Genomic DNA, 286936 nt, shown 5'->3' on the forward strand with positions numbered 1-286936 from the left:
CAACATATCCAGCATTAATACGGGTTGCGCAGTGTTGTGGGCCGATTTAGAATCGATAAGCAGACTATTTAAATAGACACACAGCAGAAGAATGCCTACCTCCGAGGACGGATGTCTCCGGGACAGTCTTCTTACTGAACTTCACTCTTGTAAATATGTGGAGACAATTTGACGACTTATAAAGCAGAAAGATAAAAACGTGAAAGTGAAAGTCACGCCTATCGGGTACGCTCGATTTCACAACATGGGAGTACCGGGTGGGTGGAGCTTAAATATGCAACATGAAGTTCCAAAAGCGAAAATGAAGTTTTATTTTGTGTTTCTGCCCTGTCTTATTATATATAACTATTAAAGTGATATTTCATGTTTTAAGTCTAAATTAATTTAAAAAGATGAATTAAAAAGAAAAGCAATGGATAAGTCCTTGAATAGCGTTTTAGTTACTCTGCGAAGAAAATAATCTGATTTTCTTTTCCGACTGGCACTCTGTAAACTAACTGTTGTGATTCTCTCCTGCAGCGTGATTGGATGCCGTCGGATTGTTTAAAACTAAAAGGATCTGGAGAACTAAGCGTCGACTTGCTGGAGAGTTAACGTTATTGTAGTGGCCATTTGTCGGCTAAATCAAACTTAAACAAATAATAATCAAACGCCACTGATGCACCGTGGTCGGTATCCTTACGCAGCCAGAAGAGAGTAAAATGTCCAAGCAGGATTCCATTTTGGTGTATTTATTAAATAAAACAAGCAAACAAACTAATTAACAAAACTCCTGTCGTGATGTCTCTCCTGTCCTGTGTAGCTGGTAAAACCTATACGCCCACCCCGGTGCATGCTGGTCCTACCTTTCTACTCGTTTAAATAGCAACAGGTGCCCACAGTAATTACCCAAAAAATAATAGAACTAAACAAATTACTATTAAAGAGAAAAATAATCTTAACATATGAAACATCTACAATAATTAAACAATACTATTTATAAATGAAATAACAAAATACAATATCAAATAAATAGCTCCAACATTCCGGCCCCTAATTGTGCATAATATCACAATTATTATTCTCAAACGAGCTATTCCTACAGTAAACATGACCTAAAGTTAATCTTCTTCTTGACACCTACAACAAAAAGAAAGATTAGAGAGAGAGAGAAAATAGAGGTCGAGAAAACATCAGTCCATGATGTTTAGTCTGCTGCTTCCAAAAGCAGACAGAGCTTCGTCACCGGCCTCTCCAGAATGCTGGTCCTGGTGTGAAGTCGCACAGACCGCACCAGCCCCTTTGTATCTGGTCTTGCCTCTGTTGCGTCTACAAACAACACAGTCAGGTATGACTTTCCTGGCAGCGGAGTTTGCATTGATGATCCAGTACTTTTGCCGTGACCTTGACAGCATGTGATTTCTTCCAGCATGTCCCAGCTGATGATGGATATGGCGCAAAATCAGCCTGGATACATGCAGGTCTTTGGACAAAATAACTGGATGCTTGGATTCTGCTGGCAGTGCTGCTTTACTCAGCCGACCACCAACTCTGAGGATTTCATCATCCATTACTGGGTCTAGTTTGTACAGCGGACTTTCTTTGTGGATGTTTTTAAAGCATCCTTTCAGTGAGGCAATTTCAGCTTTGAACTTGTGTCGTTGTACATATTGAATGATTGACTGCTCTGCCTTAGCAAGATCGTCAGGTGTTATTCTTTGTCCTTTGAGTGTGGCTTTAAAGCTTTGAACTTTTCTTTCCACTTCATGCTCCTGATTCTTCAGATCGTCCTTTCTGAGGCCTGCAGAAGCACAAAACTCCTTTCTCTTCTGTCCCAATAACAAGAGACGTTCCTTGACCTTCAGAAACCAAGCCACAGATGTTTTTAGTCTAGTCCAAGATGAAAAATAGAAGATCAGGTGGTTGGTGGCATTTTCCAAATCCTTGATGATAGCATTTACCATTAAGTCCCTTTTGACCTCTGGGTCATCTGCAGAAATCACATCAAGATTCCCATCAAGTTTAGGCCACTCCTTCTTTGACTGATAGAGAAACTCAGGTCCACTTATCCATCTCCTGCCTTTCAGGAAATCCTCAGCTCTCATTCCTCTTGATGCTTCATCTGCTGGATTATCCTTGGAACCCACATATCTCCACTGATCTACATCTGCTGCTTCTCTGATGAAAGAGGTTCTGTTTGCCACAAAAGTGTGGAATCGTCTGGTTCCACTAGAGATATACTTAAGGACTGTTGTGTTGCTCATAACATTCATGAACTTGATGTCTTCTCTGGACATTTCAATCTGCTCCTCTGATGATCTCTCATTAAAGTCATGGTTATACTGTTTAACCAGCATTCCTTGCAGATGTTCCACAGAGATTCGGTTGGCTGTTACAGCAGGGCAGCCACTCTTACTCCTACTGCCGCGAAGTGGACCATTAATGACCCAACCAACTCTGGTTCTGACCGCATAAGGTCCTTCATCCTGGCTGTTTATCAGCTCCCAAGGCTCCATCACTTTTGGAGCATCAGTTCCAATTAGTAGCTCAGCACCTGCGTCAATGTCGTGGAGCTTAACATCCTTGAGGTAAGACCATTGATCAAGATCCTCCTCTCGTGGGATGTTGAGTGCAGAAACAGGCATGCTCCTTTGAGTTAAAACATCAGGTAACCCAATGAAATCGTTTGTGCTCATACCAGACACTTCAAGGCCTGACAGAATATGTGCATTTACGATCTTCTTTTGATTCATTGTTCTCAGCAGAATACTAGTCCTTTTACCCTTCAAGTTCAGTTTTCTTGCCAAGTCCTCTGTACAGAATGTGCCAGAACTCCCTGGATCCAAGAAGGCATATGTCTGCACCGTTTTGTTACCTCTCTGGCTCTTGACTTTGATTTTATTTTTTACAGCTATAGCTTCCTTGACAGTGTAACCTGTTGAACAGCACAATGGTGAACTGCTGTGGTCTGCTCAATACAAATAAGGAACCAGGTACAGATGCTGTTTGAAAACAGGAAGGGGCTTTTACAAACATATTTAACATATCTAGCCCCGATATGGGGCTGGTGATCCTTTGTGAGTCACTCTTTAGAGTCCAGCTCACCTCCTGTTTCTCCTTCACCTCAGCTACAATGTGTGTCTGTCCAATCTTAGCACTGAAATGACAGACGGCAGCATCTCCAGGCAGAGGGAAGACAAAAACAACCTCCAGTGGTTTGTCCTCCTTGTTCTCATAGTTCAGAGTGGAGACCACTGTAGCCACATGGTCCCTCACCTCCAGCTCCACCTCCACGCTCTTCAGAGGAACTGACCGAGAGACGGAAGGAAACGCAATGAACACAGACCGTGTGAAAATGTCTTTGTGTTTTGTGGGTGACAACATTTGCAAATGGTTGATGGTAATTAAAGTCCCCGAATTGCTAGATTTAATCATTCACCTGTAGAATAAATGTGTAGCTTTTCATATTCAGGGTTAGATATGTTAGATATGTTAAATATGTTTGTAAAAGCCCCTTCCTGTTTTCAAACAGCATCTGTACCTGGTTCCTTATTTGTGTTGAGCAGACCACAGCAGTTCACCATTGTGCTGTTCAACAGGTTACACTGTCAAGGAAGCTATAGCTGTAAAAAATAAAATAAAATAATGGGAAAGGAAATTAAACCGTTTTGCCAACATCACTGCATGGCAACCATTGTACATGTTGTGACCCCATGCATGTTCATTCCAATTTCCTAAAACTCTCTCTTCATATGAGTCTAATTAGCTACATGCAAGTACAATGTGATTGTTCATATGATGAGTTACGCTTTCTAAATTAGCTGGTGTGTGTCACCTCCATAAACACCTGTAGCCTCTACATGTTTTATTTATTTACTTTGAAACCTGTGGGTTTGTTTGTTCAATCTCTCTCGCCAGGAATTATGGATCATTACTGTAAATGTAGAGTCTGGTTAAGGTTAAGGTTGTGCAGTCAAACCCAAGCCACGCCTACAGTTTAAGCCCCTGGCAGGTTTGGTTTTCCCATCACAGGCCATACAACCCTTTCATAACATACTCAGGAATGATGCTCGGCATGAAGTCAGCCGCACAGCTGTTGACGGCATACCGGTTACGTATGTTTTCGTCTTGAAAAAGGTAAAATCACAAAACAAACAAACTTATTTCGATTGGTACGGTTTCTCGCCTGTCTGATCACAGTCTGAGCTGCAGTGTTTACTTAATCACCTCGTTTACAAAAAAAATCTTGTTTAGTGTATTATAAATTGAAGTTAGGATTTTATTGTCATATACGAAATTTGACTTCTGCATTTAACCCATCCCTAGCTTATTGGGAGCAGTGGGCTGCTGAGAAGCACCCGGGGAGCAGTTAGGGGCTCAGTGTCTTGCTCAGGGACACTTCGGCACAGGACATGTAGCAGCCAAGGCTTGAATCACCAACCTTGCGGTTACCGGACAACCCTCTCTGCCCATTGAGCCACGGCCGCCCCAATTGAGAATTCAGGTACAGTTTCAGGAAATTTGTAGAAAAGAAAATGGTTGAAAAGTCAATGACCAGCTTCGACTATGAGGTTTTTGTGGTGAAACAATAGGGCATGAGGATCTACAGGGATAAAGATACTGTTCTTCATTTCCTGCCAAGAAAGTAAACTGGCTTTTCACCAACTCTTGGTACAGCTCAGAAGATGTGCACTCTTATTATTAAATAAATACTGTCTGCAGCAAAACCAAGTAGGAGGAATTATCAACACGAAAACAAACTGGGTTTACAGCAGTTGAACATGAAACATTCACTAACCTCACCTGCGGCTGGCAGCCAGTAAATGATAGGTTTGATAGATTAGTTTCCCCACAGGGGAAGTCACACTCATGGAGTTACATGCATTGCACTCTGTCTTACTGGGTTTTTTTACCCATTCTTCCCCGACTCTAGTGCTGTGATGCTGTGCGGTCAAGCCTCCCACTGATCTACTTTCACTTACTGAATGAGAACAAAAACCTTTTTGTGGTTTGCAAAGGTGTTGCAACGAAACGCACCAGGAGCACAACACTTCCTGCCTCAAAACTTTCTCATTCACTCCTTAACTAAAACAGGATGAAACATTTTTAAATGGTTTATTTTTTCATAAGGTAGTTGAGAAAACTACCAGAACTAAAGCCCTGACACAACAGAGTACCAAAACTGAAAAATACCCCAATCATTCACCTCTCCTTCTTTGGCAACCTTCAATGCAACAAACTGAAGTTCAACACTGTCCCTAGCGTTGGCTAGCAACTGATGGCCTTCTTTGGATTGTCACTAGAAATGTGGGGAACTAGGGAGACTTGCAGTTGTAAAAAACAGTTTTTTGGTTTTGTGAGGATAAGAGAGAGTGATGGATGGAGGGCAGAGGGGGGGGGGGGGTTGGGGAAAGCGCAAGTGGAACACCCTGGCCAGTAATGTATGCGGCCCTATTGTGGTGAATCAATGCACCGTGCTATAATGGGGGGGTAAGGAGGGGTACAAGGCTGTAGGGGAGCTATGACGACATGTCTTCTGCCTCATGGCGTGCCCCCCAATGCTAGGAAACGCACCCGAAGCCCACACTGTGTCAACCGGTCTCTTATCCGAGTTAAACTGTGCTTCTTCCGTTATTGTTCTTTCCCAGGAGCTGGCCAGAGACAAGAGCCCAAGGACAGACAAACGTGAAGACCGAATACTTTTGCTACACAGACAGGATTCCTCTGCTGACAGGTTGCGGTGAAAGTCTATCACATGAACGTGCATGTGTGGTCTCTGCTAAATGCTGTGGTGTCTGAACAAAATCAAAAAAAAAAAAAAAAAAAGACAGTCTGCCATGATGAACTGAGGTGAGCACATCTGCTTTTTATTTTGTGTAGAAATCTACAGCTTTAAGCAAAAGTTTGCAGTTGCCTGTTAATATGCAAACCATAATTAAAAAATGTACTAATTTTGTACTTCAGTGTTAGCGATTAAAAAATTGTCTGAACATTCCTAGATGACATTATTGCACCGTGATGAGGACGTTGTACAAGGTAATATGCTGTCTTAGTCCGTTGATGGGAAAACTCAGCAAAAGATGAGCAGTTACTTTAAAACACGTTAAAATATATATTGTAAATAAATAATCAGATCAGATAATGCATCACTCCTGGAGAACGAGTGAAAGGACGAGTCTTTTTGCCAATCAATTTCAACTGGTCTGCTGAATGCAGGCTGGCAGAGTGGAGGGAGCCGTGTTGTTTATAGGCCTCACGCTTTGCTTTGGTGTCAGCCTCGTGAAAGCACAGACCATGAGAACAACACCAGAGTATTGTAAGCGGAATAAAGATGAGAAAAGAACAATAGTGGCTTCTGTACAGACAAAGCTGAGAGAAATGTGGGGAGGGTTTTTTGTTTTTTTTGGTGGGGGGAGTTAAGGAGTGGGTGATGACATGAGGACACATGGACGACTGACGCAAAATGATCAAATAAGCACAAAACACTGCTGAACAATAGGGGTCAGGTCATTTCATCCAATTAGCAAGCGGGAAACGCTTTTCACATCTCGTTAAAGAACTCATTTGGCAACGATTGTTCAGCTCAGCTCAATGTCTTAATGTTTGAGCTACAACATTTTCAACATGCTTTTCTAATAGACAATAATTACTGCTTAAAAAGATTTAAAATAAAGCATTCACTAAAAACTTAAAATAAGTTTTATTAAAGCTGCCTATTGTTAATATTTTTATATGAACGATGGATCAAGTGACTGTGTGTAATGTGACTTCCACAGCTTTACCATTTCTGTTTATTTTTATCGCTCAGCAGCAGCTGATGGCGATTTTTAGTAAAAACCACCAGGATGAAGTGACCTGTGGGACAGGCAAAGATAGCAACGAGCTGCTGAATACAATGGAAAACTTAGAAGCAAGAAGTTGGACACTATAGAGCTAAAAGGAGACTTAAAATTAGACTGTGTCAGGTGTAGAGACACACAACTCCATTGAATGCTCATGTGTTTCTGCTGTACGTTTGTTCCCATATCAAAACAATTTGGGTTTTTTCATGATATGAATGATATAAATTATTGGTTCATTCTAAGCTACGCATTGCATTCCAATTTAAAAGTTAGCCTTTGCCGTCTGCCGTCACCATTCAGTGGCATCAAATTGGATACGGTGTGTTTTGTATTGAAGGTGATGGCAAATTAAATTTATTTTATTTCATGCAGGTATAGATCTCTGCAGGACACGATGTCACAGGACAGAGGAAGATTCTGGGACGGGAGTGGAAAGCCGGTGTTTATTCTGGCTTATCTTCTCGTCCTGGCTTTGCCGTGCATGGGCTTCCTCCCCAACTTTTGGTCACGAGTGTTAACGCTGTCTTTGAACTCGCACACACACCAGCACATCACAGAGCAGGCCATTCTCAACGTCACCATGGAGACTCTGAGGGGCATCAAAAACCACCAGGGCAGCCACGCAGAGGAAGAGGTGAGCCGATATTTACTTTACATGCACATGGAAATACCTACTTTTTACGATTACATGAGAGCTTTATTGCATTATCTTAACAGTTTTAATGACGTTGTTTGAGCACATCTGATTAAAATGATAATAACAAAAATCAGCCTGTATCCCTCCCAGACCAGACTGGGCCGTGGCTTCTGGAGAGCTGTGGGAGAGGTGGTGAAGTCCAATGCGGCCATGGACTTCTTGAGCTCCACCAGGTCCGACCCGGTGTACCACTTTGATTCAGAGCGCGTGGACAGCTCCATGGGGATGTTGCGGCAGTTCTGGGCTCAGACTCTGCTCTCAGTACGAGCCAAAGAGTACCAAAGTGCTCGGCACAGCTTGGGCCAGCTATTTCACTCCCTGCAGGTACACAGCACCGCAAAGAAGGGTCCGGTGATGTACGGATGAGGAGAGCAGTTCGTACTCCAGTTGTTGGCCTCTTGTGGGAGCATGAAGCCTAACAATTGGCCACAAAACAAACTCATTGCTCAATCTTGGAAGTACATGAACCTTTAAAACATGTCAGAATATTACGAGCATTACCCATATCATTTTACAATTTGAGAACAATACGCACTCATAAATACAATAGCGTTTTTAAATGCAGAAGGGAAACAGATGTTTCACACTTGTCTCGACTAGGGTTGCAACATTCCATGAGTATTCTTGGTGGAAACTTTCCATGGGAATTAACAGGAATTCCGTGAGATTTTAAAGGAAATAATGGGAATAATTTGGAAATATCCTCAGGCTGTATTTACCATGTCATATGCAGATAGAAACATACCTTTTACCATATCATAAGCAAACATAATCCAGTGTTTTTGCCAAAGAAATCCAGTGTTAATTTGTCAAATACATACTACGGGAAATGTGCCATGTGGTGAGTTAGCTGGCAAGTTAACAAATGGGGAAAACTAGCAGAAACTTACTTAGTTATAAACTGTGTACTTTTCTTTCATCTACTTCCTGCTAGTGAACTGAAATATAACAAAAAAATGTATTAACTCCAGTATTAAAATCAAAACTATTCTGAGAGCATGTAGTTGGTTTGTTGAGCTGCACATGTGCGGCACGGGGGAATGCACTGTGCGCTGTACTGAATTTCTAATTGAGATGCAGACAAATGATCTGTAAAAGTGATTGTGCTGCTAAATGCAGTACAAGTTTCAATTCAATTCAATGGCCATACATTTAACCAAAACATGACATGAGGCCGATTGCATTTTCATGTTTCTTTTCCTTTTATATTAAAAATGGTCCCGCATGAACTCAGGTTGTGGTTTTCCAGCCTTTAAAAACATCATTCATGTGTCACACTGCTGGCATGGATACCAACTTGTATGTTGCAATGGCTGAAATATTGCCATGATATTAAAGTCAATATGTGCTGAAATAAACCTTACGTAATGCTTTGCCTTTCAAATTTCTGTTACGCCAGGACTTTTACAGCCACAGCAACTGGGTTGAGATGGGCCAGCGCTTCATTTACCTCCACCTGCTGCAGCCAGAGGAGCCTGCCATCCCTGTGGCTGCAGGTAATTCTTCACATCTGTGATCACACAGGCACCGACCTGATTGTGTAATAGTGATTAATACTATGAAATGAAATTTAAAAACTTCATACAAAAGATGTGGCTTTTAATCCCAAAACCCAACTCATACACCCAATTCCCAAACAAAGATAATAGTATGAGTATTAATGTTTAAAAAGAGATGTACTAGTGCAGTAATGATCGGGAGCTTTAATGGGCCTCATTAACAATACACTCACCCCCTCGTCCCGTCTGTCCACAGAAGACACTCCTACCTGTATGGAGTGCTTCAGTGCCACCTGTCGAGACAACCTCCTGGCAAGAATGACAAACGGACAGCAAGAGACCCAGCTGCTCACCACTGGCTACTTCAGCACTTTCCCTCCAAAACCTCACGGTATGTACGGGAAACGTCAGCCAGCTGCAGTCCTGCCAAATAAAGCAAAGGGATATATGGACACTCAAAGAGCTTTTTTTCCACATAGAATGTTGTTTGGTTTTGTGAATGTTGTTACTTTTTGAATACACTCCATAAAGCTTTAAAATATACGGGCCGTTTCTTTTTCAGGCAAATGTAGCCATGGAGGCATTCTGGACCACAGCCGCTACCTGGGGGCCAAAGGGGGCATCAACAAGGACAGCACCTCACCTCTCTTCTCCCCTCACCATTACCTCCACATGGAAGCTGCCAATTTAGCTATGGAGGCCACCCTGAGTGTACTGAGAGACATCAGAGACACCGTGGGCCAGAAAACCTTCCTCAGGTAGGTTTTGAAAACTGTTTTACAGGTAATTATTATTTCCACCTCAGGAGTTGTTGAATTAAACAATACATTATCATGTTGCTGTTGAGTGCATTTCTTTATTTGCTTCTGAACGTCCTTTGGCAGGCTCTTCAGCGTGAAGCAGGTCCCCGCATTGGTGTTCGTCATAGACACCACAGGCAGCATGTTTGAAGAGATCACTGCCGCTCGCTACCGGGCCCACTCCATCATCCAGAGCCGAGCCGGCAGCCCAGGGCAGCCGGGCACCTTTCTACTTGTGCCCTTCCATGACCCAGGTGAGGGTAGAACAAGTTATCTTAAGACCTGGTTTAAATAAATGGTGCCTTTAAAGCCCCCCTGACCACTACAAAGAGATGCACTCAGGAAACTTAAATGTATGCTTACCTTTTTAAGGAAACAACACACACCCAAGTTCACAAGAAACTAACCGTGATCTCCACTTTAATGTCCACAAAACAACAAAACAACCAAAAGGAATCAAACTCACCTTACATAGTTTTAAGTAATCTGGCCTTCACTTTAGTTCCATTCTCTGTTCAATAGTTGTTCCTCAGCTTCCCTCGTTCAACCATGAAAATGAGCTAAATGCTTTACCCTCACTCAGCTAAAAGCTGCCTGGCTCCAACATTACCCTCCATGTACCTCCACAAACATTTCCTTTCTCGCCATCCCAAACAATTCTCTGCCCTTTGACCCCCAGGCCCTTACACCTGTGATCCTTGAAGGAAACAGATCACCTGACCAGTGTTATCTATGTGAGAGTATGCATGGCAGACAAGTGAAAGCATGGGTGACATAGAGATCAACAGAGGTTTAACTTTGAGGTTTTCAGCATTGAACCATCTAATTATATATATATATATATATCCTTTCTCTAACATTTGTGGCGGTGAGACAATGGTACGAATATTTGTTATGGTCTAAGCCGGAAAAGTAAGTTGCATTGTGGGTAATGTAGGCGCCAGGTTTTGACAGAGGAGGAGAATGTGTGGAAGACAAAAAACACAATTTGTCTGCTTCTGCTGCATCGATCAAACTTTTTTATATATTTATAGAAGCGTAATGCTAAATACGTGCAGTACTCTGTGCAGAAATCTTAATTATTCAGAATATATGTTTATGCTTGAGACGACAGTGGGCCCTTTCCTGCTTCAACATGACAATGTTTGCACAAATCCAGGTTCATAAAGAAATGAGTTTGAAACTGCGTTCAGTCTTTGTGCTAAGCTAACTGGCTCCTGGCTGTAGCTACAGTATATATTTACTGCAGAAACATGACAGTGGTGTCAATCTTCTTCACTTTTGGCAAGAGTTAGCAAACAAGTGTATTTCCCGAAATGTTGAAATATTCCTTTAAAACTGGTGTAAGCCCTCTGAATTGTTGAGCAATTACATTAAGATTCAACAATTTAAAAAAGTTAAATGTGGTGGTTAACGTCCTCAAAGATCTCCTGTTATTCAGCAGATGTTGCTTGCCATGTAACATTTCTACCTCCTGTGCTCTGCAGCGATAGGACCGGTCTATGAGACCCATGACCCAAACCAGTTCATGCAGCACATGGAGAACCTGATGGCGCTGGGAGGAGGAGACGAACCAGAGATGTGTCTCTCTGCCATTCAGGTACATTAGGACGCCGTGTCTTTTGTGATCAGGTGTGCGCATGAGTGTGTGAACACATGTAAAGTAGCTCATTTCCCGTCTTGCTGTGTGGTTTTCCAGCTGGCACTCACTCACAGTCCACCGCTGTCGGAGATCTTTGTATTCACCGACGCTTCCCCAAAAGACGCCCACTTGTTTGACGTGGTGAAGGCCCTCGCACTTGAGAAACAGAGCAAGGTAGGGTTTCATTTGAAAGAGAATTCGTCGCTAATAAACACATGCAGTTGTAAGTTATGGAGACGTTTTCTGATTCTTTCAAACTAGTGAAGTAGCATTACATGTATTGCATTTTAGGATGGATGTTTTCCTGTGGTGAACGTAATGAGTACGGCCTTCTTGTGTCTTGTACTGTTCATTTATTGTGGCCAGAAACTGCGACAGCAAAGGGGACTGCAATCAAGCAAGTCCTCGCATGTTTCTTTCTGCTCAACCATCGGTCACGTTATGGGCTGATTTTCCCACAGGTGACTTTTCTCCTAACTGAAGACCCCAAATACACAACGGAGAGCAGAGGGAGGAGGAAGAGGAGGAGGAGGAGGAGAAGGGAACTTTTGTCCCCTGATCGTTTCTCCCTCTACTCTTCCCTGTCCTCCCTGTCAGGAGGACTGACAATATTCACCACCAACTCTGACATCCGCAGTGTCTCTGCCATAGTGGAGGATAACACAGCCATCGACAAGGTTCGGCAGCAAGAACTCTAACCCCAATCCTTTGCTGAGCCAATTCAAATGTATTCCTAAAACAAAGAAACTCAGTGATTCCCGTTTTTTCTCTTGCGACCACTTGCGAGTAGACGTTGCTCGCAACTTCTTGTCAATGCTTGCTCACGTATGTCTACTGATTGTGAGAAGAGACATTTTTACAGTGAGGTTTTAGCATTTGTGCCGAAAACAGCTTCCTTGTGCAGCTTAAAATGAGGTGGATGAGAGCAAAGAGAGAGAGAACCTAAAACAATGAGCTGAAAACCGCTAAAAGAAAGCTGAGGGGAGTGGCAAGGTTTGGCAATAATCATTTTGCAGTGATGAACAATGTTCTTTTGTATAGAAATTGTCATGTGATCCATTTTTTTATAGAAACATTTATAGAACATATCACTGAAGTGGGAACGTGCATGTTTGGTTTTTTTGTTTGTTCATTGGGATCCCCAGTAGTTGTTGCCTTCCTCCTACTGTTCACATTACAAGCACACTTTTTCCTCCCCCCCTCCCCAGGTGACCCTCCTCCACGTGGAAAGTGACGAAGAGTTGATGTCCTCCCATTCCTTCAGAGTTGACAGCTCAGTGAAAAACGTCACTCTACACGTCACTGGCATCCTGACGGAGTGTGTCCTCACCAGCCCATCGGGTAACTGCAGCGCACAGTTGTCAGCATAAGCTGCAAGCCATATCGCAGCAGCTTTATTCGGCTCGTCTATCGTCTGTGAACGGCACTTTGTACTTGCTCCTAAAGTCCTGCAATACCACTACTCTTCTTTGCATTTGATGAGTTCATTTTGCTCTTCTTGTTAGACCAAAGCCAGTCTCTGTTGAGCCAGCAAGGCCCTCTGGCAGAGCTGGAGCGCTTCGTTGGTCTGTACCGTATCAGCCTGCTGTCTCCTACACAGCCAGGCAAGTGGAAACTCCAGGCCAAGAGTGACGGACACCTCACATTCAATGTGATAGGTAAAAGGAAAACATGTTGGACATTAAGAAAAATCGACAGTTATTTAACAGTGCGTTCACTCTTATTTAACGCTCCTTGTGCTGAGAAAAGATGTTGTGTTTTGATCTGCACCCCCAGGTGACAGCAGTGTAGATTTCCTGTATTACTTTGCTACAGTAACCAATGAGACACACCCAGGTCTGGCCAGAGTGGAGGGTAGTCCAGTAGCAGGTAAGAGATGTTTTTTCCAATACAATTAGGGATGTATCAGTGACAGCCTAGTAGTGGAAGTCTCACGACCAGGAATGTGTCGGACATTTGGCGAAACGGCCTTGTGCCGAATGTGATTTCTTAGGTGTTCCTGTCTTTCTGGTGCTGGCTGTGACGGGCCTGGCTCCAGATGAGGAGGCGTCTTTCAGTCACGTGACCCTGCTGGGAGCTGACGGTGAAAGCATCCAGCAGGTCAAGCTGAACTCCTCGTCATCGTCATCCTACTCTGTGGAGGAGCTGGTGGGATGGTTGGACTCTGTTCCCATAGTCCCATTCTGTGTTCGGCTGACGGGCCGAGACAGCAGAGGAAACAAGCTGGAGAGGGTTTCCGCAGAGAGGGTTCAGCCCACTCACGTTCAGATACAGGTGATGAAGAAGACATGGGCTGTGTCTTTTAGCTCTTTCTTTTGGTTTCATGGCCCGCACCTTGTTTTGGTTCATCCATATCCAGATGCAACAGGCAGTTTACAGAAACTAACAGGCGGACGTGATAATCCAGAATAGTACCAGCATTAGCGCCCCTAAGGTCTACAGCTTGTTCTGCTGCCTCCAAGTGGTTAAAACGCAATCATTCCTGCTTCATAGAAAAGGAAAACAGCACTAAAACTGCTGGTTGTTTTCCATTTTAAGTAGGAGTTAAAATATCTCACCTTACAAAATGTCAAATTATGACTTTTCCTGTAGCAGCTTTCCATAAAACTCTGTGTTGGTGGATTTTCTGGTTCACGGAGTTTCACATTGACGTACCTCAGATCAGCTGGCTCTTGTTGTGATGATGTTTCACAGCTTATGTGTCTCTGTCTCTTCAGGTGTTGTCTGTCCCCCGCCTGGTACCTGGTCACAGCTCAATGGTGGCCTTTGACGTCCTGAACCACGGCCTGGCCCGACTCTTCAGTCTGACTGCTGATGACGACTGTGGATATCTTCGTAAGAGAGGACCTCACAGGTAGAAAAAGACTCTCGCCATTCCATTTCTTATATCCTCCCTTTGCAATCATGTATGATCATAGGAATGTGATATTAGAAAACCACATTTCATGCCCTTTATGGACTCTTGTCTCTAAATGGAGAAGAACTACTTGAAAACGTTTGTTCTCTCAGTTCGAGTTTCTGTCCCTCAGGTTCCATGTTGCAGAACAAGGCTCGTTCCGCGGTCAGGTGGACGTCCTCACTCCTGCCACAGCTCAGGCAGGAGCGACCGTCACCCTAACACTCACCGTGCGCGCTCTTGACTCTCCGGACTCAAATTACGCAGTGGCCTACATGACTGTGATCCCTCCGGTGAGCATCAGCTGAAAGCTAATAGCATACACTCCGTTTGGGGACAACTTTAATTGTTTTATACAGAGGTTTACTGTTAGTTGTTTTATCCGTAAAGATCATTAATTCATCTTGAATTTTCACTTACTCTTTCTCCTGCAGGATCCTGACACGTCCCCACCGTCCTGCTCTGTTGCACGAGTGCCGTCCACGTGTCCTTCCACTTGCAACGAGTCTAGCTGGACCGTATCTCTGGTCGTGTCAGACAGGGGGCGCTCCGGCCTCGCTGCCCTCCAGCTACAGAGCGGTGAAGGCATTCTGACTTTATTCCACAGCCCCCCACCCACAGAGGACAGCCTGGGAGAGGACCGGCAACAGGCACACAGGGACAAGACAACCAGTGGAGGTCACCGCCACCACCACAAGGCCAGATTAGAGAAAGGAGACTCACCTCTGAATGTTTCTGAACGGTCCCCTGGCTCATCTCAGCCGCTGTGGGCGAAGTACACGTCCAGCTGCTGCTCTGCTCAGGCTGAGCTGCTGGTGTGGGACACAGCTGGAAACATGAAGCGCTGCCATCTAACGTCTGGCCAGCTGAGAGACAGGAGCACAGAAACCAGTGGAGCTGGACGGATTACACCCACACTCGTGTTTTTCTTGTTGTTGGGTCTGCTGTGGTCTTTTCTGCTTCAGGTCGATGCGATTACAAATGTTTTGCAGGTCAAATCTATGTGTTGATCACTGGGTACCAGCAGCCCACACAAAAGAGACACAAAAGACAGATACAACTGAAAAAAGAAAAGAAAAGTAGTCTGATATGGAAAGGAACGTATCTTTCTTAATGACTGATTTGTGCTTGCTACTGTAATTTGTAAAGAATATGCACTCAATAAAGAGTTAATAATTGTGTTATTATTGTCAATGTCTTGAATTATTTGCTGTTCTGGACATCTGATATCACAAAGAATACATTACTGCCATGAAGTGAGTAATTTGGACATTTTCAGAAAGGAAATGATCATACTTCTGGTGGACTTAAAGGAAAAAACATATAAAGCAAATAACAGCCATGCATGTGTGCACAGTGTGACCGTTACAGTCGATTACATCCGCAGCATACTTTAGTCACCAAGACGAAGTAAACATAGATCAACACTTAAAAAAACAAGATTAACATCATGTTTGTACCTTACAGTTTGTAGGATAAAGAGGTCTGATGGTGTGTAACTGATAAACAACAGGCCCTTATCAGAACATGAATGACTTTGATTTTGGAATTAACTTATCGCCTGAGTAAGTGAAAGTAATAACATATTCTTCGACACCTTCTGGGTTATCAGATCTCCGCCCTGCGGTCGGTTTATCAGGCTGGCTGTGTGATAAAATGCAGATAAGAGCAGATACATGTTGGGGTCTGACCATATGGCTTCAACATGTGCTGTGGACAAAGAGAATCAGGCCTTTCCCTTTTCAAGCAAAGGTTTCATCCTGATTTGTAGTTTGATGAGAGCAAACCTCCTCTGAAGGAATTTCACACTAGGGTGTGAATTTCCCCCCCCCAAAAAAACTATGGTTCCTGAAGTCACCTGAATGCACCGCTGCAATCTCATTGGCCGAGAGCCAAGAGACCCCAGGACCCCTGTGGTTCAACCACTGGTCTACAAAAATGTCTGTAACTCACACCTCATGGCTTTTTCCCTTCGACCTCCGTCGAACAGGGAGCACACAACGCTCTCTTCGCTCGGACCCCCGTCCAGGCCACAGAAGATCCAGCTTTCCCCGCCACCGCGACGCTGGCCACGCAGGCCACGAGGAAGCAACGTCCTTCTCCCCTCCTCAAACCCTGACAGGTCACGAGCCATTTCGCTGGACGAAACAGACAGTGCTCCACTTTGAGTAAGGCTCCTTTACCCCGCCGAGACGAATCCCTTCCACGACCCGTCTCCGCTTCTTTTTCTTTTGTGCACACATACCGGCAGGAGGAAAGACGACGAAGCCTCCCTCCTTCTCCGACGATTACCGGAAAGACAGACGGACCACGCCGTCTCATCCGAAGTTAACTGTCCTCCCTGCAGCGAGGATAGATCACGTCTGCGTTTCGCTCCAGAGCGAGCTCACGCCACGACGGCCCGACGCCAGCTGCACAGCCGCGCCGACCAGCAAGCTCCCCCTGCCCCCCTTCCTGACGAGGAAAAAGGACAACTTCCCCACGAACACTTTTCCGTTGCAACGAAGCATCGACAAGTAAGGTTCATGGTATCTGGGCATAGCTTAGCTTAAATTAACGTAAATTTAATTCAGGCCATTCATTTATATGTTGATATTCCCGTGTTTTTGTGTGTTTAAGTTACTGTCGCTCGATATCGAGGTATTGCGCAACTCCTCGCGGACCACAAGATCCGCTCTGTGGTACATTCCCTTATTCTGTTTGTGTTAAGACACTGTCGCATTATACGGAGGTATTTACGCAATCGTTACGGACCAGAGAAGCTCCATTGCATTGTGTATTAACTGCTATGACTGTTTGCTTGGGATTTATTTTTGATTTATTTAGATTTGTTTTATTACACTTCGTGTGGCATTCTCTCCTCATTAAATCAGCTCTGTGAGTGAAGTGTGGAATCTCGGCTTTGTGTGTCCAGGTCTTCTTATAGATTGCTTCTGTGTCATCTTGTAATGAGCAACTGCCTGAGCAGTTAATCAGTTCTAAATGGAAATGGACAAGATGTTCTCGTGGTATGTGTGTCCAGTGTCAATTGAAATTCAACACGTTGCACGAGGTGAGACGGATGTAAATGTCACTTCAAAGTCATTGTGAGCGCTGAGAAGACAAAGACGGGGGACTACATAATAAAATCACATTCTGTCACATTGTCGGTACAACTGCCGGCAGTTCTACCGACAACGGCACTTTGTGTACGATACGGCCAGCGATCCCCATTCTCACTACAACGCGGACCGCACGCAGAAGGTTGATTCATGACCCCCACCTTTGCTCTCTTTCTTGCCTCTCCTCTAACACACACAGCTCCTATCTCTGCCCCTGGGGGAAACCCCGTTCAAACGATCGCCTCACGTCACTCGATGCCGCCATCTTTGTAGTCTTTAGCGGTAGCTGTAAGATCCCCCTTCCTTTTCACCCACAGACCCACACACACACACACATACACACACCCACACACCCTCATCCATTTTATTGATTCTTTAATTTAGGCATATAAAATTGTATGATAACGTTTGTTGGTTGCAATATTAATTGATTTGATCATTTATTATTTTGATTGAATAAACTCTGTTATACTTTAAGGAGCAGTCGTCTGTGATTACTTGTGCATATGTATTTGATGAAACTGTATCTAGTAGTCTGTGCTCGACCTTAACCCTTCACTGTCACTTCGAATGTGTAGTTGCACCCGACTATTGACATTACGAGTGGCCACTAATTATGAGACTTAGTTTTATCGTTTGGTTATTGGTCCCTGTTCGCAGGGTGGTGCCCCGTTGTTATTAATAATCATTAATAATTGTTACATAATTAATAATTATATTGTCAAGAATTCAGTTTCTTAAATGCTGATAACCCAAACACGCTCCTTTACGTTCCCAACATACAGCACAATAAATATAAACGTAAGGTGGATAATTCCACTACCTGATATGTGCCGGGGGAAAAAATAACATCACAGTGAAAAGAATGTCAGTAAACGTTATTTATTTTGGCTAGTACATCGATTTTGCTCCTGGTGGTCATATATGAGGCCAGATAAAATGTGACAGAATGTGATTTTATTATGTAGTCCCCCGTCTTTGTCTTCTCAGCGCTCACAATGACTTTGAAGTGACATTTACATCCGTCTCACCTCGTGCAACGTGTTGAATTTCAATTGACACTGGACACATATACCACGAGAACATCTTGTCCATTTCCATTTAGAACTGATTAACTGCTCAGGCAGTTGCTCATTACAAGATGACACAGAAGCAATCTATAAGAAGACCTGGACACACAAAGTGCTTGCAAGAGGACGATCGGGTTCAGACTGAGCTTTTGGGAATGTTGAAGAAAATATGTGCCACAAAACACAAGCGGGTGGAGGTGGAGGAGAGAGGACACTGGGGCAGCAAGGTGGAGTTTCTCCTGGCCGTGGCGGGAAACGTTGTCGGCCTCGGCAACGTGTGGAGGTTTCCTTACCTCTGCTACAAAAACGGAGGGGGTAAGCAACTACGAGGTTCACCCGTTAACTAAAGTCTCTAGTATGTGTATGCATTGATGTACACTTTGTAAATTCAGGTGCATTCCTGGTGCCATATCTGGTGTTTGTGGTGACCTGTGGCGTACCCCTGTTCCTGCTGGAGACAACTGTTGGCCAGTACACCCAGGAAGGCGGCATCACCTGCTGGAGGAAGCTGTGCCCTCTGGCCGAAGGTATGCTGTTCAGGACTTCATTGAAGATTCACTGGAAACAATCTCTGAATGATTCATTGTTGGAATGCTGTTAAGCATTCCAACAATTGTTAACAATCCTGTTAACAATTTATTCAACTTCTATTTCTGCCGTCGCACCGCTTCTTCTCCTTCATTTTTTAAGCTACAGAAACCGTTCAACTATTAAAATGTTCAGCTCTTTCACCAGAGGGGTGCTATGACTTTTTATATTTCTAACCTTTAAACTTTTTGAATTATTAAGCTTTTTAATTTTTCAATAGGATCTCTATGGAGAATATTTTCAAATGGCTTCAGGCACACAGGTGTTTGCGATTGAGCCAATTAGTGATGTTGATAAACACACAGACTCACAGACACACGCGCACATACACTCCTCTCCCTCTCTCTCTCTGTGTCTCTCATACAGTCATTCAGGTCTTAGGGATCTTTAGAGGTCTTTCCCCCCTCCTCCACCCCCCCCCCCCCACACACACACACACACATACACGCCATTTTAAAATAAAAGCCGCACAGAATGAATCCTAACTGAAATGCTTGTGATGAGCCTGTCATTTAATAACCGGTTTGTGTTTATCGAACATTATGATTCTGTCTCCTCTCCCCTTCTCCCCCACACCCCATTTCAAAATAAAAGCCCCAGAGAGTGAATTCTAACTGAACTGCTTGTGATGAAGCCTGCCATTTAATAACCTCTGTTTATGTGTCAGACATTATGATTATGTCTCCTCTCCCCCTCCCTCCCCCACCCAGTCCCACCCTTTCAAAATAAAAGCCTCATGGATTAACTGTATTTAAACGTTTCGTTTATACTGCTATTCCTGCTACTACCAGTACTAATAACCAGTACTAATACTACTACAGCTATTAGTACGACTGCTGATACTACTACTTCTTCTAATTACAAATACTTCAACGACAACTTCTACTACTACTGCTACTACAAATATCACTACTGCTACAACTCGTACTTATTAAAATGCTACTCATACTTATACTGTGAATAATACTTCTACTACTACTACAACAAATATCACCACTGCTGGAATTCTTTTAAGCTACAGAAACCGTTCGAATATCAAAATGTTCAGCTCTTTCAGGAGAGGGGTGATATGACTTCATATTTGTAATCTTTCAACTTTTTGAATTATTAAGCTTTTGCAATTTTTTTTAAATTGGATATCTATTTTCAGCAATGTTTTTGAGATTCATTTCAGCTTTCAGCATTCCAACGCATTTTCAGCAGGAAATGCATTTTCTAGTTAGCTTTATTGTCGGCTGATGTATCATATTAGTTTAATGTGTCATTTTGGTCGTTACACAAAGGGGGGGGGGGGCTGGCTGTGGCTCAGTTGGGGGTTCGATCCCTGGCTCCTACTATCTGCATGTTGTGTCTAAAACGATGGGTTAAATGCATGTGACAACAGAAGCACAATGATCAATGTGTGTTGTGCTTTTTTGACATTTCTAAATCAGCTGTTGCAGTGCCTGATATTATTTATATTCCAAAAACATTGACATCACAGATACCGTAGGTACAACAAAGACACCACAATAGTTTTTGAAGATTACATTTCTGAAAAAATTATAAAATTGAATAATTGTTAATGTTCATAAGCTGGGTAAAATCAAGTTACATTTCACTCTGGAGAAGTCACAGAGATAATTTAGAGAAAATAAAATGTTTCTTTATTCAGTTTGCTTTTTAAATACACATTTGTTGTATAAATATATATATATATATATATATTTATTTATTTATGGAAAAGGAGTCTCTCACAGTGAGTGAGCAGTTTTAGTGATGCATTGAGTCATTCGGGGTAAATCACCCTGACCGCTAAGCGGATTAATGGATACATGGAGGAAGTCAGGATGTCTTAACGTTCGTCTATGTGGCCTTGCAGGTATTGGCTACGGCGGGCAGCTGATCCTCTTGTACAGCTGTATGACCTACATCATTATTCTGGCCTGGGCTTTGCTCTACTTGGTGTTCTCCTTCAGCTCACAGCTCCCCTGGGCCAGCTGCAACAACTACTGGAACACAGGTCAAATGGACACTGTCACATGCATTGAGGTTGACTTGTATAACAGAGCACTAACATTAATGTTATGATGAATACATCTTTTAAACTCCACACCAAAAGCTTGTAATGCAAATTTGAAGTCCCAAGCCCAAGAACCAACCTCCCCTAGAACCACAGAGGATCATTTTACATCTGCTTTGTGACTAATAATGTGTTTTGTCTCACTGTTCTTTCAGATAACTGCATAGACCTTTCCACACTAAATAAAACCTTGAACTGGACCAACCGGACTAACACAACCTTTGCTGCCACAGAGTTCTGGGAGTATGTATACGGATATACTAAAGCCTCTATAAGTTGATTTAAATGTGCCAAAATGAGTCCTGATAAGTCTCAATAAAAACACATTTGTTGATCATTTGTTCCTTCTAGACGGCGAGTGCTTGGTATCTCAAGTGGGATTGAGGAGATCGGCAGCATCAGATGGGATGTGATGTTGTGCCTGATTGCGATGTGGATCATCTGCTACTTCTGCATCTGGAAAGGGGTCAAGTCTACAGGAAAGGTATCTAAATAAGCCCTAAAACTGTGGTAAAAGTCTATAAAGTTGTATCTCTAAATGCCGTAAACGGTTGACTTTTTTCCCCAGGTGGTGTATTTCACTGCGACCTTCCCATATGTGATGTTGGTTATTCTTTTGATCCGTGGACTCACTCTTCCTGGGGCTCTAGAAGGAGTACTGTATTATCTTCTGCCTGAACCCTCGCGACTCGCAGACTCTCAGGTAGGAGATCCATTGTGTACTGTAACAGTGTGAAGTTCATGGACAACTTTACTCACTGGTGCTTTGTTGAAACAGGTTTGGATGGAGGCGGGGGCTCAGATCCTCTTCTCATACAGCGTGGGTGTGGGCTCCTTAACCGTGCTCGGCAGCTACAACACCTACAACAACAACTGCTATAAGTGAGTATTACTCGATGAGTGTGACAACAACTCCGACATCAGAGTTACCCAATCACATATTTAAAAAGTATCCACATGCTATGAATCTATAGAGTGCGCACGCGTTGTTGTGTTTTGCAGAGACTGCCTGTGGCTGTGTTTGCTGAACAGTGTTACCAGTGTGGTAGCTGGGTTTGCAGTCTTCTCTGTGTTGGGATTCATGGCTCACGAGCAGGGCGTTCCCATTGCAGATGTGGCCGAGTCAGGTAAAGCAAGTCATCAGAGGTATTCAGAGAGATGCAAAGTATCCAAGATTTCACAATAAAAAGAAAACTAAAATCAAAGAGGTCCAAAAACAAAGACAGATTTGCGCATGAGAAGAACTTAGTTTTTTCTTTCTTCTTCACACACGAATCACTTCACAAACAAATTGATCTTGTGACCACAAGTCAAGAATCGAAGCCGTCAAATACAATGTTTCAGTCATTTACCACAGCGCGAGTACATTCACTTCAGTAGGAATTTGACTGCAGGACTTTTACTTGTTATTGAGTATTTTTACACAGTTGTATTGGTACTTAAAGTGGAGGATCCGAGTACTTCTTTCACCGCTAGTCCACAATGGGTGAACTGCTGCTGCCATCTTGAGGACAACCACACGACCAGCACATCAACAGTTACGCAGCCTCAAGCCACTGTGTGCGCGGACTCATACAGTCAACTTTAGCACACACGCTGTCATGTCTCTTCACTTCCCTACCCAAATATTTATATATAAACAGAATCAGACTGACTTCAGTACAGTTTCTCAATCATCAGCCGACACTTTGGCCATTCCTTCATTCAGTGCTCAGATTCACGCTGGTGAATCTCATAATAGGTCACATGTACATGTGCACATTTATCTACACACACTTAACAATATAATGACCATTATTATAACTTCTAGATATCAAATGTGTTCATGTTACCCGGGTCACCAAAAACAAACATGATCACCAGAATAAAGCTTTCACCTTATTGTTTTCAGCAACAAAGGTTCTTGCGCTCACAATCTGCATCCAGTTTTCTACAAACTTAACTTTCTTGAGACGCACATGTAAAGAGATTTCCAGTCCTGTGTTGTACTTCGGCATTTTTCTATCTTTGTGATTTCCAGTAACTTGAGACTGAGGAGGTTGTTTGTTAGTTACTTGATTGATGAGACTTCCTCTGCATTTCCACCTGGATGCATATCGCTTTTACTTTGCAAAGTCATCAATGCTAAATTGGTGAAACAACAAAGGCAGATAATAGACGGGGACAGATCTGGCTGTGTTGTTTTCCAGGTCCAGGCTTGGCGTTCATTGCATACCCTCAGGCTGTAGCCATGATGCCTCTGCCCCAACTGTGGTCCATCTGCTTCTTCGTCATGCTCATCCTCCTGGGTCTGGACACACAAGTAAGATGTACTTTTAATGAACGCTTGATGGAGGAAATGAAATTCACATTTGTCAATGTGCTTACTGTGTGTTGTCCTGTCTCTGTACAGTTTGTTGCCATGGAGGTGGCGATGACATCCATCATGGATGTGTTTCCCACGGTGATGCGCAGAGCAGGCCGGCGGGAATCTCTCCTCCTCCTCTTCTGCCTCATATGCTTCTTCTCTCAGCTTGTCATGGTCACCGAGGTCAGTATTTAGTATTATGTGTACATTTATTAGCAGTGTATTGCATGCTATTGCTAGTAAAATGAATAAAACCATGTCAAAACAATGTCTTTGCTGTCGTCTCCAGGGAGGGATGTACGTGTTCCAGATATTTGACTACTTCGCTTGTAACGGAATCTGCATCCTCTTTCTCTGCATGTTTGAAATCGTGGCACTGGCATGGATATTTGGTAGGTATACTGTTTCATAAAAGGGGCAGTTTCACAAAATACCTAAATAAAGTTGTGGGTAAGATCAAAATCAAAGCAGCAGAGGCTGAGATATGACTTTTAGTCCCTTGAGTTCTAAAAACGCATGGAGTACCCATAATGCATCACAACCCTGATGACATCCTTGTGATTATGTTCTCAGACTGTGAGAATATTAGAGAAGTTCCCCTTTAAATAGCATTCAAAGATGAGTCTGATGTGGTCGTTGAGTGCTGATCATCCAACCGCATCTCCTATAAAGGGGCAGAGCGGTTGTTATCCATCATTAAGGACATGACAGGTGTGCACGCCAACCCGTTCTTTAAAATCTGCTGGCTTTACCTCACACCACTGGTCTTACTGGTGAGTGACTTTCAATGTTGGATTTTTTATGCTCCAGATATTCTTACACTGAAATGTCAGGATAACTTCTGAATCCCTCTTTTTGTATTGTTTTCTCAGGTCTCTTTTACATGTTCTTTGGTTGCGTATCAGCCTCTGACTTTTAATCGCTGGTACGTGTACCCAGCCTGGGCATACGTGTTGGGCTGGATGCTGACTCTTTCCTCCATCCTGCTTGTGCCGGCATGGGCGCTGTATAAACTGGGGACTGGGACTGGGACCCTGAGACAGGTGGGACAACTGTGTTATTGATTTTTAGTCATTCATTCAATAAATCGCACGGTGTATATGTCACATAATGTGTCAATAGCAAGCAAAAGAGCAATGTATGTCTGACATCAATGTATGTCTGACATCCCATCTGCAAGATGAGTTGTAATTTGTAGGATTTTCTGATTATTAGGCTGTAACATGAGGGTCTTTAAAAGTATGAAATATTTATGTGTATTGATCAAAGTGTTGATTTTCAGAGTAAAAGCTGCATTCTCTTTAGTTTGCGCCAACATTAAGGATCCTAACTACCAACAGCCAACATCAGCGATAGTGCTTATTAGTGCTCAAAACACATCTCTGATCTGCTGCTACCTTACGAACCATCCCGACCCCTCAGGTCGTCTGGGACCGGTCTACTTTCTGTTCCCAGAGTCAGAACTAAACATGGAGAAGCAGCGTTCAGTTTTTCTGCTCCACATATCTGGAACAAAGTCCCAGAAAGCTGCAGGTCTGCTGAGACCCTCAGCTCATTTAAATCAAGATTGAAGACTTTTCTGTTTGCTGCTGCCTTTAATTGAAACACATTCAATTCATATATTAATCAATTTCCTGCATTTCTGCATTTTATTTCTTGCACTGTTTTTTAATGTTTTAATGAATGTTCTTAGTTGTTTTTAAATCTCCTTTTCTTTTGCCTTATGTTTTGATGCTTTTAATGGTTTTATGTGAAGCACTTTGAATTACCTTGTTGTTGAAATGTGCTCTACAAATAAACTTGCCTTGCCTTATTGCGTGAATGAATGCTTCAAGTTGTTGCTGAATACTTCTCTCAATTTCCTTAGCGTTACCATCATCTGTGCCAACCGGCCCCCGACTGCTCACTGACCCAAAAGGGAGACGAAACTGAGCTGCAGCGCATCAAAGGGGAAGATCTGCACTTTCTCACTTCCAGTTGATACCAAACATGAAATGATCCTGAACTCTCTATCCACTACATGTATGTGTACGACAACTTTCCTTTTTAATCTCTTTGCTTATATCTTTATATCTTATAGTATTTGTTTAGTCTATAATTCAGACAAGCGTGTCTTATTTATTTGATCTCAATAATGCTGGCTTTTAACTCCAAGTGTTACAGTAATATTTTTGCAAAGATAATTGTACGGGTAACGTCATAATCAGATTCTTATTTTAATCAAAATAAACTTGAACATTTATAGTTGTTAACCGTCTACAATCGTACATAACTGCCGGCAGTTCTACCGACAACGGCACTTTGTGTACGATACGGCCAGCGATCCCCATTCTCACTACAACGCGGACCGCACGCAGAAGGTTGATTCATGACCCCCACCTTTGCTCTCTTTCTTGCCTCTCCTCTAACACACACAGCTCCTATCTCTGCCCCTGGGGGAAACCCCGTTCAAACGATCGCCTCACGTCACTCGACGCCGCCATCTTTGTAGTCTTTAGCGGTAGCTGTAAGATTCCCCTTCCTTTTCACCCACAGACCCACACACACACACATACACACACCCACACACCCTCATCCATTTTATTCATTCTTTAATTTAGGCATATAAAATTGTATGATAACGTTTGTTGGTTGCAATATTAATTGATTTGATCATTTATTATTTTGATTGAATAAACTCTGTTATACTTTAAGGAGCAGTCGTCTGTGATTACTTGTGCATATGTATTTGATGAAACTGTATCTAGTAGTCTGTGCTCGAACTTAACCCTTCACTGTCACTTCGAATGTGTAGTCGCACCCGACTATTGACATTACGAGTGGCCACTAATTATGAGACTTAGTTTTATCGTTTGGTTATTGGTCCCTGTTCGCAGGGTGGTGCCCCGTTGTTATTAATAATCATTAATAATTGTTAAATACATTAATAATTATATTGTCAATAATTCAGTTTCTTAAATGCTGATAACCCAAACATGCTCCTTTACGTTCCCAACATACAGCACAATAAATATAAACTTAAGGTGGATAATTCCACTACCTGATATGTGCCGGGGGAAAAAATAACATCACAGTGAAAATAATGTCAGTAAACGTTATTTATTTTGGCTAGTACATCGATTTTGCTCCTGGTGGTCATATTTGAGGCCAGATAAAATTGTCTTCTCAGCGCTCACAATGACTTTGAAGTGACATTTACATCCGTCTCACATCGTGCAACGTGTTGAATTTCAATTGACACTGGACACACATACCACGAGAACATCTTGAGAAACCAACCGGCTGCGACAAGAGGAATAGTTGGGCTGAACAAGACAAGACATTCATAAAGAATGATTTGATCCTTTTGATTTAAAATAAATCCTGTGTTATACAACAAGGAATTTGGACTTTTCTAATCAGTTGTCGTTTAGATATTGTAACTTATGCTCAGCCTGGGCGATAATTTCCATTTCCATTTAGAACTGATTAACTGCTCAGGCAGTTGCTCATTACAAGATGACACAGAAGCAATCTATAAGAAGACCTGGACACACAAAGTGCTTGCAAGAGGACGATCGGGTTCAGACTGAGCTTTTGGAATGTTGAAGAAAATATGTGCCACAAAACACAAGCGGGTGGAGGAGAGAGGACACTGGGGCAGCAAGGTGGAGTTTCTCCTGGCCGTGGCGGGAAACATTGTCGGCCTCGGCAACGTGTGGAGGTTTCCTTACCTCTGCTACAAAAACGGAGGGGGTAAGCAACTACGAGGTTCACCCGTTAACTAAAGTCTCTAGTACGTGTATGCATTGATGTACACTTTGTAAATTCAGGTGCATTCCTGGTGCCATATCTGGTGTTTGTGGTGACCTGTGGCGTACCCCTGTTCCTGCTGGAGACAACTGTTGGCCAGTACACCCAGGAAGGCGGCATCACCTGCTGGAGGAAGCTGTGCCCTCTGGCCGAAGGTATGCTGTTCAGGACTTTATTGAAGATTCACTGGAAACAATCTCTGAATGATTCATTGTTGGAATGCTGTAAGCATTCCAACAATTGTTAACAATCCTGTTAACAATTTATTCAACTTCTATTTCTGCCGTCGCACCGCTTCTCCTCCTTCATTTTTTAAGCTACAGAAACCGTTAAACTATTAAAATGTTCAGCTCTTTCACCAGAGGGGTGCTATGACTTTTTATATTTCTAACCTTTAAACTTTTTGAATTATTAAGCTTTTTATTTTTTCAATAGGATCTCTATAGAGAATATTTCCAAATGGCTTCAGGCACACAGGTGTTTGTGATTGAGCCAATTAGTGATGTTGATAAACACACAGACTCACAGACACACGCGCACATACACTCCTCTCCCTCTCTCTGTGTCTCTCATACAGTCATTCAGGTCTTAGGGATCTTTAGAGGTCTTTCCCCCCTCCTCCCCCCCACACACACACACGCCATTTTAAAAATAAAAGCCCCACAGAATGAATCCTAACTGAAATGCTTGTGATGAGCCTGTCATTTAATAACCGGTTTGTGTTTATCGAACATTATGATTCTGTCTCCTCTCCCCTTCTCCCCCACACCCCATTTCAAAATAAAAGCCCAAGAGAGTGAATTCTAACTGAACTGCTTGTGATGAAGCCTGTCATTTAATAACCTCTGTTTATGTGTCAAACATGATGATTATGTCTCCTCTCCCCCTCCCTCCCCCACCCAGTCCCACCCTTTCAAAATAAAAGCCTCATGGATTAACTGTATTTAAACATTTCGTTTATACTGCTATTCCTGCTACTACCAGTACTAATAACCAGTACTAATACTACTACAGCTATTAGTACGACTGCTGATACTACTACTTCTACTACTTCTTCTAATTACAAATACTTTGACGACAACTTATACTACTACTGCTACTACAAATATCACTACTGCTACAACTAGTACTTATTCAAATGCTACTCATACTTATACTGTAAATAATACTTATACTACTACTACAACAAATATCACTACTGCTGGAATTCTTTTAAGCTACAGAAACCGTTCGAATATCAAAATGTTCAGCTCTTTCAGGAGAGGGGTGACATAACTTCATATTTGTAATCTTTCAACTTTTTGAATTATTTAGCTTTTTGCAATTTTTTTAAAATTGGATATCTATTTTCAGCAATGTTTTTGAGATTCATTTCAGCTTTCAGCATTCCAACCATTTTGGTTGACCATTTTGGTCGTTACACAAAGGGGGGGGGGGGGGGCTGGCTGTGGCTCAGTTGGGGGTTCGATCCCTGGCTCCTACTATCTGCATGTTGAGTGTCTAAAACGATGGGTTAAATGCATGTGACAACAGAAGCACAATGATCAATGTGTGTTGTGCTTTTTTGACATTTCTAAATCAGCTGTTGCAGTGCCTGATATTATTTATATTCCAAAAATATTGACATCACAGATACCGTAGGTACAACAAAGACACCACAATAGTTTTTGAAGATTACATTTCTGAAAAAATTAGAAAATTGAATAATTGTTAATGTTTATAAGCTGGGTAAAATCAAGTGACATTTCACTCTGGAGAAGTCACAGAGATAATTTAGAGAAAATAAAATGTTTCTTTATTCAGTTTGCTTTTTAAATACACATTTGTTTTATATATACATTATATATATATATATATATATATATATATATATATATATATATATATATATTTATTTATTTATTTATCATTATGGAAAAGGAGTCTCTCACAGTGAGTGAGCAGTTTTAGTGATGCATTGAGTCATTCGGGGTAAATCACCCTGACCGCTAAGCGGATTAATGGATACATGGATACATGGAGGAAGTCAGGATGTCTTAACGTTTGTGTATGTGGCCTTGCAGGTATTGGCTACGGCGGGCAGCTGATCCACTTGTACAGCTCTATGACCTACATCATTATTCTGGCCTGGGCTTTGCTCTACTTGGTGTTCTCCTTCAGCTCACAGCTCCCCTGGGCCAGCTGCAACAACTACTGGAACACAGGTCAAATGGACACTGTCACATGCATTGAGGTTGCCTTGTATAACAGAGCACTAACATTAATGTTATGATGAATACATCTTTTAAACTCCACACCAAAAGCTTGTAATGCAAATTTGAAGTCCCAAGCCCAAGAACCAACCTCCCCTAGAACCACAGAGGATCATTTTACATCTGCTTTGTGACTAATAATGTGTTTTGTCTCACTGTTCTTTCAGATAACTGCATAGACCTTTCCACACAAAATAAAACCTTGAACTGGACCAACCGGACTAACACAACCTTTGCTGCCACAGAGTTCTGGGAGTATGTATACGGATATACTAAAGCCTCTATAGGTTGATTTAAATGTGCCAAAATGAGTCCTGATAAGTCTCAATAAAAACACATTTGTTGATCATTTGTTCCTTCTAGACGGCGAGTGCTTGGTATCTCAAGTGGGATTGAGGAGATCGGCAGCATCAGATGGGATGTGATGTTGTGCCTGATTGCGATGTGGATCATCTGCTACTTCTGCATCTGGAAAGGGGTCAAGTCTACAGGAAAGGTATCTAAATAAGCCCTAAAACTGTGGTAAAAGTCTATAAAGTTGTATCTCTAAATGCCGTAAACGGTTGACTTTTTTCCCCAGGTGGTGTATTTCACTGCGACCTTCCCATATGTGATGTTGGTTATTCTTTTGATCCGTGGACTCACTCTTCCTGGGGCTCTAGAAGGAGTACTGTATTATCTTCTGCCTGAACCCTCGCGACTCGCAGACCCTCAGGTAGGAGATCCATTGTGTACTGTAACAGTGTGAAGTTCATGGACAACTTTACTCACTGGTGCTTTGTTGAAACAGGTTTGGATGGAGGCGGGGGCTCAGATCCTCTTCTCATACAGCCTGGGTGTGGGCTCCTTAACCGTGCTCGGCAGCTACAACACCTACAACAACAACTGCTATAAGTGAGTATTACTCGATGAGTGTGACAACAACTCCGACATCAGAGTTACCCAATCACATATTTAAAAAGTATCCACATGCTATGAATCTATAGAGTGCGCACGCGTTGTTGTGTTTTGCAGAGACTGCCTGTGGCTGTGTTTGCTGAACAGTGTTACCAGTGTGGTAGCTGGGTTTGCAGTCTTCTCTGTGCTGGGATTCATGGCTCACGAGCAGGGCGTTCCCATTGCAGATGTGGCCGAGTCAGGTAAAACTTCCTCTGCATTTCCACCTGGATGCATATCGCTTTTACTTTGCAAAGTCATCAATGCTAAATTGGTGAAACAACAAAGGCAGATAATAGACGGGGACAGATCTGGCTGTGTTGTTTTCCAGGTCCAGGCTTGGCGTTCATTGCATACCCTCAGGCTGTAGCCATGATGCCTCTGCCCCAACTGTGGTCCATCTGCTTCTTCGTCATGGTCATCCTCCTGGGTCTGGACACACAAGTAAGATGTACTTTTAATGAACGCTTGATGGAGGAAAAGAAATTCACATTTGTCAATGTGCTTACTGTGTGTTGTCCTGTCTCTGTACAGTTTGTTGCCATGGAGGTGGCGATGACATCCATCATGGATGTGTTTCCCACGGTGATGCGCAGAGCAGGCCGGCGGGAATCTCTCCTCCTCCTCTTCTGCCTCATATGCTTCTTCTCTCAGCTTGTCATGGTCACCGAGGTCAGTATTTAGTATTATGTGTACATTTATTAGCAGTGTATTGCATGCTATTGCTAGTAAAATGAATAAAACCATGTCAAAACAATGTCTTTGCTGTCGTCTCCAGGGAGGGATGTACGTGTTCCAGATATTTGACTACTTCGCTTGTAACGGAATCTGCATCCTCTTTCTCTGCATGTTTGAAATCGTGGCACTGGCATGGATATTTGGTAGGTATACTGTTTCATAAAAGGGGCAGTTTCACAAAAGACCTAAATAAAGTTGTGGGTAAGATCAAAATCAAAGCAGCAGAGGCTGAGATATGACTTTTAGTCCCTTGAGTTCTAAAAACGCATGGAGTACCCATAATGCATCACAACCCTGATGACATCCTTGTGATTATGTTCTCAGACTGTGAGAATATTAGAGAAGTTCCCATTTAAATAGCATTCAAAGATGAGTCTGATGTGGTCGTTGAGTGCTGATCATCCAACCGCATCTCCTATAAAGGGGCAGAGCGGTTGTTATCCATCATTAAGGACATGACAGGTGTGCACGCCAACCCGTTCTTTAAAATCTGCTGGCTTTACCTCACACCACTGGTCTTACTGGTGAGTGACTTTCAATGTTGGATTTTTTATGCTCCAGATATTCTTACACTGAAATGTCAGGATAACTTCTGAATCCCTCTTTTTGTATTGTTTTCTCAGGTCTCTTTTACATGTTCTTTGGTTGGGTATCAGCCTCTGACTTTTAATCGCTGGTACGTGTACCCAGCCTGGGCATACGTGTTGGGCTGGGTGCTGACCCTTTCCTCCATCCTGCTTGTGCCGGCATGGGCGCTGTATAAACTGGGGACTGGGACTGGGACCCTGAGACAGGTGGGACAACTGTGTTATTGATTTTTAGTCATTCATTCAATAAATCGCACGGTGTATATGTCACATAATGTGTCAATAGCAAGCAAAAGAGCAATGTATGTCTGACATCCCATCTGCAAGATGAGTTGTAATTTGTAGGATTTTCTGATTATTAGGCTGTAACATGAGGGTCTTTAAAAGTATGAAATATTTATGTGTATTGATCAAAGTGTTGATTTTCAGAGTAAAAGCTGCATTCTCTTTAGTTTGCGCCAACATTAAGGATCCTAACTACCAACAGCCAACATCAGCGATAGTGCTTATTAGTGCTCAAAACACATCTCTGATCTGCTGCTACCTTATGAACCATCCCGACCCCTCAGGTCGTCTGGGACCGGTCTACTTTCTGTTCCCAGAGTCAGAACTAAACATGGAGAAGCAGCGTTCAGTTTTTCTGGTCCACATATCTGGAACAAAGTCCCAGAAAGCTGCAGGTCTGCTGAGACCCTCAGCTCCTTTAAATCAAGATTGAAGACTTTTCTGTTTGCTGCTGCCTTTAATTGAAACACATTCAATTCATATATTAATCAATTTCCTGCATTTCTGCATTTTATTTCTTGCACTGTTTTTAATGTTTTAATGTATGTTCTTAGTTGTTTTTAAATCTCCTTTTCTTTTGCCTTATGTTTTGATGCTTTTAATGGTTTTATGTGAAGCACTTTGAATTACCTTGTTGTTGAAATGTGCTCTACAAATAAACTTGCCTTGCCTTATTGCGTGAATGAATGCTTCAAGTTGTTGCTGAATACTTCTCTCAATTTCCTTAGCGTTACCATCATCTGTGCCAACCGGCCCCCGACTGCTCACTGACCCAAAAGGGAGACGAAACTGAGCTGCAGCGCATCAAAGGGGAAGATCTGCACTTGCTCACTTCCAGTTGATACCAAACATGAAATGGTCCTGAACTCTCTATCCACTACATGTATGTGTACGACAACTTTCCTTTTTAATCTCTTTGCTTATATCTTTATATCTTATAGTATTTGTTTAGTCTATAATTCAGACAAGCGTGTCTTATTTATTTGATCTCAATAATGCTGGCTTTTAACTCCAAGTGTTACAGTAATATTTTTGCAAAGATAATTGTACGGGTAACGTCATAATCAGATTCTTATTTTAATCAAAATAAACTTGAACATTTATAGTTGTTAACCGTCTACAATCGTACATAACTGCCGGCAGTTCTACCGACAACGGCACTTTGTGTACGATACGGCCAGCGATCCCCATTCTCACTACAACGCGGACCGCACCCAGAAGGTTGATTCATGACCCCCACCTTTGCTCTCTTTCTTGCCTCTCCCCTAACACACACAGCTCCTATCTCTGCCCCTGGGGGAAACCCCGTTCAAACGATCGCCTCACGTCACTCGACGCCGCCATCTTTGTAGTCTTTAGCGGTAGCTGTAAGATTCCCCTTCCTTTTCACCCACAGACCCACACACACACACATACACACACCCACACACCCTCATCCATTTTATTCATTCTTTAATTTAGGCATATAAAATTGTATGATAACGTTTGTTGGTTGCAATATTAATTGATTTGATCATTTATTATTTTGATTGAATAAACTCTGTTATACTTTAAGGAGCAGTCGTCTGTGATTACTTGTGCATATGTATTTGATGAAACTGTATCTAGTAGTCTGTGCTCAAACTTAACCCTTCACTGTCACTTCGAATGTGTAGTCGCACCCGACTATTGACATTACGAGTGGCCACTAATTATGAGACTTAGTTTTATCGTTTGGTTATTGGTCCCTGTTCGCAGGGTGGTGCCCCGTTGTTATTAATAATCATTAATAATTGTTAAATACATTAATAATTATATTGTCAATAATTCAGTTTCTTAAATGCTGATAACCCAAACACGCTCCTTTACGTTCCCAACATACAGCACAATAAATATAAACTTAAGGTGGATAATTCCACTACCTGATATGTGCCGGGGGAAAAAATAACATCACAGTGAAAATAATGTCAGTAAACGTTATTTATTTTGGCTAGTACATCGATTTTGCTCCTGGTGGTCATATTTGAGGCCAGATAAAATTGTCTTCTCAGCGCTCACAATGACTTTGAAGTGACATTTACATCCGTCTCACATCGTGCAACGTGTTGAATTTCAATTGACACTGGACACACATACCACGAGAACATCTTGAGAAACCAACCGGCTGCGACAAGAGGAATAGTTGGGCTGAACAAGACAAGACATTCATAAAGAATGATTTGATCCTTTTGATTTAAAATAAATCCTGTGTTATACAACAAGGAATTTGGACTTTTCTAATCAGTTGTCGTTTAGATATTGTAACTTATGCTCAGCCTGGGCGATAATTTCCATTTCCATTTAGAACTGATTAACTGCTCAGGCAGTTGCTCATTACAAGATGACACAGAAGCAATCTATAAGAAGACCTGGACACACAAAGCGCTTGCAAGAGGACGATCGGGTTCAGACTGAGCTTTTGGAATGTTGAAGAAAATATGTGCCACAAAACACAAGCGGGTGGAGGAGAGAGGACACTGGGGCAGCAAGGTGGAGTTTCTCCTGGCCGTGGCGGGAAACATTGTCGGCCTCGGCAACGTGTGGAGGTTTCCTTACCTCTGCTACAAAAACGGAGGGGGTAAGCAACTACGAGGTTCACCCGTTAACTAAAGTCTCTAGTACGTGTATGCATTGATGTACACTTTGTAAATTCAGGTGCATTCCTGGTGCCATATCTGGTGTTTGTGGTGACCTGTGGCGTACCACTGTTCCTGCTGGAGACAACTGTTGGCCAGTACACCCAGGAAGGCGGCATCACCTGCTGGAGGAAGCTGTGCCCTCTGGCCGAAGGTATGCTGTTCAGGACTTTATTGAAGATTCACTGGAAACAATCTCTGAATGATTCATTGTTGGAATGCTGTAAGCATTCCAACAATTGTTAACAATCCTGTTAACTATTTATTCAACTTCTATTTCTGCCGTCGCACCGCTTCTCCTCCTTCATTTTTTAAGCTACAGAAACCGTTAAACTATTAAAATGTTCAGCTCTTTCACCAGAGGGGTGCTATGACTTTTTATATTTCTAACCTTTAAACTTTTTGAATTATTAAGCTTTTTAATTTTTCAATAGGATCTCTATGGAGAATATTTTCAAATGGCTTCAGGCACACAGGTGTTTGCGATTGAGCCAATTAGTGATGTTGATAAACACACAGACTCACAGACACACGCGCACATACACTCCTCTCCCTCTCTCTCTCTGTGTCTCTCATACAGTCATTCAGGTCTTAGGGATCTTTAGAGGTCTTTCCCCCCTCCTCCACCCCCCCCCCCCCCACACACACACACACACGCCATTTTAAAATAAAAGCCGCACAGAATGAATCCTAACTGAAATGCTTGTGATGAGCCTGTCATTTAATAACCGGTTTGTGTTTATCGAACATTATGATTCTGTCTCCTCTCCCCTTCTCCCCCACACCCCATTTCAAAATAAAAGCCCCAGAGTGAATTCTAACTGAACTGCTTGTGATGAAGCCTGTCATTTAATAACCTCTGTTTATGTGTCAAACATGATGATTATGTCTCCTCTCCCCCTCCCTCCCCCACCCAGTCCCACCCTTTCAAAATAAAAGCCTCATGGATTAACTGTATTTAAATGTTTCGTTTATACTGCTATTCCTGCTACTACCAGTACTAATAACCAGTACTAATACTACTACAGCTATTAGTACGACTGCTGATACTACTACTTCTACTACTTCTTCTAATTACAAATACTTCGACGACAACTTATACTACTACTGCTACTACAAATATCACTACTGCTACAACTCGTACTTATTCAAATGCTACTCATACTTATACTGTGAATAATACTTATACTACTACTACAACAAATATCACTACTGCTGGAATTCTTTTAAGCTACAGAAACCGTTTGAATATCAAAATGTTCAGCTCTTTCAGGAGAGGGGTGACATAACTTCATATTTGTAATCTTTCAACTTTTTGAATTATTAAGCTTTTTGCAATTTTTTTTAAATTGGATATCTATTTTCAGCAATGTTTTTGAGATTCATTTCAGCTTTCAGCATTCCAACCATTTTGGTCGACCATTTTGGTCGTTACACAAAGGGGGGGGGGGGGGGCTGGCTGGCTGTGACTCAGTTGGGGGTTCGATCCCTGGCTCCTACTATCTGCATGTTGAGTGTCTAAAACGATGGGTTAAATGCATGTGACAACAGAAGCACAATGATCAATGTGTGTTGTGCTTTTTTGACATTTCTAAATCAGCTGTTGCAGTGCCTGATATTATTTATATTCCAAAAACATTGACATCACAGATACCGTAGGTACAACAAAGACACCACAATAGTTTTTGAAGATTACATTTCTGAAAAAATTAGAAAATTGAATAATTGTTAATGTTTATAAGCTGGGTAAAATCAAGTGACATTTCACTCTGGAGAAGTCACAGAGATAATTTAGAGAAAATAAAATGTTTCTTTATTCAGTTAGCTTTTTAAATACACATTTGTTTTATATATGCATATATATATATATATATATATATATATATATATATATATATATATATATATATATATATATATATATATATATATATTTATTTATCATTATGGAAAAGGAGTCTCTCAGAGTGAGTGAGCAGTTTTAGTGATGCATTGAGTCATTCGTGGTAAATCACCCTGACCGCTAAGCGGATAAATGGATACATGGAGGAAGTCAGGATGTCTTAACGTTCGTCTATGTGGCCTTGCAGGTATTGGCTACGGCGGGCAGCTGATCCACTTGTACAGCTCTATGACCTACATCATTATTCTGGCCTGGGCTTTGCTCTACTTGGTGTTCTCCTTCAGCTCACAGCTCCCCTGGGCCAGCTGCAACAACTACTGGAACACAGGTCAAATGGACACTGTCACATGCATTGAGGTTGACTTGTATAACAGAGCACTAACATTAATGTTATGATGAATACATCTTTTAAACTCCACACCAAAAGCTTGTAATGCAAATTTGAAGTCCCAAGCCCAAGAACCAACCTCCCCTAGAACCACAGAGGATCATTTTACATCTGCTTTGTGACCAATAATATGTGTTTTGTCTCACTGTTCTTTCAGATAACTGCATAGACCTTTCCACACAAAATAAAACCTTGAACTGGACCAACCGGACTAACACAACCTTTGCTGCCACAGAGTTCTGGGAGTATGTATACGGATATACTAAAGCCTCTATAGGTTGATTTAAATGTGCCAAAATGAGTCCTGATAAGTCTCAATAAAAACACATTTGTTGATCATTTGTTCCTTCTAGACGGCGAGTGCTTGGTATCTCAAGTGGGATTGAGGAGATCGGCAGCATCAGATGGGATGTGATGTTGTGCCTGATTGCGATGTGGATCATCTGCTACTTCTGCATCTGGAAAGGGGTCAAGTCTACAGGAAAGGTATCTAAATAAGCCCTAAAACTGTGGTAAAAGTCTATAAAGTTGTATCTCTAAATGCCGTAAACGGTTGACTTTTTTCCCCAGGTGGTGTATTTCACAGCGACCTTCCCATATGTGATGTTGGTTATTCTTTTGATCCGTGGACTCACTCTTCCTGGGGCTCTAGAAGGAGTACTGTATTATCTTCTGCCTGAACCCTCGCGACTCGCAGACCCTCAGGTAGGAGATCCATTGTGTACTGTAACAGTGTGAAGTTCATGGACAACTTTACTCACTGGTGCTTTGTTGAAACAGGTTTGGATGGAGGCGGGGGCTCAGATCCTCTTCTCATACAGCCTGGGTGTGGGCTCCTTAACCGTGCTCGGCAGCTACAACACCTACAACAACAACTGCTATAAGTGAGTATTACTCGATGAGTGTGACAACAACTCCGACATCAGAGTTACCCAATCACATATTTAAAAAGTATCCACATGCTATGAATCTATAGAGTGCGCACGCGTTGTTGTGTTTTGCAGAGACTGCCTGTGGCTGTGTTTGCTGAACAGTGTTACCAGTGTGGTAGCTGGGTTTGCAGTCTTCTCTGTGCTGGGATTCATGGCTCACGAGCAGGGCGTTCCCATTGCAGATGTGGCCGAGTCAGGTAAAACTTCCTCTGCATTTCCACCTGGATGCATATCGCTTTTACTTTGCAAAGTCATCAATGCTAAATTGGTGAAACAACAAAGGCAGATAATAGACGGGGACAGATCTGGCTGTGTTGTTTTCCAGGTCCAGGCTTGGCGTTCATTGCATACCCTCAGGCTGTAGCCATGATGCCTCTGCCCCAACTGTGGTCCATCTGCTTCTTCGTCATGGTCATCCTCCTGGGTCTGGACACACAAGTAAGATGTACTTTTAATGAACGCTTGATGGAGGAAAAGAAATTCACATTTGTCAATGTGCTTACTGTGTGTTGTCCTGTCTCTGTACAGTTTGTTGACATGGAGGTGGTGATGACATCCATCATGGATGTGTTTCCCACGGTGATGCGCAGAGCAGGCCGGCGGGAATCTCTCCTCCTCCTCTTCTGCCTCATATGCTTCTTCTCTCAGCTTGTCATGGTCACCGAGGTCAGTATTTAGTATTATGTGTACTTTTATTAGCAGTGTATTGCATGCTATTGCTAGTAAAATGAATAAAACAATGTCAAAACAATGTCTTTGCTGTCGTCTCCAGGGAGGGATGTACGTGTTCCAGATATTTGACTACTTCGCTTGTAACGGAATCTGCATCCTCTTTCTCTGCATGTTTGAAATCGTGGCACTGGCATGGATATTTGGTAGGTATACTGTTTCATAAAAGGGGCAGTTTCACAAAGGACCTAAATAAAGTTGTGGGTAAGATCAAAATCAAAGCAGCAGAGGCTGAGATATGACTTTTAGTCCCTTGAGTTCTAAAAACGCATGGAGTACCCATAATGCATCACAACCCTGATGACATCCTTGTGATTATGTTCTCAGACTGTGAGAATATTAGAGAAGTTCCCCTTTAAATAGCATTCAAAGATGAGTCTGATGTGGTCGTTGAGTGCTGATCATCCAACCGCATCTCCTATAAAGGGGCAGAGCGGTTGTTATCCATCATTAAGGACATGACAGGTGTGCACGCCAACCCGTTCTTTAAAATCTGCTGGCTTTACCTCACACCACTGGTCTTACTGGTGAGTGACTTTCAATGTTGGATTTTTTATGCTCCAGATATTCTTACACTGAAATGTCAGGATAACTTCTGAATCCCTCTTTTTGTATTGTTTTCTCAGGTCTCTTTTACATGTTCTTTGGTTGGGTATCAGCCTCTGACTTTTAATCGCTGGTACGTGTACCCAGCCTGGGCATACGTGTTTGGCTGGATGCTGACCCTTTCCTCCATCCTGCTTGTGCCGGCATGGGCGCTGTATAAACTGGGGACTGGGACTGGGACCCTGAGACAGGTGGGACAACTGTGTTATTGATTTTTAGTCATTCATTCAATAAATCGCACGGTGTATATGTCACATAATGTGTCAATAGCAAGCAAAAGAGCAATGTATGTCTGACATCCCATCTGCAAGATGAGTTGTAATTTGTAGGATTTTCTGATTATTAGGCTGTAACATGAGGGTCTTTAAAAGTATGAAATATTTATGTGTATTGATCAAAGTGTTGATTTTCAGAGTAAAAGCTGCATTCTCTTTAGTTTGCGCCAACATGAAGGATCCTAACTACCAACAGCCAACATCAGCGATAGTGCTTATTAGTGCTCAAAACACATCTCTGATCTGCTGCTACCTTATGAACCATCCCGACCCCTCAGGTCGTCTGGGACCGGTCTACTTTCTGTTCCCAGAGTCGGAACTAAACATGGAGAAGCAGCGTTCAGTTTTTCTGCTCCACATATCTGGAACAAAGTCCCAGAAAGCTGCAGGTCTGCTGAGACCCTCAGCTCATTTAAATCAAGATTGAATACTTTTCTGTTTGCTGCTGCCTTTAATTGAAACACATTCAATTCATATATTAATCAATTTATGCATTTTATTTCTTGCAGTTTTTTAATGTTTTAATGAATGTTCTTAATTGTTTTTAAATCTCCTTTTCTTTTGCCTTATGTTTTGATGCTTTTAATGGTTTTATGTGAAGCACTTTGAATTACCTTGTTGTTGAAATGTGCTCTACAAATAAACTTGCCTTGCCTTATTGCGTGAATGAATGCTTCAAGTTGTTGCTGAATACTTCTCTCAATTTCCTTAGCGTTACCATCATCTGTGCCAACCGGCCCCCGACTGCTCACTGACCCAAAAGGGAGACGAAACTGAGCTGCAGCGCATCAAAGGGGAAGATCTGCACTTGCTCACTTCCAGTTGATACCAAACATGAAATGATCCTGAACTCTCTATCCACTACATGTATGTGTACGACAACTTTCTTTTATATCTTATAGTATTTGTTTAGTCTATAATTCAGACAAGCGTGTCTTATTTATTTGATCTCAATAATGCTGGCTTTTAACTCCAAGTGTTACAGTAATATTTTTGCAAAGATAATTGTACGGGTAACGTCATAATCAGATTCTTATTTTAATCAAAATAAACTTGAACATTTATAGTTGTTAACCGTCTACAATATGTCTGAGATTTATGCTGTTTATATTTTAAGAGATCCTAGAAATATATATTGGAAAATACATCACAGGAAACATTCTCTGTCATCAACATATTACCATAACGGGGCTCAATTAAAAAACTCACATAATACAATGTCAGAGTATATTCCTCAGATATTGCTTTATTTAAATACCTTGAAATTATGAAAAATACAAAGTGAAACACTTTTCAGAAATGCGTTGGAAGTGATGACTGTCATATGCATATAAGCACAAAGAAATAAGATGACAAATAATTCCCTTATCACATGATGACCACTTAAGCAATGTACTTTCATACTTAAACACTGTCGTACAATCAAATTCACAATGCAAACCGTACTAACACTTGACCACATGAGAGGAAACCATTTGACTGATTATCTTTGAGATGCTGAGTTGAATTCTTCTGTTCAAATATGATGTGTGCTGTATTTGTATGGTAGGAGAACCCGGGACAATGATGCAACGGCAAAAGTATCAAGTGAAAAAGAGCAATTAAGGCTTGGTTGACAAGTATTTGGATAGAAGTCCTTGCGGCAGTCCAGCGTGGTGCAGCTTGTGATGTTACAGAGAGATGTTCTCTGCAGCATTGAGCGCAGAGTTGTGCCTCAAGTGCTACATGTTTCCTGAAAGTGACATTTTGCTGGGAGCCTTTTAGCTTCGTGGTTTTGAAGGCACCAACCTTGTTTTGACTGCTATACTCATCCTTTGGTCTGTCGTGAGAACGAAACAACAGACTGAAGTAATAATATAAACTGTATTGCTCCCTAGGGTGTAAAGCCAATTTCCTCTGCCTCCCGAGAGAGACATATTATTCTCACATTATCCTTTAAGTGTCCCACGAGCAGAGACACATCTGAGTGGTTCTATAAAAGCTGAAGTGGTATCCTGAATTGCACTTCAGAGAATTAAATCAGCTTTCACATGTCAAACAATTAAATCTGGTGAAAAACGTTAGACATCCGCAAACCAAACACGTACTCCCACATGCACAATACGTACGAGTGATTGTTGGTTCCCATTGACCCGCAGAGATATTTCGCTCTCCCTATCAAAGTAAGTTTAAATAACCAGGGATGAACCGTTAAAGCCACACATAATCACCAAAAATAGCCCTGAGTACTCGCTCTCCCTTTAAGAAGGCACTGCAGATTGTGCTAGTCGGTGGAACTGTCAGGAGGCGTGAAGGTGTCTTTCTCTGACGATTTACCTCCGGCCTGGAGCTCCCTGCCTGAGTTTAAGTCCCGTACGGTCGCGAGAAGGCGAGACGGCGGCGGCACCGCTGAGCTCTCAGCCCCTAGTGGCCCATAGCTGTGGCCTGGGGAAACCCTCGCTGGTTGACTGGCAGAGTCCGGATAACATGGGATTTGCAGGGTTTTAATGTTGGGGTAGCTGCCAGACTCGGCCATTGCTCGGTGTAGATGTTCCCAGGTACAGCTGGGGTTGCTTACGGCCTGGCACAGAAGCTCCGTGTGCTGGCGGAGCTGCGCAATGTCCCGCTCGGTGGCGTTGCTCTGCCGCAGCAGCTCCTTCGTTCGCAGAGTTATGTCCAACAGACCCGACTGTCTCAGGATCTCCACTGTGTTGAGGAAACGGTGTTGGCGAGTTCTGGTGGAGCCGTTTCTGTAAAGTCCTCTGGTTTTGAGGACGGAGCTTTGGCTCAAGGAGACAGCAGTGGGACTGGAGGAGGAGGAGGGAAGATCTGCGGTCGAAGACGAACACGGCAGCCTGGAGGTTAAGGCTGCTGATTTGGGTTGCTCATAAAGATGCTGCTCAGGTGGACTCCTGGTCACAGGTGTGTCATCGACTTCTGTGCACACTCTCTTGCTGAGATTCTGTTCCTCGTACGGTGAAGATTTATCAGGCGGCTTCTTGCTGGGTAGTGGGGCAATGCGTGGGTAGGAGTTGAGAATGGGCAGGTAGGTGTCATTTGTTTTCTTCCTTGTGACGTTGGAACTCCGGGACAACGGCTCGTGGAGCTGTCGAGTGGCCGGCAGCATGCTAGGCTGCTGGAAAAGGATCACGTGGGCAGCGCTGGGTTCCCTGCTTCTATTCCTCTGCGGCAGCTGATCTCTTTTCTGGATCATGACCGGCTGGTGGGACAGGGAGGAAGAAGGAAGCAAGTACGAGACATAGATTAAACGCTCGGGGACGATATGCTTATCTCCAGATTCAAGACTATCATGTATCGCAATTTTGAAGTATTGGGTATTTTAAGTATTTTTAACGATTTATTGCGAGACCATGGGAAAAAGTTAAATCACACACTTCTGGAGACTTTTACTTTGGAAAAGTAAATTGATACATTAAAATTGTTTTATTTTTAGCCTGTATGTAGTCAGAGATGTCCTGAAGTCAAATCAAGTCATTGTAAATCAAAGATGATGGAGCAATGCTTCTATAGCACCTCAAGCAGTCAGAGCTATTTCAAGCTACGAATATGGGACTTTTACTTTGAAATATCTCTAAAGTCAGAGAATAAAAATGCTTGGTTTTGTGTCTGCATGTAGTTTTCCAAATCAAGACATTTCCCTCACAATTGAGCGGTATTGTTTTGTTTTTAATCTATAAAGGGACAAAGGTGACATGTGTAGTGGGAAAATTATGTTATTGTATCATGTGAAATGTTAGAGAATGTACAACTGAAAGTGAGGAACGCAGAACAGCAGTTTCTGCAGATGATTTTAATTAGTTTTGTATCCAGGTGTCTGGTTATCTTTTCCCACAAGGGTGAGAAGTGAAGAGACACTGTTTCTTTGTTGGTAAGATGGAGACACAGAGAGGCCTTGACTCCGGAGGTGGATGTCCGCAGAGACAAACGGCCCTTTTGACGCATTATCTGAAGTTGTAAAGGCGTGAACCTTTGTATGCATAAATGATGTTGAAAATTGCATTTCGTCGAAGAAGCATTCACGCAGTCTACTGAAAACGTAGTTGCTGTGCTTTCATCCCTCTTGCAAGAGAATAAACGGAAAACGACAACTTTGAATCTTCTGATGACTTCATTATTGATTTGAGAACAAAAACTCTCTCCTCCCAATTAACCTGGAAATTTTCCACCACACATGTTTTATCCTTTTTGTGAATATAATCCAATTCATCTGATTTCCATACCCTGTGTCAACATCTTATTTTGAAACCCAGACCTAGTCACACGTGTGGGCCAATCCCAACGGCCCCCCCCCAATTTTTTGATCGGTAGATGCATTAAGAAAACTCTTACCTGCTTAATCACAATGTTATTGATGATGTACATGGGTGGGAGCCCGCAGTCTGCTGGCATCAGGGGAGGTTTCCCAGGATTCCCGCGCCGAAGATCGATATTCAGTCCCGGCTGTGAAGGTTCTGCACACTCGCCGCCTCTGCACTGGCATCTGTTGCTCCACTGGTCCTCCACATCCGTCTGCTGCCCGTCTGTTGGAAGAAATACATGCCGACTGACAGAGTAAAGCCATGCTCGAAGAGACTGCTTTTGTGACGTAGGCTGGTCGTGTTAGAATATTAATTAATATTAACATAACAATTCCTTCACACTTTATCTGATGGGGACGTAACCAAATTAAACCTGACAGTCAGCACAATAACCTCGTTTTCATTACAAGTAAAGAATGTCCTATCTATCATGTACTGCACTGTTTGTCCCATTCAGCTTTTATTATACCGCCTGAGCTGACTTGTGAAGATAAATGGGTGTGTGTGGAAAATACCAGTCGAGGAGAAAACTTGGCAAATCGTCTTGCTCGGGTTACATATTTACTCACCAGAGTAGCCAGAGTCTCTTTCTGAGCTGCAGCGGGAGGCCGTCCCGCAGGAGTCGTCCGCGTCTTTGGCACCACGCATTGCCAGCAGAGTCAGACGGTTGCTCTTATTTTTAGCATTCTTGCTGGATGTGGCACAAGAAGTGCGCTCGCCCGAGCAAGGCTGTTCCTTCGGCATGCTGGACCCTAATGAGAGAACACACGATGTTTGGTCTGTCACTTAATGACAGCATAAAAACAAAAATAAATGTTGCTCTCATGAGTCAGAGGTCCGTGTTGGCGCTGTGACGGACCGGTGACCTGCCCAGGTTGCACCATAACTAACACCCACTGCATTCTGGGATACGATCCAGCCTCTAATTGCAGTCTGTATAGAACATTTAGAATTTATTTAGATGTAAAACATCACACGTTTCTTGATGTCATACTGGTGTCATTTGAAGCAATGAACATTGCACATGTACACACATGAAGACAAAGGAATGCATGGGTCATGAGTTGTTTTGAGTCAACAGAGAGCCTGTTACACCAAATAAAAAGCAGGTTTTAGTTATTACTTCCAGTTACAGAAATGTGACAATTTGTGAAGCAGGCAGTGGATTTTAATTGGGTTTTTTCCCCTCGCTTTTTGGTGTGTACTTGGGTCCTGCGCAATGAGCTGGATTACTCTGATGATCAAAGTGCAAATCCAAATACTGAAGAACAGATCGTACATCAGCTGTGGAAATGATCAGCTACACTACCTCTTTATAGTCCACCCTGAGTAGCACACGATACTGCTCTGTGTTCTCCATTAGGAGTATGAGTGATGTGTCTCTAGTGTCAACAATGCAGCCATGCACTTCATATTCACACATGTTTTCTCCACTGCATCAACATGTAAATATTCAGTGGAAGAGTTGATATTTTGATCGGCTGTACATCTTCCAGTGTTCTCCACCTTCGATAAACACCAGGTATCCCTTTCATAGAAAATGTCCGCTATCCTGGAAGTACGTCAAACTTTTTTTTTTTTTTTTGTTCCGGTCATTTGTGCCTCAAACATCACAGAAGGCAGTGGGTCCCTGAAGGCAGCACAAAGCCAGTGGGTCCCTGAAGGCAGCATAGAGGCAGTGGGTCCCTGAAGGCAGCACATCTCAGCTGAAACAGCAGCACCCCTCCTCCTTCCAACCCGGTTATGCAACACCCAACTTGGAAATACACTTCCTCTCACACTGGCCGCATCACTCACTTATCAAAGCAGTTTGTCGACATTTTAAACAGCACGCGTCGTTAACAGGCCGACAGACGCATGTGAGACGAGAAAGTTATAAAAAAGTGAGCGCTTGAATAGAACGTATAGAGATTCAGCGATATTACGTATTTTCCAAAGCATTCCTCATCTCCCTGTCTGCAGTGAAAAACTTACCTTCAAATGTAAAACAAGCCAATTATTTCCAATAATGGTCGTTTACCCCCTTGCGCGCGCTCTTGAAGCACTGAGAAACGCTACGGTTAACCCGCAGTGTCATGTTTAAATTGTTGTCCGTCAGTTACAGTGAAATACAATAGTTTCATTTTCCTCCCTTTGTTAAATAACCTAACTGTTACGCCGTGAGATAAGAGTACAGTGAGCCGCGCTGACATAAGGCGATGTCTGTCAAGCTACTCAGGGCTGAGGAAATCATATCCGGTTGGTTTCAAAATAAAAACACACGTAAAAGCACAGGGGGGGATTTTATATAAAATACAACCTAGTCCGATAGTATTCAGTGTAATAAACAATCCTCTTGATTTTAATATCATTAACCAGTTCTTACCTGAACGTTTATCCAAAAGTGGCAGCTTCCTCGCTTTTGTTTTGAAATCCCGGTGGCTAAATCCTAGCTAGCTTGACACCGCTGTTTAACGTAACTGCGAAATGTTAAAAATAAAAAAAGCGACAAAACAAAACACAATATCTAAATGACCCTACCTAATGGCTTAACAAGACAAACAAAACGTGGCTACCAATGATGCCATTAAACACGGACGGACGGACGGACGGGGGGGGGTGGGGTGACAATTGTGCGCGTTACCTCAGTTGAACCCACAGACGGCTGCTGGTTGGACCTCCCACCAGACACAATAAAAATGATCTCTCTGCGCGAGCTAAACGCCGATTGAACCATGAGACAACTACGACAGCCAATCAGAAAGGAGCGCACGTGTAACAGTCACGGTGGCGGAAAAACAATTGCGAAATAAACAAAGAGGCTCACTACGACACTTTATATTTTAATTTGGTAAAACGTCACATTTGGGACAAAATAATAATGTGACGCGAAAGTGATTTCACGGAACTCGAGTTGCCTGCTTCAGTCATGCTGCATACACATAACTGTTGAAAGATAATCTAACTGAATAGGTGATGGACAAAACTAATCCTGCAAAGGGATACTCTTGATATATGCTGCACCAGCCGTCCAACATTCTGTGAAGTGCCAGTCAGCTGTGTCAGCGTGATTGCACGTGTGAGCAGGAACGGCCAACAATGCAGCCATACAGCCAGAGGGGGGCGCTGTTGTCACGTAGAACTGTACAAATTGTAGTTTGTGCAAAAATAAACAGCTGAAACTTTTAAACTTTGCAGCAGATACTTTATTTTACATTAAAACGTTCATAATAACTTTGATAGACAGCCCACAGGACAAGGACACATCAATACAATTCAAATATTTTCCTAAATCGGCTGCAAGATAAGAACATAAAACAGGTGTGCCACTGGGTCAGCTAAATCACACACGCAGAGTGCATACAATCCTTTGTCAAGACAATATTTGGCATTAACATTATTCATACTTCTTCCTCACCCAATTCCATGGAAACTCTTCAGGATCCACAGCAAAGAATACACAGCCTTGGTCAGAGGGCTGGACCACACGGGAGTCAAGTCCTCAAGTGATACTGGTCTAGCATCTCTACTTTGAAGCGTCGGCATATAATTTAGTTTCTGCGAATCAGGAATGTCAAGTGCATACACCCAGCAGACCAGCGGCGTTCTTTAGACCAGCGTGCCTGCTGACCTGCATGGTCTCTGGGGAGGAGAATTTAATAAAACTAGCGCAGGTCTCTCGGGTGTGGGCCTTGGCTGCAGCATTGGCCAGAATGTGCATGATCCTCAGCAGGGCGGTCTCACTGAAAAACACAGATTTTTAAAATGACAGGTACAGTGGATGAGAGTCCATCTTATAAATCAAGACACACCTGCCGACATGGACGCTGTAGGCCAGGCACCATGCAGCCTCCCCTCCTGGTGTTGAGGGCTCCTGCAGAACTTGGCGGGACACGCAGAGGGCCGCTCCTGCCAGCTGCACGGGCAGAAACAACACACACTGGCCCTCCAGGAGAGACAGCTCCAGCAGATACCGAGCCATCCACACCGCCTGGTGGCACAGACGACACTTCAAAATCTCTACATACTGCGAAAAGTAACCTCGCTGACGGAATGAGTTAGTAGCGATCTACCTTGGCACTGCAGCGAGCAACCGAGGCGAGGAGGAGGAGGAAGTGCAGAGGGGGGCAGTAGGACAAATCGAACTTGAGCCCTAGGAGGACCTTGCGCTCCATTCGCAGCAGCTGATGCTTCGTGTAGGTGTGGTCCATCAAGTAGCAGAGTCCAGACACCTGGAAGAAGAAGAAGAAGCACAATAAAAGCAAAATGAGTCTTTTCTTAGAGAAGAGAAGTCTGATCGTTACGCATTGCTACATTCAGTCAATTAATAAAGATTAAGAGCTGTAAATCTATAAGAATAAATCAAGTGAAACCTCGACACAAACCAATCATGGATTATTTAGATACTGTATGTTAGCAGACGGCACACACAATCAGTCAGGTTTAACACGCCGTGTAGCTTTATAGTCGGGGAGGGCTGAGCCAGCTTACCTCGGGCAGGAGACACTCTTCCATCTTTGCAGCGAGGAAGAGGCAAACCATGCCGAGGAGCTGCAGGTTGACCGTGGTGATCTTTACCTCGCGCAGGGAGCGGTTGACCAGGTGTATGGCCAGATAGAGGGTCTCTTCCTGAAAATGCATCAACTCCTGGTAGGAAAAAAACGAGGCGATCAAGATTGACAACAATAAAGCTATAATTGACCTTTCTTGTACGGGTTTAAACTAATTAGATATATTAATTATTGCACTTTAGAGGTGCTGGTTTGTTATCTCTGGACAGAGTATTTATTGTCTCCATGGTAAGCCAAGATAACCAGACGTCCTCAAACACAGGAATATTCTCCATTAAAATTATTTTAATTCATTTTTAAAGCTCGTATTTTTTCCTGACAGGTCATCTAACTTTGTGCATTACTTTGCACAACCAATACAAATGAGAGCAATCCTTTTGCTGCAGGTTTGCCACAATATGCAACAAGGATATGACCTTAAATGAACTGGCCATTGAGACAAGCTTGGAGGAAAGCCTCCATCTTCAGAGGAGCACTTACATGTACTTGAATGAGCCAGTCTACCAGGACAGAACGAGTGAGATCAGTAAAATGCCGCGGCAGGTCCGTGGTGGGGAAAGAGTTTCGTGTTTGAGTTCTCTGCAGGGTAAAAACAGGAGGCACACGCTAAATATTTAAAGAGATTCAGTGCGATCAGCGCTCGTGCCAATCTGCCCCTCAAATCATATGATCTCACTCACCGCCATATCCAAGAACATATCCCAAGCGTACGCTCGGTCCCATATGAGGTCCAGTTTCTCCAGTGCCGTCTCCACCTCATGGCGCAGCAAGCTGGGCACCAGTGCCTGCAGGCTGGGAAGACCCTGCAGCCCATGAGGGTAAAGAAGCACGGGCTCCTCCTCCACACACCCATCTGCTCCACGGGATGGAGAAGGAGGACGAGGAGGAGAAACGCCAACACGCAAGTCAATCATTTTTTACATGATAAAATTAACCATCTGAGCACTGAATTCCTAATTTCGTCCAGCAAAATGACTGCTTGTATTTTTATAACATCATTTTACACAACCAAGCTACAGTATTATGGTATGGATTACACTACCAGCTGAGTGTGTAAAACTGTCTTCATGGAAGCCCATGAGGATGCCTTCGCTTGTTTGCACCGATAACCTCCTTTCCTGCAAAAAGACAACACCTTACACACTTGGAATTGTGAGTGAGTGAGGAAAAAAAAGACTGAACACTCTTAGCTGAGGCTCTGAACCACATTACAGTGACCGCAACTTCTCCTATTTAGAGAGGATTACAAATAGCTTCTATTGCAACAAAGGGCAGGGCAGTCACATCCTGACCTTTCACTAATCTCTCTTAGGGCATCACTTAAGACTAACATGCCGGGAAAATAACAGTCATAACAAGAGCTAGAGACACTGCAGAATGTGTTGGGTGAAGATGACAAGCAGGAAGGAAGATGTACCCATCTGCGCTCTGGCTCCATTTTGACAGGGGCCATCCTGGACTCGTCTACTTCTACCGGCTGCCAGCGCTCTATGGGCCCACAGGCATTGGACCAGGTTCTTAACGGGGCTCGCCTCTCATCCGCCTGCAGGGACAACAGACAGTCGTATTGACACAGATGTGATCATGACCTAGCCATCGTTATTACCTCTTCTTTATTGTCTTTGATGACGACGACTACAGGTTGCTGCAGTTTATGCTCTGTATGAGGATTAGTTATCAGTGGACAGTAATGCCACAAGATGAATGTGTTCAAACAGTGGCTCACTTCAGGTCATGAACACGCCTACGCTTCTACTCCAGCCATCTAATCAGCGACTCGGTGTCACCTGGGCTCATGACAGGTGACTGCAATTACTTTCCAATTATGGAGCAGGCCTGTATGTAGAGCTCGAGAAACAGTAGGCAAAGTAAAGCAAAAAATAAAAAAGTATGATCATAACTGGAACTGAAAAAAGCATGAGTTACCTAGAGAACGGTTTCATTGATGAGAACAAAGTTTTAATGAATGAGATAGTCTCTGATTGCTCAATAAATACTAGCTGTCATTAATTATTAAGAATATATATAAACTGAGTGAAATGGTTAAAAACAAAAGGGGGTAAATATGAATACCCTGTTGCACCACTCAGCTGAAGCACCTGTAGGGCAGCACTACAGGTCTAAACTTGTTTTATTGTACATCTTCCTCGGACCTACTGACTGATTGAGACCGGGTCTGTTGAGCCCCCTGATGCTCACCTTCTTGTGTAAGTCCAGCAGGGGCTTGGAGTCGCAGAAACCAGTCTTGGCCATGAGCACAGCCGGAGACGGAGTTCCCGTGCCGGGCCGGGCCGCTGCAGCTACTTATCCACGGGCGTCGGAGGAGGAGGCCTGGGGCAGAGCGAGAGCCGCCATGCTGCACAGAGAGCCGCTGATAAAGACGGACAGGTGGGCCACACTGATTGGGGTGGGGGGGGGGGGGGGGGGGGGTTTGCTCCACGTGACTAACGAGGTTTATGTTACGTTGAAATGACCTAAAGTTCAGGCTTATGGTTCAGTGTGAACTAGACATTTTGTTTTATTCACCTTCTTTTACACGTTCGAGGGAAACAAGATGGTGTACATCTTTTTCTATGTTGTGCATTTGAATTAAACAATACTTACTACAGCGTGAAAACGCACCTTATAAATAACAGTGTCATAATCAGGACTGCACCAGTTTATTTAGAAACACGGAGGTCAAGAGTGCAACGTCCCAAAGAGCATTCATACAAAAAGTCTGGTTTCCTCAGACATTTTCTACATTTATTTCACTGCTAATAAAGACTTTGAAAATATTACCTCCATAAACATGTATCTAAATTCAGCTTCAAAGCCTTCCCACGATGACCAATATTCGATTCTGGTGGCCGAATACCAAATCTTGTTATTTTAATGTGATTCTGGACTGAAACTTTCCCAATTAAAGGATTTTGAATCCTAAAAAAATTGATAACCTAAAAAGGGCTCACCATGTTAAACTTATGTTTGTGACAAAGTTGGTTGAAAGCCTCTAGTTTCCTGACCAAACATCCAGACTCTGTGCCCTCAAAGGTTTGCCTAACATTGATAATATTGATCAAGGCTATTGAATGGAGGCCGGGACATGGTCTTGAGCTATTGCACATAATAACCACAACTGGAGCTGCTATGTTGGGAGGGTTACTGCAGACAGAAGTAAAGTGATGCTGGCCGCTCAGGCGCTCTCTGGTTGAACTCGGACTGACAGAACTTTTTGGATAAGCTCGATCGGCAGTATTTTACCACAGATACGACGAGTGACATCTTTGTAACTCTCCTTGGTCATTTTACATTGCAGAGCTGCTGCAGGTGTGCACTGTAATAAAAAAAAATACACACACAGCTTTGTTCAGTAAAAATGTTTACTGGCACATTATAGTTGCAAATGTTATAAGCTACCATTGTGTAGCAGGTATCACCTGTTACATTGTAAAGTCTTGCAAAGGGGGGCTGAAACTGTCTACCAGGACAATGACCTCCCCTTAAAGATTGCTTTTTTTTTCATTGCCCTCCGAGCCTCAACTAACGGCAACAAGCAAAAAAAAAAAAGAAGAAAAAATCTTGTTACATCTGCATCAGGTGTGACATTCGTGACAGTTGATCACATTCAAATATACAGAGAAGCAAGGTTGTACAGCTGCAAATCAAACACTACGAAGCTGCAGTCCTCCCCCTCTCTACGAACACTGCATTCACCATCAAGCTGTTTTATTTATTTTTTTGGTATTTACACAATAGTGAGGAGGCACTTGTCGTGCCTGTGTTTGCCTACAGGAGAGGTCAGGGGTATTAACTTGCATGTTCAGCTGTGAAGCATTGCTTAAAGCGTGGCCAGCAGCGAGGTTCAGAGTATGGCTTCACAACCAATATTAAAAAAGTTCAGCAGCACCCCCTTATGGCCATGATAGCAATGAAGGCAAATCCACAGTGGAGTCCATCAGTGCAGTGGTTCTGATGTCCGATTCCTGCCGGGTTTTTTTCCAAAGCAGGACACTAGGCTAGAGTATGATGGCTGAGCCTGAGCCAGTGAGAAGAGGTGCTGAAGTTGTGAAGTGTAAATCAAAGCCATTTGATCACATCATCATCATCATCCTCATCTGCAGGAAGTGGGGCCACGAAGAGTCAAAAACCTGCTGCTTTTCTGTGTCCTCATCACCTCTTTCACTCAGAACATCTCACTGTCAGTCACTCACACAAACTTAATGAAAACAAATCAATGTGTGACATGAGGGGTATCCCAGAGAATGCTGATAGGTCTTTAAACCTTGGCTCAAGTGCTCTGCAGAGAACAGTAGAAAACTATTCATTTCATTATTCTCCATCATGCCATATATATATATATCAGGATGGGTATTATCTACTCTGTTCAAGCATTGTCTGGAAAATAGTTTTGTTTAACTTTTTTCAAAAGGAGCACAACATTAAAATGGGTTCTGCATAATGTAGTCAAGTTCTAACTGAATAGGGACTATTTTCTCTCTAGGTCAAAAAGAATGGATCAAATTATGTTAATTTCCCTTAACAACACTTTCCTTATATGTATTCAGTTCAGCCTAAGGGACGTGATCATACAAACCAAAACTGAGCTGCCCATTCGGAATCAAATGACCGAGTTAGGATCTAAGCTCAAGCATTCATCCAATGGAAACCCCTTGAAATGAAGAACGTAATCAAAAAGAAAGTCGCTTAAACATTTTTAATATATAATTTTTTATATAATGTATACGTAGACAAGACAATGTGTCTCTCAAAATTTGAGAAATAGATGGACAAAAAAAGGATACAAATCAAACAAAAACAAAACAATGACAAACAAAAAGATGTGGATGTTCCTTTAGTGAAACTCAAAGAGCAACCAAACGTCTCTTCCAGCAACATGGAACAGAAAACGCTTGCGTCAATATGAGCACTTATCTGTGGTGGGATGTGCCGTCATGACTCACAGTGTGCAGATTTTCATTTCAACTCAATGCATCTGCTGATGTTTTGATTTGTTCCCCCTGTCTGCAGGGTGAAGGTTGGTCGACCAGCTCATGCAGCATTTAATTGGATTGTAAACCTGCAGATTGTTGCTCCAGACATACAGCTACGCAGATTTAAGTGACTCAACAAACAACAGCATTACAGAAAACACAAAAACAAAAAAGGTCCTAAACATCAGATGTGGAATCATTTGAAGTGTTAAACGTCCACCAAGTCAGTACATTTTTGGCCTCATTATAAAGACTTAACGATTGAACTCTCATTCTTTAAATACGGGAACGTAAAAAAAAAAAATCTTGAAAACTTACACTGATATTACAAATCGAAGATGAACAAAAGATTGGTGCCTAACCCTTCAGCTAAAGAGTGAGAGTTACTGGATGGAGGACAGCGATTGGCTGCGTGCGTCTACATTGGTCTGCGGTGAAGCGTCTCTATTCTCCTTCTTTTCTTTCTCTCTTTAACACATAGGGACTGGCCTTCATGAAAACCTACTCTTACACCTCCAACAACAGTTAGCCATGCAAGAGATCACAGTTTCTATTCCTGACTGAGTCAATTTAGCGCCAACTGGTCACGGCAATCATAAATTACATGCTTGTTCCCTTTAAAAAAAAAGAAAAAATATTTTTTTTAAAAGGCCATCGAGTGTGTAGTGTCGTGTCCTCTCGTTGATATTCCAGCAATAGTTCAGAGTTTAAAAACATGCATGAAAACTGACACAAATGGATGGTTGGGAATCAAAATGGTTGTTCATACATCCTGCTGCACTCATATGCGTGCACACACACGTACATTCACTCGCCGATTCGCACACATACACACACGCGTGCAGTGCAAACACAGAAATGGCAACTTTCCCCCTCCTCCCCATTGCCGCCTACTGTAGGAACAGTCCCACACTTGATTTGTAACAGCAAGTTCCAGAAAGAGCACTTGTTAAAAAAATAAATCACGAGAAATGCAGAAATATGGCTTGACCTTTAAAACCGTAACAATCAATGTAACAATCTTGTCTTTTTCCCCCAAATCCTTTCTTCCTAATTTTGATTTTGCTTTTTTAAATTCTATCAAGTACATTTGCGTGTGTGTATGTATATATATATATATATATATATATATATATATATATATATGCAGTCTATGCATGGGTTGGCCTGTGTGTGTGTGTAGCATGGGTGCAGCTGGTAAAGAGGTGGTACTTGCTGGCATAACCTGGTTTTCAAAGGGTCAAGGCTTTGATGTTGTACCCCAGTGTAGTGCAGCAGAGGTCCTGCAGGGAAGCCTGAAGCCAACCCTGAGAGGACGCACAGAGACAAAGCTGCCAGTCAATCCACACAAACCTGCTGAGGTCAATGACTCAACGGCCCGTGTGTTCATTTCATACTCAATGATCTCCGTCTTGTCTGAATAGCCAGGATATGTGTGTGTGTGTGTGTGTGTGTACGTGCGTTAAAGACTGAATGAAAATGTGTCTTGTGCCAGTTTTTGTTTGTGTCGTTCCCCAGCAGTGCAAGTGTGTGTATGTGGGATTGTGATCGTGTGTTAGCCTGCCTGCTTGTTCAAGAGTCTCAGTGATCATTCCCGTATGCTGGCAGAGTAGGAGAACTGAGGGAAGTGCGTGCGCTGATCTGAATCTTCTGCATCTAAACTGTCATCTGGAGTAAAGGGAGGGAGAAGAAGAAAACAACACATCCACCAGTTCAGACATGAACGTGTAAAGAAAACGCTTGTAAATCCAAACTTAAAGCACAATAACGTCAGTAGTCGATATACTTACACTTGTCAGGGGGAGTTATTGTTATGGTTTGTGCTGTGAACTCATCATCGAAGTAACGCGTGTCCGTCTCTGATGTCACCTGCGGCTTGAAGGGTGGCTTAAGCTGAGGAGAAGAAAGATTAGTCATTTTGCATTCAGAAAATATAATTTTAAACGTAATTTATTTTCCCAGTATCTCACCTTTTTTTCAAGAACATCCTGCCAGTTGATGGAGGTGAAGAACTTGTGGCTCATCACTTCTTTGGCATCGTCTGGTCCGCCTCCAAGCCTGGAAACAAAACAAAAACACCACCGTCATCGTCACCACCCACTCACCAGCTACCTTTTCTTTAGACGGATCATTGTGCATCATTGTGCGCCGTCATTAGAAATGTTCAGCAAGCGCTCATGTCGTGTTGTTCGCTTCTGACTCCTATTTACCAATTCACAGACAAATTTAGTCCTCATTTCCTTACTGCTGACAGGTGCGTGTTTTGGTAAGCCAGGCGGTGCTCGATGTACTAATATTAGCACCGCTCGACTGTTCCCAGAAACACTGGGGCTCGACCACAACAACAATCAATTATGTCCTTGTTTATGGCCAATACCCGGTACCAAAGCGAATCACTAAGGAACAAAGGCTTAATAATGGGGTTACTTATTTCACAGCTGAATGAGTGGTGCCTCCGAGCACAGCGGAAGATTCAGAAAACTAATCAAGCGCTGCAGACATGGTGCAAAGTCTGTACTGCTGCGTCTTCAGCTGAACGGCCATGTTTTCACAGTGAAAGCGTTGATTTGATCTTGAATTAATTATGTTTAATATTAAAACATTGTACCACAATTTCAGATTTTATTTTTAGATCACTTCATATTTTATTCCTTTTTGTGTTAAATTGTCATATTTAGTATGTTAATTCTTGAGCCCAAAATGTGTTTTGTGAGGTCACAGTAACCCTGAACTTTAACCTCTTAACTCTAATCAGTTGGTCCTTGAGTCGTGGACGTTTGTGCCAAATTTGAGGAAATTCCCTGGACGCGGTCCCGAGATATCACGTTCAGCAGAAGGACGAACAAGCCGAACACATAACGCCTCTGGTCGCAGCTGTCGCTGGAGAGGGAGCATAAAAACGGAACGGCTACAAAAGCACGAACCTTTGTTTGGGATCCTTTTTGAGCAGGCCGGCCAGCAGGGCCTTGGCTTCAGGGGCCAGGTTCTTGGGGAAGCGGATCTCCTCCATGAGAATAAGCTCAAAGAGACGCTCGTGGTCCTGGTTGTAGAAGGGCAACCGGCCGCACATCATCTCATACATGACCACGCCCAGCCCCCACCAGTCCACCGCTCGCCCGTAGTCATTGTCTTCTAGCACCTGACCGGGTGAGAACGAAAAGAGTTGAGCGAGAGATAAAACAAGAGGAATATCAGTGCAGGAATATCAATGATTTCTGAGATTACACGGAAGTCTTTGTTTTACCCACACTGACGGTCACATAAAGGCAAAAAGCCCCACAAATAATAAGAAATAAACAAGTCTTAGAGTGCTATTTACAGATCCAAAATGATTCAATTTAACTGTTTTCTTGACTGTGAGCAAACCCGTTTGGCAGCAGTTCAGAGCAGATGATGACCTTATTATACACATACATTTCTGCTACAGGACATTTAGGCTATGAACTAAATTTGAGAGTGCCTTCCCATCCCAGTTACCCGCTGACTGTCAATGTTTAATAGGTCACCACATATGCCATAATGCGATATACCAAGATATTGATGTCAGAGTCCAAAGCCATCGTGGAGTTACCTCTGGTGCCAGGTACTCCGGGGTTCCACAGAAGGTTTTCATGGTGGCCCCGTCTGTGATCCCCTCTTTACACAGCCCGAAGTCTGTTATCTTTATGTGGCCGTCCTTGTCCAACATGAGGTTCTCCAGCTGTGCAGGAAAAGACACAAGTTAGTTCTAGATGGTACGACAATCTTGGGTCAAAGCATGTCAAGGAATATCCCTCCAGCTTATTTACACAAACAATAATACTACGCTGTTCGAGCGAGCAGCCGCCTTACCTTTAAATCCCTGTAAACGACATTGCGCGAATGTAGGTACTCCAGTGCCGACACTATTTCTGCACCGTAGAATCGTGCTCTGTCTTCTGTGAACACTCTGTCCCGCGATAAGTGAAAGAAGAGCTGCGAGGGAGTAAAAAGAAGAGGAGACTCAGGAATAAGAGACGGTACACGATCATCAGATAGATTCAATAGTCATTTGGCTTTTGATATCATGAGAGCGGGGTCTTGCTCCAGTTGTTTGGTCCCCGCCGAGGTTTGATTGACAGCTTTCACACCTGCCCGAATGATTCACACTAACCAGACGAACGCACGAGGGTCTATTTTAACCGGCGCAAACATGTAACACCATCCTTAAACTGATGCATCACGAGTCGAGGTGTCGGGTTTCTTTTCTACACCCCTGCTGCTACAATTAGCCATCTTCCAAAAAGATCATCCAGGTACAGCCACACAATTGTAGGCCACATGAGAAAGAGGAAAACTTACTTCTCCCCCATTTGCATACTCCATCACAAAGCATAGCCGGTCGTGCGTTTGAAATGCATATTTTAGTGTCTGTAGAGGAGGAAAACAGATATCAGCGTCTGCATTTTACTGATTCAATGGTCCCTTCATTTAGGAAACAAACAAACTGAGGCAACGGTAACTCACCGTTAGAAAGGGATGTCGCGTATTTTGGAGAACTCTGCTTTCTGTAACCGTGTGTGCCACCTCATCCTACAGGAACACACACACACGAGCAAAACCACATCATAGATAATAATACTGTTCCAAAACAAAGGTGTTACTGTGATGGGAGTAACACTAACTTTAGCAATGATGACTTCCTTGCGGAGGATCTTCATGGCGTAGTACATCCCTGTGGCCTTCTCCTTCACCAGGATCACTTTACCAAATGTCCCTTTGCCCAGCAGCTTCAGGTAGTCAAAATCACTCATGGTCTGAAGGAACAAGAGAAGCCGTGACAAGGACGCATAAACGTCACATCTGTGGGTTTTGATGAGACTTAAAAATGTTTTCTATGTAATATTTAAAAAGTCAGTGGTTTCCCATTTTACTGTCCCTTCTGCTGATGTTGGTGCACTACATAGGATGTATTCTAACACACAAACACACACATTTCTCTCAAGCATGCAAGACATGACATGCTGACATAGTGAAATATTTCTACATAAATGACAGAACTAATTCTTCAAATGAACACTTATGAAACATCGAGCAGATGGAGAGGTTAGGGTTAGAGGTTTCCCCACATATTCCTGCCTCTCTTAGCTATAACTATCAAATAAAGGCATAAAATGCCCAAATAATCTTTAAAAAAGACATTTTTGCCTGTCTATAGCGACTGGTGATCACAATTTGAATAACATTACGGCCAATATCAAGCAGGAAATCATTTTAAACGGGATAGGTTCATAAAAGTACATTGTTTTTTTTCAATAATCAAGCTACGGTATTTTGAAGAACCACAAACCAGTAAACGATCATCAGTCAGCATAAACGTATGCAGTATGTTTCACGCTTATACATACTACATGACAAAGCCAGCAGACAAAAGAAAAAACTAAGTCTGTAAAAACAGAGAAATTGAAAATCTCATCAGCGATAGACAAAATACATACACCTAGCGTTGAGAAAGAGGCTTAAAGTTTAAACAACTTGCTCAAAGATGAGCTTGGCTGGACAAACACAGCAAGCACTCAGCTGCCAGGCACCGCTTGTGCAAATACTGACCACTTTTGTGCGGGACTTGGACACAGCGATCTCCATCTCCTCTGTGCCGCTGATGTCACTCGGTGAGCCAAATTTAATCTCCATGGGCTCCTCATCCTGGTGCTGACTCTTCAGGCTGTTTGCCACCGCCTGGATCGATCGCATCCACTCCTCCCTGAACCCGGAAAAAGCACACGTTACCGTTATCAAATCTAGCCAAAGAGATTTCTACATTACTCTGAATCTATTCTATAAACATGTGAACTGGCAGAGGGTTTTGCCTTCGGGTACAAGTTGTACTTAGCAGTGACATATTTTTGTGAACTCTTTGTATTCAGACAGATGGTTTAGATGATGTTCCATATATATATATATATCTTAAAAGGAAAACCTAGCGAACACAATTTAGAAGGTAGAGGATAATCTGGGATTTGGTGCTTGGCAGAGTTGACGTAAACAAAATTCAATGACGACTGCTTGGGTTGGGGGTTAATAATCAGGGCCAATCTGGCACTTAATTCTATTTCAAGCATGATGGTGTTTCCTTCTCTTGCAAACTAAAATGGATTTCCTTCAGTGAACAATGGTCCATTAAAGGCTCTCTATGTTGCTCCTGGTGTCTTTCCGTCCTATACAATACATGTTGAGATTATCTCATGTAAAACTCATTTTCAAACATTTTTTCCCTCAAGACACTGTTAATACTTTAGTCACATCCTGTCTAATCTACAATAGAGACGGAAGGCTAGGACTCTACACTATGTGCACACTAATCTGGCTGAATCTGAACACGAATTTATTGTATTTTCATCTATTTCTGCCTTCTAGTCACACTAAACCAGTGTTCTGCAAGCCCTCAAATCCTTTCCAAAGTGGACATATACGAGTTCAACCTTTAAATGTTATTTTTAACCCGTATTTATGTTTGTGCCGTGTTCAAAACACAAATTAGGTGACGCATGATTTGATTGACATTTCAATAGAAAGGTGCCGCAAAAAGAACGGTTTGCCTTGGTAAAAAAAAAGTTAGTTTGTAAGATCAACTCAATCAGAAGTTCGGCTTTTCTGAAACACCATTCTGTAAATGATAATGAGAGGAGGAGGCACCAGAACAAAATGTACTAGCTGGGACTCAGCAGAGTAACAAGTTTGTCTGTCCCTCTCCTGAACAGATGTGTTGTTAAGTTTGAGGAGGAAGAAGAGATTTTTACTACAATCATACTGTTCTGGTGTTTCAGTGTCGACAGACTTTGCTTGATGATGTCTGTTCGTCGGCTGCACTGGCCTAAAGCCCGCTACAGGCGGCACTTACATTTTTAACCAAAGAGGTAATATGTAATATAATAAAACCCTTGGAATGAATGTTTTACCTCTCCTCGTTGCTGTCTACATGGAAGGTGCGCTCAATAACAGAGGTCCACTGCAGGCAACGAATAACAAATGTGTTGGGCCTTGGGCGCTCTGTCTTCATGAGCTGGCATTCTATAGGGCAGAGACACATTAGCCAACACTGACAAACTGAAGGCACCAACAACAAAAAGTTTAATCTGACACATACTACTGCCAGCCAGTTGGGGAAAACAGACCTGCGACAGAGAAGTTGTTGAGCGGTGGGAGGCTGTGGTCACTGGACACCTCGGGCTTCTCTTTGTAGCCGATGAAGGAGCCGTCGCTCTTCAAGATGAAGTAGCGAGGCCGCCATGTTTTAATGTATTCACCTGGAAAACAGACAGGTGAAGAACTGTGATCCAGCTGAGTTTTAATGTTGTTGTTCTTGCTTGTGTGTTTGGCTTTAATATGGATACTCTGTGTCACGCTACTATAACAATGGGAATCCATTGTAAGTGACTGAACTACGCTGAGCACAGCTGTTCTCGATTAATAAGGAAACTACCATGACAGACACCTTACAAGCCTAGACGCGGGGTATTTAATACTCATAATTTAAGATTTCAACATGGACTATCATATTAATGTAGTCTCCGGTGATTGACGTTAAACACAGGAGGCCCCTTTACCTCTCTTATGGAGCCATCCCTCTCTCACAACACTGACTTCATTCATGCTGGGGCAGAGGACTGTCTGGTTCGGGATGGGGCTGCAGACAAGCTGGAGGAAATTGTGCAAACTGGTCCTATTGGTCAAGTGCCTGACAGTGGCTCAGACAAAACAAAACTGTATCCTGTAATACCTGAAGGAAAAGAACAGAAAGAAATACTGTTAATGCAGAATACACGAGTGTCAGACTGTCCATGAAATGCTAATTGTAGCGTTAACATGTACAGCTCACAAAGACCATCAACGTTCATTCATATAAACAACCGGTTTTGAGAAAAGAAATAAAAGTAACAGAATGCGAGTTGGATACTTAAGATGAGGGCATTGTTAGTCTTTGTTAAATATTTAAAACCTTTGTGGCTTCAGACAATTTAAAATCAATTTCCTCAAAATCATACTTTTATATCTTAAAAAAATAAAGTGAAATGTGGCCTAAAGGAACTACAGCCAGGAAGGTGGAGGTGAACGCATCAAGTAAAAAACGATTTCTGAAAACAAAGGAAACGTTCTGTGTATTGCTCCAGATGTCTATCTGTGTGTTGTCACCACACTGCGCTTGAATACATTCCTCACCTTCTCTGGCACTCTGTTGCCTTGAAACACAACAAAGAAATCTGCATGTCAGCTCACCGCCTCCTATCTGATCATCACTTACGACAGCGACATCCAAAAAGGGGACTATCACACCTCCATCATCTCTCCCTTGACATACAACAGCGTCATAATATATATTAATATGGTAGGTCTTGTTACTCTAGTGATGCCACGTAGAGAAATCAAATATGCCAGTGATCCAACAATTAGCAGATTTGTGTTGTTAAATTGTAATAGTCCCTCAAAGCTCTTGCTGGATGTTTGTAGAGAGGCCCTCTGGTGATCCAGGGTCAGCCCTGAATCAACAGATATTATGTGACAATTTTAACCAGGATTTCACAGTATTTCAGTGAAAGCGATGGGGTTGAATAGTACAGTGCATACAGTGGCCAGAACAGGAGGACTGTTTGAACTGCTTTGTTTACAAAGATAAAAACACAGATAAGGATTCCCACGACTTCAGGCTTTGTTGTGGTCAGCAGAGGTGCAGCCACTAGCTTTACACCGTAGCTACTAATACGACTGGCTGGAGTAATACCGACTGCTCTTTTACCAGATAATAACAATCAAGCACAACAGCTTTTCCGCACTTTGCAATTTACACCGATTACAAGTGTAATGCTCTTACAAAGAGTGCGTCTACAACAACATCTAGTCAAGCGTTAAGGTTACACTGTAGCACCACTTGAGGAAATAACACAGGAGACCATAAATACACAACATAGCTGTCCAGTTAACGTTAGATTAGTACAGTTAATCAATGTCTAAAAGACAAACTGTAACGTTACCCAGCACAGCCACAAGCTGTCCAGCGTAAACAACATTTACCGTTACATATCCTCTTCCTTTTTCGGTGTAATGTTACCACGCTAACTGACGCATAGTCAACAAACGTTCACATTACCTTCCGAGTACACGTACGGGCCGTTAGCTTCTCCGTAAACGAGTTGCTACAACACTTTAACTACGACGGACAGCAGTGAGGACACTGACCACACGACCGCGTTACGACCAAACAAGGCAGCTAGCTAAAATAGCTTCCAAGCTAACAGCTAGCTAGCTAGCATGTCAGTTAGCCATTTGCGCCACGTTCTCCTCCTCGTTACCCCTGGCTTTTCTTACCTCGACTTCAGCGACAAAAAAAAACAAGATTCCCCAGCTGGTCCTTTTCTTGGGAAAAGTCTCGGAGGTACGCAGCACACTTCTCCCCACCAGTTATATATATCTTGACGCTTGTGTGTATTGAACTCTGTCAATGATCACACAGCTCAGCGGTTGTTTTCTTCTCTCACAACAGCAGCGTGCTCGGGTCTGTTGCTGGTGCAGTGGTTCACTGAAGCGTACTGCGAGCCAGCCAACAGAATACAAGTCCACTGAGCTCCGTTATTTCGGTATACAAGTGCGGATAATTTCCGAAAATCCTCGCCTCTTTTTATGAGTTTTACTGTGTTTAGTCGCCTGCTTTAGCGTGGAAACCCCTCCGTCACAGCCAGACAGTACAGCAGTCCCGCAGACGCACACGAGCGGAAGTGACGTAAGAGGCCAGAGAGGGTCCACTGCACCTGAACAGTCGGCGTGAAAGTACATCCTGTACTAAATTGTAACCTTAACCTCACCCCGACTGCATGGAGCCGGTTTACAGACAGGCAGTGCAACAAAAATAAAAATTAAATGTCCCTGTATTTATTGTAATTTAATCTACCCACTGTTAAAAAACAAAGCACAGATTTTCTTGTCAAAAGACCCGTGGATCTAACTACTACTACAGCGTTGTGTGTAAAGTGTAGGGATTAAAAAGAGCAAGACAATGATATTTTCATTATAAATGTAACAAATATTTGTTGTTCAGAAATTGTTTCCAAATGCTCCTTTTGTGATACGTTTGCGTGAACCATGTCCCTCAAAAGCAAGCGCTTTCTGTCAAAGAGCTTTATTCTGTTGTCTTTGTTGCTTTCGTTGCAGGTAGCGAGCACGAGCGTCGCCGACGGTCGTCTCGTTGTTACGCTTCTCCAGCTTCTTCACGACGTCCTCAGTAGAAACCTCTGAAAAAAAGAAGAAAGGAATCTATTAGTTTGTTATACATTACTTCATTCACTCTGTGTAACAATTAAGATCTTCATGCCCAAATGGCCTTTTAATCCACACTGTCTTATGTTTAATCATTTTATACATTGTCATAGCAGGGACTATAAACATTAACCATTGAGCTGTATAACATTACAATTTAATAAATATAAATCTAATAAACTCTGAAAACCTGGTTGTCTTTTGGCTGCTTCCCTGGTCTCCCATTTCACCATCTCCTCATCAGTCACTTCTTCTCTTGCCACGCTGCTCAGCTCATAGACGTCCACCTCGTGTAGTTTGGGTAGCAAGTCCTTCACCCACTCGTATCGAATAGGACACGCGGTCCTGACGTACACCCGTGAGGTCACCAGCACATCGTGGAAGATGACCCAGTTCAGCTCAGCCTCCTGGTCAAACAGCTTGGGGCAACACGGGATTGTGATCAAAAGGAAGAAGAAGCAGCAAGTTTTGGTTCCAAACTTAATGTGTGTTCTATGAAAACTGTGTTTTATTATTAAATACTTTTTGAGAATGCATTTACCGATGAGGATGGATGAATGTGAACCATGGATCCATGGCCATCCATTGTGCAAAACACCTTTCCAATAGACCTATGTGAAAATAACTGAACAATCATTCACATGCATCACTAAGAGAAAGAATAAATAAATCCCAAGAGTTAAATATGAATAATTTTAAATGAACTTTGGTGATACCTTCTGGCAACATTGGTGAAGTATCCCGTGCACAGACATCGTCTGAAGAGTTCACTCTTATTGCCATCAAATGTGTCGACAGGGAAATCTCTCTTCTGAAAGGAAAAAGGGTCTCATTCAAATTAATGATCACACCAGTGTGTTAGCAAACAAAATCATGAATCAATAAATGACAGAGTTCAACATCTGACGACAGTAATCTGCAAAGAGGTCCTTTGCAATTGCTCAAGTACAACATTATGTGGAGCAAGTATGATCTAATAATGAAGAGGCAGAATTATGCATTTGTACAGTTGTATTGTTTACAGCCATATGGGGTTGTCAACAGGGCATGGATACACAACACACTTTCGTCAGCGATGTGAAAATGAGTTGCATCAACTGCCGAACCTGTTGGAGGCGGAGGAGGATCTCTCGCAACTGAGTCTCCACACTAAAGGCCGACTTCAGCGCCCTCCAGTGGATCCAATGATCTTTACACCACGCTGAGGGTCTGTCGCTGCAGGAAGCAAGAGAAAGGCTTGCACTTATAACAGTTGTGATGATTAATTAGCTAGAAATAATACGGATGCATCTAGCAGCATTAATCAGCGTACCTGGATTTGCACAACTGAAACACGCTGAGGAGAGTGGCGAAGTCGTTCATACTGCCGCTCTTGGCAGCCAGCGCTCTGTGCAGTTTATCCGCTTCTTTCTGCTTCTCAGGGTGGCCTGCAGGCAGGAAGAGATCAGTCTTCACACTACACTTCTCTGCATGTGTCATTTCCTGACACACTAAACAATCAAACAGACACGTCAGTAAATAAAACAGAACTTTATTGGCTCTCTAAAACTATTTTTTTGGAAGCTGAATTTTCTGCTTTTAAGCTAAACCGCTGACCTGGCCTGATGAAAATGTTCTCTACAGACAGCATGGCAGCTACAGGGAGCAGCAGGTCCTCACAGCCGAGCGAGGCGGCTTTGAGCACGGCCCGGGTGAGGCCTGGGTGCAGGGGGAACTCCACCATCAGCTCCCCCAGCTGGGTCACTCTTCCTCTCCTACAGACGACACACAGAGAAGTACTTAAACCCACGACTGCTGTGCGTTGAACACCACAGGTCCACATGCATCGTTTCTCACCTGTCGATGGCATCAAATTGGTAGAGCTGTTTTAAAGCCTCAAGAATAAACCTTTCCTCTGGACAGTCCAGATAAGGAAACCTTAAAAGAAACAAACTCTTTATTGACGAAGGTAAAAAAAGATAAATAAGATGAGCTATAAGAAAGCAACCAGTATCAGTGTACCTAATGACATCATGAACGCCCAGGCACTTGAGTGCGAGTATCACTGCAGTCAGACTCGTCCTCTGGATTTCTGGAACGGTATATTCCGGCATGCTCTTCTCCCAGAATTCCTTGGTGTAGATTCGAAAGCATTTCCCAGCCGAGGTTCTTCCGGCTCGGCCTGCTCTCTGCTCAGACTCGCTCCTAATCACAAAGAAATCAAGTCCAAATCTCTATTCCCAAGCTTTCTTAAATGGCATGGCAGTTAGCAGGAAGACAAAACTTTAACAAAAGTAGTGGCAGGTTTGAAATGACACGTTATTTCTTCAAAAACTCACTTTGAAATCGGCACCACCTCCAAGACATCCATGCCCACTCTTGAGTTGTGGTTGAGTTGCTTCACAAACCCGCTGTCTATGATGTACCTTTATGAGAAATAAAATGCTTTATCTTAACCGTTTGAGTAACAAGTCATTGTTGTAAATCTGATAAATGCAGCCTAGTGGACAGCCAATAACCACAGGCCTCACTCACTTTATGCCATTGATGGTGAGAGATGTTGCTGCAATGTTAGTGGCCACGACACACTTCCTTATTCCTGAAGGTGGGGGCTGAAAGATCTGCCTCTGTTGATCTACGACAAGACAGACAAGATGTTTTCATATCGACTTAATCTGGAAGAAACTACAATTTAAATCGACCTATTGATGAATAGGATGTGACAGCTGTTGTATGTATTTACCTGTGGGCATGGATCCATAAAGGGGCAGAATGAGGAGGCCCTCCACTGTTTGGTCCTCCACATCGTAGCGGTAGTCTACAGACTCAGCTTTTTCATACAACAAGTCACACGCCCGCTCAATCTCTGCCTGACCTGTCAAACATGGAGGATTAACGTGACAGATTTTGCGAGGGTCGAGACATACTGCGAGCTCGATAACGTACCTGTCAAAAACACCAGAATGTCCCCGGCCATTTCACTGGTGTGCACATCAAGGGCCACTTTCACCACCTGGGAAACAAAACATGTAAATAAAATGATTAAGAACCAAATGCATGAAGCTATAAACACATATCTGACTTGAGTAAGGATTGTAAAGTTGTGAAACCAAATGTTTCTTGTCATGCAAGAATCTTAAGAAAGAAAAACACCGACTCATTCGTTGAATCTCAGTACCTCTTTTATATAACCAGTGCTCTCTATGTCTTTAGGTCCGACAGCAAAACCAAATGTGCTGGTGACAGGAAAAGTCCTCCCAGGAATAGTAAAGACGGGGCAGTCGCTGAGAAAGGCTGAAAGTTTGTCAGTTTCCAAGGTGGCGGACATCACCACCACCTTCAGAGGGAACGATCTGCCTTTGGTGGGCTTCGCAGAGTCCGAGAACATATTCTTCAGCAGACCCAGGAGAATATCCTGCAAAACAAACACTAAATCAATATGTGCATTGAGAGGATGACGACGAGAAGTACATTTTGCATGCTGACAAGGTCTATGCATGCAAGAGTAAAGTGCAATGATAAATGTCAATGATATTGTGTCGTTGTCATATTGACTCACTGTGTTGAGGCTGCGTTCGTGGACTTCATCCAGGATTACAACGCTGTACTGAGAGAGTGCAGGATCTGCTAGGATCTCTCTGAGCAAACAGCCGTCGGTCATGTACTTCACCACTGTGCTCTGGCACAGACACAACTCCACGTTAACAGATATTCACAATAAAAATGTATTGCAAGGGATGAATCGTCTTTTGCCTCTCACCTGTGATGTGCAGTCATCGAAGCGTACTTGGTAGCCAACCTCTCTACCCAGAGTGCACTGCATCTCCTGGGCCACCCTCTGGGCCACCGTGATGGCAGCCACCCGGCGGGGCTGAGTGATGCCAATTTTGCCATCTCTACAAAAACCTACACAAAAATAAGAGGAAGTGATCCGTGTAGTTTGTGTTTATGTATAACTATCGCCGGTGACCACACAGTTAAACCACAGCTCACCTGCTTGATGAAGGTACTTTGGAAGTTGCGTGGTTTTCCCGCTGCCAGTCTCACCGGTGACAACCAGAAACGTGCTGTCTTTGACAGCCCGAGTCAGTGTGGCTTTGTGCCGATAGATGGGCAGCCGTTTGGACTCATTGTCTTTCGAGTCCAGCCTCGTTGATTTGGACATAACTGACAACTAGTAACGTTAGCTTAACCGGCAGAGAAGTGTGAGGAGCTGAACAGACGAACGAAATACTGACGTTAGTCATGCGGAACACGATTTAGTTCTTTTTTTACCCACAAACTATACAAAGTTAAAAACAGAGACTTCTTCTACAACTAATTCGTTCGTTTCGACGACTACACGCTCGCTCAATGACTTCCGCAAACTGACCATTTCGGCATTTCTATTGGACGAGTTGTGGGCACATGACCGGAACACCTCCACCACAATAAAAGTCTGCCAGAACTTTTTTTTTTTAATTAAGCTTTATTTACACAGAAATGTGCCATCACCTAGAAATTTAACTGAAGATAGTATGATATGTATAATGACTTAGTCATTCAGTCGATTTGTTCATAACTATCTATAAAACAAAGAGAAATCGGAATAATTAATAAAAAAAAAAGAAAGGTTTAAGACCAGTCATTTAATATTTGTGGATGTGAAATGTTCCCAAAGTGATCTGAAAATGTCTTTAAGTCTTATAAAAAGGTCTTCATGTTAAGCCCATAGGGTAGGCCTACATACAATCTTCCACAACCACCTAAAATTAGCAAGTGGCAGTACAGTGATGACAAAGAGGATATTTACTAAAACATTTTTAATAAATTCAAGCCTTTCCCACTATATACATCTACTAACTTAAGATCATTAAAGTAAGTATTTATTTTCATTACAAATGACAAACAGTTCTTGACCGAACCGTTCACAATTGTGCTTCCAAGCATTTTCTGATTATTTACAGTAGATACAGAAGAGGTCCACCAGAAACGACACTGTAAAGACTCTCCTGTCCTGGCCCCGGTGGGATTTGCCTTAATTTACGCCTCCCTGAAAGATATGGCAAAACAGACAATCGCTCAGTGTTACACACAAGCATACGTGAATCAATAACCCAAAATGAATTCATTAGACTTCATAAAGGGTAGGCTGCAGCTCCACTTACCATTGCTGCAGGACTGTAGGCAATCTGGTCCTTTACAGATCTCTACATCACAGTGGAAATATACCTGTAGGAGAGCATCCCATTAAAGAAAATCCCTGAGGCTAATTAATAGCAGTGAAATTCATATGACATTTTTTCCTTTTACTTTGTCGTACCAGGTTGTCAAATGTTGGGGGCTTCACAAATGAGAACATCTTGACCACAAACCACTTATGAAGAGAGGGATATTTCAGTTCTGTGCGGACAACCGGCAACACAACAGTTCTGTGGCTATCGCCACTGAAAGGACATCTGGGTTGGAGACAAAGATGAGCTTTGGTCGATTGAAGTACGGGCACAGATGTTAAATGGCCCTTTGGATATAAATGGTCAAATATATATCTGTTTATTTCACGCAAATTCACCCTTTGACAAGCAGGTTCCATCTCTGTGGGTCATGCGGGTTTTCAGTCGGTGTCGCCCAGCAGTCCTCCAACAGCAGCACCAAATCTTTGTCCTCGTGTTTAGGAGCAAACACCTCCACATGCACAGGCTGGCCAAGCTCGGTGACTGTTTGAGGGGCTCGAGAGGAATAGAAAGACTTGTAATTGGAGTCTGTAGTTGAAAGATAAAAAAAATAATCATAAATGAGGGCTTCACTATGTTTCAAGTATGAAACTGGTCCTTCAATGTTAAAACTATTAATTTATTTTCAAGCAATGTATTGACACATTTTGATACTTTCTATCGTTTAAGACATTTTGGTTAATAAAAACGTGCAGACACATGTATGACATCATGAATGATTAAGTTTAAAGGACAATACAAGTAAAAATCAAGCAAAAACTTGCCGAACATGACCTTTGGCAAACCTCATTTCAGTCCTCAGTATTCCCTCACTCTTCAGTGTTGACGGGTACTCTGATTCTTCTCCCCGAACCTTGATGCCCAGCCGAGTAATTTGGGCCAGTGCAAAGCTACAATGCACAGTACGACTACAAAATAAAAGAGGACATTTAAATGAGTGTTCTTACATTCTCAAAGCAGGAGAAGTGGAACATTTTGATTTCTTACTGGAAAGGAGCGTCACGAAATACAAAGCCTTTCTGCGGCTGTTGCTTCGCCTCAATGTTGACCCAGTATTTTATAATCCCGTCTGCTATCTGCAAGACACAACCAAACCTGTTACAATACCATCTGACCTGCCTAAAGATGGACGGGAGGTAATGTATTTGCATTTACCACAGACTGAGTGCCACAATCAGTGAAGGGAAAGCTGAAAGTGACAGCATCCTTGGATCTTTTTGGGGGTTTACAGTTATGGTTTTGACTGGAAGGGATCCAGACAGCATCCAGGTTCAGAGGTGGGTCTGTGGCATTCTGAGGGATGGTAATGTTGAACCCATCCTTGTTGCAGAACTCATGTGTTGAAATTTGTGGATCATCATTTTTGTTCACCTCTGTAGAAAACACACTGCGTTTCAGAATTTAGTTTGTTTCTAATTCTCAATGTCATGAGATTTATTTGTACGAGTAGAAATAATACCCTTAATCTTCCTTTCACAGATGAGCGGTATTGACTTTACAATTTCAACTGCTCCCCAGTCTGCAAGGGCCATGATGACAACAGTCAGATTTGTCATATATTTCTATTGAACAAAATGATTAGAATATGAAAATAAAGATTTGTATAAATCTGCATTCAGAAAAATAAAACAGACAGACAAGCTCAAGAGACGGCTTACTTGTCTTCTCACAAAACATCCATGGGAAGCAACTGTTAACAAAATAAAGGCGTCACTTTCTCCAAGGAAGTAGAGGCACCGTTTTGCCACAGCGATGGCTTGGTAATATCCACCGTGTTCATCTGTGTGTAGATTTGGACACATAAAAGAGTTAACGCTCCAAAGCTATGCGACATCGCTGGTTTTATGTATATTTGGTGTCTGACTTACCTTGAACATAAATGGTGAGAGGAAGATCAGCAAATTGCCCCTTTGATATGTAAACAGACATGAACCCATCGTGGCAGATTGACGTGCCAGTATTCGTAGCGTCAGCAACTGTTGCTTGGAATGGTTTTGAAGCAGCATTGGCTTCACGTTTCAGAAGAAGCGGCGATAACAAAATGCACGTCACCAAAATGAAGTCTGTTCTGTGGGCCTTCATCTTTGGATACTGAGCCTCTGCCACAGGTGGAGCAGCTGCTTCTCATTTGGCTTAATTGGCACGACTCTCAACTGAAGGATTCTCAGTCACTCTGTTGCTCCACAGTTTGAGGGTCCTGTGTTTAAAATCAGCTGCTTTCTGGGTCTTTTCTGGAGCTTGTTCTGTATCCTCCCACAGTTAAAGCAATGCAAGTGAACCTGAGACTCTAAACTGTTTGCAGATGTGAGTGCAGTTTGGTTAAAAAACAAACAAACAAAGGGCTTATTATTCAAACTGAGAGCATGAAAGCATTTTATATGGTCAAAAAGTGCTTCTCACATGCAAAAAGTAACCAATGGCTGACACAGGTTTGTCTCATTCAACACATGCACAGACTGCTTCTTGTACAGGAAATACAGTATCATTATACAGCAAACAAATACAACAAGACATGTATCAAGTTTAATATGTCAAATGAATAAGCAATGGATATAATAGGAAAGCATGTTGGTACTGAGAAAACTATCTCTACAGCTGTTTAAACTCCTTTATTCTCTACAGGTGGTTGAGCTGGTCCAGGCTGCTGTTGTAAATCGGGTTTTTGAGTTGGACATCTGACAGGGAAACAACGGAGAAGTAGGACAGCGGTTGAGCCACAGTTGTATTGCATCTCGAACATGCCCACAGAGGAAGTCAGCACTCACTTTCCGTGGCCTTCTTCTTCTTCTTCTTCCCAAAACCTTCTGCTGCTGCTGCAAAAAAAGAAATCAGTGAACAATGTAACAATAAGCTATTTATTCTCACGCACAGACACATCATTCTGACAGATGACACAAGTTAAATCAAATGAAGTCTAAATACCTTTCTGATGATTCTCTGCCTGAGCTGACATGGCTTGTTGCCTGCTGATTTCACCTTGGTTAACTGTGTAATAAAATAAATAAAAGTGAAGGTCCCGACACCGAAATGATGCAACATAATAAAAGATGCATATTTTACCGTAATAATGCCGACTCCGACTTGCTTGCCGCAATCTGCTGAAGAGTTCTGGAGAGGTGAGACTGAGTTACTCCAGTTTGTCGTGACAAGATGATAAAAGGGTCACCAACAATAGAAACTGCAGTGATTGTACTGAATATGAAGCACCTCTATGAAATCCCTGTTTTGTTCTCTGACTTTCCGTCCTCTCAAACTGGTTCAGGTTTGGATGAATCCCACTGGTGCTCTGAGCGGGTTGACTCCTGTCTGGATCGGGCAGACCTTCGACTGGAATGCAATAATCTCCGGTGAGGTCCTCCTGCTTGCTGGATGGGTCTTGGTCATCATTTTCTGATATTTAAAATAAAAAGGTTTAGAAAACATTAGACAATCGTGATGTTTCAGTTGGGATAACAGAGGCATTGAATTTTTTGATAAGGTGGCTCAATACATGACATCCCAGGTGAAAAATAAATATGCTAAGTATATTTAATTTTAGCATACTTGAGTATACTTGAAGCCCTACCAATCATCAGTATACTTGGAGTGCTATTTTGGAACAACTTATTTTATACTTAATATATTTTAGTTGTGATTAAATAGTAGTTATGCACAATTTGAAGTGTATTTAGTATATTTTTGTGTGCTAAATTGGAATAACTTAATGTAAATAGGTGAAAGCGTGACTTTTGTATACTTTTTATATATTTGCAGAAAGTACAATTCTTTGACAGTATATTTGCAGTGTGCTATTGAAAATGTCAGTACATTTTAAATACAAAAAAGTGCATTTTTTTTTCGCCTGGGATGGAACGAAGGGATCAAAGAAAGAAGAAGAGCAGTGTGAACGCACCATAAACAAGATTATCGTTGCCGCCTCCTGTAGGAAAAGGAAACACGTTGTGCACAGTGACACAAGAAAACATATCAGAAATATCACTTGTCCTCGTTGACTCGTGCATCACAGATACTACTGTGTGTGTGTGTGTGTGTGTGTGTGTGTGTGTGTTGTTACCTCTCTGCTGTTGATGTGCTGGCACTCTGCCTGTTTCCTCAGGTGGAGCACTGGCGCCTGCAGTGGGACATAATTTGAAGCAACTTGAAGGAATAGTTGGATATTTTGGGAAACGTTCTTGTTTGCTTTCTTGCCACGAGTTCGATGAGAAGATAGATACCTCTAAAGGTCTTCTTGATAAGAAAGTAAATTGATGGGTTTCACAAAACTTCATATTCTTTTGAATGAAAGATGTGCATTGCTGTGCATATTTGTCTCTATTGTGTACATTTCCGTTGTCCTGTGCATGATACATCTTTTTAAATAACTTAGCAGATGCAACTCTTCATAACAAATTTCCTTTCACTCTGCCTTAACTGGCTGTAATTAAGCCGACTGTACTGTTATTCCTGTGCTTTAATGTAAATGTACCGTGTACCGAGCAAAACTCTACAGATGGATCGAACGTAAATGTTAAAATGATTGCTTACCCTCAGTGCCTGCACCTTCAGGGTTGTTTGCATTGTCCTTTGAGCACACTGAAATAAAAAGAGCTTTTAAATAACCAACCAATGACAGACCACAAACAACTTCTTCTATCTGTGTGGACTGAGGGTGCCAGACTGGGCAGGTACTCACGTATGCACTTCATGCAGCAGTAGCCACCGATGCTCAGCAGGATGAAAGCAGCCACGCCAACACAGATGTAAATCAGTTGCATCATGTCTCTGCTCTGAGCGCCTGCACAGTAAGTTGTGGTTTTTACAAAGGTGCATCTCACAGGAAACTAGCGCATTCACTTGTCCCCTCTCGTGTGTTTGGCCTACGAGGTTTGTGACCATGGAAAGGAAGGAGGCCGCATGTTTCTGCAGAGGCTGCTGCTCAGTGTTGAGGAAGCGTTACCTGAACACTTTCAAACAGAAATCATCTCACCTCTTTCAGCAACCAACTGCACTTGAAGACAGTCATGTCCCTGCTTACAGCGATAACACCCCAGGTCAGAGTTTTGAAGCTCATCGATGCGGATGGAGAAGTTCCCCTCTGAGGCCTGGTATGGAAAGGCTTTCACCCGACCATACCTGTGGTCCAGGAACTTAATATGACCCTTAGATTTGAGATGGACCAGGTGCAGCCCAGGAGTTTGGGCCCACGACACCCAGTCCAGGCTACTTGTTGTAAAGTTGCATGGCAGGAGCACAGAGGAGCCCAGCGGACGTCTGAGTGTTTGCGTCTTACAAGCATCTGAATATGACTCACAAGGGTTTTCAATGTCCGGCTCTTCTTAACGGGAAGAGAGAAACACAAGAACAAGAAAACATTTTAGGTTGGTTATCTCAATCAACCATGAGTACCAACAGAACAAACTCATCGTCCTTATTACTGTAGATGCTCAAAACTGTGATGTCTAGACATCTTCAAATGAATAAATGGATTTAATGTAACTGTATAACAATTAAACGGCAGAGAAGCTGGAGAATGTAAAAATAATAACTTTATAAAAGACACTGAATAAAAACAGGTGACACTGAAACCTATGATCTGCCCACATATTCTTATAAATTAGCCTTATATTCTTAGATTAATTTATTAACAGCACGTTTTAATGGGGAGACATCTGCGTTATAGTCTATATATTGTGAACCATATTTAAATATAATACCAACATTATAGTCCACTCGAGTAAACAGAATTTGTCTTGTTCTCAACTGATTTGCCAAGCTTTTAGAATGACAATTCTAAATTCTACGCACCAGATTTTAAAGATCAAATAATGTAAATGGAGCGAAAAAACAGTTGATATCGCAAACAAGGTGAAGTTTTATTCATGGAACGTCTTTATATTAATCATATTTTCATTCTCTAATATCACAAAAGGACTTACCATTTGAAGACACGCAAATAAAGCACAGGGCTAGAAGGACAATCCACCCGTTAGCATTCATTGTCAGCATCTCGTGTGGTGAACAGTAATGTGGCAAAGCTGTGTGCTAACACCTCCAAGCATCATGGGACAAAACCACAAGACCATCACTGTTCATTTAGTTATCTACGGAAGTGCTTTCATGTCTTTCAGTTTCACATGAACAACAGTTGAAATTTTTAACACGAAGATTCATATTTTGTTATGTAGGCCCTGACACACAAAAAAAACTCAAAACAGATTTGGACACAATTCAACATGGAAATGAATCGATCAAGAAGCAAATGGGTGTGGCTTATCTGAATTCATCTGGACCTGAGGAGTCCAATAATTACACATTCTTTGCTTCCAAGACTTACGGTTCAAAAGTTACAGATGAAGTTATGAAATCAGCAAAAAAAACATATGCAAGGTAATCGTGTCAAAACACCGCATTTGCAGTTTTTCACAAACACAGACCACACCACTGGGATGATCACTTGATGTGGTTGATTTCTTTAAATAAGAAACGGCTTCCAAAACCACTTACTGTGGTTCTTGCGCCTGAAAGAGAGGGAGACAGAGAGACGGAATCCGCTAACATGCTCTGATGCACGTGTTCATTTAAAGGGGGGCGGCCTGCTCACAGTGAGGGGTTGGACCGAAACTTTGGCTGTGCGTGTGTGTGTGCGTGCGTGGTTCAGTATACCACTCATCACAATTATGCACTGACATCCAACTGTCCGCAGACAGCTGCAGGATGGCCGCGAGCTTCTTCAAAGGACGCGTCCTCTCCTTATTCGACTACAAAACGGAAAAATACATTGTCGCCAAAAATAAGAAAGTTGGAGTTTTGTACAGACTTATTCAGTTATCCATCATCGGTTACATTATCGGGTAAGTCGGTGAACTACTGCCGCGGCTTTTGCAGTTGTATTAGCCTACCTTATGGTAGCCTAACCCTGGGCAAATTATCATAACATAGAAATGCATGCTGGTGAGGATTTTATGTTGACCAAATTTAAATAGCCTTAATAATGCAGCAATAAATACATTGATTAATTATTTTATGCTGCAGTGTGCAGGCTGACCATGATGATGATTACAAGTTAATGGGCTCTTAAGTCAGTGCTACAATCTGACAGGACAGTTTCACATGAACAACAGTTGAAATTTTTAACACGTTCATTGTTTTTAAACTGTAAGCTGGTTATGTCAAACATAAAATTGAAAAACAATAAATATTTATCTTTTATGAACATAGATGATCGTAAAAAAAAGGCCTGAAATGACTTTCTCCTCCAGACCACTTCCTGCTGATGCTTCCGGAGAAGGGGGCCTTGTGCTGAAACATGTACAAGGTCTAAAATAATTCAAGCTTTGTCAGGCAAAAGGGATAAACTGCCCAGGTTCACATAACAATATTTTCATATTTCCTCATCGAATTATTATTTTTTTCATTTTTTCGCTTTGTTAAAATGAGGTCAACCTGACTTAAATACAACTTGTAAGTGTAAGTTGTGGTTTTTACAAAGGTGCATTTCACAGGAAACTAGCGCATTCACTTGTCCCCTCTCGTGTGTTTGGCCTACGAGGTTTGTGACCATGGAAAGGAAGGAGGCCGCATGTTTCTGCAATTAATTTCATCAAATAAGTTTTATTCATTGAACATTTGTATATACATCATATTTTCATCCTCTAATGTCACAAAGGGACTTCCTCAGCATTCATTGTCAGCATCCCTGCACTGTGAACAAAAGCAACGTGGTCATTCTGCATGCAAACCCTTCTGGTTTAAGACACAACTGCAAGACCAGCACAGTGGGCAATTCCGGTACCCATCCCTACCTTTAGTTCACGTAAAAACGTGAAAGGCTCTCGATAGAGCCAGTGTTCGTCAGTATTTGTCCGTTCTGGTCTTTGTCTTGCAGGATCTGGGTTATCAGCATCACGATGCTGCTAATCCAGCGCCACCTAGTGGCCAGATAGCATGGTCACTCAGACATCATATCTATGTCACACAAATGTGGTTCAGAAGATTCACATTTTGTTATGTAGGCCCTGACACACAAAAAAAACTCAAAACAGATTTGGACACAATTCAACATGGAAATGAATCGATCAAGAAGCAAATGGGTGTGGCTTATCTGAATTCATCTGGACCTGAGGAGTCCAATAATTACACATTCTTTGCTTCCAAGACTTACGGTTCAAAAGTTACAGATGAAGTTATGAAATCAGCAAAAAAAACATATGCAAGGTAATCGTGTCAAAACACCGCATTTGCAGTTTTTCACAAACACAGACCACACCACTGGGATGATCACTTGATGTGGTTGATTTCTTTAAATAAGAAACGGCTTCCAAAACCACTTACTGTGGTTCTTGCGCCTGAAAGAGAGGGAGACAGAGAGACGGAATCCGCTAACATGCTCTGATGCACGTGTTCATTTAAAGGGGGGCGGCCTGCTCACAGTGAGGGGTTGGACCGAAACTTTGGCTGTGCGTGTGTGTGTGCGTGCGTGGTTCAGTATACCACTCATCACAATTATGCACTGACATCCAACTGTCCGCAGACAGCTGCAGGATGGCCGCGAGCTTCTTCAAAGGACGCGTCCTCTCCTTATTCGACTACAAAACGGAAAAATACATTGTCGCCAAAAATAAGAAAGTTGGAGTTTTGTACAGACTTATTCAGTTATCCATCATCGGTTACATTATCGGGTAAGTCGGTGAACTACAGCCGCGGCTTTTGCAGTTGTATTCGCCTACCTTATGGTAGCCTAACCCTGGGCAAATTATCATAACATAGAAATGCATGCTGGTGAGGATTTTATGTTGACCAAATTTAAATAGCCTTAATAATGCAGCAATAAATAAATTGATGAATTATTTTATGCTGCAGTGTGCAGGCTGACCATGACGATGATTACAAGTTAATGGGCTCTTAAGTCAGTGCTACAATCTGACAGGACAGTTTTTTGAATACACTAACAATTGTCACACAACGTTTTTCTCATTTTCAATACTCTTATGGCTTGTTCAGTGTCCTGTAGGCAAAAGCCATGAATAAAAAAGCTGTAGTTAGCCTAATCTAGAGGTAAATTTGACTTATGTTGTCACAAGTGCTTATTTAAAGCACCAGGCATCAAACACAGTCAATGTAACAAAAATACAGCATATCTGTAATAATACAGTTCAGTCCGAGACTCAAAAGTCAAAAGTATAATAACAAAAGGCTTAACTCCAGGATACCATGATCATATACCACAAAAACATAAAACATATTAAGTACAAACTGAAATGTAGCCTGTTCTTCAACAGCAACAACAAGACAATAAAAATGACACACTGATGTTTTAAATACATCTTTCAGCCTTTACATGTTTCCCTCTCACCCACAGGTGGGTTTTCGTAAGCAAGAAGGGCTACCAGGAGACGGACGAGGCCATCCAGAGCTCCATCATAACGAAGCTGAAGGGAGTCTCAGTGACCAACACCACTGAGTCCGGTCCGCTGGTGTGGGGACCCGAGGACTACGTCATCCCACCACAGGTGAAAACATTTACACCACAGCACCAATATGTATACAAACTGGGTCAAAGCACACACACACACACACACACACACACACACGCTTGTGCCTGAATTAAGGAATTAACAAACGTTTATTTTTTAGCATTTGTTCTTCTTGTATGCTTGCATTTGTGCATCAGTAGGCTGACAGAGCCTGTGAAAAAGAGATGTGTCACTGTTCGGGCAGGAGGACCCAAATATAGAGTTCAAGGAGTAGTTTGACATTTTGGCAATTGTTCGCTCTCTTGCCGAGAGTTGGATGAGAGGAGACACAGGCCGGTTTAAATCAACATTTAACAGGTTAATGGGAGGAAGAGCTGGAAACACTTTGACAACTAACACAGTGTACTGAAACTGGTTTGGGGAAAGTTGCAGGTGCAGTTTATACACTGAGAGGGACAGATAGCCTCTGGCAGGAACACAACTGAGGACTTCCTCAAGATAGAGAGTTTCATTAGGCTGAGGAGGGAGAAAGGGAGGCAGCACAGTGGCCATCATGTTATCAACATAACGACCAATTCACAGTGTTTTCTCTACATCTAGGGTGAAGCTGTTCTCTTTGTTGTAACCAATTTCTTAGAGACGCCAAACCAGAAGCTGGGATACTGTGCTGAGGTAAGAAGACAGAACGCAGGTCCTTTCAGAAAGCATATCTTAGATCACATTTTCGAATCATTATTTTCATATTTGATAACATAACGGCTGTAGTAAAGATCAGCTTATGATGCAATGTGGTTGGGAATTGAACGCATTTTGCATAGTAACACTGTGTTATCAAGTCAATGTTGTTCACATCATTTTTTATCCTCCCCATTGAGAGGAAAAAATGTAAATGTATCGAAACAACATAGGCGTCGTTGAGCCGGCGGCTTGCAGCTAACAGCGCAAACAACAGCTCATATAACAACACACACAGAGGGACAGTGATCCTCTGCTCACGTAGACATTACTCCTCTATATCTTTACATTGACAACAGCTGTTTGCTGCTATATTAATGCTACGAATGTTAAATACAGCTCCATGAAACAAAGAGAAACATGAACTTTCCTGGCCAATTTCGATGATGTACAATATTTTCTTCATTTATGATATGAAGAACTGAATCTTTCATGCTGTTGTTATTTGGCCATCTTTTCACTCATTCTTTCTATTGCGTCTGTGATTGTAGTCTCCAGGATACCTTGCATTGAACTTTGAGACAAACATGTTTGTGTGTAACTTTAGGATACCAGCCGTTCTGAGTAATAGCTGGAGGACATGATGTGCCGTTTAGACACTGTGTTCAAGTCGCTGCTCTGCTCGCAGTTTCTAGCTGTCTGAAGCCAACTGAGTTTATTTTAAGGCTACTTTATTTACTCTCCACCGTTTGACGATTTGGAAACTATTTCAGCTGGCAATGCTTCAAAGACACGGTCGTGACTGAGGTTAGGGCAGAAATGAAAAACACTCATAACTCATGGAAACCTCGCGACACTTTAATCCCCTATACAATATTTTGTCATTTCAGTGAACTATAGAGCGTTTTACTGTGTATCCCTATCTCTATAAATGGTTACTTGAGCCAATCAGCGCCCAGAAACACCACTAATCAGTGCAATTTTTCAAGAAAATGCCAGGATGAAGACCACACTTCTGCATTGCAGGAGAGCACTGGTCTGCATTTTCTTCACAGCGCTTCGTCAAAACAAAAGACCTTTTCAACTTTTAACAAAGGCTGACTTCTCCCCCTCCTTTCTACGAGTGTGTGCGTGCCAATTATCGTTTCTCTCTGCTGTAACTTTAGCCTTCCAGACGGATCCTGGTATGTAAACTCAGCCTCTCTTGGTCTCCTGCATCAGCCAAGAAGAATTGCAAGCCTGTTCAAGCACAACACAGCCATAAAAACCCTGCTCTTGTATACATTTGGGCTAGTTGCAGTGTCCCTGCATCTGAAAGGCTGGCACACTTCAGCGTGAACTGTCATTTATCATGTTCCAGCTACGCACAGTCAAGTCTCACTAAAACAAGAGCGTTTCAGTATAATGTCCAATCTGTTATTTATATGATACAGGCATGCGTCCATAAACTCCCTCAATTATATTTAACCTTTATATCTGCTCGGAAAATTTAAATATTAATGCCAAATAAAAAAATGATAGAATACTATGTCAAAATTACAAGCTAGTAAGTAAAAAGTATTTAATATTTAAATTAATATTATGAAATACTGAGTCAGAACTAGGAGCTTTAGTCAAACAATCTAAATACTAAATCAAAAGTGAGAGCCAGTGAGTCAGAAGTACGAGGCACTTTATCAATGTGAAAAGATGAATTACCAAGTCAAAAATAGATATGCAGCTATAATTGGGAAGTCGTAAAAATAAGGTGACATTAAATCAGAATTATGAGATAGTAAATTATGTAAAGATCAGAAGATACTTAAAATGAAAACTATCTCATTATTTTTGCCTTTGTGTCTCATTATTTTGACTTAGTAAGACAGAATGTAACCTTACTGCAAGTATTCTATTTCTATCATCCCTACCTCTCCATGCATTTTATTTTCTCTAAAGTGTGCCATACTGCAACAGGTCTTAAGACTACAACGCATCATTTGCTTCCTTAATGAATTCACATGGTCCGTCTGTGACCTGTGACATTGTTTTTCTGTCTGGTTGAATATTTCTTGAACCTCTGCCCTTTTTTTATCTGTGATCCGAAGAGCCTTAAAGTGCTGGATGGTCACTGTCGAGAGGACGATGACTGTGAAGAGGGGAAGATGGTGGCAGCTGGTAACGGTAAGAAAGAAATATGATGTGGGTCTTTGTTCAACCTCTGTCACGGTGTTTTTCAAACAAATACAAATGAATGCAACACATATGGTAGAAAAAAGTGGTCAAGATACAGATAAGGAATGTTCTGAGTGGTGACTTATTCTGCTGTTTTTTTCTGAAGGAATTAGGAGTGGCAGATGCTTGAGAAAAGATGAAAACGCTACTGGTACCTGTGAAATCTACGGCTGGTGTCCCATTGAAAGAAAATTCAAACCACAGTAAGGAGCAATGCAGTCACACACGACCAGTATTCATGAAATGTTTTGACCTATAGGCCCTCGAGTGTGCATCAGGCTGTGCTGTTCTAAATCTTGTGCGTTTTCCAAAGAAAGTCCAGCAACACGTGTCAATTCCCGCTGGTCACATGCGTACAAAATATACTTCCATCTTCATAGGAAACTACTTGGTTAGGTTTCGGAAAAGATTGTGAAATACTTAATTAGGTTGAGGCAACAAAACTACTTCGTTACCAAAGAGCAGATACTCAGCGACTTAACCCGGCCTTATACCTACCGTACATTGCATCTGTTTCAGAGGTAACTTGTGAATGCGACAGCCCTCTCAGCTGTTCTGAATCCACGATTCTGAATAGCCGCAAGTTAGTAACCCCTCATGATTTATGTCCCTTAAACCTGTTTTACTTAATTCCCAAGTTATTTTATTTGCAAAGCACAGAATGTGTGGCACATAATTACATTTTTTTTCTTTACAGAGGCCCTCTGCTGACAAACGCTGAAAACTTCACTATCTACATCAAGAATTTCATCAATTTTCCGAAATTCACATTTTCAAAGTATGTCCACTTCTTCACATGTGTTGAACACGAATCTCTCAGTGTACTGCTTGGTAAACTAGAAACAGTGTGCAGCGCACGCTCACTCTGTATGTGCGTTTCTTTACTCTCAGGTCCAACGTTTTTGAAACGACTGACGACTCTTATTTGAGGAAATGCCGATTCGACGAGGAGCTCCACCCCTACTGCCCCATCTTTCGGCTGGGTGACATCGCCAGGCGTGCTGGATACAACTTCCAGGACATGGACACATTTGTAAGTATTGTTGTTTATCAGAACAACAAAAGAAACAACAGCCCAGAAACCCTCGTGTGTAATTAACTACTAATTATTGAGTGAGTATATATGTGTTGAAGGAGACCATTGGTGTCCATTGGCCCTGAATGCACCATTATTATGATTGATTGACATGGTTTGGAAGTCACATATGAGCAAATTTGTATTGTTGTTGTTTTGCAGGGTGCCTCCATTGGCATTATGATAGAGTGGTACTGTGACCTCGACAAAGGCTACTCTCACTGCCATCCACAGTACCACTTCACTCGTCTGGACATCAGCGTCTCCAAACAGACCATCGCAGCAGGGTTTAACTTCAGGTGAGATCGTCTCGGTCTACACTGCAATGTCACACACACACCAACAATCTGATTTTATTTATTTAGATTTCAATGGAGAAAAGTATCCCCACATTTTATTTGTGTCTTGTATATTTGTATTCTCCGTATTTCCTCCCATCAGACACACTCGGTATTTTAGAAATGCTGCTGGTGAGAGCTATCGATCTCTGTTCAAAGTCTATGGCATCCGATTCAACATCATGGTGCACGGAGAGGTAAACACCATTTTAAAAGAGTGAATGCATATAAATAATGTCTTCTCTGCCTCAGCATTATGATGTGATATGATTTAAGCGGCCGATGTAATACATCAGCACATTAGCAGACAGTAAAAATCTAAATTAAATGACCTTCAATGATATTTCTAATAAAAGACAGGCGTTACCTTTAACTGTAAGCTTTTTCAATGATTTTGTGATTTGTTATAAACAAAGAAATATGTATTTCTGCTGTTATTTATAGGCCGGGAAGTTCAGCATCATCCCAACACTCATAAACGTTGGTTCAGGGCTGGCTTTGATGGGCGCCGTAAGTACCACTGATGATAATGTGTTTAATAAATTCTTTTAGAAGAACTGCACAGTTCACTGAACAGAACTTCATTGAACAGGGAGCTTTCTTCTGTGACATGGTCCTTCTCTACCTAATGAAGAAGGGCGACTCCTATCGAGAGAGGAAGTTTGAAGGATCCAAGTAAGAAAAGCAGCACACGAGAACAGGTGCAGAGTTTTCTTTGCTCACACGGCAGCAAACTGAAACATTATGTCCATTCAGCTCTGTACCTCATTTCATTTCTGTTAAACTGGATAATACATAGTTTACTATATGTAGAATTTTAACAGCTCTCTCCACATGTTCTTGGCTCGAGTAATGCTGCTGTGACAAATGGCTTATCTGCAAAAATAAATACTAATCTGTCTCTGTTCCGCAGAAGTAAGAAATCAACATTTGAAGACGACAGTGTGGAGGACAGAAAAGGAGCCACGGAGCAGGACAATCTGACATCCTAGTCTTTCCACCGCGTGAGGCCAGTTTCTAATATGCCCGTGTTGGTTATATTGCATCACCCACGATTATAAAAATGAAATACAGTTCTTGGCCAGTTTAAAGATGTTAACTTGCCTTTAGTAAGAGCTCTATTCTTCAGAAACTTTAACTCTAATTAAGAAGAATTATGAAGACATGCTCCATTCACTTTTATACCAGATTTTGACATAAAATGAATGTGTTTCAGCGACAAAGCCTTTAACCAAACAACTATTCATTTGTAGTTTAGATATTTTATGTGGATAAATATTGTTGAAAATCAGCAAGATGTCAAGAATCAGGACATTCAAGAGATGCTTTTAATTATCATCTTTGGTTATCATCATGATTGGATAAAAGGACAGTTTTGTAGGTCACATTTGGTGTCTCGTCAGATGATCTAATAGAGACATCATATTGGACAATATCAACAAATATACGATATCATCATTGCATATCTGTATGTGACTGAAATGCCCAAAAACATAAATGTTTGTATCGTTAATTTAGCCTAAAAATGGCATTCCCATACAATAAAACTGCATCTGGATTTACATTTCAAGGCTCACAAAGTTTTTCGTGGATTACGTTTGCTTTCGAAGAATCACAAATACGTTTAAAATGAGTCTGCGGAAGTCAGCGTAGGGAGGATGAGTCAAACAACGCAGGGCTTTGACTCAGGAGGTGAACTACTTTTGTTGCGTTTTTATGTTGTTTTGTTGAAATTTCGTAGATTTTGAAGCCAAACCGAGATTTATATTTTTTACGAAACTGAACAAAGTAGTTTTGTAGCATATTTAGTTTCAAATATGTTTCCTTCAAACATAATTGAGAGTGCAGTTTAGTTTCCTCCGGGACCGAGTTCGTGCAAGGCGTACACTATAAAACGCAGATCGGCAGAGATCTTTTCCAGACGTGGTTTGTGTGCGAGCAATTGCAGAATTGCGGCAGTGTATGGTTGATCGCGTGCAGCGTAATGTCTCAGGGAGACATCGATTGTTGTTTCAATGTATGTTTTAAATCTCCTTTACTTTTGCCTTTATGCTTTTAATGGTTTCATGTGAAGCACTTTGAATTACCTTGTTGTTGAAATGTGCTATACAACTAAACTTGCCTTGCCTTGCCTTGAATGGGAACGTCATTTTGTCGGAGTCGGGCCCTGCTCTCTCCAGAGGCCTCCACCACCGGCCCCCCTGCCTGCGCTTTACGCCCCTGCTCTACACGTGATCTGTGAATGGTTGCGTGACAGCTTGCCAGAGCTTGACAACAAGACACTTTTTTTTTCTTTGTGTAAAGACATAAAACCTGTTCTTTGTTAAATATTTCCTTTGGTGAAGAGGGTACCAAGCAAACATTCATCTACTATCTGATCTCAGCCTGAGGGCCACTCGTAGAAATGGTTCCTCTGTTCTGGAACAGCAACTTTATTGTTAATTTGCAGTCTACCATGTGAAGGTAACTTCTCATGTGACAATGTCTACATGTGAGTCAGTAGGTCCGGTAGTTGCCCCCCCCCCCCCCCCCCCCCAATCAAATGGAGGTTAATATAATTAACAAACCTGTTTTCCAGGTTTTCAAGGATGAGTGGGAACCCTGACAGCATGTTTTGTAATGTAACATTTCCGTGATTTGTTGTGTGGCCACGCTTCACTCACTGAAGATACCGACAAACAAAATCTTTACATGGATGTTTATGTCTTAGCGTGTGTTTGCCTCAGCCTGCTCGTTCCTTCTTAGGTTGAGCTGAGGAAAAAGACATCCTCGTGCACAACCTGTCTTGCACTTCTTCATTGTTGCCTACAGATGTCACTAAAGGGCAACTTCAAGGTGTCGTCACCCTCAGAAAACAGAGGATGCACCACAGACTGTGGTTTGCACAGGCTGTTCAACAGCACATGTGAAGGTTAAGAGTTTCAGCAAAGCTTTACTCATAACTGCTCTACTGATTGCACAAAATGTTGAAGTTATCATTCAGCTTTGGTTGAATGAGTAGAAGAGGCGGAGCGCTTTGGCCGAAATACACTCTCAGAACCCACCAGCTATCATCTGACGATGATTTGGCTTGTGATTGGTTGAAAATGAGCTTGTAAACTGGCTACTTAATTGTCTCGGAAAAGGAAGTCTTGGCCCAGAAATATCCCCCCTCGCCCCCAAAGGCTTATCGTTGTCAGACTGGGATCAAAGATTCTTATTTTAGGGACCAACCAACATCATTGAGGAAGAGGGTTCAAAGAAAACTCAGCTGTTCTTCCTGGAACACAACACCTTGCAAAAGTATGAAGCTATTCAAAAGACTCTTTGGTCACTTGGGCGTCTTTGCTCTGGAACAATAGGAATGTACAATTACCGGATTATCACACACAAGGAAGTACACAACCACATTTCCAGTTTGGCATGAGGTGTGTCAGTGGCAGTATAAAAGCGTCAGTGCGGGCTGTTGGTCCACATATCATCCGACAACATGAAGGTCCTGCTTCTTACGCTGATGCTGCTGCTGCTGTGCAGCGCTCAAGGTGAGCCAACTTTGGTTTATAATCAAATTCCTGCCATCATTTATACTAAAGCAAAAGGTCAAATTGAGGAAAAAAACTTGTAGAATATTTAGGTACAATGGGACCACTTGATTTGATCACTGATGCATTTTACATGTCGACGTCGAGAGGAAGGAAAACACCTCAAGTCAGTGAAAATGTTTTCCCACTTCCTAAACGCTGACTACTGTCTTCTCATCAGTGCTCACACTCAAATGCCACACCTGCATCGATGAGCATGACGACATCTGTAGGGTGGTGACAGATTGCCCGGACTCATCTCACTTCTGCAAGACCTTCGAGAGCGGTACGTTGGTCTTGTTCCCTGTGTTGAACCTTGTTATGTTATGTTAGAATCTTTATTAATCCCCAGTGGCCATATAAAACATGATCGACATCAGAAAAATAAAAACCTCTGAAGGTGTGCATTAAAAAATCAGACTGCTGCTGGAACGAAAGACCTTCTTAGTCGTTCAGTAGAACACTGAGGCATCCTAAGTCTCTCACTAAATGAGCTTCGGAGTCCATTGAAGACCTTTTGGGTGAAGCCATACATACTACAGTGACAGAAGAATGGTTCAGTGATCGCAACTTGTTCTTGTTGTTCTTTCAACAGAAAACCAATTGTCTCGAACTTGCGAGCAGTTCTGTGTCGAAGATCACCACACGGCCTGCTGCACCGGCGACTTGTGCTGAGTCACCACTCTGCATTCCCTTTCGCATTCTGATCAATGAAAATAGTTTGTGAAAAAGTAATGACTTTAATCTGAATCTGATGGAAGCTGATTTGTTGGGCAATATGATTTTAATGTGACTTTCCTGTCTTTGATTTGCTTTTACTTTCAATTAAATGTAAAAATGTTGAACTCTTTAGAGTCATTCATTAAACACTAAATCAACACGCTAGTTACTGTCATGTCTTTTGTAAACAATTACTGCTGGAAGCAGAGCAACCACACACACACACACACACACACACATACACTTAATCTGCTCCTGATGTCACTCAGTGGGTCACTTGCTAGAATGGCCTGCTGTGGGTCGCTGTCTGTCTTTGCTGGAATGTAAAGTTGGACTCCCTTTAGGGTGTCATCAGCACTGACACACCACATGCCAAAAGCATTAAATGGAAAAAGAATACATATTCTATTTCAATTTGTTCCACCTGTTTTTCGTAACACGTTACAGATGTTAAAAGGCTCCCTTTGTTAGAAGAAATGGGCAACCGACATGTTTGTTACGCCTCAAGGCGATACACATTGCATCTGGGTGAGAAATGCTAAATGTTTGTGTCCAACAAAGTGTGTTGTCATAATTATGCAGACGACACACAAATCTACATAACTATGTCACCAGGGGACTATAATCCCATACAAGGGCTGGGTAACTGCATTGAACAAATCAACAACTGGATGTGCCAGAATTTTCTTCAATTAAACAAAGATAAAACAGAAGTAATTGTTTTTGGTACCAAGGACGAACAATTGAAAATCAGCGCTCAGCTTCAGTCACTGATGTTAAAACCACAAACCAAGCCAGAAATCTAGGTGTAGTTATGGATTCAGACCTCAACCTGAACAGCCATATCAAGACAATTACAAAATCAGCCTACTATCACCTGAAGAATATATCAAGGATTAGAGGATTTATGTCTCAACAGGATTTGGAAAAACTTGTCCACGCATTTATCTTCAGCAGACTGGACTACTGTAACGGTGCGTTTACAGGTCTCTGTAAAAAGTCCGTCAGAAAGCTGCAGCTGATTCAGAACGCTGCAGCTCGAGTCCTCACTAAGACCAGGAGGGTGGATCACATCACTCCAGTTCTGAGGTCTTTGCACTGGCTTCCTGTCCAACAAAGAATTGACTTTAAAATCCTGCTGTTGGTTTACAAAGCACTGAATGGTTTAGGGCCAAAATACATCTCTGATCTGCTGCTACCTTATGAACCATCCCGACCCCTCAGGTCGTCTGAGACCGGTCTACTTTCTGTTCCCAGAGTCAGAACTAAACATGGAGAAGCAGCGTTCAGTTGTTCTGCTGCACATATCTGGACAAAGTCCCAGAAAGCTGCAGGTCTGCTGAGACCCTCAGCTCATTTAAATCAAGATTGAAGACTTTTCTGTTCGCTGCTGCCTTTAATTGAACCACGTTCAATTAATATATTAATCAATTTCCTGCATTTCTGCATTTTACGACAGAATTTTATTTCTTACACTGTTTTTTAATTGTTTTTGAAATCTCCATTTCTTTTGCCCTGTGTTTTGATGCTTTTAATGGTTTTATGTGAAGCACTTTGAATTACCTTGTTGTTGAAATGTGCTATACAAATAAACTTGCCTTGCCTTGCCTTGAATGGGAACGTCATTTTGTCGGAGTCGGGCCCTGCTCTCTCCAGAGGCCTCCACCACCGGCCCCCCTGCCTGCGCTTTACGTCCCTGCTCTACACGTGATCTGTGAATGGTTGCGTGACAGCTTGCCAGAGCTTGACAACAAGACACTTTTTTTTTTCTTCGTGTAAAGACATAAAACCTGTTCTTTGTTAAATATTTCCTTTGGTGAAGACGGTACCAAGCAAACATTCATCTGATCTCAGCCTGAGGGCCACTCGTAGAAATGGTTCCTCTGGTCTGGAACAGCAACTTTATATTTAATTTGCAGTCTACCATGTGAAGGTAACTTCTCATGTGACAATGTCTATATGAGAGTCAGTAGGTCCGGTAGTTGCTCCCCCCCCCCCCCCCCCCCAATAAAATGGAGGTTAATATAACTAGAAAATGCATTTCCTGCTGAAAATGCGTTGGAATGCTGAAAGCTGAAATGAATCTCAAAAACATTGCTGAAAATAGATATCCAATTTAAAAAAAATTGCAAAAAGCTGAATAATTCAAAAAGTGGAAAGATTACAAATATGAAGTTATATCACCCCTCTCCTGAAAGAGCTGAACATTTTGATATTCGAACGGTTTCTGTAGCTTAAAAGAATTCCAGCAGTAGTGATATTTGTTGTAGTAGTAGTATAAGTATTATTCACAGTATAAGTATGAGTAGCATTTGAATAAGTACGAGTTGTAGCAGTAGTGATATTTGTAGTAGCAGTAGTAGTAGAAGTTGTCGTCGAAGTATTTGTAATTAGAAGAAGTAGTAGAAGTAGTAGTATCAGCAGTCGTACTAATAGCTGTAGTAGTATTAGTACTGGTTATTAGTACTGGTAGTAGCAGGAATAGCAGTATTAGCAGTTGTGGTATCAGTAATAATAGTAGTGGTAGTGGTAGTAATAGCAGTAGTGGTAGTAATAATATTTATGGTAGCAGTAATAGCAGTAGTAGTAATAGTAGCAACAGCAAAAGTTGTAGTAGTAGTGGTAATACTAGAAATATTAGCAGTAGTAGTAGTTGTCGCAGTATTAGTAAGAGCATTCATTATTTCAACAAAAAAGCCTAATTTTGAGAGAAACGTTTAAATACAGTTAATCCATGAGGCTTTTATTTTGAAAGGGTGGGACTGGGTGGGGGAGGGAGGGGGAGAGGAGACATAATCATCATGTTTGACACATAAACAGAGGTTATTAAATGACAGGCTTCATCACAAGCAGTTCAGTTAGAATTCACTCTCTGGGGCTTTTATTTTGAAATGGGGTGTGGGGTGTGGGGAGAAGGGGAGAGGAGACAGAATCATAATGTTAGATAAACACAAACCGGTTATTAAATGACAGGCTCATCACAAGCATTTCAGTTAGGATTCATTCTGTGGGGCTTTTATTTTAAAATAGCGTGTGTGTGTGTATGTGTGTGTGTGTGTGTGGGGGGGGGGGGTGGAGGAGGGGGGAAAGACCTCTAAAGATCCCTAAGACCTGAATGACTGTATGAGAGACACAGAGAGAGAGAGGGAGAGGAGTGTATGTGCGCGTGTGTCTGTGAGTCTGTGCGTTTATCAACATCACTAATTAGCTCAATCGCAAACACCTGTGTGCCTGAAGCCATTTCATGGAGATAAAACAGGGAAACACCTCTCAAACAAATCATCAAAACTCCCATAACCGTAGCTCCTATTGCTCCGATATTAATAATTGAGGGGAAGAATGAGTTGAAGAACAGATCCTGTAAAAATTGTGTCTGTAGTGTATAAAATGTGGCTTAACTGGCGATCTAGAAATGGGGTACCGTGTTCTGTGGAAGATGTTTTTGAAGCAAAATTTAACATTGGACTCTATGGAGCAGAAAGTTGGTTTTCCTCTCAATTAACGGCTTCTGTGTCAAATGTGGAAATCTGTGGGATTCCACAGTAATGTTTCTACGACAAGGACAATATTAGCTACTTCTACATCCAGAAATGATGCATGAAGAGTGAAGATTGTGGACACAGTGGCAAAATACAAATGTTTGTTTCACAAGAATCTCAAGCTGCTCTTCACTCTAGCGGTGACATCACGCACTCTAAGCTGCGCAATACACACCCATTATAAAGTCAGAAAAGGGCTGAAAAATCATAAAAGTTAAATTGCTGCAGTTCAAAAAGTTTAAAAGATATCAAAAAGCTGAATCATGTTGGCAATAGTTGAGGGTTTTCTCAACATTTGAAAGTTGAAATGGTGTCTGTCGCTGAAAGTATGAGGAAGTTGAAGGATTTGAAAGTTGAAGAAGTTTTTGAAGCTTGTAAACTGGCTACTTAATTGTCTCGGAAAAGGAAGTCTTGGCCCAGAAATATCCCCCCTCGCCCCCAAAGGCTTATCGTTGTCAGACTTGGATCAAAGATTCTTATTTTAGGGACCAACCCACTGTATCACTGTTTCCAGTTATCTAAATGAAACATGCTGAACAAGGTCCAGTACCTCCAAAAGTCTTTAGAAATACAAACAATGTAATGTAGTAGCTGTATGAATATAAAGCAGGGCAGCAGGACGAGAAAACCAAGACTGAGTTATCATGAAGTGACGTGAATGATGTTTGTGACATTGTTTACGTAGGTATTTAAAGCCCAACCATGATGTTTTTTCCAAAACCTAACTCAATGGTTTTGTTGCCTAAACAATTCCCAACGCTACCGACGTGTTTACTGCGACGTGTCCCGGGATGTCCAGAGGGTTATAAAGTGATGCCAGGGGGTCTGACAAAGAGTTGGAATGAGACCTGCTGAAATCGATCTGATCCGATATAATCTGGTACAATCTGAAATGAATCCATATCATCCTGTTCAGAGGTAAAGTGAATCTTTACAAACAACATCATTGAGGAAGAGGGTTCAAAGAAAACTCAGCTGTTCTTCCTGGAACACAACACCTTGCAAAAGTATGAAGCTATTCAAAAGACTCTTTGGTCACTTGGGCGTCTTTTCTCTGGAACAATAGGAATGTACAATTACCGGATTATCACACACAAGGAAGTACACAACCACATTTCCAGTTTGGCATGAGGTGTGTCAGTGGCAGTATAAAAGCGTCTGTGCGGGCTGTTGGTCCACATATCATCCGACAACATGAAGGTCCTGCTTCTTACGCTGATGCTGCTGCTGCTGTGCAGCGCTCAAGGTGAGCCAACTTTGGTTTATAATCAAATTCCTGCCATCATTTATACTAAAGCAAAAGGTCAAATTGAGGAAAAAAACTTGTAGAATATTTAGGTACAATGGGACCACTTGATTTGATCACTGATGCATTTTACCTGTCGACGTCGAGAGGAAGGAAAACACCTCAAGTCAGTGAAAATGTTTTCCCACTTCCTAAACGCTGACTACTGTCTTCTCATCAGTGCTCACACTCAAATGCCACACCTGCATCGATGAGCATGACGACATCTGTAAGGTGGTGACAGATTGCCCGGACTCATCTTACTTCTGCAAGACCTTCGAGAGCGGTACGTTGGTCTTGTTCCCTGTGTTGAACCTTGTTATGTTATGTTAGAATCTTTATTAATCCCCAGTGGCCATATAAAACATGATCGACATCAGAAAGATAAAAACCTCTGAAGGTGTGCATTAAAAAATCAGACTGCTGCTGGAACGAAAGACCTTCTTAGTCGTTCAGTAGAACACTGAGGCATCCTAAGTCTCTCACTAAATGAGCTTCGGAGTCCATTGAAGACCTTTTGGGTGAAGCCATACATACTACAGTGACAGAAGAATGGTTCAGTGATCGCAACTTGTTCTTGTTGTTCTTTCAACAGAAAACCAATTGTCTCGAACTTGCGAGCAGTTCTGCGTCGAAGATTACCAAACGGCCTGCTGCACCGGCGACTTGTGCTGAGTCACCACTCTGCATTCCCTTTCGCATTCTGATCAATGAAAATAGTTTGTGAAAAAGTAATGACTTTAATCTGAATCTGATGGAAGCTGATTTGTTGGGCAATATGATTTTAATGTGACTTTCCTGTCTTTGATTTGCTTTTACTTTCAATTAAATGTAAAAATGTTGAACTCTTTAGAGTCATTCATTAAACACTAAATCAACACGCTAGTTACTGTCATGTCTTTTGTAAACAATTACTGCTGGAAGCAGAGCAACCACACACACACACACACACACACACATACACTTAATCCGCTCCTGATGTCACTCAGTGGGTCACTTGCTAGAATGGCCTGCTGTGGGTCGCTGTCTGTCTTTGCTGGAATGTAAAGTTGGACTCCCTTTAGGGTGTCATCTGCACTGACACACCACATGCCAAAATCATTAAATGGAAAAAGAATACATATTCTATTTCAATTTGTTCCAGCTGTTTTTCATAACACGTTACAGATGTTAAAAGGCTCCCTTTGTTGGAAGAAATGGGCAACCGACATGTCTGTTACGCCTCAAGGCGATACGCATTGCATCTGGGTGAGAAATGCTAAATGTTTGTGTACAAGAAACTCCACATGGCACCTTTAAACCGGTCCAAGTTGTGTTCATCAGCGGGTAAATTGAACTGGGTGATATAAGTTACAGTACACACATTGTGACAGACCGACATTTGGACCAGTCGGGAGATGAATTTTGCAGGTTAGGTCTCAACTAGTTTTGCGTCCATTTATGTGAGACAACGAGAAGAAAGGGACATGCATGGAAACAAAAACCCCCATTTGGGCAAGGCCTTAATTGACTTGATAATGAAGGGATGTCAGCTCTTTCACAATATCATCCTCTTTTCACCACTGAGCCAGGGAAATAGTTTCTCTTTGATGCAGACAACAAAACTAATTAATTTCAACCATGAGTCATACATCATGGATTGTGGATTGCGCATGTTGCCGGGCATTCACTCATTCCATGGCCGTGCCACACCCTGTTAATGTCAGTCACACACGCACAGTACAGTCAGTCTGGGCCCGTGGCCAGAATGAAACACTGCAGAGCCGGTTTCGGTCACACACCGATGGCTTGATAGTGCGTATAGTTAAATGATGACTACAGAGGTAAAGAGACTCTTTAACTTTGCAAAGTGGGCTGAAGTCAGTGGGAATGATTGTTTAGTTCATTCTCAAGTGTCTTAAGAGTTAATGTAACAACTTTCCATCATTTAGAGAAATTATTTTGCCTTCTGAAGAAGCCAGTATGTTGCAGAAAGCCACATTTAGAGCACGAGGGAACATCCTCCTCTCACCTGCTGCCCACACAGGAAAGAGCTGTGGCTGGCTGAGAATGTGAGAATTAGCATGCCTATCATGTGTTTGTCTGAATGACGACTGCATGGGGGAGATATTATTTACATTATTAAAGCTCTTGCTGTCATTTTGGCACTCCACTGCCTGAGGTCTACTAGACCCAGATCAACTAAAGAGTTACTGAATCATGCCAGGGGATATAAATGATACATCTTTAAAATACCCAATCAATTCTTCAATCAATGGTAGAATGCAACTGTTTTGAATAATGCATCTAATAAAAAAGCCTTCAAAAGGATCAAGCCTTTCATCGCCTCACAGCTGATAAGATGTTTCCATGAAGACGATGATGATGATGATTAGTGTGCGTCACCAATGTTCTTTGACTGCATACGAGGCATCTCATGGGCATTGGTGGAAAGTACATTTACTCCATACTGTCGAGGTATTGTACTTCACTTGAATATTTCTATTTCATGGTCCCTTCCAATGTCTATTCGACTGCATCAGTTTTCCGTTTTACACGACCACATTATTTGACAGACGTAGTCACTGATTACTTCAGTTTAAGGTTTTACTGGACAAAAAAAAAATACATAACCAGTTGTTCCCTTTTTTGTAATACATGCAGTTGCCGCCTCTCAGTTTAAAAAAGTTTTTGTGTCCAAACACTGTTTTCTTTCCCCTTTAATCATCTCATCTCTAACAACCAGTGTATGAAGTAGTGAAAACAGCATCGCAAACATTGTATGAAATAGTTACAACTACTTCCACCGGATAAAATAGTAAAATACTGTTTTCCATATTGATGCACCAGTATTAACAATCCCATTATGTCGTAATATATCGGTCACAGAGGACATTTTCTCGCAGTATTCTTTTTAATTTTGTTTCATTTTTCTGACAAGCATAAATATTTCCGAAGTGAGATGTTGAATGCAGGACTTTTACTTGTTATTGTATGTTTTTATATTATTCTTCTGGTACTTTTACTGAAGTAAAGAATACAATCAGCAAATATGTGAATAATACTTATTTCACCACTGAGTTTTGGCCATAAAAAGAGCATTGGGCCTGTTGTCAAGAGTGCGTTCTGCAGCTGGTGGAGTAATGGTGGTCCATCTATTGGATTAGTGGAGGGATTTCACTGTGGTATTAATCTGAGAAGACAGCAGGCGACCCGGGCTGGGCTCACGCTGAGCTGTTGTGTCTCTCAGCCGCTGGCTGTCACTCAGCACACTGTTGCACAGCCATCGGACGCACCAACACAAGCAGCCAACATGAACCTTTTCTGCTTTTCGCTGGTAAGAGACACACTTTTAACTTCTGCTTCTGCCAAGCTGCATGTGTGTGTGTGTGTGTGTGTGTGTGTGTGTGTAGTTTAGGCGGACGAGAACTTTAGCCCTTTGATGCAAATTCAGTCTCTGAATGAGCTGCACGTGATCCAGGCAACTGTTGATCTACTGAGGCTCTTACTGTTTCTACTGAGGCTCTTACTGTTGAAGTCATATCATTAATCCACTGACTGTTTAATCTTTAGAAATATCCTTCTGATATTGAGTTTCTCCTTTTGCACAATCCACATCTAAACTGCCACAAAATGTAAAAAATGCATCTCTAAATTCATGCAACAGTACTATATTTGCATTCTGTTGTTTATGTATTAGTTGACGCGTTCATGACTCTGGAGGAGAAAACAGAAATAAGGTATTGAGAAGTGAAGCGACCGGGGTAAAAACAAGTGTGCGGTTGCAGCACATGCACCACTGGCACATATGGTCCCTCAAGATGCTGCTGCAGCTGTCATGCTACACATGGACACGAGTATACAAGTGAACGGACTTTTGGGAATGTTGAGCAATAAATCAGGAATATTACCAAAGTCTTGTTTCAATAAACGGAGGCTTGAACTGTGAGTGCACTGATTCTCCGCTTGTTATTCCACCTCACGTGCATGATGACTATTTGTACTCACTCATTCATGAGCTTTTAGGACATTATGAATACATGTAGTTTGGTGTAAACGACACTGTTTAAAGTACACAACATAAAACATACAGACACGTTTTATAAACACTTATCTAGAAGGATAATGAAATTACATGATTATATCGAAGATTACACAATTCCACATTTTACAGAAACCGAATAAAAGGGAGGAGGTATTGAGATTATCTCCAATGAAGAAGATAAACTACAACAGGACCTACAGGGACACACTATGAGAGTTCAAACCTAAAAAGGCTGATCTTATAAACCGATGATCAAACCAAAACGCCTTCCTTTGTTGCCACTACAAACACTCCTCTGCCCAGTAAAGAGATAAGATGTCATCCTACAGACAGGACGAGATGGACAAAGACAGACATTGGTTCATAGAAGGAATCCAGACAAGCGGAGCACATTTTTAATCCACACTGAAATCTGTGCAGAGGAATTCCAATCCTCCCCTACATGCGTAGTTGACAACATTTAAAAGAGCTTTGGAGCAGTATTATCCTTTCAGTCATATCAAATCCCCATAACGCTACTTGTGACTACTGACATGAAGCGTGCAACTTATAAACCCCTGCTTGATATGTGCGCACTGTGTGCTCCATCAAAAGTACCGACCAGACAACGGGATGGGTGAAATCCATTCATAAATCGAGTTCAACTGTCTAACAGCTGCGTGTCTGTCCGTCTGTCCACATGGCACCAGGCGGGGTCCACGGACAGCCTGTATGAGGCGGTGCAGAGCTCCAGTGACGGTCCGCCACCGCCCATCCCCAGCCGCTCCTCCAGCCGCGCATGCAGCCGATCTGCAAGCCGCTCCTGCAGTCCAGCGGTCCTGCTGGACGACGGCACGAAGTGGCCCGGCTCTGGGAGATCTATTTCTATGGTGAGAGTTTCTATGGTGAGAGTGGAGCACACATGCACGTACAGTACAGACGGTGAACGATCATGACCAGATTGTATTGGGTCACTTCTCAGGGGAATTAGGACTTTTTGACTTCCAACCACCAGATTGTGACTCCAAAATAAAGCTGATTATGAAATGATGGACAGAGCCAGTTGACAGCTGCTGTTGAAGCATTACAATTCATTTATAGTGAATGTGAATCATTTATTTGTCTTACATCTGACTGAAAATGAAAATGCGTTTTCTTTCAGGAGATGCCTCAGCTGCAGAGCACCAACTCTAGTAAAAAGAAAAGAAGGTGAGCTGGATCAGTGAGGCACAAACATGCTACGGTGCTAGTGGCCCCAAATCACATTCGTTTTAGCTCACAGGAAAATCTATTTGTTGTAGGTCATTCTGTCGTAATGAGATTGTTTTTAAAACATTGTAATCTTTCCGTTTCCTTTGTTGGATGTTCGTGCAAACTGCAGAGTACATCTGCCAGGCAAGCAAAAGAGCTTTACCATGAAGTAATAATATGGCTTAAAAGGCTCCCAGTTTATTTTCACCGGGGGTTAATTCTGTAAATCCTTCCTGCAGCAGAGCAGACTAGCTATGCAGCACTGCTCCTCTCCTCAGTCTTATCCGTAGTTCACGTGGTCTGGTCAATGCAATGCTCTGTCTTAAGAAAAAAAAGGTATAGGCAGCCAGTTAAACAGAACAGAAAAAGAAAAGCTTGATACACTGTGAATTGTTGAGTTTGATTGGTAGTGAATGTTTTTTGAGAAGCGGTGCCCTGAGGGCTGTTGGGAAATCTGAAGGCAGATTATAGCTTTGGGCTAGTTGGACTAAGCAGATTAAAAACCCACCTACTTAAGAGTCCCCGGTCGCCTCAACACCTTTACTCCCACGGCCTTACTTTGAAAGGAACCTCTGCACAATGTCAATATTTTCTTCTTGCGTTATCATAAAGAACAATCATATCAGAGGGATTGTTGTGGCTTGCTGTCAAACCAAAGGGCAGGAACACATCTCCTCAAACACCTATTAGAGGCAACTGTGCAATACAATACTTATTTTGTGAATTTTACTTTCAGAACACACATATCCAAATCTGCATCAGACAACGAAACACTGGGTGAGTGCAAACTGTTTCCTTTGTGTTTTGATAATGTTGGATGAGTTTGAAGATTGTGTACCCGAACATAACGTCCAAGAAATATATTCGCCTGCATCACAACCCTAATGGAAGACCACAGTGAAATAATTGACCTTTTTTTTAAAAAGTTGCTAAGAAAATACTGTTTTGTGGATTAAAATCAGTCTGTCTCAGAAAACAATTTCATTCAGTGTCTCCGTGGCCTCCCCCCCGACCTTTCATTTTAAATCCTTTAAAATCCTCAATTGTGATTTGTCTCCCTTCACATGCAGATAACCCCGGCTGTAATACTGCAGTTTGGCAGCCCGCCAAGATCCGGGAAGATTTAGTCCACAACACCAACAATCACAATGAAGGTAAATTACCGTAAATAGGAAATAAATAGGTTAAGCTCATCTATAAAGGTTCATTTGGACTCGCAGCATGACGCCTGAGTACACAAGCTGGGTTTTCCAACCAATCAACATCAAACTTGTATCCCAAACTATTGCGTATATGTTACCCAGGCCTGCAATGGCATGACGTTAAACACAAGAGGCATTTTCTTACTGCTGGGATTACAGTGGAGACAAAATTCTCCTCTGATCATTTACAGAGGAGTTTTAAAGGATCAACAGTGTCTGGGGAGTTTTATGGAAGACTTGATTTGATCAACTCAGGCTGCCAAAGTCTTATACTGGCTTCAGATAAATTTAGTCCCCCATCACCTCCATTGGAAGCGCTTTAGGAAAGGATCTTTTAAAGTCCAGTATGAACAAGAGGAATGATTACAGAGAGCAAAAACCTGTTTCAATGTTCATAAGGTCACCTGACCGTTGCTTTGAGACGGACTTCGTGAACATGTCCTTTAATCCTGAGGACGACAGAAATACATACCCTACATAACCTGATGGTATATATCGTGATATGTTGTGTCCTTTTAGAGATGAGGAGGACGAAACACAGAATAGAAACCAAAGAAGTGAAAGGAGCTCATCATTCTGGCACAAAGAAAAAGGAGAAGCCGCACTCAAGCCAGGTGAGGATGAAAAGCTTCATCGCAGTCTTCTCAACCACTTCACGTATCGATGCTAAACTAATGAAACACGAAATAAAATCACTGTCCGTCCTTTGCATCTGTGCCAACCTGAAGTTTGAGCAGCAGTAAAATGAACCTGTTACGAGACGCGTTGTGCAGACTCGTGGTCACATCACACGAGGCCATTTCGTGCCACCTGCTTGTGACATCCAGAGAGCCTCCGGTGGCCTAAATGGCAGAATCATTGACCACAAACGCCGAATGGGGTTTAACACAGTGCAGATGGTCCAAAGAGGGTGCTGCTCTCTGTGTAATCTGAGTAAACTGAGAGGCCTCATGCCAGCTCACCCAGTGCCCATTCTGACTAATGACCATCATAGTGAGAAGCAAACAAGACAGAGCTTGCCAGTATAGTGGATCAGCAGCAGCAGCTCTCAGTGCCCCAAAATGAACCACTGATGGAAGATATTGTTTCTACCCTTTTCTATAAATGACAACCAAATTAAAAATAATTTAAAAAGACTTTAACAAAGTCTACAGCCTAGATATTTTTAAAATAAAGACAAAAACATCTCATGGTGGCACTAGAGGAAGAGTCAGAGGTTCACCAAAGTCAGCAGGCTTCATCCTCTGGGGACCGTGAATGTATGCACCTAGATTTGATGGCAAGTTGATTTCAGTCAAACAGTTTTGATACCGGAGAGACCGGAGACACAGAGATGCCACTAGCATGGCTAAAACAATGAGCCGTGCGACACGAGAGTTGGGAGAGAAGGAGAGATGTCGCAAATTAGAAATGATGTGTTGTTGGTTACGTCTTTTCAGAGTGTCCAAGCCAATGGCGCGGCGACAGAGTCGAAAGCTGCTGTCAAAAGAAACCAAAAGACTGGAAAGAAGCCGGGTGGAAAGAGCGGCAAAGAAGGGTCGAAGAAAAGTCACAACTCAACAGGTGAGACAACGTTTTTACAACAGCGAGATGAGGGTCTCACTTCCTCCCGGGTTAAACTGTCCTTTCTGACCTAGCATCTGTATGACTCAAAACCAAAGCTGTGACTAAACTTGACTCATGCTTACAGTAGAGGAACAGACTCATGCAGGACTTTATTAAAATGTGGCAACTCTGGTACCTAACTTTTCTCCTCTGATGCATCCTGAATTCTACTTCTTCTTTTTAAGCGTTGCAACACCTTCAGCGTGGTTTCTGTGGTATTTCTACAGTACAGGTACACAGAGGGCTGCTTTATAGCAAACACGCATCCGTTCAAACGACACATAGGGGTTTACAAAGGCAAAGGCCATCTCTGTATTCTTTCCTGCTCTCTTTCCGGTGCTGCTTCGATGTGTAAAGTGGTCTCCTTCATCTATAAGCTGTTTCCAGTGCAAAACGTATCTTTTCTCTGCCTTTATTACTGGTCTGTTGTGAAGTAAATGTAGAACAAGCAGTATTTCCTCTGACTCCATAAGTCTGCCATGTAGTTTTGTGGCGGCGTTACGACAGTGGGCACATGCAGAACTATGAATCACTCTGCGTTGCTGCAATGACTCCTCAACATGACGCGGATGTCTGATATCAACATCCCTGATATTCCAGTGGCCAGAAAGTTATCAAATGTCAGTTTTTTCCATTTATATTCTCTTCTTCCTCCTCTCTCAGTGCATCCCCCACCAGGCGCTACGAGCCCACCCATGGGACCCCACTATCTGGACATACCATGCAGGTCAGATAGGAGGCCCTACCTGGGCAAGTTCTCCACCCTCCCCGCTCAAGAGAACACAACCCCGGGCCGATGCACGGACATTGCCACCCTCCCCGGTGGAGCGACGCCCATCCACACCCACCACCAGCGCTGGAGCAACCCAGGTGACAGCAGTCTAGCCTGGGGGACCATCCAGCACACCTGCCGCAGGCCGCTGACAGAGTACCGCGTTTACTCCCATGACTTCCCCTCGCCCCCTGGGAAGGAGTTGGAAGGAAGACAGCAGCAGGCAACGGCCCAGAACGACAGCTTGAAACACGGCTGTAAACCTCAGATTCCCCCGAAGGTGTCGCGATCCGTCACAGATGTGGATCTGTCAGAACCAAACGTAAGTGTCGACTGGTTGTTGTGTGGTGTTGAAACCATTAGTTAGTCCTTGAAAGAGATCTGAGCGTGCCCTGAGTCTGAGCTGGAACGACTCGGATGCTCAAAGGGATAGTTTGTGTCTTTTGAAGTGTGGTTGTGTGAGGTACTTAACCACACACAGTGTAGTACCTTTAGATGACAGTTTGGAGAAGCAGACACAGGTCCTTGTTGTGAGGACATCTGAAGGACACATTTGTGGGATTCAGTTTGTAATTCCTTTCTAAATTAATCTTACTCTCCCTTTGGGATCCGATCAGTCAGCTGCTTTTCAATACAGCAAGTTCAATGGTCACGCTGCGCTAATACCACACAATGGAGCAGACTGACCTCAAAGGTCAGAGACTTTACGTGCACTTAACCTCTCTCAAAGACCTCCGCTGATTCCCAGTGAGCACGTGCAGAGGGCACGCTGTCTGACACAAAGCGGTTCAAGCTTAACATGACTTGTGAGGAAATAGTCTAAGATAAAAAGGATGATCCAGTGAAGAGATTACAGAATCCCTATGGATCTATAGTATTGTTGAGTCTTGGGGGTAAAATGTCACACTCTTAAGAGTGTATGATTGATGGTGTAGGCTTTGTACTCCATCTTTAAAGCTCTCCTACAAGTCCTGCAAGTCCATTCTCTCTGCTCACTTTTAAATCTTCCTTTTGGGCTGTAACGTATGGTCAATCAAAAAGACATGTTTCAATCCTAGAGATTCTAAACACGCCATACTTTTTTAAACCAATCAAACTGATAAATCAGAGGACCCTTCCTAACAAGGCGTTGAAATATTTCAACAAAGATCGGGTGACTTGTTAAAATTGTGGATATCTCATTTTGAACTCCTCAGCTGAACAACAGCTTCTCCAGAGAATCAAGAGCCCCCGAAGTCATAGATTACAAACCTCAATCTGGATTGACGGGAGTTTAGGGTTGATTGCAAGCAGTGGGATTATGCAATGGTTTTGTCTTTTGAATTTCCTTTTCTAAAATCCCCCACAATATCAACACAGCAGTGAAACCCACACATGGCCACATCAGAGGACAGTATAATGTAGGATGCTGCTGCCTCTCACATTCACAGAGGACGCCATGTTTTTATGGTTACAGGTGGTTATTTCGTGATCAAAATCTAAAAGAATCGACTGTAGAAGCGTCTCGTCTTCATGTTTTAGTGTTCCTAAGACAAATTAATGAAATATATCCACATCCATATTAGGAGTAGAGGTAAACCGGAAAGTGTTTCGACACAACTGAGTTGCCACTTTCAGCTGTTCCTCTGTCATACATCAGCACTTCCTCAAAAGTATTGACCCTGCATTAAGAAATGACTACAGAAGAAGACTTACTCCAGCATCATTTACCATAACCAAGTTCCCCATTGCTATTAAAAGAAAGAAAATGAGGAATATCGACTTTTACATTTTTTTAACATGTTTTTCTTTCTATGTTATCTGTGAAATAAATAAAAATAATAGAATAATTCTATTGTTAGTTTGCTCATGTGGATGCCACTCTAACCCTGTTACATTAGGACTCACTAACTCTGAGCAGTAATGCAACACAGTAGCAGATATGACACAAACTCATCATCACCAGGATATCTCACATCTGATGAAAAACAAATACCTCAAACATAAGACCTATATACAGCCATTCCTGGAAGTGGCGTTTTCGCCGAGCAGGCCACAAAATGCAAACTCAAGCACTTGTATTTTTCCCTTTCGAAGCGATACTGCTTCGAGAAGCTCAGTGTCAATTGCCTCACATCCTGTGTGTTGTAAGGAAGTGGGCCAGCCAGGCCATCAGACAGGCAGCCTCAGAGCTAGTTAACGCTTCACTGTCAGGAGAGTGGGGCAAAGACAAGAGAAGAGCAAAGACTGAGATCTGACAAGCACCTGAAAAGAGGGGAACATGTTACACAGGGCGCCCTCCAACGTGTCAGACAAAACAAAGAGCAGCAAGCCGAAGGTACGTGAAAACCAAAACAAAATATATATAAATATATATATATATATCTGTACCGACATTTATGGCACTTTGGACAGTCACTTCGCAAGTGAGTAGTAATTTAATCATACAAAAAAACATTGTTCAATGAAAATGTCAACGTTTTAGTTTTCAAGGATGTAAAGAATTGTTTTTATAAAATACTGAACCCTAAAAGAGTTGACATCAGTTGATGTTTTTCTCCAAATACAAACAGTAAACTGTATTTTCCAAGTGAAGTTTCATCGTTCAAAACAGACAAACAACAACGGTAATATATACAAATGACGCAATCGCATAAAAACTATATTAAGGGGAGAAGAATATCGAGCCTTTAATTCTGCTGCTGTACTTGTCGGGTGGAGTAAAGCGTCGGCCTGTCAGCTGCACTAAATCAATCCACAGAGGGCTGTCTCGGAGTGTGGAGCTCATATTTAACCAGGATTTTCCAGGGATTACTCATTTATATAATTATTTTGGAGATAATGGGGAGCCGGGAGAGATTATAATGACTTTTGGTTTTGTGAAAAATTGGAGATAAAAATAGGGAAGAATTAAAACCGAGCCAGAGGAAAGCAACTAGAACATCGCTGGTGTCGTAAGGACCCAGCAGTGTAATTTATGTATCGATCTACTCATTTTCAATATTGACATGTTTGCCAGAGCAGCTGTAGAGAGACACATTTTCTCTGTGCTGCCACATGATTTGATACATGACCACAAATGTACCACATATTTTACAAGCTCTCATTGCGAAACACTGTCGAAACCGACTAAATATTTGCTGCATATTCCTACATGTACATATTGAATACTGGAGGTGCCTTTCACTGGCTTTTATGACCAAAGAAAATGAGGAACACTGTGGCTTTCCTAAATAGACAGTATTTAAGTAGATATAGACAGCTGAACCTACTGGAAAGCTTCACATTTCATCAGTAAAATCCACTCGGGGCCACAGCAGGTTTTTGAGCTTTGAGAATACTCGGACTATAGGACGCGCAAGTGCAATAACTTGATGTGATGCAACGCTGTTAAGCCAACCGTGCCAGTTCTCTCTATGACATCCTTTTGTCTTTTAATCCTCCCCACAGCGCTCCACCAGCTTTGGCAGGTTTGAGGGTCTCAGACACCAGGCGACACAAGCCAAACCAGAGGAAAATGGAACAGCCGCGGTTCGTAGATTTGTTCTCATTTCATTTTTATGTGCAAAAAAAAAAAGTCATATAGAAGAAAGAATGGTAGCAGTTAATTGTCAATAGCATACCAAGTGGCAAAATCATTGGATAGAAACATTCGCATTCAGGATTTTTTCCCCTTCTGCACACATCTGTGCAGCCACGGTGCTGCGAGGTCTTTTGGAAAACAAGGTTCATGCTGAGAAAAAGTGATGCTTTTGACCAGAAGCCCCACGATACGATATTATCACGATACTTGTGTGATGATACCATCTTATTGCGATTATATATCTAAAAACAATCTGCAACATGGTATTGCTTTAACATATACTGTGATTTGTTACCTAATAAACTGCAAATGATGCAGTTGTCAACATGTCAAGAAGCTATGGTGTTATAACACCAATACTTTATACTCTGTGTTTATGGAGCAGAGATACAAATTGTAGATGGGAGAAATATGAGGTTCTTTATTAATATCACAGTAATACTACTGTATGTGTACTAAGCCAACTCTCTTTAAACAGCTCACAGAAGAACGTGAAACTTTGGACCCGAACAAATCAGCCGGACTTGGGAAGAAGATGAAGGCGATTTCACTGACCATGCGCAGAAAAATGGGCAAAAAACACAACAAGGCTTTTTCTGAGGAGACAGTGAGTCACTGGAAAATACACATACGCACAGCCTCCACGTTTTATTTAATTACTATCAGGTAGAAGGGGTAAAGCGCTTTGATCATCCATACTCTTAAATTAGTAATCAAAGGTCAGATGACTATTTTATGTGCACCATTCAACAATTTGTCAGCACAAATGTAGAAAAACAAACAAACCTGACATCTGTCACATCAAGTAAAAGTCCAGACAACAATCTGCCTCATTTACAGCAAACCTGTGTTGTTTTTCTCGCGAGTCTTATCGCTCTCATCTCTCATAAACCCACATCCTCAAATATGAAACTGCTGCTGAGAATATGTAAATGACGCACCTCACTCTGACCGACACTGAAAAGCACCGTCTTGCAGTTTTGTGTTTTCAACACTGATGAGCGATAAGATGAACATTTGAGTAACTTTCACAACCTACATCTCTACCTGAAGCGCTCTGTTCTAGCTTCCTTGTAGTCTTTCACTTTCATGCAGATTTACTTGACAAGTTAACCAGACTTTGCACACTTTTGTACATCATAAGATATATAGCGTCTCCCAATTAAAACTGCACATCTTTTCTTTTCCACGCAGGTTGATGACACAGACAAAGACCCAGAGGCAGAGACAGAGAATGGCTCTGCAGCTGAGAAAAACGCCGCGAAGACAAGCAACTCCTTAGAGAGTCTTTACAGTCGCCAGAGCTCCTCAAGTAAGTATCTGCACATACTGCATGAACTGCAAGGCTGGACCAAAGAGTGCTGGGTTGTTTGAGCCCACATGGTGAAAGACAAATTCCACCCAATGGAAGTCAGCTGCTGTATGAATTAACCAGTGAAACGAAGCGTTACGAGACAACCGCGGCTGTGTAATCATTCTGTGTCGCGTTGTGTCGGTTCAGGCGGTGTGACCAGTGAGTCCAACGGTTCTGGTCAGAGAGACAGCCTGAGGCTGGAGGTGGACGGCTCCTATCAGGGACAGTTCTGTGGCAGAGCTCGCGTCCACACAGACTTCGTTCCCAGTCCGTACGACACGGACTCCCTCAAACTCAAGGTGAGACTCAGCGATGTTTATGTACAGCGTGCGTAAAGGCCCTGGTGCAAGACTTCATATTCATTCACTGTAATTGTTTAGGTCGGCGACATCATCAACATCATCAGTAAGCCTCCGATGGGCATCTGGACGGGCATGCTCGGCAACAAAGTGGGCAACTTCAAGTTCATCTATGTTGACGTTTTGCCAGAAAAAGAGGAGGAAGAGGAAGTTCCCAAGATCAGACAACAGAAGCTGTGCAAAAGACCTCGGCCCAAAACACTGCTGGAGCTACTGGAGCGACTGAATCTGGAGGTGAGGACAGGATCTCACCTGTTTTAGTCTGGTCACAAGTGAGAGATTACAACAGGCATGCAGCTAAAAGAGTCACCTCATTCTGTTTGCATCTTCCTTGATGTAAGCCGAATCTAACAGAATAAATCATTCACTTAAAGCTCAATAGATTTAAATTGAAATGTTCAGAACTCAACATCAAAGATGTGAATACCTGACATGATTAAGGTGAATGTGTACACCACTGTTTGTTTTGTTGTTTAACTCAAGTACACCATGTGGTAGTAATCAAGCTTTTGTTGCAGGAGTACGCCTCAGCCTTGCTGCTTAATGGCTACCAGACAGTGGAGGACCTGTTGCACCTGCAGGAGAAACACCTGATAGAGCTGAACGTCAGAGACCCAGAGCACCGACGCCAACTTCTCGCTGCTGCTGAATATCGCTACACAGGTTAGCAACATACCTAGCGATGACTAACACCAAGTATTATGAACCACAATTAACTACTCTTCAGACCACTAATTACTGCTCCATTAAACAGCGACATTGCCAACTAAAATACTGGTTGGATCAGCAATTAGAATAATGAAAGCATGGATGTGTGGGAGGGACATCAACCACCCCCCCCCCCCCCCCCCCTCAAAGTAAATTGCTTGGTCAACTCCCAAATACCAAACTGTAATTATTAAATAAGTGCCAAGCAAAGTAGCACACCCAAACATACCTTTAAAACAAAGTCAACGACAACAAAGCATGAACTGTTGTACCAAGCCGTGTTCATCAGCCAATCAGAAAGGAGCATTCAACAAAGCCATGTAACAAGAGTCATTTTGTGACAAAGCTTTTTGTGACTTTAATGACATTCAAGCAGCAAGAGGTGAAGATATTAATAAAAACATCAAGTACTTTGTTCTATGTGTTTGAAATGATTTGCTTTTTTCATTTCTGCCGGAGAATAAAAGAGGGTTTCGTGTGAAAGCGGAGGCTTTCGTGCCACACAGAAGAGAAATACATCCTGCGCGCTCCGAGAGGCTTATCTGCAATTTCCTGTTACTCAGATAGAAAGTGCTTAATGGGGCAGAAGGTGTTCCTGTAATCCGATGTCTTGAAGCAGAAGGCTGATTATCACTTGGTGAATGAAAACAAAACTAGTTTCCAGTTTAAAGAAGGAACCCAATCCACTGGCTAGTTGTGTTCAGCCTGTGCGTGTTGTATTGCAGTTGAAGTGCAAATGAAAGGTCATTGTTTCCATCTTTTCTGTTTGCGCGCCAGTGTGACGAAACAGATGGCGGCTGCAGCAGCGTGACCTCGCCGAGCTTGTTGACTCACATGAGACGGCAGTAATTTAATCAAGCTAAACTCCATTAGGTTAGTGGTTTAGCAACCTGGACGGGAGGATTAGTCGCTTCCATCAGCGAAGTAGGAAAAGAACGGAGGAATATTTTTACTCTGTGAAAGTGGAAAACAAAAGTCAAAGAGGACGTGACATTATGATGTGTCATATCTAAAAGAAGAAGAAGTGTTTTGTAATGCTGTTTGCTGGGCCACACCTGCAGATGTTGTTTCGGTATTTGGGTCATTTGGCCGCTCAACCAACAACGCATCGCCCTGGTTTCACTGTTGTACTTAATCAGGATTTGAATATGACTTATTTTCCACTGACTGAAGCACTCGGCGCATATTTCTTTTCTTCTATAATGCGGTTGGAAACAGAAGCTTGTAATATGATGACATTTGATCTAATTCCATTTGCTTTGTGGCCGCGTAGGTGACGATGTGACGAGGGATGCGGAGGAGCTCAGATCCTCCCACAGTCTACTACAGGAAGAAGACAGCGACTGTCCCAGAGACTCGGGCTGCTTCATTCCATCTGAATGTTCAGACAGCAAAGAGGAAGCAGAGCAGCACACAGATGCTGTGGACTCTTAATGTGACGGATACTTCGACAGCTGGAATTCAGTGTCGGGTGTTTTCTCATGACGGGTGGTTTTTAACAACTTCCTTAAAACGTCATGTAAATAAGCTAGCCACTCTTAGTCAGCTTTCTAAATGTGTGATAAGAAGAACAAACAATTCGAATTGAACGCTCCATCTTGAACAGTCTTGAACAGAATGTTGTTACTTCTTCTGTCACTGCTAATACCAACATTCCCAGTTAGAGAAAGGGTGGAAAGTAACGCGAGCCACGGTTTGCCGGGGGCCCCCAAATCACTAAACCCGCCCCTGAAAAACACCAAGTCACGGTTATGTTGATATCAAGTCATACACCGATAGAATACTGCTTGTGTCGACTGTAGGGAAGTGAAGAAGAGCCTGGTGGTAACGTTAATATCCAGTATCCGTGTAGCGTTACTTAGCCATGATCCATGTTGCGTTAGCTATCCGCTAACCACACACAGACAGACAGCTTGCTTCATACAGTAGTTAGATCATTATAAAGTTGTACCTTTTCTTTATTTTTTGTCGTTGAAAAAGTGACATTTCCTTGATTAATTGTCACTTGTATTTATTGCATTGTAATTAATTTAATGTTTTTTTCTCTCAATATGAAGCCTTTATTTATCACATCTGCATCTTCAGCATTCTCATCAGATCCAATCTCAATTATTCAACATGCAGTGCAATATTTCTTCTTTCTTTCCTTTGAATGATGTGATGTTGGTGAATTGATGATTTTGAAATGTAGCGTCTGGGTTTGAACAATGCATATTCAGATCTTGCCTATATATGATGCATACTGTACAGGAAAGCACATGTTATTTTCTAAAAGTGCGTGTTTGAATGAGTGTATAAGAGAGCCTGCGTATGAACTCACGTGAAAGTATAGCATTCAACTGTTTTCACAACTTTTTGTAAATAAAATCAAAGGAACACAGTTATGATTTGTCAGGATTATTTATTTAATTGACCAGTGCTTGATGCATAAACAACCACAAATTAAATATAATAAATGAATAAAGAGTATAATATAAAAATACATTTCTACCTTGATAATTAAAATGTGTTTGGTAATTAATACATTTAATGTTAATTTATTAAATGTAAAGTTTTCTATCTTTAAATTTAATCAAATAATAATTAATTTTAATATTTTATTCAAAAGTCAACCTTTTTAAGTTTTTACTTTAATCTCAACTGCCCTATCTCTTCCTGGTTGGTTGAGAAAACGGACACGTCACGAAACTTTTCGTGCTACATTGAATGTCGCTAGCGTTGATGGGAAGTGTAGTATAACGCTGACATCGGCTGCTATGTCCGTGCCGTTCATGGTGGATGCCATAAACTACATTACCCAGCATCCGCAAATGAGTCATGCAACGTTGACGTGTATTTTGTTGGTAGACTGGAAAACTGCTACTTCGCAGCATCCAGTTGAGAAAGCCGACAGCTGGCTAACATTTAACCGCAACTTGAACAATTTAAGGGACATTTGGGGAATTCCTTAAGCGGCGGTTGACTTTCTAAAGTGTGTGACTATGTCCGGAGAAATTTCTCTGATTGGTAAGTTAACGTGACACTTGTTTTTTTTTACCGGTAGTTAGTTAACTGGTGACTGGATGCTAACAGATGAGCTAGCTTGTGTGTTCCACCTCACCTTGTGTTGTCCCGGTGTCACAGGTTCGGTCATCCTGGCTCTGTTCCTGGCCGGCTACCTGGGACAGCAGTACCTGCCGCCCCCCACACCGAAGGTGATCGGCCTGGATCTGGGCACCACCTTCTGCTCCGTCGGCGTCTTCCATCCGGGCAGCGGGGAGGTGGAGGTGATCGCGGACGAAGAGGGCAGGAAGATCATCCCCAGCGCCGTCTCGTTCACCACCACCTCGGTGCTGGCCGGACACGAAGCCGTGGACCTGGCCGACAGCAACCCTCAGAACACCGTCTACGATGCCAAGAGGTTCATCGGGAAGATATTTGAGCCAGAGGTCCTGGAGCAGGAGAGTGCTCGGTACCCGTTTAAGGTGGGTCATGGTGGGGGTTAGTTCAGCTAACTGAATTGGTGATTTCTGTGGTGGGTCACATGTGTTTCCTGTAGTCACTTTAACACACTGGTGTACATAATTTACACTCAACATGTATTAAGGCTCAGATATACACACTGTAGTTGTTTTTAGGGTAGTAACTATCGATTGATCTAATCTCTAGTTTCTAGTGATTTGCTCCCAGTTTTTTCTTACTAAATCTCTCCAGCCTCACTAGTTTCTTTGCGCCTCTTCCAGGTGATTAACAACAATGGAAGCGCAGAGTTTCTGCTCTTCACCAACCACACCTTCACTGTGACCCCGGAGTTTATCGGCTCCCGGCTGCTGCTGATGATGAGGAAGATGGCCGAGCGGCAGCTGGACGTGGACATCCGGAAAGCTGTAATCTCGGTGCCCGCGGAGTTCGACGAGAGGCAGAGGAACTTCACCGTCAGGGCCGCCAACCTCGCTGGTAAGTCCTTAATTATTTGTAAAGCATTACATATACAAGCTACACACACTGCACTAGTAATACAACTGGCATATGGTGGACATCCTTTGCTCTGTCTTGCAGGCCTGGAGGTCCTGCGTGTGATCAATGAGCCCACGGCTGCAGCCATGGCCTACGGCCTGCACAAGGTGGACGTGTTCAATGTGCTGGTGGTCGACCTCGGGGGAGGAACCCTGGACGTCTCTCTGCTCAACAAACAGGGAGGCATGTTCCTCACCAGAGCCATGGCAGGTAATGTGTTTCACTGCTTCAGTGATGAGCGATAGGAGGTGATATGAGCCGTCAATAATCTGGTTTAGCATCTTTAATATTGGATTTTACAAAGCAGCATTTGTCTAAATTGTGTTGTTGTTGGAGGGAACGGTGGCCTAATCTTAAATGGACTGTTTTTTCGGGCAGGGAATAACAAGCTGGGAGGTCAAGACTTCAGCCAGAGGTTGCTCCAGTACACCATAGAGCGAGCCCAGCAGGAGTTTGGTGTCCCACCCGCTCTCAAAGAGGACATCCACCGTCTCCGACTGGCTGTGGAGGCCGCCAAGCTCAACCTCACCCTCCAGCCCAGCGCCATCGTCAGCGTGCCCCTGCACCTTCGTACCCACGACGGCCCGGAGTCGGCCGGAGGCTCCGATCCCGAGCCGGTTCTCTTCCGGGTGGTGATCACTCGCGAGCTGTTTGAGGAGCTCAACGAGGACCTCTTCCAGAAGATCCTGGCTCCCGTTGAGACCGTGTTGGCCGAGGGCCGCCTGGAGAAAGCGGACGTGGATGAGATCGTCCTGGTCGGAGGTTCCACCAGGATACCGCGGATCAGGAGGCTGATCAGCGAGTACTTTGGGAAGGACCCCAACACGTCGGTAGACCCTGACCTGGCTGTGGTTACAGGTGTCGCCATACAGGCCGGCATCATGGGCGGCTCCTGGCCTTTACAAGTGAGCGCTATAGAAATCCCCAACAGACACCTGCGCAAGACGAACTTCATCTAATCTTTATTATTTATTAAGACCAAAGGGATGCCGCAGAGACATGCCACTCATTCCTGTTTCGTATTTCTCTTATGTGCAAAAACTAATTACCAAGAAAAGACACTGTGACCTGAATGAAGACATGCAGGTTTTAAAAGTCATTCTGCTTTCTTGTTCGTGAGAGGCGGCGGTGGCAGAAAAATGTGATGACGTTTATGAAACGCAACATTCCTCTTTGACGGATGGCTGCCGGTAACTGCTGCAGAAGGGAACTGCCCCGTTTTTAATGCCCAGCTGCTTTTGTTGCGCAAGAAGCTTCGGCAGAAAATGACACGTCGAGATCCTGATGAGAGAATTCAATGGTGTTCAATTCAGGGAACAACCTTTTTAACGGACTTTCAGAGTAGCCAGTACATCTTCAGATATTTATTTATTTATTCCCATTCACTGTGAGAGAGTGTATGTGTGTCGTAGGCATGTGATGTATCTTTCCATCAAACGTTGACAGTGTCGTACCTGTTCAGAAAGCTGCTGTATATTGTTTGAATGGAAGTGTAGCAGTGAACCACTACACGCTAGTGGTTCTGTCCGAGCCCCCCTGTCCACGGAGACCTCGGTGTAAAGATGCAGTTCTGCACAAAAACAATGTTAAACATTCACTGCATTGACTACTCTATTTAAAAAAAGAAAAGGGTGTTCTGCAGAATCCCCTACTAACCGATGAAGGTGCAGGTTAGTGAAAGCCTGAATGTTCACACAGTACTGTACAATCGGAAGTCGTTAGTATTGAATGAAATACAGACTGCATTAATTGTACCCTGAGACTGAAAGAGAAGTCATGCTCAGTGTTGACTTCCACTTGTTGGCCAACTTTGTGCAATAGTGTGCTTTATGTAAATGGCAGTGACTGACGCACTATTTGTGCTTCGGCTGCTGTAGGTGGAGACGCTCGTCTCTGGACCAAATCATCGCTTACTGGTGCCTCGTGTTCGATATCAACAAATGTGTCAGTCACATTTAGGATGTTTGATGGATGTATGGTTTGTGGATAGCAGGGCGCCTTGAATTTAATTATTTTGTATTTATTATGTCACCTGCTCTTATTCTGGTAAACTGGTTGTACATCCAGTATGACAGGTGGTTTCCATTTATGTTTTTGGGAAACATAAAACCCGGAACTCTGAAGATTCGATGGTCCAATAAAAACATTTCTTCAACCAAGAACTCAAGTCACCTACCTTTTTTTAATTTCTCCACTTCCTGTTTATTATGAGTCTCATATTCCTGAGCAACATACACAAAGTTCTTCACACATTCATCACATGCTGTTTTTTTTAGTTTTTTTTAAATGATGCTGCTTCACCAATTTCTAACCTGATTATTTTTCCTTTGACTGAATGAGGCTGAACTTGAGTAACAGTAGGAAGTCCAGAGACGAGAGCGGCGAGTCCACATCACCTTCTGCCAGTACCTCTAAATAAAGAAGGGGCTGCTCAGGTGGTAGTGTTCAGTGTAGGACTGGTGGTTTAATTCTTACAGCAAACAAAACAACTTACCGGTAACTTCTGTGTTCGATTTTTTTTTATGTTTACTTCTGAGGCATAATACCCAAATAAACAAAGCAATCCATTTGATGACCCTGTGCTCCTGTAGCGTCCCTTCCATTAGCTTACAGCTTCATTTTCACATTTAGCACCCACTTCATTTACCTTACAGCAGTCCGTTTAACACCAGCAACCAACATCTGGATGCATGTCGTCTGTCAACACTTAAATACCACAGACTTTACTGCATTTCAGAGGCATGTGTAGGAAGTGGAACGACTCCCAATCGTGACCAGGACATCGTAATTATTATTCAATCACCGTCACATTGTCCAAATGTAATGCTTAGTTGGCTGGAGCATCTCACACACTGGTTCACCTTTTTATGTACAATAATACACAACGTAGCACTGCACACAGGGTAACAAAATAAATACCCAGCTAGAATACACACACACACAATACAGCGTTCACATCTTAGAAAACAAATCCAAACACATTCACCAGACAGACAGACAGCACACATCTTCACCCCTCAGGCCATTTCCACCAGTTGTACTGGGAGCACAGCTCACATAGATCAGTTGATTGTTAGTTACATGCACTGGTCAAAGGTAGGGGGGGGGGGGGGGGCTTTTAGCCTCTATCAAAATGATTACCTTACATACACCACGTGAATATTTCACTTGGAGGAGAAGGCAGGACTTCTGTAAACAGCTTGATCGTGTTTTTTTTTTTTTTTTTTCTCTTTAAATATAAATATTAACGTTAGTACTTTTGTGAAACGTAGCACAGTGGAGTGCTGAAAGAAGGCAAGAGCATAATGAGCCGTTAGCTTTTAGTCTCGTGCTGCGATTAAGCCGTGTAGAACGCCTCGTTGAAAAGAAATCCATCTGCTAAGAGAAGAACATCATGTACAGTGGTTTAAAAACAAAATGCTTTGGAAAATTAGCTTAAAACAACAAAGAATCTGGAAACGCATCTTTAAAAAGAAGCCGGCGGTGGTAACTCAAGAGGGGCCTCTCGGACATTTAGATGCGAGAGAGGAGGCCACAGATTTGGCGAATCCCATTAATAAAAAGTGCGTGTAGTCCCGTGTGAGATACAGTATGTCTGACAAGCAAGACACAAAACTATTTACAGAATGTACACAAAGCAACGGGGTGTTTTCTCTCCATCAGATACAGCAGTCTGTCAGTTCATCAGTAGGACAGGACGAGGAGTTCAGGCTTCACACCGACATGGACAGGAACGACGTAGACACAGAGAGCGCCTCCGTCTCACTGCAGCAGATTCACACAGGCCGAGTCCCAATCACTGGCTGATGCCCCGATTGGTGTAGTAGTCGTAGCCATTGTCCGAGTACAGCTCATCAGCACTGCCGGCTCCATTCCCCACCTCTGGAGGGCGCCAAAGGATAAAGCAAAGAACAGTCAGGGTGCTGTGTGATGACGTGCACTACCGACACGTCAGTTTGCAAGAAAACACTCAACTTGTCCAAAGAGATAGAAAACAAAACACAAAAGAGTTGAATGAATTGGAATGAATGGGAGAATGATGACGAGAGCCGGCACTGATGTGACTCACCTCTGACCCCCCAGCACTAGAGGCTGTCAAGACAGACTGGGGCGTCTATAAGCTCCCCTACGCATGACGTGGTCTCCAGCGGGAGGGTGGTGGGGGAGGGTTGGTGCATGAAGGGTTGGGTGGATGAAGGGGAGAAGGGCATAGTGGGCAGAGAAGTTGGCGGGTAACGAGGGATGCAATGGATGCATGGAATAAAAAGGAAGAAGTCACTGCTGGAGGAGGAGGAGGAGGTAGCATGGACAGGAGAGGTGCACATCACACAGGCCGCTACTGGGCCTGACCTTCAACGGGGAAAGAGAGGAAGAGGAGGAGCGAGAACATTCACACTCAAGACAGATGCATGCTGGGATGCAGAGACATGCTAGCTGGGGCGCCTGAAACCCAAAATGGCTCATTCCTCATCTTTAACTTCAGAGTTTTTTGTAAATGATCAAATGTGAAGTAAAGAGACGAGGTATCTGTTTCGGGGTTCGGGAACCCGAACAACAAAAGATTGAGGAGTGACACGCGCGTCTTGTCTTACCAGAGAAGATCAGTTTCTCCTTCATGACGTTGAGGTCTCTGCTGGACCTCCTGACCGCGGCGCTCAGCATGATCTGTTCAGGGTTGTAGCTGCGCATGCCGCTCATCCGATACCTGCGGGGGTCACATTGGTCAGGTCAGAGATCCTCCAGAGACAATCATGACATCACCACATACTGCTGCCTCTGCTCACAATACGCCGTCCAGGGTCAAAGAGGGACACCATCTACAGTTTTAAACTTGGTGAACTGGCCTGACTCTGTTTAAAGGGGAATTTAATCCGTTTCACTCGTTCTTCTTTGCGCAAATCTCTGAATAAATGCATCATTTTTTAATCAACAACATTTTCCAGAAGGTAAGTGGTCAAACAGAATAATCAAAAAGAGATTTGTCACAACCTGGCAACCCGAAAGTTGTTTTAATTAATGACCTAATCTGTTTAGCATTACTAAATGACACATTAGTTATTAATCACACAAATAGCAGACACTCTATAGAGGGGGCCTTGTTAAAAAGTAGTGCCAAATATGTCATATTACTACTACGTGTGCTGCAATTACACATTTGGAGAAATACAGTCTCAGAATAGAGCAGTTTTATTTTCTGTTGTTGGAAATATCTTCTGAATTAATGAAACGTGATTAAATATGGAACATTTTGCTCTACTCTGTGTTCATTTAATCAACATGTGTTAGTTCCACTGCGTCCTTGCTTGAATGAAAAGTCTTTATTTCATTACTTAACTGAAGAGCATTAGTCACAATGAACTGTGACTAATGCTCAGAGGAAATTAGGAACAGAAATGCAAACAAGCGAGCTTTTAGTTCATCAGCATCCACAGAAGCCAATCCTGAGGCACTTCCCCTGATGGATTCATATCCAGACTTCAGTCCTTTGGCTTAATGAGATGGATAGTAAATTTAGAAACTCATTGGCGTCTTAATGCTGTGGACATTTTGTGCTGTCTGGGTGGAAAGCATTAACTCTAGGAGGAAGACGTGAGCTCCTCCCTCTAGAGGAGAGTAGCAGCAGTACAATGATTCAGGTGAGACACAAAGAAGAGAAAGAAAATCATCAGAACAAATATGATGGAGTTTGATTACATAATAAAAAACGAGACGGAAGGTGAACGAATGCATCGAACAAAAGAATGGTGGCTGAAGATGGTGACAGACAGAAAGACGGTGAAAGGAGAGAAGACTTTGGGTCGGAGGAGGTGACCCAGTTACCTGATCATGTGATAGCTGAGAGAAGATGCCAGAGCGCAGCAGAGGAGGAGAAGAGCATGCACATCAGGCAGAGGAGAGATGACGAGGCAGAAGGACAACGAAAGGACAAAAGAAGGCGGGAGACAGGAGAGGTCAGTTCAGAAGCCAGCGGAAGCTACTGTAGAGCTCATCCCCCCCAAAAAAACTAAAAAAAGACAACAGGAGGACAGGCCATCTGTCTCTGGAGTGTCACAGAAACAAACAAAACCACTCTCTCTCCTGCAGAAAGAGGAGATACTGGAGGAGTGTGAAGGGTTTACACATTTTAGTTAAGAGAAGACATCTTATCTGGTGCTAGAACAGCAACAAAATACACCATAGCAGCTTGTAAAAGCACATAACACACATTTCATGTTGTGTTCTTTCCTGCTAGGTCTTTATTGGCAAAACCATTTAAAAAAAAAAGTATCAGAACAAAAAGGGAACAGTGTAAATATGTATGAGCTGTTATAATGATGTGCTGCACACAGAGAGGTCTACAGAGTCGAGATGTGAGTGAAGGGTGCTTGTGAAGGAGTAGTGGTTAGTGGTATGTACGCCGCATGTGTGAAACAGGAAAACAGAGGAGGCACACACACACAAAACAAAAAAGATCGGCTCACCAAACATCAGAAGAAAAATGGAGAAACGTTAAAGTGTTGCGTTAAAACTCACAATAATGACTTGACAGTTATATCATCAAGTGGCTGTACTTACTTCTGGAAAATGAATATTCCTACGACTACAGCAAAGGAGATGAGGTCCACAGACACCCACATCAGGCAGTATTCATGTGGTCTCTGGAAACACACACACACACACACACACACACACACACACACACACACACACACACACACACACACACACACACACACACACACACACACACACACACACACACACACACACACACACACACACACACACACACACACACACACACACACACACACACACACACACACACACACACACACACAGTGTTATAGCAGAATCCACCACAGGGTGGCACTATACACCAACAATACAATCTCTTGTGTGAGCGGCAACATCCAAACTGTCTTGTGTAATTCTTCTACAAACACTTTTTTAAATAGAACAACGATTAAAAAATATAAAAATGTATTTTAGATGTGCATTCTTATGAAGATGCATTCAAAAGGCAATGCACTTCAACAAAATCCTTGACATCATGTGAGGTAACATACGATGAGAACCTGCAAACGATGTCCAGAGGATGCAGATGTGATGTCACTGGCCTTAACAACATATAATGGCAGACTTCACAGTGTCAACATACAGCACTGCAGATGCCCCGACAGCTTAAACTCTCCCTGCACCACATCGGGGGAGGGGGGGGGGGGGGGGGGGGGTCCCGTGCACATGTTGTCACACAGAGTATGGTGCTACAGACGGGGAACACCAGGCCGGTGAAATCATGCCAGATAGGCTCAGCGTGAGTGCCAGCCATGTTGAGAGGTTTCAGACGACGGAACGAGAGAAGCACGAGTCATGCACTGCAGGATACAGTACAGTGATGATGATGCTCGTCTTGCTACTGTGCTGGGACCTCGGAGGAGTGTTGGAAAATCAGAGGGTGGCATGCTCAGTGCAGGAAACAGACTTGAGTTCAGTCAAAAGACGGGCTCCCTTGTTGGCATCACCTGTTAAAATGTAGTCATCAAACACCATCTACACTGAGTCAACCTACGGCCAGTTTGATGAGAGCTTTTACATTTGCTTTTGAAAAACATCTGTTACCAAGCAGATCTTTTGTGGGCACATAGAGAGACTACGGCTGAACAGAAGAGGGAAACGAGAAACTCAAACTTTATCCACAAAGAGACAAAAAAGCATTCTCGGGTACAAAGTGGTACCTGAGCAAGTTCCACACAAAAGGAGAAGAAATAGTGTCTGTGGTCCTTACCATGAGCCAGATGGGGTAAGGCACCTTTTTGAGTATATGCGAGGCCTCTGAGGAGACTGAAGACACACCGCTGCACCAGAGCACCGAGTACAGCCAGGGCTCGTTGATGGTGTAGAGAGTGAGCTTGATGCTGCTCTCAGAGAAGTTTCTGAAAGCAATCGCACACATTCAGGCACGCCTTTAAATATACGTCTGTCTGTTAAGGTGCCAACCTGATAACAGCATCGGGTGTGTGTGTGGGTGTGTGCGTGCGTGTGTGTTCTTACCCAATTTCCTGTGTGCTGGCCTGGTTGTATCTGAGCAGCAGCCTGCTGATGCCGTACTGTTGGAGACTTTGAGGACTCCGTTTCTCCACCGAGGTCTGGATCAGACCGGGTGCCAGCTGTCTCACCTGATCTCTGTGGTCATCTGGAGTCCACATCACCTACACACAGTCATCAGCATTAATGTAGTGACGCGGTCTGAACGCACATGGATAGGTAACGTCTCCTCATACAACGGTTCTTATGCTATCTTATGAAAACGTTTGAAAACTTTTTCTACAAAAAGCCAGCAATGTGCCAATTTCTGCTCATGCATAGTCTTTTCAAAATAAACTTTTCTTTTCACAGGAAACAACTCAAGTTAGGTTCGGGCAACAAAACTACTTCGTTATGTTTATCAAAAGATCTTCGTTTGGGTTCAAATAACTATGGAAGTGCCATTACTGAAGTATGCAAGTTATGTGACAAATGAATCAGCGTTGACGTTCTGGTTTCACTGAGGGAACCTACAGATGAAAGGTCTGCGTTTCTTGGACTCACCCACCGCTCCAGCCGCCCTGTGTGGACTATTGCGGTCTTTATACTTACTCGTTACTGATTACAGGTGAAATTACTTTGATTTCCATCACGTTTGCATAAAAAGATGTTCAGATGCTGCGGGTGTGTACTAGTATTCAGTTCCGACGTACTGACCAGGCTCTGAGGAACCCCCGATTGCTGCACAGCCTGCAGCGTATCATTGATCCAGCTGTGGTAGCAGGGGTGCTTTGGAGGAGGTCTCCTCAGCCGGAAAACCACTGTGCTGTTGTGATAGGAGGCCAGCTTTAGAAGCTGCTTCAGGCTGCACACACTCTGGTTGGCAATCAGAGTCTTCTCACGCGGGGACAGGGTGTGCACGGTCCAGAAAGGGTCCTCCTGAAACACGGGGAGAGAGCGGCACGAGGACGACGGTCACAGACGTGTTTTAGAACACAATTACAATACGGTGATACTAGAAGAACACTGAAGCTCCGGACATTTTAAATCCCAATCAGGACGGATTAGGACATGCTTGGGAATATAGAAATCAGACTCCGACAGTGAATTGTCATAATTACGCACAGAAGTAGTGATGCAATGTGCTCACGTGCAATGCAGATAGACTGAGACGTAGAGTGCAGAAAACAATGCAGAGGCCTCACTAGCAAGCTGATCTCATAAAACATTTTTATTAGAAACAAAAACGACACAGTGAGCGTGTACATCTACCGATAAGAAGAAACTCTCGCCATATCAGCAGACCGATATAGAAATCTACTTGACTGGAGGGCAGCGTAGAAGGGTTAAAGTGGTGCACAGCAAAGTAGCACAGTGCACAAAAAGCAATGCATCTACATCACTGCATCTCGCCCCACATGGATACAGATGCTCCTCTTTTGGCAGCATTTCTAAACAACGCTCATGGCCAGAGTGCTTTTATCCTGTTTGGCCCACTAGTACTTCAAGCTGGTTGAAACAAACAGTTACTTTGAAGTATTTTTGACCTTGATCCACTCTGCATTCAGGAGAGCTTCTCCGAAGCATTAACGGAGCTCAGTATGTAGATGAAACCAGGGGACCAGGACACTCGTGACTCGAGGGGCCACCGACCTTTATCACACGTCGCTGTACCACAAAACAAAGCTGAAAATGGCTTCATCAGTAACCGAGACCTACCCTGAGGAACCACTGTCCCGCGTTGAGTTGCTGCAGATCCGTCCAGTTGAAGAATGAGGCGTCCACCATTTGTCTGTCGGGGAACACCTTCTTTACGTCTGTGGTCCTGCGCAGGGTGTGGTCGTGCATCAGGAAAGGCACTCCATCCTCACTAGTGGAGGGGGGGGGGCGGCAGAGTTATAAGTGTAAGTCAGGCTGTTTATAACATTCAGCATTGTACAGTGGTTACGGATTGGTCAGAGGGTGCTGGAGTACTGCGTGTTCATGGTTGGGCAGCAGTGTTCATCTGTAGAATGTTCTATAACCTCATTGACATCAAATACATCGGAACAATGATAAGAATAATTCAAATGGACCGTTTACGCTCAGAGGACTCAAAAGGTAACGTTCTCTGTGGATCATGTTCAGTTGAGGAATAAAATCTCTCAAATTGATGTTTTAGTTTTTAGATGAGAGCGGAACAGACAGGAGTTGGTTGGAGGGTAAACTCTTGAAATCACATCAAACAAGAGCAAAGGAGAAAGGGTGAGTAGAGGAGACAAGACAAGAGTTTGGCCCAATTGTGGGGTTGTTTTTTGCTCGATATTTCAACACCAAATACCAAGACTAAAGAACTCTATTGTTTGTGCATGTGAGTGTGTGTGGGCGTGTTTTTCTGGGACAAAAGGCACGTCCACATAACGTAAATCCCTACGCTTTGGGGTGAAGACTTGGTTTAAGGTTAGTGTAGATTTAGGATTCTGTAAAGTTTAGAGGTAGGATTAGGCTGGCAGCAGTTATGATGAGGGTCAGGGTAAGTCTCTGGGAAATTAATGTAAGTCAATGTTATGACCCCAAAAGCCATGAAAACATGACTGTGTGTCTGTGTGTGTGTGTGTGTGTGATCTGCTGCAGGAGTGGAGTGTCACTGTCATCAAGTCTAAGTAAGGAGCTCGCCTGTCAGCGGGCTGCACTGATCGCACTGATCGCACTGATCACACACACACACACACACACACACACACACACACACACACACACACACACACACACACACACACACACACACACACACACACACACACACACACACACACACACACACACACACACACACACACACACACACACACACACACACACACACACACACACACACCTATCTTAGGACTGTAACCGTAAACACACTACACTACCAAATTAAGAGCGACCTACAAACACACAGCCTGTAACAAAGCAACATTCCCCCACCTCCACATAATCCCTCATCCCCACTGCACACGCATGAGTAGACGCGTACACCCACTATCCATCATATACAGTCCCCAACCCCCCGCTTCCTCTCTTCTTCCTCCAAGTGTGTCTCTGTGCAGCTTGTCACTTCCCATTATGCTGGTGGTGCCATGCCTCCATCTACTGCTCCTCTGCAGCCTGATCATCGCTACAGCTGTAGAATCCAAAGTGTGTGTTTGTATTGTTACTTGTTTATGTTTAAAGAATATTATTTCTCTGCCCGGTTCCTCTACGTCAACAATAATTAGTTACGAAAGTAAGACTACATATGTAAACGTTGCTTTATGATGTCTAATATTTAGAGCAGAAAGTTAACAAAGGCACCACATTTAGTCTTGTTTGGTAATATGTAGTCCAGTGTGAGCTCTTTAAGAGGTGATAAGCGGTGCTGGGTAAACCAATGGTTCATAATCTATGAAAGGAAACCAAACAGAGAGGCAGAACTAAACAGCCCGTCATTTGTTTGGCTTCGTCATTCTGCTGAATTGATTGCGCATGTGTGTGTGCGTGTGCGTGTGTGTGTGCGCATGTGTGTGTGTGTGTGTGCGTGTACCTGATAGTCACATCAGCCTCCAACCCTGTGACGTTCATCTGCAGAGCTCTCTGGAAGGACCACAGTGTGTTCTCTGGAGCAAGCTGGATACACACACACACACACACACACACACACGAGAAAGGACAAACACTATCACTACATGGAGTCCTGTAACAATGACCGAATAGGTGACTTTACAGGAGCCTCTGCCACTGTTAAGGGAAAGAAATTATGTCAAAATATGAATCCGTAATAATTTATGTTTGTCTGTCAAGTAGGTTCTGCTACAGAGTCAAACATGAACATAAATGTGGTGTATCGCAGATGTATGTGAAAATAGACTCCTTCCTCCGAACACAAAGGAAAGCTGTGAAGTGAAATAGAGCATCGTTGTGAATTGCTTTTCAAATCTTCAAGTGGAGGTTATGAGCACGTCGGTAGGTTGAGCATCACTTACGAGGAGAGCCCCTTCCTCAGAGACCCTGGGAGTGAAGCTTATGACTGGGACACACAGGATAGGAATGATGCTGGAATCAATACGGAGTCCTTCTGGGAAACGAAGTCCAGTCATGTGACCGAGTTTCTCACAGCCTCGCAGAGCCACTCCTAATTTTAGATTCCACTCTCGAGGATCGATCGCTTTACAACAAACACCACAAAAAGCAGGGCGTGTTTTTGAACGTGCGAGTGTCTGTTACGAATAACCAGAAATCCACCTTCATTTTCCTTCCAAGTGTTGCGTAATACTGAGTCAGACACTGTGCAAAGTACATAAATCCTTCTTCAGGCAACATCTAGAAGCAATAACCATCAAATGTAAAGAACAAAAATGTGCTTATGTGTGCATAGATGGGATCTTAACGCAGCCTTCTTATGCTTACTTATCCAGCAGGCTCCGACAGGCTTTTAAACAAAGTAGTGGAGTAAAAAATCTGATCTGTGTGAGCGAGATGCTGTAACAGAAAAGAGTAAATCTGATCATAAGCAATCTACCGGTATATTAGCTTTTGATGCCAAGTCTTTGTCAGGCAGAACCACACAGCATATATCCCTGCCATACATCAGGCAGGCAGAGCTCCAGGCTCCCACCGGGTTATGTTTGTGGACTATTTCCAGTTGCACGAACACAAGGTCAGTAACAGACCAGAATAGCCTGGGTAGTGCAGGAGAAGACGAAGTTATGCAAAACAAAAAGGAACAAACATCCAGAAGGGCAGCGCAGTTTCTCCTCTGCCTTCACCAAATCACAATCAAGCCTGAGTGGTTCAGTGTCATCAACATTGCTGATGTAAGGGGTTTTGCCATCTGTGAAGCCAGTATCAGGCAGCTAAAAGGGTCCAGGAGTCAAAGCATATGTAATATAATGTGTTTAAAGTGGGCCTGTTTCATATTCCCACATTCACATTGGATGAGAAGAGGTCAGCTGACTCACCATGGGGGCTCCCTGGTGGCCAATGACATCGGGGCGTTGTTTGAGGGTGGTGGGGTCCATGATGCAGGGGGAGGTGATGTACATGGGCACCAAGTACAGGCCCAGCAACACACTGAGGTACAGCAGCACGACCACCACCTGGAACACTGGGAGAGGACCGAGGACAATATAGAGGTTGAAGGACGAGTTGAAGAAACACGCGTATTCTCTTTCTTGACGAGAGTCAGATAACAAGCGCTGCCCAAAATCAGCCTACCAGCACCTCAACAGCGCACTAATTAACCTCTCTCTTGTTTGGACTGTACAAAAAACAGAAAATTGCACTAATAACATAGTTGGCAGCTGGTGACTAATGCAGTTCGTATGCCAAGCTAGTTTCCATAATTCTCTTTGAATCAACATCCAAAGCGCGGACAGAAAATAACCAATTAAAACCACAACCAGAGAAAATGGATTTCAATATTTGATGTTTTGATTTGAACCTAGAGAAAATTATTTGGGTGATCCAGACTTCTTAGTTTCCAAAGAGATGTGTGACGCGAGTAGTCGCTGTGAATGACGGTGATGTTCTGTACCGTTCATAGCGCTGCACAGTATCCAACATCATTCATATCAGGGGCCAAGGAGATACTTTCCCCTGCATCATCCCTCTGCTAGAGTGAGCGTCGAAGGCCGAGTGTCGACACACACACACACACACACACACACACACACACACACACACACACACACACACACACACACACACACACACACACACACACACACACACACACACACACACACACACACACACACACACACACTGGTATTCAGACTCTCTCACTCTGCATTACAGCAGAGATGCTTACGCAGAAGAAGTATTGCTTAGACCTTTCCACCTGATCAAGTCTCTCCAAAAGCAGAACCTTAAATGTAGCGAAGGCCTTTTAATGGGTTTAAATGTCTCCCACAGTACAAAGTACAAGCTGCCTTGTCCAACTTAATTAAGGACGATCATAAAAAAGACGTGAAGTAAAATCCCCATAAAGCTTAAAGTGCCTTTAGATTAATTACTTCTGAAGACATGTCACGCTATCTGGCTACAATTTCTGAAGCAGACAATGAAACTGCCGCATAAATTACACTGACTTTCAATTCTATTCTACCGACAGCGAGAGCTAGAATACACACCGAGAGCTGCTTATCCCTCGAGAGACTTGGAAAACAATCCAAGGTGTCCGGGCTTTGAAAACATCACATGAGCCCGTCGGAATGTCCGTTATCTCCGACACCCTGGGTGCAGGTCCTGGCCTCTGTCTACACGGTGTTAATCATTCACCACTCTTCCTTTACGTGTGTGTGTGTGTGTGTGTGTGTGTGTGTGTGTGTGTGTGTGTGAGAGAGAGAGAGACGGGCACGGCAGGTAAGAGTTCCTTGTATTCTGTGTTGCAGAGGTAAGCGTACTTGTTTTTTCCGAGCGGGCGACCTGTCCAGCCACGATCCAAGACAGAGCTGTGACCGCAGCGAGAGCCCCTACATGCAGGAAGGGCCCTGTGGCCTGCACAGAGGTGTGAGGAAGAGGGGAGAGGATGAAGGTGAGAAGAGAGAAAGAGGAGATAGAGAAATGGAGACACATGGGTAAGAGGATCAGGGTTTAAGAGAGATGACGGTGAGCAAAAGAGAAGAGAAACAAAGATAAAGACAGAGAGGCATTGAATTACACACATTATCTGGGGTTAAGACAACAGCAGCACTATTCAGAGACAATAGCTGTAATTTGTAGAAGCATGCACTTGGAACGGCATCAGTTTCAGTGGACTTGCGAGTCCACTTCAATCACACGTTCATGGTGGTGCAATGATCTCACAGGGACACACTAATTATAAGCTTCACACAACTCCCTGGATATCGTTGAGCTGTTAATCGTTGGTGGGATAAATGCGGATCGAGTGTCTCGCCACCACAGTATATGCAGTTTAAATCATTACACTTTTTTTCATATACAGCAATGTTAAATACGGAAATATGATCACGGACATAATTCATGATGTTTTCAAGCAGTCGATCCTGGACAAAACGGTTTTATCCAGTGGCCACAAACCAATGGTCAAAGTCTAGTTTGTTATGTAGGTGTGTATGGACCTCACGGTGTTTCACAACACTCTCAGTTCAGTACTACAACTTCAGCATCACGTGGCTGGCAAACGTGGCTTCGGGGCTAAACTGTGTTTCGGTCTGCTGACCTGCAGGGAGATGGGGATGACGTCCCACTCTTGCCCCCATGTTTGATTGACAGATATCACCCCGACAGTGGTGGTGAGCAGAGCAGCAGTCACTCCCATCTGCGTGGACAGAGAGGGAAAATCAGAGAGGCTGTCACTTTGGATACATGCATGAAACACCCCCAAAATTAACCTCACATAGCTCCCAGCCCTTTCACACCACACACACACACACAACAGTGTTTGTGTTTGTTCTGCTGATAGAATTTGAGACCAGGTCATTGACTGGGCTTTCACAACCCTCCTGGGACAACACCAAGTTCAGCTGATCGCCAATGGACACACGCAGCCAATAGGGCCGACAGAGTAGTGTAAAAGCAGCCCCATCACAAACGCACGCATAGAGAAAGACACATATGTAAACCTCACCCATCCCCCACTTCCACCTCCCACACTCAGACAGTTGCCCAGTCTCACATTTGGCAACATTACCTTATGGAGCCAGTGCAAATTCAACTGTTGCCCAAGCGCAACGTGACAAAGTGCTAAAACCTGAAAAGAGAAGCACGCACGTAAGAGAACAGCTTTCAAAAACAAGTCTGCTGCTTCACAGATCTCAACATTCAAAAGCTGCTAAATCTCTGCCGAGGCATTAACGGAGGTGTTTAAAAACCTCCACGGTGAATACTTGATGTGGGACTGACCATTAAAAATGCAATGTAGGTGAAGCCAGCAGCGGTGGTGGCCAGGATGGGAACAGTGCCATCGCTCCACTGCCCAGAGCGGTTGTAGAGGAAGCTGCAGAGACAAAAGAGAGAGTGAGTAACACTCCTCATATGAGGGCTCACCTGCAGTTCATCATTACTAACATGTGTGAAGGCTTGGCACAATGCGTGTGCCTTTCTGCACTCGTTTTTAAAAGCATTTGTACTTCCTTCAAATGAAACCGTGCCTTTAGATTGACTTAAATAAGGACACTATGGAATGTTGACAATAACACCCTGAAAGTGTTGTTTGTAATGCTCAAAAGAGTGACACTGGATGTATCGATAGATTCACATCTGCGGAGCGAAGGCAAGTGTGTGAAATACGTGTTTTGACATGACAGCTTAAGGCCTGTGGCACTAATTACTTTCAAAGCCTCATCAGAGATTCTAGTGGCACAGAGACACGGCGGGGTCCCTCAGCGCTGAGGCTCCGAGCCCTTTGTGAATACATTAATACTTCAAATAGACCGGGACACTCCCTGCAGCTAAATCACGAGAACACATGAGGGCAGGGATGTCACCGCCGTCTGTGGAAACCTCTCAAAAGGATTGGCAAACGTCTGCCCACCATTACTGACATCCAGAGATACATAATCACCGGTGAGATTGATGATGAAAGTCAACTGGAGAGAGAGAGCGAGAGAACCCACTATGTAAGGAGAGGAATGAGAGAAGAGGCAATGGCAGGTAACAGACGATAAGAAGAAGAGGAAAAGGTGACATTGCCGAGGTTACCGAGAGCAGGAGGAGAGGGGGATGGGAAAGGTAGTAGGAGAGAAAGACCAGCGTATGTGACAGTGTGGGCATTTAACATTTTGTGCTCCAGCATTTTCAACACACTGAACTCGGATTAAGTACGATTTAAACCAATACGCATCGTATTTTACCGTTAAATTGTAATGCTGGAACTGTGTCGATCACAATCTTAATGTTCTGATGTAATCTTGCACAGGAACATATGTAATTTAAAACAGTTGAATTAGCCAACAGGTCTGGAATAAGGCTAACTTTTGGTAGCTTATAATGTTTTCAGTCACAAACTTGTGGTCACATGACAGCAGCACGAGCCCTTTACAGTATAGGAAAGGTCGGGCAAGCCATCTCTGTTATGCAACGGTGTTAACCTGCGGCTGGCTGGGTGGTCTCCGCTCAGATTAAGGCAGAGGACGGATTAAACTGATGATTTAGGAAATCCACGAGCACGGACAGAAGTAATTTACAGACGAAACAATATGGTGTCGGTCGTCTGGCTCCGGTTTGACCCGACGACAGACGGGAGGCTGTGCACTCACCGGTTGAACTCATTGTAGTCGTTATGTGCCTCCGACCAGAAGTAGAACCAGACCAGCAGCAGACAGAAGGTGAAGAGGAGGATGAGGGACCACAGCAGCTCCCACTGCACACACAAATAAAAACAAGTCAGCATTTTTGTGGACCCACGATGTTGAATTAGAATTGACAAAAGAAACACAGAACAGCTCTGAATGCTGCAGAAACTCAGGAAATATCTGTAATTATTGAATTCTGCTGATGTGGACACAAAGCTATTGTGCTGAATGTCCGTGGGATGAATTTGTATAACTTGTGTTGACAAGCACCACAGCAGAGCTCATTAGACGTTAACCTTCTACAGGGAGCACATGGTGTGAAGCTGGCTGCTGACCTTTGGAGAGAGTATTCCCTGATACACCTTGCTCATCATCAAGGAATTACATTTAATAACTTCACAAGCAAGCCGACTAATTACCGTACTCATCCGCGATGCACTGTCGTACTACGGCAGATTTTAAATTGGCTTCGTCTTCAGATACAGGCCGACAGAAACTCACCCCCAGGCCGTACTCAGGAGAGGTGCAAGCAGGCGCGCCCATTTCTATCTCTACTTTACACACAGCTATATTCAGGAGTTGGCGGCTAAATGTCTTTGAAAAATCCCATGCATGTGTAAATTGTGTGCACTGTGGTGGTCAAGATAAAGACTTAAGCAACCTTTTAGAATATCAGATTTAAAGCTCCATTGTTGTGTGTGCCGAGGATCAGATTATTATCCCCTCGGCCAGCCACACACACACACACACACACACACACACACACACACACACACACACACACACGACGGCCCTGCTTATATCAGGTCTCATTCCCAGCGAGCTTTTCAAATGTTAAATAAGGAAGTTTCGATTCGTGACACAATCAAATTCCACTGCCTGGAAGTATTTCAACCAGAGCAGCATTTTGAAGGTCATGTTTTGGCTTCAAGCTTCTTTTAAGAGCTTTCACGACTTTATAAAAGACGCTGTAATTCATTTCTGGGCATGGTTTCATGGCATAGCAGAGGCCGGTTGTACGAAAAAGGGAAACAAGCCCGAGGGAACGCTGATTCGATCCGCTGCCTCTCATATTTGGACATGGCCGCTGAACGAATTTCAGACATGCAAGAAAAAAAAAAACGTCATGCAAAACGCAAAAGTAAAAGCAAGAAAATGATTATCTGAAGCAAATGCTGTTAGACTCTTGGGGTAGTTGTATCTTTTTTATTTTATTTATGAAACGAACAAAACAATGTTTCACCCTAAACACATTCAGATAAGTCTCAATCCATTCCAGCAACACAGAGGTTACCGCGGTGTGACAAACAACGCTGCTCACTGATGAGAAAGCGCTGACCCGTGGTTCCCATGGTCCTAAAAGACTACCTGGAAACACCTCAGAGTTACGACCTTGCTCACCGCCAGCCTTTCATTAACCCCCCCCCGTGAATTATGTTGGAATGCGGCCTGAGAGGCCCATGAGAGAGCTGTGATTAGATCAATAAGTTGCCCTGACGTCTCTTTAATTAATTAGATCACCTCACTAACTGAATCCTAAAGTCGTCTCTGGGATCTATAAAGTGGGACACTCACACTGCTGTATTGTCTTGAACATTATAGATTTCTTCCTCTGAAACTAAGACAAACAGTCCTGTTCTGAAGATAAATAAATGACTGATTTCTCAGACTTCAACTCCTTGTTCGGTCTGATGTTCTCTTCCCGTCTGCCGGCTAACTCAGCAGCAGAGCTCGTCCAGCCTGACATGACTTGGCCTGCCCTCGTGACATCGCATCACCATTCTGCATGGCTGCCATTTTTATCCGGCCCCCCCCCCCCATGGCACGGACTGGCAACAGACATTTGATCAGAACGCCACATTCTCTGGGAGTGTTTAAAGAGCGTTGTATGCCAACAGTCATCCGTGCGCCGGTCTAATAATTACTCCGACTGGTGTCATAATGTTCGCCCCTTAGAGAAATCATAGAGGACAAGTTCTCCTTTGGAAGATTGAGAGCTATTGACTTAGCTTTAATTCAAATCAAATTAAGAGGAGCGCTGTAATTAAAACGTCATTCAAAAACTTTGCAATGGCTTTTCAAAACAATCAAGGACCTTTCTGTAGTACTGATGTTGTCCAACTGCAGAGGCTAAGATTACATTTCTGAAATAGTAGAGTTATTCGTTTAAAGCATTTATGAAACATGCAGACAGCCCTTTTTAGGCGCTTACCAGTCAAATTGTGTTTTGCTCAGAAATATATTGAGTGACTGTAAAAAACACTAAAAATAGCGTGAAAGTGATCATTGCTGACTCATCCCTGTGCAGAGGAAATTGCGTCAGTGATTTAACATCTGGGAATAGCAGAGAGAAAGAGAAAGAGAAAACTTTGACCTTTGTTCAGAAAGACTTTAAGACTTACGTGACAGCGGCAAAGAATGTTGTAGCAAATTAAAAAGCGTATAAAGGTCTTTTTACAGGCGCCGTCTGTTCTGAGCCAGCGCAGTGCAATAAGAGCGAACACAGTTCTACCTTTCTGTGTCCCTCAGCGGCTCTCCGTTTGAAGTTTGTACATATCTCCACTTCATGGCTCACAGTCAGTCCACTCCAGTGGATTATGATCCAATAATGTGTTTATTAAATAGGCTTATTGGATTTTTACACATCCTTCTGGGATGGGATCTTTTTTTATTTTTATTTATTACATCACCAATAGTCCTGTTGAGCAGACACCATCACGCTATTTAACCAATGTTTCATCACATTGCGAGACCACAGCTCCAACATACTGTGTTGTGCTCCTTTGCTTTCCACATGCTCAGTCTTCCACTGCCCAGAATCAGATCCATTAGAATTAAATGTATCGCATTTAGTTCATGCAAATAAACTTCTGTGGCGAAGATCATTTAAGCTATTAGTTTTAGTAAACATACCGCATATCTGAAACCATGCAGTTTACTGTAGTTATAGTATTGATGTACAGAGATACGCAATAAGCTGACTTCTTTTGTGTCGACCTTCTGCCGCTTTAAATGTGGTCCTTTGGGACAAACCAGCTAAATGAGGCATTGATTTTGTAATGGTAGCAGCCGGGATTTCTCTCATATTCATTTAGCCTACAAGAGCAAAAGCTAATGACGGCAACATGACTGAACTGTGCGCTCTCTCCTACCCCTCCGAGAAAGCTTCAATATATCAAACAGGATCTAGGCTGCAGTGTAGTGCCATCAACAGGATGGATACGAGTCATGTTCAGCATGATTATTTAAACAAAGCAAAAGGTCACACAACATACGTTGATTTACATCTGGCTTGCAAGTCAAGCTTGTAATTCATCACCAGTCAAGTTGTGTACTGCATGTGTAAATTCATACCAATTGTCAAACCTGCAAATGCGGCTACAGTAGCTTTCTGTTGCTTGACCCTGACCGTCAGACGGAGAAAGAACACAGCCAGAGAGCCAATCACACCGGATTACTAGTTTATCAATAACAAACATTTCTACCAGAGCAGTCGTTTGTGGAGCTACTGTATGAGCTGACTGGAGATTAAATGTAGGCATGTTTGGGTCTGTGCTGGTTACTTCCTGTGCGAGGACCTCATGGAGAAACCGTCCTTGCATCAGCTGTCTGTTCTCTACAACGATATCACAACACAACTTTCGCAACACTTTTGGTGCTTCTGGCTGTGATATAAACTCCATGTGGGTTAAAGTTCATATCGACTATATGACGCTCAGAGAACATGTAAATCAGACCAAGTTATTACTATTTACCAGTTTATTATCCATTAACTCAATGTAATGTGCTTCCATAGTATGTTTTGACAGCAAACATGTGGATTTCCTATCTACTAGACGACACACAATCAAATGATGCATTCGGTTAGACAGCTTGACTCTAGTAAGCTGCCATCTGACAACACTGCGGAGAGAAAATATGCTGCGGGACAGTCCTGAATAAATTCGCTGACAAACACAAAGCCCGACAGACACAAACAAACACCAACATGTTGGCGTGTGAATAAACTCATGTGGATGTCGGAGAGATTACTTTCAGCTCACATTGGCCGTTATTCTTTCGCTGACGGTGCTTCTTTTCCCTGTGAGGGCCTCCATCTTCACCGGATTTGACACAGCGGTCCCTCGTCACATTCCTGAGCATATCCAGATAAGTCTCAATTCACAAAGGGTGTGCACTGCTTTATAGTGCAGCCATACCACACCTTTATTATACTGAACCTCCAGCATCTCCACTCCTTTCAGCAGAGTGAAATTACAAATACAGGAATACTACAATAGACTACTTCTTTAGTAAAATGCATGTAATATACATGCAATCCATATGAATATTACCATTTCCAACATTAAAACGCATCTGAAACCACCCATCACACCCTCATCATGTAGTCAGCTCATGGGATTCATTGAGGCTTATGACCTTTCAGCCAGACAGCTGGAGGGACGAGTGGGCGAGTACGTGATCAAGTACACAAAATGAAGAAGATGTCCCGTAGAAATCAATACCGGTCCAAAAACTGAAATCATGCAAAAAAAAAAAAAAGACCTTAAAAGGGAACAATGTACTCATCAACATACAACAATTATTTATATTTTAAGCCGGCTCATTTGCTCTCTGGCCAGGGATAATGAAGACCACGAGATAATTGTACGAAAGGAGGCAGAGCAGCTTTGCTTCTGTCTCAGAAGCCTTTGTGCGACTGAATGGTAAACACGGGCTAAATGGAAATACTTTCAATAATTACTGAGAGGCCAGATCGGCTTGCACTGCGTGACGTGGGCCGTCTCCCTACAAAGCACCGTGAACACTGACGGAAGCTGCCGCACTAAGACAGACGGTCAACCTGAATGGCTCGTGATGTGAACAAAGATGAAAAAAAGGGGAGAAATGGACGATCCACTCGTAGATTATGAATGAGTCGACAGTTGTTTCAACAGGAGATCCTCAGGTCTGTGATTCAGGTCCAGTTACATGTAGCCGATACCCGTCACAGTTTCTTTACTGGAAACGTTAAAGATGCAGTCCTGTATGACATCACCTTGATCCGTGCTAGGAAGCATCCTCAAAGGAAACGACAGCTCTCAAATAAACAGACAAATAAATGGCGGATCACACAGCTCTATTCCTCACAAGTAGACACTCTTAGTAGTTGGAGAACACCCCATTGTGGCTCAATCACTCACTATGTACACAAGTTGAAAGCCTGTTGAGGGGAAAATATCCACTTTCTGAATCAACTGAACAGAAATGGACTGCGTGCTTCTTACACCGGGGTCAAGACGAGCGCTGTGCAACCGCCACACGGTCAGAACAAAAGGATGAGCACCGGGAACGAAGAATGCTGACTCCGCACTGTCCCATCAGTCCGAGTTGACTGAGAGACAACCAACAGGAAACAGAGCTACACGGTGTCCAGTTTCCTGGAAACAGGCGGGGCGGGGAAATAAAAATCTATATATCTCTCTTCATTTGGTTCCGCAATGTTTTTTATATGATCCAAGAGCTTTCAAAAATACAACCAGCCGTCCCTGCCGGGGGGTTATTTGGCTGCGTCTGTTCACACACCGAATGCAGCTTTAATGCGCACCACGTGTTTTCTGTGTGCGGCGTGACACGAGTCTACTGTCTGTGTCCTCGGGTTGTGCTCGTCTACAGTGCGGTATGTGGGCATAAATAAATGATCCAGCCCAGTGTGTGTGTGTGTGAGTGAGTGAGTGCACACAAGGTAACGTGCTGTGTGTTTGTTGCAGCAACAAAACCTGTGTGTCCTTCCTAAATACAGAACAGAGATAAAGGGAAAGGTCAGGACAGATTCCTCTTCTTGTGTCGGCTGTAATACTTATCCTGACATGTGCTTTATTTTAGGAAGAGAAAGAAAATCACTGCACTGCAACATGGTGCACACTTTGGCTTTATCAAGAAAGTTTAACTACAAATTTAAAGTTAGAAATCATGAAACATTGATTAAGAATTAAGAATAGGCGTACATTTAAATGCATAAAAACAATTTAAAGCACAACCGCCAGGCTCAAGGCTCGATACGAGACACAGGTACAGAGAATAAAAAAAAACATTTAAAGGATAATATTCATAACAGAACGCAGGAGATGACAGACTACTGGAGACAGACAGTGGAGTAGTGCAACATCAAATGAGCCTCCATGTTGAAAGCTCAAGGTTACTGAGTGGGAGATAAGCCAGCAAGGACATATTTGGTCAAAGATAATTGTTCATTCTTCATCAATGTTGAGAGACTAAAGGCATCTGGGGACCGTCGGGAACACCGATGCTTCCCTGGATTTAATAGGTTTACTCCTAAGTAGAACACTTACAGTAGAACTTCCCGCCTCCTACACAGACATCTAGTTATACAGAGCTGTGAAAAGTCTCACGTTAATGCAACAACATGTAGGTGGTGTAGAAAACAGATGAGAAAAACTTAAATTAAAATCAATTTCTAAGAAGGAACGTTATCTAAAAAGAGGCGGAACGTGATCGCGGTCTACATCGATCTCCCAGCACAGCACAGCAATCATTGAAATGACCGGAGCAGGATGAATTACACAGAGATTGACATAATCAGGTCTCATTCACTGCCAACCTGAACACGCGTGTTCAGCGTTATCTTGTGAGATGATCAATAACAGCAAAGGAAGCCTCAACTCAAAGGTTCACAGCATTTCTCTGATTGATGCGGCTCACCCACTAAAGGGGTTCCCTCCCCTCCTCTCACCTTGGTGGTGTCATCGTGGGAACGTTGATAGCGCTTCCAGCGGCAGCCGTAGATCCCGGTGATACACGACAAACACAGCTGGCGCTCATAGACCTGGAGGGGTTGGTGCTTCACCATGCTCCTTCAGTCAGTGCTGCTCCCAGAGCGAGAACATCCCACTGACGACCAAGAACCCGGAAAAAGAAGAAGACAAAATGTGAGCGATTACAACATGTTGAGACCAAAGAAGACTTCACGGAAAACAAAGTATTACTACAGTAGAGTGGCAAGTCTGGCACCTTGATAGAAAACACATGCCGACCTGAAAAGCAGCATGCTTTGACACAAAGCCCAGCCTAAAACCAAGACCGTGTTTCCCAGCGCCTGTTTCCAATGACAACTGAGACTGCTAGGAGCCCACAAATATATTGAACATCACATTAAACTACAGTGACCATGAATATATCACACAGTCCCTACATATCTGGGTCAAAAGACAGCATGCGGGCCTCATCCCTCCCTTTCATGTCAGGGCCAGAAAGAGAGAAAAAAGAAGCCAGGCATAGAAAAAGGCCAACAGGTGTAACAAAGGATGTTATACAACCGTGACATTTGAGCAAAAGCCTTCAATTTACAGCATAAAAGAAGACAATGTAGGCTGCTGTGTACAGCTGTGATGGTTAGTGTAGCAGAGCAACACTGAACCTAAACAGCTCCATTACCCCCCCCCCCCCCCCCCTCTCACTGTAGAGGAGCAGAAGAGCACCGTGGTACTTTAGAGAATACCCAGCATCCCCTTCTGATGCCCGTCTAATGCCCCGTTAGTGGCCATGGTCGGAAGTATCGCAGGCTGCGTTGGCTGTGAATAATCAGAGTTATACCTCCGTCCTCCCGTTGAGCGCCTGCTGATTCAGCACTGAGACTAACAATAATGATGTTACAGGAGCGCTGGCTGTTATCACGAGTTTACCTCACTCTGGAGCCCGTTGGAGCCCGTTGCCTCAGATCCGTACTCCGATCTCTCCACTGGCTTCCTGTAGCATCTCGGATACACTTCAAAATTCTCACCATCACTTACAGAGCACTTCACGGTCAGGCTCCGACTTATGTAGCTGATCTACTTCGCCCCTATTCACCCGCCCGCACTCTCAGGTCAAACGCTCTCGGTCTTCTGTCCCACGCACACGATTTAAGACCCGTGGTGAGCTTTGAGGCAGTGGCGCCGAGGCTCTGGAATGCTCTGCCTGCAACTCTACGCCTCGCAGATACTGTGGATACTTTTAAAAGCCAGCTCAAAACCCACCTTTTTAGGCTGGCGTTTGTGTAAAAGTAAACCCATGTCCTAGACCTGCTCTTAAAATATGTTTTACATTTTTATTTTATTTTTTATTTTTCTCTGTGTATATAATTTATTGACCCTAGGGTCACATTGTGTTTTTTATGCTTTTAAATGTCTGCTCTGTTAAGCACTTTGTGATATTATGTCTGTGAAAAGCGCTAAATAAAATTCATTCATCAGTCTGGGGCTGAAAGTGCATCATTTTGACATGAAGAGCATAAATTAACTGATCATAATTAATGAGATCAGAGTCAAACAAACATGATTAAAGCGTACACACAAACACGTTTTCCTGGGATCATTTTAACTGGTGATATTCCTCTAGCATATGGTATTTGTGCGCGTTAACTACACTGTTCCTGCTGTAATCAGGCTGTCTGAGGCTCTGGGCAGCTGCTCATTAGCAGCTGCTGCAGTGGCCATGCTTCCTGTTATTAGTAGAAATTGCGCTGAGGAGGGCAGGCCTGACCCGAGGGCATCAGGAACATCGCCCACCCCAGCAGGACCACAAAGGTCTCGACGCCTTAAATTAAAAAAGTCCTCATACCGCGGCTGTTATTACAAATATCCTGCAATATAACAAACAACATTGGTACCACACTGAGTGGTGGCAATGATGCAGAGAATCACTTTCTTTCCGACCGCTGGTCAAACACAATATATGACGGTGTGTTATTGATAATCACCTTATCTTGCTTAGAGTCTGTACTACTGTATCCTGTCCTCATAAAACTGTCATGAAGCCAAGCAGTGATTTAGACCTTGATCAGATCAGGAACTATACAACTCCTCTAGCACAGCAAGTACGCTCGTCTGATGCTTCTCATGAATAATTCACGTCTGTCGGGTGGATGGACATCACAGCTTTGCGAGCACTCATTTTTCACTCAATGTGTTCCACACACTGACCGTTTACCTGCTATCGACCAAAGACTGCTCAAACGTGATTGGCCAATACTACTCTAAACAAGACAAGGAAGCCAGAATGCTTCAGATTTGGGCTATTATCCAATATTAATATTGGCAGGTTTGACCCACCTGTCGTGTATGAACAGCAGCTCCTAACATCATGAACAAAACAAACATGGATGAGTCTGGGCCTGCAGGCCAAGCCTTTAAGAAAGAAAAGCTGACTCAGTAATTCTCCGTTGGGGTGTTCATCCAGGCAAAGTAACAACCACTTTCTCATGCTGTCACTTGTTGACAAATTATAAGGTTCAAACCCTGTAGCCATAGCAATGCCTCCATGTTGTTATGGCTGAAGGACTCACGCGGTTTATGTGGCAACATGTTTACCTCTTAAAGCTTCTGTTCACGCAGCCACTTGTGCCGTCAAAGTCAAAAACACAATGACTGCTGTACTTCAAACGAGCGGAACATCGAACAGCCTTTTAATTGGTACTATTTGATGTGGATATTATCATAATGAGGCCTCAGATTTGTCACCTTGAGATTGAAGGCTCATCCGTTTTTCACTCCGTAGTTAATATGCCCCAAACCTCATCCGAGCTGTACAGAGAAGGGATGAAAAGCGCTGCAATTAATCCCTTTATCAGCAGGATGTCTTACTAGAAACTCATCAGCTAAATGACCCAGCCAGCGGGACAATTACATCTTGAACAAACGGCAACTAATTGGCAAAAGCAAAGTTAAATACAGCACGAGCAGTAATGTTCTGCAGTTGAATCTCCGCAAGACATTCATCCAGGAGTCTGCACTTGCACTCGTATCATTGCGGTCGTATTTTGCCAACATGGACGTGACACCGCAGACCACAGTAGGTGTGACCACCATATGGCTGCACTGTCACACTCAAAAACAGAGCCACAACAGCTGAGACGATCGAGTACAAAACAAGAAGCGACCCCGTTCTTCGTGCTTAGTTTCAAGCCCTTAAACACCGTTTGGTGCCGTCAGCCACGTTGCCCCATCGGGACTGAACTAGATTGAACAGGTGAAGTCAACAAGTGAAGCAGCTTTTCTGACATTTATGCGTTCTGTTACACAGTTGTCTGAACGAGAAGAGAAGATGTGGGGGTTGTGTGAAACAACCCCCAAACGGCGGTTGTCATCCCCTTTTCTGCTGCCTCATTTCCTCCAATCAAAAGGCAGAGTAAGAGGAAAACAGTCTGCGAGGGAGGAAATGCTTCAGCAGTTTCCCAGCAGAGAACAGAGTCTTCTCCTGACCAGGGAACTAAGGTAGAGGCCACGCTGCAGACAACTGTGGGATCCAAGGCTAACCCACTAATGAGAAACAAAAGGTCATAAACACAACACAGAAACATGTTAAGAATTATATTTAGTCGTCTTCAAATGGGCCTCCACTTAATCTGCCCTGATCCCCGTCATGTTCAAATGATCTGAATTGCGAGAATCGCAAACATGCACTTGATATCAAGTAATGAAGCGCCGCAGAGACTTTGTTAAACCATGCGGCATCGAAAGATGCTTGTGAGGGAGTTAATTAGTGACACATGGATGATGAAGCCCATTATAACAATGAGAGAGTCAATACATCTGAGCCGTTACAGCTGATGCAGCACCGACAGGGGAGTGGTCTTGCTGTAGAAGATATACAAAGTCTTGGCCTTGTTTAAAGTGACGTCATGAATTTCATCCTTTGCCTTCCAAGATATGCTCTTGGCGCCATCAAAGAATGGCTTTCATTTTGGCCTAATGTCTTCTACAGTATGATGAAAAAAATAATGATCAGACTGCATCCACAACAAACAACACCCGACAAAGTAACACAAACATGTGGAAACCATCGAGACCTTCCAGATGAACCTCAGCACAGGAGCACACAGCATATTGGTGGTGCTGCATGTGATATGTTAAAGCAGTGCAATATAGATATAAATGGAGCTTTGTTTATGCCAAATCAAAGTAGAACGCCTCTGCATTCCATCCAACTCCGAATGAAACCATAAATATTATCAGCGCAGCACAAGTTATGAAAACAATCCTCACCAAACCCTTATATAAATCACTCCCATGAGTCAGTGTGGTGGGAAGCGGAGAATTAATGGCCACAGCCTGCAGCCCACAGCTCCAGCTCCAGTTCATCCAGAGTCCCACCGCACAAACCACTCTCAAAGTGTCCGGTCAGCTGAGCCAGTTAGCGACAACTAGTATTAACACATCAGAGGGAAGGCCATCTTCCTCAAGCCTTTCAGTCCCGGGTCCACATGGGTCACAGCCACTGAGTCCACTTTGTTCGTGCCACAATGGGTAAACCTACAAACAGGAGGGTGTTATGATGAGCAGTCTGCTCTCACACAATAAGATGAAGGGAGGGATACTGATTAGCCAACTGCAGGTAAGCAAAAAGCACCGACAGTGCAGAATTAGGTGCATCCTGGCAAACAAGCTCTTTGCTCTGATGTAAGGAAAAATTATGACAGGAAAACTCCTCCCATGGTTGTCAACACTGGATGAAAGAGGGAGTTTTTTTGTGTGTACAAAAACGGTACTACAAATAGTTAGCTGGATTTAACACATTGAGAATGAACTGGCATTGTGAAAATGTCTATTTATTATTTACTTTTATGCTCGAAAATAATGAATCAAACTCAGTATTGGCAGATAATAAACATTAAACTACTCTGATACATCTGGGGCAAAAAAAAGAAGGTGATTTTAGTTATTTTCCTTGCCATAATGAACTTGCATCAGACCCACAGATATGCGCCCAACTGTGCCGCCCTGGTCCTGCCAGGTTCTGCTAGTTGGAATAATGAATATATTGGCTGTAATTCTTAATATTTTTTATCTTATAACATGCCCATGTATGCTGTAACGCTTGTACCATGGATGTGTTTACGTCTCTGTTACCAAACAACCAGCCATTGGTCAGTCGCTAAATGGAGTTTCATGAAGTATTAGGTGTAGGCTACCTACTAACGCACGGGGGAAAGGCACAACCGCTTAAATATCCGTGGTCTGTTTTGGAGGTCCTTGACATGAATAAGGTTGAGATTGCGCTCAAAATCCGAAGAGTGCTGAATTTGTGTGTCTTCCATGTTTGTCCATTGCTCACTTTAAGCTCCAATGGGAACTTGAGAAGCAGCGAAAAAAGTAAGAAGGTAGTTATAGTACTCCTATTCATTATATTGTCATTGTTTAACACATGCCATTTAGCTTTACTTTTGTGTGCCACTTTGTAGGCGGATGCTTTACTGGCGTGCTTTGATAACTCTGCGGTTGCATTCAGTGCGGTTGCACCTCGTAGCTTTCACTTCTTATCGATGAGAGTTCTTTGTTGTTACTTCCTCATTGTGTAGGTGCAGCAGGTAAGAGCTGGCAGGATCAGGTGGCCGTAGTTCTGTTGTAAAGTGCATCTTTAAACAGAAGACAGGAGGCAATGTGAGGCTATTGGACAGCACTACTCCTTTGAAGTCAGCGTGGTGACCGCAGGAATAGTTCTCCGCATATTCCTGAAGAAAATACACGAGAATGAATGTAGTTTCATTTCCAAGCATGCGAGAGCTGCGGTGTGAACACTCCGTAACATCAGAGTAGCAAGTTTCTCTCTCAAGCTTATGACATCAAGATGAAGAAGAAAAAAAAAAGAATCACACATTCAACACGTACTTGTTGGGAGGCGCAGGTGCCAGAACATTCTGGCCTCACAAATGAGGATAGAGGGGCGAAACGCTTACACAAGAGATGTCGGGTGTTAATGTCCGTCCTGCGTCCATGATACTGCACAGGTCATGATTTGCATTTGATGATTATTGACTCTGAAACAGACAGATCCATAACATTAACCTTGAGTAAATGTGACATGAAGAACGCTCTTGAAAACAGCGCCATTTCAATAGAACCATAATGCAGACGACAGAAGGGACAAGACAGCTCGATGGCGCACAAACAACAGCTCACTGCTGGAGAATGATTGGGGTTTTCTTCTGGCTAACTGAGCCGAGCAGTCTACACAGCAGCTTACAATATCAAAGTCGTTAAACCTGGGCTTTAAAAGACTCCCGAGGCTGTGCCATACAAGGTAGCGAGCAGTGCAACTGTAACTCACGGCACGAAACGACGACTGAGAATCCTTCAACCACATTGTTAGCAAAGAGCAACCCAATCAGTAAAGATGGTGGGAGGAGTGTGGCAGAAGAACATCTGCATAATCTGACACTCTGCTCATCAAACTGACGGCTCATCAATCCGACAAAATGTGGGTCAGAGATAATCCGAGGAAAATTGGATCTAATCATGCTCCATCAGTGGCTCCAAATCAGAACAGTGAGAGCAGGAAGAGGAAGTGCCATCACTGTCGCTCCTTATTTGAGCTAAACAAAATTTAATTAATTACTGGGGCGGAAAACAAATGAATTCAACCACTTGTTTTTAGTGCGGACAAAACAAAGGGGGGGTTTGATGGCACCAACAGGACTTACGCCTGGTCTAAATCAGTCGTAACTTTTCGCAATTTATTACAACGGTTGTACCGTCTAGGCTTCCACCTTCTTCTCACTAAGAACATGTGTGAAATGTACGCCTAGTCAGGATGCAGGCGTTAAGTAATAATCCGAGTTTGAAACAATCATTTATCGTATGGATGTAGCCAGCAATGAGATCACTGGGGTCTGGACTTGGGTTTAAAAGCAGGGAACAGGATTGCAACCAACGTAAAGTCCGTTCTGAAGACTGGGCTTAGTACAAAACAGTTTGTGCAACCTGCAGTATAAGTGGGTCGTGATATGCTACTTCCATTTTTCATCTGGAGGTAAAAATAATCTCTAAAGAGCGGACTGAGCCGACTGCTTGACAAAGCTGTGTAGATACAGAGAACAATAAAACCCTATTAGGTGATTTCCAGAGCCTTGTGGATGGAGGCGTTGGTCATTATTGATTTAGCCGTTTCTGGTACTGGAGATCCCCCAATGTACCATGAAAATATGAGCAAGCTACAGTTTGAGCAACACCTTTTAGGTTTCATCGACTAGATGTCAAGGCACCCGAATTGTTTTGGAGAATGCCGTATGGGAACCACCCAGACAGATTTATTTGGTGAAAAGGCGTAAAAGGAAAACATAGAAATGCCAAAGTCAACGTTGTGGGGTTTGAGCCGAGCGGCTTCCTGCTGTGAGGAGACGGTGCTGACCTCTGATCCACCGGGCTACTGTTTAGGCAGCTGATGACGAGTGTGTTTGACTAATTATCACCCTAAAGACGGGACGACACCGACTCTTGTCGGCTTCCGTTTCTACAAAGACACGATGCATGTTAAGAAGAGAAAGACAGGGACATGAATGGTGTTTTGGGAGGAGCCAGGAGTAAAAAGATGGGCCCTTTCCCTATATTGTCAAACCAGCTTGAGTGTAACACTGTTATAAGCACACATCTGCCACATCTGGATCCTTCATACGAGCCTTATATGAAGACGTTTCTGTTCTAACAGCTTTACAGTCACACTTTCATCTGGATTTGATGTTCCTTCTCTCTGAGCGTGGAGCTTCTGCGCTCAGCTCGCCTGCCTTCTTAGCAGCTTCAATCTACAGCCTGTCCCAGCTAGCCGAGCATGTTATTGGTACTTTAGGAAAACCGTTCATAAAATGGAGCATGTAATGGCAGTGGAAAACATTGGCAGATCTGTTTTGATGTTTTTACTGATTGCTCTTGATAAAGTTAATGGTCCATTTTACAAATCTACTCATGCATTATGTGAGAAAGAGTGGAACGGCGACAGAGACAGTCCATTACAACACTTGTCAGAGCTCTCCAGCCTACTTAAACTGCTTTTCAGCCAAGCCTCCTAACACTTCTTTTATTTACAGGTCCCCCGTATAGTTGAACAGAGAGGATTTTATTCAACAAATGTTTCTGCTTTCACAGCTGCTTTTGCCATAAAATGCCGGTCAAAAGAGAGAGAGAGAGGGGGGGGGGGGGCTGACCGGTTAAAATCACTGTAGCAGTCCGGAGCTGTGAACCGCTTTCTTTCAACAGTGGTGATGTGTAATCACGTTCCATGGAGGCAGAGAGCGGTCTGAATTTCAGGTGATGTAAATGACATATGGCGTCATGGCGTATGATTGTGATGCTGCTGGGCAGAACATGTTGGAACTACTTTCAAAAAGTCACTGTTTTATAAACCTGGAGCAGAGCTTCCTAAATTCATTTGCTGTGACCCATTTCTTTCCTGCTGTTGGGCGTAAAGAAATATAGACAATGAATGGACCCCTCCTGGCCTGTCTCCCTGTTTAGGTTGAGAGAAAGTATTCTGGGGTTGGTTTCCTAATCATAGGAGATACTGTAGTGCTGATACTGTGTCCTGGAAAGCAAACAGCTGACAAAGACATCCGTGGCATGCAGAGACACGGTGGGAGCCATTGTTGTACTGTGTGCGCGGCGAACGGACAACTCCATAGGCTCTGTTCACTCGGGGCCTCCTCAGTGGGACTGTTGTGGGTGGACTAGCGTGTTTTATCAAGGTGCCATCTGTACGTCTACATGAGGGCTCCCCGCCACCATCTGTGTGTTGACATCACACAGAGTTCTGTCCTCTACTGCGACTGCTGTCTGAGCCCCGGAGGCAGGGCCAGACGAACAGGTGCAACTATGGTGAGATTGGCTTTCTGAGGGGGAAACCAGGGATCAGGGATCATTACACAAAAACAACAAAACTAGATCATTGTCAATACAAGTACAGTAAAAGTCTGAAAGACGGCCAGTTAAGAGGATTCGAAAATAACCTTAAAAACATGTTTCACATTTTAAAAAAGGGGTAAAACGAGGCACTAACTGTATGGAAAACGATAAAAATGGGCTGATTCTCAGTTTACAACAATGTGGTGGTGGGTCTCAGATGGTGGGAATATTCCCAAAAATGAAAGAAAAACAAGCAGACTTGTTATGCAGTCAAGTAGGGATTTGTGCCTCTTTTCAAAAGCAGCGCCTCAGCTTGGACAAAATAACTGTGCACCTCCCAGTTTGTCTGAGCCGCGGACGTTGACGAGAGCTCAAGTTGCAAACGAGCAACGACAGCGAACCAAAGCCTCCTGTGTTCCTCTGAGGGTTAAAGAATAGCAATTAGCCTCGGGAATGTTACCTGCACAAATAAGGTGAGGCGGGGAAACTTACATTTACTACGATCACTTTTCACTGCGGGCTCGCATTCGACAATAATGTCAGAAACCACTGTCCTCACACAGATGTCATGTGCTGTCAAACGCTGAACTCGTCCACTGTCAAGAGGATCTGCTATGCATTGCAAATCTCAAGCATGTTTGACACAAAGGGGACTTGCTCGGTACCGACCTTGTCAGAGCAGGATGGAAATATTCTATTTACATTTGACTTTTGCTGCCTGCCTGGAACTGCCACAAAACCAGTTAGCCCTTATTTAGTTTGACTCACAATTCTGTAGTGCAGTGTGAGACATGGTTCCAAGAACTGTTGCGATCAGCATGAAAGTAACTCTGCATCACAGTATCAGTTACATGCCTCAATTATGAGTAGAAATATGAATGGTATAAGCTCAGCCCTCCCTAGCCCAACACGTTCTTTGACAGTTTGAAACCTGCTGACTGAAAGACGCTGACCTAAGGGCCTGTTCAGACCCGGCATCAACATGCGTCTTCGGGGATCCGTTCACAAGTAGACAAGCTCTAAGTTCAGGTGTGAATGCACCAAAGACACATTGAGATCTGATCCATAGCATCACATTCGGAGGTGGTCGAGGATGCATTTGGCCAAAGCCTTTTAGCAGTGTGTACGTTGATGTGTCCATAGACGTACTGAAGGACCACCTACTCAACTGACGTGTGTGTGTGTGTGTGTGCGTGCGCTAACTGAAGGTCCGTTTCCTGGAGCTGCCACCCGCTCTCCTGCTGGCAAAGAAGTCTGCCGGCAGCGTGGAGAACAACTTTGAAAGGATTTAATCCAATAAGCAAACTATCAAAACATACAAGGACTGCAGTTCTGTGGATCTGGACTCTATTGCTCTTCCTCAACGACAGGACGATTCCATGACACACTCAACACCAATCAGAGTCAGACCAGCTCATACTGCAAAGTCCTCCACTCCTTAGCACCAATGTGAGCACAATTGTTGCTTGCTTGCTTGTGCCCCATTGTGGCTTTATTAACGCTCTTAAAAAAAGATGGCGAGAAATGCATTTGCAGAAAGAAATCGGTTGCATTGGTTGACGTAAAGTGCTGTGGAAATTATCGTACTTGACCAGAGTCAAAACTGTGTACCATGATTATTATTGTCATATCTTTAAAATCAATTTAGCTATCCATTGATTTTGCATTAAACATGTGCTGTTGCCTTAGCGAGTGAAACCATATTTTTCATGTTGGGGCTACAAATTAATAGCAAATGCTTTGAGAAGCTTTTAGGCGGAGGTTCATCATCATTACTAGGGATAGTGCATGTGTGTTTGTATGTGAGAGAGAGGCAGAGAGGGCTGGGCTTGACCTCACAGCTGCAGGGCAGCCAATAATAACAAGTAATTCTTTACAAGTCAGACCTGCACTCCCTCTGGATGATTCTGCACAGCTTCGACGGATCTCACAGATGTGTTTCTTTTGGTGTACAGGATATTGTATCTCTTGTAGGATGGGCATGTTTCTCTTCTTAAAGAAGCAGCTATTTAAGGATACAGTACATAAACATAGAAGTACACAGCGGTAGTTATGCAAGCAGGGCAAAGCAGAATGTCGGGAATCACCGAATCAATACGCTCTCTAATGGACACTGGGGTCTGCTACCGTCTATACACAGTGCAACTCCACAAGTCTCATCAGCAGCAACATGCATGAAGAGCTAAAGAAGAAATAATAAAAAGCTCCACAAAACCTGTGTGTAAAAGAGTCGGTGACCGGTAAGTGGATTACTGCTGTGAACACCGCATTCCTTCCTGTTCTGATCTATCACATCTCCCTTCTACTCTCCAGTTATGCTCCTAAAATAACATTTCTCTGGGAATATTCAAAGCACGTTCGAAAGAAGCCTCAGTCTGTTTAGCACAGCTGTACTTTGTTTTGTTTGTCAAACAAATTTGAAGAACTGTGGAAATGTGTACCATACGTTATGTCACCATTTTTCCAGCTAACCTCAAAACGTCAAGCGTTGCATCATTTTGTCTGCTGTTACTGGGGCAATCTGAATGTCAAATGTTTACAATATGAGATTCAATGTCATGATCTAAAAACATTTTCATAGCGCTGGCTGCCCTCAGGACAGGAGCTTGCAGAAACATGTTCAGTTCTTCACTGCAAGAAAGAAGTTCAAAAACATATTCCGCACGCTCCCCTCCAAAGCCCTTCGATCCCTTTATAGTACAAAAAATCTAAAGTAACATCCTGACATAGACACTTTCAAAGCCACGACTCGTCCCGAGGAATCAGTCTATTGAAACCAAAGAGGTTTTAATCTCTTTCAGAGTAATATCCGACATGCCTACATGATGCAAATAAATGCTGTCTGTCAACTGGAAGCCTTCACAAAAGCAAACAAGTGTGAGGCCGGCTGTTTTTACTGGAGGTGTAGCAGTGACAGCTGGGGAAGTGTTAACAAGGTCAGAGACAAGCTGCACCAAATGGATCCTTTCCAACATATTTACTAGATCACACGCCCTCTCATGAAGTGATGCATCACACAAATGTGCAGCACTCTCATGGAATACAAACATGCCAGGAAAACACCCCAAATGACGATCCTTCACCTTCAAAGAGGAAATTGAATTGTGTCATGAATTATGCAGTAATGTTGGGAAGAGTAAACAGATGGATACTGTGCGTATGGGTGCAAAAACGCACACCATAGTCAACCGCTGTAGCTTTACGTGCATTCATTAATTTGTGATGGACCAACTGAGGAGACTCGACCCATAGTTTCAATAAAAATGGAAATCATGGGCGTGTCTCGTGTCTTTAGGTGCACATGAGATCCCTCAGTGAGCAGTGGGAGAAATACTCACATTAAAGCCTGAGATGGGTAAAAACACATGCTTCTAATTAATACACTAAATGGGAATATAAGTGAGGAATAACAAAAGATCCAACCTTTTAAATATGAAACGTGCAAAACGTGTGAGGGGTATGACATTTCTAACATATATGTTAATGAGGTATGCAACTGCTAACATGTTGAGAAAGAAAAAAAACTGTTTATAAATGTTGCAGGAAAACTCACTGACAGGTAAATGTGCTCAAACAACACCTGAAACAAACCACATCACACACTCACCTGTCTGTGGGCTGCTAACGTTATCACCCGGTGATGTCAAACGGGGACAACTCCGGTGTCAAAAGTAACGTGTGTGTGTGTGTGTGTGTGTGTGAGAGAGAGAGAACGGTGGGTGGTCAGTGACGCTGAATGCTGACAGAGCCGAAGTTTTACACCGAAAAACAAAGGAGGAGAAGAAGAAGAAGAAAAAAAAAGCCGGGTGTTGTACGGTGGCCTCGGTCGAACGTTCGCTAAAATAAGTCCCGTTTCATATTGTCGGTTACTCCGTCCCCCCGTGTGTGTTGTTCGGTCCTCTTGGTAGTTAAAACGTGCCTCTCCTCGTCTCTGTGTGTGAGCAGCAACACACACCGGCTGAGTAATTCAACACACTGAATGGTGGGAGGAGTGTGTGTCTGTCTTTTTATCTCCAGCCCTCCTGTACAGTGGGAGAGCGTCACCGAGCTCACTCTGTGGGCACGCTGAGAGTAACCGTTGGTCTGTTTTACTGTCCCGTTGCTTCGCCTTAAAGCCGTCCACGTCCTTTAAATCTGTCGCAATTACCAACATTTAGATTTAGGATTAAAATGTGTTCACGAGGTCTCAATGTCTTTGTGATAATGTATTGTCAGTGCACCCGTAGTGAGGAAAAAAATATCTATGAATGGACCACTAAAACAATCATTATCGGGGTCCTTCGTTGGCCGATCGTTCGTAAGCAAAGATTCCGATGTTACCTGAACGTAGCATCGTGTGAATACATTTCCAACCTGAACGTGAGCATAAAAAAGCATTTTATCACTCTGTTCATTATGATAAAAGCATCCCCATTAGGCTGATAGTGAGAGATAGTAAAGAAAATGCAGTTGTGCTATTTGATGCATGAATAAAAGTCATGAAGAGAATCTGCTAGGTTTATTCACATCAAATCAAATCCTGTTCTTATCACTTCTGTTTTTTATTCGATCTGATATCCTCATTTTCTGTGATTGTTTGTCCACTTTAACAAGGGGTGAAATCTACTTTCCAGTATCATTGTAGACCATAGCGTCTGATAAAAATGAACTCTTCAAATAAGTCTCACGCATCCACAAGGCAAATAAACAAAGTAAATGTGGCACACCCAAAAATGTGAACACATTGATGTTGATGTATGATTTAATTTGTCACTGTTTATTTTGAACGATTTAATATGTAGTACATGATTTTAGGGATTGAAGTAATACTTACAGAGTGTAATCTAAACATATGGACATAAACGTAAATTGTAACATAAACAATCAAAACACCAAATGTCACACAGCCCTTTGTGTTTTCCAGGTTCAGACTTTGTCACCTTTGATCATATTGACACGTACCAGATGACTCATCAAACAAAACTGATTTATGGACTTCTGTCACAAGAACACCATCTGAAGTCATAATCAGAGACAGCATGTAATGTCCGAAGTGCCTCGTCGACCAATCGAGACACACTGTGACTCATGGTATTCATCCTGATTTGTCCTGATCGCTGTACAACACAGGGCCAATAATAGGGCCACAGTGTTGATGGATGATGTCAGATGTTGACTTCTTGTGGGGAATTTCCACATCAAATATATTTGTTTTGGTATCAACACTGATATCAAAAACTACATTGAACCACATTTTAACCTCAATTTAACATGTCAAATACCAAGAAACCCATTGCACTGACTGAATACATGCAATGTAACCCCTAAATTGGAAATCCAAACAGTGCTGTTCTGTCTAAAAGTTTTAATTAAAGATTGAAAAACATGTTTAATTACAATGACTCTTGATTGGATGGACTGATTCTCCTGTAGATCATTATTCAAAAGGTGAGAACCAAAGCAGAGCGATCGACGACCCGCTGTCACTCATCATTAAAGTGCATTTGTTATATACCGTTTAAGGTGATATGTTTAGTGAACTGTTTATTCAATACGTTCCTGTCATTCTCGTGTCATCAGGTTGGATACGTTCCTGTCATTCTCGTGTCATCAGGTTGGAGTCAATGACCGGTATAGTTAGCAGGTCTCTGGTGTGTGAAATGACTCATCAACAGATACAGATACAGTGTTTGAAGCGTTCAACCATTTTCAGATCAGTAGTCCATTAAGAAGGTTTCTATTTATGTGTCAAGTTGAGGAGGAGTTGGGGTTAAAACGAGCATCAGAATTATCACCAAGGAAACATGCAGTGATGTTGCCAAGTACATTAGCATCATATTGATGGAAATGAGGAGTTTGTGTGCGTGGATCTGTAGCCTATCTTGAGACCTGCTACCTGAGACTATATTCAGATTAAAACAGCACTTTGACCACATCTTAATATTCTTAGCATTTAACATAACTTCAAGGCAAATAACTAGATGTTGAGATGATATCATCCTTGACATTATCTCTCCGAGAGCATCTCTACAGGTGGAAGCAGGGGAACTGTTCCTCTCAGGACCATTTCCTGTGTGGCATATCAACGTTTGATGTGGCAGACCCGGGCATCCACAGGCAGGCGTGAGGCAACAGCTCCAGCTGCTGCGCTTCGTAATGATCTCCACCCATTTTTTAAATGCCACCCAGAATCCACAGGCAGGAAGGGGTAGGACGGCAGGTAGGGGCCTCCCTCAGCAGGTGGTGTTTAAAGCAGGGCAGAGGGTTTGTGACTGAAAAGGGCACAGGGCACAGAACATGACTGGTGCAGGGAGAGAGGGGGAAATAATGTGAACAGCAGACATTGACAAATGCCAATTCAGCAGCTTGTAATGATGCTGAAGGTTTGCTGGAATTTCAGAGGCCTCACTGCACTGGAACAGAAACTTAATATAACAGATCTCTGTGGGGAGTCAGTATGAAATTAATTACTTTGATTTTAAACACTTTGTCCAATATATGTGACAACTATCCCACAGGTAGAAGCCAGAGACAAATGCTGATTTTCAGGCACAGAGTATTTTGATTTCAAATTTCATTACTTTTGCCACACTGGACATATGAAAATATAGAGACATGTGTCAGTGGGCGCTGAACAGAAAGTGGAGGTCACTGTGGCTCGAAATCCTTTTATCGAATATCAAACGATACTTTATTTGGTTTATTTGAGCCCCATCTAGTGGTTGTTTGTCCACAATGCAATGCCACAGCTAATACAAATATCTATAGTGTCTGAATTGAAAATTATTTCCACTGGTTCTTGTAATTCTGGAGACATTCAGGGTTTACAGAGCCTAAGAGCCTGAGGCTTGGTGTATGTCTTTACTTTCTGTGCAAAAAATCTTCTTTTTGCATGTTTTTCTCAAGCACATAGTGGAAAATAATACAAAAGTCCATCAAACAAAGATACAATTTAAAACATCTCTAGCCTAAAAGAAAGAATACACACCTGAGTATAACCTTAATGAATTACTACAAAGAAATCTTTGATGGCGTTGGATGAAGTTGTCAAACCTTTCCCACCAGGGGGCATGTTCAGTCAGTATTTAAACCATTAGAGTTCTGCTGCCTTTACTTCATGAAGCTAGATTCAGTACAGACTGTTACTCTGCTAAAAAATGAAAAACCGATAATTTGTTATTTTTTCAAGAAAGATTTCAAACATGTGATCAACTTTGCTATATGCTAATAATGTGATAGAATATAAATTTTCCCCAAAAAATTCATGAATTTCATATTTTGAATGTATTTAAAATCAGACACATCAACATCAATGTCAGAGTAACTGAATATATGATTAATGAACTTTAAGATGAACTGTTTGGTGACAGAATACAGACAGATAATAATACTTTTTTTTGGAGTACAATATTGTTTTTAGGGAGCAGTACTTGAACTGTTTTAGATGCAGCAGTGTTTAAATATAATACTCCATGTAAAGCAGCAGTTACAACACTGCAAATTATGTATTCAAAACTCCGGCCTGGTTCATTGTTACCTCACCACAGCGAATGTGAGTGTGGTTTAGATTGACGGAGCACAGATTACAAACTGTACATGATCCTGCAGCTTTCTGCGCTCATGGACACAAAACCTCAGAAAGTTACATCACACAGCAAAGCTGAAATCATTCCCGGGTCTTGCGTCATGGTCCTCTTGGCAGCTGTCCTCCTTCAGAGGAGTCTTTGTGTCCAACATTTCCCTCAGTGACAGAATGGCTCGATTACTAACAGCAAAGACAGATGTTTAACATATATAATCGATAAAACAGGAAGAACCCCCCCCCCCCCCCAAGGTTGATACATTTGTTCAGTAAACAACAATAGTTCAGCCCATCTGGAAAGTATATCAGAGAGGAAACACAGATCCGTCTAGAGATAAGCAGAAAGAGAGGTGTTTAGAAACCCCCTAAACAGTTGCAACAGGCTGCCAAAATCCTGTTCGTCTTATTGTTTGAAGGACGAACACAGATGGTAAAACAGGAGAGCGACTGAACTTTCAGGCATATACCGTCTGTTGTCTTCTACTGTTGTCACTTTAACAACAAGGCAGCCACATGAACAACTAAGTTAATAAGCAACAAACACTTTCAGCAGTTTGTAAAAGTGTTAGTATTCTAGTATTGTCATTAAAATCCAAATGGAAATGATAAGAAAACCTGCAAGCACAAACTTATTGATCAATTCTCTTTCAGCAACACTAAGAGAGCCACAGCTGAGGATGCAGCTGTAAAACGACTGGTGGCCAGATGTTGAGCGGGCTACTGTCCTCAAATAGCAATTAATTGCTGCAGTTGTGTGAGAGTCGCTCGTCCCTCTGAGGTCTGTTAATCCTGCTCTTGGTTCATGACTTTACTTTACTCTCATTAAAAGCAATCTTCTCACTGTCTTCATTGGTGGTGACATATTGCGTCATATAGTTTTCTCATTAGTCTGCTTTGAGATTATGCACTTTTACAAAATGAGTCCCATCCTTATCGTACTAACACACAATCTTCTTTTTTTTTTTTTAAATGTCCTGCCCCTGTGAGCATCTTTTCTTTCCGCTTTAATTGATTGGACCTTCCAGGCCTTTACCCGAGGGAAACCAAGACAGGAGTTATTTTAAGATGGAATGTGTGCATTAGAAGATTTGACCAGACTTGTTTGACAGAGAAGTTAGCTTCACTCTGCACATACTGCTGAGGAATTTCAGTGTCAACTGTTGATCCAGAGGCTTCTTCAGAAGGAGGGGGAGGGGGGGGGGGGTCTGCAAGCCTTTCAAAGGGGAAAGTGTGAATACAATGTTTTATATGAAATTAGACAAGAGGGTTGCGGAGGTATAGGATTTGGAGAGCTTTTCTTTTAACCTCAAACTTTCACAGAACTTTCTGGTTGCCTGCCCCAACAAGTCACAGAAAAGGATACAAGCCACTCATCAGTCGGCATGGCAGGCCAATTTGGGGGATTAAGCGATGGATGGAATTCCTCTGGTTTGGAAAATAGTAATTATAGTGTATGTACTGCAGAGTGATCACTTATCTATCAAATGTCTTGCTATTTCCTTCTATAGGGGATAGGAATGGAGCAAATTTGTCATTGATTTCGTAGATTTCCACAAATTACATCGGAAAAAAGGTATCATTACGACGATTGTTCAACTGTGATATGATAATGCAGACATTCATATTAATCCGCTGTGTGTGACTGAACAGGTTGACACAAGTATTAGTAAATTATTCTGTTTTGTTTCCTCTGGTCGGGACTGTTTTTACGACCCCCATCCTTCCACCACCCTGCAAGCAGCAGCTGAAGTTGGACACACGTGGCACTGTGGAGGTGGGGAGGTGGGGGAAGGGCTGGAGATCTTCTGAGAAGCTTTTAAAGTTCTGGACATTTCCATTTGCGGTTTGACATTACCAACAATGTAAAATCACTGCTCCTCATTTGTGGACATTTGAAAACAATGAGCTCATTCTCTGATGTTTTGCCTGCTGACATTTCAGAAGAGTTGTGCCCGAAAGAGGCTTGTACATTAAATTAACTGCAAAATCAGTGTTTACATACCACATATTTTCATGTTTAAGAATCATTCCGTTCAAAGTAAAACATGTCTTTTACATGTGATGTAACCAGTGTTGGATATTGAGTCAGCAAGCAGTTTTATAACTTAGATGCTGGTTATGAGCAGCTAAGACTGATCCAGAATCAGATTTTCTCTAAGTTTCTGTCTGCAGACAGAGGAAGGAAAGTTTCAAAGCCGAGCCCGGACCAGTGCTGAAGAGTTAACCTCAGCCGACCCCTCTCATTCCAGCCTGTGGTTTCAAGGGGGACGTCCCAGCTCCCAGCTTCCTGAGGAAAACACATACACCCTCATGTGAATATCCCATTCCCACTTCTAGAAAGTTCTCTCTCAGGTTATAAAGAGCAGGAGAGAGTCCTACAGCCACGCTATCCACCGGACACAACTCAGAAGAGAGACCCTGCGTATCTGTGCCCAGGTAAGGATTAGAAGATAACCATCTTTATTGTCAGGGGCGAATGCAGACGGTGAATGGGGTCCTTTGTTTTCATGATTCAGAATTTCATTGCTGCTTTTTGTTCTCCATTTTAACCCGTTCTCTTCTATCTCTCTGGCTGTTTGACCTGCACACAGAGTCTTATTGTTTATCTGTTGTGAAAGAAGAATACATCTTTAGTCTTCATACAAATCATCCCAGCATGATACAGGTTGTCCTCTTGCATGTTACTTCTTTGCCCTCTATTCACATGCATTGAGTGCAATCAGATGGAGGGAATATGCACCCAATCTGGATTTTTGACTTTTTTTTGATGAAGAGAGGTTCAAAAATGTCCTTTAGAAGTTCGTGCTGCTCGTTTGTGGCACAGCTGACTTGATTCGTGTTTTTTTTCCCCTGGGTCACAAACAGACAATGAAAAACATCCAAGTGTCTGATTATGATGACTAACCTGTATAGTAACCCAAACTTAAATGTTTTTAGTATACAGATTGTAAACTAGGATGTAAAATGGAGAAATTATGCAACATAGAATATGCCTCCACCAGAGCCTGTATAATGTTTCACTGCCTGCTCTGTGGAGATTATTACATACAATTCTTGTCTTTCAGAATGAAAATTGCAGACATCAAAACTTCTCAAGGTATCCGAAAATTATGCAAGATTTCTGCTGTATCGCAAACAAATACAAAATACAGCGATGCAGACCAAACCCTAAATCAGAATGGTGGATGAGGATGAGAAACGTGTTGCCGCTGCAGTGGCTTAAATTCAGCCCTTTGCATTTGGTCCTTGGTTTGAGAGTTGTGGGTCGAGTTAGATCTAGCTTTTCAGGGACACACCCTGTCTCTGAGATAAAAGATGGCTGCTTCAGAGCACAAGCAAAAGAGTCCTGACTTCTTCTGGCTCGAGATGAAGTCATTAAAGTGCAGATGTGCAACAGTTAACATGAATTACAATAAGTGCAGAGAACAGAGAGGCATCATATTTCAGCTTCCCTCTGAGCTCCGGCTATACACTGTATAGTATACAGCTAAATCTCAGCTGCTGCCGACGTGGCGAGGAACATGTCTGCCTGAAACTGGAGGCGTTCCCAAGCTGCTGTGTGGGCTGAGCCAATCCTGCCACGAACCGCTGCCCACAATCACAGTCTGCGTCCTGCTATTTTGTTTCTGATATATATTATTTTATGAAATCAAAGCTGTTCTCAAGATTCTGACGTGTGCCTTCAATCTTACACTCAATACACATTAATTAGATTTCAGGAAACCAGCCCAGGTTACGAGATGTTAACCCTGTCCATGTCTTTTGTTCCTTCTGCACAGGCTGCTACAGCTGCGTTTGGAGACAGACAGGATGTGGATGACTAACATTGTAGCTTTTTGTCTGCTGGTCCTCGTGGCCTCTGCAGAGGAAAAGAAGCTGAGCAGCCACGCCATCATGCTGGCTGACAACATCGCCAATCTGGCCTTCAGGTCTGACATCTATACATTACTGTGATTACAATTAAGTGTATATCATAAAGGTGCACTTTTTGCTTAAGCATTTAATGTTTCTTGTGATTTTGATTCAGCCTCTACCACAACGTGGCAAAGGAGAAAGCCACAGAGAACATCCTCATCTCTCCTGTGGTGGTGGCCTCCTCTCTGGGCATGGTGGCTCTCGGTGGCAAGGCCTCCACCGCCTCCCAGGTCAAAACCGTCCTCAGTGCGGACAGACTGAAGGATGAGCATCTGCACGCAGGCCTGTCCGAGCTGCTCTCTGAGGTACTTAGAACAATATGAAATACTGTATGTGAGATCTCAAACTCACTCTCAAACTAGACCATCAGTACTTTTTATACAGTGCTCAATGTTCACCGTTTATACGTTGCCCCTTACCAGGTGAGTGACGCCAAGACACGCAACACTACCTGGAAGATCAACAACCGCCTGTACGGCCCCAGCTCCGTCTCCTTTGCTGATGACTTTGTGAAAAACAGCAAGAAGCACTACAACTACGACCATTCAAAAATAAACTTCAGAGACAAGAGGAGCACAGTGAACTCCATCAACGAGTGGGCTGCCAAGGCCACAGATGGCAAGCTGGCTGAGATCACCAAGGATGTGCAGAACCCAGATGGAGCCATGATCGTCAACGCTATGTTCTTCAAGCGTGAGTATTAATGGTGTCTTTTATTCATTATTGAAACACATGGAGATGTCTAAGGATTGTGTAACCGAGGGTTTTGTCCCACAGCTCACTGGGACGAGACGTTCAACGATAAAATGGTGGACAACCGTGGTTTCCAGGTTACCCGCTCTTTCGCCGTTGGAGTTCCGATGATGCATCGAACTGGTGAGTTTCTCAAACGTGTCCACTTCTGTCCATATCTCGTGATGTCTCCAAAACGGCTTCTGCCAACAAGAATGCAAACAAGACAAGATATCTGATCTGTCTGCTTTCCGCAGGTCTGTATGACTTCCACGATGACAAAGAGAACCGTATCTTTGTGCTGAACATGCCTCTGGGCCAGAAGCAGGCCTCCATGATCCTGATCATGCCCTACCTCCTGGAGCCTCTGAAGCGCCTGGAGAAACTCCTGACCAGGAAGCAGGTGGAGACCTGGATCAGCAAGATGGAAAACAAGGCTGTGGCCATTTCACTGCCCAAAATAGAAGTGGAAGTCAGCCACAACCTGCAGGTAAATGGTGGCCATTTGATGGTTGTAATAATATAGAATTCAAGTGTTAAAGACATTTAAGAGTCAACCAACAGCCCTTTCGATTGTCGCCGTCTTTTCTAGAAACATCTGGCTGAGCTTGGCCTGACCGAGGCCGTGGACAAATCCAAGGCTGACTTGTCCAATATCTCTGGAAAGAAGGACCTGTACCTGGCTAACGTCTTCCACGCGTCAGCCCTGGAGCTGGATGTGAAGGGAAACCCGTTCGACAACAGCATCTACGGCTCCGGCAAGTTGAGTGACCCCAACCTTTTCTACGTGGATCACCCCTTTATTTTCCTGGTGAAGGACAACAAGACCAACTCCATCCTGTACATCGGCAGAGTGGTTAAGCCAAAGGGAGACAAGATGCGTGATGAGCTATAATGTTAGCGTTGTGAATTGTGATGGATAGCTTTTGTTATTTCTGAAACGAATGGCAGGAAACTATGTACTTCTGGTACTTTACCTCATGAGCACATTCCAATAGGCAACCTGTGGACTGATCACTTGAGCTTCCTGTGTCAGGACGCGCTACATTTTCCCAGGGAGCAGTTCTGTGTAAACATTAGGTCTCAGCCTTAAGACCCCTTGCATTGAATAATGTTCTTAATTGCAAATATTTGCCTCATTTAAGATCAACATAAACCAACGGCGGGCAACGGCTTATGTTAAGTTTTCATGACACCCTGTTTTTGTCACTATTGCTTCGGCTACGATCCATGTGTGTTTTCTTTTATCATCTTTCATGTTTAAAGAAGAAAAAAAAAAAAGATCTTTGCACAAACTCAGTCTTTTTTTATTTTTGCCTGCTTAGTCTGCACTGAATTGTTCCCCTGCACGAGTTTGTGGAGGAACGCTGGCAACAGTCTGGTGCTTCATTCATGTTCACTTGCCAACCACGTTGTGCCATTTCTGTCACTGTATTCCACAAAGAAGCTGTTGGAATTGTGTGTTATGTAATAATGTCTTGATTTTTCAATAAATAACAACAAAGAGGATCTTTGTGTGTTGCACGTCATGTCTGAACACCATCCAAACTGAGTTGACAGTCTTCTGGAGCGTTGAACAGAGGAATGTGTAATCGTTAGAGTTAACAGCTCAAAGGAAAAGGACAACGGTCTTTCCAGTCGGCTGGAGGTCAAACAATCCTCCCAGGTCTGGAATGTCGGGGTTATTGCTAATCTGCCACAGACAACTATCCACAGATATTTGTGGTTCATTTCCCCCGGCACAACTGGCCTGAGTAATAAAACCAGCGGGATCTTTGTTGGGACGGTCCAAACTGAGAAAAAGAAGGCTCTGGAGTGCAGGGTTCTCATGGTGAGTGGGAATCTTCTACAATTCTAGCACAGCAAATAAAAAGGTTCAGCTGCATCACAACAGGTTGAGAATAATAATGAGATACTTCAGACAGCCTCGGCATTATCTGAAGACTTTTCATTCATTGTCAATTTCATCGCAAATTTAAAAAAAAAACATACAATGGAAGTCTTCAATCTTACATTATGGTGTACCTCTTTGAGAGAAATAAATGCCTTCTGGGTTTCAGTGTAAGAGCTGTAGCGCCACCCTGTGGTTGCAAAGAGGAAGAGGACTGGTTACACTGTAAGGAAGGCCAACTGATGAAGGAGTTACAAATTAATTATTTAATAACTTAACTACGTCTTATTTACATACACCTTATACTTTGCAGTGCAGTAATAAAATACAAGACAAATAACAACATATAAGTTACACAATATACATGCTCCTGACCTGGTGTTGTTTTGCACACCAAGCATGAATTAAGCTGCTCCTATAATGAACATTAAGATGATGAGATGCAGGGGATTATTTCCAAATGTTATAGGAAAACAAAAGGGTTGGCTGAGAACTGACTTCATATTTTGGGTTTAGGTTAAAACAATACTTTCAAATAATATATTTCAATGCTCTCAGGTATCCCCTTTAGCTTATTGCTCTTTACTCGTTAATAATAATAAAAAAATAAATCCATTCAATGTTTCTTGGAGTGGATCTTATTTTGAACACTAGATGGGGCTTTTCAGCGGGTGCACAGCTCCCGAACACATCATGCATTTCCAATTGTGATTAACACTTCCAGTTGTGTGTGTACACAGTTTTCTCTACACTTTAATGGATTTGTATACAAAAGTTATTCTGACATTACAAGGGATATTTATTTTAGAGGGCATTTTGGTTGTTGTAATGAATAAAATATCTGTGTGAGCATCAACACAGAGTTCGTGCTTCCATATTAACATGCCAAAGAGAGGTTATAAATATGATGGAAATATGATGGAAAAGAGTTGTTTAAGTGTTGAAAAGATTGCTTCACAGAAAACAAAAAGAATCATCACTTTGATTACTTTTGTTGCATTGTCATGACTCTCCAAGTGCTGTCGCCCGTTCATCAGTGTAAATAAAAAGATGACGAAGCTTGAATGGGCTTGAATGGACATGACCAACTCTTCCTTGCCTAAAAGAGGCAAATGTCTTTTTCTTTCTTTTGTTATTACAGACAGTAGCAGCCTTAGCCCCCGACTTCGCAGGGATAACAACAATTAATATTCAGCCATATAGCTAAGTAACATCCTCGGCCCCACGATTCTATCATGAGCTCTCATGGCAAAGTAAAATCAGACATTATCACCAGAAAATATAACATTTCATTTTGAAATAGGCGTTTGGGGCATTCAATCTTCCGGTGGGTGAACCTCTGGTTGCCCTGAAATAGGTGACCACTCAGTGACCGGTGAGTGCGGAGAGGACTGAATGAATGCATCCTTCTTTCAGGAGCGGTGCACCTTCCCTGTGCTGCTGGCAACAGGTACGCAGGGAGGTAATGCGACAACTCTAATTACATTAGCGCCATCGCGTGCTGCTGCGCTGGCTGCAGGCAGATTAGCCAGTCGATGGGCAATCCTCTTAAACAAGTCTGCATTAGGCCAGAGTGAGAGGATGGGTGGTGCTCTCTGTCCTCTGCCTGTCCCCAGCTCTTTGTCTCTGTCTTTCTCTGGACGTGTCCTCTCTTCCTCTCCTCTGGTTTTGCTTCTTTCACATCTCGTCCTCTCGTTCAGATCTTTTTGTCCACCTGCCTGTTGGCCTTGCGAAAAAGGGTCTTGATCTCCTCTGTTACCATTTCCTGCCAGTTGTCCCTAGTAAATACAGAGCGTGGAGTTCAGACCAATATTGTATTTCACAATGACATTTCGTTTTTTTAAGCAGAGCTCTGGCATTCAGAGGCCTAAAAACATCATGGAAGCGTGCCACAAAGCAGAAAAAGAGAGAGAAACAAGAGCCAGCCAGCAACAATAAAAGCGAATGAATTAAACAAAGAGGGCTTTCCCCAATCTGTTTAAGAAGATGTAGAAGGTGATAAGATCAAGAGATTAATGAGACTAGTAGATCACAGATCCGGTAATCAACGAGAGGGGTCAGACTCAGAGGTTGGTCACATTGACTCTTTGACAGCCACAGTAACATTTCCACAACACAACACCAGCTGGCATGCAGGTCTCTACCTCCCATGTTTGGACTAAGAAGGTCAAGCCTTTTTCTCAGCTTTCTTTCTCCTGTACGCAGCTATGTCCTCAAGGTTCAGCCCGTGATTGTCTTCCCTGAAGCAACATTCAGATGAGTCGAAAATGTTTCAGTGGCGGGAGGCAGTTACATGTTGATAACACCAACGGAATGTAACATATGCAACTTGAACTATGAGAAATTGTGATAAATTCTGGTCTGACTCATACCAAGTGAGATTTTTTAATCCCTACATATGAAAGAATTCGTACACATTTAGTTATTATTTTAGGATTCATCCATACAAAAGCACTTACCCTGGTTTGATCTCCGGCGGTTTTGGCAAAGGCTTCGTAAAGTTTGTTTTCCCTACAAGCCAGTATGTCTCTTCAATACCTTTACCCTGAAACCCCAAAAAACAAGGCATGTTTAATAGAACCTGAGACTGTCGCCTGTAAGATATTTGCCTCAATACCAAATACTGAGGTTAAATGATTGTAGACGTCACCTTCAGCTCTGTCTTGCCTCTGACATCTATTTTGTAACCCTCATTAAGAGAATGGAGGATCTTCACAGTGGTCATATTTACATGGATTCTATAAGCTGATGGACAAAGAGAAGAGACGAAGGCATGAGACCAAAAACAAAACATGTAGCAACACCACAAAGCGTGGTGGAGGGAAACTCACGCAGCCCAGTGGATTCCATACGAGAGGCAGTGTTGACGGTGTCGCCGAAAAGGCAGTACCGCGGCATCGTCAGACCTACCACCCCAGCAACGCAGGGCCCTGGAAATACAACAAAAACAATGATGAATTGTTCTGATGTCCTAGGGACTGCATCAGACACAGTAATCGATCAGCTGTATAGGCTTCACTGTGTTGTAGCTGTGCGCAAGTGTAAACAAGACCGCCTAAACAAGTCAAGCCCAAGGCCAGAGTTTGTCTGGTTTAAAGGTCCTCTATACGTTATACGTTATTCAGAGCATTAATAAAGCAACAAACAACTCTTATCTATAGATGTAGTGGAGTTATGTCTATCTGAGCAGAGAATGAAGTCACTTTCCCTCCTTGTGTGTTGTAATCTGAGAATCTCTATGCTTAGTTGACATAGCCGGGCCGGCCTCGCGTACTTTTAGTGCATGTGAGCGTACCCTACTTAGCTCAAGGCCATTGCTTTGCACTGCGTTCATTCGACAGTTACAGCTGTTAAGGTTGTCAAGGAAGCGTATCGTCCACCGTCTGGTTCCCCTTCATCCTAACACTGTTAGCTTTATCAGTACTCTTGCTGTGTTTGCAGGGTCAGTGCTGTTAGCAAGGTTAGCTGCTAGCCGCAGGCTCAGCCATCGTTATGTTGAGAGCCGTGTTGAGGCAATGGATAGGCCTATGCTCTGAATCTCATATTGAGCAGAAGATGGATTCAACAGTAGGACTCTGAATGTCGTGAGACTTTTTTAGCTTGACGCTCATAGGAATGAGTAGGAATCCGCCTCCAACTCTGTATCTAGTTCTCTTCATACGTCCATCGTTGTCCCTAAGCGTAGTAGCCACAGTCTTTCCCAGCATGCATCAACACTGTCATTGACAATCTCAACATGTACGAGCTAAAAGTCTCTTCTGATTACGTTAAAAGAAATGGACATTTTTTAAACAAATGTTAAAAGAAGATCATTGATACCAAAAAAACTACTCGTTGCAGTAGTCCTGATTTTGACAGTTTGGTTGATATATGAGACCAAATGTCTTTTCTGTGGTGGAGCAGTATTAGACAACAAAATACAAATAATGTAGACAAGGCATTCAGTTGAAAAACGCCCCACAGTTTCCCTCTTATTCACTGATACTAATGAAGACTTTCTCACCTGAATGGATTCCTATGCGTATCCTGACGGGAACGTCTGGCATGTGCCGCATATGGAAGGTTCCTACTGCGCTGAGGATGTTCAGAGACATGTTGGCAATCTCAGCAGCATGCTTGTTGCCGTTTTTCTTTGGCAGACCCGATGCTACCATGTATGCATCACCAATGGTCTCCACCTAGATAACCCCAACATATTTGTCAGTTCTGGGCACATCCGCGTTTGTCTATGTATGGGTCTAAATACTGAGCATGTTCTCTGACCTTGTAGACATCGTGGTTACTGAGCACGGCGTCAAACAGAGAGTAGAGATCATTGAGGAGGTCGACCACCTCGATGGGATCACTGAGCGAGGAGATGGTGGTGAAACCTACAATGTCGCTGAAGTAGATTGTCACCTGGTCAAAGTACTCCGGCTCCACAGTGGCACCGGTCTTCAGGGCCTCAGCCACAGAACTGAAGACGGACAGAAACGTTACAAGAACCACATACTCACATAAGGCGCTTCCTTAAGATCAATGCAACGACATGTTTGGGTTTGCGTATGCGTGTACAAACTCACGGTGGTAGCATCTCTGACAGCAGCTTTTCTGTTCTCTGTTTTTCCACCTCCAGCTCCTCTGTTCTCTCTCTGATGAGGTCCTCCAGGTTGGAGCTGTACTGCTCCAGCATCCTCAGCATGGAGTCAATGATGTTGGTCTTCTTACCCTTGTTGATTATCTTGAACTGCTCAAACAAATAAATAGAGACGATGTTAAACCATGTTAAACCATCAAGTGGTTTATTTGAGTGGGATAACAATTGTAAGGTTGGCGACAACAAGGCCACGTGTCTCCAAAAGTGTACCCTGTCAAATATCTCATTAAAATTTGGTCTGCGGTCAGGCATTTCGCTCCAGCACTGCTTCATCAGCTGGATACACTCCAGAGGAGCCTGGTCCGGAGCCACGGTGGGGCGGCACATCGGAGGAGGCTTCTTCACCTTACGGATGATTTCTGGTGAGCAGACGGAGGAGATCGGACAATCAAGTTTTAAAATCAAAATGTAGGGAATATCGGTGACATCTTCTTGAGCTCTACACATTTGTCTGTTTCTCTTCATCTTCAACTCCTCTCCCTCGAGGGATACGCACCCACGGGCAGTAGGCCCAGCATGCAATATGGCGACCCTCTGACCACCACCTCTTGAAGGATGATAGAGAAGCTGTACACGTCTCCCTTGTAGGTGCCTTTACGTGAGTTTGCAAGGTCCCTTAAGAACTCTGGAGCTGTCCAGAATAAATCTGAGTGAAAAGGAGAAACGATAGGTTGGCAACATACCAGTCACTTCCAACTGTAATAAATGCATGGCTTTGCATGAGCCGCTAATGTTGTAGGCCTATGTAAAATAGTCATCAACAGTCATGAGACACTTTTTTTCCAGAGCAGAAGGTACCTTCAGGTGCAGGTTCTTCTATAACAGCTTTCTGAGACTCCAGCAGCTCATTGAAGCCATAGTCCGTAATCTTGAGGACAAAACGCCCGTCGACCACACAGTTACGAGATTTCAGTCTGCCGTGGGGGAATTCCCTGTGGTGAAGGTATTTCATACCCTGGAAGCACAACATGTTGAACAGTGGAGTTAATCCTATAGGAAATATCAACAAGCCAACGGGGATATTAGCCAGAGCCAGTGAATCATTACAATATCGTGCATATCAGCGTTTACCTTGATGAGGTCGAGCAGAAGCGAAGACTTGAACATCCAGTCTAATTTGACGTCCTCGTTCCTCAGCAGGTCCTGCAGACTGCCCCGGGAGCAGTGCTCCGTCACCACTGCAAACATGGAGCAGTCCAAAAAGAAGCCAAGGAACGGATTCACATTCTCGTTTCTCAGGTCTTTCATCTGAGAAATAGCAGATCAACACGTTGATGGAATGATAGGGGGAAATGAGGTATGTTTTGAAAATCAGCTTTTTTGTTTTTGCTTTAACGCTGTATTTTTACAGGTGGAGACATGTTGCTCTACCTTTGTGAAAATCTTGGTGGTGCTCTGCTTCACTTCTTTAAATTGTCCCTCTTCAAATTTCTTCAGCCACACACAGTCGCCCTGGAAGAGAAGTTGTTATGTTGTTACAGTGGGATCAAACCTTTTGTTTTGAGTGTTGATGTCCACACACGATTTTTGGACATTTTATTTCTCTAAAGAGGTATTAAAGTATCATGTGTTTCTTTTACTTCCAATAACCATTTTGCTGCTGCCTGTTCATCCATCCAACCACAATTTTCATGTGACTATCTGGGAGGTATTGGTTTGATTCCTGATTAAATGTTGACCTTACAGAAAACTTGGGTTCGTCTGTAAAAGTCATTAAAGTCGTTTCTTAATTGGGACAAAACGTTGTTGACGATACAGACTCAACAGACATTGGAGAGTACAAAAAACAGACATAAAGTCTAACTTTAAATGTAACTAAACCTCTCAACAAAAGGTTCAACCTGACCTTAACCCCCCCAAAACTGAATTTAAACACAACCATATAAATTGTACATTCAAACCAATGTTATGAAAAAATGTTTCGACACTTTATGGAAGATATAACAAGAAAATATGTTGCATTTTGTTGAATATTTACCATTAAAGTTAAGGGCCCGGACATGTGCTTCACAGTGACACCCTTCCCTCCCTCGCTTACATACTTACTGCATTTTTAGATAATGCAAACACACGCAAGCCGAATTAACAGGTGCAAAGACTCTTTCAGTGTTGCGTACCTCGTACACAGCTACATTGGTGGTCTCATGAGTCGCAGTCTGCAAGCTGTTGGCAGAGTGCGAGAGGTCTCCATATTTCTCCTCCAGAGCGCTGTTGGACTCGCTCAGATCCTCTAAAGTGATTTTCTGCAGGACGTCAAACAGCAGGGGAAGATTTGATAGGAATGAGTTCCATCCGGAGAACATTTTACTTTGTAAATGTGCATCATTTCTCATATTCTGAACGAATTAAATGTGTTATTATGTCCAAGGCATGCGGGAAAGACATGGGCAACAGATTTATGTGCTAAAGGTTTTTCGTGTTGACGGCTGAGAGACGCTGATGCTGCTTACCTTTCTGCTAAGCTGAGGATTGATAAAAGTGAGATCCTCTAAGGTCAGGAGGATCCGATTGGGACCTTTGACCAGCTGGATTTGTTGGAGTCTCCTCCTGCCAATGAGATTAAGACAAAGATAAGGAAATCTGTTCAACCAATGGCAGTGAGTGTCCTAAAACCATCTCGCAGATCATGTTTGGGCCAGAGATGGATAAACAAGAAAAGCTTGTCCTTATATGAGAACTACTTCTAGTCTCCTGACACCTTAAAATCAGTTGGCTCATGGTTTGGGGGATCTCTTTCTCAATCTTCCCCTCTCCCTCTCATTCATTATTGTGCACATCACACCATACAGTTTGGTGACCAACATCCCTTTCATTGAACTCTGTTGGAAAGACAGAGGAGTAAAGTACTGGAGAGAAACACAAGGTTACATTTGTTTGACTTGGAAGAGAACTGTACCTGATATAAAGACTTAAAACGAGCCCTACTACCGCCAGAGTGAAGATGACAGCAAACACCACTATGATGTAGGTGACCTCCACACCTGAGGATGACAACAGGTAACTTGATGTTATGGGGAAAGGTATGGAGAACATGCCATATAACTGTGAGGACTTGAGGAAATGCATCCATACACCTCCATGTTCGCCGATATTCACGCTGAAGCGAAGCCTCTTACCTCCAGTGCAGATGGCCTTCTTGTCAAACCAACAGCTGGAGTCGGACGGCGGAGGATATCCTCCTGGAAATTGAATGGACCTCCCAGCAAAGCGAAGCGCTCCGGACGTTAGGTCCACCAGGTAGGTCTGGTACAGTTTGCTCCCGCTGTTGTCGGAGTCCAGGATGACATAGCTGGTCTTAACGTCCCCGTCGGTGTCCACCTTAACCTTCTGGTTGAAGCCGGTGAATGTTGTGTTCTTTGTGAAGTACGCCAGGTTAGAGCCTGACAGCCGCATGCCTCCTCTCCTGGCATTGTGGATGGACTTGGCCAGCAGGTAGATGCTGTTATAAATGGTCCCAAAGAGTGGGTTAACCTGCAAAGGGCACAGGAAAAAAATATGAAGTTCACTCCTTATTTCCTATTTTCACTACTTTAAATCATCCTCTCTAGATATGCTGAGCAACAAATTGTCACAAAGGTAACTTTTGGTATTTACAGGGAATATAATATTGATAGGCATTATACAATGCACAAAATAATAAGCTCATTTTGGTGTTTGAACATTTGGATAAACTGTGTTTCTTATATTTGGGGAGCTGTGGTGGAGGGATAGAAAGAGAATGAGTGAATGATTTTTAAAATGACTGTACATGAATCTTGTTACACCGGACATTAGAGCCGCAACAGGAAGTGATCACAGCAACAATGAACTGTTTCCATTTTACATGTGAGTTTTAAGACAGCCTTGGTTTCTACCTGCTCTGGCTGCACGGCTAGCGTTATTTCCTCACTCCTCTTGGCGGAAGCGAACGCCTCGTTGAAGGACAAAGGCTCAGAGGCTATGGTGATGGTGAGCACAGCATCATAGGCCTCCCTCAGCCTGCTGTTGTTTTGCAAGGGGAAGTAGGAGACGTTGGTGTAGGGCACGCTGTAGTGGAGGGCGTCGTAGGGAACAAACACATACTTCCCAGAAGTCAGGCCCATTTTCTGTGCGTTGAGAAGAAAGGTGGCCTGCTGCTCCCCTCCAAACAGGATGGAGTGCATACACATGATGATGACTGAGACAGACAAAGAACAACACAGTGGGGTTTTGATTCAAATGTTTGTTTTATGGACATATGTCGAGTGATAACGCGACCAAACTCAGTATCATAACGATTTAGTGTGCCAGTCGGGGAAAATTGGACAAATGCAGCTTTGTACTTGCACTTGCTATTCAAGAGGACTGACCGTAATGTGCTCCAAAAGTTAACAACACACCTAATTAACTGACTGACAGGAGTTATTGTACTTAGTTGTAGTTGTTTGATTCATGAACAAATAGTTCTGATGTGACAAAGCATAACTATCCATCACGTTGTCACAAAGTCTTATTTCATATGTTTCTATAAATGTAATTTCAACTGAATGTCTGAAACTTAACCCATGATACGTCAAAGTGCTCTGTAACTAAACCTCTTGTCAGCTCTTTTTACGCTCTAGTAAAGCCACAAAAATGCCAATAAATATGACTGATTATTAATTAAAACACAAATTAAGTTGCTGCCCCAGTTCACCTCAACCACAAGGTGAAATCTGTGTCAAAATGGCTTCCTAGTGGGATGGTGGAGGGATAAGCAGCTGAAATGGATGTGTACAGGATGTTTGAGCTGATGGTTTGATATTTTGAAGTTCTGCAAGTTGTTCACCTGTGATGTAATGCTGCCGATATTACATGTATTATATCATCTATTTCCACAAAATTACTACTTAGGATTATTAATTAATTCGCCTCCTCTGGTGTCACTTTAATGTGTAATAATCTTACATTTCATGACTGAAAGTCGGCTCCTGTGTTAGTGTCAGCACAGACTCACCCCTGATCTCTCCTGCAGCCTGGATCTCCCTCAGTGTGCTCTCCACGACCGTCTCATTGATACCAATGGATGTAACCAGACCAACGCGAAGCCCCTTATCTCGGAGAGCATGCGCCACTCTCCCAGCAGTGTCCCTCCAAATGTCCTCATTGGATGAGACCACCGCAATGCTGGCCCACCTGAAGTGTTTCAAGACGACGAACAACACATCAGTGGGAAACGGCACGGTCCGGGCAAAAGTCGGGTAATCGATGACCCGGTCCAGCTCGTAGTTAACACAGCCGTGGGAGAAGATGGCCTTATCCCAGTTCTTGGCCAGCAGAGAGGCTGCAACACAGTATCCCGGGTTGGTGGGGCCCACAAACGCATCCGCCATCTTCTCGTTGTAAATGAACGCAGTGAGGGCTTTGGAGGTTTCGCAGGGCTCCTGCAGGACGATAAAGTCCATTTTGAGGCCCAGATCCAGGTTTACGTCTCCGTTTATCCTGTTTACGGCGAGCCTGGCGGCCGCAGCAGGCTGGGCCCTGTAGTATACAGGGTCGCAGTTCCAAGGCCCCAGGACCCCCACTTTGAATATCAAACAGCGAACACAGCAAGGGAACGTCAACACCCCGACGAGGACCCACAACAGAAAGTTAGAAAAGGGCAGTGTTGTCAAAGTTGGTCTGCTTTTAACTATGGGCATACATGGATGGTTGGACTCCCACAGCGCCCCTTTGAAATGCGGATGAATATGTTGCATTGTCCTCCCAGGGTGTCCAAAGCAGTGAATCTTTGTGTTCACTATTGAACTATCAATTAGACCAGTGACACCTGCAAAACAGGCACAAATAACATTGTTTAATTCCTTTAATAATAAATATCTTGTATGAGTCATAATGAATTTTAACAATTACTTGCCGTTTATTCGTTGCCATCAGGACAGCTTCATGGTCCGAGGAGACAATCTCACAGGTGTCCTCTCGGATCTACTTCTCTGTATCCACATAAACCGTCACCTCACCATATCCCAAAACCTATATTCACCGGCGAGGATCCACGGTGTCGATCCGGAGGAGACACAGCCAAGTCATCGTGTTTGGATTATGGGCTGAAAGTGACAGGCAGAGAGAGCTCATGCGCTGATGTCTGTCGCGTTTGGAGACGACTTCAGCACCCTGGAGAGCTACTTACGTCCCCCAGTCAGCGCCTCTGAAGGCTCCCGTGCGTTTTCACAAACACTTTTGTTCACAGGATGCATGTCTGGAAAAAGGACAAAAAAAAAATCACTTCTGGCCTAGATAGAGTCAAAATTAAAAATCCCCAAAAATGAGCAAACCTTCCTCCAAAAAAAATGTGATGTTTGAAATTGGAAGAGTGTTTGATGTATTATCAATGTAGGAAGCCAGTGTCAGCTACAGGCCCATTCAATCAAATCCCTCCAGAGTGACCTGGGGCCAAAACGTAGGTGTTAACCGTCTAATCCATTTTCAGTGAGGCACAATGTAAGAGGATTGACAGAAGGCCTTAGTCTAGTCTAAAAGCCAACGCTGGAGAGGCTGCAAGACCTCTCAGCCATCAGTTATACTCCTCTGGAAGTACAGTAACCAATCCTGTTTTATTAAATCATGATGATATAAAAAGTAAATGTCAACAAAAAATATGCCTCAACCTTCACACGTGTATATACAAATTAATGTTTAGTAAATAAATATTTCCTGATGTGCAGAGTGGGGTCATTTGTCTTGTCCTGGAGACACCTCAGCCACATTGCATGAAGACACCTGAACCGTGCTTTAATTGGTCTAACATGCCTGCAGCACAGCATGTTCTACAGATTAAGTGGATTTGAACCCTGGTGGAGTGTGCTGGGTAATTAAAGATAACGAAGGGCTCTCCCTGCGGGTCCCCTGAGTTCTGCTGCCTGTCTTGCCTGCGTCAGTCTTTTCAGCTCTTTTCTTTTTCAAAAGACTCCGCCAGGTGAAGCAGCCTTGCCTGGCAAATGAGTCCAGGTACAGCTGGTTGCCACAACACCAACCGTGGATGACAGCGTTGAAGGCAAAATATGGGCTGGGAGGATGACTTAACAGAACCATACCATGCAGAGGTTGTGATCAAACCAGTGATCATTATCAAGCAAGCAGCCACAAAAAACATATTAAAGAGGCTGGAAAGCAATCATGTAAGTGATAAACACTTTTATGTAATGAGCCAAATCCTTAGCATATCACCGTTATTCTACTATATGTCGGAAATAATATCCTGAGGATGAACTGACTTTAGTGGCTTCCCTCCCTTACTAATTTTAAATGTCTTTATTTCTTAAGGGAACAGCAAAGAGACTGAACATTTAGACTGAACAGTAATGGTACTGTTAATAAACTGCAGGGAAAAGAAACGCAACAAAGACAGACCCATAATGTTTGAGTTTAGGTAGGAATAATAAAAGCTTTTTAAATGGACAGTTACAACAATTTTCTTTCAACCACAGTTCCTAAATGAATCTGCTCACAACGAGGTCTGTGGATTATCTTGATATTAATCGGGTCATGATTTTAAACAGATACATTGCTGTTTTCCAAATCTCTTTTTATTTTGGCACTTTGAGCACCACAGGCCGAGTGCCATAAAGTTGAATTATATAGGCCGACATCCCAATGGACAATACCTCCAAAAATTGGCAACTAACATCAACGCAATCTAGATTGATTAAATAACACTAGACAAAAAAAAATAGTTTTGATTTTGGGGTGAACAGTCCCTTTAAGAAACCAAGGTGAATACTTAAAACCAACATCAGGCTGTGGATGACTGCTGTTTCTGGTGTCTGTGTTTGTGTGTTTGTGTGTTTGTGTGTGTGTGTGTGTGTGTGTGTGTGTGTATGTGTGTGTGTTTTAAGGACATGACAAGTTAAAAAATCTCCCTTCAAACTGAATCCTGACAACAAGCCAGTAAATACACATTCTGTTGCAGGAATATTGCATTCAATTGTGCACAAGGAGCTGGTAAGTGATTCCACCTTTGTTGACCTATATCCCACATAAGCCGATGAGCCTCTTAAACGTAACACCTTTGACGCCGCTGTCCTGCATCCAGCAATAGAGGACAGAAAGAAATGACGACTCAGCGCTATACGTCTCCCCAGTGAGCCGATACCAGCTCTGTGCTTTCTATTAGACACTGTGGAATGACACACAAGTCTCCACAAGCAAAAATAATAAAAACACATTCAAAAATACAGCCACCTGAAACATGTCTGTGTGGAACAAGGAGGATAGAAAATTCAGTGTGGCTACAATATAATAATACAATATATATATATGATTAAAAAAAAGATAAACTAGAATCTCTGAAAGGCTTTAGTCCCCGTTGGGACTACACATTTAACATGATTTGTGCAGGATCAATGTGAATCTCAGGCCCTATGTTGAGCATAATTTACATGAAGGTTTGTGAAGAGATAACCAAAATACAGTAACATGCTCAGGGTCACAACTGTGCAGGTCAAAGTTAGCACTGTTTGTGATGCGATTAACTTTTGTAATATGGCGCTGACCTCTTGTGTCTGCCAACTGTTTTTTTTTTTCATCTTCCAGTGAAAGCTCTCATGTGTTTAAAAGTACCGGTAGGTTCGTTTCTCTGAATTGCTTCTGGAGCCCTCGCTGTGCAGGCGGTGACTTTATCAGAGGATGGCTTTAGCTCTGGGGCCATCTGGTGGGGAAAGAGCCTTACTGTGTGGTACACAGGGATAAAGGGAGTGGATCTCTTAAAATGAACCTCTATGGATGCAAAAACGATTCAATAACTTATTCTCTTTTCATAATGCTATTATAAAGCAGAAATCAGTCAAGAAGAGCTGTGAAGTTCTGTCTAATAGGCATATTTTTCTAACTTTCTTAAGCAGTTAACATCCATTATATGGTTATCTTTTTTTTAAATGCAATCTTTGCAAAACTCTACTTCGGCTATTAATCCACTTTTGTTACTATCATCCACCCTTCTTGCTAGGCTACATTAAAACAACGAGGTAAAGCTTACTTTAGTAGGCCTTTGGTGCAGCAGTGACAGTTACTTCCACTTTATTGATCGCCACATGATGGGTTCAGTGTGCTGTGACTGTCTGTGGCAAACTATACTTGAAGAATAAAAACTGTTGAAGCTACATTCTGGAATCATTTAACACGAGTGATGAGCCATTGTGTTTGAATGAATTTGTCTACTTTGGTCTTGTCTGCCTCAGGGTACTCACCATCATATATCAGGCTGTTCTTGCACAGGTTCTGAGGTATTTTTGCTCTTTTCTTAGACTCATAGCTCTGCATTCCGCCTGCCTGTGTCCCTACCTTATCTTTACAGCCTTGAAGAATCCCAGACACTGCAATATGCAAATGGTATGCGTGTGTGTGGGTGTATACAAGTAGCTACATGTATAACACCAAATGACATCACAGCTTACTGTATTACGTGCATTTTTACTTGAGAGAACATACAAGTGATCTTTTTTATTTTTCTTCAGAAAAAATATGCATGAGCCCTTGAGAGTGCACGTATGCATGTAGAAATGCATGCTGTGATACTGCCATGCTCTCGTGAGGAAAGCTATGGCGGAGGGTGCAGATGAAGCTGCAGATGTGAGCTGCAACAGATGTTTACCATCACACTCTTGACCTGTGTGTTTCTGGCTCTTCTAGAGAACTTGTTATAATAATGTAACAGGGTGTAACCTAATGTCTCAACGGATTTGCAGATTAGAAGCTGGCCTTCTACAGGTTATGTTTTGCTCTCACGCAGCCTAATATCTAGAACAGTGTTTGGAAATACTGATAGTCAGAAAACATTTTTCACCCCTATAACACATTAATGACATGTGAAACTTTATTTAAAAATAGCCTACAGTTTTAAATGATCTACTTAAACCTGCAGGATCTGTCTTTGCAAAACCTTCCTACCACACTAAATGCTTGTCTTTGTGAAGAACCATAAGCTGCGTGTGCAGCAACAGGAAAGGTCCGGGTTTCCGTTCACATTATGTTTCTTATCAGTTTCATCAAAATGTGTTTTTCATGCCAAACGAAGCAAACCGCCTTGTTGTGCAACGCTGTACTTTATTTTTCTTTTCATGTGGGTTTGTTTGCGGTGTCTAGAGTGCGCACAGACAGGCAGCGTCAAAACTACCTAAAACAGTAGGTCCAAGACCGGAAGTTACACGCCTGCAAAACTAAAAGCGTAACGTTGAAAGGAGCCAAATCGGGATTGTGTGGTCTAAGAAATATAATTGCCTTTACGAGACAATATCTGTTGAGACAGCTTCAGTGTATACTCTTTCAATGTGTATGCGTCTGTGAAAATGCAATTTAACGTTAGCTAAACAAAGTGCAAATGCTAGTTTAGTGTATTGACGAACACATTTAACGTTAAGTGACAAGTCCCTAACGGCAGATTTATAGAGGCAAATACAATTTGGCTATAAGCGACACCTCCTAACAATAGTATGCTAACAATGCATGACTTTAAAATCACCATTGGCAAGAGACGCCAAAGAAAACACCAACTGACATGAACAGAACATTTAGCAGTCCTTTTATTTTGGAAAGCTCGCAACCGGAAGTCCTCTCGTTTTGAACGTTGGTGGACTTGATGGTGGTAAAGAAACGAGCCGAAGCCAGGCAGGACTTTATGGGATGGGAACAGACGAGTGTGTCCCAGTGTTTCCAGCCTCCTGGCAGTTAATGTACCGCACAGACACGCAGAGGGATCCAGCAGAGCTCATGTAGACCCGGCGGGACCGACTAAACCACCGGGACACGGCAGCGCTGCGGGGGGTGGGGTCTGGAAAATGGGAGCGGTGAAGTGAAGAGAAAAAAAAACGGCCGAAAAAAGCTGACTGTCTGGATGAAAGGCACCAACGTAAGTTACTCAAACTGACGAAAGTATGTCCGGTTTAAATATATATATATATTCTACTCTTTTTTTCTGTATGTCAGTAAGTTAAAAATCTTTGTCTATCAGCAGCGAAAAGTTTCGGACACAGAGCAACGGACCGCTGTGGTCAGATCAGGTTTCACGTGTTTTAAGAGAACCGCCCCTGGTGTGTCTCCTCTGAGCTGACCAGGCTCTCTCTCCCGCAAACCATTCCGACGCAGAAAGTAACTTTTATGGAGTGCCGCAAACTTCGTGCGAACGGTCCGCGAATAGTTGACATGTGGAGCTGTGATTGACAGCTGAAAAAAAAGTAGGGGGCGGGGATTGAGGTTGTTTATTTATTGACGAGCCTTGAGATGTATACATGTGGGAGCCTACTGGGGTTTTTTGGGGGGTATTGTAATCCGAAAAAAAGGGCTCGGCTCTCTCCGGGGTTTGCCACGTACGGCTGGAAGAAATCTGATCTGTATACCGGCCTCCTGTGTTAACTTGCCAGGGCCATGGCAGTGGTGCACTGTGGTAATGCAGACAGACACGTGTGTCACAGTTGGCACGACTCTTATATGATATAGGAGAGAACATCTGGAACAACTGGCACTAAAAAGAAGAGCTCCATGACGGGATGGGTGCTGGTTGTATGATGGAAACAGTGGCAGAAGAAGTATTTAATATAAGAGAAAAAACAATACTGTGATGGAAAAAAGACATTATATATTTTAAAATATTGCTTAATATGAGAAGCAAACTATAGGCCTGGTTAAGTTTTAAACATATACTCTTTTGCAGCCATGTCAGTGTTATATCATGATATTTATATCCTCAATATAAACAATATATCCCTCTGAAATGTAGTGGAGAATAAGTATAAAGTAGCATAAAATGGAAAGTACCAGTACCTCAAAACTTAGGCAACAGTGTCGCCTAAAATGTTTCAAAACACTTAAGTAAGATCAGTTTAATTTTATCTCCCCGCCTCCTCCTCCGTGGCGTCCATTAATTTGGTTGAAAAGGATTAGCGTGGCATTCGTCTTCCAATTACACAGTTTTTCCGGCCTTCGACTTGAGGATTAAATTGTGACGGAGCGGACGCGGAGAATACATCACAACACTGCAGGGTGTTGAACAAAACGAGGGCTGAAAGTGCTGTTTGATGTAGATGCAGACATATGTGTTGAATGGGAGAACTAAGTAGATATTAGTGTTGGTATATTAACTCTGTCCTCTGCTTTTAAATGTGCAGTTTTGCATGAATTTAGATAAAGAAAAGCCTGCTGGGGAAAAACAATTGTGTTGCTTGTGGGCAATAAAAGTGGTGCTTTTATTATGGATTTTGACACATATGATTGTGTTTACACTGATTACACACTATGGTGATTGGATTATCACAGCAAGAGAGTTTGGCAAAAAGTCTGCATGTAGTTGCCATGAAAAGTGATCTCTGCTGTATGCATCAGCTGGGAGGGGGGAGGGTCAGTAAACAAATAAGCAACTGATGGCTGATGGTGCTCAGAGGATGGCAGGATCCCAGGACTGAAGGTGTGAAAAGACCTCAGAAAGTGAGAAGCGTGATTTCACAGGCCTTTGCCAATTGTCCACTCAAGAGGGGTTCGCAGCTCTCACTGCCAGCTGCCCTTTTGGTAAATGCGGTCGTTAGAATGTGTCTGATTTGAAGGCAGCCGGCCGGCCGGCAGCAGTTTGCTGTGAGCTGAGATTTATTGCCGGGCGGTGGAGAGGAACACCTGGTGCAGGAAGTTCACGATCCTCCGCCGGAGCAACAGCTGGAGCAAAGGATGCAGGAGAAAGAAAAGGGCGACGGACCAGTGTGGCTGCAAAACCGCACAGAGGTGACGAGCTGCTGAATACCAGTGTGGTAGACGTTAAAAACAAACTATATATAGATGTATATATATGTGTGTAACCACTTGGTTTGACTGGCAGTTTCCCATGTTTAGTCTGTTATATGGCTGCTCTGTGGTTTCCCAACAAGGCGGATCTCTTGGAGGCCTGCAGTTTGCTTGAGGTGAAACAAAACGTGTGTAATTGCAGAGCGGGCCGAGAAGGACATGACATTAATTATTTATATGATGAGATATGTACACACACACACACAATAAGAGTTTAAGACACTTTGCATGATACGCATAAAAATGTAATAATATTATGTAATTATGTAATTATAATGTAATAATAATAAAATGCATGTCAGTAAATTTATAAAACCCTTCTGTGATCACGACTGCAGGTGACTGAGTCGGTGAGAATGAAATCATTCATTTGATACGATTATAAACTCATTCACTGCATCACAAGCAGCCCGTTGTCGTCGGGGAGTTCAGGGGTCAGAACAAAAGAAACAGTGCACAGAGGTGATCGGCTCTGTCTAAGTGGACTTTGAGCCACGGTAATCAGTCTGCATACGTTCACCCATAAGTACCGGGCAGCGATGTAACCTCATCCTCTTACATAAGGAAAGATTAATACGTGTAACCCCCCTGTTAGATACACCTGATAGCAGCATGTTTTCACTGCATGTTCCCAAAAAGAATTCAAAACAAAAGTCCATCAGAGGATCAGGGAGGAGTATTATTTTTACATGTTTTGGAACTACTCACCCTCCCTTTCCTCTAAGTTATTCAGCATTGTGGGTACATTTTGAACAAAAGTGCTCTCAGTTATGTCCCGTTATGAAACTTGTGCTGTAAAACTCTGGGCTGTATCTTTAACACACGCTTTGCTGTGTCACGCCCCGGCCACTCGACCGTGACTGTTCATTTCTACCCGTTACACAACTCTTAACCTCTGTCCAATTTTCAAACTTGTGTTATGTGTGTGTGTGTGTGTGTGTGTACACACTGGGCACATTGCTCATGTTTTACTGGGTGAGGTTTATTCATCTCTCATTTACACATAGAGGGACAACAGCAGCAGCCGCACCAACACCCGGGAAAAAGGTACGATAGGTTTTTATCTAAGACATGTACGATATGTGCACATGCTGCATTTTGAATCACTTCTTTGACTTCTAATTAGTCTTTTCTAATTTGCAGCTGTTTCCGAATTAGTTTTTGGTCTTAATGCTCAGTGGGCACATCTCATGTTTTCTTCCTTTTAAGACGGGACGGAGATATTTTTAGGGGCCTTGATTTACAATCGTTCGCTTTTACAACCACGCGTGCTCAATTCTAGTGAGTAAACTAAGAAAGTGCAAATGAACTCTTTTGATCAAATAAATTAGGTCACACCCGTTGGGAAGCCAAGAGGGGAGGGAAGTTGTGGCTACCCAAGTAGCTCGAATAAAAGCTTAAAGTCTTTTCATGAAGCTTAACAAATACCTTGAAGATGGCATTTGAGCAGGAACTGTTCCTCTCGTTTCTAAAAGCAGAACCAAAGTGTTCTTTTCAGGGTTAGGGACGAGGTGTACTGACCCGATCTGGCGATTGAGGTTGTGTACTTCTTATTTGAGCAAGATAAAGACGGAGAACTTTTGTAGCTTCTATGGGCGTGGCATGTTAAAAAAAGGTTTCAAACGTAAATATATATATTTTCTCTCTCTCTCTCTCTCTCCAGAGCACAATGGCACTCCTCCTGTGGCTCGGCCTGTCGCTGCTGGCCTCGGTCCAGTCCAGCGACGTCAAGAACTGCCACCGCCGCTGCCACTGTGAGGTGGAAAGCTTCGGCCTGTTCGACAGCTTCAGCCTGACCAGGGTGGACTGCCGAGGGCTGGGACCCGACACCTCCATGCCCATCCCCATCCCGCTGGACACGGCCCACCTGGACCTGTCCTCCAACGCCATGGGCCCGCTCAGTGACGCCATGCTGGCCGGTCCCGGCTACACCACTCTCGTCAGCTTGGACCTGAGCAGCAACCTTATAACAGAGGTGAGTGTTCAGAGGAGCTCAAGTAGACACCTCCTGGTCTGTAATGAGGCTTTTTATCCTTCTGAATGAAACAGTTACTCATCCTTACACATCATGCAGATGAAAAGTTGAGTTGAGGTTTTGGTGCTAAAGTGTTAGCCAGTGTTAGCTAACTTAGTGTGTGTAGAAAGCAGCTGTTTTCAGGAGACAAAGCTCTAACACCCCACTTGAGATAACTCTTAAAATGTGTTCTTTCTCTCTATCTCGCTCCCTTTTATTTACATTACCAGGTAACACCCAATGCTTTGTCCAAGCTGCGTTACCTGGAGACTCTGGATCTGAGCCACAACAAGCTGCAGAGCCTCTCCCCGAGCTGCTTCGCCGGCCTCCCTCTGGTTGACGTTGACCTCAGCCACAACGGCTTCCAAGAGTTCGACATGGACGTGTTCGCCACGAAAATTAACGGTGAACCTGTCAGCGTGGATCTGTCTCATAACAAGCTCGCGTCCGTCTCAACGACTCTGCACGGACGAGTTTTACACATCCAGAGCTTAAATCTCTCATCAAACCGGCTGTCGAGCGTACCGAGGCTGGCGGGGCTCTCGCTGCGGTACCTCAATGTGGACGCAAACCCCATCGCACGGATCAAGGATGGAGCTTTTGCTGAGCTGAAAGATCTGGTTTATTTGTCCATCAGCGGCCTCCACGAGCTCCAGGAGATCGAGCCGAACAGCTTCAAAGGCCTCCAGAGCCTGCAAGTTCTGGATCTCTCGAACAACCCGGAGCTGAAGACTCTGAGCCCGGCGGTTTTCAGCGGACTGGACTCCCTGCAGGAGCTGAATTTGTCTGGCTCTGGTGTGGCGTCCTTGCCAAGTAACATGCTGACCCATCTGCCCAGTATCAAGAGTATAACACTGGGACAAAGCGTCCACTGCTGGAGGACCCAGAAACAGGGACAGTTCCACCGGCAACTGGGCCAGGTCCAACACAACGAGGTGCTGAACTGTGATGTGGAGGGCATCATGTTGTGAAACTTTGGAGATGGACCACTCCTTAAGAGGGCCGGTCTACTCCATCAGGAGTGCTTGTCGGATGGTTAAATGGTTTCGGAGACCCCCCCCCCCCCTCCCCCAAACAATACTTTTGATTTCCAGCACGGTCGTACAACCAAGTTCTGAAAGAGTATACCCGATGCCAGAGATGTGCCTTATCTGCTTTGATATGCAAAACACTTCTTTCTTTTTTTTGTGTGTGTTACTTTCACTCAATTACCTCTGTGCCACGGTGTGCCTTTCAGAGTATGTCTTAAAGGTTTACAGTCGACGTCATGAACTCTCGACAGACGTATCCGTACCTTTCAGAGCATTCCACACAACACGGATCCATTTCTTCCACATCTCAACACGTCTCCTAAACTGGTGGAGAACCTTTTCAATTTTAAGTATTTTTGGTGCGTTATGTACATCGTTGAAAGTGGGACCATGTTAAGAGCTAATTGCACTTATTCCAGTTGCAGTGGGTTGTTTTTAAACAAAGTACGTACACATGGCCTGAACGTCATCCACTATGAAAACCTTCGGTGCTTTTGCTCATAATTTCCACGCTGAAGTTGACTGTTGACCACTACGATTTATTGTTTGACTTTGAATGTGATGCTTTATTGAAATCATTAAAGGGACGGTTAGGCCTTTTGGGAAATTCTGTTTCTAGCCGAGGGTGAGATGAGAGGATCCTCATATTTGTTTGTTCAATATGAAGCTACAACCAGCAGCCGCTTAGCTTAGCTTAGCACAAAGACTGGAAACAGGGACCTCTTGGCCTTGCAGAGACTTCCTGGAGTCTTGTCCCCCATTGAACCGCAACCTGTTGTTATGCTTCAGTTTAGCCAGGTCAGCTGTCCCCCCCCCCCCCCCCCTTCCCTGTTTCTTAATGCTGAACTTATTTACTGGCTGTAGCTTTATGCGTGCATACAGACATGAAAGTGGTATCAATGGTCTTATTTAGCTCCCGCCAAAGCGAGCAAATGTGGGTATTATATATTATTGTGTTACATATATATACGTATCCCAGAAATGTCGATCTGTACAATCCAAGAACCAGAGGTCTCAGGAGTGAAACTTCCAGTTCCGTCTGTAACTGTTGAGGGCAAATATCTTTTTCTTGGGACCATTTCATTACTTGACTTTCGTTCTTCGACCACCAGCCCAAACTTGACATGGACGGATTAGGTCCACGAAGCCTCTGACACGGTGCTCACTGATCTGTGTTCTGTTTGTTCTTTTTGACATTACACAACAGGAGTAAACAAGCTGTGACCACGTTGACCGGGAGTGTATTTTGACCCGCTGTCAAATCGATGTCCAGTTGAACGGGACAACTTTGGCGTGATTGGTAAACGAAGCGATGCCGGTGTCCGTTCGGTGTTTTAAAACACAGAGTCGCACTGTGCTGGCATGTGTGACTTCACCTCTGCATTCCTGCGGTGTGTCTGTGGACGGTCGGCCTCAAGACTGCGTGTCAGCAATCTGTGAAGGCCTGCAGTGTTCCGGTCGTGCGGGTTTTTTTAACGGAAATCCACCTTTTCAGTTGGTTGATTGAAAGTCAGATGAGCCCAGTCTTGGTGTAGACGTTTCTATTTGTACGTATGTAACCATATTGTATATACATTTATATATATATATGTATGAATCATATGTGTAATAAATTGACTCTTGAGACTCTTGTGGTGTGACTGTGTTTGTCCTGTGTGACGTGTCGACAGAGGAGCACAAACGCATTCAAAATTAAGTACACAAGGACTACATTTCGCTCGTGATCCAGTTTTTCAAAGCGGTGTGTGATTTTTGTCTCCATGCACGGGACTGACTCATAGCAGGGTGTGTCTTCAGATCTCAGTGGTTTTCCCTCACAGCACTTTCTTCACTTGTTTGCTGCTCAGCTACGTCTTTGTGTTTGAAACTCTTCTTGCTTTATTTACTTGGAAATGTCTGGCTACACACACTTGTGGTCTTGAATGGTCCATAAAAAAACCCACTGAAGTGGACAGACATGCCAGGGCTTTGGAAGAATACTGTGCTACACTGGTGACCTGCCAAGGAGGTGACTGGGAAGGAGACGAGTAGAGAAAGGAGAACGAGGGGGAGAGAGGTTCAGTCATGGCGACTTACAGATCTCCTGTGTGTGTGTGTGTGTCTGGCAATGAGTGGTTTCTTTTCCTGTGAGACAGAGGAGACATTCCTTCCTTTCTGTGACACATCTGTAAAACTCAAAAGACAAAATAAAGCTGACTAACAGGGTTTCTCACGGATTGCACCATAGCTGTACTGTAAATGTTACATCCTGGACATTAAGCGTGGGAAAATAGGTTTTAAACAAAGCACAAATCTTTCCAGTTTGTCTTGTTTGTCTGAGTTTACCAACTCTTTTGTGTGTGTGTGAGTGCAACTATAGTCGCTTCAAGTAGGTAGGAGGCTGTCTGAGAGCCCTTAGCGGATTGACCCCATTGCCCAAAACACTTCCAGATGTTTGTGCCTTTATGTCTGTCTCCTGAAGCGCTGGCATGCTGACGCCCCAAAGGAACCAGCCATCCTTCAGCAGCGCTGAGATACACGCTCACTACGACACTGTGAAATCAAAAAGACATTCGGGGAATGCAGCAGCACAACAAATCAGGTTACAGATCAAAAGGGGGGGATTTTTCTTTCCCCCCCTTTGGTCCCACGATTGTAGACCTTCATGTCTGATGAAAAGTCCAGTTTGAAATATGAAATTTCAGTGGAACTGAATGAGAAGGCTGCACCGAGTTAACAAGTCACGCGTTTACCTTTCAGCCTGCTCCTAACAATGTCCTTCTGTCTCGTCTGGGACATGCACAGATGTGTTCACATGCAAACTGCAAGATGCAAAAAAGAAAACACTACATGATAAAACACAATTTCTCTTCTGTTTCACAACTAAAGAGGAGGAGAAAGGGTTTCTGCCAGAGCAGGAATCGATGGAGAGCTCCACAGTGATGTTGACATTGCTGTTTGACGCTGAAAAACAAACCCTGCAGTGACATTTAACCGGAAAATATACTCGTCTGACAGAAAGTTAATTTCCCACGTAAAACACATCCACGCAGCAGGTTTTTCTCTTCTTGTGACATCTTGCTTTCATGGTTTGAAGTAACGTCATGATATAGAGTGCAGTAGGAAGAAGGGCAGTAACCAGGGCAACAAGAGACACTTTTCGCGTGCATAGACACACCAGGTCAACAGAGACATTGAGTGAGTGAGCCATGTTTTCAGTCAGCTGACATCTGGAAAAAAAACCAACAGTGTTGGCATCTATATCTATATATGCACATATCTTCAGTTTGCTTTGATGCAGGCTGGAACAAGATTTAATGATATGTATATCTTGCCTCATCTTTTCCTGAATAAAACAACTTCATCTACCCGTTTCTCTTGTTCCTGTTGTTTCCCAAAGCGCACCAACAGCTAAAAAAAGATTTTAAACATCATAATATATTTTTCTTTTACCAAAAACAACATAATTTGGCCATTGCCGTTTGCATTATGGCAGTGTGGGACACGTGTGAGCGAAGCAATCAAAAGGTAATCACTCGCTTCTCTGCAGTGGTCTGGCTCTGAGCTGTATTCACAAGCGGACGCTTTGAACTGTGTGTAATTAATTCAGGCAAGCAGAACCAGGGTGTCTTTATTAAGTGTTCTGTTCTTGCATGAACAACTATGAAACAAATGTAATTTGACCGTCCCCCGGATAGACCCTCTGGAGGATCAGACTATCCAGGCAGCTAATTCACTTTGCTTGAAGAATGAGTCCAATACTATCCTGCGAACACTGCAAGGTTTAACTTTTCAGTCCCGCAGGAGGTCGACAACACCCAGGAATGCTTTTCACAAACCAGTTTAATATGATCTTTGGAACGTAAGAGTGAATGATTGTTTCTTAAGTGGAACATTATCTGTTTTTCGTGTATTAGTGGCACTGAAGCACTTAGTTTCCCCTTTGACAGCGGTGATATTGACCTATTGATGTTACGAATGCCCTCTGGCTCGTGACACCAGACACCAAGGCACGATGTCAGCGTGCTGCAGCTCAGCACAGAGGGTTTGTTTTTCAGACAAACAAAAGATCAGCTCAACTTGTCACAGGCCACAAAGATGTACTTGTTTTTATAAAGAGCTACTAAAGCTGTTATAGTGTGTACCATTGTATTGCATGGCTACACATCCTAAAGACAAATGGGCGAAACAATGACAATGCAACACATTCATCTCAGGTTTCACACCATTTTTTTTTTTTTGGTTTGTTTTACGATATCTGCGAAAGGTCCATATAAATGATTGAATTTGATGTTCATGGAAACAAAACTTGATGCCACATTGTAGTTTAAAGCACTAGTTCTCAACCTTGGGGGGCCCTCACAAAGGGGGTCGCTCGATGATTAAAAACAAGGGACAGCAGACAAAAAAACCTTTTCAACTCTATGCTTCAAAAAAATCACTCTTCATCACCACATGAAGACATATGCAACCTGTGACAATCGGTCGCCTATAAACACTGCTGTCTTGATAAATAAATGAAAAAAGATGAGGAACCACTGATCACCTAAAAAGGAGGAATAAATATCTCTTTTAGTGGACGTCCATGGTGTTGGTTGGCATTCTGAAAAGCATACAAGGCACTCTGATTTAGTTCAAAACCCATTTTTAATTCATGGATAACGCATTTTGACTCAACAAGTCTTCGTCGGGGTGTAAAGTAAAGTCGGACAGATGTTGAAAATCACCAAGGGGTCTTGTGACATGTGTCACATGACCTCAAGAAAAGTATATGCAACTGTAACTAACAGTGTGCTGGCAGAAAATACAAAAAGAATAATACAAACTAACACATTTCTGTGAATAATAGTCAAAAATGTGCACAAAATGCAAAATATGTGCGAACATACACTGTGACGCTCGCACATACACACCAGAAAAGGAAGAGTACCGCAATAACAAATGAATAACTCACAGTCGTGAGAATGGACGGCGACCTCACAGGGCACTCGCACAAAGCCATGCAGGTCGAAAGTGTACAATGCAACCATCAGAAGAACAGCTCAGTGTTCCTCAATCCGGCTGAGGCAGAAAGCATCTTCTGCATTCGCCATCGGATCCCTCGCTAGAAAATTGAGGTCACGTTTTGTAAAGTACAGAAAGCCCAAATGTTTGCTGTTGTATTGACATTGCAAAAGTATCTCGACTTCCATCTCGAGCCAGTCGTGTTCAGACATTGTGTATTGCAGATTTGCCCAAGATCAAGCAGTCCTATAATGTGTCTGACCTACATGTAGGATACAAGTCAAAATGCTCCCGGAAATCTTACTCAGACAGTCTGCTATAAATAATTCTATATTTTTCCACGTCTCTCTTCAATATCAGTGACAGTGTGACGCGTCCACGTGTCAGAATAACTCGTGGAACTGGTTGCGAATGGAGCCGGAGCTTTATTTCCCTTCACATTGCTGTTTGTTAAAGGAGGTCTTGAGACAGGGTCGGGTTATCTGTTATCTACGGCGTGTGACGTGAGGTATGTGAGAGAAAAGCATGACTTAGCTCGACAGGGAACAAATCCCAGATCGTGTTTCTCATTTTGGCCAACACTGTTCAGAGACAGAGTATAGAAAACCTGTGGACACAAAATTAGAGAGAAATGAAAAATTTGAAATGAGAAATGAGAAAAATTAGCAGAGCCATGGCTTTCTCCACATTCCAGCAAATATAGGAAGAAGAAACACTTTCAGTGAAGCACTGGCTGCTATACAAACACCCCCCCCCCCCCCCTATGCTATTCAGGGATAAGGAAGAATAACAACAGGCAGACGAGACAAGAAGGACACAGAAGGCAACGGAAAATAAATAGATACGCCCAGAAGGATGATACTATCTGCTATCAACACTGAGAGTTCAAATTGAGTTGAACAACAAAACCCTACCTGTCCGGCACTCTGAAAATGTGTTTCTCTATTCATAGCTTTTGAAAGATACTCATAAAAGAAGATTTCTGTCCCCAAAACCCGGTTTGCTTGCTCTCGCTCACACATTAATCAGCTCAGCGTAGGAGTATCAGGAGCTTTGCATCACCCCTCTCGTATTGGTCGTCCGAGGAGGGAGTTCCCCAGAGGAAGAGGGATACATCCCGAGACCGCCGCCCTCTCCGTCAGTCTCCTCCATCTGGTTTCCATCAGGAGCTGCTGGGCTGGACTAGGTTTTCTCAAAGGATCCTACATCTGTATTTACACCAACGTGCTGTAGTGCTTGAACAGAGCGCAAACAAAAAAGTGATGAGAAATATAATTTTGAAGTAGAATTAGGAAAAGGGAAAAAGGTGGATGAGATCATTGTGGTTAAACTTCAAGGAGTTCATTCCAGTCCAGGAGCACTGATGGTCAGAGCCTTCCCCTCCTTGTTTTGAGCCTTGGCTGCAGCGCAGTGCATGCTCTGTCATGTGTTGACCTGCTGAACTTGTGGATGGATCGATATTAAAATTCAGGGTTCATCATTTTTTTCTCCTTGGCTCCAGTTTGCTGCATTTTGAAGGGGTTGAAAGAGTCAGATAATGACTTTTGACTGGGGCAGGAACAGGGAGAGGTGTCCGACCGTGACTGGAATGAGATGGAGGGAAAAAATAAATTTACATGGCCTCTAAATCCACATGGGGCTAAAAGTGTTTGACTTTTTGAAGCCTCTCTGTTGCACTTCTTTCAAAAAAAAGAGAAAAAGCCCAACGTGAACTCGATACCAATAGTTGCTCAATTTCTGCAAACCTCAGGGGGAGCGAGAGCAAATATTGAGAGACAAGAGACTGACTTGTTCACTTTCCAAGAAGAGGGTAAACTCATCCAAGTATAGGAGAAAAAAAGGGATCCTCTCACTGGAATACACATGCATTAGAGAACGCTTTAAATGTGACAACAGCTGTATTTTAACAGTGAGCGCTTCTTCCATCTTGGCAAAACTGGATCGGCTTTCTCGCGGGCCACAAATCTCTAAAGATAATAAACATGGAGGTAAAGTTACAGGAAGAGGGAGGATGTGAGACCGTTTTCAGCACGGGCCCTGAAGACAGCTGCATGGTGGTTACCGAGCCTCCCTCAGCCTCTGGTGTTTGCCAAACACAAGAGCTCTCTTGTTTGAATGTTTCCTTTGTCCCCTTGGTTTTGAATTGCCCACTGCGAAAATGACAGAAATTTCTATTCAAAACACAGGAACTCTTAAGTGGCAAACTGAAGGGGAAGTATCATTTCTGACACACGCAAATGACATGCTAATCTCCTTTTGATTGAAAAAAGAGCTTATATGTAAAAGACGTGTTACTCTCAGACAAACCATCTGTGAGACGCTCACAGCCGACATCGGTGATGAACACACCGGATTTGTGAAGAGGTGAGGCAGCCTGAACCACGCAACACCCTCGGAAATGAGCAAATGAGGATGACTGCTTCACTGCACTGTAATTACATCCACGGGATTGGGCCTGTGGATTACGCTGCTTTGACTCAGGCTTCGGCTGTTTCCTTCACTTCAGCGAGAGACACTCACCTTTCTGCAGACGGCTCACACAATTGCTTCACCTTCACAAAACATCCCAGATGTTCCCTAAAATGTTCTGTTCAGCTAATTGGATAATTGGAATAGTATGCTGGAGGATGGAGATACTGTGTGTAATGGACCTTTACTAATTAGTCTGTATCTAGGTTCGGATGTTCTGATGTTTGGATCTAATGAGGCCGGAGCCAAAGACGTTGTGCTAATGAAGCACATCATTTATTTTCCCTTTCCAAACAAGGAATGGATTGAGACACCTGGTGGTGAAGAGACCGCAGCGGTGGAATGTTGTTGTTGATGTTGCACATATCTCGTGTGCTATTTCATTTTTCTTTAACCTGTCCCAGAACTGTCACGTTAAAGCAGGACCTTCACATACCTTCACACACTCAAACTGTTGATAGGATCGCCCTCTAGTGGAGAAGGTGGACAACTACATGCACATGACCCAGTTTATTGTCAGTATTATGGAAGTCCCATAACAGTGCTACAGTGTCTGACTGAAATGAGGTGCATGTGGTATTTTTTAAATATGTTTTTTAAAGCTGTAAATGAGCTTAAGTAGGACCAAGAGTCCAGCTGCTTTACGATTATTCCAATCTCACTTCTCACACAAACACTTACAAACAAGGTTTGAGTTAAAATAGGTTGTACCGAACACAGACAGCTTCATGTGTCCTGATCAAAGACCACACCGGTTGCTTTAGTTTCCTTACATTTTATTTATTTTTTTGCTTTCAACCATTTTTAAAAGGAAATACAGACCAAAATTACCACGTTTGTCAAAAAATACGTCAGTGCTACAAAGACATCTGGTTAAAGCCGTGTGTTAAGAAATCTGGTTTGAGTAAGTAGATCTTTCATACACAGTCCCCTTCATGTGACGTGTTAAACCTCTGATTTGGCACAATATGAAATACTTTAAATGAAATCTTGTCCCTAAAAATGCCACTAAATGGTACATCATCACTTTACCTTCTGCTCTTCAGCACAGGATCTTAATTTCACTGCTTTTAATGCAATTCACAAAACTTACAAAAATCTAAAAAACAAACATCGAACGCATTAAACTGCTCAGCTCTTAAAATACCAAAGTCTGTGAAACTCGTCAAATATTGAGCTCAGCCAAACTGTTACTGACAGGAAACTTAACCTGCTAAGGATCTTGCCGTTCATAGTGAAACTTTTAGTACAAATATAGAGATGTGAAATAAATAAAAATAAAATAATCTAAGGAAATCCATTTCTGAGGAATACTCCAGCATTCTGTGTCTGACAAATGATACTGTATGACCTATACAGGTGTCCAGCACGAGTAAAAAATAAACTTTAACAGGTCAACCCTGCATGGCTCCGCCTCCTCTGCTCATTCAATGAACTGCATCTTCCTATGTCTCATTTTGTAACGTGTGTTTGCTTGTATTCGGGTTATTGTGCTGATGTTGTGTGTGCCATGCAATCACATATATTATTAAGACATCGTTGACGGTCGCAGACGTCATCAGCAGTTGAGAATGGAGTTGGTCCTCATGATGCGCATGACCTTCCTTGAGGTGTAGCTGTACTCGTACTGGATGTGTTCGTGGAAGAAATTCAAGAATCCTGAAAGACAACAGAGTGGAATGCCAGTTAGGAAAAACCAATAAAGCGGTAGCGCTGGAAAATCCTACTTTTGCATGTTTTAACTATCCTGAAAATGTGACAATTTGAGGCTTCACCATGGTGATACGCAGCTGCGTCGACCTCGTCGTCCATCCCAGGAAAATCCTCCTCGATGGATCGCGGGTAGCCGCTGTCCATGGTGGCTGTTGCTTCATCGTAGCTGTGGGTGACAAACAAAAGCAAAAACAATGTTGATGAAATACAAAATGGTATGATAGAAGATCGTGTGCTTGTTTGAAGACTTTAAACTTGAACTGAGACATGTGATACTCATCATCACGTACCTCCAATACTGCTCATCGGTAAAGAACAGAGTTTTGCCGGTGTCTCCGATGTGCACCGCCGCATCTATTTCCCTTATTTTCTTGGGAAGACCAAGTTTGTGTATGTACTTTGGGTAACCGTCCACGAGGTTGTATCCATTCAAAGCCCACATTCGGATCCCTGTTGAAACACAGAGTTTTGGTCCATATCTGATATCTAATGACACAATATGATGACAATAAATAAGTATGTATGACCCACCACTGAATATGATGACTTGATCCTTCTCTGGGTACTCGTATGCTGCGTCCACCTTGTTGGGGAGGGTGGGCCACGTGGACTTGATCAGGGTCTGCTCAGGCTCCGGCATCTGAGGATGGAGACGCCAGTAGAATCTGCAACGGAACGAGCGGCGTGTTGACAAAACACAGCATCCAATACTGACCTCAGTACTTTAGAGTAAGTTGTTTGAGTCGCAGAATAATCAACTCTTCCTCACAGTCAATGATGATGAAGATGAGTTCATGTCGATCTCAATCAACTTTTATTATCACACACAACACAGCACAACATAGTGACATTTAGTCTGTGTTTAACCCATCCTCGTATAATGAGCGGTGGGCAGCCACAATGCAGCGCCAGGGGAGCAGTTTGGGGATTCGGCGCCTTGCTCAAGGGCACCTCTGGCACTCCTCCAGCTGCCGATCCACACTCCATGCTTCATCTTCTCGGGAGCATAACCCATGCATGAAACATTATGGTTCTTACTGTACCTGTCTTTGAAGACGATGGTTTCCCCTCTGAGCTCTGTGACGGCATCGAAACTCAACATGGGGTCACATTTGTTGGGTGCGTCCGGCTTTGGCTTCACTTTCCTTTTTGGGTTTGGGTTCGGGCCTGTGATTGAACATCTGGCATTAATGCACAGTTCACATAATATTTGCGTGAACAAATAAAGACCCAGTCGCATGCAACAACAAAGCAGGGCATCGCTTCCTGATTTGACTCGTGATCTTGTATTTTCCCACCGTAGAGAGCTTGAATGCCTTCGATGTCATCCTCAGCCAGCAGTTGGCCTGTAGCGTACGAGTAGACGGGGTACATCAGGGCGCCCGCGTCTGTGGAATGGGCCATGCCGAGGGCGTGGCCGAACTCATGGGCCGCCACGATGAACAGGTTGTAAGCTGTGGAGAAAAGATATTCAGTGTCAATCATCAGGATACAGTTTCGGGACTTGTGCTGCACTTTGTTCGTGCAAAGCTCTTACACGATGAATCTTTGCTCCAGTGTTCATCCTCGTCAAAGTGAGTGTCTCCTCCGATGCCTTGGCCCGGTTGGTAGGCGTGAGCAAGCAATCCGTTAGGCCCATCAAAGGGGTTATAGTCTCCATGCTCTACAGAATAAAGCGTCGGCATTGTTTAAAACATGTTGAGCGGAATGTGCGCCGTTATAATCCGTTAGAGCGTGTGATTCGCAGTGTAGAAATACTCACGTATTTTTGCGTGTGTTTTCAGAGGACATGTAACAGTGTGTCAGAATTACCTTTACTTCCAAAGCTGATCATAATGTCAGCGTTGCCCTTGCGCAGCTTCTTAAAGGTCAGAGGGGTGACGCCAGACCAAACGTTCAGCGCATTGTGGATGGCTCTGTCTACATCAGACTTCTGCAGATCTGGTGTATAATTCACGATCCTGCAGCATCAGGGGAGTTAAGACAAGGAGAAGGACTGAACAAATGATACTGGTGTTCACTTTCCGAGTCGTTCAAATACTTTGCTTTGCTAGACTTTATTATTGTGATGCGTACCTGAATGTGACATTGTTGTTTTGCCATTTGACGTGTCGAGGGAAGTGGTTGTACTCCCCGACGTCAGGGACGCCACATCTGGCCTGTTTCATCAGCTCCAGAGTGTTGTCGTCCACGTTCCCCGTCACCTTCGAGAGGCAGAAGAGGTGGAAAGAAAATGTGTTACACGGGTGACTCAACCCAACTAAACCTCCTTCCCACAAAAACAAAAGCTTTTTAAAGTTTTAATGTAAACAAGAGGAGCACAAAAGGAGGTTCTCCTTCAGCTAATATCACACTAAAAGATCTTAAGGTGCCCCACCAACAATATGTTGAAGCTCCAGACAAATTATTCTCCTCTCTTATTCAACCACCAATAAAACATACTCACACTAAGAAGATTTACAAAACAGCTGCTCATTTACAGTACCAGCATCGGATTAATAACAACCGCTCACCTTGAGTTTGAAGAATCTCTGCATCTCCCTGATCTTGGTCTGAAAGGCACCTGCGGACCTCTGTCTACCTTGGAGACCAGCTGGGAGGCCGTAGAACCGATGAAGGTACTTCTGTTTGTTGAAAGAGAACAGAAGCTGGATGACATTCATAACAAATAGGCGTGCGATTACTTCATAACAACACCTGTCTGGACTCTTTTTTTCCGTTGATGTGGCAAAGAAACAGCCACCTGAAAACCAGCTCACAAGATTAAACAACGTCTGAATTAGAGAGCTCAGATCTTACCTCTGCTAAAAGCAAGCTGTCTATGTCCCCGGACGGCAGAGGCAGAGCAAAGGAGTGGGCGACCATCGCCAGCAGCAGAAAAGCTATCATTGTTGTTGCCTCCGTGTCGTCCAAACCGGTTATTGGAATCAAGGAGCTCTGAGCGGTATTTATAGTGTTTTGGGTCCATTTTTTTCAAAGGGTCTCGGTGATTCATGTAAAAGCACCTCGCCACTTCCTCTTTTCTTCAGAATGTGCTTGTATTTGTAAAACTGCTGTCTGTGGTTTCAGTGTACTCCTTTGAACCCACTTAAAATGCGAAGATGAAGCGTTTCCCTGTTTTTAAATGGTCATCCAGGGGCAACATAATTATTTTAAAACAAACAAGAATAACACGACCGTCTTTAGATTTCGAAGGGGATGGTCCTTTTTATCAGATATACACTCAGACATCTTTCCTTCATAAGGATTTCACATCATTAGTTATTATCTGTACATCCTCTACGGTTGAAATGAAGAAATTAAGCAATGGAGTTCTGTTCACAGGTTCACTCTCACTCAACTCGTCAATATTCACATCTTCATCCTCCTAAGTTACTGACTAGCAGAGGTCAATTTTCAATAAGATTTAGGGGAACCAAACTATGGAATGACTTTTCCCACCTAACAAAAGAATGTCCCTGTGTAAAATGTTTTAAGAGATGCCTCAAAGAACATCTGATTGCTGTTTTGTAACAGTTTGTTTCTGTATTAGTTTTCATGTCTTTCTTGTTTTAGCTGTTATATTACACATGCACACACACACGCTCACTCACACTCGACACAATTACATTATTTTTTTTCTTTTCTTTGTTTTGTTGTCATGTAATGTTTTATGCATATTTAATTTTTTCTTTGTAATTTTGTAAAATTTTAATGTTATATAGGTGGAGGCTTCAAATAAGCCAAGTTGGCTTTCTGTCTCTTCCTGCACTGTGATTCATTCATTTCTGTTATGTTTGATAATTTTAGATTTTATTGTTTGAATTGTGCAAAATAAATAACTCTAACTCTAACATACTATAAAAAGTATTTGGGAATTATTTCATGCTGGTCACATGATAGTCATTCTGTGTCTTGTTATTTTAGGTGAGGACGTTTCAGGATATGTGACTAACAAACACACATCAGAATACAGAGAGAGATGATGAAAGCAGGATGTATAAATGTACATGTCCCTTTGGATATCATGGTTTATATGAGTGCATTCGACATGATGATCCTCACAAACAATGAGACAAACATATGACATGTGTGGGTTTTTGTCTGGTATTAATTGAAATCAGCTCTTCTTTCCCATGTTGCCCGATACAGGAGTACGTGATTCAGAGTCACCAGGACAACACAGAGCATAAATGACGAATCTAACATGTGAATGATCGTATTTTACTCAGTTATGGGGAACTGAAGTCCGCAACAGGCTCTATGGATGACAACGTCAGTCTACGTGTGTTCACCACTTTGGTCCAGAATGAAACATCATCGTCATGAACTTACACATTCATGGCGCCAAATTAGTGAGTTAAGAGAAACATCGTGGTTGGGGTTAAAATAAGTACATAAACTCGTCACTAATATATCTTCACAATAACACTTTGGGACACGGAAACAGGTCTCCTGATTGAAAGTTCTGTTTTTTCCCCCTCCCATCAACCATGAGTAGTCATATGCTTAATGTGATTCTAAAAGAGCGCCAGAGATACGATACAAACATGCCAGAAAAACCAACGCTCATCTGCGTCCATTAGTGACAGCATGTGTAAAGTGTAACAAACATCTGTCTGAACACTTGAGACAAATATTTCTGGACTAACATCATTGCTTAGACGGTGGTTGACAGAGTGCTCCTGACTCATGCCAGGGGAAGTTAGCAGCTAGGGGGATTTTTGCTGTTATTTAAAAATGTAACCGAGAAACACACACAAACATCTGATCTGTATTGTGGCCCACAATTTATTTATACACGATCAAAAGATAAAGATGTTGTGTTGTATGACCAATATTGAAGTGTGTGGGGGGGGGGGGGTTAAAGTTTCACACCTGCGAAACCACAAATTCACACATTATTTATTCCTGTTCCAGAAATGAGAAAGATGATCTCAGGTTTCGGAAGTAAGCAGCATTTTGTGTTTTTCTCCGAATTATGAGATCTTAAAAATAGTCTACAGCCACGCTAGCAGTCCCACGAGGCTTCAATGCTCATAAAAGGAGTTGTATTCATCCTGAACATTAATATAGCAGCAAAAAAGCCCATGTTGTATGTCAAGTGTTTTTGAACATTTCAGACTCAGCGTTGTGTTATCAGGCTATAGCTCAACATCAACCTCCATTTCTGCTCCGTTTCTGAGCATGCATCTAGTTACGCTCTTATACCTGGAAGGATGTGTTCTGATGTCTGCTGTTGTGCTGCCAGCTGTTGATTATTAAATCATATTTCGTTGAGTATTTTTAACATACATACCTAATGTGATGGTATAGCTGCAAACAGCTATGTTGGATATGCTAGATGTGTTTCTGCCTCTATTTATAGACAGCACGTTGCTCCCGTGTCATGCATTTTTTTTTATTTATGAGGCTACAACGGCAACCAGAAAGAAATGCACACAAAAGAACAACTCACAGACAAAATGTACAAGCAAAAGTCTTTATTTGGCAAAAACACAGAAAAGTACACACTGGACAGTCAAATGAAGACAGACAGCGTTTCCAAATACTAGAAAACTATTCAGACATAATCGCTGGAACGCTCTCTAAACAGAAGACAAACTGGTGCAGACTGAAGAGAGCACACAGACGACGGTAAATACACAAGAAAGGAAGAATAATTAGGGACTGTTGAAACTAAAGCGATTAATGTGAGGTAGGTAATCGCATTGAGAGTACCAAAGTAAAACAGGAAATAACAAAAATGGGCCGGAATGTAACTGTATTGCCATCAGCTGTTAGAATTAGAGTATTGGTATTGGTCGTATGATTGTGTTACTTGGTGGTTTGTTGCTTTCATTCCATTTTGAGACCTTCTTCCCTGCTTTTCAGGACACATCAGCACTTTGCTGACATCCAACCCAAAGCATTTTAGTTTTTGTTGTTATTGTTCCCACTGCCTGGAAACGGCCCACATCATGTCGGCAAAATCCACCCTTGAAATGTCACTGTTGTTCTAGTCATGATATTTTGGCATTGGAAGATGCAAAAGGGACTGTAAAGGGATGACGCGAGGTGTGATGAAATCAACCACTTCCCTGGTGTGTCAGAGGAAAGCTGATGAATGAGCTCTAGCAACAAACAAACATCTGCATCTGCATCCTTACTTGGAACTGACTCCTTGCCTTTTTCCACAAGAAGCTGATTCATTTCACTTGGTTGTTTTCACGGTTGCGTCATACGTCAGTTCATTGTTGCGTCAGTTCATTGTTGCGTCAGTTCATTGTTGCGTCAGTTCGTTGTTGCGTCAGTTCATTGTTTTATTTGAATTGTTGTGACCAAATCATTTTTTACTCGTATTTTACAGTAAAAGAAAAATAGTGTAGTATTTCAGCCTAGATGTGGCCTTTCTTAGCAGAGTCAGTGAATCAGTTGCCTCCACTTTGTTCAGAAAGTGAGTCATGAAGCTGCTTAAATTACATTTAGCCGATTCTAAATTTCTGTAGGTATTAATTTCGTGACTAACTGAATGTTTGCTGTGTGACTGTAGCGCCTTCAAACAAGCTTCAAAATAAAAGCGCCACAGGAGAAGCACTTTGACGATCTGTGTTTTGTTTGTTTAGTTTTTTCTTTCGACAAGATTTTGTGATCCATTTCAATTAATTCATTTAAAAGAAAGCAACACATTCAGTTAATTCGGAGGAAGGCTTCAATAGTAACTGTTTTACCTTAAAAAAATGTTTTTTTGTGGTCAGAAGGTTTGGACACAAATGGTGTAAAAACTGACGCTTCCGTAACAATTATACCTGTTCCTGCTTAACGCAGTGAAGTTGGTTAATTCGTTTGGTAACATGTTAGCCTTTAAATTAGAATGAAAACTGGAAGACTCTGTACAACGTGACGAATGTGATGAGGCAGAATAAGCGTTGACATTCAAAGTAGTACAGGACATTTATTGTCTCTTTGGACAAAAGCGTCTGCCAAACAAATCCAACATATTATAACAACAAAGGGCAAAGGTCAGTGAGTCAAAATATGAATCAGCTAGTTTACAGTGAAGAGATGATTTAGATCACACGGATGCGAAAGATGTATCGGAAATAGTATTGAAACTGTAATTTAACCGAACCCTCCAGAGATCAAACACCGAAAAGGGCTTAAATTAAAGTGCTGAGCAACTGAGATTCAAACCACAGTGACAACCTCATGCTGACATCAAAAGAGCTTATAAAAACACAATTTCTACATGTTTTCTAAAACAAAGTATCAGTATCACTTCAAATGTACCTGCTATCGAGTCTCATCTGTTACTTTTGGGCTGTTTTGTACTGATGGCAAGCAAATGTAGTTGTCAGCTTTACCGCAGATTGAACAATGAGGTGCACGTGCACGTCTGACATTCCTTTTCTGGCTCACTCGGCCTTCAGCTACATATTTTGAAAGATCTTAGAGAAACTAAACTTTAATCATCACAGAGCGTGTACCGCTCCATCCAAAATGTTGTTTATAGCCACGACGAATAGAAACATGTGCGTGATTGTAGATTCTTTAGATTTATTCTCATGGGTTCCTTATTTTTGCAGAAAAATAGTCCCGAGTCGAAATGACTGCAGTTTAGATGTTGCTTTCACTCATTGATCTCAGTTTAGATCTATAGAGAGGCTGCGCTGTGCCTCAGTGACATTATTTAATACCAGCCTACCATGAGGGGGAGAAAAAGTCTGAAATGTGTATCTGTAACATCATTTGTTTCAGTTTTGTTGAGTCTATTTCTCATAAAGGACATGGTGCTGAACTGTATCAGTCCCTCATTCTTTGGCTTCTGCTGTCATTTGCCTTTTTTCACCGATTCATTTGAGCTGAATGATTTGATTGGAGGGTTGTTCAGATCACCTGTTGCACAGGGTGTGGGGATTGACTCCTGATAAAGAATTGAGAGCAGCTTGGAGCACGAACCCTTTTGGCTTATCAGTGCATCATGAAGATCTTTCTTCATGACTTGAACTAGGCAGAGAACTGCACACCCAGAGCATTCTGATCCTTCCTCAACTATAAAGAACAGAGTAAAATGTAGGGGGATTTACCGTCATTAGTGTATAGTAACCTGAAACGAAGAACTGTTGTGTTTTTGTTACCTTAGAATGAGCAGCATATTTATGTATGGCGCAAGTCCTCTTTACAGAGTCCGCCATGTTGCGGTGGGGGGGGGTTGCAATCTGCAACCTCACCTCTAGATGCTAAATGTTACACACTGCTTCTTTAATGCAGATTCAACCAGAAACTCTGATCTTTTGGCCCGTGTGACGTCTTTTGTTGTCTTCACTTTTTTTTTCATTGTGAGATTTGTTTGTCCAAGTGAATATTTCATTGTTGGGTGTTTGGAAACTGGCTCTCAGTCTTCTTCCTGATCAGCTGAAATCTGGGGAATCGGTACTGCAACATAAATTTAACACAACTGCATTGTCATGTTTACGATATAGATAATGATATTTTTCAAAAGACCACAACAGAAATCAGACGGAGGGAAGAAAAGCTAAAACAATTTGGAGCTTTTTCATTCATCATGCGATTCTTTGGGACAAGAAACGCAGAAAGAAGGGATTCTCAGGTTTGATGGGTGTCGGGATTGACTTTATTTGACAGGATTAAGTGTTTAGGAACAAATTGATTCACCAAAGTAATCTCAGCAACTTGTTCTGTAACATCTCTGGCACTGTGTCAACGTTAAAGTGTATGTTCGGGGGAAAACACAGACGTTTCTGCTGGTTTAATTATCACAGCGGTTGCAGCTTGTGTCCTTGCAGCTCCAAAATACACTCAGTCATCACTCTGGCTTAAATGACGTCATTACACCGTCTGTACCCAGACCATAAAACCAGAGCGACAGGAATTCTTCAAGTCCTTCTGCGAAAAAGCACGGCGTATTCTGGAAAGGTTGGCCCATGTTGCCCTGCAGAGGACCGCTGTTGTTCCCATCAAGCTCCACAATGACCAGTCAACCGTAATTGTACCCTGAATGTACCGCGGCACCACCCTTGCCAGTCGCGGCGGCTTGGCTGGCGGCCATTTTCTTTTTGGAAGGCCCCCCCTGCAATTTCAGCTCCCTCTCAGCCAACTCTCTCATTGAAACTTACAATGCTTTGGTGCTAAAACGGGACACAAATGGGCTTTGCTGGGGCTATTTCGGGAGCCCTTGCAGAATCCGTGGGAGGGACTGAGCGGTGCCACCCAGCTCATTGTGTTGCATCAGTCCGGAGAGAGTTAAGTTGAGGTTCCCCTGCAGGACTGAAGAAACCATTTACTTAATATCAGAGCTGCCTGGTTTTTAACAGTGGGAATATCAACATCTTTCACCAGCTTAGGCCCCCACCTCGGCCGGAGCGAGCCTCCGTCGGTTGTTAGGAGTGTGAGGAATGGATGATGGAGATTTGGCCTGATGTGGTTTGGGGGAGGCTTAGCTGAGGATCCAGCTGATGTGTGGTCCTTCTAATGACATTCAGCTCAGTTTTATCTCCAATTATGCAAAACATAATCATAGTTACAGCAATGAGCACATCTTGCAGAAAGAATCTCCTTCTGTGCTGTGTGTTGCCTCAGGTTGTAGGTTCACCACTTGTTTGGGATTATCTGCCAGTCAGCAGAAAGCACTCTAAAACTCCCAGTGTAAATGATGTGTCTTATTCTTATTGTCACTTTAATCATTATCGAAACAATTTCAGTCCCAAACGTGCAATGAATATGAATACGATGTTGAGATTGAAACCACCCACTGAATACGTTGTCATTTACATCGTCATTGGAGCAAACATGTCACGTGACCAACAACTGTCCAAATGTCATTTCTTTCTTTCCTCGTTTTGCTGTCCTTGGCTCTCTGCAAACCCCTCCCGAACTCCATTGCACTGTCCGAGGCTTACTTTGGATTTGCAAGTGGTATGAGTCACAATGACCATTTAAAAGGCTTTCTCATTAACCTGAACTTCCATCTCCATGTGTTTAAACTAGGCCACTACTATTCATGTCTTGGTATTAAGTCTGTGAAATGCATGTCATGCTGCTTTCTTGCTGTGTCTTGGTCTTGCTTGGAGACAGCTCTCCTTCCACTGAACCACAGGTTGACTTTGAAGCTGGCCACAGTAAGTGCACAATTGCATGAGGTGCATTACAAAAGTTTGAAATTGGACTGCATGTGACTTGGTCTCTTGAACAAACGCATGCCAATTTGAAGGTAACTGAGTCTGCCTATTGTTTCAACCCAGGTACATGTGGATGAGAACAATGCAGACAACTTATTGGAATCGCCTGAGAGAGAGCCACAGCAGCACATATTTAACCTTGTTCTGTTGCTAACTTGCTTCACATTTGAACATTATTTTCTGTTTCGATCATGTATATTTTACATGAAAAGAAAAACTTACCCATCAAAATGAATGAATAAATACATTCTCCATATCTACACTGCACCTATAACACCCATTCAAAGGCAGTACATGAGTTGGGATGACTATTAAATGACCTGCCAGACCAAAAGGAAGTCTACATTATAGCTTAACAGCAGAAATGGTAATCAACAAACACATTATTTAAAAAAATTGAGCTGGATGTACTATACTAACTATACATACTAACATTCCCGCACTGACAAAGACACGATTAATCAATGTGTTAATAATAATAATCCAATCTCAGGTATGCCGAGCGCAGGAGAAGGATGGAGCCCGGCTTCCCCAGACTCATCCAAACAGACTGGCCTGGAATACCGAGGAGGGTCGACGCTGCCTTCAAGTTCGAAGGTAAACAGAAAGAGAAAAACTGCCACAGTTTTCGGCCATGAACTTTGTACAATATAGACCGAAGCAGCAGGATGCAAATAGAGCACAACTGAAGTAGAAGTTGTAATTTCTTGTTTTGACTGTGTTTAGGTGGTAGACTGGTGGGGTTTACTGCACTGGACACACTTTTATACTGAAAACGCCATTCGACCCAGTTTTGGAACAATGTGTTAGTCAAGTAGGAATCCTGTGTTTACAGCTGAAGTCCTTTGTTCACGTTTCAGCTCATTTGCTTTGAAACAACACCAAGTGATAACACACTTTTTGTATGATGTTCTGTTGACAGGTAGCATCTTCCTCTTCAGCGGGACAAAATCCTACCAGTATGACTTCAAACAAAACCGGGTGGTGAATATTATTCCAGCTAATTCTTGGCTCGGATGTTGACACAGTCAATACAGTGGTGGGCAAGTTTCTGAGAAAACATCCTTGAACTGCTGTAGTTGTAAATCTGAGATAATAAGTAACATCATGTATTTGACTGAATTGTTAGGGTTTATATTTGTGGGGCATGTGTGTACCTATATATCAATTACATCTCTGATCGCCCTCTCGGGTACAATGACATGTATACATCTTCTTATATGAAAGGATGTACAGAACTGAGAACTTATAATGTGAATATAAAACGCAAAGTGTGTCATTTTTTTACAAATATCGTGGACTTTATTTCCTGGATGTTTGTCCTCAGATGTACATTCAGCACCATTTAATAACCTCCTAGTGTTAGAGTAGATGTAACTTTGAGTATGTTGTAAATATGAACATAAATGAACAGGATGTGTCTTATTAAACTGGACAGTAAAATGTAATTTTTTTCCATAAATCTCAGATGCTTTTGTACAGCACAGTTGTTTCATCTTTGATCTTCAATGCAGTGGTGGAAGATTCTTTAGCTCCAATGTAAAAATACTAAGTCTTGCATTCAAAATTCCACTTGAGTAAAACATGTACAGGTATTATTAACAAAATGTACTCGAAGAATAAAAGTGCTCAGTATGCAGAATATAAAATGGCCTCTGTCCGTGTTGCATTATTTCATATCATATTATTATTTCCTAAGATGCATCAGGAAGGTGCAAATGAGCAGTTTCTGTCCACTCAGTCAGTTGTAACATGAGCTGAAGTGTCCCTGTGATGTTGAAGTCTGTGCAATGTGACTTTAGCAACATCGGCGTCCCCAAATGGCAGAGAGAGGTAGTTCCAGCCTCCACCAGTGGACCTCAGTGCCTTGCAAGAAAGTCATGTGATGTGAGTTAAATGCACTCGCTCATGTTTACCCACCAAACTGGACTATGGTCCCTGTAAATCAAACATTATAATAAAGTTCATGAAAACAACTAAATGTTGGCAAATTATTTTTCTGGATGAGTGACAGATTGTGAGTTCCTGCTTTTCCACCAAACACCAGAATATAAGAAAGATGAACGAAGCAAATCTCATTTAATTGAGATGCTTGTTTGCAGCTCAGCGTTTGACTTTGGCTCTCATATTACTGTATACTGTACATTACTCTTGTCTAGTTTCGTGCACTGTGCGCATGTGACAGAATATACAAACGTAGCAGAAGGTGAATCATAAAGGTGGGATGAAAAAGAGGCGCACGAAGGCATCTCATTCAAAGAAATGGTGACAACAGAAGAAAAGAATAAAACCTGCTTCACAGATGTTTCATGAGTGAAGTTAAGATCCTCCCACTGTGTTATCAGAGGGGCCACTATTTACTCCCCCCACCCCCCTCTGGCACAGGGCCTTGTATTAACAAGAGCTAAAGGGGACACTGCATACTCTTATTCAGCTTATACAATACACACCTCAGCCTGCCAAGGCTCTCTTTCTTTATAAGAGGAGAGTGGACTGAAAAAAAGATTTTAAAAAAATCTTTTCTTTCTTTATTTAAATATGTCTCTTGCTTATTTTTGGATTGTGCTGCTGGGTTGTTTATCCCTTAGTCATGCAGCACCTACCATCGCTCCAACAGTTTCACCAGAGGACGAAGGCCTGGCGGAGGTAATGCAGAATATATCCTCCATGAATATCAGTGATAAGAAGTGTCCGGACTAAGGTGATTACAGGGGGAAATTGTTTATTTAAAGACACTATAGTGACGAGAGAGATGAGACAGGTTGCGAGAAGTCTCTAAATTAGTTTAGACAATAATTGAGCTCTGCCATAGTCAGATTCAATGAACTATGAATTGCTTGTAATAAAATCATCATCTTCTTCTGTTGTCAGGGATACCTCTCTCGGTTCTACGCTGATGTTGGCGTGACGAACTCCTCAGTGCGGAGAATCGTTAACAGCTCCTTCAGCCAGGATCTACAGACCATGCAGGCTTTCTTTGGCCTCCAGGTAATTACCACGAGAGAAAGCTTTGAAGTCTAGGTCTGCACTCTGGTAATCAAAGAAATTGTGACTGCTAATAACTGACAAAGGATTGATCGTGTGGCAAATGGCAAAATGTTCTCCGTTTTTTCGTCCGACCATCAGGTGACGGGTGTGTTGAATAATGAGACTGTGGAGGTGATGAAGGCACCCAGGTGCGGTGTGTCAGACATCAGCCGATATGGACACTTCGCCGGGAAACCCAAATGGGAGAAAAGACTGATAACATACAGGTAGCTGGTGTAGGAGCGTGTTGTTATTGGCAATACTTATGTCACTCAGTTCGTATTTTTGTTGGTTGAACATATCAATAAAGATGATGATGATGATGATGACAATATGCTGTCTGAAATGATTTCAACAGGATCACTCAGTACACTCAAGATCTCGCCCAGAGTCAGGTGGATGCTACCATTGCTCAGGCCTTCCAGCTCTACAGCGACATCATCCCTCTGGACTTCAAACAGGTCAACAGCGGTACTGCGGACATCATGATCCTCTTCGAGGGTGGACGTGAGTCTGGATTGAACGAGAGATGCACAAACAGCCAGCTGATGTTCATGTGAATCCTTTTCTCCGAATGCAATTAAAGATTGTTTGTGCTGTTGCAGATCACGGGGACTTTTACCCTTTTGACGGGGCGAATGGAGTCTTGGCTCATGCTAACTCTCCTGGACGGGGTCAGGGAGGAGACACACACTTTGATGATGATGAAAGGTGGACTCTCACCCAAAGAGGTAAAGTGTAATATCTGTGCAGTTCCCACAGAGGTATACTGTATAATCTCTCTCTATATAAATACTCTATAAATGTACTTCCATATAGAACAGACAATATCAGATAAGTGAATGTACTGTATACAAAACTGGTCTGACATTGTAACCTGCTGTGTTGAGGTGTGAATCTGCTGCTGGTGGCGGCCCATGAGTTTGGCCACGCTTTGGGCCTGGATCACTCCAGGGACAGACGTGCACTAATGTATCCCAATTATCATTACGTCAACACAAACGGATACAGGCTGCCGGACGATGACAAGCACGGGGTTCAGGCCCTTTATGGTGAGCAAAAACATCAGACACCACACAGTCTTTGACATTAAAATTGGATTGAATTAGGATGAGACAATCTCCAATTAAAACTTTTCAAGCTGGGTATTGCAAAACTAAGGCCAAGCCAATTATTTTCTGAGCAACATCGCAAAATCTTCTATTCAACCAGTAAACAGCTGACATATAAATAAATATCTTGTGCTGTAGTTTGTCATTTTCAACTTCACATTTGGATGGAATGAACTGCATTGGAATTATTCTGGATCTATTTTATATTCATTGTGGTTTGTATGCCTGAGTCAGACTAGCTTTAAACATGGGTTTAAGGCCCAAGCATAAATACATGTTTCTAAAAGTGCGTCTTTTAGTTTTTATGTTGCCATATGATGACTGAAGATCCTAGATGAGTCATTTCTGATGTTGCTAATCCATCTCTCAGGCAGCCGTACATCAGTGCCCACAACAGCACCAAAACCTCAACCACCTCCTGGCCCGGACCCTGGACCAGAACCAGAGGAACCAACAGAGGATCCGAACCCAGACCCTCTGCCCAACCCACGACATGAGCAGTGCAGCCGCGACCTGGTGTTTGACGCTGCGACCTCTATCAGGGGAGACATGTTCTTCTTCAAAAACGGGTACATTTTGATTATTATCTTGTTTGAATGGGACATACGTAATTACATATTTTTACATTTCAATTTCCAAATCCTTACTAGATACTATTGGAGGAAGAGTGCAACTGCAGGAGGAATCCGTTTCACGAAAGTGAACACAAAATGGTCACAAATCAACTCTGTCGATGCTGCCTTTGAAGTTCCATCCAAGGATGTGGTGTATCTTTTTGAAGGTATAATGTTCATAAGGGTTTTGTTAGGTTTTAATGTTGAATATACTCAATTTAATTAGTACTGTGAAGGCATAGGCAACCACACGATATAATTACCTCCAAATGTTTCTCTACAGGTCGTCAATACTGGGGCATAAGGGCTTATGCAAAAACAGTCATTTCAGGTTTTCCAAAGTCTCTCACCAACATCGGCCTTCCCTCTTCAGTCAGTAAGGTGGATGCAGCCGTCTATGTGCCAACCACCAGAAAAATACTCATTTTTGTGAACAACCAGTATTGGAGGTGAGTGTCACGATCAAGTCGTTTGTTGTTGTTGTTGTTAACGTGGCATGTGTCCGCTGGTCTTTTGTAGATAAAATGAATACAAACACCGACCATTGAGATATTTATTGGGTACGCTTGCATACCTTCAAAGCATTTTTTTATTTTCTCTCTTTTCTCTCTCCCAGCTATGATGAGGGCAGAAACCAAATGGACTTTGGATATCCACGATTCATCACTCAGGATTTCCCTGGCATCGGCTCCAAAGTGGATGCAGCCTTTGAGAATTATGGTGAGAAATGTCGTGCAAGTAACTCATTCACCCCATTTCACAAATGGAAAACCATCATCATCATAATCAGTATTGTTGTATGAAAAGAATAGTTTGACTGTTTCACTTATTTGCTTTCCTGCCGAGAGCTAGCTAGCCTGGTTCTGTCCAAGTCATAAGGGAGTTACGTGGTCGACTATTCCTTGATTGGGCATCAAATTATCCCTTTAACAACTGATCAAATCAAAAATATGTCACGTGAAAAGTTTCGCAGTGACGAACCAACGGAGTATTTCCAAACGTAGATATTTTTCTCAGGAGTTAATGGAGAGCAAAACAGAGTTTAAATATAAAATATATAATGAGGGTGAATAATGGACTTAGAATTAAGGTTGCTGGAAAAGAATGCTGATGTTACTCTGTATCTACTGCATGTGTTAATGTTTAGGTGTTTGCGAACATGTTTACCATAATAACATCAATACTTGCAATATTAATTGAATCTTCCCTCCCACAGGATACCTATACTTCTCAAATGGCCCCAGACAGAGTGAATACGACCTGCAGTGCAAGAGTGTGATCCGTGTACTGCTCAACTACGGCTGGCTCAACTGCTACTGAGAACTCACCGGCACAACTACTCAACAGCCTCTGTACAATCTGTGACTGCAGTTGAAAAAAAATGAAATGAATGACAGTATTATCTGTTGTATTTGATGTGGGATAACAGTTTACAGAGACAGTCTAACTACTGTTGGCGCATGGCAAATAACAGGATCAAACCAAGGCAAAGGTCAGCGAGTGATAACCATTCAATCAATTCTGTAAATAATCCTTGACCTGCTTCAAATTGTTCATATTTTTCCATGGGGAAATTGCAAAAATATGCACCAATAGTGAACGTATTTGTTTGGAGATGTTTAAGTTAAATTGCACAACTTTGAATCTAAACTAAAGGGGTTGAAGGCACAACACAAACCAAGGAGGTGATGAAGTGCAGGAGATACCGCCATAATACAGGAGCTTTAAAGGGCTGGTTCACCAAAATAAATAAGGTTTGAGATATTTATCAGTGAACTTTCTGCTTCCACTCCAATATGGGATCTTATTTCTGTCATCTTCAATGAACGGCAACATCGCTTTCCAGTCAACATTTGTTATTTGGACTATTCCCCCAGTAGAACGCAGTTCCAATGAAAACTGTCCACAGTGACAGACCAGGACATTGTCTCTGAAAAAAAGACATGTTGCTGTTGAAAATTTCAAATTTAATTTTACAATTATGTTCGCAGCACATTAAATTCATCTCCATTGTACTAGGGAAGAGTTTGTCCTTATTTCTAGCAGTCACTCGTGGATTTGAAGGACTGTTTTTTTTCTCCTTGGTTGTAGGTGTGGTATATTTATGCTCTGCAAGATTTCCCTATAATCTGTGTTTTGTTCTCTGCACTTGAGACAGCCACACAAACATTTAGGTCTGTGCCACATAGGCCATTTTGCAATGATGAAGAATGAGGTAAGATATTATTTTAAAGCACTGAAGGTGCCAGAAAGAGGGAAAACTAAAAAATCGAAAGAAAGAGAATATAGTTCAAGAGTTATCTTGAACATAACGAGAGTTCTTCAGATCACAAATATATCAGTTAACAGCTGCTGGAGCTGAAGCAGTGTTATTTGACGATTGATGTGTATGGAGTTCAGCTATGAGAAGACCTCTTAGACAAACAAATAAAAACTGAAAGGAGGAACATTATTCATTTTATCTTAAATTATGGTCAGAAATTGTGTAAAGATTTGCAGTTCAGAAACATAAGCATATCTAATTAGCTAATTGTATCAACATTAAGGTAAGACTGAGAAAAACATCTGCTTTTGTCAACTTTGTGTTCAAAAAACTATATTCTCTCACTCAAAGTTTCCACATGGTGTAAGACAGACTGACTTACTTCTGCCCCTTTTACAGTTTTTTTACAGGTTTGACAAATGATATGCCCCCACATGCTTTGAAATAAATTAATCTGATAATTTCACGAGCTCACAATCTTATTAACCCTTATTTGAGCCATAATTTAACATCAAAAGTGTCATTTACAAGTACTGCACAATTTCCATCTAAAATGCCCCACTGTCCGTAATTGTAAATGTAAAATTGGCATTATTATTGTTATTAGTTGTTGTTGTTTTATCTATTTCAGAAACGTTTAAAAAACAGTACTATATTACAACGGCTCCGTTCAAAACAAACTAAACCGGATATTTCGTAAAAATGTTACCATGAATACTGTCCGGTGTGAGCCACGGACTTTTGTTCCTCTGTCACGTACCCCGTCGAGATCTCGTGTTTTTTTTGTTGGCTCAAGAACCATATTACCAAGTACATCTTCTATATACAGCTCCATTTTGTAGTCTTAAGTTGTTAAGTGGTTGACGGTAGCTTTTAGCCTCTCTGAACAAATGTAAACACGCGCGATGAAGACGAGTGAAGGTTCCGCTTGACACACGGACGGAAGCAAACAAACAGGAGCACGAGCAGACAGAAGTGGGTTTGCTGGTTTGCTACAGTTTCACTGAGGTGTGTGCTTCTAGCTTAACGTTACTCTTTTATATTACGTTAGGTTTATATTATATTAGCAGCTGTGAGCTACTAGCAAGTCTTTGACGGAAAGAGACAACAAATGCATCGTTAATGCGTCTTCTCTGTGCCGTAACAGGTCCCCGTCTCCTATGGATTCACTCAACACTTTTGAATCTGAGATGGAGGCTGAGGGTCAGGGGAACTACTCTCTGTTTCCCGCTCTGGACAGCATTGCAAGTCTATCTGGGGCCGCTGAGACTCTGGAGAGGTTGTTAAAACAACAATGTGGTTTTTAAACACTGCTGCTTAAAGATAAAGATAATACAGTCTGCAGGATGGGATAAGCCATTTAGGTTGCAGAGTGGGATTGCTGCAGAGAAGAGCATCCCACCCATCTAGGGGTGTGCTCACAGGGAAACAAATCATAATACAAATCAGATTTGATGATTTCCTACACTGGCTTTGTGGTATCAAGTGATTCTAATCCCACAAGTCGTAGAGTTAAACATATAGACACACAGTAGGGTGTTTACAGTTGCCACATGACCATTTTAGCTGGTGCTGTTCTATTATTTGATATAAATATAAATAAGACCGTTACACTGGATGATACCAACGTTTTTTTTTGTTTTTTCCATTTGCAGCGAACAACCAAGTGAAATATCAGAGAAGCCAAACCTCACGTGGCTCGATGCTGCACAGGTATATTTCAGCGTGGTGTTATTGGTGACATTTGCCACAATCAAGACTGTTTGTGACATGTTTCTGCTTTCTCTCACGTAGATTGTTTTGGAAGAAGCTGGACGTCCCATGCACATAAAGGAGATCAAACAGAAAATCATCGACAGGGGACTTGTTCAATCCAAGTACGGCAATCCTCTCAATCTACTACACGTATTATTGCACGTTAATCACGAGCCATTATTATTATTTATTTTATTATTCCTCTCCTTGGCAGTGCGAAGTCGAGCCTGGAGGCCGTCATGTACCGTGAGGTAAGGAGGACGTTTGAGCTGCAGTCTGACAGCAGCCTCTGCTGCCGAGTACAACCACCTGCACCTCCATTTAACATCGGTGCTGGTTCAGCGTATACAGTACATGCATCGTCTGTATTTCTGTTACAAATGTTTTTCTTTCTCCATGTTTTTCCATCTCGCTTCTTTTGGTCTTAATTTCACGACTTTAAAAAAAGAGGCAGACGTTTGTGCTGTGGTGCAGAAGCCGTGCAACTGCTGTATCTAATGGTGGACTTAATCTAAATCTAAAGTGATTCAGGTTTTGGGAATTCAATTTTGGGTTTTCCAGCCCCCCCCCCCCCCCCCCCCCGTGCATTGGCCTCAGTCTCGCATTATGTTTCAGACACAAAAAGGCAGCAGGAGATTCAAGAGGATTGAGAACAGAAACGGAGTCTTTGCACTGCTGGTGAGTTAAATGGGACACTAATGCCAATTTCACACAAAAACCAAAATACGTAATGGGATATTGAACATGCAGTCGACCTTTTTAATGCCAGACTATTGGTCATGGATAAATACTGAGGTGTTGCTGTTCACACAAGATATGGGTCCAGAGCTGTAGTTTGATGATATAGACATATAGTCATTAATTAAGATGGAGGTTTTGTTTTTGCAGTGGAGATTAAACGTTATCCGGCACTCAGATGTCGGAGAGGTAATGTGAAAGGTGTCCATTCATAACTGCTATTCATTCCCTTATAATCAGATTAAAGGACATGAGGGGTGATGCATCTGCATAATCCAGAAGTGCATCATTTTAAATCAGTGAGATCAAGAAGTTAATTGTCTAATCTATCTAATTATGGTTGCATTACTAATAAATCCTTAATAATCCCGTAACTACCACAGTGTCCGTACTTACAACGTAGAAGCTGAGCTCCAAAGTTGAACAGAGTTAAATGTTAAATCCTCCTGGAAAATATATTGTTGTGAAATATATTCAGAGTAGAAATAATATCTTAATTTAGAATTTGTTTGGTTTGAATTATCTCGTGCACATTTTGTTGTCAGTAACTGTCATTGTTTGTCACACAGCGGTTTAAAGTTCAAGCCCCATCTGTGTTATTTTATCGTTTGCATCTTATTCTGTATGTTCATCCATCACCCCGAAGGCCACACATGCTTCGACGTCAGGTAGCGGTGGTCCACGTGAAGATCAGATCTCTGTGTTGCTCTCCCCCTCTGCTTCCTCACAGACGGACGAGGAGCGGCAGCAGGCCCTGCAGGCCTTCACCACCCAGTCTTTCCTCGGCTCCCCACAGCACAATACCGTCTCCAGTTCTGGCTCGGGGGCCTCGGGGCACGCCTTCCCCTCCCCCACCAGCTCCTCAGAGCATCGGACCAAGGTGAAGAGAGGCCCACGGAAAAAACAAAATGAAAAGTACCAACTCAAGTACCTGAGACTGCGCAAAGCTGCCCGCGCCATGATATTTGTGAGTAAACGACTGACTCCTGAAAAAGCCATTCTTTCACATCAGGCAAATACGATATGGTGGTGTTAGAATCTTCAAATCTTTTTGTCGTTAATCTCAAGAACAGTTTCGATGCGCAGCTCTTTAACTGTCGGTGTTGTTGCACTGTTTTACCTGCAGGAGAATGCAGCTCTCTGTGATGAAGTTGCCCACTTAGAAGAGAAGTTTCTGAGAGCTAAGGAGGAGCGGAGGTGAGTGGACATGTTTCAGATAGCATGCGCTGCACAATGTTCAAGAAATGACCAAAGACCGTCTTTCACTGTTGTACGTAATCGATGGCCTGTAGCGATTCAAAAAAATAGTTTTTATGTCGTGTAACCTTTCAAAAAAGAGAAACAATGATTCCTTCACATTATTTCTCATTTCCAGGTTTTTGCTGAAGTCCTTGTTGCAGTACCAGTCTTTCTCAGAGGGGGAGCTACTGCCAACACCGAGCTCAAGCTCTCATCCGCCTGGACCGCCTGCAGCATTGACCTCAGGTGCTGCAGGGGCTTCAGGCCTGTCTGGGGGGCACAACCTGGCGTCAATGGGGGAAGAGGGACCTCTCAAAAAACCCAAGAAGGAAAGGAAAGAGCGAGGCAGGGAAAATGGAAAGGAGGAATGTGAGTGCTGATGCAGATTTGAATGGTTCACATTCACCTTTCAAGACATTTGGCCCATTGTTTTGTTGTCTCGTGTTTCCTCAGTTCCAAAGAAGACGTCTAAGAAGAGAAAGCTGGCCGATGGGTCTCGGAAACTGGTGCAGCCCATCGCTCTGGACTCGTCTGGCCGCCCCGTCTTCCCCATCGTACTGGGAGGCTTAACGGTCTACAGCCTGGGAGAGGTCAGTGTGCGTCTTTGATCACATGCCGTAGCTTTATGATCACCGCAGTTATGGTAAGCCTCTGAACTGCAGCCTCACGTCTTATATGCTAGTTATAGTTTAGAACATACATGCTGTCTTCTTGCTAAGACAAGTTAACTGTCCGTCCGATGGTAGTTCAATAGATAAAGTCTACGACAGCCTCTCTAAAATCAGAAAAAGCTTCAACAAATGCTAACTTTTGATTGCTCTGCAGATCATCACAGACAGGATGTTGTTCCATGATGAGTGCGCCATCTACCCGGTGGGCTTCTGCAGCACTCGGGTCTTCGCCAGCATGAAAAGCCCCGACCAGCAGTGCCTCTACACCTGCCAAATCAAGGATGTGGGAGCAGGTCCACAGGTAGTCACGCAGTTATTAATGAAGTCAGGACGAAGGAAATATAAATAAGTCTCTCTTTACATCCAAGTGAACACAACAAAATGGACGCACTGCCTCGTTGATTCAGTTGTGTTCAGTTCAGTTTGAATGAAATGGTTCACTGACACGTGATCCTATATTGTCCCACCAGTTTGAGATTGTGCCTGAAGAGGATCCTCAGAATGCCATCGTGGCCTCCTCGGCCCTGACGTGCCACTCCAACCTACTGAAGGCCATCGCGTCCGTCAGGTACCGAGAGTTCACCACAAAGGCTTCGCATTGTTTGTGGTTGATTTGTCCACCATATTGCCAAAAGACTGAGTCAACTTTACTTCATGACTTTCAACATGTCCTTTTTTTCTTAGTTCCAAGTCTGTGGCGCACATCGTGCCATCGGGGGCTGACTTCTTCGGCTTCTCACACCCGACCATCCAGAATCTCATCCAGAGTTGTCCCGGAGCGCGCAAATGTAGCAAGTAAGTTCACCCTCACTCAATATGATACAAGATTACCAGCTACAACACACAGCGTGCACTTCACATCTTTTCTGACTCGCAGATTATGATTTAAGAATGAGACTTGTTTTCATTCGTGTCTCCACGTTATAAAGAAAATTGTTTTACATTAAACATTCCATGATTCATATATTTCAATCATCTTTTAAACTTTATTTAGCTACCGATGGAGCCGCTTTGAGGTGTGTCGCACGGGGGACGGCCAGGTTCCTCACAGCCTGTCGGAGGACGATGCCTCAGTCAACTTTGAGGCCTACCAGAGACATCGGGGCTTTGTTGACAACATCAAGACGGAGCACATGACAGGTACCCTCCAGGTTTAACAGCTGGGCTTGTGACTAGGAGGTCACAGATGGGGAAACAATAAAATCTGGTGTCTTTCTCCACAACTGTAATTATTAGCATTTCAAAGTAAAAGTATGGCCAAAATGTAGTTCGCTGTACTTCTAGTCGTTACCGCTTGTATTTTCTAATGCATGATCGCTCAGCATTGACGGTGATTATTCGTTTCCATCCGTCTCTCCTCAGGACAGGCACCGCAGTCCCCTAGCTCGTCTCATCAGCACCACCTGACCTCCCCCACCATGAAGCCCTCTACCTTGTATTTCAGCTCCTGACCCTGAAAGTGAATTGACCCCCCCCCCATCCCCCTTTCAGGAAACTCAGAGCTGTTATTTATTGTATGACGTCTTCTAGCGAGTCCCAGACAGCTTTGCTGGGGATGTGTGCTAATATAGCTCATGAAACTACACTTGAGTTAGCTTTGTGCCAATAACACGTATGTATATAAACATGTGCTGGATTTTAGAAATTGAATCCCACTTGACGAACTTTTTTTTAACTAATTGGAAAAAAAAAGTAGAAGTAAATTTTGAGTAATCAATAATTGAATTGTATTGTCATCTTGTTTTACTTGCAAGTTAAAGCTTTGGCTTTAAATGAAACACACCCACACAGACGTAGTTGTTGATTTATCATTTATTTGTGCAAATAATGTTCAGTTATGAAAACTCATTTGTGTTGTAAACTTGAAAATCCAGAGTTTTGTTCAAATAAAACATCTGTCATGCTCTTCTACACGGTCCAGCAATTATTGGCAGCATAGATTGTCTACAGGATAATCAATGTAACCAAAATGGCACTGGCAGCCTCCCTTAACCCTAACCCAAATTGATTGCCTTAAGTCAAAGCAATACAAACAAGGAAAAAATCAAAACAAAGTATAACAAAAAATATAAAGAAATTCTTCCCTCTGAAGTACATTAATCTTTGAAAAACGATGCTAAATTTAGCTTTCTCAGGAACAATCCACCGTGTCATTGTGTCGTCATCTTCTGGTAAATCTGACAACATATCGGTCCAATCAGCTAATTTTGACCTAAAGAAACAAAAAGGCACCGTCTCTTCTTACAGCTCCTGGTTTCCTTTGCCTGGAGAGTGGTTGGTAATAAAAGGAGGCGCAGGTAAAATCCTGCTGGCGCTGTAGATCGAACAGGCTTTAAAGTCACAGGGCCAGTCTTGCCATGCATATCGGAGGGCAGCTACTTTATCAGTAGGCTGACACAAACTGGTCGATAACTGAACGGTGGTCGGACCCCAGTGCATGATGGGAGCTGGAACCCATGAAGACTCAAGCCCACATGGAGTCTGAATCCCTGCGCAACAGATCTTGATTAAAAAAAAAAAAAAAAAAAATAGAAGAAATGATCATGTAGTTTTTGTGTTAGCATTGTTAACCAATCAAGCAGGTGAATATGGGGCATCACTCAAACAGAGTGTACAGCTGCCAGCCTCACCTCAAAGATGTCTTTAGATGGTGTGACAGAGACAGTCTGGTCGTAAGTTATGTTGATAAAGTCATGAGCCGACAGGATTAGCGTGGGGAAAGGCCCTTGGAAGGACACGTCCTTCTCATTGTAAGCCACTGCCCTTGCTCCCAGTGTCAGTCTGTAGGCTACATCCTGCTTGTCCCGTGGATGGATCCTGAAAGACAACAGAAAAACACTAATCATTTTAACAAACATCATGGATGAACCAGTTGGTAAGACCAGGTAGGGAGGTTGAAAGTGAATACAGGACTCGTCACTAAATACAAAAGCAGGTCACATCCTCACGACGCAGAAAGCTGTTTCACTGTTTGTCTTTGGTACATTCAGAAAGTCTGTTGATGTGAGAATAATGCCAGGGACTGTGTGTCTTGGCAGCCTATCAGGGCCAAGAGGTCCATGAGGTTTTCAAAATGTAATGCTCCTCTGTGTTGTACAGATTTCATATGCTACGAGTGCATATAAACACAATCCTTACGTGCCAAAGGGTGATGTTGCATCCGGTAAATCCAAAGCCACGGCCATGAAGGTTTTCTGCATCCGGCGATTCGGGACGAAGCCGTTGTCTGCGGTCTGGTGCCAGCGGATGTTGGGAAAACCGTCACTCTTGGAGCCTTTTTCGGAGGTGGACAGCTGCAGTACAAAGAAATCCTGGATTAGATTTACAATACTGCAGATATTTGTGAACGCTTTCTATGGGTACATATTGCAGTCTACGACACGCTTCTTTGATACAACCACAAGGGGGCGCTAAAGGCAATAATAGGTTCTTTGCAGATTACCTCACGCATCGGAGTGCTGTAGTGGAAAATTTCTATGATCCATCGGAAGAACAGTTCGTTTTTGAATCTATGTCAATGAACAGTCTTGAGAGAAATCAACATTGTTCATCTTTTAATATTTGCAAATAGGAGAGCGTCTCCACTGTATCTCAGTGTACAGTAGGCTGTCGAAAAAGTCACAGAAACATCTTTTATCCTTGCAAACCCCCCGTCACCTAGGTAAATCATCCAATAAAAAAAATGGGTATTTTGAAGAACTCAAAAGGTCTGATGTCAGCCAGGACATGCAAACAAGACACGTATTGTTTTCAAGAACTCAAAGGTCTGGTGATGCTGGAAGACATTCAAACATGAAATCAGGATTTTCAGCCTTTCAGCTGTTTTGTAAGCAAAAGCAAACAAGACTTTAGTGCCTTGCTGACTTGATCAATCCAAACAGAGGGATCTATTCTTTTATCTCGTTCATGCTAGAATATTCACCTTTGGTCCTCAGGTGAAACTTGCAAAGCACAAGGCCTGCAAAAAACTGTTATGTCATTGTCATATGTCTGACTTATACATTTAAAACTTAATATAATTCTAAAGCATATTTTTTCCCCATTACAGTGCTTTCCAGATGGAGGGCAGGCAACTGGAGGCAGGTCCAACACTGAAGCAATAAGGCCTGTGGTTTGCACTTTTTACAGCTGTTTCAACCGATCAAATCGGAGGAAAAACAAGGGCTACTTTTGAGTCCCGAAAATAGTTGGACACAAAGGTGAGGAGTTTAAAAACCTCACAGAGAAACGGCGACAGACATGGATCACAAACCTCCGTCTAAAGTCTGGAGGAGCAGTCATTTTATAGCTAGCTAAAAAAAACACAGACCACGACCTCGGAACCAAAGTAGCATTGAACGACTGTCTTGTTTTTGCCCGGGTAGCTAGCATTGCTAAAAACAAATCTCCCGGCAGCTAACTAGCTAGCTAAAACTGCGAAATACTAGCTAATCCGACAGAACTTTTTAAAAACACTGTAGACCTCCACTATTTTGATTGTTACTTTCTTAAATGTCTTGTTATCTGTACTCGTTGCCATTGTGAAAAATTAAAACTGAATACGTATACTAATTTGAAAAGTGATTTTGCCATCATCTTGGATTACGGCCGTCGCCATGTTTTTTTTGCAACCAGTCAACGGAAGTTACCATGTTTGGAGAGCAGAGTGGTGACGTAGAGACTGTATTGAAGACTTGAAAACTAGCGATTGAGAGAATAAACTCATGTTCAGAATGTTTACTGAGAGAATAAATCAAGTTAGAAGTAGGGTCATATTCTCATAGGCTTCTTAAAAAAAAAAGAAATGACTTATTTTTGCAACTGGAGGAGTTGCTGGTCAGTAGAGAGAATGCATGTTTTTAGATACTTCTGCATTGGCTTCCCTTTGCTGAACCGGAGGTTGCTGCCTGACAGTAAAATACCTGGACAAATCCAAAGGGGAAGTCGAGAGCCGTCTGCCCCCCCGAGCCCTGGTGAAACGCCATCCTCCAGTCATCAATCATAGCAGGGAAGGAACAGTTGTACTGATCTTGATGATAGTGTACATTCGCCTCACCTGAAAGCAACACAAGGCTTACAGATGCATGTTATACATATATGTGGCCATACTGAAGATCTGATACCTGTGCAGGTAGTCTTACCTTGGTACCAGATGGCTCCTTTGATGGTCATGTTCAGCAGCGGGTGAATCATTGCATTCCACAAGACCGAATTCATATGTGGACTGAGAGATTTTAATGTGCAAAAACAGTGCAGTTAGTGCAAGCTAAATCAATATTACACTAGCTTGAGAACAGTGTGTCACACGGTAAAGTTATACAAGTGCTGTAAATTAGTTACCAGGTGGTGGGTTTGCAACATTGTGTTTGTTTTCATACTTTACCTCCTGTAGGTTTGCAGCAGTTCACACTGCTTCAGTGCTCTTGAAGATGACCAGACTTCGACAGGTGTGCCCCCCCAACAGGACTCCACCAGTCCTATGGGGTACTGCAGCGTCTCATACAAGTAGCGTCCAAAGAGCCAGCACACTGCAGAGAACTCTGCCACATCTGGAAATACACCAGCCTGTTATTCAATCAGCAGAATTCAAGTAGGTGGATGTACGCACCTAGACAAAATGCACCAGGACCATATGCAATGTATGCGTGTTTCTATTACACTGCAACTGGCTCTGTTGCAGTTCAATAACCCAAACCTAAACCTCTAGCTGGAAACACGTCTTTAAACAATCCTATGAATAAATAAACAACTCCTGGACTTACTTTCTGGCGGCACAGACCAGGGAAGTTCCACTTCAAGCAAATCAGTTTGCTCTGTTTCACTCAGGTTCAAGGCTGCCATAAAAGTCCTCACATGAGGATACTTCGCTGCAAGGCGCAGCTCCTCTGACGCATTGAAAATCTATTAGGAGAATGAATTCATAAATGAGTTCAGGAAACAATAAAATATGAATAAATACATATCAAATAGAAAGTTATTTATGTCTGGAATGCTTCAACCTTTCATACTACCACAGCAAATCTTCAGAGATGAAGCTAATGTAATTTAACGTCCTGTGTGTAGCACAAAGGGTTTTCTTTATATTACAATGAATGGGCTGATCAGAGAGACAGACAGCTCAGCTCACCTTAGATATTTGTAACCACATGTTGCTCTGCCCTCCACACAGCCAAATATCTCCAAACAGCACATCTGTCAGAGTGGCTGTGCTGCTCTGAGCGGCTGCAGTCACATTGTAGGGACCACCGGCTTCAACCGGGTCAAGGGTGACGCGCCAGATACCTGCAAAAATAACATTGAACATGCACCGTGTACAGAATAAGGTGTACGTGCACAGAGTCACAGTAGGAAAAGCACAGGTGTAATTAGTTCCCTTTTGCTGCTTTGATTTTAGAGTCCTAGTACTGTGCCTGTTTGCTCAGTGTCACTTGAACACAACAGAGCCGTCCTTAGTGTTTGGAAGTAACGCAGGCCTGTGCTTTGCCTACCATTTTAAAAAGTCAAAATGTCTGCTGTGAAAAAGCCATTGTCTGACATGGGTAGTCGTCAGCTGATTGAGTGGAGACATTCCTATCCTTTATACACCAGACTGAGACTAAGAATGAGGTTAGAGAAGTTGAAACATGTGACCAGACCACATTTTTTAGAGCACATGACCGTAACTGTCCTAACAATGGTTACACAACAAAAGCTCGGAGTCACAAATGATTCCTCTGCCATATCTGTCCCTGTTCGACCTGTTCACTAGCCTGCGGATGTCAGCACACGCCTAACAACAAAGTGGGTGCACTCACCTTTTGTCACATCGACCAATGAGGTTTTCTGTCTCGAGGTTCCTGACAAGGTGACGGTCACCTGAGCACCCTCAGGGCCGTAGCCCCACAGCACAGCGCTCTCTGGAGACTTCTGGAGCACCATGTGGTCTCCATAGTAGGAGGCAAAGCGCAGGGCCCCCTCTATTTCTCACACACACGCACGCACACACACACACGCACGCACGCACACACACACACTTATTTTTTCTTAAATGCCAACATTTATAGGAGATTACTATAGACATTGCATGCTGGGTAAGTAGGAGAGGAAAGACATGAAACTGTATTTTGGTTTCTGTTTTTAAAATACGAAGGCAGTGCTATAGCTAGCTAGGTAGCATAGACATTGTTAGTTCCAGTACACTGCAGTTTACCTGACAAAACGTTTTGACAGACGGTACTCACCACAGTCGTGAATAGAAGCAACAAGTATGAGGACAACACACAGTGACTTCGCCATGACTGGAAAACAACCAGCGGGAACAGAAAGCAGGGAAATCTCTCTCGGATAAAGTCATTCGAGTTAACTTTACATGCTAAGTGACAATACCATGTCGCTAACAGACCCGGAACATTTATAACCAGCTGATTTCCTCCTTGCGCGGGTCTTCGTCGTGTGCTGTGACGTCACCATCTGACTGCGGATCTTCAAAATAAAAGGCCGAAAGCTCAAAAGTACCAACATGATTGACAGCTTGTTTAAAAAATATTGATCTGTTGAATATTGTTTTTAAGTATTAAACCCAATAGTTTTACTAATGTTATTGGGGGGGGGGGGGGGCACTTCATAATCAATTTGATTCAAGCATACTTTCACAGTTGTTTCAAGTCTGTCTAACAGCAATACAGCCCACATGTGCATTTTATATGGAAGCCCGTTTCCGCCACTGTGAGGAAAAAATAAAGGTCCTGTTATAGAGATAACAGGACCTTTATTTTATAGTAAGTTGAAATTTCGAGATAGTAAGTCGAAATTATGAGATACTATCTCGAAATTTCGACTTTCGATGAAGTTACGGTGCTTTTATTCCAGACTCGCAACGTCAAATACAATTTCAGAATAAAAGCACCGTAACTTCATCGAAAGTCGAAATTTCGAGATAGTATGGCCATTGACTTACTATCTCATAATTTCGACTTACTATCTCGAAATTTCGAGATAGTTTAGAGAATTGGAGATTGTCCAAGACGTGACCGACTGCTCCTGAACGTGACTTTGGACACAACTGCTTCAGTTCATCCTTCTGAGCAGCCATGTGGAGATCAACGAGGAGCCGAGGTCACTTGTTTTGTCTTCATGATTGTTGAACTGTTAACATCTCAGATAATGTTTCACTTGGTCTGTTTTGTTACATTAGGTTGCTAATATTGGCGGAGCAAGCTCTGTAACGTTAGCTAGCTCGAGCTCAATTAGCCTTAGAAAGGTTAGCTAGCTAACAGCATAGCAAGTTAAGTTAACATAAATAAAGGTAATCACCAATTACAGTGTTAAGATATACCATTGGTAACCTAACTTGTGTTTACTTGTGCTCTTATTAAACCGACTGTAGGACCACAAACGGGACGATTATCAAAATGGAGAGCGGACCAGAAATCACCGACATGTGTTCAAGACGATGAACAGTTAACAGTAACGTTATGTGTGTGCAGTGTTGCCAACTCCTCAGTAAGGAAAGTAGCTATTGGCTGTTCTAAAAGTCGCTAAATTACTTCATTTCCTAATTTGCATACTTGTAAAAAGTGAGTAACACCCTAAATATGTTTAGAACTACAAATATACTTTCTTCTGTTGATTTATTTTTTAAATTTTGCCATTGAAATAGACCATCACTTTTTATGGACCCCATTGTTAATCCCTATACCCAGAAGTTTCTCTGTTGTAAAATATATTCACCTTAACATCCCGCTCCGTAAGCCAGGGTTGGATCAGCGCATGCGCGATTGATTTGCAGTCTGGACGCGGAGAGTGTGTCACCTCTCTGCTCTGACTGCGGCTGGGACTGCTGTGCGAGGCTACTGTGAGAGTAACCGCCTGTGAGTGCACTGGGGCGGCTGACGTCAGCACCCGCTGCTCATTCACGACAGTAACTGCAGAATGGTACGTGCTTTCACGTCAGAGTCAAAACACCAGAAAAGTCTCCAACAGCATCAGAAAAAGTTGCTAGATTTGTTGCTCGTAGCTTTTGACAAAATAAGTCGCCAATAGGGTTCGGAAAGTCGCCAGATTTAGCGAGAAAGTCGCCACGTTGGCAACACTGTGTGTGTGTGTTATCCCAGGAACGACAATAAAACCAGATCAAACTCATTTTATTGTTGAACGTTCGTCCATTGTGGTCCATTGTGGTCCATTGTCTTCGCTTCATTTCTTCACCTAACGTAATCAGCTCATCACAGAGGCAAGTCTGTTGATTTAAACTGTATGGTCTTTTTGTAATAGCTTTTTGCAAAGACTTGCACTGATATGTTAACAGTTAACATATGTGAGGCACATGCAAACCCACAGTTGCACACCCAAAGCTTCTTCTAAGTGTGTTTATCCTGGATGTCATAGAACTTTCCGGCTGAACAGCTGAGAGAGACGGGAAAAGGGGGAAGGCAACTGGTTTTACCACAACACGTTTTCTGAGTGTTATGGACTGTTTATGAACATATGTAGATATGCAACTGTCTCCATTGATTTCTCATCCACTCAAAAATATAGAATTATTGGTGGGTATTGATTGCTGAAAATTCATTTTCATTTTCAACAATGCAGAAGTGGAATAAACACAATTATACAGAAAAAAAATATATATTCATAATTCAACAACAGCACAACAAATTTTCGTCGTCGGATAGATGTAGTGCATGTTGCCCTCTAGTGGCCCAAGAAGTACATAACACACAATGAAGGACAATTCTTAAAATCCCCAAATCTGGAGATGCAGACTCTAACTGCTTATATTGGTTGGAAAATTGCCCTTAAAACTTTTTCTGTGAAGTTGGAATCCGTTATGTCAGCCTATAGAGGTACATTGCACACAAACCAAAAGTATAATTAACAATGTTTGCAAAGCTGTGTGCTTCAGTTCTGTCCTGCACCAGATCGGTTGCTGTGGCAACAGCTATTCAAGTGTTTACATCCTCTGTTGTTTCTTTTGTATTGTCCATCTTTTCATTTTTTGAGTGAGTCATCTTCTCAAACATGGACAACTTGAGATGTTTACACACTTTCCCAAATGTTTTCTGAATAAATAAAAGTCACATTAGACACATTTTTTAAAATATAAAAACCGGATCTCTTCTCAGCCCGCATCATGATGTCAGTTACATAATGAATCAAACTTGGGGAACACCAACAACTCAGTTTACAAGTAGCCTACATTTAGTTTACACAACCCAAAATGACAAATGATGTTTAAAGGGCTCTACAATCTGTACGATATAACACCACATCCTCTCCTCTGTACTTATTGTTTCCCTGAGTATACTTGTCACCTTAACACTGTCTTCAAGCTGCCCCTCAGATGCCCAAAGCAGCATGCCCCTGTGAGGTGAATCCTTATGAAGTTCAAAGTAATTAACATCTCTATAGACTAAAACAACAGCATGAAAAATGAGAAGCAGGTGTAACATTCATTATCCAACAGTTTACCAGCCAGGTGTGTATTCTCCGAAGCGTTTTACGAGGTTGCCTTTAGTAAAGACAAATGCGCAGGCCGTGTTCTGTTGGCATGCTATTTAACACAGCGCTTCAACACTCACACAGAGATAAGTGATGGATATAGGCAGGAGAATGGGAAAGCTGTTGGTGGGAGCATAAAGTAATGAGAAAATTGTAAATGAGGAACAGGAGTGTGTTCATGGAGTGTATTTATAGTGAGATGTAGGGGAACTAGATACACAAGGGTGACATGACATTATTTCCCCTTTCCCTGCAGCTTTCATTGTGCACCTACCGTGTCAATTACATACCCCTTCAAAGGCCGGTGATAACATTGACAAAAGCACAAGGGGCAGGGTATATAGAGGATATGTTCAGCCTCTGTGTGTGCCAGAACGGAAGATATTTAAAAAAACATTCTTTAAAAGGTCATCAGTTTGAATTTTATTTTATCAATTCAAATCAGAGGGAATAAACCCTTTAAAGGGGAGACCGCCTTTTGGTGTGTTATTACAAGACACAAAAATTGGATGGTCAGATGTTTCTAATGAAACGTCCATGAACATAATGAAATACAAATGTGCCAAAGATCTCTACATAGTATTAGAAAATGAACTGACAATTTAAATGTTATTATATACAATTTGTGAGTTCATCTATTTTTGATGTTTTGTTTTATAAAATATGGTTATTTTATGTTTAATCTGCTTAATCGTTTTTAATTTGCATATACTTGTTTTTATCTGTGTAAATGTTTTCAGAATTTAAGAACAACAAAGTCTGGGTGAGCGTGCTGATATTATGTGTATCGGCTCGATTTAATATGCAATGTTGGTTTTGTGTGGTTCGAAGAGAGATGGCTGGTTTGCAGCCGAGCTCGTTTTCACCACGCCCCGCTGAAGTGCACACACATCGATTTTCGGTCTTTTTCCTTTTCCATGGAATTACTTTTTAATTAAGTTTCCGAGTCTTACCGTTAATTGCCGTTTATTGACAATATGTAAAATCCTACTACAGCCTTTTACTCTTGAACAGTATGTTTATTATTTACCGACATAGTTACAAAGCAAACGTACATTAGACGTTATACAGAGGCAATGACAAGACAAGACAATCTTTTTATTCCATTAGTTTTGACATTTTAGTTTCCAAACACACACCTTGTTTGCTATAATAATTAACTTTAATATGTGAAACAAAAAGTCTGTATGTTTCTTCGGCTTATTGTAATTTCTGTAGAAAGTAGTTTGCTTTTTCTCAAAGTGCTGAACAGCTGTGATATAAATAATAATAATATTGTGCAAGTTTTAGACCTTGAATGATTTATTTCCCTTGAAAATGAAAGCTTAAGTTCCCAAAAGCATATTTTCCGACGTTTAAAACACAGTTTTGAATATACTTTGAACTATATGCAGGTGGAAAAACATTCGCAAGCGTCTCTGAGACTGTTTTAGATCAATCTTTTTAGATAATTAATGCTGAGGAAAATGCAAACTATGTCGCTCCTGTCAGTTATAAAAGTTATTTACTGAAAATAACAAGAATATTAACAACATAGACGCTGTTCTCCAGAATAATTTCAGAAAGTTTTAAATAAAAGATACAACTCATGCATTGCTGAACCAATTGGTAAATGCACAAAGGCATTAGAAGTGAAATCTTTTTTAGGCAATTATAAATGATGGAGAATGTCCCATTCTGTTTCAATAGGCATTATACAACTTTGTCTATTCACTTTAAGTATTTTTCCAGTTGTGTGCTTAATAGAATTTCAAATAATACTCAAAGAAGAAGACATGTTTGTAAAAGTGCACATGATAGAAAAATACAACCAAATTAAGTGGATTGTTATTCCAAATGACCCATTATTTTTCTTTTTTAATCTATTTCAGGATGCTTTTTCTCTAACATATCACTCTTATGAGCAGGCAATAACAAGAACAAAAATGATGTGGTCTGGGTTGTCTGTTGTCAATCTACCCTAACTTACCTCAAGGTGTGCATGGGGTTGAATATACAAGCATGAAAATATGCTTTGACTTGTTTTGTTGTTTTGAGTGGCAACATCACTGTTTAGCATAAAAAGAAAAGCCTTGTTTTGCATAATGTTTCATATATTTTATTCAGTGAATAGTGACTTTCTGTATAACATTTTATTCGTCTCCCAATTGCTCCTTATGTGCTGTCATAATTGCATAATTTATATGTAAAATGTCAAATACATTAAAAAGCATCATAATTAGGAGAGGGTTAAGGACAAGTAAAAGGAGTACAGATGGAGTTTTGCGTCAATTTTAATCTGAAATCGAACACAAAATCCGCAACAAACATCATTTCACCAACATAATATATAACCTGCACATGTGGTTGCCAAACAATATCACACATAAAGAAGACAAAGTATTAGGGATAAAGAAAAGAGAGTTTTCCCCGTATAGGCCTTCAGCCTGTATACCTTACTGACGGAGGGAAAACAATACCTTCACCAATTACAGCAGCCTGCACACATTCCCCAGGCAACCAATGAACTCATTTCCACACACACACACACACACACACACACACACACACACACACACACACACACACACACACACACACACACAAATCAATAGAGATACACACATTTCTCACATTTCTGAGTTTCGACTCTGAGATGAATATAAATGTTTCATCATCATCAGCTCCGGATCCGTAATTTACTTACCATGTTTGTGTACATGCAGACCAAGACGGCATCGCACTGATGTGACAGTGCACTTCCGTGTGAGTAATGGCTGAATATTATGACTCCACTTCAGCGTCCAAGCCAGCGCTCAAATTAGATTGCAGGAATTGGGTTGAAAATGGCCAACTCTCCTCTAGTGATCCGTGGAATGGGCTCCGATCTGCTCCATCACATTTTACAGCTAATTTCACGCGGTGAAATGAGAGATGCAAATATGTTTGTGGTTTCATGCATGAACCAAGATTCATGACTGCTGTCTAGGGCCCTCATAGGTCTCTTAACACATCAGCCCCCATCCATCTTGTGATAAATCCCTCGAATTAGCGCCTCCCTTTAAGTGACTCTGCAGCTATTAGTTGCATGAGAGGAGCCTGAGCATCATCTCCTGTAGCCTATTGCATCACGCTTTTACACTTTTACACTTTTCACACTCGCTGCCAACTAAATCAGTTTACACGTGAGACTTCCGTGCCCTATTTATGCCGAAACAAGCTGCTGAACAATAGATTTCCAAGCGACTGTAAATTCTCCAGTAGTCAACTCAAGAAATTCTCAATTTATTTCAAATTAAGGCAAATATAAATATCGACATTTCACGGAATATGCTTATTTGCTTGCTCAGAGATTAGAAGATTCATTGTTTATGAATCTAACACCAGCAGTCGGTTACTTAGGTTAGTAAAATTACTAAAAACAGATGGAAACAGCCTGACTCTGTCCAAAAGTTACAAAATCCACCTGCCAGCACCTAAAAAATTAACACGTTATATTGTATTTTCGTTAAATTCAAAGAAAAGTGTCAAAGTTGTTTTATGCGGCATTCTTTCCTGACCGGGCGCAGTGTCTTCCTGGAGCCTTGTCATCATTGTGAGGTTGCCAGGCAATGAGAGGAGACTACTGTAGAGTAGCCTATAGATATTGTCATATACAGGCCTGTTCACACCAGCGAATAAAAACAGTGAGACTTTAGAGCAAATTCCATTCATTCAATTATGGTGAAGGCAAAGTAAGGACGCTGCACTGGTGACCAATAGGAAGCCGTCTTGACCTCTTGACTTTTGAGGGAACGGAGAGCTCGACAGTACAACATGGCTGGCTTCTTAGCTGTTTTTTAGAGTCTCAGATTTTCCAGCCCTGCACTGTAATGCATCTAGAAAACCAAATGGCTCGTACAAAGGTCACAGACGTTTTGCCCATTATTGCATATATGAATTGTATTCTCACAATATGTGAAACAGAAAAGTTACTGAAACAAATATTTTCCCAGTCCCATCCAGCCTCAGATCCTGCTCCAGCTCTCAGCCTCCTACTCAAATCTAAATTGGCTCCCAGCTCCATGATGGGTTCGGCTGTTGCAGCATTATTTAATAGTGCTGTTGTTGTAGGAGGAAAATGTTGGCGCGCACCGATCAGGAGATAAGTGCACCCGTGTGCACTTCTGGTATTTAATACAAAGTGAGTGTTCGTCACCTAAGCTGCTGTCTCACGTTCAATATAACTTCATTAGAAACAGCTGGCGGTAGATGGTGAGGAACATGCCCTCATTGGTGGCATGCAATGTAACGCAGTGGAAAGACCCTCTCCCATCGTGTCATGATTTCAAATCACATTGCAAACAAGGACTTTCCATCCACAGAAGTGGACTCCTTTGTATCGTAAACAGAGTGAATAACCAGAGGGGCAATATGAAAATGACAGCAAACCAAAATGCAAATACTACCAAGTTATTAATGACCTTTTCCATTTCAGTGACAAGCCATTAGATCATAAACCAAAGCCCACATTGGTACAAGCCTGGGAGGAACAATCCTGGCTGAGTGTCACTTTAATAAATGGGTTCATCAGCGATTGTGATTTTTGCTTTGACGCAAATAGCACAAGTCAATATACCAAACCCATTCTTCAAGTAGCAGGGAAAGGTGCCAGCATTGTTAGATTTACACGTTTATTACTCTCTTGCCTTTTAATGCTGATATCAAATTATCAGCATTACTTATATGTTAAATAAATAACATAATAACTTAACTGTGTGACATGTAATCTTTCCAATTTCGGTATGTGGCGGCACATTTTATGACGCTGATAGGAAAATAATCACAGAATTTTATTGACTTGAATGATGTTTATTTTTATGATCATTGTTTTTTAGTTTTTTGTTAACTTTCTAGGCATGCTGTGTTGCCAAGCAACCGGCCCTCCTCTCTCTATGAAAAAGAAAAGACTGTCGCTCTAGCAGGAAAATAGGTTAGTACACACAAAAACAGTTATTTAATCACACCCCATGCAATTTGCTGCACATTGACATTCACTGTAAATCATTATTTAATCTTAAATACCTGCTGGTCCAATGCTCTGCGGTGGAGAATATCACGATGCGTATTGAGCAATACGTTTAAAGAGGTACATCATAAAAAGGCACGTAAAAGTTTGCTTGCCTGGCTGTGTTTCTCGAGGAGGACACAGACATCAACAATGTTTATTATTTTACGAGTGTCAAGATTAACAAGATTATCAAAGCATCCTGGAGGTTTGTTTCTTTTACCTACCCGCGGTGTGAAATATGTCCAGTATAAACCTTCGGAATGAACCAACCATCTTTGTAGCTCCATACATTTAAGAGTGTATGTGTGTGAACGAAAGGCCGTATTCTCCCAGTGTCTTCCTCTTCCAGGTAAGTGGGATCATGGCTGCTCATAGCTCTACATGCATGTCCTCTGTCCCCCTTTTCCTTGTAGAAATGGAGCATCTCCTCAGGTCCTTCATCATTGAGGCTGCTTAAAAGACACTTGGTGCATTCAGGCTCTTTCGCCTTTAATATCACAGTTTCCCTTCCCCGGAGAGCTTTAGCATAAACAGTTAGCAGCAGCCTCATCAACTCTTATTAAACCAGCTGAAGCTGCTGTTTACCTATAAAACGGCAGGCTGTGTTTTCCTTTTGACACACAAGGGCCATTGTAGTAAAGAGGTCAGATGGATGCTGGATAAGCTTCAGGTCAGCAGGTGGCACTCTCACGTCAGTAAAACAGGCACGGCCACCAGTGTTTTGACAGGATGTGAGGGAGATGATGTGTTTTGCTTTTAGTTTATCTTAAGCCTTTCACAGAGAACAACGTCCGTCATCTGGATTATAATAACTGGCTTTCAAAGATAAGCCACATCAGACAGAGAGATTTCTTCTTTTTTCATTTTATGGACAAAGTCCATGTGAATATTGTTTCATACTCAAACAATATGAGTGCATCTAATGCTATATCCCACTTTCATTGCTTGGATAAGCTCCCAGTTATTAATGTGAGATCCCTTTAACATTAGCGTTGCATATCGCAGCGGGAGCTGAGATATTGATGTACAATAAACACCTTTTATATTTAATTTCCTTTCTGCTTGCACATATGTCATATGATTCGGTGTATTAATAAAATGAATGGAGACAGAAATCCAAAATATTTCATTTTAATAATATAATAATGGGGATGTCTACACTGACAGAAACACAAGCGTCTTGTATCTTTATCTTTATCTCTGTTACATAACGACACTCTGTACGCTGTTTCTTCATTACCAGGATTCAAAACCTGTATTCTTAATCAACTTTGCATGTAAACACACACACTGTTCGTTCATCAAATAAAGGAATCATTCCACATCCCGGTTCATGAGCTTGCCTCGCAATTAACAATTGACAGTTGCGTTTCTTGAATAGTAACCATGACGGAATCCGCTTTGGCACACCTGAATGCATCACAAAATCACGTCTCATCTCAATGCGGATTGACAATTATGAAATCTATTTCACAAAATGTTCAGTCTCTCTGTGTAGCACAGGGGGAAGTCCGGACGCGGTTGCAGCTTGTCAGCAATAACCGCGTGTCTATCCGGGCTCATTGACCTGTCAAGTGGGCAGAGTTTGCAGTTCACAGTGAAAATGTAATGACGCTACAATTCCCAACATGCCGCTGCTAGCCAACAGAGACCTCAGGTCAGCAGGAATAACGGCCTCCGAATCAAACCCTTGATGAGTTAAAGGCAATAAAGTCGCAGAATGCCAGAGGTCATGCACTAGATGAAATTAGCTGAGTTTTCCAATTTTACCTGGGACCTAAACTCCCTCTATTAAGAGTCGGGGTCACATATACGCCTGCCCCCTTTCCAGTTGCCTCTTGGTTGAATGCTCAAGAGGCTCGTGCAGCAATCTCCTTCATATTTAATCGAACGTGACTGAGGTGTTAACAGTGTGGCAGAAAAAGAAAACACACTCCGGCTGTCTCGCCCAGACACCTCTCAAGATTAATAGTCTGTGAACGTGTAGTTCTTTTATGAGCGAAATGCACTTCTGAAGATCGGGCCAAACTCTGTCAACCTCGCATGCCAGTGCAAAAAATAAATACGTCATCTCGGAATAAACGCTTTCCAAAGTCATTCAAATGTAACACCGTGCAGCGTGGAGAGATGCACGTTTTTAAGGCGGTGTAGTGAAAGCATGTCTCCTTTAATTTGCAAAGTGGAAGATTCGCTCCCTGCACGCACACATTTCTCACTGCTGCCAGTCTACGATGCAGAGCCAGAGAGGAACGCTAATTGCTCCTTCCAGTAGGCCGCATCGCCTGTGAAAAGGCATTTTACCGCTCACATACTGTCAGAGAAGGGAGGACACTCCCATTTATAAATAGAACTCGGCATTTATGGATGGATGGCCATCATGGCTGTTTACATGTTGGCTCATTATCTATCTGGCTGATGGAACATGCTGCTTGTGATAATTAGTTGATTACTGTGTATTTAGCCTAAATACCACAAAGGAAACCATTTTCTCATGCTAATGTGTGAGCAGAAGCGTCATCGTCAAGCAAAAGGAGGAACAGAGAGGTTACTTAAATTACATTCAGATTCCCATCGGTCTTCATTTTAAGTCCTTGTGATCTTGTGATGCACCACTATATGTTTCAACCACATGTGACATTTGCTTTCAAACATGTCTTCCTCTGTCCAGCTACAGTGTGAGGCAGGTGACACAGAAATGGTCTCTGGTTCTGGTTTAATTGAGTTTCGTTTTTTTCTGAGAGCCCCGCACTGCACCGACTGAGAGATCTGGATTACTGGTGTTTAACATTTAAATGCCTCGTGTGAATTTTGTGAGCAAAATGGCAGCTTGGTAACATTTTCTAACTGTGTTTTACTGTATTACGGCGTGCATCCACACCTGCATTCCAGTTTTGTGTTTCGCCTGTTTGGTACCTTTAGAGTCCGTGCACCTGCAATTTGATAAAGAGGATGAAATAAAGAAGAAAACTTTTTTTTTTTATTGCCCAAACTTGCACAGAAGAATGTTCAAATTATTACCATACAATGTTATTAGAAGTCACTATCGTCTGCTCAATTACTATTCGACAAATCACACTGGCAATCTACTAGCAGACATATGTAGCCACCAAGAAAGACTTTGGAAGAACTAGAAAGCATTTTATCTTGGGTAAGAAAGTGTCAGATATACTTACATTTACGTATTATTGATCTCTCTTCCTTAACTAGTGTTTCATTTGACACACGGGGGATCATCACATCGCCACGCTGTCACAGAACAATGTTGTCACACTACAGCGTGTCTAATCTGATTATTATTATCATCAGCATAATGAGAGAGGTCTATTTTGGACTGCGATGTTCAAGTAATATTCCTGGCTGCTGGTTCACTGTCAGGAAGCAGCACACTGACACAAGAAAGAGTAACAACCCACATATTGATGTTTGACATTCTGCGCTTTTGCCTCCCACTGATCAAATAAAAGTCACTGTGCACCACATAAAAGGGAAAGGTTTATTACACTGGTCCAATACTGACAACACAGACTCTTTTTATTATTATCACATATTAAAATGTAAGGCCCTGCATTTAATTGAAATCAATTTAAATGAATGAGATTTGAAATCCGAATCCTTAAGGCAGATGCTTAAACAGCACATGCTTAATTAACATATTTCTAAATGTTAGTGTTTTGAAAAGTCCATTATTTGAGAAGCTGCCATTAGTGGAGCCCATTCAGGCTCACGCTATCGGTGTCTGATAAGCTGCTTAGCGGAGGGGGTGGGGGGGAAACGTTGAGTTGGGGCACTCGCTTGGATAATGTGCCAGCGTCTCTCAGCAGTGTGAACCGCCGAGGCTGATAATGACAAGCAGCCACCAACCAAAAGGTTCCAAATCAATTTACAGATATGGGCATTTAGGAGACGGGCAGAGAAAAGGCAAATGCAAAGACGACTGTGGCCGTCTGAGAATGTGAGAAAGGAAGGTCTACCGGCCAGTCTCCTGACATTCAGGGATAAAGACACCTCTCCACTTAGCTGGCCTTTCACACATGTCCTAAAAATATCATGTATTTTTCACACAGGCATAAAGCTGTGCTATTTTTTTCTTCTTCTTCAAATTTGCACCATTGTGGATGCTGAACAGGTTTTGGAGTTTGATCGACTCAACCAGCTTTGCTACGTGCTCGACATTGATGAGAAATCTCACGAAGGGAGTGGCTCGCTTGGATAGTCACCACGCGCCACAGTTTTTCTTGACCTGATGTTTACCTGCATAATATTTCCTGATCAGGTGCCGAGCTGTCCGTCAAACAGACGGTTAATTAGTAGGCACAGTCGATCAAACAACCCCCGTGTCCTCCGGTTTTCATTGACTTTGACATGCAGGGTTACTTCTGTCATTGGTTGGAATAGAATATGAATGTCTTGGCATAGCTGATTGTTTCAGTAGGTTCCTGACTTTACTGATATGCATAACTTCCACAGAAACAATTGCCCAAAGAAGAACAATCCTCGCCGCAATATTACACAATACAGTGTGACAACAGAATAATAAACAGCTATTGTAACGCGTGGATGTTTTAATTGAGGGACCTCTCGGGCTGTGAAAAGTGGAGCAATAACAGACGCGTATTGGATATCACAGCAAAACACACAGAGGAGACAGGAAGTGCTTGTTGTCCTTTTCTAGCCATCTGGATTCACCTTGAAAGGTGTGGATGACAACAACACACACACACACACACACACACAGAGAGAGAGAGAGAGAATAAGTCTTGCAAAATACTCCCACTTGCTTCATGTGTATTTATGATCTGTATGCAAATTTTAGCACATGTACAGAGCTTCATCTGAATACCAACAATCATTCCTGCCTATTGCCCCCTCTATATGTTTGAGGTTGATTTACTTTAAAATGGACACTTTAAAGACATTTCTGACACATTTAGAGACGAACAACTGTAAAAGCATGTTCAACTATTTTATAAATGTTTATCAAATTAATTATGTTTATATACATGTCAGGCATGATTAATGTAACCATGTATTTACAGCGACGTGTGAATCATACTGACCATAGTAAAGATTCATTTAATTTATTTCCCTCACACATCTTTGGCTTAATTGCTCAAAACCAAATGGGTGAAACTATAAATCTGCTCGGCCTCATTTTGTGGTTTCAAAATATGGCCCTTAAAATGTACTATTGCCTTCAACACGTGGGGTTAGAATTATGAAACGTCTCCTCGACCAGCGCTTTTCACAGGATCGACAAAGTCCGACATGTATATGTTACGACGCATGAATAAGAAGTATGATAATACAATTAACTCAAGTTTTTCACAAGTCTAACGCGGAGAAATCTTCTGGGCTTTAACACGACATGTCATTCATCCATTCACACACCGTACGCACAGCTACGGGAGCAGTTTGGGGTTAAGTATCCCGCCCAAGGACGCATCGACATGGACTAGTGGAGCCAGGGATCGAACCGCCTATCCTCTGATTGAAGGACGACCCGGCTCTTCCACTGAGCCACTGCAACGAAACACAAATACATCGATTTTGTGACCGCCCCATGTTGACAACATGCATTTGTGCAGATCTCTGTTGTATTGTCTGTATCAATGGCCATGTTATCTGCCTCGTGTTGTAAGCAGCAGCCATTATGAGCTCTGACAGCGACTTTTTTAAAGTTCCCCAAACAAAACTTGTCGCTTTCCATGCAATCCATCCCATTGTTTACCAACAGATGTTTTTCTCTCACAAATTAAACCATCACACAGATGAGCTTTAAACTAATGGCCAACGATGACACACGTAAGGGCTTTTTGTAATATCACCCAGACAATCCAATTTTGTACATTAAGGTTATATTTTACAATTTGGCAGTTTGACGTAAGCGGCCGTGTACGATGTTGACAATTTAAATAGCACCATGCAGAGGCAATGGCACGGCTCCTTCAATCACTTTGAAATTCAAAGTCAGAGGAATGATTTGCTTGTTCATCAGGTGACGCGTGGTAAAAATGCATTTCTTGCTCTGAGCATGTTTTTATTGAAATGACTCATTGTGGATTTACAAAAACAGACCAGTAGGAGAAATGTCCTTCTGCTGAGAAGATAATAGCCTTTATGATTGTGGAGGTAAATTTGGAATCATTTACCCTTAATTTCTCCTCATTGATTTATTGATGGGCGGAACGTCTTTTATGGTCATTAATACATCAAAGCTGAGCATATTGTTGTGTCGTTAAACCTTGGCAGTGCAAGCAAATTCATGTGCAGTTGGCGAACATTGTTCTTTGAGATTTGTGCCAAACATGATAAAACTAATGTTTATCACTATCAGAAAGTTAAACAATCACACGGAAACATATGGCGATAAACGGTTCTGATTCTGATTCTGATGTGAAAATGATTAAAGCGTACCTGTCTGTGGTTCACAGTTGATCAGACACTTTATGAATTATCCTGACGCTGAAAATCCCATCACATTGAGATTTATTCGACTCATATCCTCAGAATATTGCATTCGCCCTGAGAAAAATGAAGGATGTCAACCCCACAAAATGTCAATGTTTTTGTTTCTTGAATGGAAAAAGAAAGAAAGAACTGAAATTTGCTCTTCAGCCGTGACGCCACAGGCTTTGGGCCGCTGAGGCTTCAGCCGGAGCCTGTTGAAGCCTAAAGAGGCGAGCTAGCTCTCCTCCTTTTGCTGTAATAACCAGCTGTTGTTGATTGAACCGCAGTGCCTGGAGGAGTGTGCAGGCAGATGCTCTGGTGGCACGGAGAATGATGAACGCCGCCTGCCAGCATCTGTATCGCCGCAAGTGTATGCGCCGACACACAGCTTCAGACGCGTACGCAGGGCTCTCAGCTGGGACAGTAATTGTCCACCAGATCAAATGAATGCGGACAATAACGACAGAGGCTCATCTAGACAACCTTTGTAGCCTTCCACGGTGGAGTGCAAGGACCCAGGCTGTTGTGCATCCCCGAGTAACAGTAATGAGCGATTGATCTGGAGAGGTTTGTTTTTGATAGTAAGCTGCTTAATGCGGCTGAGTGGAACATCTGCATCTTGGAGTATTTAAATGTTTTTAAACCTGACTGTAAAACCAAACTTGAAATTGGCTGAGTAATAATGTTGATGCACAACAACATTCATCACTTTTTAAATTAGGTTTCTGCTGCGGCACAGCTCGTATCTCATATTAGATGAAGAGATATGCTGATCTGATGAAGACAAATGAAACACACACGTATATTAGGGGTGGGTGGGTGGATATTGTACTTGGTTATGGTGAGTTTAATTAAATGTAACTGATTTTGTTGAAGGGGCATATGATACTGTCTCTTATTGATCGCAGATCCCCCCCAATTGTATCAAATCAAAATCCTGGCAGACTTTGTAATAACAACAAATATTGTATTGTTGTCCAAAGAATCGTATCTTGAGGAAACATTTGATTTACAGCCCTAAAAAAAAAAAAAAAGGCCTGCTTTGGGTGAGGCTTTGTTATTTTTGGACCGGCTCGGTGTCACTGCAGCGTTGACAGCGTATACAGATGATCCCCTGCAAATGCTTCCCATATATATATATATATATATATATATATATATATATGCATGGCAGATATCAAGTACGTTTCCTTTTAAACCAAGTCCAGCTTTTATTGGGTTGGACTTTGGGATTGCTTGCTGACTCTGTGGAATGGGCCGGTAAATACTTTGATACAATGGTAATCCTTTTGGACTGTAAGATGTATAATTGCTGCCACACATTTAAATTAAACCAGCGGCTTACTTCAACATGGGCAAAATTAGACCGCCATGCAACAATGATGTAATAGTCTTTTCAAGGCATTTCCTTCTCACAGCGTAGCAGTCGGTCGCCACTGGATTGTGCACTTAACGCGGCATTAAGCCACACTGACTAGAAGGAGAGAGACCAAACTAAATCAAAGCAATGAGTCAGAATACACTTTTCAACTTGTCCATTTTTTTTTGACAAATGCCTTCTTACACATCCAGGAAACTTCATGAGCACCCCATAGAAATAAAACAAAGACCCACTCATAAAAAGCATTGCTCCATAGCACTACAAGTGGTCAACAACTCCGCATGGTACCTTTTTCAATTCTTAGTGGTTTCATGGGCAGGTTGATATCGTGGACTTGTGAAATGTTGCAGAAAGCAATGATCTGAAAACTGCTTCCAGCTGCAGATTTGTGTTGCTTCTCAGTTGAATCGTCATCACTATAAAAAACATTTCATATTCGGGAGATGTTGGTTTTAATGTTAGTGTCAAAAATATCACTCAATGGAACTTTAAGAGACAGCTTAGAGTAATAGGTTGTAAATGAACTAAACAGTGTTTGTGTTCACTACCATTAAGGAGACGATGGTGTTAATGATTAGATACTGTCAGACTTTGACGTCTTTTAAAATCTCTCTACCGTTTACCGAAAACAACTATCAAAGCCTCACAGATAAAACTGTGAAAGAACATATTCGTATCACCGACTGAGTTACAGCCACTGTTGAACTTTTACCTTTTTCAAATGTCACTTCTCTTCATACTTAATAATTAATATTTTCAAAGCTAAAATTTTAAAATAAACTGTCCGAGAATCAGCTCATGTTTTACAATGCAATGGACGAAGACACAGCGATGTCATCAGACTGCAAATGATAAGTGGAACAGAAAAGAGTCCGCATTTAAGTTTCATAAAGCAGTGATCCATGTCCTGACTGATGGCACAGTGCAGCTAATCAATATGTTGATTAGAAGCAAGAAAGTAATTAGATAATCCATTGATCATTAGACAGTCTGATTAATAATGTTTAACTTAATAGGTTTGAAGGAATGAACGTGACTGATAATGAGAGATCCATACTTCACTGTATATCGTGTCACCGGCACAAATGTCAAGAAAAGGATTTATGTATCTACAATTACATGGTTTAATGCTGAAAACAATGGCAAGGTTAAACCTCTGTACATGTCGCCCATGCTTTCACTTGTCTGCCATGCATACTGTCACATAGCTTACACTGGTCAGGTGATCTGTTTGCTCCAGGATCACAGGTGAAAGGGGGCGTGGCCTGGGGGGGACAAAGACTTGTTTGGGGTGGCGAGAAAGGAAATGTTTGTGGAGGTACACGGAGGGTAATGTTGGAGCCTTTAGCTGAGTGAGGGTAATTTAGCACATTTTTATGAATGTATCTCGTCCATCTGAACTGAACAAGGAAATCAGTGAGATGTGAGGAACATAAATGTTGAACAGACGACTGGAAATCAAATCAATCCCGGATTTCCATTTCCCAAAACTACGTCCGTTGGGTTTGATTCTTTTGTTTTAGTTATTTTGGAATGCATTGCTTCTCCTGATTTGTATTGTTGCATTTTAAAGGAAGGACATGTATTCCATTTGAGTTTTTGGGACAATCGTGTTGGATTACTCGGCCTAGTTAAGGAGGAATTTTCTGAGTTGGACAAATCTTGTGGACATTAACGTTGACACAACAGATATTTTCTTGTGAACTGACCCACATTTTTTGAATTTTGAATTTCTTCTAAAAAGAACATAATATGATTGTTTTAATACAAAACCCTTCATATCTGAATCCCAGACTGTATTTCTGACAGTGTGACAGTACATCTGAAAGAGTCTGGAGAGCCAAGCAACCACAATCTGTACAGTAGTTCAAATATTGGAAAGTCTTGAAATGCTGGTTGTTCAAACCTAAAAAGAAGTTCCAAAACATTTGAGTTCCTGTTTAGTGGAACTCAACTTGTCTGACCAAAACAGTGAAGTTGAATTCCTGAACTTAAATGGTATTTTATGAGAATAATAAAGATGCATGGTTTTAAAACACAGACTATGAGAAGAAGTTGAATGAAGTAATGGTTGGTTTCAAGGCTTTATTGAAAATTAAATGATAAATGACGAAATAAATCAATTTTGGAATCACAAGTGCTGTAACATTTTGCCAGTAGATCGCTGCCAATCCGTTAGCGTTCAAATGTTAACTTGTAATCAAGCTAAAAAGTTACCATAGTTTTTGATAAATATTATTTATTAAGTCATTGTTCCTGAAATATTCATGAATGTTAAATTGTTGCACTGGACTGCACTCTTGTTTAACAAATAACTCATCATACATTAGTAAAACAGGCTTTTAATCACAATGTAGAAATTCTCCTTTCTATCTGCAATATGCACTTTTTGTAAGACGGTTTCATCTTCGTGCATGCACTCCGGATGTATTCACAGTTTATTGTTGTCATTATTTAAAAACATGTTGCAGCTCATTACTCAGAGTCGTTGAAGCTTTACTTCGTCACCATTAACCGGTAGTTTGTCAAGGCTTCGCACATCTTGCCATTTCAAAGTTTTACCTTGAAAGGTTAATACAAAAATGTAATATTTTCAGTTTATTATTGAGCCATTAGAATGTCAATGAGAATATTTGGATCATTCATCAGGTCCAACATAGGCATTTATTATTTGCATGCTGTGGTTCTGGATGTGACCAAAAGGTCCACAAAAGGCTGAGCCTGCCTTTGTGCACTTGGTTTGAACCCATTATCCTTTCACTCTGGCAGGTGCAGAGTATCAGATGCTGCCATCTCACAGTCTTTAAGCCCTGCCAGGGAACATCCCACAATTTAATTTCCCATTTGATGTATTTATTCAGTCAGTTACTGTCCTGGCAGTATTTTGACACGTGGCTGGTTGAGCATTTTCTAGAGAATCTGTCTCTTCTGCATTTTCGTTCAAATTGTTTCTATTTATATTCTGTTATTATTATGGAAACCTGTAGCCTTTATAGAGTCTTTATTTGCAATGTTTGCGTTACTATAGTGCATTTATTTGACCCCATCACATCAAATTTCTTGTAATATGTTTGAACGTGTATATTGTATATCTCACAAGGTTTTGATGAAGCTAGAAGACATTCAGACTATTATCAGTTCCAACAACAGAGATGGAGCACAATGGCACGATAGCGCCGTGCGTTTCAGTCGGAGACCAGATGTTATTGCTTTTACCTTGAGCATCCCACTGCATTTGGTGAGAAACTCCAGAATGTGCATTTTCAGGGGTTCAGACGGCGGATTCCATCCATCTCTATATCTCGTGCACTCCCTCTGGAAATAAAACCTCAGCCAAATCCGGGACAGTTTCACCTAGGCGAGCAGTCCCAGCAGTATGTTAAGCCATAGGTGCTTTACAGGGACGACTGGGAAGATGATGCAGCAGACTCTATTTTCAGCCTTTGGTACATAAGCTCCGATTGCTGGGAGGGGTGAGGAGACACGGAGCTGGCTGAAAGGTAGAACAGCTTGGTTACACACTTGGCCAGTATCCATTGACTCCGTTTAACTAATCAGTGCGCCAGTTAATGAGGACAGATGACATTGTCCTATAACAGACAGCTGTGGGTGGTTGTGTCAGCAAACCGAGGAAGTGAATAACCGCAAGAAGAGGAGCGATGTGGGAAGAGGAGAGGCTCGGTCAAGGGGTGACAGAGCAGTCTAAGAATAGGAGACGACAGGACAAGGTGATAAAGGACAGGACGGTGGAAGGAGAGGCAGGAGTAGGCGATGAGAGGAGAGAGCAGGACTGAGAGGACTGAGACGGGATTGGACAGGACGGGTTTGGGAGAGAACAGGACTGAGTCATCATTATGGTAATGGAGAGTGGTAGTGATCGCCGAGCAGCCGAACAGCGCTGACTCACTCGGATGCACTTTCAGTAAAACATGGAATGTCATAGTGCGCCCCAGGGAGAGGTTTATCAGTCCAAGGTTAGAAAATACACACAGCACTTCATTTGTCTGTGGTTCAGCTTCAGGCCGCCCCCCTTGTTAGACTCCAGAAGTCTACAGCCGCGTGATGAAACTCTCGAGTTAATTTTCTATGGCATTCAACTGTCGTATCCGATCGTTTGCAAAGCACCTCTTAGTTACTGTTGCTAAAAATTCAGATTTACCACCTCAAATTCTAAGTAATCCTACTTTTTTTTTAAATAAAGGTGGGTAAACGATTTCAAAGCCTTAATTTCATCATCGGTGTGCAGCAGGATAAGGATATTTCCAATCTTTTTGTAAGCTCAGTGGAACCATCACTACTCTCCTAATGAGCTGCTAATGAATGTGAAACAGAGTGTGGAGTGCCAGCTGTCGTGCCCCTTTAACCTAATAACTCATAATTGCAGTTCATACTGTAAATTACTGCATCACATAAACTGATGATAAGTATCAATACAATGCCTTCAGGACTTTCATACCCCACTTTGTGAATTTGCATACCTGCTTTCACAACAGGATTCTCTTTCAATTTGGTAACAGTGTGCTGTTTTCTAGGGAATAATGGAAAATGAAAGACTCCAAAGAGAACATTGATGAATGGAAATACAGCGTCCATGCTGTGTCCACCAGCCATTAAGTAAGACCACTCGCAACATTAGTCGGATATTTTGCTCCACATGACCTGTTCAAATCGTAGTTTCTGTGAATCACATACCAAGAATCTATTAGGTCGAGTTCGGATTGGCAGTAATTGCCTCAGGAAATCACAGAGGATGTGCCCACATCAGCACAACCCCATGCATTAGACACCGTTGCGACAGACACCAACACAGAGGTTTCACTGAAGGAAATGAGAAAATAATTGCTTCATTTTCGGATGCAGCTTTTGTCCCTCTGCATGCGACATTACCATAACTTCACATTACAGCCCTCCTTTTATTGCTTTCACATGGTCTTCCGTTTTGGTGCGGTAGGCTAATGCATTTTTAAAGTAACTTGTTTAAAGTAGAAAATGGGCAAGTAGCAGCGTGGCTCATGGACGATATTGTCGGTCTACCACTGTATTCCTTTCTGAAAAGACTCAATTTGGCGACCTTCTGACTTCTCCTTAAGCGTGAGGTGATGGACATACAACTTTCCCATCAGCTGTATTTGTGTTTCGTGCTAATTAGAAGAGGTTAGCATGCTGACGCGCTCAACTAAGAATATGAACAATATGAACAACAATGAACAATATGAAAGTGTTTTTCTGCCTCTTTTTAGCGTGTGGACGGCTGTGTCCTGGGACCAGAGGTAGTTTTTTCCAAAGTGGGTTAATATTGTAATATTTCTTAGGAGTAATTTACTCCATTGTGTAACTGTAATCGTACTTGCATCAGTGGGATTAAATTCCTGTTAATTGTAAACCAGTTTTGGTAGATTTATTGTTGCAGCGTGTCGACTGTACAACGCAGCCGGACATGTGCTCTGGCCTCCTCGCTGTGGAACAGACTCAAACTTCCACACTCTCTGTGCGGCCAAGTTCTCTGCCATCATTGTTTGTTGAATTCTTCCTCGTACAGCTTGATCAAAGGTCACATTTCATTTTCAGTAAATCAATGTGACGCTGCGGGATTCCTGTCATCAGTGCGTTTAGTGTTCACTGGTTGGGATCAGAGATGAAACAGACTTGAGACTTTGAACCAGAGAGGGCAGTGAAACACTGCTTTTCAGCCTGGTGTCACATTACATCGGGATCATTCCTCACGTCCGAATGCCACCCATTTGATCCCGATAGTACAGATGGGGTAAAGCAAGCACAAGGGATTGCTTGCAGGTCCGGTGTGGCCGTGTTGATGGTCATTACAGCTGTCTGGTGGGTCTGGTGGCTGTCGACCTTTTCAGATCTAACCTCTGTTAAACCCTTCCGTGTGAGCCATTTCAGGACATTTAGAGGGTTTAACTCTGCTGGTGCCGTCATTTGCAAACTGAGCCGTCTACGGCGAGAGCGTTAAGCTGTTGCGAGGGGAGCATCTGCGTGAACGCAGGCGAGCGGGAATGGCGGCTTCTTACACGTATGTGTTGCAGGAATTAAATAGGGCTCATGTCCTCACTTTATTGTTTCTGACCTGGGGGCTTATCTAGAATCTGTGGTGATGCGGGATCATCATGGGGATGTCGTCTTGACCCTCAATTCAGTTTGGTATCTCTTCACAGCAGTAAAGAGCACATTTGTCTTTCGACCTGCCTCCCATTATCCTGGGAGAAATGCGGGCGCCCGGTTAGCCGTTTAAGCAGATGCTGTTAATGCCACAAAAATATATTCATCTCCTTGTGAGCGGCTCCGGCCAAGCCACTGCAAACCTCTGATAAACCTTTAATGGCCTTTGCATTTGGTGTGTCTGCAATCGCTGGGGAGCATGCATTCGCATTAAGGATCATTTTATGTGTTTACTTTGACTGATAACCCTCTGAATAGTCTGAATAGTTGATGCCTTTCAGACAAAAACCTCTCTCACTGCTTTTTCTCTCCCGCTGTCAGCCTGCTAACCCCCTCTTTATTTCACTTCTGATTACGATAGACACTTCAAGGCTATAAACGACACGACACAATAACAAGGGGAGGAGATTGAGATTTAAGGTCAGGAGAGAATTGTGGATGGAAACAAGGACAACAGGAAGAACAGAAATACTGTGCCTGGGCTTTCAGAAGAAAGCACTGCCATCGGTTCAGTAATAGAACATGCTACAGTTAATATTGCAAAGAATAGATGTTAACAATATGTATCGTATACAACACACCTCATGCTGCTTCATACAAGTCATACCAGGGCTTACCTGTCGCTGTTATCTTGTTCTGAATTAGTTTGACAGATGGTGATTCTACCGTCCTAGCTCTCTGTGTGTACCAGTCAAAGTCCCAAGTTTGATGCAGGCACCTTTTCTAATCGGAGGATTGCTTGCATTGGCGAATTTGCTCCTCCGGCCCGATATTGATGATATTCCAAGCACGCACACAAAGAGGAGTCAGGAAGTCAGTAAGAGAAACAGATCTCAGTCAGATATATACAGCTGCTAGAAAACAATTCATTCTAAAAACCACTGACCATGACGACAACACAAGCAGTCAAACTTTCCTCAAACCTGTGGTCATTATTTACCAATATTGTTTGTTACTTTGCTATTATTGTCTAATGAGAGATGAAAAAATAAACGCACTTCAAGAATTTCCTTTTTGTTGAAATGAAAACGGCAACATTTATTCCAGCAATTTCCCACACAAACAAATCTGCTTATATGTAGGCCATAAACACATGAATAAATAATCATGCCGATTTCAACATGTAGGCCTAAAATAAAAGACCTGGCTATGTTGAGACCGTCTGTCGATCCAGCTCCTCTACTGCTCTACACACGCACGCACTCACACATGCACACACACTTACACACACACACACACACACACACACATACACACACACACATGCAACCAGCACAATCAATCTGTGAATAACTCACAATAACTAAGGGATGATTTCCATTCGGCCGGTTATTATTGCAAAACGAACCCCAACAGTGTGAGCAAGACGCCGAAGCGAAGCATCAAAAATACAAACAAAAGGAAAACAAAAAACGATGCATCAAAAGTACTGATTTGGACGTTGATTACCATGGCAACGGTCAAAGCTCCGAAGCGCTTGGGTCAGCCGTGACTATGCTTCATGGTTTTTGTTATCTTTAGATAATCAGAGCGTCTCCACTTTTCCACTCCACAATTTATGCAATCAGCCGAATATGCCAATTGTACTGCAGTTACGCTCCTTCCTCTTGAAGTCGTGTGATCCATCAGTGGCTGGTGCTCTGAGGCAACACATGTCTTTTCAAAGGGAAGGAGGCCCAATCATCACTCCAATGAGTGTTCCCATTCTTCCTACGATGTCTGATGTCATCTCGCCAGAATATGTGTGCTTTATCCTCCAGTTTTTCAAAATAAAAGTGCTCCACAGAAATGACACATTGTAATTCCGTGAGTCATAGCGTACTCCTGGTGAAATTGGTTTAACGCTGCATTTAGGAAAAGTGTAATGGTTGTTTTGTGGATTGCAATTCCACAGTTTCCTATCATACATCACTTGATGGTGGTGCATAACAATCAACTGCCCGATCAATGCGTTGACATGAACTTGCAGTAAGTGAGTGGGTTAAGGTGAGCTTTCTCCAGTAAGCCGATTCCTTAAATGTAATCGGGGCAGGAGATTAAATAAACCAGATTTCCCGGCTTGATCTCTCCAGGACAAAGCCAGTTTTATTGGCGATGTATCCGTGAAATCGGGTTTCCAATTGGCCCATCACATCAGAGGGTGTGTATGGGAAAGACAGGGAAATAAAAGGGCTCAATGGAGAGATTGTAACACACATCATCGTATTTAAAATATTACCAGCCAGAGCAAAAATGGAAACACAGCCAGAAGTCTAGATAAGTCAGTTTCGACTGCTGAACATTTGACTATTTATGAAGTTCAGGCACATTTGCACTGTAAGGATCAGTCTGCTCCAACCCAGACACACATACTCTTTCCCACACACACACACACACACACACACACACACACACACACACACACACACACACACACACCTACACACACACACACACACACACACACACACACAGAAAAAGGCCGGAAGCAGCGGCCCGTGTCACTAATACGTTTAGAAAAAGTAAGAAATGCTTCAAAAATATGGTCTGTGTTACGGGAAGAATGTGTGACCTGCTCTGTGTATGAATGCATTTACACTCACTACAGTGCATGCAAACAGTCTCTGTTTACCTGCCTGACCTGAATTTCTCGGAGTAACCTGTATTATTGAGTGCATGTGTGCAACACACCGTTTCATAGATTTATTAATAGAACCCTTTTTAGCAAACCTTTTGTATGGGTTCAGTCACATTTATTGGATTGTATTTAAAATTGCAACGTCACATCAAACTCTTGGCAGCCTTTACAAACCGCCTCCAAAGATTGTGTCCTCAAAGAACTCTTAAAAACCAAATTAAGCATGAAAGGAAGGAGAAAGCGCCCATCACCTTTAAGAAAGGCAGGCATGGCAAGAGATGATCAATACAAGACGAACGGCGCTGGGCAGGGCCCTCCGATCATGCTCTTTTTTATTTCTTTGACAAATGAGTCCAGCTTTGTGAAACAACAAACAAAAGCTCTACCTTCTGCCTCGGGCTCCGCAATTTTGGAGTTAAGTGACATTCCTCGGAATGAACGAAGACAAAACAAAAGATAAAAGTGTTACTGCATGGAAGAGGGAGCAGGCTCGCAGCTAAATGTAGCTCCAGATAGGAGGTGGTGATGTGGAAGAGAAGTAGGGTTTTTTTAGACACAAGATCCACAGTGTGAAATTAGTCTGAAAAAAACAAACAATCCTCTCCTTGGTCGTCTGTGTTTGTTGTTCTCCACTGACACCAAAGCAAAATCCCAATAACATGCCTGTTAATTTCTGCTTTTGACAAATAGATCCTTGAGGCATCCTCCAGCATGTTGAGCATTGTCCTCGCTGTCTCCTTCTCTCAAAGCCAAATTAGAAATAAACCAAAAACAGCTCGTCAGTGGGATGTCACCACTATAAATTGCCGAATGTTTTTCCTCCAATCCAATCTCTTTGGGTACTTTTGCTGCAATTGCTCAGCGGCCCTTCGCACAGAGAGTAATATAATCTGTGCTGTCAGTCAGGCGGTGTGACACTCAAGGGAGCGCCACAGTCAGGTGATTGACTCGGAACAAACTGCGCCTTGACAAACAGCACATGCTTTCAGGTGGTGGAGACACAGACATGCACCTAATCTCATCATCAACCCGTCCCTCGGCTTGTCCACGATAAAATATGTACAGGGACATTGGATGTAATGTGTTGATGGGCTTATTTGTCACTTTATTGAGGTTGGGCGCAGGGAAATGGTGAACAGCTTTTGTTGCCCACAAGCTCTCTTGTCGACACTTTGGTGCATTTTTCTTTCTCTCTTGGGTCTCTTTGCAGATTTTAAATATGTATGTGACTGACAGGTGTTGTTGTTTAAATTAGGAATGTACAGATACCGATATCAGGCCGATATTGACTTAATTAGCTGGATTGGAAATGGTGAAGGTGAAATCGGTGAATCTGATCTTTTCAATTTAGTTCTATGTTTATATACGAAACTAAAGACTGTTGTGCCATCTTGCATGCAAGCAATAAATGAACAAATCACTTACTAATTTGATTTATATCGGATAAAAGCTATTTAACATGTTAAAGTCCTCTAATTGTCTGCCTCTTAAACATCTGTGACTGATACCCAGAGGGCCAGTAAACACTTCCCATCTCCCAACAACACCATCTCATAATGGACTTTTAATGGAAGTATAATAGGTTTTTCTAGAGTAATGAATTTACTGTAATTGTTGCCTTGGGTGGCAAGAAAACAGCGGTACAGTAGATTTAAACTATTTCAACTTGTCCCTGATCCGAGTCACGTTTATATTCTTACTTTTGCAAAATCATCTTGATGCAATAACCAGCAGATCAAGCTGTATAGCATTTGATCATTTTTTCAATTGTTTTGGATCCGAGAGCTCTTAACAATCCACAACAATCAGCGCTGTTGAACAAACTAATTGCAGCTTGTCACCCTTAGTTAGTTCTAATATGTTATAACGTACGTCACCATATTGTCAGCTAAATTGGAGAATTCTACTCGAGCTGAAAGTACTTTGCAGTATTTGCAGAGCACGACGGTACCAGGTTGGCTGGTCCTGATTAGAGTGTTGCTGGTTTCCTCGCTGACTGTTAATCCATGTGGTGATGCGGATGCTGTGAGAGCTGATTATGTCTCCCCAGTGGCAACGTAACACAGACAGTCGAGCCTAAAGGGGTTGAAGTGGTCACCTGCTTTGGCTTCAGTAGCCGGATTTGGCCACAGATAATTTCAACAGAGATTAAAGCCGTTTTAGGATTAGCCCTCTATAATGCACAAAAATTATGTATTCAGTAAGAGTTGCAGATGTATTTTAGCTGGTGTGTTGCATCACGTTTAGTAATAAAGATATTTTTTAGGGCATTTTTTTTATTTGTGCAAATAAAGCACACAGTGGAGAAAAGAAAAAAACATCCCAATATTTTACAATACATGTGACCAGTCAGAATGTACAGTTTGGAGTATTGAGTTATCATGCAGCTTCATAATGCAATCCTGTCCTGTAATAGTTTGTTCCCTTCACTGAGAATATATTTCACTGATCAGAACATTATGCAGCCTGCACAGTCAACAAGAGAACTCCACAGGGAGAATAAGTTTACTGCGTGAGGCGGCTGCACTGCTGTTTTATAAATGTGGGGGAAAAAATGGACTTCCTGTGTAGGTAAGGAGAGGGGAGACGGGGTGCTCCGAAACACAGCTGAACATTTAGGGGTTTAATTCAGGGCTTCGGCGACCGGCTGTGCACCCATCTGGTTAATGGGGAAAAGGGTTTTATTTTCTAGCTGGCTGCTTCGTTGTCACAAAACGCATAAATGGAAACAGGAAGCATTGTCAGAGGTTCTGTTTTTTGGAGGGGATATGCCACTCTGGTCCATACTGCATGTACACATATACAGTACAGTGTATTAGGGTTAGCAGCAACACCTGCAGGAACTGGCCTTCATAAATATCCACCAGTCTGTGATATGCATGCATTCCCTTTTATTGGATGAATAATCAATGGTTGTTAGTCCCTCAACCTGAATATATTCTGACATGATATTCTGATGGTAATATCGCAGTTTGTATCAATATTCTCAAATAGAGTATGTAGGTGAATGTCAGAAAAAAGCAAGAACTAATGGCGTACACAGCATAATCTGTAGCCCCTGGCAGGTGAAATGTCTGCCATGATACTAATTTACCTGATCAGCATGCTGTATATATGAACCACCAGCAGCAGGGTCTGAATATTGTGAGTGAAGTGGAAGAGTGGTGAGTTTTGCAAAAGCGAATGATCATGAAATCTCATCTTTGAACTGAGGTAATAATAAACCAAAGTAAGTAACACATAAGTATGCAGTTTCCAGTCAGACATCTTCTATGTCGATTTTGATTAGAAATGCCAAAACATACCTTTAATCAGTGAAATCGATTCATATACATGTATATTTGGATTTGAATCATCCATACGGCAGAAAATAGCCCATTTCATATTTATTTCTCGTCACACTGTAGCCGCCTGCATGACCCAAAAAGCTCATTATTCCCTTGACACTTTTCATTTGCAGCTGGACATTCAAACAGATTGTCAGCAATTAATTTCACGTCAGCCCTAATACTGAACCTCAAACATGTCTCAGACTGAAGTGTGACCTAAAAATAGATCCTTTAATGAAGAGCAGAACCATCAATTATTTTATTTGTTGAGCAACTTATATTCAACTCATATTTTACACCGAGGGTCAGCCTAAAAAAGGGAAATGTGATGCTTATTTAAATTAATACTTTTGGTAAGAATAGAAACCCCCAAAAGAAGAGATTTCTTGTAATATTAGAATAATGTGGCATTTTGGAAAATGCTGGGAACGACTGAGTAAGAGAACACTTCAACAAAGCGAGTCCCCGGTTGGATTCCCGGCTGGACGGACCGTTGGATGCATGTCATTCCCATATTATCTTTCTCCACATATCCCATCTCTCTCCACTGTCACTGTCAAAAACAGGCATTAAATATCCAAATAGTAATCTTGGAAAAAAATGACATCATAATATCCCATCACCCCCAAACCGATATTGGCTGCTTTTTTTGTGTTGCCTCCAATGACTCCAGTGACAGCATCTCATACCAATCAACCTTTCGCCAAGTAATTATGGAAGGCAGCCGGGATGGAAACGTGATTATACATGCTCCACTTTGCAGGCTGCTGATGTCAGGTCGATAAACTCTCAATGACAGAAGATAAGGGACAAGATAAGAGAGACTTTATCAAAATGCTGTGTGCACTTCAACACATGCTCTGGTGTGACACTTTGAAAATATGAATTCTCGGGGAAAACATTAAAAACAAATTGTATTTATTCATTATTAGATGTTAAGTGTTCCGAAATGTGTGTTAATATGTGGAAGTATTACAAAACGTGTAGTAAACTTATTGAAATATGTTGTTTAATGTCAGTGGGTGTGTATTACTTTGCAGTACAAGTGTACTGCATCTACACATCTGCACCTACAAATGTCCGTGTACATATTTGTAGAACTTGCACCCCACATCACCCTGTGTTCTCCCAATGGAAAACATTAGAAGCTGCAGTGGCTGGAACATCTGCCTTTTATCACACAGCTGTACCCTGTGGTATTACAGCACTCCATAAGGTTTAACACCCTCGTAACAGCGAGCTCAATTTCTCCAACCGTTGACCCACTTGAGCATCATCTGGTCTCACATTATAGAAACCAATAGAACCTCAGTGTCAGGTGTTTATTGGCAATCTCTGTTGTGTAAAGGTTTAAGACACTACATTTGATAAACAGAGCATTATTATAATGGCAAGTCATTTGCTATGTAAAGCTACAGTGGAGTATCGTCTACCTGAGCAGAGAATGAAGTCACTCTCTTTGTGTGTGTTGCTATCCGAGCTTGTTCCTGCTGCTTTGTTGCTTTGTTGACATTGCATGTACAGTGGATGTGAGCTCGTACGGCGGTTACAGCTGAGAACGGCATTGTCGCGGAAGCGTAGCGCCCACCCTCCGGTTCCCCCTCATGTAAACACTGTTTGCTATGCTTGCACTTTCGCCTTTTTTTTTTTTTTCCCCACTGTTGACACCGTTAGCTTCTAGCAGCCGGCTCAGCGGTCGCCATGTTAAGAGCCATTGAGAGGCAAAAAAAACGCACCCAATCTCGTATTTAGCACCTTTATTTCCTGTATATACATCTGAAGTGCTCAGACACCTAATAGAAGTAGAGTAGAAGGTGCACTTGGATAAGCAAGGTTGTTACCGGATAATGGACTTTGAGGAGGAAGGCTAAACCATGACACTGTGATACAGCTGACGCTATCTTGGATAATGAGCCCAAAGACGCATCTGAACTCTTTATGTGGAGTCATCATTAACCCTTTGTTCTGAACAACAAAAGTCGGGAGGAAAATTGTCATTCATCAAACCATTATTAATCAGAGCTCAGTGCTTATCACTTAGAAACACAGTAGGGGCAGTATATCTTTGCTCTATCTGAGATGCAGTGAGATCATTTGTGACGCTGATGCTGCCTCTTCATGAGAAAATTAAAATAAAACCCCTTGAATTAACAACACTGTACCCACAATGGCATATGCGATTACTTTAATACATTTGTATATGTGACTACTTAATTCGGCTCAGTATTTTCTATCTGAGCCAATTCCTTATCTCAACAAATCCAGTGTTCTCTCTCCACCTTCATACAAGCAGAACATTTTATACAACAAAGCCGCAGCACGGCAACCGCCTCTAATTGAAAACTCGTTTCACCGACTTCGCTGAAGCATTGCTGTGTGTGTGTGTGTGTGTGTGTGTGTGTGTGTGTGTCAACAAAAGGTGAGCGGTGCATGATGTTAAGGACTGGAGCTGGATCTTTGGTGTATTCGTCCTCTGATAATATTGATAAAAGTTGGCAACAGCAGCCTGCATCTTTTTAAGAAATTGCTGCTTTGGAGTAGAGCTTGTTGATATTGATTAGATTGGATATTGACTGGCTCTCACATTTCCTGCGGTCCTTCATATAAAATGTTGATTACCACACAGGCACTCATCATCTGCTCTGATTAGATCGGCTCCTTCCACTCACCCAGTCTCTCTCTCTCTGTCTGTCCGTCCTCTGTGCTCTCTATCAGGCCAATTGATTTCTTTGTTTCCACATCCTCTGGACCCCTCCGTGTGCCCCGGAGCAGAAAGCAATGTATTAAGTGCTTGTTTGGATCAATCTAATGTGCAGTGATAGCACATTCACAAACTGCTGACTGGCCAGCAAAACTCATTCATTTACTGTTTTTAAAAAGATCCCGGTGCTTCATTATCTACATGTAACATCAACAAACTGGACACCTGCAAAGCCTACAGACGCAGGGAGGAAATATTAATGCAGAGAGTTTAATGAAGAGATTAGAATAGAACTCCCATTCTCCAAAACATCACACTATGTGCATACAAATAGAACAGCGTACATACACTTGTGTAACTTTCCAAAAGAGATAATAGGACAAAGTGAGGGGGAGGTGTGAAAGTAAGGCAGGGTTTGAACTTCTCTCTCAAGCTGTCACACTGCTAAACAGACAAGATTCTTGGGAGAGAGATCCAGAAAGCAGTGAGATTTAGACATGTTTGGACAACATACTGCAAGCGTACCGAACCCTTAACACGTGGGAGGTTCATACTCTATACCTTCCCGCTTCTACCGCCCGTTGTGCAAGTTGCAATAGTGCGGCGATGAGAACCTCTGCTAGCTTCCATCCTGCAAACACGGCAAATTGAGTAGACTTTAAACGCATGTGGTACAGTTTACTAACTGTTCCTCCTGTCCACAATCTGAAAGAGGGAAGAGGTTTGCCTGACAATCACAGGTGCTCAGAACAGATTACCGGAAGAATATTCCTATAAATCCAACATCAAGATCACCACACCCAGCTCCTTGTTACTGGACTTTACTTCTAGATTACTGCCACGAAACAAGAGGCCATGCAAAGCAAAAATCCACACAATCATCTGTAAAAAGGAGAGTACACGCCACAAGTCTGAATGAATCAAGAAATACAATTTTACAGAAATTCCACCCTCACTGTCAGCATTTTGACTCCAGTATGAATAACAGAATAGAGTAGTGTGGGCCCTAGATTGCCTCACCTGCTACCGGCTTTTGACTCAAAGAAAGGTGTTAAAAGCAACAACTTTGACCACAGTAACTTGATGATGTGAGCATAAAAGACTAAACTTGCAGTAGAGGGCTCATTCAGGGCTACCATTGGCCCACGTCTATGCTAACAAGTCATGCGTAGAGAGATTCTGAATGGGCCCTGGTCCATATCCATCCGTCAAGCATGATAACATGGAGCCACGGACTGCTGCAGGGCATCGCTCTGTTGAGTTTTGGGAATTACAATGATTGGACTAAAAGAGCAACTACAGAATTGGTTTAATTTTCTGTACTTCACTGACTCCACTGATTGTCTATCCTCAAAAAACCTAATGGATCGATGCTTCACTACCTCATCAGGGACAACAGGTTTACTACTCATCTCTTCTTTTAATTAACTGAAGGATTACACGGTCTGTAAAAAAAAAATTAGCTCAATGACCACCTTTAAATGCTGTATTTACAAAAAAAGGTGTGAAGCATGAATGAAAAACCTGGTATTTCTTCTTTATTCTGGGATAAATATTCAGGGTTTTAGTTATTTTCTTTCTGTTTTGTCCAAAGACACAAACATTCGCTAAATAAAGTGACCTTACAACAGAGAACCGCGATGTTACAGACGACTTCAGGGCAGCTCCGACATAAATCATTTTGGATTCTGCTTCAGAGATTCTGCCAGCGGTGCAAGCATCTGCCACAATTTGACATGATATAGACATATCCCGGGTGTTGTGGGAAAACTTTGAATGTCAAAAGACCTCTCTTAACCTGAGCCGAGACAGACGTTTCTTTGAAGGTTTATACTTTTTGTTCTCGTGTCCTTGTTGTCAAGAATATACAAAATAATGCAATTTAAAAAACAAAACAAATCTATTCAAATTCCACCATCCTCGAACATGTTTTAAACAAAGCTTGCGTAACTCTTGAACATAATTTATGACAGCTTATTATGGTTTTCAAAACCAATTTAGATTCTGCATTTGAAGATGTGAAGATTTTATGATCCGTGGCAGCTGTGACCTCTGTGCTCTGTGTTCAATAAAATGTTTTCTGTCACTGCTTAAGCTCAATTAAATGCTTTGGTCAAGGAAATTATTCATTTCTTTCACCATGGTAACCAAGCTGCACATACAGTATTACCCGAGAGACCTTCCATTCTGTGGTCTGTCCTGTACAAAGAAGATCGGCACGAGAACATAGCACCATATGGTACATGTGGGCCTACACAATTGTCATCTTCCCGTTTTCGATGATAATGGGGACAGATTTACCAATTTTTTTTTTGTAATTTCTTAAACAATGGAGATTATTTAAGACAAAGGCAGGCTCCTCATTTCTAGTCTGCAGCCATCCATTTTTTTTGTCACAAGTCCCTGTTTGATTTTTATTTACAATTTAAGTCAACGTTGGCTGCCTGAGTTGTTTGAAAATGCAGCTACGCACATACATGATACAGTGCTGAAAGACTGAGGCTAAAGCTGCATGTCCAAGGCAAAACAAGTCAGCATCGTCATCAGCTGATGGTCCATTGGCAAGACGTTTTGTCATTGCTCATATTGTCAGTGATTAGCAATACATGATCAAAAGGGTTTGATGGGTGTGGGCAAAGGCAATGTTTCGGTAATATGAAGCAAGTTTGCCTGCGATTGCTGGTTTGCATGCTAACATTTGCAGCTGACATTGGAGCACACTACAGGCTTTGCTTGGGCATGTGAAGAAAACCAAAGCTTGGTCTTGCATACCTAGTTACGATTGCGAAGCGATGATTGGACAATCACTGGCAGGAAAATGGTCAATTTGATTCGTTTTTTCTCTTTTACTGTTGAAGATGTTTCTCCATAAATCAAAAGAGATTTTGTCAAAATACTGACTGGGAGGTCTCATGGCAGAATGGCATTGTACGTAGCAGAGAAGTGGTCTTGCGGTCCCGATTCTCACACAGTGATGGTTGCTCCAGTTTGACACAGATGACCTTCTTTATGCTTTCAAGCTATCTGTCTTTTCTGTTCTCTGCCTTTTGTCCTTTAGATGTAGGTAGATTGCTTTGTTACGTCAACATCCACCGTGTTCAACAGCTTATCCTTTTCTGTGCAGTCTTTGTTGCTGTGCATTTCTCTGCACAATACAGGAGCCTATATTATGTCCCCAAGGATGAGATCAAGGCTAGCAAACACCAGTGGAGATCATTATTGTACTTGAAGCACAGTAGGTGGTGTTCCGGTAAAGGTCAAGAAGGGCCGATACCTTTTCTGAGCTGAGGCCATAGACTGTATGTAAGCAGTAGATGTAGTCACTGTGAAGTCACCCATTGGTTTGTGGACTACGTTCTTAAAGCCTCAATTTCAGCTTTTTGGTTGTTGCCGTCTTGGATTTTGGCCGTCACCATCTTGGTTTTCTGCAACAAGTGAACAGAAGTGACCATATTTGGACTGCGGTGGAGTGGCGCCGTGGAAGAGACGCAGTCACTCACAAACTATCCACGCCCTAAAGCATACCCTTCTTTATCGTCCATTGTAGGCTACTCTAAATGGGACCATAGTTTACAAAATGGACATCATGTAGTATTGAAGAAGACTTGAACCTGAGACCATAAACTCAAGTTTACAATTTTTACCGAGGTTAAAAACTAGTGAGAAGTACGGTCATTGAGTCGCCTCCTGATGGCCACTAGAGAGAATGCAAACTTAAGGCACTTCTGCGTTGGCTTCACTTTTCAGACCAGGAGGTCGCCGCCTGGCTGAGGCTTGTTCCTCTACTCAGGGTTTTATACCGATGAGAGTTGAGTGTCTTCATACATTTGGACAACATTTTCAGGCAAATACTAAGCAATGGAAATGACTGAATAATGCAATTTCCATGTTAACATAAGCTGCCACTTTGAGCAACTTTCTTTTCAGGCAGGATCACGATCCACAATCTTTTAACTAAAAACTGAAAAACACGGAATCCTTCAGCATGTTAACATGTCGACCAAACCAGTTTGTAACCGTTACCGACAACGTTATCTTCACGTAATCTGCCTCTCTTCCTCTCCATGTGTAATTAGTTACTTTATTATATATTTTTTAAAGTGGAACTAGTAACCCATTACATTTCAAAAGTAACCTTCCTTACACTGAATGAGGGCATTTGTATTTATTTGTCATGATGGCTTTCGTGTCCTTGAGGCAGTTTTAATGTTGGCAATCAGTGATGATTGTTTGAAAGGCAAGTGCAGATGACGTGTATGTCTAGACGGAAAAACAAACCAGACTATTGCGTAGACATGTCTGTCAACCGATTCGGGGGTCACACAGTCACGATAGATCATTTATACGGTTTATTTTTCAGCCTTCTTGTAGTGGATGGCAATCTCTAATCTAATGCAATAAAATATCCTTACAGCCTCTGTAAAGCTTCTAATGTTCAGTTGATTTGTATTTGTTGTGATATACGATGCCTTGGTTGCATCGTTGTTGCTCTGGATGTCATTATGTGCTCATAAAGATCTTGGAAGTGTCAAGATGTGGTTCGACTGACTCATCTGATGCTCAAGATTCCGCAGCACACAGGATTTGTTGCAAAAGTACAATTTCAGCTCCGTTCGACTGAAACTACAGATGTCGGCAGCTATGAAAGACAGAAGAAGATCAACAGAGGAGGTATAATGTGTCACATCATCCTGTGCAGAGAGACCTGTACCCATCAATATAATCAGGCATATAGTTTCCAGCCAGTCACACCGACATGAGATGACTTTCGGAGGTCACTGAAGTGATGTGGCTAATCATATTCATGCTGATACAGACTGACCATCACTCTCTGATGCAGGGAAAAGAGTCTACAGCCGCCGCCTTTTCCGACCGGTGCCGACAGAATTACAGGCGAGGTAAGCCTGCAAGAGTGTAAATTGAATAGAAGTGTGTTTTGATTGAATATGCCCATCCCAATTACGTCGTACCTCTCAGGCAGTCGAGTTCTCATTATATCACCTTCCCATCAGAGCGTGTTTTTTCATCAAGGGAAGCAAGTCGAGTGCTGCAGTAAACCCTTGAATTTCATTAGGGGGCTTACCAATTTTCAAGCCTGTTGTGTAATTTGGAAATGTAGTAGTCAGGTGTAGGGAGGTTTAGTTTACCAGGCTCATTGATCCTTTTCAGTTTGTTCCCAGCTGCGAACCCAGTCATGCAGAATCGGCTTGTCGCTCGTGCTCCTATACGTAAAATGGGAGGAAAGTACAGTGAAATCTTTAAAGTCTGCTTCTGAAATCCTGTTTTCTTAGAAATGTGTGTCAACAATAAAGTGAAAAAGTAGTGAACTCTTGCAAGACTGAAATGAAGGTCCCATGAAAGTGTCTCTGCTCTTCAACAGGTACGTACATTTGGCAAACCAACCATCTCCTTTTTCGAAGTCTTTTCTCTTTTGAAACTATAACAACACTGTAAAAACACTGTAAAACATCTCAAATCGAACCTTTGTGTTGCTTGTTGAGTGCAAAATGGGCTCATTGTTGCCCCTTGTGGCCGTTGGGGCAGAAACACTACAAGTACCATAACTGCAGTTCTCACCAGACATCAAGTACCAGTGGGTGTTTTCTGCCCTCCTGCCCAATGAGGGCACGAGGGCCCAATATAGCTCGGTGCCCCGCAATGAGGCACTAGGCAAATGACTTGGATGAGCGGAACAAAAGGTGAAATGTCAGAAATGTTTTGAAACTGTATTTCTTTTGTTTTACAAGTGAAAAGACTTGAAGGAAGAGAACAAATTATTTGTTTTGGTACATGTACTTCTAATTAACCGGCCCACCTCCATTTGAAAGCAAAGCTGCTTCCCTGAGCCTTTCTTTAAGAGTTGATTATGTAAAGCAACTTGAGTTGCCTCAGTGTATGAAACGCGCTTTATAAATAAACTTGCCTTTCCCTTTGAGCCATCCAGGAATGTCTCCCACGCAGTGGATGAGACAGTCCCAAACAGGGCCAACTGAAAAGTAGCTTCTTTATTACACTTTGCTTGGTGTCTGCAGGGTTACGGTTTTTATTAGATTTAAATCCCCCTGGTGTGCATGAAATGATATACAATTACAACTGATATAAAGTAATTCAGATTTTAATTCCACTTTAAAGGATGTCCATAGTAATAATTATAAAGGGAACTCAAAAAGGGACAGTGGGTGAAGCTATGTGTCCTAAATACCCAGATGCCACTTGTTTTCTCAAGGCATTTTTCTGTATTTGAAAGAAGTTGTGATCAACAGCAAACCTCTTTCTCAAAACTCAGGTGGACTGAGGTCAGTCAGATATCTGAGGCTTGTGTTTCCTCATATTAAAGGGAAACAGACTCACAGGAACGGGACTCTAACGCCTCAGATTGTGATTCCTTCCAGCACATAATGAAGAGAACAAAACGCATCATTCAGACCTCTCTGCCCTCCACTCAGCACATTTATTTCACAAATGCTACATCCGTGAAGTCTCTTGCATTATCGACGACTTCTCTCGCTCTTGGCACCGCCTCTATGATTCACAGCCATCTGGTTGGAAGATAAGCAGCCCGGATGAGCAACTGTTTCTTTTGCCAGGCTGTCAAAGTCCTAAAACCCCAACAATCTCTAGTTCATGATGAAGTGGTAGCAGGCAGACACGAGACGCTTTGTTCCGGTATCAAAAAGGTGTTTTATTTATAAAAGTGCCCTGCTACGTGTGTAACCAAACATATATATACAAACATCATAAAGTAAACTAATCGCATGCACACAGCTACACACTGATCTTCCTCTCCCCCGATCAGTCAAAGTCATCTCCTTATATAGAGCCCTCTATCAGCAGGCTTTAGTTCCTACCATGAGTGCAGGTGACACCAATTACTGACTCCACTAGTTAACAGACAAAAGCTCTACCTTACAGCACGGCCAGCACCCCTTTAGGTAGCCAACAATTTGATATGGTTTACAATTTTCTGTACACTCTCAACAATGTAAAACAGATCACAACTAACCTACAAATCTACCTGTACATACTCTACTCCCCTCATACTTGGTCTGACCCACTGACATCACGGATGACATCATCCAGTGTATAAATCGATGAAATGGTTGGGCGCCTCCCCCTTTAGCCTCCGGAACACATGGTGGGTTTGGTAAACACACAATTTACAAGCATGGTCAGATTCATAGATGAATGTAATATGGGGACAAATGGTGTGTTCTCACCCACTTTGTCACAGGCCGAAATGTAATTTCTCGGAGACTTTTAGAATATTATTCAGTTCACATTTCAATTAATCACAAAAAAGGTCCACTGCATTGCTGATATATTTGTGGTTCAACCTTTTGTTCATATGTGGCAACTGACATGAATGATCCTTAAAACTATGAAAACATCAGGCTGAAAACGAAACCTAAGATTATTTTCTAAATTGTTGAAGTTAATTGCAAAACAAATATAATTACAAATTCCAAAGCTGCTATGTTTTGCTCCACTGTTGCTAATGGAAAAGGCCACTGAGGAACCAGCAGCCGAGTGCACTGGATTCACACGCAAAGCAGATGACAATGATCCTCTAATTGTATTTCACATTACAAGTACACAAATGCGTGAAATGACAACAACAGTGATTAAATTATGCATGGCGGGTTGAGGCGAAAGAGGGTTTTACAGTCTGGGCGATAGAACTAATGGAATGGAACCAGAAAATGGAGTTCTGGTTCTACTTACTGGCCAAATCGGTCCGGCAGACTTTCACATTTGTACATGTTGTGCGACTACAGCTGACATGCTGCGTGGGGAGCGCATGAATAAAACACAAGCACACACATTCACGTGTAGACTTTTCCGCGAGTGAAGGGCATATCCATTGGTATTAGACGGTCGGTGGAAACAAGTCGCCTCGTCCTTTCTCAATGACGCATTTCTCAACAGCCTTGGTTTTTAAAAAAAAACGTGTTTACCCTTGAACACTTGGCTGGAAATCACATTTCATCCGTTCCTCCCGTCCTCGTAAATTGTCTAATGAAGCTCAAAGACCAGAAATTCAACAATAATAGACAAAATACATAAAGCAAAAAATATGTAAAGCCCTCTACTGGATGAACTCAGGTGTCAGATGATGTTTAAAGAGCGACTATCTCCGCATAGAGAGGGGGTCGGAGGGGATGAATGGGTCAACAAAACATTCAACTTGAACATGGGAGAACGCCGTTTGTATCCAACATAAAGTCAATGTTTGTTTCTTTCATCCGCAATCCTTCCCCTTACCTCCACCATGCGCCTATTATTGCAACCATGAAGAATCTCAAAAAAGTACTTTTAATTTTGACCTGAATTCTTAACCAAATTGTAACCGTAACATTGTTATATTATAATAAACAGAAGCACTCCAAATAAAAGGAGCCTCCCACTGAACTCCCGAGGAGTTATGTCTGTATTGGATAATTCTGCACATCCTAACTTTAGTCCAACACCTTGGAGAAGAATGTAGAGACTCCGTTTGTTGTCAATGAAAGTACTACAGGGTTTTGCTATGTGATTGTATTTATCTTAATATATTGTATAATTTTTAATTATTGTTACACTGACAAAGTATCCAGTCAGAAATAATATAAGATAAAAGATATAACAAATCACTTTTTCTCACTATTTGAAACGCCTGAAGAGAAAGTCACCTCATAAACTGAACATGAATTACAAGAAGAAAAGAGCAATAGTGTGAAATGGTCGAAACATTTCTTTGTTTCATGTTTATTGTAACATCCAGGGCCGTTCCACCAAATCAACGTCCTTATATTATTTGGGCTTAAACAACCCACTGATTTTAATTGTGGTTTAGTTGGTGCTCAAATGAATGTTCTTCTAAATTTAGACCGCTTGCTGCAGAAGCACTGCTGCTTTTTGCGTGTTTCTATCTCATTGACAATGGACACGGAATATCCATCTGTTTCACAAAAGCAATGCAAGCAAAATTCAATTGCTGCTTGTTTGAAGATAAAAGGATGATGGCCGGTGGGGTAGACGGGCAGATGGATGACCTCGATCCTGAGGGTAAGAATTATTGATGCACATACAAAGAGACAAATAGCAAACAGCATTGTGTTTGCTCTTAAAGCTTTAGTTCACTTTTTTTCATTCTTGTCCCCAGCTGGCGGTATAGTTCTGTCATTTTCTGTTCATCATTGATGAGATTTGTTTAGCCTCTGTTAACACAGTCACAGTTATATATTAATTTACAAAAGGATTAACCTTCAAATACGTTATGAAATACAAAATAAAACAAAGTGATATTCATTTTATTTTATTCACAAAGGAACACATGCTCATGCTGAATGTACAGGCGTATTTCAGGCCGTAAGTTCGTAATAACATTTGCAAAAGAATGAAATTAAAGTGAGCCATTGCTCTAAAGGTTCATTACATTCATTGATGAAATCGGCTAAATCTCCTTTATTATTCCGATTATTGAGGCTCATTATTGACACTAGGATTATGGCCAAATTGTCCTCTTCGTTCGACATATTGTGAAATATGATATTTTTGGTGAAGATTCATACCCTGCCCCATTAAAAATAAATGAATATAGTGATGAAGGGAGTTGCTGCCTTCATTGCTTTGTTTGTCCGTGTGGAAACTTCAATATCGTCAATTCGCTTCCAGTATAGAAAACAAAGCCGGTGGTGCAGCCAAACAGCTTTTTGTTTTAACTATTCGTGACAAACTGCAAGTGAGCTGTCGTTGCTTTGCAGTCCGTCTGCTGCATCTTTTACCCGGTGAGGACAACAGCCTAATCTCAAATTGCTTATTGACTCATGCGCCATTAATTGAAACTATTTGAGGTGAGGCTCACCGATCTGCAAAGGTTGAAGTCTCAGTTAACTCAGGAGAACCAAACGGTACCTTTGTCCCACCAGAGGACGGGACATTAGTGCGGATGTTAGTCTCTTATGGCCAAAGCCAAGCGAGTGTGGGGCTGTCTGGTGTTTATTTCTTTAGAGCGTGTTCAAAGTTGCAGTTTCATGATAGCTAATTAATGGAGTGAGTGAACCACCTTGGTTTCCCATTAATTCCAATAAGACAAAGCAGTCAAGTGAGAAAAGAAACACAGCTGGTTTCATAAACACGCTGAGGAAGGAGTTTCAGCCTCCTGCCCTCAGGGATGTCGGTGTTCACCAAACACAGCAGGCGGTTACATGTACAGTAATGCATTTACAGTGGAATCGTATGTAAAAATACATTCTAACCCGGTATACACCTTACTTAATTATATTAGATAATAAATCATGAACAGTATACTTGATTATACATGTAACAATGTTGTAAACTGGCTATTTTCATGGAAGTCTCTCAGGGCTTTTTCTGACGGTATACCAAATGACCATCCATACACTATTTGTGTTATTGCTGTATGTATGTATGAGCACAACTTCCCCCTTAATTAAAGTACCAGCATGGACCAAAATATTCCATATGTTATTTCTCAATATTTAGAAATCAGTAAAAGTTTGTTCATCAAATCAACGACATTACTTTTGGATACAAATAAAAGGAAACGTGTTAAATTTGGAGATTGCAGGTTTGGTCGATGTCAAGGCTATTACTGAAGTAACTGATACCAATTGGCACCGGGTGCGTACACACTTTTTGAGATATGATTTTGCGATGCACTGCCAGACTCATCGTCCTGCAGCTGAGATGAACAGGAAGCCAACACCTCTGTTTGCTCCACCGCAGGCGGCTGCTGGTGTTTTGGGAGCATGTGGGCTGACAGGTAATGTTTCATCGTCTTTAATAGAGAAATGTTTGATCCTCCGTGAGCTGTTGTCCCCATCTTATTCTGCATTCTAAACGATGTTAACACAGGTACGTCGAACAGAGTCTGAATGAGCAAAGCTGTAGAGCTGATGATCTGAACCGCAGTGAACCTTCCAATACGTCGATCGGCTCAGACTCTTAAGAGGATCGGGGGGCACATTTCTGTCAAAAAGCAGTTTCTTAGATGTGCTGCTGACTCAGCAGGATCCAAGTCAGGAGTGCAACCTTTGTTCCCGTGTCTGTGACCCGTTTCTCGCTGGGCACTGTTGAAGAAAACAAATATTGTGAAAATCTTTTTTTAAAAGGGCACTTTTGGGTTCAGTGGACGTTGCAGCCTTTGGTGTGTAAAAATATAGCATGAATGCTTTCCTTATGTGCATTATGTAATACAAGGTCTATTAAAAAATACAGAGTTACAGTATAAAATAAAACGCAATAGGCTGTATAACAACATGCTTATTTATTTTTGTTTGTGCTCCCACATCGGATGGAAAAAGGACTCAAAAAGTTTTCAGTTGAGGAACGAAACCGCCACCAGTTCAGCGGCCCACACTGACCTCTGAATGATGTCACGTTGTTTTAGTCTTGATTCTGTCCGCTGGAGATTTAATTTGCGCTCAGTGGGCAACATGTTGCACGACCTCATGGACAACCTCTTGTGGTCTTGTTTACATATTTTGACCATTTTGATGTGTGATAAAAGAAAAAGTGAGACTTGAATCATCTGCAAAAATATATATATATATTTTTTTAGTTTTACATTTGCAAAGCTCCTTTACAACCCTAGTTCATGTGCTTCAGTCAGGAGGCTGGGACAAAAATGCAAAGCACAGCCACAAATGTGTACTTTCCAGTCTACGTGATACAACATGGGTTCTGGAGCTGTGTTCAAATCCACCCACGATTGTTTCCTTTTCTTCAGAAAAAGAAAAAGGTACAGGACACAGTGCAGGGTGATGCGAGGAGTGAAATCTTTGTGCTCAGCTAGGAGCTAAAAGAAAAACTCATTTTTTCTCTAATTTATGTTCATATCGTTCCACAACGCCCTTTCAGTCACAGCCACTCAATCACAGCCACGGCGCTTGACTGAGTGGCTGAGGTCCTTCGGAAGGGCAACAATATTTTTGTTTTACTTTCAAATTGACTGCGACAGGCTTGGAATTGATGAGTAGAACTGTCTGTCTGTCTGCATTTATAAACAAGATCCTCAGTTTGAGTTTGTAGTTGCGTCCTTCAGTATCATCATTAGTCCTTCAGATCTGTATCCACTTTCATAATGAGACCTCATACGAATACGACACTGGGTATTTAACCATTCCCACTGTGTGCCACACTGGAACAGGCAGTCTTAAATATGCATCAAATGACTCTGCTGATACAATATAAATCATTTCCACCCATCCAGCCAAGAATGCAAGAAGACTCTGTGCCAAGATAATGATAATAGGGATGTGACGAGAAGTGATGCGTTGGTATAGCTTTGGTAGGGCAACTGTGGCTAAGTGGAGAGCAGGGCCGTCCTTCAATCAGAGGATTGGCGGTTCGATCCTCTGAGTCGCGTGTCGATGTGTCCTTGAGCAAGACACTTAACCCCAAAATTGCTCCCGTAGCTGTGCCTATACGGTGTGATAGGATCTGAATTGTAAATCGCTTTGGATAAAAGCTTCTGCGAATTGACTGTAATGGTAACAAGTCGAGGGTTTGTTGTTTTTTATCGTCGTGGAATTATATCGCGAAATTTCCGGTATCGTGACATTCAAAATGAGGATCATATCAGCAGTGCGCCCGCATTCACACGACTAGATCATAAACAAATATTGAGCGACTCACCCAGGACTGTTGTCTGTTCTCTATATTGCATTTTCTCACATTAAAGATGGTGGTGTATGAAAGCCTTAAGCTATCTATAATATATTTTAGCGCTGGTACTCATTATTTGCACGCTGCTTGCCAACACAACACAGATGCCTCTAACAGATGAAATGTGTTTTTGGAAAACAGAATGCGAAGAAATCAAGCCCATGATCCTCTCGTGCGACTAGTGGCCCTGCAAACAACAGCTTATTGATTGTTTTATTAGGAGGATGAAAAGCAGTGAAGTGTACATTGATGGTCTGCCTTCGTCATCGTTATGACAAGATGCTCAATCAATAACCAATCTAGCCTATAAGGTGTGAATATTGCCTGTTTTCATCATATGTAAGGGACTTACAGAATGTAAGAATGCTGAATGAGTTGTTAAGAAACACGGCATCAGTCGATCATGAAAGAGAGACAGAACGGCGGCACACACTCACTTTTCCGTGTTCCAAGTGAAAACTTTCCTTTTAGCGGTGTTCATCGGTGTTCATCGGTGTTCAACGGTGTTCATCGGTGCGTGATGAAACCCGCCTTCACCACGCGGAACAAGAAGTTCAGTGGACTGAACATACAGCTTGTAATGCCAGTGCACAAGTGCAGCATATGAAATATGAATCAAGAAAGGACACATCTACATGTGTTTTGTATTAAAAAACAAAACGAAACCTCTACTTTGGTAGATTTGAGTCCTCATAAATACCTCGCGAGCCCACTGCACGGGCATTTCCTCTATCTCGCCAATTGTGTCTTAATAAATGAAAGTAATCTTGTTGAAGCAGAAGAAAGCTTCAGACATTCCAGCACAGCACTGAATATTTAATTTAGGTCTCCAGTGTTCGCATGCAGCAACTAATGATGAACCAAGCCCCCCCCCCCCCCCCCCCCTCCCAAAACAAATACTTCCAATTTGGTTTCTCTGGGCATCCGGGGGGATAACAGGAGAGCATCACTACAGCCCAGTAGTCTTCAGCACCACCAGCCTTTGCTGCTTTCTTATCAATGCAATGCATGTGGACCACATGTTTAGATGTTGGTGCGTCACTTGATGTTTTTATCATAAAGAACCCTTTTTACATTCATTCAGACACAGGAGAATGATTACATAAACTCATAAAACCATCACTAAAAAGCTTGCAGCTTTAAAAAAAAAAGAAGCTGTGGATAGACAGTTGGACAGATGGTTAGATGTCTAGAGCGAGAGATTGAGATTGAGGCAGGGAACTACTGTTTCTGTGTAAATGACAGCTCGAGAGTAACTTCAAAGTCTCATCAGCACAAAACTATCGGTCATATAATTAATTTTGGGTGAATTAAAGCTCAGATTTTCACATTCTACATCTTTTCTCAAGGTTGAAGATACGGACAAAAGATATAAAGGGGAACAATCTACAAATTACACTCACAATCTGTCAAATTTGCCAGCCTTGGGCCTTTTTGTCAACAAGACCATACTTTGTCCTCAGACACGTGGGTCTTGTCTTGTAAAATTGTTCAGTCCCGAAGGCTCTTGAGCATTTCACATCCTCTCGGTTGTGAGTTTCTACATTGTCGTTTGTCCTTCTTTTATTGGATCGATCTCCTTGCGACCCTCAGGACTGTAATAATAATAATAATCAGGGCCTCGTGGTCGGGAACAATCCTCTTTCAAACTCCACTTTGCAGTCCTTCCATACTGTTACGCTCTCTCCAGCATCCACACAATAAGGGACCTCGTGCCACACTGGCAGGTCTTGACCCTTCGCCTACATGCTGTGGTTGGGATCTGAGCAGCGGGGGGGCAGTTTAGATTACGATCATCGGAGATGATGTTGGCGCAAACCCTTTTTGTGGCGGACTTAGCATATAAATGGAAAAAAGATTTAATCGGCAACAAGTAAAGAGTTCATTGTAGCTGCCTGACAGGCTCCGCTGCACAGCATGCACAAGAGGGAAAAAGGGCTTTTGTTGGTAAAACTGAAGATATGCTGTTCGACAATTAAAACGGAATCCCTCTGAAGTCCATCGATGCTGAAACAGACATCTGGGAAACTGTTTGCCGTGTCGACCACACAATTTGTTGCAAGTTGCCAAATTGCAATCTTCAGAAGCAAAGTTACTCTGAAAAGCACAGTGCCTTCAAGTGAAGTGTGAAATTTAAGAAGCGCAAGAACCGAGGAAGCGATTGGAGAGCAAACACTTCCAACAAGGCTCCTCTGATTTTGTTTTAATAATAGAAGATATTTAAAAGTTTTAACTCTGCATCTGAACAAGGAATAAGGATTTGCATTAAATGCTCTGTACATTACAGCTTTGTAGGGATGTAACGATCCTGATACCGACACCGAGCTGTATGACTCACTGTGTGGAAGTGACTGGGATCATTTGCTGATACGGCATCGGTATCTGTGCGTCTGTACTTTGTGCAAAGGTGCAACATTTTTAGACTCACGACTGCTGAGCTATGGCTCGGTCCAGTGAGTCACATCACTAAACCCCCCCCCCCCCCCCCCCCCCACACACACACACACACACACACATAGACGGAGATCAATGGGAAATTCATCGGTGCTTTAAAACAGCAGTAGGCAGAGGTCAGTGTGGCTCCTTTTGATGTGCAGATATTTCACCTGCTCATGCTTCAGCTCGCTGTCTGTGTGTGTGTGTGTGTGTGTGTGTGTGTGTGTGTGTGCTAACAGAGACTGGCTAGTGGCTGTCACCAGAGGCTGTGCCTGAGACACTGTTGCCATGGTAACACATTTTCCGATTGATGACCGGCATGTCAAGAAATTGAATGTTTCTGTCAGGGCAGACACACACATGTAACTTTCACCCCAGAGAGAGTGAGCGCGAGATATTTGTTTGTGTGTGTGTGTGTGTGTGTGTGTGTGTGTGTGTGTGTGTGTGTGTGTGTGTGTGTGTGTGTGTGTGTGTGTCCAAATGCTGTGTATGGGAGCTTTTTTATTTTTTAACTTCACATTTGTAAGTCTCCACTGTTTTTGTTAGCAGTAATGTTTTTTAGTAGACATTCATTTAAAGTCTCCTTGAGATTATCAGTGAAATGATGCTCACCAGTAAGCTGTATTATAGTATATATGTATATATATACAGATATATATACAGTAAATATATATATATATATATATATATATTCATAGTTAATAATATCCAACATGCATCACTTATCATCCACAGGATGTGGGCACATCCACGCTGAAATCAGATCAATGCATTTTGACAGGCTGTTGATAATTATTCACTTTCATTAAGTCTGAGAGCGTCTGAGAGCGAAGCATTTGCATTTCAGAGTGTCTTTGTGTGGCTCACCATACTGAACTGATTGCATTTTCATAACAATGGAAGGACAAAAACTGAAAATAGAAAGAAGATGACGATAAGTGATGTCTTGCAAACGTGGATTTGTGTAATAAATCTGCAGCTTGCAGATAGTTTTTTGCTCTCTGCCGTGTCCCACCAGCTTTTTAGCTTTTTCTTGCTGTCTAGATAAAGACAAAGGACTCAACAGAAGACGGAAAAACATAAAAGACAATACGAATGTCTACTGGCATAAAGGTAAACAACTTAACAGAATTCCTGTTTTTCTGTTCTAACTTACTGTGTTTTGCAAATGTGTATAGTCTTGGATCACCACGTTTATTTCCAACATAAGAATTTAAAGACATTTGAAAAGTCTGACACTGATAATAAAAAAATCGCTCTTCATTTCCTGTGATGTTTATTAAGTTGAAGACTTCAGTGAGGGAGGTGATGAAACGTGACGCCTAAAGCCACATTTCAATTCACACGTTAGGAGGCGAAAGATTTGCTTTTTAAAAAGTAATATATAAAAAGTTAGCATCTACAGGATAGAATATGAAATTGGTCATAGCAGCCAGGAGGTTATTATCATCTCAGGTGAGCTGCGTGACTGGCATGGGTATTTAAATCGCTCCGCGTATGAATATGAATATGCGAGCAGATGTGTACATTTTCGGATGCAAATTTGAGAAATCTGCCGTCTGTACTTTGGAAAACGCCACGGTTCAACCACAGCATGATTATTTCCCAGTTATTCATGCCATGAAGCTGCATTGCACATCACTGCAGTTTAATCACAGGTTATGACACTCGGTCTCCTGTGTACACACACACACACACACACACACTCACACTCACTGAGTAGACGGACAAGAACCAAACTGAACATGCCACACGTTTTGCGGCACCCTGCACTAACTTTACTTCCAGGCCGACATTAATAAAAATATTGTTTTTAAGTTAAGACGACGGTCGCATAAACCATTCAATTTTTGATAATTTAGTGACTATTCAAAAATCATGACCTTTCTCTACTATGTATTACTTTGAGTTAGATGTTCATTGCTCCAGATTAATTCATGTAGGTTTGAATACTTTGACTGAGATGTTCATTTCATCAGTTATCCAGTTTGTACATTCTGTAATAGAGTAAAAAAATGAATCATTCACATTGATTTTTTTTGGTTTTCACATGGAGTATATCGGCCGATTAATTGGCTATTGGCTTTTTCCTGCGCCAAACTATTGTTATCGTACCGGCCGTTAAAAATCCACTCTCGGTCGACCTCTGCAGCGCATTGAAGGATAACGCAGTGAGAAGGAAATTCAATAAATGGATTTGGGAAGAGGTTTTATGTTGGCTGACAACAGTGGGAGCTGAAGGTGAAGGAACAAACATTGTTGGATTTTTCAAGGGCATCAATGGAGATAGACATTGTGATCACTGTACGTTCTCAAAGTAACGTACATGTAATTAGGTTTGAGTGAAGCTTCTTCGGTGCGAAGTCCCGGGATGTTTTTGTTGTTGTAGTTTTTTGCTATCTCTATTCTACATGCTACATGGTGAAGGGGTCAAAATGAGTCATTTCGGTGAAATGACCGTTTAATCTTGGTTGCTATAGTGCAGTGTTGTTTTACACGCTACATTTTGGTTCACGTACTAATACACTGACCTAAAGCTGTGGGTTTGGAAACAGAGAACCATTCATCAGTGTCTGACCTCAGTGAGTCTGGACACAGTGATGAATGGAGCCCATGATGTTCCTCCCCTTTTAGATTTAAACGTTTATAACATTTAGCCGTGTTGTATCTCACTCTTTCTGTTTGTTTTGGTGCTGTCATAGGTCATGATTGCTTGCTTTTTCTGAAGTAATATAGTTCCAGCAAATGTGGCATCTAATTAACTGTCAGGACTTTGCCAGAGAGAAATGATGGATAATGTGGAGTGGTTGCATTAATAAACCCAGCCAAGCAGAGTAAAGCGTAGACTTGGGAATAGGAACGCCGGGGCTCTCGGGTGCTATAGCTTGCAGTGGGGGCTTTGCAGATGGCGGCGCGCGTGTTTCAAGTTTAAATCGAGTCGACCATTGTGTGAAAGGATACTCGCTCGCTGCTGGGGTGCACTGATTGGGGAAGAGTTTAACAGCGGTGTGCAGTCACTGTCATGCTGCAGAGTCATCTGTGATTTACAGTGTAATTGGTGCATAATTTGCCAGCTGGTACATGTTTGATATGATGAATTCTCTTTCCGACACAAGAAATGAGGACTGAATGAAATTTTGCTCTGTCATCAATGCATTTGCGTCTCTCTGTCGCCGTGTGTTTTGGTGAAATGAAAGATCTGAGGTATGTATTAAAGCATGAAATGGGGGGTGGGGGAGGGGGGGAACGTTCGTCGCACACCTTTGAGTTTAATATTGCGCCCTTTCCGAGATTACTGCACCGCTTGTTTCAACAGAAACTCTCTGCTTGTAAGGAGTCCACACGGGCCACTGATAACAGCTAAGTCGTAAATCAGTTTTAAATGTGGTGATCCATCTATATATGGCACTAAACAATGCCAAGAGACAACAGTGTGAGTGTGCCACTGCAAAGTTACCTGTGGAGCTGGTTGTTTCATCTCACAGCATCCTTTCACTAACCGACACACTTAGGATCAGGGGCTCCGTTTCTTTGGAGGCTAAAAAGAGAAGGAGGGTTGAATCCTGGAGCGATTCCTTGAGAGATCCAATGCCGACAAATGTAAAGGTGACATCCTACAAGCGAGAGGATCATTAAGGGATTAGCTGAGTTTTTCGGCAGGCAAATGCTGTTGCCTGAAAGTTAAATAATAAAATGTCAAATCACAGTGAATAAGTTATCATACTGTTAATGTGTAAACTAAGTATGACAAAGATGCTCATAGGAAGACGTCTCATTGCCGTACAGTATTGAGAGGCAAGATGGATCGGACAAGTCATGGTACAATGATTCAGCATTAAAAGTCATGTCATCAGTCCTCGGGGTAATGACTACTGAATTCCATTTCCATGATAGAGCTATAAATGTCTTCTCCTTTCCAGCTCTGGAGCCTCCTTCCCATAATTCATCGTCATCGCTCATCTGGGGATTTTTTTTCGCTGGTGAGTCACATGCTTCCTATATGATCGTCACCTCTGACATGTGTGTGCACTACATCACGGTCAGTTTGGATGAATGTCATGGACCTCGGTGTCCGTTGACTTCTTTCCGCCTGCACGTTTTGCGCATGTCTTTACAGGAACACAGGCCAAACATATGAATGCACACACAGAAGCTGAAACGACATATCAATTTAAACTCAAACAACAAATATTGATTTAGGATTTTGTTGGCAGAATGACATAACATGTTGAAGACATTATACATTCTCTTCAAACAACAAACAAAATACAATAAAATGTGAAATGATATAATCCAGCATATTCTCAAGAAAAATAATGACATAAACAAATAAGGGCAGGTGGCTAAAAATAGGCTGGTGGGTGGTATTACCTGTGTACTAATGAGGTCTAATGAGGTACTAACATCAGCCTACTCGTTGTACCGTTGCATTACTCATTCCCATCAACACAGCAATAGTCATATGTACCAGACTGTTGCTCTTAATTTCTCTTTTTGCCAGAAAACTGTTTTTATTAATTATTTCCCTCCATCACTGCTATGCTATCATTAATGAAACTAAAAAAACAACTCCCTGGAAATATTTCGAATTAAAAGCCCACCAGGAACGAGAGGCATAATTGTAATATGCTGGGAGATTAAAGTTTCAGTTGACAGTTGCATAACAATCAAAAAAGCCAAAAGTAGATGAGATTGAGACAAGACTGTTGTACTCATTAAATTAGTGGTGTCGAAATGTACATTGCTTTGTCAATACCACAAGTAAACATGGAAGAGGTTTTAAGTTTGCATGAACAGCAAACGGCATCAACAGCAAGTCAGGAAACAGGGAGGCTTTTAGAATATCATTACATGTACTTTAAAAGAAAAGAAATTGGAAATAAAGGCCGGTCTCTAGTCACAACATTCCTCTATTTACTGGCAGTTGTTGGCGCTATGCACAGAATCTGTATGTTCAGCACGCACACAATAATAACACAAAAGGTGTTAAGCAACCCACACCTTATGTTTCCAATAGAATATGGAAACAATAAACATAAGACCTGAGAAACCTTGGATGGGAGTGAAGAGGAACAACACCTCAACAGAGATACATGTTCACCCTTAACCCCTAATATTCAAGGAACTAGTTGCTTTTAATACCCATTATCCAGCAAGATCTTCTTCAAGGGCGGCGAAGCGGAAAGCGTGGTTGTAAACAACACACGTGATACTGACAGTATAGTCACAGAGGAAACACGTTTTATAACTACAGGTTATTAATAACGTCACATCATACAGTAAACACTTGATTGGAGACGAACCATGTGCGTGCATGTGCATGTGAGCCTGTGTGCGTGTGTACACGAGACAAACAAAACAGAGACCCACTCGTAACAACAACAAAAAAAGACCAGCAGAGTCACCACATTGGGACCATGAGAGCTCTGATTCATCAGCTTGAGCTGCTTCTGCTCGCTCCTGTGCGTTTCTAATGCCTGTGGGGATCGTTGAAAGGGAAAACAACAGTAGAAAGTTGAATAAATACTCAGCAAATCTCTTCATTTTTCAACGAGACATATCTAGCGAAGCCATATCCCCCGCAAAGCCCCTGCCACTGCTCTCGCAATTGCTCAGAATAGGAATAAATAATCTCATAATAAACAAGGCAGATCCTCCGTCACGCATTGAATGAACCAATATGAAAACAGTGACTGTGAGGAATATAATTAAAGCAGGATAAAGCCTGATCATGTACAATACGTGCATGTAGCCTGCGGTTGTGATATCATTGATCCAACGCTGAATAAAAAATGGGTGGAACTCTTTTTAACCCCTGTCATCAAGTATAAACGGAATAAAACATCTGTAGTTTTGACTTTTCTCACCTCAAATTAAACCTGAATCAAATTAATTCAATTTCCGTCCCTTTTAAAAATTGCAAATCTAATTCCATCCAAGGGAGACACAAGTGAGTTATCCCATAGAGAACATGTCTGAGTGTGTGCAGTTTACTTTTTTTGCCTTTTGTTATTCAATGAGATGATTATTGATCATCAAATGTTATCGAACAGATGTGCATCCCTTATAGCAGACTGATGTGAGAATCGCTATATGAATCCTTAACCGTCAGTACTGTACTATTTACTGTAGCGGTAGTTGCACTGAAGGTAGTTGCACTGAAGGTAGTTGCACAAAGCTGTCACGTGACGTTGAGCCGGCCACCGCTCACCCCTTCCCCCCAGATGTTGAGCAATATGTGTGTTATCACCAGAGAAGGGATAAAACCTCAGGATTTTACAGCATTAAACTTGTTTTATCTCAGCTTTGCTGCATGGAGATTATGCTTCCCAGAAGAAACCCACCATCTGTCTGCTGTTGCCAGAAAATAGAGAACATTTCCCCACCTCTTTAGAGCAAAGCATGTGTGTTGCACGACAAATGCAGAGCTAACACCAGCTATGCTTCACGGGTCAGAAGGTGCAGCATGGGCAGAAATAGCTTCTCCAGACCTTTGAGTGCAGGGGCAATTTAGACAGATATAAGCTGTGCAATGCACAATCTGCTTTTCATATCTGGTGTAAAGAAAAGTATTGACATCAGTGTCTTTAGATTCACAGATTTAGAACTTCCCTTCACACACATTGATATGACACCACATGTTGTAGTTAAGTTGTCAGAATTTGTTTCTTTGTGATTCCTTGATTTTTGTCGTTCTGTAAGAGATTACACAAGTCCTGACACAGACGAGTGTATAAAGTGTTATTTTAACCTTTCGAAGTTAGTCCACTGACTCGCGTTGTTTTGAGGACAGGGATATTTTGAGATGTGTTCCTCACAACACAAAATGACAAGCAATGTTCAATAAAATTCACACAAACAGCTCAACTTTCATTCTGCTGTGCTCGTGAAAAAAAAAAACCAACTTGCAACTTTACAAAAAAGATGGCACGGCGGATGCCAACGAGGTAGCGCCGATTAAATATTCATCCTGTTCCCTCAGATCCCCTGTCTGGTATTATTCCACAAGAAACAATGTCTGTGAGCCCGAAAAAAAAAGAAAAAGATATGTCCTTCACAACACTGAGCACAGCGCTGTGACATTTTTGATTTCCCTACTTATTTTCAGGCATTGGGTGCCACAGCCACTTCATTCATTGAAGGTTTCCCATTCATCACACACCAGAGATACAACCGTAAACAGAGGCCACGTTTGCAAAGCTGATTCCATTATTTGAGCTGCTGAATGATCTATCTGGTGCACTTTGATGGAAAAGTGCAGCTCGTCCAGCATTCAGTCCTTTCAGGGTGTAGGAGCTTGGAACATGTTTGTTCTCCACCAATGCAAGGATGAAGAGGGGAGAGAGCAGCCAATGACTTTGATCTTCTTTCATCTCTTCAGCATACTGTTGGAATCTCATTACATATTGAATCTTACCTGTTGATAGTTTTGCATCCTGGCCAATTGGATGCACAGGAAATAATAACTATCAAGTATCCAGCCAAGCCATTGGATAAAACATATTTCATATTTGAGAATGTATAAAAAGAAATCTGGAGGAGCCAGACAGAATTAATAGTAGCATTGTTGTGTATAATTTACAGTCATAACCTATAGGCTTATGTTGACATTGAGCAGCCAACGTTAATTGCATATTGTTGTGAGGGCTGCACTAATTACCGGGCAGCAGAGCCAAAGCACTAATTACCGGGCAGCAGAGCCAAAGCTCGGTGTTGTATATTATTATTATTTTCTGCATTTATATTTTCAACAATTCTATGTAACTATGAGCTAATATTGGAGTTCATTTTATGAGCAAGTCTCTCTCAGTTTACATGTATGTTCAGCAGTCACAGACGTTTTTCACGTTAACCATTTGTTACCACGTCAACCGCCACCGTTTTCACACCGTTAACCACGTCCTTCCCGGGCCGAAGAACATGACGTGTAGGGATCACGTCGGGCTGCCGTGACTGATTCTTACGGTGTGTGTCATTCAAGGCAATGACTGCATAGCATGCTTCGTATTCTGTCTGAAGGCGTGTTATTTTAGCAACTTGTTATAACGTTTGTCTTCCTTATATTAACCACAGCTGTGCTGTAACTGAAGGTGTCCAGTCTGTTACAGCAGCCATCTGGGATCCCCAGGATACTCATGCAGAAGTTTATTCGCTCCATCTTTAAGAGCAGACGGCAGCACTTGAAGCAAAGCTCCCCCTGACAACACATCTCTGTGATAGTTTCCTCTTTATCAAATTACACCATGGTGTAAGGGGAATAAAAGAAGAAGAAAAAACTACGAGAAGGAGGATATACATGACACCAAGGCACCAATGGGGACGAAAGACTTTGCCTTCTATTGATTACATCTCTGTCGGCCGAGTGCCGAGGTGTTCTGACACATGACCTCTGCTGCAATTAGATAGAAAGACTGAGGAAGGGAAGCAGAGAGATGGTAAAGAGCGAGGTACAGTCAGAGGAGCTCAATAGTCACTCCTTGGTTCGTGGGAGTAATGCCGACATCTTTCAACAGAGTCTTTCACTTCCTGCATAATATTCTCCTGTTTTTATGGACATCATAGTTCAAGTAGTATGGCCACATGATATATACTTACTGGTTTTTTTTCTTTTAACAATTATATCTATGTTATTAATATAGAATACTTTTAATACAACAGCATTAAGTAGACAAAATGCCCTCAAGCTTCTGCTGTTTTCTTTCACGGAATATAGATGAGCTGTTGGGGAAGAGGAGGGAGCAGCGCTGTGCTCTATTAGCGCTATAAGAACTGAGAGTAAATGTGAGAAATGGCCGCAGGCAAAGCTAGTGACTGGGCCTGAGACTCTGATTGTTGGTGACTATGCTGTAAAAGATGTCAGAAAACTGTGCAGCAAGAACACCAAAATACTCTGCTTTCCGAAAGATATGGTCTCTGACATGAGAGACAAATTCCTGGACATCATGGCTGACTATCCCACAGCGAAAAACATCATCGTGCATACAAGAAGCTGTGATATTGTGAAACAACAGTCTGAAGTTCTGAAGCGAGAATTTATTGATCTGTTAAACACGGTCATTCAGTGCTGCATTCGACACGGTCGACCATGCCATACTCCTAGAAAGACTAAAAATCTGGGTGGGACTCTCTGGCACAGCACTGAACTGGTTTGAATCCTACTTGAAGGACCGAGAATACTTTGTGTCTGTAGCTGATTACACATCAGAGCTGACTAAAATGACATGTGGTGTTCCCCAAGGTTCAATACTGGGGCCTCCTCTGTTCAACATCTACATGCTTCCACTAGCTCAGATTATGGAAAACAACAAAGTGTGTTATAATTATGCAGACGACACACAAATCTACATAACTATGTCACCAGGGGACTATAATCCCATACAAGGGCTGGGTAACTGCATTGAACAAATCAACAACTGGATGTGCCAGAATTTTCTTCAATTAAACAAAGATAAAACAGAAGTAATTGTTTTTGGTACCAAGGACGAACAATTGAAAATCACCGCTCAGCTTCAGTCACTGATGTTAAAACCCACAAACCAAGCCAGAAATCTCTGTGTAGTTATGGATTCAGACCTCAACCTGAACAGCCATATCAAGACAATTACAAAATCAGCCTACTATCACCTGAAGAATATATCAAGGATTAGAGGACTTATGTCTCAACAGGATTTGGAAAAACGTGTCCACGCATTTATCTTCAGCAGACTGGACTACTGTAACGGTGTGTTTACAGGTCTCTGTAAAAAGTCCGTCAGAAAGCTGCAGCTGATTCAGAACGCTGCAGCTCGAGTCCTCACTAAGACCAGGAGGGTGGACCACATCACTCCAGTTCTGATGTCTTTGCACTGGCTTCCTGTCCAACAAAGAATTTACTTTAAAATCATGCTGTTGGTTTACAAAGCACTGAATGGTTTAGAGCCAAAATACATCTCTGATCTGCTGCTACCTTATGAACCATCCCGACCCCTCAGGTCGTCTGGGACCGGTCTACTTTCTGTTCCCAGAGTCAGAACTAAACATGGAGAAGCAGCGTTCAGTTTTTCTGCTCCACATATCTGGAACAAAGTCCCAGAAAGCTGCAGGTCTGCTGAGACCCTCAGCTCATTTAAATCAAGATTGAAGACCTTTCTGTTTGCTGCTGCCTTTAATTGAACCACATTCAATTCATATATTAATCAATTTCCTGCATTTCTGCATTTTACTACTGCATTTTATTTCTTACACTGTTCTTTAATTGTTTTTAAATCTCCTTTTCTTTTGCCTTGTGTTTTGATGCTTTTAATGGTTTCATGTGAAGCACTTTGAATTACCTTGTTGTTGAAATGTGCTATACAAATAAACTTGCCTTCTCCTTGCCTTGCCTATCTCTGTGTCTTTTTGTGGGATGTGTGTAAATCTCATTTCCACTGGGGGCATATCTGATGAGGTGCAGAAATTAAACATCTTGAACTCTGGGCTCTTTTGAATGGAATGCTCTGAGAGCTCAAAGACAAAATCTTTCCTGCCTCCAGCTCTGAAGTCATGACGCTAGCCCCTCAGAAGCATGCAAATGAGACTGCACAGGCTCATATAATCAGATAAACATCCTCTATTGAATACCAAGTGCCGAAACACAATATCTGCAGGAAATGATAGTGCTGATGAGCAGGAGATATGTTGTTATAAATGGAGGTGTAAAAGCCTGTCGGGGATCCGCAGTCACAGTCTTATTGTCTTTGAGAAATATGCTCAGTGTGGCACATCCCCTTGTTGAGGAATTGTGAAAAACTGTTTTACCCTCTAATTCGCCAAATATTCTGACCCAGATATGATCAACTGGATTTGGAAATGGAAGACAATGAGCTTGCAGGCAGCGTGTCTCCGAGGCCTATCTTATCTGTGAAAGCAGAATCCCAACAGCGGCGACCCACAATGCTCTCCCTCCTCCCCGGACGGATCATACACAAACTGCGCTGTCTGCTGAAATCCAACCACGAAAGTCTTTTGGAATCACAGCGAGAACCAGGAAAAATAATTGAAGCCTAAAATTAGCTCTCGCTAATCGCGTCACTTGATATTGTTTTTAAATGAAGGTAGGTTTTGTAAAACTGCACGTGAGTCTGTTTTCATGTGAACTACATTAATGTCACACTTCAATCATAGATTTTGATGTTAGCTGTTGCAAGCATCAGCATTTGTATCTGGAGTAACAAACTCCACTTTCTATCTCTGTTTTTAACCTCGAAATTGATGATGGGGATTTGTTCTTGCCCTATCGATTTGGTCAGAGATGCAGATCACATTTTAAAGGAGTGGCCGCTTGGATAAGGGCTGATAAGTGTGACTATCGGCTGACATTGGCTCCTCGGACGGTAGCAGAACTCATTAGACTAATGAAGGTGGGGGGGGCGTGAGTGATGCTTTGGGAGGAGAGGAGAGGAGAGGAGAGGGCAGACTGACCTCTTTGAAGATTGAAGGAAGGGAGATGTGAGAGACCCAGGTTCGCTGTGTCAGCCCCACTGCAGCACTATCTGGGAAACTGGACCGGAATATTGGGCCCTGAACTGTATTTACACTTACAAAACGAGATGTGCATTAATAATGGAAAGCTGTGGGCATATATACTTTTTTAAAGACTTCTGTAAGCTCCATCGGGCAACTTTTTCTTGAGACGTTGTGTACGCTTACTAAATCCCCTGTTTGTATGAAATGGTCCTTTTGGTTGCATTTAAATTAAGATATCTTGAGACATTCTGATACTTGTTCTGCTGTGAACGAAGGCAGGACTATAACACTGAAGTCACAGCAACAGAAGCTGTGCAGAGATTGAAAGAAAAGATTGTGTCTGATCGCTGGGTGATGATTTAATCTGATCGTTTATCGTCTTTCAATGGAATCATATTGTGATGAAATCATATTGATATTGTGATACACAATTACGTCCTCTACATTGACAGTAAGACGCACATACTAAGTCCAATTCCTCAGAAGATCTGATGTGAATATTTTGAGGGAATAAGATTGTGGTTTTGTTTTTACATTTTCACATTACATCACCACTCAGTTCCATGCATTTGACAAACGGTGTACATATGGAAATATTTCTCTATTTTTTTTTATTTCACTTGAAACTAGTACGATCATGTTGCACTAAAGTTCTCAATTAAATGAGAAAATACTCATAACCTCAGTTTTCTAGTATTCATTCACTCAAGTATACAAAAATATAAAAATAAATAAAAGTATGTTTAATATGATATAAACAGAAAAATAACAGCATTAGAAAGTCATGACGTTTCAAAATAAAAAGGGAAGGTTGTCATGTAAGTGTCAGTCTCTCCATCGAGTCATCCACTGTGTGTACAGGACGATATCCCCACATACAAGCTCACACTGGGACACACAAGGCTGGCTGTCCTTCAAAAGGCCTGATGGAAAATTGCTTCCACCGCGGGTAAAATGGCAGTGAAAAGGGCACACACTGCTGGGGAGAAATGCAGCAGAGACCCAAGGAGAAATGTGAGTCCATGAAAACATCCCACTGGATGATGCATTCTGGATCTGCAGCAAAACGGCACTTCACTATTAATTTCACTAACAAAGTAATCCCCATCTTTGTTATTTTGTTTTTTCGAGACAGATACTTGGATTGTTGGAATAGAAGAACAACCACAAGGTGTCGACGCACCATCAATCACTCAAACTAGAGCCCGGATTAATCTTTCACTTCTTCCAATGCAATATGTTTGGGTTTTTTCTTCGCATGCCAACCGGCACATTCTCCTGTGTACAAAAGACAGTCATATGCAGCCGGAGGAAACAAATTCATAAACAATTCATAGAGCGAGTGGGGCTGAAAGGTAAAGGGTTAAGTAAACAAGAGTGAAGTGCGTAAACAACAGTAGTATTCTCTGTTTAAAAATACATGAGACAAGAGAGGAGAGTTTCATCGAGAGCAAAACCGTGACCTCTCTGCTGAGAGGCAACACATGTGACTGCATGCTGAAATCACTTGATCAACAGATCGCACACGCCCTTTGTCTCCTCTGCCCGTCCAGCAATGTCCCTCAAGCCCTGCAAATATGAATACCCTGCAGTAATTCCTTCACAATATGTATTTATTCAGTAAAGGCCCTCAGCCAGCAGCATCTCCTGAGTGCTGCAGGCCGGCACATTGTGATCTTTATTAGAGAACATGCATGGTACATTTGACTTTATTGCACCATTTCCATGAATACAGGATAATGTTTTACTCAGTATCTAGGCAGAATTAACCCGACTGTGTATATGGTGGTAAAAATAAATCACCAACCATGAAAGACACGGGCGCAAGTCCAGTTAAGAAGAATGTTGTATTTCAATGAGAAACGACTAATTCAAGGAAGGGCTTATCTAGTTATTCAATTAATTTATTTGGTGCACGATAGGAAAAGTTGAAAAGATACTTGACAATAGCTAAATATCTGAACATAAGACCATAAATAATATGTACTGAGGAAAAAAAGTTGCATAGAAACAATACATTGTACCATCCATGAATTGATACACAGAGAAAATATGTGAACACATTGCATTTCCTTGCCTTTTTAAACACAGGATGCCACAGGTCTATTTTATAGAAAATCCACGTATCCATCATGTAGCAACAAACCGACAATAAGAGCGCCACGCTCAGAAAGTCAGTTTACTTCAACTGAAGTATGGTCATGCTAAAAAACACAGATAATGTTCTCTTGTATTGATGCTCCTAGAGAACCTGTGAGAGAGATTTGGTTACGTTATTTTCTCGCGGTGTTGGCAAATGTCTAAATTAAGGAACAGCTTGTTGTTTTCTGTCGGTGTTGTCAGAATGTACATGTGCAGTTGGAGAAGCATGAAACAGCAGTGAAGCTCTATCAGCACCTGCGATGTGGCTGGTCACTGGAGAAATCAAGCTGCCAGATCAGTCTGAACACTAAATGAAGCAATGAGCTTGCTGACTTGCTAAGAACAGTGTTGCAAAATGACCGCTGGGAAATGCAGCAAAACGCAAAAGCATTGACCAGTTAAGACATGTTGCTAAGAAAACAAGAAATAAGAGAAAAATCTGAAGATATCTATAACTATAACTAGTGCTACTGCAGACGTTATTAGCAAGTATCAGAGTCTCGATGTGTATCTGAGTCACTGGTGCTGAAAACATAAGCAGGCCACGAGGCTATACTCAGAAATTGAACTATTACCATCCTAAAACTGTGAAAACAACTTCCAAGAGGGAGGCGACCCTATGGCTGCACAATTAATCCGAGATTAATTTCAATCACGATTTGGGCTTTCCACAAATAAATATACATGATCTACTGAATATTGCGGCTGCACTTCAGAGTAGACAAGTACTATACTGTTTATTACTCATTTTAACAGAGAGCAGACGGGCAATACACAGAAATCAGGTGAAGAAGAACCTCGTCTCAAGTCTTATTTTGATGCACAGATGTGCACATTAGCAGCAATGTAGCGCAACGTGGCAGTGAAAGCAGTGCTCCCTTCATTTAAATGTGAAAGTGCAATAACATTATTCTGTCCCTAAAATCAAAGAATTATCTCAATATTGATCAAACTAAACTATTTGATTATTTTGGAAGTAGTTGTGAAGTCTCAGTGCCGTCCCAAAAAGACGCCGGAGGGATTACAGCTCCCCTCTGACCCCGTACCTCGGGGTCGTCTACAGGAGCTGGAGGAAGAGGCTGAGGAGGAAGGCTGTCTGGACCACTGAGTTAGTCTGCTACCACAATAACCTGAAGGGATGAAGGATGGATGGATGGACGAGTGGAATTATTTAGTGCTGTGGCTTTGCGCTTTCCTGTCCCTATAACAACGGACACTTCAGGTGTCTGTAAAAGCTTTGACACCTCCCACCTTCAAGGTAAGGCCCGTGCTTAGGACTTGATCAGTGGCAAACAATGAAGCAGAGAAATCAATGCGACGACCAGGCTTCACCCCTCGACCAAATCAATGTTAGTCTGAGATGGTTTTTGTTTCCACGATTTACTGAAGCAGTTCAGCCCCTAACGAGTAGGGACATGTGGTCTGTCCTTGCAGGCACTCGTCATTGCTCCGCACCGCTCCACCTGTACGTCAGCCCCACGATATCCCCACTGCTCTCATTTACTGTAGGTTTTTTTCAGCCTTTATATATCAAGAATATGATGAGCTCGGCCCAGGGGAGCTATAGCTTTATTCCCTTTACATTATTCTTGAGGCAATGCTCATTCTTTTTCCTGATTTTCAAGCCGGTTTGACAATTTGAACTGGTGATCACTTCATCAAAAGTCAGTTTTTCTAAAGCATAAAAGCATACGCTGTACCACATACCGGGAGCTTTATTGTGTTTGTCGCACACTGTTTGCTGTGCTCTTCTCATTTCTCATGCGTCTGTCGCTGAACTGTTCTCTGTATTATGTTGTAGACACAAAGAATGCTGCAAACATCTGCGTAGTATGAATAAGTAAAGCGTTGGGCACAGCTGCATGTTGATTTGTTTTCCTGGACAGCGCAGCATTTCAGTGCTGACTTGGCACCACTGAGGTTTTGGATATACTCTCTCATAAACACACTGACGTGAGAACATTCTGCATCGGTGACAGAATCAGATTGTCTGTTTGTTGTTGACCAGATTGTTCATAATATTTTATTGTTTTTGAATTAATGTCCCCTGTGCCTGATACATCATTTCTGACACTTCATTTTGGATACGCAGTATACTTTTACCTCGTTATCTGATGCCGCAGCAGTGATGGTAGCATGTCTCCAAAACACAAGACAATGTGTAAAATCCTGTACTGCACCACAACGGCAACATTGTTACAGTTTGTGCATCAAATGCGCATGTGTCACCTGCAGGAGGCATTCTGGTTCTTCCACAAACATACAGCACATACTGTCCAGCACAACTTCTGAACCAATAAGGTTTGTTGTTTACCATTGTACTGTATTATTAAGATGAAAATGTATGAGGCTTTGTGTATATTTTGGCCTCACCGGGATTGCTGCAGCTTAAGTGTTTAGCTTAAGTGCCATTGACATCAAACTGCAATTGATTGGTGCCGTAAAACCTTAAATAACGAGCGGGTCTTGTAAAAGCAGGGGGAATTGAGCATTGCAGTACAATCTAGTTGGGGGTCATGTTGTAAAAAGGGGCTTGTTATCGGAGGATAACAGAGTTAAATGCCTGGACCACCTGACAAAACAAGGGTTAAAAAAAAGACAGAAAGAATACATCCTCCCTCGTGCACCGCTGAGGTGCCCTTGATCAAGACAGGAAACAGTCATACGCTCCAGTGGAGCTGCTGAGGGGCCGACTGTGGTTACACTGGGCGACCCCCCCAGACAGCTTGTCGACTTTAATGCAAGGAAGCAGAGCATCGCAGGAAAGGAGCATCTACGATGACATGACTTGGAATAAAGGTCACAGAGGAGGTGAATAAAGAAGGTGTGGATTCATGAGTGTGTCATGCGTGTGTTTTGACATGATTTTTTTCGAATGCTCCTTGATGCGGAATTTCTTCCACATTCTCACCCTAAAGAGTTACATTTTAGTTTTGCACGGGACATGAACAGGAGGCTCCCGGGAGAAAGTCCTGTGTTTGTTAAAACACACACTGGCTCTTTGGCTTGATGTCAACAATGTATCGTATTTATTGGACCGTCAGACGCATCATTTATTTAAGTGCTGAAACGTGAATATCTCCCTCTGAACAATTGATCTGCACATCAATGAAGTGGATATTGAATTGCCTATTTAACCTTCTCATCCTTGCTGTCAGTAAACCTGCAGAAGACAGGAGCTCAGCAACGTGCTGGAACGCGTTCGCAGTCAGCACACATTCGCATCTTTACGTCTGGGAGCCGCATTCATTCAACCACAGTCTTCCAACGCTGTCACTCAGCAGGCGTTGGGGGGGGTTAAATGCCTTGCCTCAGTGCTTGACAATGCATGCTGAGGACGTGTATTCCCAGTTAGTCTAAGGCATTCAACCCAGCAACCTAAAAGATACAGTAGTTTCTCTATTTACTAGGTTACTGGCTGCTGTTCATATTGAAAACCTTTCGAAATGAAAATGGGTTTTACTTCTGAGGTCATTATAAAATATTCGTGCACAAATCCCAAACTATTCAGGGACAGCGGGGGGGGGGGGGGGGGATTCGTGTTGAGATTTTGGATGAGAGTACATCTCACACTGTATGTCGGATAGAGTCCTTTAATCAGACACTAGCCTTGCACATAATCCCTCATCCGTCCACAGTGCATTTCCGCCCTCTGCATTTATTAAAGATCTAGAGTGAGCTTTGATCTCTCGATGAAACACAATATGCTGGTCGAATTCAATATTTCAACTTTTGTTTGAGCATCTATTTGCGTGTGCATATGAAAGGCTGGTGGAGAGAGGGAGGGCGAGGAGGACCGTCTTTGTCTGTTTGAAGCCGGTGCTTCATTGATTACCTCACCGGTTTCAAGGCAGCTGAGGATTTTCGTTTTTCCTGCATTTTCTCACGGCTCTTTCTTCAGGTCTCTGAGTGCACTCTAGTAACCTCGGCCATAAATTTGAAACAAACCTGCCTCGCAAGCAAATCGTCGGCTCGCGAGGCAAAACTGCAAAGTCCATTCAAATGCAGAGGCTGAATGTTGTTTTTATGCTGCTGTTGCTCTTAGCAGTAATGAATATAATTAACATTGTACAGATACACTAGTGTACCTTACATGGAATTACATGGAATGTGTAAATATCACATCATCCAGCTATTAAATATAGATAAGCAGTGTCTTGAATAGACAATGACCCCCTGAACCATATTGTATACAGAACTGTATCCATTTATAATAACAATACACCCTTGATATATCTAGATGGCGACTACCCATCAAATTAATTATGAAAAATTCCTGAAATCAGGCATAAATTATTATCGTCAACTATCATTTCTTTGGATGGATGGAGATGATTAATTACACCCCATCTCTTTCCTCAGCACCGACACCCTCCCTGAAGCTCTCAAACAGGAGATGGGCGTATCACACTTATGTATTAAAATACAAAACAAAACAAATAAAAGCATGACGCTGCTGCTGACAAACTCGGATGGAAAAGTGCTGCCTTTGGATTTCATCTGTAGGGAGGGAGGTTGTTATGTTGGGAAAAATTCCAAAGAGATATTGTTTTCTCAAAAGAGTGATGTGTGTTGGATTTTTCAGATATGGAAAGCAGAGCTGGTGTCACGGAGAAGATCATCTAATATATGCAGCAAATGTGTTGTTGAATTTAGAGTAATTTTTGCCTGTTTGCAGCTCCTCTTCCAAACTGCCAGCCACAGATGATCATACTTTTCTTGGACTCTAACCACTTGCCAATGCATACAGATGAAACGGTATCAACTATTATGTGGCTAGACGCATAGTGATCGTGCCCTACATCCCCACCAGACGTCACACCTTTCACCACTTCTGAGCTCTCGCACATAAATAGTGCTTTTCATAGAACAATGTACACGGACTGCAGCATCAGAAATACACACTGGCTGAGCACAGTTGCAAGTAAACACCTCTTTGTGTAGTGATGCATAATTCCAGGAAGTGTGTTTGGATCTGAGATGACGCATACACGCTTGTCTGTCCTCATTAATGATGCAGTGTAAAAAAACACAGACTCTGCACGCTGGTCACATTATTGGCATTGGGGTCAAATTATGCAGAAGATCGGTGATTAAGTTCAGGAAACATTTTGGATTCTATTCTAATCATAACAATTCACTCAGATGTGAAAATGAAATGGTACGCTTAAAGAGTGTACGGTGATAACATCCAGCAAAATTTGGCTTTTTATTGATTGTCGTGCACACAAAACAAACTCCCGCACAAAACATTGTTGCACACATGATTAGATGATCAATCACAGATCACGAAAAGTTTGCGGAACAGTTTGTGCTGAAGCAATATTCATCGCCGATTCCCCAAAAGCGGCGATGAAGCCGGCGGTGGTGAGTCAACGGAACAAAAAGAACGTCCTCACTACTGAGTTAGAGTTGTCTGCAACGACAAATACATTCTTTAGGAAGGGCATGAGGTTGCACACACATGGTGAATGATTCATTGGGTCTGATTCGCCAAAGGTGATGTTAAAGCAGTGCGAGCAGCTGCACGGAAACCTGTCGGTGAAATGAGAAAGGTTAAGTCAGCTGTCAATGTAAGATGTCAGCGGGTTAGAAATGTGGTACATCCTGACACATTTCCCTCGTGGTATGTTGCAGTTTCGGCTTACAGAACATGTAGTCACCCGGAAAATCAAAGTCCACTCTTATCTGCCAATGGATTGAATGCTGGGAATCAAAAAGCTGGCATTTATTCCCAGCAAAATCGTCGCTGGAATCGTCCAGCTTCCTTCACGACTACTTGTCATTTTTTCCATATAGCTTTAAACATCTAAAACATGATGTTTTGAAGACTAGCTGCCTCCATCGCTGAGCTTGATGATGGCTTGAAATAGCCTTCTGCTGGTGAGTCAGGGCACATCCGGTCTGCTGTAAGAGTACATATGACAGGCACACACACACACACACACACCATGTTTCTGTCTTGACTAGTGTGTATCAGGAGCTCAGCCCTCTTCCAGATGCTGCCGTGTCAATCTGTGATTTGTAGGTGTCTAAGGATTTTCCCTTGAATCGCGGGCGTCAGGCAGCTGTTTGTTGATCCGTCTGAGTCGCTTGTATGCCAAGGACCCTGTCCAACTGATGGCCTAATTCAATGTAAATACAATCCCTCCTCCCTGCTGTTCCCAAAGACAGCTGTTCTTCCGGCAGACTTTGGCCTCCCGCCACGCACCCCTCTGAGCTTTTGAAAACACTGTGAACTACATTTCTCCCATGAATGAAACCATTAAAGGGTGATTCGGGTCATTTTTAGTTTTGTTTTCGCCGTTCATTTAATTGTTGTTCGAAAGGTTGCGACTTGTTTTAGATCAGGAACCACCAGTTTGGCTTATCCAACTGCAAGAACTGATCAACAAATAGAGTGCTGATAAATCTCCTCATGTCATAGTGTGATGTGAACTTCTGGGTGTTGAATAGATAATAGTGCTTGAGGATGTGTTTTAGGTTCGTTTAGGGTTCTTTTTATCCCTTGAATTTTGCCCAAACCAGGAAAAAAAAACAGATTTCAAGCCAGAGACCGTCAATTGAGTTGGCTGAAATGACGACTGTCACTAGCAGGTTTTATATGCTGTCGAGCTAATTAAGCCAGCGTTAGCGGTCTGGGTCTCGGATAACAACATTGGCTAACATAGCCAATAGTTGCTAACATAGCTTAGCAGAAACTGTGATGAAGTTGCCTAAAGGACCAGCTCTCTAACCAAGTGTTTTTGTTGCCTCAACCAAAATAGTTTCAGTGGGGCCAGCCCGTTTTTAACATATTACGTACCTACGTAACATCGTGTCATGACATATTTCAGTGAGATCACATTGGTTTGGCAGTAAGGATAAACACACCTACTCCTGACACTTTTGCTCTTGTATTTTTTAGGGTAAATAAGAAAAAAAGGGGGAAAAAACATTTGAAGGGATATCAAATGCTTGACAGACATGCCATTCAATTTCTGTATAAATGGATGATATAATCAATACAATTAAATATGTATTTTATTTGTCTTACTTACTTGTTTTGCAGTCTGATTCTTCCACTGTTACTACTATTGATGCTGTTGTTTTTCAGTGGTAATTATTTTCTTGTCTTGAACTAAAGTCGTTCGTCTGAACCGGAGCATATTGCAAAAGCGTCATTAACTTCAAACTGAACTTAAATGTCGACAAAGCATGACAGAATTGCTATAATCTTAACAAAAAGCTCTTGTTTTAATGTTTCAAAGACATGCTATGTTTGGGGAATATGTGTGAACACACACACACACACACACACACACACACAGTATTATGTGTGCAGCCAGAGCTAATACTGCCAAGGGACAATCTCATAACCACACACCCATATGACATCATTTCCTACATGACGCTGAAGTAAATATGACGACAACCTTCCAGCTGCCCAACACCCGTCTGGACAAACACTGTGAGGAAGATTCAACCATTCCCCGAACAGGACAAAAGCACAACGCTAAAAACTTGAAATACTCGGCTTTCATTTTCTGCGTCTAATGAACCTTTTCACAACATCGTGGTCAGAGCTATTTTTGTTAACATCTTAGTCAAATGATAAGGTTTACCCTCAATTCCACAGCTGCTCTCTGATTCCGGCTCCTGGAAGGCCACTCATTTGTTATCAGGAAACGGGGCCAGTGCACCTTCACCATCTATCAGTCTTTGGGACAGTCTTGAGGGGAGGGGGGGGGGGGGGGGGGGTCACCTGGCAACACACTCACCTCCAAGTAATGACGCAGCCCAAGGCCGTAGAGGCGGGGAAGCCATAACGCAGGCTGCTATTGGGCCGCCCACCTGCCCATGTATCAGTCTAATGCTCTTTATAACCATCACATACAAGCTACTTTCATTCATCCACACCAGGGAGAGTTTATTGTCTGGGTGTCTGCTTTAGAGACACATATGAGTCCGACATTTTGGAAAACAGTGACAAGCTGCCACAGTCTGTGTGTGCTCGCTGTTTTATTGGTCGCATTTGCACTCTCTCGTGTGCTGCTCGGAGGAATGGCATAACTGTGTGTGACACAGTCCTGACACTACCCCTTTCCGTTCTCACTCTGTCGTTCCTCTTCCCTGGTAAGTGTGTGCCTCCAGGCCATCCTGCAATACACAAAAAAGAAAACAAAATGTGCGAAAGTGTTCAGACTGAATTCAGAAAGGTTTTGACAACTCATTTTTTGTATCAAAAGGGAATGATGATCATTAAATTGTGCAGGGAGCTTTTTTTTCTGCCGCGATCTGAGACGTGAGACACTAGAAAGATGCTTTCTTCCAAATTGACAGTGAATGTAAATGTTTCTGAGCTTTTAACAACTGTTTGAATTGAATTCACTACATTCGATGGGATATACTGTATGTGCAAGATTTGAAACGACTTAAAAACCTTAAAGGGAGATTGGTTTGGTCAAGATGAAATTTGACGAAATTGACTAAATGAAGGCTGCATGTAAAGATGATAATGAACGATTACAATTGGAATCTTCCTGCAATGAATAAATCTCCTAACAAATCATTCGGAGCACAAATAAACAGTTGTAGCTGAAATGGTAGGTAACTTCAGCCTGCGTCTAGCACACTGATGACACTTTTTAAAGCTCACTCTATTTCAGTTGTACTGACTGATGAATACCTCAAAATTGATTTATATTTTTTTATTTGTGGTTTGGAGAAGATGATGAGTCCACTTATCATCCACCAAAGAAATGCATTTGTGTAACAATCCTCCAAGTGAGTCTCGTTTGCCAGCCAAAGAAAAATGACATTCTCTGGACGCAATGCCTGTCTTCAAAGTCAGTCAGAACACAAGATATCAATGGACCCCCAGTGAGGCCAGTGGGGCCAGCCCACCGGGCCTGGCTCCAGCACCGCCAGCATATCGGGGCCCCGGCCATCTGTTGCCCTTGTTCTGTGTGTGTATGCTGGCCTACTCGGCTCCCATCTTTATCATGTGCTGAACTCCGAAGCCTTTCTGTTTCCTTCTTATTCGGCCTGAAAAGAAGCACCAGATGGCTTGTGGGAGAAAAAAAATAAATCATCAAAAATCAAATCCACCCACAGCCATGGTGGAGCTCTGAAAGATTGAAGACATGCATGGCACACTTTAAACACACACACATACACAAAGACCTCATTGGTTAATAATTGAGTTGTGCAGAACAAAATAAGCATTACTAAGAAAAGGAAAGTCCTTTGTTTTCTGCCCATCACTCTACTCAAAGCGGCAAACCGGGACATCAAGCGCCAGCTCCGTTGGGCCGGTAATGCCGCTGGAGTTTTCAAACTAGCCCGGTGTCGGTAGCGTTTATAAACCCCTCAGAGTAGTGTGGACTCCATGTGTAAACGTAGCATAAGACATGCGTTTTAAGATGGAAACGTGGTGGTGTGGATGTAGCCGGAGATTTGGATGATTTCATTTCATACGACTCTCAAAACCTTCTGTACAGTAGATCCAAATCTGCAGCAAGCCAAGTTAGCTTAGCGTAGCACAAAGACTGGAAGCAGCTAGCCTGGCTCTGTCCGAAGGTTTCTATCAGCACCTCTAAAGCTCACAAGCTGTTTGGATGGTTGGTTGCTCTCCTTTGTTGAGGCTTTTTCACATTAACATTATTTCATAAAACCGGTTTCACTGAAGAAATAAGAACACAGTGTTACTTTGATGCGCTGAAGCCCTTCGCCATAGAATCTCAACTGAATCCTCTTTAGATGCTTACAGTTTTCATAATAACAATAATTGCTGCTGACTGAACTGCCATTTTGCACAGATTTTAGCTTCAAAACTTGCAAGCAGCTGACAGAAAACATATTCACAATCGTTTCCAAATACAACACCCTGATCAAATGTGATTCCAAACACTCTCTGAACCCTCAAACAGCTCCTTTTGTTTCTTGTTCTTTCCACATAATGAACCCACCCCTCATCCTTTCCAGTAAATTGTTCTGCTGAACGCCCTTGTCACACTCTCATGATTTTTGATTCAGCTACTCAAGTCATGAGAGTCCGAGAGCCGTCTGAAGCTCAAAATACCGCATGACACTTTGCAGAGAAATGTAGCACGCAGCCGCGAGATCATCTGATGGCTTTTCTTCAGGTTATCCGGGCTTACAGACACACACCCACCATCACATTAGTGGCTGCGCTCTCAACAGCAACTTAGTGGTTTCAATTCCCTCTTGGCTGCTGCCTGCTTTCTTTTTCATTCGACTGTAAGGGAAAAATGAAAAATAGCCTGTGAGGTTTCATACATCAGACATAATTAGAAACATAATTGCGAAGCGACGTCTGTGTGCGACTTTGTTCTTTGTCATGCGTGTGATGCATTCAGGTAAATGATGTGGTTCTCCTGAGGTCTCGTTTCGCCGCAGTGTAATGTCCAGGACTGGGGTTCCCTTAGAGCAGGGCCACCCGCTGTGTTTCCTTCTCCGGCCTGGCCGAGCTCCTCGGAGAGCCAGGTCTGGGTGTCCGGGCTCAGAGGAGGTGAGCTGGCCGAGGTGATGTTTTTTTTTTGTTATCCTCGCACCAGACGCTGTCTCACCTCCACAGCAGACAGGCTCTTTATTCAGTGACGCCTGAAATTAGATGGGGCACTTTTTAGGGGGATGGAAATGTCGTGGTGGAATTGGCATTGAGGTAGTGCCTGTCAATCCCAGACACTAGCCTCTGGAGATTTATATATGCTGGGGCCATGCTATCGTCCTAAACAGAATGACTTCCATACAGGCGTGCAAACTTTGGACCCAATTTCCGCAATATGTTTCTGCATGTGCGCTATTGTGCAGTCAGTCATGCGTGAGGCGATGCTTAAACTGCGACACAATTGCAGCTCTTCTCGAATTAATTCGAGAAGAGCTGCAAGAGCCAACATATGCACTTGTCTTACGCAGTGATTCTGCGTATGTCCAAGCTGTTGTCTTTGCAGGTCTTTATCGGGGATGAAGGATCTGTATACTGTGAGGTGATGTGTGCATCTGTGAAATGAAACTGACCTAGAAGGGTAGAGCTTGTGCTGTTTGTCACTTACTTATGCATCGTTAGTTATTATGCCACGATGAAAACGAACAGGAATCACAAGACTCTCTCTTTTCTGTCTTTGACCACGTCTTCTTCTTCAGCACCTCTTCCCCATCTCCCGCCTCTCTCTCTTTTTCTGCTCCCCACTCCTTCTCCCTCTGAGCGACTCCCCCTCTCCTTTTGTCTCCCCCACCCCCTCTCTCCTTTCAGTACTGCAGCCCACCCTGCTCCGAGCGTCAATGGTACATGCCATTAGAAAGCCCATCTCTGGAAGGGAGGAGG

At 42.5% G+C, this 286936-nt stretch overlaps 21 protein-coding genes across 27 annotated transcripts in view; 12 read left to right on the top strand and 9 right to left on the bottom strand.

Moving 5' to 3' along the window:
* The window catches only part of LOC306779520 (von Willebrand factor A domain-containing protein 5A-like), a 12069-nt gene extending 11822 nt beyond the window's left edge, over positions 1-247 (bottom strand). Inside the window, exon 1 of the mRNA XM_079271474.1 lies at positions 100-247. The gene's annotated coding sequence lies outside the window, so the exon portion shown is untranslated. The remainder of the gene's footprint in view (positions 1-99) is intronic.
* A 5478-nt stretch (positions 248-5725) lies between these two features.
* vwa7 (von Willebrand factor A domain containing 7) lies at positions 5726-15398 on the top strand. The gene is made up of 17 exons (XM_079271217.1): positions 5726-5829; positions 7194-7455; positions 7609-7842; positions 8918-9014; positions 9274-9408; positions 9580-9775; positions 9902-10071; positions 11305-11417; positions 11517-11633; positions 11921-12136; positions 12668-12800; positions 12965-13117; positions 13236-13328; positions 13453-13733; positions 14177-14313; positions 14489-14648; positions 14790-15398. Exons 1-17 carry the CDS (start codon positions 5735-5737, stop codon positions 15363-15365), a joined length of 3168 nt encoding a protein of 1055 aa, XP_079127343.1. The 5' UTR covers positions 5726-5734; the 3' UTR covers positions 15366-15398.
* A 3283-nt stretch (positions 15399-18681) lies between these two features.
* Positions 18682-25504, top strand: LOC306779585 (sodium- and chloride-dependent GABA transporter 2-like; the record flags this gene model as incomplete). Its single annotated transcript, XM_079271551.1, has 14 exons — positions 18682-18841; positions 18919-19053; positions 20976-21116; positions 21332-21419; positions 21528-21660; positions 21745-21879; positions 21955-22058; positions 22179-22303; positions 23366-23478; positions 23569-23706; positions 23813-23915; positions 24196-24296; positions 24396-24566; positions 25391-25504. The coding sequence occupies 14 exons, from the start codon at positions 18682-18684 to the stop codon at positions 25502-25504; spliced, it is 1761 nt and encodes a 586-aa protein (XP_079127677.1).
* A 1600-nt stretch (positions 25505-27104) lies between these two features.
* LOC306779586 (sodium- and chloride-dependent GABA transporter 2-like) lies at positions 27105-32955 on the top strand (the record flags this gene model as incomplete). The annotated part of the gene is made up of 14 exons (XM_079271552.1): positions 27105-27258; positions 27336-27470; positions 29379-29519; positions 29735-29822; positions 29931-30063; positions 30148-30282; positions 30358-30461; positions 30582-30706; positions 30835-30947; positions 31038-31175; positions 31282-31384; positions 31665-31765; positions 31865-32035; positions 32842-32955. The coding sequence occupies 14 exons, from the start codon at positions 27105-27107 to the stop codon at positions 32953-32955; spliced, it is 1755 nt and encodes a 584-aa protein (XP_079127678.1).
* Positions 32956-34555: 1600 nt separating this feature from the next.
* Positions 34556-40426, top strand: LOC306779587 (sodium- and chloride-dependent GABA transporter 2-like; the record flags this gene model as incomplete). Its single annotated transcript, XM_079271553.1, has 14 exons — positions 34556-34709; positions 34787-34921; positions 36858-36998; positions 37216-37303; positions 37412-37544; positions 37629-37763; positions 37839-37942; positions 38063-38187; positions 38316-38428; positions 38519-38656; positions 38763-38865; positions 39146-39246; positions 39346-39516; positions 40313-40426. 14 exons carry the CDS (start codon positions 34556-34558, stop codon positions 40424-40426), a joined length of 1755 nt encoding a protein of 584 aa, XP_079127679.1.
* Positions 40427-40909: 483 nt separating this feature from the next.
* Positions 40910-46048, bottom strand: LOC306780073 (CLOCK-interacting pacemaker). The gene is made up of 4 exons (XM_079272273.1): positions 45873-46048; positions 44468-44650; positions 43930-44120; positions 40910-42799 (listed from the first exon to the last, which is right to left on the bottom strand). The coding sequence occupies exons 2-4, from the start codon at positions 44640-44642 to the stop codon at positions 41864-41866; spliced, it is 1302 nt and encodes a 433-aa protein (XP_079128399.1). The 5' UTR covers positions 44643-44650; positions 45873-46048; the 3' UTR covers positions 40910-41863.
* Positions 46049-47281: 1233 nt separating this feature from the next.
* On the bottom strand, positions 47282-50701 carry ccnp (cyclin P; the record flags this gene model as incomplete). Its single annotated transcript, XM_079271236.1, has 9 exons — positions 47282-47620; positions 47690-47868; positions 47951-48109; positions 48369-48524; positions 48929-49027; positions 49129-49301; positions 49491-49566; positions 49866-49991; positions 50648-50701. The coding sequence occupies 9 exons, from the start codon at positions 50699-50701 to the stop codon at positions 47452-47454; spliced, it is 1191 nt and encodes a 396-aa protein (XP_079127362.1). The 3' UTR covers positions 47282-47451.
* Positions 50702-51824: 1123 nt separating this feature from the next.
* On the bottom strand, positions 51825-63123 carry akt2 (v-akt murine thymoma viral oncogene homolog 2). The gene is made up of 14 exons (XM_079271466.1): positions 62743-63123; positions 60987-61159; positions 60555-60686; positions 60339-60450; positions 58990-59143; positions 58065-58196; positions 57907-57972; positions 57742-57810; positions 57253-57375; positions 56993-57121; positions 56346-56560; positions 55392-55479; positions 55212-55314; positions 51825-55089 (listed from the first exon to the last, which is right to left on the bottom strand). Exons 2-14 carry the CDS (start codon positions 61030-61032, stop codon positions 55010-55012), a joined length of 1449 nt encoding a protein of 482 aa, XP_079127592.1. The 5' UTR covers positions 61033-61159; positions 62743-63123; the 3' UTR covers positions 51825-55009.
* A 179-nt stretch (positions 63124-63302) lies between these two features.
* dhx40 (DEAH (Asp-Glu-Ala-His) box polypeptide 40) lies at positions 63303-67996 on the bottom strand. The gene is made up of 17 exons (XM_079271671.1): positions 67660-67996; positions 67427-67572; positions 67226-67345; positions 66845-67081; positions 66613-66679; positions 66410-66541; positions 66202-66301; positions 66006-66092; positions 65689-65871; positions 65524-65604; positions 65284-65441; positions 65000-65114; positions 64794-64902; positions 64404-64498; positions 64229-64298; positions 63878-64106; positions 63303-63662 (listed from the first exon to the last, which is right to left on the bottom strand). Exons 1-17 carry the CDS (start codon positions 67829-67831, stop codon positions 63541-63543), a joined length of 2223 nt encoding a protein of 740 aa, XP_079127797.1. The 5' UTR covers positions 67832-67996; the 3' UTR covers positions 63303-63540.
* Positions 67997-77399: 9403 nt separating this feature from the next.
* On the top strand, positions 77400-84066 carry LOC306779707 (P2X purinoceptor 5-like; the record flags this gene model as incomplete). Of its 2 annotated transcripts, none has more annotated exons than XM_079271686.1 (12): positions 77400-77536; positions 78217-78367; positions 78932-79003; positions 81091-81166; positions 81324-81420; positions 81915-81995; positions 82109-82250; positions 82455-82591; positions 82734-82827; positions 83075-83140; positions 83223-83305; positions 83544-84066. In XM_079271686.1, 12 exons carry the CDS (start codon positions 77400-77402, stop codon positions 83620-83622), a joined length of 1215 nt encoding a protein of 404 aa, XP_079127812.1. In that variant the 3' UTR covers positions 83623-84066. The 2 variants fall into 2 exon arrangements, with proteins under 2 accessions (XP_079127812.1, XP_079127813.1); XM_079271687.1 differs by having other exon boundaries at positions 83223-83331; positions 83544-83680.
* Positions 84067-91637: 7571 nt separating this feature from the next.
* On the top strand, positions 91638-92619 carry LOC306779761 (lymphocyte antigen 6D-like). Its single transcript, XM_079271759.1, has 3 exons — positions 91638-91695; positions 91916-92020; positions 92330-92619. The coding sequence occupies exons 1-3, from the start codon at positions 91644-91646 to the stop codon at positions 92407-92409; spliced, it is 237 nt and encodes a 78-aa protein (XP_079127885.1). The 5' UTR covers positions 91638-91643; the 3' UTR covers positions 92410-92619.
* Positions 92620-102766: 10147 nt separating this feature from the next.
* Positions 102767-108921, top strand: samsn1a (SAM domain, SH3 domain and nuclear localisation signals 1a). Its single transcript, XM_079271381.1, has 8 exons — positions 102767-102884; positions 103997-104077; positions 104608-104736; positions 105324-105441; positions 105631-105782; positions 105864-106076; positions 106361-106505; positions 107824-108921. The coding sequence occupies exons 1-8, from the start codon at positions 102828-102830 to the stop codon at positions 107982-107984; spliced, it is 1056 nt and encodes a 351-aa protein (XP_079127507.1). The 5' UTR covers positions 102767-102827; the 3' UTR covers positions 107985-108921.
* A 496-nt stretch (positions 108922-109417) lies between these two features.
* On the top strand, positions 109418-112676 carry hspa13 (heat shock protein 70 family, member 13). 2 transcript variants are annotated; one of them, XM_079272667.1, is made up of 6 exons: positions 109418-109556; positions 109674-110014; positions 110273-110486; positions 110589-110756; positions 110925-111451; positions 112424-112676. In XM_079272667.1, exons 1-6 carry the CDS (start codon positions 109532-109534, stop codon positions 112547-112549), a joined length of 1401 nt encoding a protein of 466 aa, XP_079128793.1. In that variant the 5' UTR covers positions 109418-109531; the 3' UTR covers positions 112550-112676. The 2 variants fall into 2 exon arrangements, with proteins under 2 accessions (XP_079128793.1, XP_079128794.1); XM_079272668.1 differs by having other exon boundaries at positions 110925-112555.
* gdpd5b (glycerophosphodiester phosphodiesterase domain containing 5b) lies at positions 112670-147377 on the bottom strand. Of its 3 annotated transcripts, XR_013772148.1 has the most exons (18): positions 147065-147377; positions 140523-140603; positions 134544-134701; positions 127775-127878; positions 126420-126513; positions 126208-126267; positions 125737-125835; positions 124958-125051; positions 123512-123657; positions 122098-122180; positions 120273-120423; positions 119271-119492; positions 118581-118738; positions 118315-118462; positions 117102-117184; positions 115139-115251; positions 114616-114896; positions 112670-114428 (listed from the first exon to the last, which is right to left on the bottom strand). XR_013772148.1 is itself a non-coding variant. In XM_079272665.1 (17 exons), the coding sequence occupies exons 3-17, from the start codon at positions 134658-134660 to the stop codon at positions 114343-114345; spliced, it is 1758 nt and encodes a 585-aa protein (XP_079128791.1). In that variant the 5' UTR covers positions 134661-134701; positions 140523-140603; positions 147065-147377; the 3' UTR covers positions 112670-114342. The 3 variants fall into 3 exon arrangements, 2 of the variants coding, with proteins under 2 accessions (XP_079128791.1, XP_079128792.1); XM_079272665.1 differs by lacking the exon at positions 114616-114896; XM_079272666.1 differs by lacking the exons at positions 114616-114896; positions 140523-140603.
* Positions 147378-153336: 5959 nt separating this feature from the next.
* On the top strand, positions 153337-157174 carry serpinh1b (serpin peptidase inhibitor, clade H (heat shock protein 47), member 1b). Of its 3 annotated transcripts, XM_079271364.1 has the most exons (8): positions 153337-153454; positions 154084-154115; positions 154798-154947; positions 155046-155238; positions 155356-155626; positions 155711-155809; positions 155923-156155; positions 156258-157174. In XM_079271364.1, exons 3-8 carry the CDS (start codon positions 154829-154831, stop codon positions 156558-156560), a joined length of 1218 nt encoding a protein of 405 aa, XP_079127490.1. In that variant the 5' UTR covers positions 153337-153454; positions 154084-154115; positions 154798-154828; the 3' UTR covers positions 156561-157174. The 3 variants fall into 3 exon arrangements, with proteins under 3 accessions (XP_079127490.1, XP_079127491.1, XP_079127489.1); XM_079271365.1 differs by lacking the exon at positions 154084-154115 and having other exon boundaries at positions 153343-153454; XM_079271363.1 differs by lacking the exon at positions 153337-153454 and having other exon boundaries at positions 153490-154115.
* Positions 157175-159252: 2078 nt separating this feature from the next.
* On the bottom strand, positions 159253-167888 carry gucy2f (guanylate cyclase 2F, retinal; the record flags this gene model as incomplete). Its single annotated transcript, XM_079271968.1, has 18 exons — positions 159253-159334; positions 160016-160101; positions 160207-160301; positions 160388-160486; positions 161560-161734; positions 161820-162012; positions 162119-162282; positions 162403-162551; positions 162689-162838; positions 162991-163147; positions 163264-163440; positions 163564-163644; positions 164310-164435; positions 164643-164739; positions 165089-165173; positions 165309-165663; positions 166047-166348; positions 167147-167888. 18 exons carry the CDS (start codon positions 167886-167888, stop codon positions 159253-159255), a joined length of 3315 nt encoding a protein of 1104 aa, XP_079128094.1.
* A 4875-nt stretch (positions 167889-172763) lies between these two features.
* Positions 172764-179622, top strand: tsku (tsukushi small leucine rich proteoglycan homolog). Its single transcript, XM_079272001.1, has 3 exons — positions 172764-173032; positions 176615-176926; positions 177196-179622. Exons 1-3 carry the CDS (start codon positions 173018-173020, stop codon positions 177934-177936), a joined length of 1068 nt encoding a protein of 355 aa, XP_079128127.1. The 5' UTR covers positions 172764-173017; the 3' UTR covers positions 177937-179622.
* A 6601-nt stretch (positions 179623-186223) lies between these two features.
* Positions 186224-190156, bottom strand: LOC306780314 (collagenase 3-like; the record flags this gene model as incomplete). Its single annotated transcript, XM_079272636.1, is given in 12 exon segments — positions 186224-187107; positions 187224-187327; positions 187452-187611; positions 187693-187826; positions 188205-188328; positions 188460-188615; positions 188699-188824; positions 188974-189122; positions 189238-189365; positions 189675-189785; positions 189961-190126; positions 190128-190156. Coding segments are annotated over 12 exon segments (1488 nt in total). The 3' UTR covers positions 186224-187006.
* Positions 190157-199856: 9700 nt separating this feature from the next.
* LOC306780375 (collagenase 3-like) lies at positions 199857-203391 on the top strand (the record flags this gene model as incomplete). The annotated part of the gene is made up of 11 exons (XM_079272729.1): positions 199857-199964; positions 200190-200306; positions 200445-200572; positions 200704-200852; positions 200951-201076; positions 201236-201397; positions 201828-202026; positions 202108-202238; positions 202355-202520; positions 202688-202791; positions 203288-203391. The coding sequence occupies 11 exons, from the start codon at positions 199857-199859 to the stop codon at positions 203389-203391; spliced, it is 1494 nt and encodes a 497-aa protein (XP_079128855.1).
* A 1893-nt stretch (positions 203392-205284) lies between these two features.
* tbrg1 (transforming growth factor beta regulator 1) lies at positions 205285-210336 on the top strand. The gene is made up of 15 exons (XM_079271452.1): positions 205285-205342; positions 205482-205613; positions 205990-206047; positions 206129-206211; positions 206304-206340; positions 206705-206767; positions 207558-207794; positions 207954-208024; positions 208203-208435; positions 208520-208656; positions 208892-209038; positions 209208-209305; positions 209422-209532; positions 209732-209877; positions 210100-210336. Exons 2-15 carry the CDS (start codon positions 205495-205497, stop codon positions 210186-210188), a joined length of 1629 nt encoding a protein of 542 aa, XP_079127578.1. The 5' UTR covers positions 205285-205342; positions 205482-205494; the 3' UTR covers positions 210189-210336.
* Positions 210337-210538: 202 nt separating this feature from the next.
* On the bottom strand, positions 210539-216113 carry siae (sialic acid acetylesterase). Its single transcript, XM_079271453.1, has 10 exons — positions 215937-216113; positions 215511-215672; positions 214844-214998; positions 214479-214617; positions 214100-214265; positions 213858-213940; positions 213639-213772; positions 211876-212030; positions 211368-211554; positions 210539-211239 (listed from the first exon to the last, which is right to left on the bottom strand). Exons 1-10 carry the CDS (start codon positions 215989-215991, stop codon positions 210979-210981), a joined length of 1497 nt encoding a protein of 498 aa, XP_079127579.1. The 5' UTR covers positions 215992-216113; the 3' UTR covers positions 210539-210978.
* Positions 216114-286936: the final 70823 nt, after the last annotated feature.

This window comes from Melanostigma gelatinosum (genome assembly GCF_949748355.1).
Source record: "Melanostigma gelatinosum genome assembly, chromosome: 7".
Classification (NCBI taxonomy): Eukaryota; Metazoa; Chordata; class Actinopteri; order Perciformes; family Zoarcidae; genus Melanostigma; species Melanostigma gelatinosum.

Bases quoted from the DNA above. Each gene is read 5' to 3' on its own strand.
- vwa7 (XM_079271217.1), top strand. From the start codon at position 5,735: ATGAACGTGCATGTGTGGTCTCTGCTAAATGCTGTGGTGTCTGAACAA. The intron at 5,830-7,193 runs GTGAGCACATCT...TATTTCATGCAG, and splicing joins GTCTGCCATGATGAACTGAG to GTATAGATCTCTGCAGGACA. The intron at 14,314-14,488 runs GTAGAAAAAGAC...TCTGTCCCTCAG, and splicing joins CGTAAGAGAGGACCTCACAG to GTTCCATGTTGCAGAACAAG.
- LOC306780073 (XM_079272273.1), bottom strand. From the start codon at position 44,642: ATGCCGAAGGAACAGCCTTGCTCGGGCGAGCGCACTTCTTGTGCCACA. The intron at 44,121-44,467 runs GTGAGTAAATAT...TTCTTCCAACAG, and splicing joins AAGAGACTCTGGCTACTCTG to ACGGGCAGCAGACGGATGTG. The intron at 42,800-43,929 runs GTAAGAGTTTTC...CTGTCCCACCAG, and splicing joins ATAACATTGTGATTAAGCAG to CCGGTCATGATCCAGAAAAG.
- akt2 (XM_079271466.1), bottom strand. From the start codon at position 61,032: ATGAATGAAGTCAGTGTTGTGAGAGAGGGATGGCTCCATAAGAGAG. The intron at 59,144-60,338 runs GTAAAACATTCA...TTCCGGGTTCAG, and splicing joins GTAGACAGCAACGAGGAGAG to GGAGGAGTGGATGCGATCGA. The intron at 55,315-55,391 runs GTGAGATACTGG...TCTTCTCCTCAG, and splicing joins AGGATGTTCTTGAAAAAAAG to CTTAAGCCACCCTTCAAGCC.
- dhx40 (XM_079271671.1), bottom strand. From the start codon at position 67,831: ATGTCCAAATCAACGAGGCTGGACTCGAAAGACAATGAGTCCAAACGG. The intron at 66,093-66,201 runs GTGAGTGAGGCC...TTTCTCATAAAG, and splicing joins CTCACCATCAATGGCATAAA to GTACATCATAGACAGCGGGT. The intron at 64,903-64,999 runs GTACGCTGATTA...TGCTTCCTGCAG, and splicing joins TTTCAGTTGTGCAAATCCAG to CGACAGACCCTCAGCGTGGT.
- LOC306779761 (XM_079271759.1), top strand. From the start codon at position 91,644: ATGAAGGTCCTGCTTCTTACGCTGATGCTGCTGCTGCTGTGCAGCGCT. The intron at 91,696-91,915 runs GTGAGCCAACTT...TCTTCTCATCAG, and splicing joins GCTGCTGTGCAGCGCTCAAG to TGCTCACACTCAAATGCCAC. The intron at 92,021-92,329 runs GTACGTTGGTCT...TTCTTTCAACAG, and splicing joins CTGCAAGACCTTCGAGAGCG to AAAACCAATTGTCTCGAACT.
- samsn1a (XM_079271381.1), top strand. From the start codon at position 102,828: ATGTTACACAGGGCGCCCTCCAACGTGTCAGACAAAACAAAGAGCAGC. The intron at 102,885-103,996 runs GTACGTGAAAAC...TCCTCCCCACAG, and splicing joins CAAAGAGCAGCAAGCCGAAG to CGCTCCACCAGCTTTGGCAG. The intron at 104,737-105,323 runs GTGAGTCACTGG...TTTTCCACGCAG, and splicing joins AGGCTTTTTCTGAGGAGACA to GTTGATGACACAGACAAAGA.
- hspa13 (XM_079272667.1), top strand. From the start codon at position 109,532: ATGTCCGGAGAAATTTCTCTGATTG. The intron at 109,557-109,673 runs GTAAGTTAACGT...CCGGTGTCACAG, and splicing joins CGGAGAAATTTCTCTGATTG to GTTCGGTCATCCTGGCTCTG. The intron at 110,015-110,272 runs GTGGGTCATGGT...CGCCTCTTCCAG, and splicing joins GTGCTCGGTACCCGTTTAAG to GTGATTAACAACAATGGAAG.
- gdpd5b (XM_079272666.1), bottom strand. From the start codon at position 134,660: ATGGTGAAGCACCAACCCCTCCAGGTCTATGAGCGCCAGCTGTGTTTG. The intron at 125,836-126,207 runs GTAATGTTGCCA...CTGTCCACGCAG, and splicing joins ATTTGCACTGGCTCCATAAG to ATGGGAGTGACTGCTGCTCT. The intron at 120,424-122,097 runs GTACACGCACAC...CCCCTCCACTAG, and splicing joins GAGGCTGATGTGACTATCAG to TGAGGATGGAGTGCCTTTCC.
- serpinh1b (XM_079271363.1), top strand. From the start codon at position 153,994: ATGCAACATAGAATATGCCTCCACCAGAGCCTGTATAATGTTTCACTG. The intron at 154,116-154,797 runs GTATCCGAAAAT...CCTTCTGCACAG, and splicing joins AGACATCAAAACTTCTCAAG to GCTGCTACAGCTGCGTTTGG. The intron at 154,948-155,045 runs GTCTGACATCTA...ATTTTGATTCAG, and splicing joins ATCGCCAATCTGGCCTTCAG to CCTCTACCACAACGTGGCAA.
- tsku (XM_079272001.1), top strand. The intron at 176,927-177,195 runs GTGAGTGTTCAG...TTACATTACCAG, and splicing joins GCAGCAACCTTATAACAGAG to GTAACACCCAATGCTTTGTC.
- tbrg1 (XM_079271452.1), top strand. From the start codon at position 205,495: ATGGATTCACTCAACACTTTTGAATCTGAGATGGAGGCTGAGGGTCAG. The intron at 207,795-207,953 runs GTGAGTAAACGA...TTTTACCTGCAG, and splicing joins CTGCCCGCGCCATGATATTT to GAGAATGCAGCTCTCTGTGA. The intron at 209,039-209,207 runs GTAGTCACGCAG...TTGTCCCACCAG, and splicing joins ATGTGGGAGCAGGTCCACAG to TTTGAGATTGTGCCTGAAGA.
- siae (XM_079271453.1), bottom strand. From the start codon at position 215,991: ATGGCGAAGTCACTGTGTGTTGTCCTCATACTTGTTGCTTCTATTCAC. The intron at 215,673-215,936 runs GTGAGTACCGTC...TGTGAGAAATAG, and splicing joins TGCTTCTATTCACGACTGTG to AGGGGGCCCTGCGCTTTGCC. The intron at 213,941-214,099 runs GTAAAGTATGAA...AAAATCTCTCAG, and splicing joins CTGCTGCAAACCTACAGGAG to TCCACATATGAATTCGGTCT.